The sequence below is a fragment of the Molossus molossus genome, unplaced genomic scaffold (genome assembly GCF_014108415.1).
Source record: "Molossus molossus isolate mMolMol1 unplaced genomic scaffold, mMolMol1.p scaffold_m16_p_10, whole genome shotgun sequence".
In the NCBI taxonomy this organism is placed as follows: domain Eukaryota; kingdom Metazoa; phylum Chordata; class Mammalia; order Chiroptera; family Molossidae; genus Molossus; species Molossus molossus.
The window spans coordinates 22,524,984-22,757,486 of NW_023425345.1; the positions used below are offsets into that span (position 1 = coordinate 22,524,984).

General features: G+C 40.2%; 5 protein-coding genes across 16 annotated transcripts; 4 read left to right on the forward strand and 1 right to left on the reverse strand.

Moving 5' to 3' along the window:
• The first annotated feature begins 17,681 nt into the window (after positions 1–17,681).
• Positions 17,682–63,417, forward strand: RIMKLB (ribosomal modification protein rimK like family member B). 3 transcript variants are annotated; one of them, XM_036253173.1, is made up of 6 exons: positions 17,682–17,986; positions 32,141–32,372; positions 54,757–54,987; positions 56,785–56,871; positions 58,300–58,503; positions 62,347–63,417. In XM_036253173.1, exons 2-6 carry the CDS (start codon positions 32,198–32,200, stop codon positions 62,808–62,810), a joined length of 1,161 nt encoding a protein of 386 aa, XP_036109066.1. In that variant the 5' UTR covers positions 17,682–17,986; positions 32,141–32,197; the 3' UTR covers positions 62,811–63,417. The 3 variants fall into 3 exon arrangements, with proteins under 3 accessions (XP_036109066.1, XP_036109067.1, XP_036109068.1); XM_036253174.1 differs by lacking the exon at positions 17,682–17,986 and adding an exon at positions 20,055–20,237; XM_036253175.1 differs by lacking the exon at positions 17,682–17,986 and adding an exon at positions 20,055–20,237 and having other exon boundaries at positions 32,145–32,372.
• Positions 63,418–108,399: 44,982 nt separating this feature from the next.
• On the forward strand, positions 108,400–140,758 carry A2ML1 (alpha-2-macroglobulin like 1). The gene is made up of 34 exons (XM_036250835.1): positions 108,400–108,475; positions 108,944–109,127; positions 109,508–109,670; positions 110,503–110,555; positions 114,882–114,902; positions 115,703–115,862; positions 116,126–116,210; positions 116,673–116,799; positions 117,516–117,630; positions 117,968–118,077; positions 119,049–119,216; positions 120,498–120,725; positions 122,323–122,383; positions 122,622–122,767; positions 123,256–123,405; positions 124,399–124,593; positions 125,366–125,459; positions 125,767–125,884; positions 126,473–126,701; positions 127,162–127,288; positions 128,455–128,576; positions 129,021–129,072; positions 129,441–129,524; positions 131,227–131,403; positions 131,566–131,647; positions 131,968–132,124; positions 134,560–134,634; positions 134,814–134,976; positions 135,847–136,061; positions 138,448–138,663; positions 138,837–138,964; positions 139,122–139,212; positions 139,515–139,583; positions 140,645–140,758. The coding sequence occupies exons 1-34, from the start codon at positions 108,414–108,416 to the stop codon at positions 140,756–140,758; spliced, it is 4,341 nt and encodes a 1,446-aa protein (XP_036106728.1). The 5' UTR covers positions 108,400–108,413.
• Positions 140,759–158,353: 17,595 nt separating this feature from the next.
• Positions 158,354–181,255, forward strand: PHC1 (polyhomeotic homolog 1). Of its 8 annotated transcripts, none has more exons than XM_036251321.1 (16): positions 158,515–158,644; positions 161,298–161,455; positions 162,218–162,244; positions 162,515–162,625; positions 163,567–163,647; positions 164,172–164,321; positions 164,898–165,053; positions 171,424–171,919; positions 173,243–174,057; positions 174,809–174,956; positions 175,429–175,640; positions 176,238–176,352; positions 176,997–177,105; positions 177,324–177,474; positions 178,140–178,371; positions 179,125–180,172. In XM_036251321.1, the coding sequence occupies exons 2-16, from the start codon at positions 161,342–161,344 to the stop codon at positions 179,277–179,279; spliced, it is 3,072 nt and encodes a 1,023-aa protein (XP_036107214.1). In that variant the 5' UTR covers positions 158,515–158,644; positions 161,298–161,341; the 3' UTR covers positions 179,280–180,172. The 8 variants fall into 8 exon arrangements, with proteins under 8 accessions (XP_036107212.1, XP_036107214.1, XP_036107215.1 ...); XM_036251318.1 differs by having other exon boundaries at positions 158,581–158,664; positions 164,922–165,053; XM_036251315.1 differs by lacking the exon at positions 158,515–158,644 and adding an exon at positions 158,741–159,885.
• On the reverse strand, positions 180,262–191,366 carry M6PR (mannose-6-phosphate receptor, cation dependent). 3 transcript variants are annotated; one of them, XM_036251324.1, is made up of 8 exons: positions 191,254–191,366; positions 186,790–186,969; positions 185,665–185,834; positions 184,371–184,480; positions 183,964–184,094; positions 182,157–182,283; positions 181,590–181,708; positions 180,262–180,672 (listed from the first exon to the last, which is right to left on the reverse strand). In XM_036251324.1, exons 2-8 carry the CDS (start codon positions 186,966–186,968, stop codon positions 180,618–180,620), a joined length of 891 nt encoding a protein of 296 aa, XP_036107217.1. In that variant the 5' UTR covers position 186,969; positions 191,254–191,366; the 3' UTR covers positions 180,262–180,617. The 3 variants fall into 3 exon arrangements, with proteins under 3 accessions (XP_036107217.1, XP_036107216.1, XP_036107218.1); XM_036251323.1 differs by having other exon boundaries at positions 191,206–191,366; XM_036251325.1 differs by lacking the exon at positions 180,262–180,672 and having other exon boundaries at positions 181,079–181,708; positions 191,206–191,366.
• A 15,486-nt stretch (positions 191,367–206,852) lies between these two features.
• KLRG1 (killer cell lectin like receptor G1) lies at positions 206,853–229,066 on the forward strand. The gene is given in 8 exon segments (XM_036253198.1): positions 206,853–206,934; positions 211,263–211,367; positions 213,619–213,660; positions 213,663–213,784; positions 227,940–228,037; positions 228,343–228,375; positions 228,377–228,440; positions 229,037–229,066. Coding segments are annotated over 8 exon segments (576 nt in total).
• The last annotated feature ends 3,437 nt before the right edge of the window (positions 229,067–232,503 follow it).

Sequence of the window (232,503 nt, forward strand, 5' to 3'; positions counted from 1 at the left end):
CCCCTGACCTTTCCTCCCCTGGCATGTTGCTGGTCATGTGTAGACCCCCTTGGAAGAAGAAGGAGGAGCTGAAGAGTGTCCTCATGCAACACCCATGCAGGCCCTTGCAGGACCACTCCCTTAAGCATTAATCCCTAAGGATAACATCTAGATCTCAGTTGTGTTTCAGCTCCAGGCCCAGCAAAGCAGCAAAACCAGACAAGGGATGCCATGGCCCCCATCAGGACCTGCTGCATTGATTAATAACCCCATGCCCTGGTGCTGCTGACCAATCAGTGGAGATCCTGACCCTGAAAGGACACACCTGGAAGCTGATGAATATTCTACTGAGATCAATCCCTAGGACTGCAGAACTCAAGTACCGAGGTTGCTGAAAGAGGCCCAGTCTGACTCCACCTACTGCCATTTCACCACCAACAATACAACTCTCCCAAGATCCAGAGCCACTCCCAAGGACAGCCAAAAGAAAAACATTCCCTCGATAGCTGGTGATAGTTGGTGGCACTCCAGTTTCAAGGGAAGCACAACTTACATTTTACGAGCCATACCTAGTCATAAATGCCGTGCAACTCACCTCTGTCCAATTCGGACCCTTGTGAAGTTGTTTCTGGAGTTCCCATTGATTACTGACTGATTCTTGATCTCCCAGGGATAGATACTGCTTTTTTGCTTTTTTTAGTTTGTGTCCTGAGAACTTGGCTTGGCTTTCTGCCTACTTGGGGCAAGCAGGTTATCGATTCTTCTGTGGACACGCAACTCAACTATCAGGTTGGTCGCCCCCAAAATATGATCAGACAGAGATGTGGGAAGAAGAAACTTGCCTCTACCCTTCAAGGTTCTTTTGGCTGGTCTAATAATTAAATCTTCATGAGATAAAAACAAATGAAGTATCCATGGCATTTTGAATGAAGGATGAGGTAAGATGCCTTGGGGCTTCAGAGAGGAGGAAGGTCATTGCAGAAGAGCAGATGTTCATTGGCCCTGCCCTACAGATAAGCAAAAAAGGTTGTCTCTGATCGTCTCTTATGTGCAGGGCCCCTCATTTAAATTTTTTTAGGTAGTTGGGGGCTGGTGGGGGATGCGGGCAGGGGCGAGACGTTTCTCTGAAGCCCACATACCACAGAGGCACATCTTGTGACTTGTTCTGAACACCTTCAGAAGGAGCAACATGAAATTTTACCTTCCTCTCTCAGCCAGGCACCATAGATAAAGATTGGAGAGAGATGACTTTGGTAAGAATTTTCACCCTCTGCTGGCTTCTGTCAGTTTTCTCAGGGTCTCATCTGCAAGCTCTTGGTGTCCCAATGGGTCTCATGTTGTCACTAGAAACTGTAGAGGAGAAAAAATAATTTTCCCTCTACTTTTTATAGTGAGGGATTAGCTGAGACCCCTTTTTCTTTAAGGCGCCTCAAAAATGGATCCAGGTTAAAAGTGTCCCACTGTAGCCACTGTAATTCAAGACTATCTTTTGTAAGGTTAACCTACTTGTTCAGCCCTAAAACAAAATTTTATTCACCTGAGGCCTACCCTGGACCCAATCCAGTTTAAATCAGACCCAGTCTGGTTCCCAACCTAGTTGGGTTTCTAAATTGGATGTTGTCCAACTTTGGCTGGTTTCTGGACCCAGTCTAGAAAAAGAAATGCTCAAATAAAGTCAGACAAGTTGTAACACAAATGCTAGAGAGCTAGGGTCTGAGAGGGGCTTCCCTATGACCGCCAGACAGCAAGAAAGCAGGAAGCTCAATGAGGGTTCAGTAGGTACCTACACCTGGTTGCTTCTTGCTCCTGGGGGCCACCGGAGGTCTCCTTTGGTTCTTTCTGATACTAGAACTGTTAAAAGATAAACTTAGCCCTGGCTGGTTTGGTTCAGCAGTTGGAGCGTTGGCCTGTGGTCCAGAGAGACCTGGGTTGGGTTCCCGCTAAGGGCATGTACCTCGGTTGCAGTTTGTCCCCGGCCCTGGTTGGTTGTGCGGGTGGTGGCCACTTGATGTGTCCCTTCACATCGATGTTTCTCTCTCTCTCTCTCCCCCCCTCCCCCACTCTATCTGAACAAAAAATGGAAAAATGTCCTCAGGTGAGGATTAAAAAAAAGATAAACTTAGAGGCATGTTAAAATTTTTAAAGAGTTTATTTGAACAAAAATAGATTTATTTTATTTTTATCCTCACCTGAGGACAATTTTGCATTTATTTTCAGATACAGCAGGAAGGAGAGAGGGAGGAAGAGAGATAGGAACATTGACGTGCGAGAGACACATCGACTGGCTGCCACCCACACGACCCCAACGGGGCTGGGGACAAATTGCAACCAAGGTACATGCCCTTAGCAGGAACTGAACCCGGGTCTCTCTGGTTTGCAGGCCGACACTCTAACCGCTGAGCCAAACTGGCCAGGGCAGCAAAGATAGATTAAAATTGGGCAGCACCAAACTGGAAGTGGCTAGGAGCACTCCACCCGCAGGAGCTCTGAGAGACTTTTATAGAAAAAGGTGAAAGCAAGGAAATTATTGATTTACTATAGCTTAAGCCTAGTTAGCTGTTTGTGACCGGTTGTCCTTAGCTTTTGATTTCCTAACCTCGAAGCACTTACAGGCTTTGGTTTGCTTACATAAACCACCATGACATTAGAGCCACTTCAGTCTAATGGCCCTCCATTTAATAACTTGACATTTTAAAAAGTATGTTTTTATAGTTTCAGAGAGAGGAAAGGAGGTGGAGAAAAAGAGATAGAAACATTGATGAGAGAGAAATATTGATCCGCTGCCTCCTGCACATCCCCTACTGGGGATTGAGCCCACAACCCAGGCATGTGCCTTGATTGGGAATCGAACTGATGACCTCCTGGTGCAAGAGATGCTGCTCGACCAACTGAGCCACACCAGCTGGGCTATAATTTAACATTTTAAAATGCAGATTTAGGGAGGGTTCCATGGAAGAATTGTAAAGAAGTAAATGGTGATCAAAACCATCCAATGTATGTCAAATAAGAATTCTTTAAAAAAAAATTTTTTTTTAAATTGATTTTGGATAGAGAGAAAGGAAAGGGAAAGAGGGAGAGAGGGAAAACAAAACAAAACATCTATGTGAGGGAGAAACATCCATCGGTTGCCTTCTGCATGTGCCCAACTGGGGACTGGACCTGCAACCTGGCTATGTGCCCTGACTGGGAATCAAACCGGCCACCTTCTGGAGTATGAGATGATGTTCAACCAACTAAGCTACTGGCCAGGGCTCAAATAAAGATTCTTGAGCTCCTTCTTTGGCGATTTCAATTTGGTATGTCTCGGTGGGGGTAAGAATCTTTACTTTGCACCCACCTCCAGGTGGTCTTACTAAATGTGGACTTTCTGACTTTATATCAGTATTTCTCAAACTTAAGCATGTGTCAGAATCCCCTGAGGACATGATTGCCAGCTAAATACATGGCCACATAAATTTGAATTTCAGATAAACAACAGATGAAATTTTAGTAGAAGTATATTTCAAACACTGCAATATCTGGGACAAATCATCTATTGTTCTAACGGAAAGCCAAATGTATTTTCTCTCCAAGCATCACGAAATACAAATTAGTTTAAATCTTCCTTCTGGCAGATAATTAAGATAGTTGTCTATTGTGTCTTTTTAGGAAATTTCAAAATATAAATCTATCAGAAGAATATTCTCTTTATCACTGATTCTCCAATTAACCTTCACTAAGAATATTCTGTCCGACTTCTAGGGTCTACATAACAAGAAGCTCAAGAAACTGTTATAACTACTTTTCATACTTTGGTCTTGTTTCTTTGTTTCTCTTTTTACTTTGACATCTACTACTCTATTTCCTCTCTTCTCTGTTCTCCACTATTTCCTTCTGAGATTTGTTTCTCTGTTTTTGTTCAAATTGTATCCACTGAAAATTTTATCAGGGGTTTCTCTCTTCCCCTTTCTTCTCTTTTTTCTGTTTTCTTTTTCCTCTTCATTTTTTCCATCCTCCCTGCCTTCTTCCCCAGCCTGCCATGTCAAAATTATAAACTGTAGAATCAAGTTAGGGCACTTGGGAACAGCCTACAGTATTGTGTTCCAGAAAGAGATTCTGTTCTGACAGTCCTTTGGCTAGAGCAAGTTCCCAGTCAAGGGAAAAGAAAGCTTCAAGAAACAATTGCTTTGCCTGAGGCTCTGTTGGGAGCGTGATGGATGGCACTGCAGTTACTTCAAGAACTGCAGGAAGAGGAGGGGAGTCATTGCCAGGCAGAGTGAGGAGAGGAGGTCGCTGGGAGAAAGAGCCAGTCAGGAAGAGTTTATGAAAGGGGTGGAGAATGCAGTCTGTGTATGCCGCCTGCAAGACCTCTCTGCAGATATTGTGTCTTTGTGAGCTGACTGCAGAGGCCATGTGCATGCAGAATGTATGTGAATGTGCGTGTTGCTGATTTCAGATCATGGGTCTGCGTAAACTGCTGACTGCAAGAAACGGGAATGTATTGTTGAAAGGATTTTGCAGTCGGGAGTGCTTGTTTGTGGTTGTGTGGTATGTGTGACTGACTTTTTGCCAAATGCACCGTTCCAATTCCTGCTCTGGAGTTTAGTGAAAGTCTGGCTGACTAAACCAAGACACAACAAACTAAGAAGGAAGTAAAGAGAGATGCTGTTGCAACAAGAGGAAAGATAAAGGAGATTTGGAGAAAAGGGGAATGAGAAAACAGACGATAAACCATAGAGATTCCTTCCTTTGAAAAGGAACCAATTTGAGAGGAGGGGATGAACAGAAACGTTCTTCCAGAGATAAGCACTCTATACCCCAGTTCCTCTGATACCTTGAGTTAAGATAGTTCCTAGTTTTTCTCCCTTATTTCCTTCTAGGCGTGATTTATCTTGACATGTATGTACATGTATAATTTGGTGACACCAGGGATATTTAAAAACTTAACAATTATCCAGAAAGAAGCATTAACAGTTTTAAGATGAGAAAAAAGAGATTTTGTTGTTGCTGTTGTTAGTCAGGATAACCAATGGGCATAATGGAAAGACATTCAGTTTTGATCAGAGATTAATTGAACAGAAGTTGAGAATTATTTTTTGGTGGTTAAAATAATATGTAAAGTGCATATTATTTTACATAATATGTAGAAATTATGTAAAGCAGGGGTGTTGAAATTATCCCCATCCACATTCCAAGGATGGTTATTATTATTACTATGATTATTAACAAAATTTAATGGGGACCACCTACCTATGGAATGAAGATTTAACTTAGTGGGACTTCCAGTCAAGATGGTGATGTAGGTAAATGTGGTACTCGACTCCTACTACAGCCACATCAAAATTACAACTAAACTACAGAACAACCATCATTTAGAACCACCTGAAATCTGGCTGAATGGAAGTCTTACAACTACAAAATTAAAAAAGAAGCCACATTATGACTGGTGGGAAGGGCGGAGGCGCAGAAGGGCTGGTCCCACACCTACATGTGGCGGATAAAAATTGGAAAGGCTAGCCCAGATGGTGTGGCTCAGTGGACTGAGCGTCCTCCCATGACTGAGAGGTCCCAGTTTGATTCCCAGTCAGGGCACATGCCTGGGTTGCTGGCTCAACCCCCAGTAAAAGGTGTACAGGAGGCAGCTGATAGACGTTTCTCTCTCATCAATGTTTCTATCTCTCTCCCTTCCTCTCTCTCTAAAAAATCAATAAAAACATAGATTTTTTTTTTTTTTTAAATTGGGGAGGCTATCTCGGGCTGCAGAGATCCCCCCTGAGGAGCAAAGGGTACCAGCCCCACACCAGGCCTCCCTGCTCAGGGTTCCAGTGCCAGGAATAGAAGTCCCCATAACTTCTGTTTGTAAAAACCAGCTGGGATTAAGGCTGAGGTAGATGGAGGTCTTCTAGAGTCCCAGGCACTTCCTTCCTTTTAAAAGGCTCATGCCTGCCTAGCCACTTTGGCTCAGTGGTTAAGTGTCGGCCTGCAGTCCCACCAGACCTAGGTTCGGTTCCTGGTTCTCGCTAAGGGCACGTACCTCGGTTGCAGTTTGTCCCCGGCCCTGGTTGGGTTGTGCAGGTGGCAGCCACTCAATGTGTCCCTTCACATCGATTTCTCTCTCTCTCTCTTGTCCTCTCTCTCCCTCCCACTCTATCTGAACCAAAAAAAGGAAAAATGTCCTCGGGTGAGGATTAAAAAAACACAGTAAAAGGCTCATGCCTGGACTTACTTGGACTCACTTGCTCTGGGCTCCAGCTCAGCGGCAGTAGCTTGAAAGGCACCGGTGACATACAGGGAGGAACTGAATTGGGCAGCACCAGGGCAGCTTTCTCCCAGAAAGAAGTGTGGGCAGAGGCCACTGTTCCTTTGATGGGTCCTTCTCTCAGAGAACTGGCAGGCAGGCGCCATATCTGAGGTGCCATCGACCTGGCTCACACTCTTTGCCCAGCCCTGGTGATTCCCTGAGGCTCTGCCCCACGCAACTTGCAGGCTCACCCAGATTGTTTCCAGTAGTTTTTCCACACAAATGGTCCATCTTGGCTCTTGCTTCAAATTTTCCTAAAATCTCTCAAATAAGCAGCATCTGTCCTCAGCATGGCCCGTACCTCTCAGTAAGTGGCCCCAGACCAGGCACCAACAGCAGCCAGCCTTATTTTGCAGCTTGACCTCGTCTGGGCACCTCCAAGCCCAGCACAAGTAGCAGCAATCTGTAGATCGCTTTATAGCTCGTGACAGGTACTCCTAAGCAGAACACAGGTATTGGCTGGCCTTGGCCTGTACCTCCCCAGAGGCCTCACAGCCAGCACACCCAATGGACAGCTTCCGACCATGTCAAAGCACCATTACCCAAACACTTCTACAAGCAGCACACTCATGGAGAGACCTAGTGGTTACCAGAGCCTCACTGAAGTAAGCCTTGCTCTATGGGATGGGCTCCTGCACAGCTGATCCTCCATGGTGGTCAGTGGTCATAGGTCAGTGGTCACAGCCAGTCCTTGCAGGTGATTGGCCTGAGGATAAATCCCTCCCATTGACCTGCCAACAGCAATTAAAGCTCAACTCCAAGAGGAAGGTGCACACAACCCACATGGAGGTGCTCACATTGAGTGCAAAGGTTGGGTGATTGGGGAGACTGTGCCCCTGGAGACTACAGGACACCTACTACAAAACTCCAGAAAAAGAACTAAACAAAATAGAGACAAGCAATCTATTAGATGCAGAGTTCAAAATATTGGTTATAAGGATGCTTAATGAACTTAATAAGAACTTCAACAGCTTAAAAAAGATCATTCAGAAATGAGGGGTATACTTACTGAAATGAAGAATAATTTACAGGAAATCAACAGTAGAGTAGATGAAGTGAATTGGAATATAAGGAAGCAAATAACACCCAACCAGAAGAGCAAAAAGAAAAAAAAATTTCTAAGAAAAATGAGGATAGTGTAAAGAGCTTCTGGGATGACTTCAAGCGTACCAACATTTGCATCGTGGAGTGCCAGTAGGAGCAGAGAAAGAGCAAGAAGTTGAAAATCTGTTTGAAAACATAATGACAGAAAACTTTCCTAACTTGGAACAGGAAATAGATTTACAAATCCAGGAAGTGCAAAGAGTCTCAAACAAGATGTTCCCAAAGAGGCCCCACACCAAAACACGTCATAATTAAAATGCAAAAAGTTAAAGACAAAGGGAGAATTGTAAAAGCAACAAGAGAAGCCCTGGCTGGTGTGGCTCAGCAGTTAAAGCATCAACCCGCAGACTTAACGGTCATGTGTTTGCTACAAGGTCAAGGGCACCTACCTGGGCTGTAGGTTCTATCCCAGGGCCAGGGCACGTACCTCGGTTGCAGTTTGTCCCCTGCCCCAGTTAGGGTCATGTGGGTGGCAACTACTCGATGTGTCTCTCTCACATCGATGTTTCCTGCTTTTTCTTCCTCCTTCTCTCCCTCCGGCTCTGTCTGAAGATAAATGCAAAAAAATGTCCTCAGGTGAGGATTAAAAAAAGGAGTACAAATTTCTTGCTACAGAATAGTCATGGGATGTAAAGTACAGCATAGGAAATACAGTCAATAATATTCTAATAACTATGTATGGTGTCAGATGGGTGAAAGATTTATCCAGATGATCATTAGTAAGTTATATAATGTCTAATCTCTGGGGTGTACACCTGAAACTAATATAATAATGTCTATCAAGTGTAATTGAAAAATAAAAAATGATTAAAAAAAGAGAGAGGTGTATGCTAGAAAGAGGAGCAGTATTTCTATTCCAAATTCTACTGCCAGCAAGCTTCCCATTTAAAGGCCACACAGCTTGGTTGAACCTCACCCCACTCAGCTCTAAATGCGGGTTATCCACTGGAACTACCTTGAATCCTTGATGTCTTTGTTAATATGAGCCCCTCAGGTTGCTGGCTGCTATGGGCAGTTCGAACACAGCTTCTTGTAGATCTTGGAATACACTTCATATTAAATACAAGAAAATCCACATGGGTGCGATGTTTATATTGACATACATTCATCTGGTACTTTTTGGTTTATTAAGCATTTTAGTCTCATTTTGTTCCTCATTTTAGGCACCTCGGGGCATAAGGCAAGGCAGTATTTTTAAGCACCTTTTTTAAGGGGAAAATGACTTTCTGCCTCCTTCCAGTTACAAGCTGAAAAGGATACAGAAAGTGTAAGAGGGGCTGACACTAACTGTTAGTGCCATGGACTTACCCTGGTTGCCTAAATGTTGAAATAGGAAAGGATTTGAATTTTGAAGTATGACAAGTATGATATTGTCTATAGTTCTCTTGTGAAAGATACCAAACACTGCTTCCTTAGTCAGCCCAGCACGACACTTATGAAGCCAAAATCTCTGACCCGGGGTGATTAAAACAGAATTTTAAAGCTAGGGAGGGAGAGAGACAGAATGAATTTTAACTTAGTCACAGGAACTTTTTCTAGAGCTAGACAGGTAAACACAGAGGCAGCATAACTTTGACCTTGAATGTGAGCTGGGGCAGGAAGTCTTAGCTGGGAGCATCCCAGTTTTCGGTGTTGTCACAATTTTTTATTACTTCAGATTGCAGTGATTGTGATGTCTTTCTCAGCTCTTTGCTCACTTCATTTTTATAAACTAAGTAATTAGAAATTACTAGAATTGTATTTCCAATATGACTTTTGCTCCATTCATGGATGTCTTTTGTTTCATGTAGCCATTTTTTCCTCCTTTTCTTCTACGGCACTGGTTTATAAAAAAAAATTTATTGGGGTGACATTGGTTAATAAAATTATATAGATTTCAGGTGTGCAATTTCATAATACATCATCTGTACACTGTATTGTGTGTTCACCACCCCAAGTTCTTTCTACTGTTTTTTTATCTGCCTTCCTTCTTTGTCACAGTTCTTCCTCTCCATCATGCTTCCCTGGATTTGATTAAAATTCTCTTTCACGTCTTTACCATTTCACCATGTCGAAATAATTCTTTTTCAGACTTTTCTCCTCATTCTTTTTAGGGTGTCTTTGTCTCCAGCAAAGGGGATCTAATGGTGATAAGGAGGTAGGGAAGGAGGCCTGGGAGAGAGCAGGCAGGGAGAGGGGAAGAGAAAGTTGGTGCTTCAGCTGTTTCTGCAATCAGCCTATAAAAGGCTGACTTAAGCCACCCTCTGTAAATTCCTCCTGTGTCTCTCTACTTCCCCACCTTAAATTCCACTGCCCCTACCCCTCCTCATTTCTCAGTGACATCACTCTCTACCAGCTGTGACTGCCAGGGAACACTGACCTACTTTTGCTCTTTCTATTAGGCCCTCAGCCTTGTTTTCTCTGTTAAACCCTTTTTGTCCAGTATGTCAGTGGATCCCTTTTAAACCTCAAAACATTTTGCAGTCTCCCACAAGAGAGTAGTTGTATTGTTAGTATCTGAAGTGTGAGAAAGAGCATAACGATAAAACAGTTTGTACTTTGTTTATTAAAATAGAATTTGTATATATTTGGAGAACACATATTAGTAATAATTTTCGGTTGAATGTTTATAGGCAAGCTTGGTTAATGAACTCTTAGATCCTTTATGACAAATTCTAAAAATATGTACCATTATCTTTCAAATGTTCGTATATGGTATTGGAGACTTAAGCAAAACCAGCAGGCATCGATATCTAAACAAAATTTACTTACTAAGAAGTGGGGGAAAACTGCAGATAAAATCAATTTTATAATCTTTACAGGGATTGTAAGAAGTGGTTAAGAGCATGTACTTTAACGCTTGGATTCAAATCATGGCTTTGCCACTTGCTAGCTATGAATTTGGACAAGTTACTCAGACTCTCTGTGCCTCAGTTTGCTCATTTGTAAAAAGAAGATACTCAAACCCAGTAGGGTTATTAAGAGTATTAAACTGTTTAAATATATAAAAGCTCTGAGAACATTCTATATTCTAAAACGTTAGTTTTATTATAAGACTGGGGACAGATATATAACTATATATGTTTCAAATATTTTTGTGGCAATTTCTTCATTCACCATTTATTTACTAAGCAAACCAGTATTACAAGATCCTCTATCTTGGTCTAAATGGTATGGTCTGAGTTGTCCAGAAAGAGTCTGGGAAACAACCACAAAGGATAGAAACAAATATATTAGGGATTTGCCTAGTAATTCCATTGTGCCACTTAACAGATTTTCTTTTTCATTTCTTTCTTTCTCTTTACTGTCTCTTTTGATTTGATATCATGCTATTAGGATGAAACTCAAACTGAAAGGCATTGAGGGAGAGAAGACAAGTCAAGGAAAGAATTAGTTTGGGGATTCAGGTGGGGTTGATTGAGGAAAGCTAATAGAAAAAGTAAGGATGATTAAAAAAAAAAAAAATCTAGCTCAATGACCAGTATGGGTTTGAAAACCAACAGAGCACTCCCTGGCCGGTGTGGTTCAGCAGTTAGAGCATTGGCCCTTGGACCAAAGGGTGTCGCAGGTTCAATTCTTGGTCAAGGGCACATACCTGGGTTGCAGGTTCAATCCCTGGCCCCAGTCAGAATCGTGTGGAAGGCAACCAGTAGATGTGTCTCTCTCACCTCTCTCTCTCTCTCTCTCTCTCTCTCCTCCTTACTCCCTTCCACTGTATCTAAAAAAAAAAAAGAGGAAAAATATCCTCGGGGGAGGATTAGCAAAAAAAAGAAAAAAGAAAAGAAAAGAAAATCAACAAAGTAAAAATGATTTGAAAACAAAATGAAAAATCTGGAAATATAAGAATTGGTCAGAATAGATGTAATTTGCAATGAAGATAACTAAATGAACATGGACTAGTGAATAGTGCTCCCTAGTTTAACTTTCCAACATGCAAAAGACAGCAGAGAGAACCAGGACAAACATAGTGGTGCAGGTCTTTAGGATGCTTCCAGAATTCAGAATTCGTTCATTCATTCAGACTGTAAATGTTAATTATTCAGGGTACTGCTGGTGACATAGATATATGACAAATATGCATGGCCCTTGTGTGGTTTAAATATTTCTGTGTTTGAAATGTCTACCGATTCAGTTGTGTTTCCCTGCACCCATTGGGGGATGGGTTCTTGTTTTTTTCCCCCTTATTACTTGATGGTTCCTTTGATCTTTAGAGAGAACACATTGTCTTTCCATGTTTGCTTATTCCATTCTTTCTTCTTCCAGTCATCCCAGATTAATACACTTTTAAAGGTATTCCAGTGGACCAGGAATCCAGAAACGAGGAAATCATCACTAATGATTTCACCTTATAGCCTCAATTTTCTCTTCTGTCAGAGGGGACTAACAATATTTTCTCAAATTATGAGTGCTTTAAATCAGTAACACTTTATAAATGGTTATTTGTTTCTTTAAGACACTATTCTCTATAGCATAAGGAATATAGTTAATAATATTATAATAACTATGTATGGTGCCAGGTGGGTACTAGACTTTTGAGGGTTCACTTTGTAAGTTATATGAATGTCTAACTACTATGCCATACACCTGAAACTAGTATTATATTGAATGTCAACTTTAATTGAAAAATAAAAAATAGTTTTTAAAAGATACTACTGTTAAACTTTCATGTTCATAAGAATCACTAGGTATGCTTATTAAAAATGCAGACTTACGGCTGATTCCATAAGCTTTGAGTTTGGCTCAAATGTGTAAATACACAGGCTGATTCAGAAGGTCAGGGGTGAGTGCCAAGGAAGCTGTATTTTAAACTAGCATCCCAGGTTCTTCCTTTGTAGTAGAGAAAAAGAAATATTACTAACAATCAAGTACAATTAAAGAAGGAGGAGGAAAACCTACATCACTCCTCTTAGTTTTTTCCCCCCTTTATATCTTTTCTTTCTCTGATTCAGCCAATATACCATCTTTCCTCCCTTTCCCCACCCCATCCTCCTTTGTGCCTGGCATTGGCATTTTCTTAGCATAGTTAGAGAGGTGCTCAGGTTTTTTTTGTTTGTTTGTTTGTTTTAATCTTTATTGTTGAATGTGTTACAGATGTTCCTCATTTTTTCCTCATTGACCCCCTCCTCCCCCCTCCCGCTCCCCTCCCACCTTTTTCCATACTGTTGTCTGTGTCCATTGGTTATGCATATAAGTTCTTTGGTTTATTTCTTCCACCTCCCAACCCTCTTCTCTTTGAGGTTTGTCAGTCTAGCAATGAATTTGTTCTTCTTGATTCCTTCACCTTTTTCACCCATTCCCCCAAATCCCCTCCCATCTAGCAACCAACAAAATGTTCTCTGTATCTACGAGAATGTTTCTGTTCTGCCTATTCATTTTGTTTGTAGATTCCATTGTCCATAGATATGTATTTATTGCCATTTTGTTTGTTCATATATTTTATCTTTTTCTTCAAAAAGACCCTTCAACATTTCATATAATAACGGTTTGGTGGTGATGAACTCCTTTAACTTTTTCTTGTCTGGGAAAGTCTTTATATGGCCATTGACTAAATGACAGCTTTGCAGGATACAACCAAGAGTAATTTTGGGCCCTGGCCGGTTTGGCTCAGCGGTTAGAGCGTAGGCCTGCGGTCCAGAGAGACCCGGGTTCGGTTCCCGCTAAGGGCACGTACCTTGGTTGCAGTTTGTCCCCAGCCCTGGTCGGGTCGTGTGGGTGGCAACCACTCGATGTGTCGCTCTCACGTTGATGTTTCTCTCTCTCTCTCCCTCTCACTCTATCTGAACAAAATATCAAAAAATGTCCTTGGGTGAGGATAAAAAAAACAAAACAAAAAAAGAGAGTAATTTTGGTTGTAGGTTCTTGCTTTTCATCACTGAATATTTCTTGCCACTCCCTTCTGGCCTGATTGAGAAATCGGCTGACAGCCTTATGGGAACTCCCTTGTAGGTAACTAACTGCTTTTCTCTTGCTGCTGTTAAGATTCTCTCTTTGTCTTGAAACTTTTGCATTTTGATGATGGTGTGTCTTGGTGTGGGCCTCTTGGGGTTCATCTTGTTTGGGACTCTCTGTGCTTCCTGGACTTGTATGTCTGTTTCCTTCACCAAGTTAGGGAAGTTTTCTGCCATTATTGTTTCAAATAGGTTTTTGATTTCTTGTTCTCTCTCTTCTCCTTCTGGCACCCCCAAGATGCGAATGTTGGCACACTTGAAGTTGTCCCAGAGGCTCCTTATACTATCCTAATTTTTTTGGATTCTTTTTTTCTTTTTGCTGTTCTGATTGGGTGTTTTTTGCTTCCTTATATTCCAAATCGATGGTTTGCTTCTTGGCTTTACCTACTCTACTATTGAATCTATGTAAATTATTCTTTATTTCAGTTAGTGCCTCCTTCATTTCTGACTGGTCCTTTTTTATACTCTTGAAGCCCTCACTAAGTTCGCTGAGGTTCTCACTAAGTTCACTGAGCATCCTTATAAGCAGTATTTTGAACTCAGCATCTGTTAGGTTGCTTATCTCCATTTTGCTTAGTTCTTTTCTTGGAGATTTTTTTTTTCTGTTCTTTCATTTGGGACCTGTTTCTTTGTCTCTTCATTTTGGCTGCCTCCCTGTGTTTGTTTCTATGTACTACTTAATGAGAGGTATGGGGGCTAGATAAGACCAGGTGCTGCTTGTTTGAAAGGATTTAGGAAAACCTGAAGCAGGATCCAAGACAGGCCAATCCTATGGTAAAGCAACTGGCAACAGCTTGGGTGGGCCTGAAAGTTGGGTGGGGCGGGGTGGGGCCTCAGGGAATCACCAGGGTGGGGCAACCAGTATGAGCCAGGTTGCTACAGTCCCAGATATGGCGTTTGTCTGCCGCCCCAGGGAAGAGCTCACCAAATAAACAAAGGCCTCTGACAGCACGTTTGTCCCTAAGAAAGCCCCCTCTCCAGCCCTCCCTCCAGTGCCAAACAGCTCAGTTCTTCCCCGTATGTCTCTGGTGCCCCTCTAGCTGCCTCGTCAAGCTTAGAGGGAGAGAGTCTGTGTAAGTCTGTTTGCAGGCCCTTTAAGAGGAGCTGCCTGGGGCTCCAGCCGCGTCAGCCTCCCTGAGCCTCAGTTCCCGCTGGTTTTTCCAGCCAGAAGTTATGGGGACTTCTCTTCCTGGCACTGGAACCCTGAGCGGGATGCCTGGTGTGAAACAGGGACCCCTCAGTCCTCAGAGAGGACCTTCCCAGCCGAGGTATCCTCCTGATTTTTATCAGCCGAGGTATCCTCCTGATTTTTATCCACCACACGTGAGTGTGGGACCAGCTTGCCCCTCCTACCAGTTTCCATGTGGCTGCTTGTAGGACTTCGTTGTAGGATTTCCATTCAGCTCAATTTCAGGCGGTTTTGAATGATGATTTTTCTTTTTTTATTTTATCCTCACCCGAGGACTTTGTTCAGATAGAGTGGGAGGGAGAGAGAGGAAGAGAGAGAGCGAAACATCAATGTGAGAGAGACACATCGAGTGGCTGCCACCCACATGACTCCAACCGGGGCCGGGATAAACTGCAACCGCGGTACATGCCCTTAGCGGGAACCGAACCCGGGTCTCTCCGGACTGCAGGCCGACGCTCTAACCGCTGAGCCAAACTGGCCAGGGCTTATTTTTCTGTAGTTTAGTTGTAACTTTGATGTGGTTGTGGGAGGGTGCGATACCATGTTTACCTACGCAACCATCTTGACTGGAAGTCCCGAGAGGTGCTCAATTTAACATGCAGAAATGAAGTGGAGGAAAAGGAAGAGGGATGTGGGTGGAGAAAAGGTTAGATCAGTGTTTAGCTATTCTAACTGTGAAGACTGTTGTTGTCAAGCTGGTTCTAGCCCACTGGCTCTGAGAGAGGAAGTAGTGGGGTGAACTAGATCTACTGCAGCTGCCCATTCTGTCCCATATTTGCTAGTGTAGGATCTGATATAAGACACCCACTACCTTTTCTCTAGCCACATCAATGTTACAGTAATCATATTGGGTATCCCATAAAGAACACTATTTTAGGTAATGATAACAATCCTGGATTCATTCTTGTTTATAATTCCCTTTATCCTTTTAGTTTTGATCAATTCCCAGCTTGTTTTCTTGTCTTTAAACCCAGGAGGAAAAGATTTGCACCAGACAGTGTCTATGAGGTACTTAGAGATTTTTGCTTGACATGCAATCTAGATGATAGGTGAGTTATGCTTTCCCTGCTGTTGGAGATACACACCAATGCAGCATGAGTAGAATCAGAGACACGGGGTTGATTGGACCTGAGAGATTTGTTTTCATCAAACGTTCGTTTTCCCCTAGTATCTTCATATTGTCTACCAATACATTTTTAAAATGCTTCTTGCCCTGGCTGGATGGCTTATTTGGTTGGAGTGTCTTCTGGGTTTGATTCCTGGTCAGGGCACATACCTAGGTTTCAGGTTCCATTCCCTGTCCAGGCAAGTACAAGAGGCAACTGATCTATGTTTCTCTATCACATAGATCAAAGTTTCTCTCTCTCTCTCTCTCTCCCCTTCCCCTCTCTCTAAAAGTCAATAAAAACATATCCTCGGATGAGGATGAAAGAAAAGCTTCTTGCTACAAATATAGCGATGATAGTCTAATGCAGAAATCTGAAATGTCTAGATCACATGTACATTTCAATATAGTCATATAGTTAACTTTTATATCTGTTATCTAAACCTTGGTCTTCAGTGTGCCTGCACATTAGAATTCTCTGGAGTGCTTTGAAAAATATTAGTGCCTAGATCTCAATTCCAGATATTCTGATTTAATCTGTTTTACAAGCTCTCCTTGATTCTAATGTGTCTAGGCATGAAAGCAAAAACCTGGAAGTGTTTTGATTTAGGCAAGGAATGCACTTCAATTTCATCTCAAAGATATTACTCATCATAGGGCTGGTCTCACATATAGGGACATACAGTAAATATAACTCTTGATACTACTACCATATCTAAGCATTGATACTTGACTATTTTGGTTATCAAGTCTTGCATTAAAATAGCCAATATTTATTGAGCACTTACTAGGTAATGCATTATATGTGAGTTACCTCATTAATCCTTGTAACTTAATGAAATACTTAATCTCCATCTTGTTGATGAGAACACTGAGGCTTATAGAGGTTAAGCAACAATACCATGGCACTGGAAAATAGAGCTGTGATTTCAAATTAGATTCATCTGACTCCAGAGATGCTTATAATAGTATTCTCAAGAAATTCAACTGACCCCAAAGCCTCCTGAAGAATTAAACCAGTGACCTCCTGGTGCATAAGTCATGCTTAAGCACTGAGCCACACTGGCCGGGCTGGTTTTATTCCTTAGGATCTAGAAAAATTTGTTAACAGAGTAGTAATGTAGTTGAACATGTCCATGTTCTTAGCCTCCTTTTATTTTTATATAGTTTGAGAATTTACAAAATGGTCTTCAATATATAATCTCATTTCATTCTCACATCAACCTTGGAATATACTCGTATCTCCCCAAGGCTCGGAGGAAGTTGTGACTTATTTGCCCAAGGCTTCTACTGTTTCTAAGCGGGCTGTACCGCATGCCCTGCCTGTGTCTTTAAAACGTGTATCTTGAAAGCTCCGAGGATATATGATGTAGTTTTAACATTTGCCTCTCAATCTACAGAGGCATTGTCCTTACTCCGTACAGGGAAAGGGACCTCAGAGACACTGATGATCTTTGTCCCCAAATCTTTGCCTCCCGGATTCTGGGCGGAGGCCGTCAGGAAAGGGGCGCAGGAGGTGGGCTGGGCTGGGCGGGAGGCAGAGGCGTGGACGCCGCGTCCAGGGGGCTCGGTGGGCTCGCGTCAGGGTTCAAAGTGTGGCTGAATGGGGCCGGAGAAGGGAATGTGAAGGCGGGGTGCACAACGGAAGGGATTAATCTCGCGGTTCCGAGTCGGGAACAAAACTCGCTCCCCCACCCGTTTCCCTTCCTCAGTGAGGACGGTTTGGGGCGGGTGGGGAAAGCGCGTCCTCGAAACGCTCTCGCGCTCTCGCGTCCCTCTCAGCGCGCGCGCTCCATCTCCTCTCCGCATCCCGAGAGGCCGGCGATGGCCGCCGGCGGGACCGGGAGCCTGGAGGGCGGGCACCGGCGCAGGTGGTCGACCCGCTGGGGCGGGTTCGGCCCTCTGGCCCGGCTCCCGGCCGCGCCGGCCGCCGAGCCCCGCCCGCCTTGCCGCGGCGCCTGGAGGGCGGGGCCGGGGGCGGGGGGCTCTGCACGCGGCTCCGCGGTCTGGGGCAGCGCGGGGCAGCCTCCGCCGGCGTCGCGCGCGCAGTGTGAGCGGGGTCGCGCGCGCGCGCGCACGCCGGGCGAGTGAGGGAGCGCGGAGCGGCTGGGTGTGAGTGAGTGTGTGGATGTGAGTGTGTGAGTGTGTGTGTGGGAACGAGTGAGTGTGGGAGTGGGCGTGAGGGCGAGCCCGAGCGACCGCGAGGCTGTGAGAAAGTGGGCGAGTGTGCGAGTGCGCCCGGCCTGGCTGCGGGAGCCGCGGTGGCGGAGGAGAAAAGAGGCGGCTCCCGACCCCCTCCCCCTTCTCCTCGGACCTTCAGCCCGCCTGGCGGCCCGCGCTTCCCTCGGAGGCCCCAGCCCGGCTCTGCTGGCCAAGATCAAGGAAGGAGCCGCCCGGGCCAGGTGAGCGGTCCCCGCGCTGCCCTTCCCCGGTGTTGGGGGCGAGGTGGAGGTGCGCCCGCCCCGCGTCCCTCCACCTCAGTGGGCGAGTTCGGCCGAATGGACTCGGCGACGAGCGGGGGCCGGCGGGCTCAGCGGGGAGGGGACCGGGCTGTGCGCGCCCGCCGGCCCGGGGTGGGCGAAGGCCGGGGGGCGGCTCAGCCGAGGCGGGGGGAGCGAGGTAGAGCCCGGGGTCGGGTGAGCTGGGGCTGGGCGGGGGTCCGCGACGTTGTGTACGTGTGACCGGGACGACCGCGGCGGAGGGGGCGACCTCGGCGTGAAGGGGTTCCCGGTGGTGAGGGGGTGTGGTGGCCCAGGGAGCGCGGTGCCAACCTGTCCCCCGGTGTGGTCCTCTGCTTCCATCAGACAGATTCCTGTGGTGTGGCCGCGGGAGGGGCAGGTGGTGTTTCTCCCGCAGCCCTCCGTGCAGTCCCATGTTTTCTTCCTTCCGTGTACGTTCTGGGGAGTGACAGTCCTCCCTCTTCCCTTTGATGGCCCTCTGTAGGAATGGGGTGACAAAATCGTGGCTTGTTTGGGTTGATTTTTGCATTTGCCCCTGATGCAATTCTTACCTCCCCCTTCTCCCCTTTAAAAAAGCCAAAGTAGTTAGGGGATGCTTTCAGATTTACTTTCTTATGTGTGATAGCAGATTTGTAATCCCGGTATTTTACCCCATTTGGTTTATGAGTCTAGATGGGGCGTTGATTATATTCTGTGAGTGGGGTCATTATACTAACCGTGTTGAATGGAACTTCGATGTAAATTCTCTCAGTGTGCTCTTTTCCCATTAATTATGAAATTGTTCCCACGTCTTTGTGGAGTTGGGTTCAACTCTAAATCTCTGTGGAAAGTATATGGGCATCTTAGTATGCAAGCTGTTCCTTTTTTGTGAGCTTGCCACGTTTACTATATTTATGGATGTTTTTAATAACTAACCATTAAAATTTAATTGTTATTTAAATCTTATTTTAACTTTTTCACAACATTGGATAGGTAAAAAGTAATTTTTCCCCTGTTTTTTTAAAAACAATTCATTGTCAAAATAAAGACATGCTGAGATATTCATCTGGAATAAAACACTGTCTGAAATCTCCAGTCATGGAGATTTAACATCTATTTCCTAACTTTTAGAATGAAAACCTGTAATTAAAAAAAAATTAACACTCATTATTAAATCTTTTGTAATGGTTACTGTGTGTTATTTGGTCAGTGCGTCCAAGGGGAGGAGGCCTATTTTGTTTTGAGTGATCTTTTGTTTATTGTTTTCTATCTAGGTTAGTGCTATTAATTTCCTTCTTTCATGTCCTAGGTTTAGTTGTTAGTTTGGCAACATGGCTGTTGATGTTTTTATCTTTTTCTGTCTCCCCTTTTTTCTCTGTCTTCTCTTACCCCCACCAGGTGCTGGAGTCTGCTTGTCAGGGAGGGGGGCAGTCTGTGATTCTGAGAACAGAGAGCCAAGAAGGGGACAGCAAATTCAGTCACATGCAGTCCTCCACTCAGTCAAGAGCCACTTTCTTCCCGCCTTCCCCCTGCAGGGGGTAAGGAGCTGCATATCTAACCTTTAGACTTTTGGCTACCAGCTAAAATTCCACTTACCTTAGTTTCTGTGCAGATAGCTTTTAGAATTTTTCTCATGTTTCCTTAGAGTTCTGAATGATAGCATCTGGATGTGTAGGGGACAGTGAAATCAAGACTATCCCCCCCCCCCCTTTCTCATTCAGTTCCTTTTTCCTCTCCAGAGGGAAATTACCAGCAACATCTTATAAATCCTCTACCCCTTTTCAGCCATATTGTGAAGGAACATACTAAAGTGAACACATTTTTCCTCTGACCAGTGAACACCAACCAAGCTTCAGGCATTAGTTTGTTGGGGCACAGGGTGAACCAAATCATTTAAAACATCTCCCAATTCTTCCTTTGCCCAATTTCTGTCCACCTGGGATTTGCTATACTGGGGTAATTCACTAGACTGATTTCTCAAAACTTCTCCCCATTCTGTGAGCTGAAAGACGCAACACGATGAACCCTGGAAGGGGTTAGGGCAAGGGGACAGAGCAGAGTGAATTGTTCCACACTTTGGGAAGTAGCTTTTATCATCTTCCCTTGGGGAGCAGGCATAGAGACCTAAACTGAGTGAAAATGGGTGGAGGAAGAACTTCTATACCCACGAACAACATGTGAAGAGTGAGAGAAAACCAAACATAAAGTAAGGAGGGTGAGTTTTATTGTACGTTGCTTTGCTGACAACTGTTTTGGGGGGTACTTTAGAGATGTAGATTTGTAGAGAATTTATGACAGGTTAGTTTTAAAAGATTATTCTTTGCAGGTGGGAATAAGTTGTAAGTGTATGAGAAAAGGGCCTTTAGAAATTTAATAGTTATGTTATTTTAAAACATGAGGTAGTAGATTGTGATAAAAACAATGAAAAATTATTATTTTTAAATGTTACCTGTACTGGCATGTACAGTTGTTTCAAGAGAGGTTGAATAGGGGAGATTAGGTACAGATGTTGGGGAAATTGTCTTTCATTACTTGGGAATTTTCCTGCTTGTCATATTAAGGGTTGTTAAGAAATAATAAAGTACCTCCAAAAATATCTGTACATAATATATTTTAGATTAATGTGCCATATGTATCTGTGTACATGTTAGGTTTGCAAAAAAGGAGTATTGACTTTCTGGCTTCATAGTAACTAATGCCATGATGTTATTTTCAATGTTTTCTTTTCCAGTATTTTTTTTCCTTTTAAAATTGGCTTGGAAGACAAAAGCCACAGAGCTCTCCAGCTCTACTCCCATAGAGCCTGGGTCTGCATGGAACCCATCTGCTTGTATCTTTTTTCTTCCTCTTACTGAAAGTGCCCCTCCCCCTCTTAATTGTTAACAAAGCTAATTATTTCAGGATCAGTTGTATACTGATGATGAAAAGTAGCATTCAGCTTGGGTTGTTTTGTTTAGAGAAATAGTAGTTTTTGACAGCTACTTTTAGATCATAGAGAGTGCACATTTGCCTGGTATTTAATGTTGAAAATACCTATGGTTTTTGATACCCCTTAAATGAACTTGAAGCTATACTGTGCGTTGTGTTTCAGGAACATTTTTCAAATCTTGTCCCATGTTCCAGAGATATTTTGATATAACATTCCTCTGTTAAGTGAAATCATTAGAAATTGTATTTGCATTCCAGAGAAAACTTTTTTTTTTTTTTTTAAGTTTAATAGGTTTTGTATACCACAGACTATTTTGGGAATTTTAGTAACTAAGCTACAGGTAATTTAAGTAACATTTTCTCTAGTTGGAAATGTGTAAAAATATGCTTAATTTGCACATGGCATTTTAATTTCCTTTTCCAACTCTGCTTTTATTATGGTAAAATACTCAAAAAGATAAAATTTATGATTTTAACCATTTTTAAGTACACAGATTAGTGGTTAAGTACATTTGTATTGTTGTGCAGCTATCACCATATCCATCCCTGGAACTCTTTGTTGTGTGCAACTGCAACTCTATACCTGTAAAACATTAGCTCCCCATTCCCCCAGTCCCTCAGCTCCTGGCAACCACCATTCTACTTTTTGTCTCTATGAATTGACTGCTTTAGATACCAGAGCATAATGTCCTCAGAGTTCATCATGTTGTAGCACGTATCCGATTTAACTTCTTTTTAAGGCACAGTATATATATACTGCATTTTGCTTATTTATTTATCTGTTGATGGATACTTTGGTTGCTTCTCCCTTTTAGCTGTTATGAATTATGCTACTATGAACATGTGTGTACAAATACTTCTTGGAGATTTTGTTTGCAATTTCTTAGGTATGTACGTAAAAGTGGACTTGTAGGATCATATGGTAATTCTGGTTTTAATTTTTTGAGAAATTGCCATACTGTTTTGTTTTTTTTTTATCCTCACCCGAGGACACTTTTTCGTTTTTTGTTCAGATAGAGAGGAAGGGAGAGAGAGGAGGACAGAGAGAAACATCGACGTGAAAGAGACACATCGAGTGGCTGCCACCCGCACGACCAACCAGGGCCGGGGACAAACTGCGACTGAGGTACGTGCCCTTAGCGGGAACCGAACCCGGGTCTCTCTGGACCGCAGGCTGACGCTCTAACCGCTGAGCCAAACCGGCCAGGACACCATACTGTTTTCTTTAGCAGCTGCACCATTTTATTACATTCCCACTGACAGTTTGCAAGACTTCCAGTTTCTCTACATCCTTCCCAACACTTATTTTCTGTTCTTTTTATAGTAGCCATCGTATTATTTTATTTTTATTTATTTTTTATAATTTTTTCCTTTATTGTTTTTTAGAGAGAGAGGAAGGGAGAGGAAGAGAAACATTGATGTGAAAGGGACACATCGAGTGGCTGCCACCCACACGACCCCAATCAGGGCTGGGGACAAACTGCAACCGAGGTACATGCCCTTGGCGGGAACCGAACCTGGGTCTCTCTGGACCGCAGGCTGATGCTCTGACCGCTGAGCCAAACCAGCCAGGGCTAGCCATCGTATTATTATGAAGTAGTTTCATGTGTTTGTTTTTGTTTTTTTAAAAATATATTTTATTGATTTTTAGAGAGAGGAAGGGAGAGGGGGAGAGAGAGAAAAACATCGATGAGAGAGACACATCAATCGGCTGCCTCCTGCACACCTCCTACTGGAGATCAAGCCTGCAACCCAGGCATGTGCCCTGACCAGAAATCAAACTGGCAACCTCTTGTTCCATGGGTTGATGCTCAGCCACTGAGCCACACCAGCTGGACAGTTTCATGGTTTTGATTTGCATTTTTCTAATGTTTAGTAATGCTGAGCATCTTCTCTTACTCATGACATTTTAACATTAGATCATTTTTATCTCCATGACGGCTGGGACTATTTGTTTACCATGGTATTTTTAGGTATAGTGCATTGTAGGCACTCAAATATTAATGGAATGTATTACTTAATTGAATGCTTAGTTTTATATGTTTACAACTACTTTTTGAATTTGAACACTTTGCTCTTTTGTGGGGAGGTATATAGAAATACTTCTCCACGGATGTTGTGCAAAGGAATATAAAAGTAAAATAATCAAATGTAAAATCTTAATAGTATAAAAAGAAATTCCCACTTATAAACAGTACCATTGCTTTCTGATATATGCAAACCTTGACGTCAAGGGAATAATTTTCTTTAGTTTTTGAGCAAGGTATAGTCGAGTATATTTGCTAAGGTAAGGTTCATTGGCCTATAATAAAGAATCCACAAATAACATTGATATAAACAGGATAGCATTTTATCTCCTTCTCATACAAAAGAGTAAGCAGGCAATCTAAAGCCATGACATACATAGTTGTTCAGGATTCAAGTTCTTCTAACATGTTGTGCTTTTCCTAGGGTTGACTCCTGATTACTAGAGCTGTAGCCATAACATCCACATTTCAGGTAGCAGGATGGAGGAAGGACCAAGGAAGAGTGCTCCTCTTAAGTAGGCTTTCTGGAAGTTTAAGTGCAATATTTTCACTTAGCTGTCATTGGCCAAAATTAGTAAATGTGACCACATCTAGTTACAGGAAAGCCTAGGGAATACAGACTTTAGTTACATGGCATTGTATTCAGCTTAATATCAGAAATCTTATTATTAAAGTAAGTAGAAAATGGATATTGTAAGGCAAGTGGGAATGTCTGCCATAGAGTGTGGAATTTGAAGCACACTGGGCTTGACCACTTTCTAATTGTGTGAATTTAGACACATTAAGTAATGCCTCTGCTAGAACAGCGTCAGTTGCTAGATGAAGAAAATAATGTGTCAAAGGGATGGTTGTGAGAATTAAATGAGAAGATACAAATAAACTGCCTAACATAGTATGAATGGTGAGTATGAACATATACTCATTCATAATGTCGATTTATTTTCTTTATCCAAATTCCCTTTGATGTCTTTATTTTTTTTATTTTTTATTTTTTTTATCCTCACCCGAGGATATTTTTCCATTTTTTGTACAGATAGAGTGGGAGGGAGGGAGAGAGAGTGAGAGAAACATCGACGTGAAGGGACACATCGAGTGGCTGCCACCTGCACGACCAACCAGGGCCGGGGACAAACTGCAACCGAAGTACGTGCCCTTAGCGGGAACCGAACCCGGGTCTCTCCAGACCACAGGCCGACGCTCTAACCGCTGAGCCAAACCGGCTAGGGCTCCCTTTGATGTCTTTAGGTGTAGTAGAAAAGAGTAGAAAAAGATCAGAAAACCTGACTCTCTAGCCTGTCTCTACTATTGTGATATCTTGGACAGGCCACTTCTTTAAAATGGGAGAATAGCCCTGGCTGGCTGGTGTGGCTCAGTGAGTTAAGCTTCATCCTGTATACCAAAAGGTCATGGATTGATTCTATTCCCTGTCAGGGCACATACCTAGGTATCAGGTTTGGCTTGGAGCAGGAAGCAACTGATCGATGTTATTTAAAAAAAAAAAAAAAAGCCTGGCTGATGTGGCTCAGTGTCAACCCTTGCACCAAGAGGTCGCCAGTTCGATTCCCAGTCAGGGCACATGCCCAGGTTGTGGGCCAAATCCCCAGTGCGGGGCATGCAGGCGGTGGCCAGTCAATGTTCTCTCTTATGGATGTTTCTGTCTCTCTCTCTCCCTCTCCCTTCCTCTCTTTCTAAAATCAATAAAGGAACAACAACAACAAAAAAACATTTAAAGTGGGATAATATATGTCTCTGTGTTCCTCACGGAATTATATGAGATTAAATGAGAAAATACATGTGGAAAGTATTTTGTGAATCGTGAATGGAGAATGTATTTAACCTTACTTGTATGCATGGTTTTCTCTTAGTCCTGCACTTATTTCTTTGTATGAAGAAAGGGAAGTTATAGGCACTTGTCCTACTTAGTCCAGTCCAAAGTGTTGCCTTTCTTTGCCTTTTTTGCTTTTTCTGTTTCTGTGTAAACATTCATGTTTTACCATTATTTTTCTTCAGTCTTTTGACAAAGGGACTATTCAGTTTGATTAGGAAAATTATTATTCTCTAATTTATTATCCATAATCATGTATACAGCTTTTTAAAAAGGATATCATAGATGAAAGAGCTACGAGAAGGAAAGAATATGAGTGAAGGTGTCATGTAAATTTTGGGAAATTAGATGTCTGTTCTGTTGTTGAAATAATACACTTTTGAGTATAAGGAGGGTACCATGGAGACTGTCATACATTTCTGTCACTGGGAAAGTCAATTTTGATTATCTAGTCTCCTGCTTATACCTTTACAGCATTCCAGTCTACTTTCAAGTTAATATAGTAAAGAAAATGATATTTTATGAACTCAGAACACCTAAACAGTGATATTATTTTATAGTAAGTATCATCCTAGCTAAAGGATACAGTTATATAGGAAATAGCTAGTTTCAAAGGGACGTTCTTTTGTGATCATTTATTTTTAATTTTTTTTTTTGTTAATTCTTACCTGAGGATACTTTTCCAGTGATTTTAGATAGAGTGGAAGGGAAAGAGAAACATCGATGTGAGAAAGACATATTGATTAGATGCTTCCTGCTTGACCCCAACCAGGGCTGGGGATTGAACCCGCACTCAGGTACATGCCCTTGACCGACAATTGAACCCGCGACCCTTCAGTCCATGGGCTGATGCTCCAACAGCTGAGCCAAACCAGTCAGGACATGTGATCATTTATTGATGAACATTATTAGTGGATAATGTGGTAACTGGACTAACACTGTTAATTGGATGTTTCTGAGACTCTTCTGAGCTTTTCTTCTTCATTTACTTATTTTCTGTACCTTTAATATATATACAAAAATCACCCTCCTCCCCACCCCGAATGGGATGGTTCTCCCCTTCCCCCTCTTTTTTCTTTTTTTAAAAATAATTTGTTTCTTTTTTGATTTTTAGAGAGAGATAGAGAGGGAGGGAGAGGGAGAGAGAGAGAGATAGAAACATAAATGGGACAGAACATTGACTGGTCACCTCCTGCATGTCCCCCACTGAGAGTGGGGGTCAGGCCCACAATTTGGGCATGTGCCCTGACCGGGAATCGAACTGGCGACCTTTGGTACATGGGTCAGCGCTCAACCACTGAGCCACAACTGGCTGGGTCCCCCTCTTTTTTCTTAATGCGTTTCTCTCTCTACCACTTATTTTCATTCTTTCTCATTTCTAAGAGCAGTTCAGATCTACTTCTGATGGACTTTTGGATAAAGGAAAGGAAGGAGGGTAAAGTTTATACACACACACACACACACACACACACACACACACACACACCCCATTGTTTTGTTTTGTTTGAGATGGGGTTGAAAAGAATGGAGACATTAGAATTCAATGAGAGAAAAAGCCTTAATAAACAATAGATCTTGGTTAAAACCTGAGGCATCACAAAGTTGATATTAAAAGGTATAATTTTGGCCCTGGCTGGTTTGGCTCAGCGATTAGAGCATCAGCCCATAGACCAGAGAGTCCTGGGTTTGGTTCCTGCTAAGGGCATGTACCTCGGTTGTGGTTCATCCCAGCCCCTGCTGGGGTTGTGCGGGTGGCAACCAGTAGATGCGTCTCTCTCACAGCAATGTTTCTCTCTCTCTTCCCTCTCTCCCTCCCACTTTATCTGAAGATAAATGCAAAAGTGTCCTCAGGTGAGGATAAAAAAAAAAGGCACAATTTTGTTATTAAGTCACATGACAGAGAGGGAGAGAGAGAGATTAATTTTAAGGAATTGACTTGTGATTGTTCGGCTGGCTGATTCGCAATCTGTAGGGCTGGCCAGTAGGCTGGAAACTCAAGCAGGATTTCTGTGTTGTAGTTTGTTTTTTATCCTCACCAGAGGACATTTTTACATTTTTTGTTCAGATTGAATGAGAGGGAGAGAGAGAAAGAGAGAAACATCAACATGAAAGTGACACATCGAGTGGCTGCCTCCTGCGTGACCCAACCAGGGCTTGGGGACAAACTGCAACCGAGGTACGTGCCCTTAGCGGGAACCGAACCCTGGTCTCTCTGGACTGCAGGCCAACTCCCCAACTGCTGAGCCAAACCGGCCAGGGTTGTGTTGTAGTTTTGATGCAGAGTTTCTCTGGGAAATCTCAGTTTTACTCTTTTGTCCTTCAACTGATTAGATGAGGCCTACCCACATTATAGAGGGTAATTTCCTTTACTCAGAGTCAACTGTTCGTAGATGTTAATCACATTTACAAAATACCTTGACAGAAACGTATAGTGTTTGACCATACAATCGGCACCATTGCCTGGTTGGAAAGAGATTTAGTAATTCAATGATATATTCACATTTCAGTGGTAACAGTTGAAACCTGGCTGAGCATGATATTTCTAGAGAAAGGAGAGAAGGGTTTAAGAATGAAGTCCTGAGGCTTATGTACAGAAGGAGAGCTGTCAGGGAAAAGGTCACAGAAAAGGAGACTATGGAGTGCCTACAACTCAAGATACACATATTTGTTATTTTTCTCTATAAACTGATCCAATTTAACATCCAAGACAGAATGATGTCATTTAAAGCATGTCTGTAGTAATTGCCAAATAGAGTAAATTTTAGCTTGTATATTAGTACGTATTCCCTAACTTTATTCTTTTTTAGTCTTTTGATTGTGGGGATCATATGCTATGTCATACCTAGATTAAATCATTTTCCTAATAATAGTAAGCAGGACCTTAATGTCTACAAATGATAGGTTGTGATTTTGCTTTTTTCTTACCAGAATAATTACCATTGGGAAAGGACCTCACAAGAAAAATGAATGAATCACTTTATTTATGATTCCTATTTAATTATCTTTGCTAAACTATTTGAAAAGATCACAGTGACTTTTTAAAAAAAATGTTGTGTCTATCCAGAATTTTGCATGGGAAAACTTTCTAATATAAAAGTAAATTTTTTAAAAATTTCTTTTTATGTCAAAACTACTTTAGCAGTTTATCAGTAGCACTTATTTGATAACATATTTATATGTATGTTGTTTTTGTTGATACTCTGGGGGAAATAAAGAAATAGAGAATAGAAGTTAGTTGATCTGAGTTTATATTCTGACAGGAGAGACATGTATATATATATGGACATTTGCAAATGCTATATTTCTACTGTTGGAGAGTAAACTCTTTTCTTACAGTTATATATTGGCTAATTAGATCTGCTGCTTTAAATAGAGGAACCCCCACTCCCCCTTCACACACCCACACACTTGATTTTACAGACTCTTCTGTATTTTAAAATGGTGAATATAATTTGAACTTTTTTTTTTTGAAAGACTCAGGACTGTCATTGTTTTGTGTGAGTTTTGGGTTCCTGGACTGTGTAAATTTTCTGTTATGCTTTGACTTCTCACAAGCTTTTTTTTAAAAGGATGTTTTTATTGACTTTTTAGAGAGGGAAGGAGAGATAGAAACATTAATTTGAGAAAGAAACATCTATTGGCTGCCTCTTGCATGCCCCCTACTGGAGATCAAACCCACAACCCAGGCATGTTCTCTGATCGGTGATGGAACCATGACCTCTCAGTCTGTAGGATGATGCTCAATCACTGAGCCACAGCAGTTAGGCTTCTTACAAGCTTTTTCATTTTTTATTTTTTCTTGACGTTAATGGATGAGAAAAATAGAAAAGTAGATGTTTTGAAATCTCCCTGGCTGGTTTGGCTCAACTGTTAGAGTGTCAGCCTGCAGACCGAAAGGTCATGGGTTCAATCCTGGTCAAGGGCACATACCTGAGTTGCAGGTTTGATCCTGAGCCTCAGTCAGGGTCATGGGGGAGGGAACCAATAAATGTGTCTCTCTCTCATCAATGTTTTTCTCTTTCTCCCCCACTCACTCTCTAAAAATCAATGGGGAAAGATCCTCAAATGAGGATTAACAAAATAAAAAAATAAAAATAAAATAATGGTTATGGGGAGGAGGAGGCCATTGGAGGAGTTGCCAACCCACTGGTCCCTTTCTGGTCTACAGGAAGGTATTGGTGGCCAGGCCACATGGGTTGGGGTGGGGATGATGAGCATCTGCTGTTGGGGTTGGAGAGTCTTCACCTGAGAATTTCTTGGGTATGGTTAGGTGTGAATTCCAATGGAGTAGCCTTAAAAAGTCAAGCAGTCTCCTCAGCAGTAGCCCTGGACACCAAGGATGGCCAGCCACTCATCTTGTGGAAACAGGCCCATTGGGTGGAGTAGAGGTTGTGCCCTTTTATTCTCTGGCAATAAACTGGTCTTTGGAGATCACTAAAATTATAGTGGATAAAAATTTTGGACAGGTGTCAATTTTAAGGTACCGGCACCATTGGAACCATAAAAATAAGCTGAAGGTTGTTAAGAAGTAGATGTGCCCTTTGCAAACTGGGCATGTCATCACTTGGTGTACAGGAATAAAGATTTTGAACACAATATGGCATACCTCTGTGACTCTTTACATGAAAAGCAAGGCATAATACAAGAATCTTTTGAAGCTGATAAAGAAAATGTATTCCACATGACCAAAGATACCTCAGTTCCACGATTCCTGTCATTTTGCCGGCCACTCAAGCAGGCTTTGAGAAGCCACAGCCATTGACAGTGATGTGTTGGACCTTTTCAACACCACCTCTAACTCTTTCATAAGAGTCGTCTTTTGTAGGGCAAGAACATTTTTTCAGTTCCGGATTCCAGGGTGCAGGCATCCCTTCTGAAAGGATGTGGTCCAGTTGTAGTGAGTGAAATGATATCTTTCACTTTGCCTCAACTCTCCCAGACAGGGAGGGAATGTCATTTTCTTTGTTAGAACCCCAGGATCAAGAGAATTGGAGCCCATTAAAAAGAAAAAGAAAGAGATGGAGAGCTTAATCTGAACCTGCAATTGTTTCTTGTATACCAGTATAGAAACACCCAAAGTTTATGTGTCCATGAAGCCAGACGAGATGGAATGCTCATGTGCATTATCTGTCAGGAGTAGCTTCATGACTGTGTGAGATTGCAGTCCTGGAGTGCTTTTATTGTCTGACTGTAGAATCACCATGTGTGTTACCATTGCAGCCTAGGCGTTTTCTGAGAGCTGACATAATCAATATCGTCAGAATATTCCTGCTTTCCAGTTGCCCGTGACTAACATCCCATCCTGATTTCTCTTATGCCACAACTGCTGTGCAGTTTTATTCAATGAATTTGTCATACTAGTGAACAGATGATGTTCAAGAACTAAATGTTGCCCTGGCCAGTTTTGCTCAGTAGTTAGGGCGCCGGCCTGCAGTCCAGAGAGACCGGGTTTGATTCCTACTAAGGGCATGTACCTTGGTTGTTAGTTTTTCCTAGGCCCTGGTTGGGTCATGCAGAAGGGAGCCATTTGATGTGTTCCTTTCACGTCGATGTTTCTCTCTTTCTCTTCTTCTCTCTCCTTCCCACTCTATCTGAACAAAAAATGAAAAAATGTCCTCGGATGAGGATTAAAAAAAAAACACTAAATGTCAGGGGAGCCACAGAAATGACTTTGGAGTTTAGAAGGTCAAAGACAGGGTGTTTAAAAAACTACCACTATAAACATTTTAAGGGCATTTTTACAGTTTGCCTCTCAAGGAAAACTGAGATCTTTATATTAGGTACTCTGGTATGACTTTTCTTTTAGAGTTTCTTGTGAGTGAGACCCTTTCTAGTGGCCTGGGAGGCTCTGTAAGTCACATCCTGTTTTCATAGTAAGTTATTACCATATCTTACATAGGGCTCTAGTGGGTATGTTTTTGATCATAGCTGCAGAACAAGGGCACAGAGGGCCAGGAGGCTCTGGGCATGAGGCATCCCCTTTGCTGGTTACTTGGGTCTTGGCTTGATGTATCACCACAGTTGAGAGCTCCTGCTTCCCTTGCTTTTCCACAGCTACAAGCCCCTCTCTTCTGTGTGTCTCCCACATTATTTTATTCCTTCCCTGCTTTCCAGTGACTGATGCCTTTGAGGCCATAAGTCATGGGGGCAGGCATGGCAGGCCAAGGTTTGGGGGGGATGTGTGTGTAGTGAAGTGTAGGGTATCTGTCCCACTGTGTTCTTGTCTTACTCACACATGAATCTGGAGCAGGACCTTCTGGCTAAGACCCTGGAGAGCACATAAATGGTGCATGAGGGACCTGTACCAGCTGCTGGGATGCTGGAAGCTATCATTCTGTATGGCCATTGCTTCCTCTAGTCCTTGCCCTTGTTCTTTCCTTCTGTGTTAGGTTTGCTGTGTCATCTAGAGTAATACTAGACATTTTATTTTTGAATATGAAAATTTTCTTTTGTTGAAGTGTCTTCACGTTTGTTAGTAAAACTTACAACTTTTTGTTTCTCAGGAAAACAATTTTCAACTATTATCTTACTCATGATTCAAACTGAGAAGCAGAACTCTATTTGTAGAAGAAAGTCTTTTTTGCGTTCTAGTAAACAAGCTGTGTTTATTTTTAAAAATTCTATTTAAAGAAAGAATAAAAATACTGAGTAAAAGCATGCTCTCCTGATTGAAATAAACAAATTTTAGTGAGTGGACTTCAGGATTTATTTTGGTTTTTAAGTTTTTTTCTAAAATCTCATTGTTTGATTAAAATTGCTATGTAAACTACTACTTTGTTGATGCTCATCCAGTAACATTGGTGCTACTGTCTCATTTTTTACATGGCTATGAATATGTTTATAATAAAATATACATATAACAAATAAGGAAGAAAATAAAATAAAAAATGCAGGTATATGAATATAAATGACTGGAGTTTGTAGTGATGGGAGAGCTATGGGAATATATTACTGATGATTGCAGTCTCTATTTTATGTCAAGAAGGGATTTGCATTTTGGGGGAAGAAATAAATCAGTAGGTGACAGATTAAAGTATATACTAGACAATATATAATATGGGTAATAGTGTTGAAAGTTTCTGGTAAGTGACCTGCTGTAATTATAAAACTGCAGTGCTAGCTTCCCCAGTGGAAAGTAAAGGGCAATTTCAGGGGAGGTTGTCAGCTTCCATATTTCTAGTGGTATAAAAAAATTTTAATTTGAATAAAAGGGGGAAAGTCATAATATTACCCTATTATCCTATTTGTATAGTTAGTATGTATCACAGTATTTATTACGTGAAAGCCAGAAATTAAATAGATTTCTTGATTTTTATGTTTATTTTCTCTTCCACCTAGAAAGAGTTTGCATCAAGGAGGAAATAATCCAGGAAAAGGAAGAATAAGCAGATCAAGATGTGTAGCTCTGTGGCTGCCAAATTGTGGTTTTTGACAGATCGCCGAATCAGGGAAGACTATCCCCAAAAAGAGATCTTACGAGCATTAAAGGCCAAGTGTTGTGAGGAGGAGCTGGACTTTAGGGCCGTGGTGATGGATGAGGTAGTGCTGACAATCGAGCAGGGAAACCTGGGTAAGTCTGTACTAAGTCATTTTTTGGATTTTTACTTAGAATATGGTGACTGCTTGTTTCAGGAATAATGAGGACAAAGTCATCTTTAATAGCCTTAGTATACTAAGTCTTATCTTAAAATCTAGTATATTTTCTGAAGAAATGGAAATGCTAATATTTAAACCTCTTATTGTATTATTTAGGAAATAGGAGGGAAATTAAGGATAACCTACTAGTGTTCTGTCATTACTGTCTTCTAGTTTTAAAATACCTTATAATCGATGTGGGGTCCTTGTAATAAATTAATCAAAATCCATGTGTGATTCTTACTTTTTAAAAAAATTCCTGTGGTTTTCTTTATTGATTTAAGAGAGAGAGAGAGGGGAAGGAAGAAGGAGAGAGAGAAACATTGATGAGAGAGAACATCATTTGGCTGCCTCCTACATGCCCCCCACTGGGGTTTTGGCCCACAACCTGGGTATGTGCCCTGACTGGGAATTGAACTGGTGACCTCTTAGTGCATGGGTCAACACTCAGCCACAGAGCCACACTGGTCAGGCTTCTTTTAAAAAAATTTTTTTTTCATTGAGTTTTTTTGAGAGAAACATTGATGTGAAAGTAAAACACTGATTGACTGTCTACACACACACACACACACACACACACACAGTAAAACACTGATTGGCTGTCTACACACACACACACACATACACACGCACACACACCCCCTAAACACACACACCCTTCCCCCCCAAGGATTGAATCAGAAACCCTTCAGCACACTGGAGGACACCCAACCAATTGAGCCACACTGGCCAGGGCTCTTTTTTCTTTATAAAATACTTTATACATATGGTATAAAATACTAATACAGTTTTTTTTTTTCTTAAGTGTACAAGTGTCCTACTATTTGACTCAGTTGGTGATAAGCATTCCTAGTATTTTATATTTGATTAAAGATTACAGGGGAAGATATCTTGGAAATTTACAGAAATTCTGTAGGACTAACTTTTAGGAATCTTTACATCTTTGCTTTGGAAAGTTATGACTTGTTACAGCTAAATCGGTCATTTCTGTTAGGGAGCATTATATGGTGGCATGTAAGTGGCATTTTAAAATTAATTTTCAGAAATTACTTTATGGTTTAGTGATAGTATTGGGTAAGGATGTAAGAAAAACAAACACATTTTAGATCATTTACTTCCCTTGTTACTGGAATGATAATGAGGCCATGTATTTTAATTTCCTCATCAATGAAATGGAGAGAGATGGTTATTGTGCAAATTAGTAATATGCAAAGTGTAAATCTGTTGTAGGCTAATTTCATTGATAGGCTAGTTCATAGATCCAGAATCTTGCCTGATTAATAACATGATACCATAGATTTAAATAAATGGAATCTCTTAGGAAACATTTAGTCTCTATTTTCTGCCCTCTTAACATTTTATTTTCATTTTCAGTACCTTTGTCTATAACTACCTTGGGAATGTTTCTGAATTGTTTCACTTGAGGGCAGTATTTATTTTCAATCCAGTTCTTTCTTTTAATACATGTGCCTGCATCTAACACATTTATTGTCACATATATTAGTACATATCTCCTAGGATATTTTTTTTATTTCTGTAAAAAAAAAATCATAGGGATTTGCTAGGCATTGCAATGAATCTGTAGATTGCTTTGGGTCCAATTCATGAGTATGAACATTATTTATTTTAAAATTTATTTTAGCAGTGCTTTGTAGTTTTCATTGTACAGGTCTTTCACCTCCTTGACTAAGTTAATTCCCAAGTATTTTATTCTTTTTAATGCTATTGTAAATGAAATTGTTTTTGTAATTTATTTTTAGAGTGTTCATTGTTCGTGTATAGAATGCAACCAATTTTTGTGTGTTAATGTTTTATCCGTTTTGCTGAATTTATTTATTAGTTCTAACAGGTCTTTTTTGTGTGTGTGGAGTCTTTATTGTTTTCTTCATATATGATCATATCTGCAAAAAGAGAAAAGTTTGTTTCCTTCTTCCTTTCTGATTTGGTGCCTTTTATTTCTTCTTCTTGCCTAATTGCTCTGGCAAGATCATCCAATAGTACGTTAGATGGAAGTGGTGAAAGCAAGCATCCTTGCCTTGTTTTCGTTTTTCTTTTCTCCTCTCCTCCCCCTCCCCTTCCCCTTCCCCTCTCCTCAATGTGAGAGAGACAGGTCAATTGGTTGCCTCCTGCACGATTTGTACTGGGGCTCAGGATTGAACCCACGTACATGCCCTTGACTGGGAATTGAGCCCTTGACCCTTAGATCTGAGGGCCAACACTCTAACCACTGAGCCAAACCTGCCAGGGTTTGATCTCTTTTTAAAAATTGTAACGGCTTGATATTTCTTTATTATACAAATGACACAAACAGTACCAAAATACAAAGATTGAAACAAATACAGTCTGAAAATTTGCCATCCATAAACTGATACAAATTCAGATTTCAATAAATAATAATTGAGATGGTGCTGGATGATTTAGCTGTGAACAAGATAGTCAGAGTCTTAATCTAATGGAGCTTAACTTTCTAGTTTCTCTATCTTTGTTTCCCATCTGTAAAAGGGGATAATGGATGACAGTGATGATCAAGAGTTATTACGTGCTTATTATGTGCCAGGCACTTTCTCACAACTCTAAAAATGAACTACTATTACTATTCCTATTTAAAAAACTTTTTTTTTTTTCTTTATTGATTTCGGAGAGAGAGAAACATCAATGAGAGAGAACCTCCAATGATTGGCCACCTCCTGCATGTCTCCCACTAGGGATTTGGCCAACAACCTGGGCATGTACCCTGACTGGGAATTGAATTGGTGACCTCTTGGTGTATGGGTCGATGCTCAACCACTGAGACACACCAGCCGGACACTATTTCTATTTTATGGATGAGGAACCTGAGGCAGAGAGAGGTTAAGTAACTTGCCTGAGGTTATACAGTGGATAAGTGTTGGAGCTATGGTTTTGAATCATATGTGGGGGCATTGTTACATATCAGAGAGGATCTTGTAAAGATCTGCTCACTTTCTGTTTTGGTCTTTGCTATTTCCTCATATTATCTTTTGCTATTTGCCATCTAAATGAAACATTTAAGGGGAAAATCTTAATCTCCTACTTTATCTATAGTTTTCTTCATAATGTTCAGTATTCAAGGAGTTTGATGTAGTCTCCCCATTTGTTGAAGAGGGATATTTTGATAGGAGCCACAAAGTATATCTTATTAGGAAACTTCTAAACAGATAGGAGAGGCATATATATTCTTTTTAAAAATTTACTTATTATTGTCAGTATTTTAGATGTCCCCCATTTTCCCCACCTTTGCCCCTCTCCACCCAGCCCCTGCCCTACCCCAGGCCTTCGCCACACTATTGTCTGTGTCCATGGGCTATGCATATATATTCTTTGCTTAATCTCTTCCTGTCCTTCCCACCTCCCTTGACTTTGAGATCTGTTAGTCTGTTCGATGCACTCATGCCTCTGAACCTATTTTGTTTGTCAGTTTATTTTGTTCCTTAGGTTCCACATATAAGTGAGATCATGTGATATTTGTCTTTCTCTCTCTGGCTTATTTTGCTTAGCATAATAATCTCCAAGTCCATCCATGCCATCCCAAAGGGTAAGAGATCCTTTTTAATAGCCACGTAGTATTCCTTTATGTATATGTATCACAGCTTTTTTATCCACTAATCTACTGATGGGCATTTGGGCTGTTTCTCGACCTTAGCTATTGTAAACAACACTACTATGAACATAGGGGTGCATATATTCTTTCTGATTGGTGCTTCAGGATTCTTAGGATATATACCCAGAAGGGGGATTGCTGAGTCAAACAGCAGTTTCATTTTTAATTTTTTGAGGAAACTCCATACTGTTTTTCACAGTGGCTGCACCAGTCTGCATTCCCACCAACAGTGTGTTAGTTTCTCCACATTCTCGCCAGCCCTTGTTGTTTGTTGATTTATTGTTGGTAGCTATTCTGGTAGGTGTGAAGTGATACGTCATTGTAATTTTAATTTGCATCTCTCTGATGATTAGTGACGTTGAGCATTGTTTCTTATGTTTGTTGGCCATCTCTATGTCCTCTTTGGAGAAGTGTCTTTTGCCCATTTTTTAATTGGAATATTTGTCTTCCTTTTGTTGTATGAGTTCTTTGTATATTTTGGAAATTCACCCCTTATCAGATCTATCCTTGGCAAACGGGTTCTCCCGTACTGTGGGTTTCCTTTTCACTTTGTTGATGGTTTCTTTTGCTGTGCAGAAGCCCTTTAGTTTGATGTAGTCCTGTTAGTTTATTTTTTCCTTTCTTTCTCTTGCCCTGGGAGAAGTATTGGCGAAAATACTGCTACATGAGATGTTTGAAATTTTACTGTCTATGTTTTCTTCTAGGATTTTTATGGTTTCATTACTTATATTTATGTTCTTTATCCATTTTAAGTTTATTCTTGTGTATGGTATAAGTTGGTGGTCTAGTTTCATTTTTTTGCATGTACTTGTCCAGTTTTCCCAGCGCCATTTATTGAAGAAACTATCTACTCCATTGTATGCTCTTGCCTCCTTTGTCAAATATTAATTGACCATAATGATGTGGGTCCATTTATGGGTTTTCTGTTCTGTTCCATTAGTCTGTATGCATTTTCTTGTGCCAGTATACCAGACTCTTGATTGCAATGACTGTAGTATAGTTTGATATCCAGTATTGTGAAATATCTTTTTTTTTTTTAGATAGAGTGGAGGGGTGGGATAGGGAAAGAGAAATATCGATGTGAGCCGAACCAGTCGGTGCAATATCCAGTATTGTGATTCCCTCCACCTTTGTTTTTCTTTCTCTAGATTTCTTAGGCTATTTGGGATCTTTTTTGGTTTCCATATACATTTTTTGGAATATTTGTTCTAGATCTGTGAAATAATACACTGTTGGTATTTTAATAGGGATTGCGTTGAATCTGTAGATTGCTTTGGGGTGTAGGGACATTTTAATGATGTTAATTCTTCCATTCTATTAACATGGTATATGCTTCCACTTCTTTGTATCTTTTATTTTTTTCACTATCCTATAGTTTTCTGAGTTAGAGGTCATTTATCTCCTTGGTTAAATTTATTCCTAGGTATCTTATTTTGTTGTTATAATGATAGATGGGAATTTTTCTTTTTTCTTTCTGAGAGTTCTTTATTGGTGTATAGAAGTGCCATCAATTTCTGGATGTTAATTTTGTATCCTGCAACTTTGCCAAATTCATTTATTAAATCTAGCAGTTTTTTTGGTGGAGTCTTTAGGGTTTTTTATGTACACTCTCATGTCATCTGCAAATAATGACAGTTTTACTTCCTCCTTTCCAATTTGGATGCCTTTTAGTTTTTCTTCTTGTCTGATTGCTGTTGCTAGGACTTCCAGTACTGTGTTGAATAAGAGTGGTGAAAGCGGACATCCCTGTCCTCTAGATTGCTGTTGCTCTCTCTCTCTTAAAGTCCACCAAGAGTTTTTTTTTTTTTTTTAATATATTTAGGTGCTCTTATATTGGGTGCATGTATGTTTAATAAGGGTTATATTTTCTTGTTGGATTAATCCTTTAACTATTATGTAGTGAACTTTGTCTCTTTTTATCGCCTTTGTTTTGAAGTATTTTGTCAGATATGAGTATTGCTATTCCAGCTTTTTTTGTTGTTTCTGTTTGTATGGAATACTTTTTCCATCCCTTCACTTTCAGTCTTTGTGAATCTTTTGTTTTGAGGTGGGTCTCTTGTAGAGACCATATATGTGGGTCATGTTTTCTTATCCATTAGCTACTGTAGACCTTTTGATTGGAACATTTAATCCATTTACATTTAAGGTTATTTTTCTTTATACCTATGTTCCTCTATATATTTCTTCTTCTTAAAGGAGTCCCTTCAACACTTCTTGCCTTGCTGGTTTGGTGGTAATGTACTCCTTTAGCCTTTTATGTGGTCTGGGGAGCTCTTTATTTCAACCTCAATTTTAAATTATAGTCTTGCTGGATATAGAGTAGTCTTGGGTTCAGGTTCTTTTCATTGCTTTGAATTCTTTATGCCAGTCCCTTCTGGCCTGATGTATTTCTGTTGAGAAGTCAGCCGACAGCCTATTGGGAACGGTATGTAACTTTCTGTCTCTCTCTTGCTGCCTTTAAGATTCTTTGCCTTTAACATTTGTCATTTAAATTATGACATGTCTTGGTCTGGGTTTATTTTGGGTTCATCTTGATTGGGACTTAAGTGTTTCCTTAAGTGTGTTAATTTTTCCTTCTCCAGGTTAGGGAAGTTTTCTGTCATAATTTCTTTAAACAAGTTCTCTATTCCTTGCTCACTTTCTTCTCTTTCTGGTACCCCTATGATGCGGATGCTGTTGCATCTCATGTTCTCCCAAAGTTCCCTTAAACTATCCTGCTTTTTTTTTTTTTTTAATTCTTATTGAGGATATTTTTCCATTGATTTTCAGATAGAGTGAGATGGAGAGAGAGAAACTTCGATTTGAGAGAGACACATCGATTGGTTGCCTTCCTGCACAACCCCAACCAGGTTCAGGGGTCGAACCATAACTGAGGTACATGCCCTTGACTGGAATCAAACCTATAATTCTTTGGTCTGCAGTCCAACGGTCTAACCACTAAGCCTAACTAGCCAGGGCTATCCTCCTGCTTTTTAAATATTTTTTTCTTTTGCTACTATAATTGGGTGTTTTTTACTACCTTGTCTTCCAAGTCACTGATTCCATCCTCTGCTTCATTTAGTCTACTTTTAATTTTTTTCAGTATAATCTTGACATCAGATACGGTATTTTTCATTTCCAACTGGTTCTTGCTCATGGTTTCTATTTCCTTTTTCAACTAAGTTCTTTGTAGTTTTTTTTGGGGGGGGGGGTTCCTTATAGTTTTAAGTTTCTTGAGCATAGCTATAATCATTTCTTTGAACTCTATATCTGATAAATTGCTTGCCTTTTTTTCATTTAGCTCTTTTCCTGGAGATTACTCCTTTTCTTTCATTTGGAGGTTGTTTCTTTGTCTCCCCATTTTACCAGTCTCTTGTGTTTGTTTCTGTATATCGTATAGATCTGCTATGGTTCAGTTTTCATAGGGTGGCCTTACGAAGTAAATGTCTTGTGGGACCTTGTGGCTCAGTCTCAATAGCCTGTGCTGGATTATCTAGGATTGTCCCTTGTGTGGATTATATGAGCCCTCCTGTTGTAATCGTGTGTGGGATTAACCCTCAGGCTGGTTGACTGTGAGATTCAACTCTGACCACTTCATGCATGTTGTGGTACAGGTGTTGACAGAACATAAGACAGAGTAAAGTGAAACAAAAAGAAAGACAACAACAATAAAACCACCACTCTTGACTAATAAAAATCAAGAGAAGACACAAAGGAGAAAATATGTGAAAGGAAAGAGAAAATAAAATGATTAGGAAAAGAAAACCAAAAAATATATATATATGAAAAAGGCAAGAAAGTAGAATTAGAACAGGAAAGAGAGGAATATGAAATGTTAAGGAAAAAAGAAGAAAATGAAACAACGGCAAAAAAAATGATAAATAAATAAAATGAAATAACAGTAAAGAATGAAAAAGTGAAGTTTGTTAGATTCTACTGTGATGCTGTCCCAAGCCGAGCACTTGGGCTGCAAGTTCCTGGCCTCCTGGCAACCTGTCTGCAGCTACAAGTGATCCACAGCATATGGCCTGGCTGTACACAAGAAAAACCAAGCTGTGCTCCAAGGCTGGTTTTTACCTGCACAGGGCTCAGGGGCCAGTCAGCAAACTTCCCAAGGATCCTGGGGATCCTTCTCTGTCGGCCTCACCCTGCTGGCCATCTGCCAGGCTTCAACACTGGAAAGGCTTATTAGTCTCTGAAAGAGTCTCTGGTGAAATCAGGAAAATGGAGTTAATGGATTTTCCATGAAGGGGAGGTGCTGTTCAGACTTCAGGGAAGGTGGTGGGTGTATTTCCCCACTCCTGAGCCACATGTTTGAGTCTGCCCCGATTTTTTCTTAACCTCAGCAGGGTGGAGCCCCTAGTAGTCAGGCGTGTGGAACCTATAAAGCCCAGAGGTTGGATTTGCCAGAGGCTGGGGGAGGTGGATCTCCCGTGAGGTTTCCTGGAAAGTGGGGGGAATGGCCCTGTCCCAAAGCAAGTTACTGACAATTCCCGAGACTGCCCAGCACTCTAAGCCCCAGCCTTATGCCCCTGACTTAAAGGGGCTTAAAAAGCAGGGTGGGGCAAGAAGTATTCCAGAGAGCTGGGTGAGCAGAATGCTGGAGGGTGTGGATAGGTTTTTTTTCCCCAGGCTGATGCTCCTTGCAGTGGATTGATTGTTCTTCCCTAGAAAAATGGCTGCTGCGATATTGGAGGATGATCTAGCACTAGGCTCCTGGTGACCTCTCTCCCATGCCTCTCCCCAGTGCCAGCCGCCCCATACTCTACTCAGGTGACTCTAGTACTCACCGCCTTCCCTCTGCCAGCGACCCAGTTGTGTGTGTGTGAACAAAAGTTTTGCGCGTTAGCCCTTTAAACATGGCATTGACTCCAGCAGGCTCTGCCTCTTCTCGGCAGACAGCAACCCCGCTGCCTTTCACAGCTGCATGCTACATAGGCGCCTGTTCCTGGCTCCAGATACTCTGGGCTGGGGAGCCTGGTCTGGGGACCAAGGTTCATGCCTCTGAGAGGAAACCTCCTCGCAATTGAGGTTCCCTCCAAAGCCTCAGCCTACTTCCCCTTGGAGTAGGCCAGCCCCTCTTGCAACTCTGCCCTTCCTACCACTTTTTATGTGGCTTCTGTAGTTCTTGGCTAAAAGTTTTCTCTTCAGATAGTTTCCAGTTACTATTTCAGTGTGATTGTTCCCCAGTTTAGTTGTATTTTCCTGTTTGGTTCTGGGAGGCATGACATCCTTACCCGGTTGCCATCTTGAACCCACCCATATATATTCTTAGAAGAATGGGTTCTTAAAGAGTGGTATTTGTTAAGAGTGCCCAAGAGAGCAGTAGCACTCGTAAGAGAGGTCACTTTGCCTATTTAGGCTCATATTCACCTGTATCTGCCCTTCTTTCTACCTTCTGCTTTCCTAGAATAATAAAGCGTGTTTCTGTTACTGGAGCCATTGAGTTTCTTTCCATCCTCAGTAATACCCACATAGTATATTGTGCAGATCTGACTGTGCCTTGTGTAAAGTACTCCCATGCTCCCATTTTCTGTTACAGTAGTAGGTGTCCCTACTGGTGGTTTGACATGAGTGTGGAATAGTTTCATTACTTTCTTTATCCCATTTCTTAAAAAGAGCAAAAGCTGTCTCCATTATAGAGAAGTGAGAAGATAATGTAATAATGGTTGAATTTTTTTCTTGACAGGTGACAGTATCTCTTTTTCTGATCACTCAAGCCTTTCTCAAAATGCAATCTTCATTACTTCTGTTTTATTTAATGAATTTGGTCATTCTTCTGGTACTACTGACTTATCTTACGTTTCACAATACAGTAGTACTCAACACTAGATTTCCTTAGTTTTCTGACTGCTTTTTCCTCAGATTTTTGTTACCTTACTTAATGAGATCCACCAAATCTTGGTTCTAGGTTTCTGTGTTTTTTCCTTTTGTTTTTCAGCCTATATATCCTGATTTCTTTAGCTATTACATCTTGAGCTGATTCCCACAAATAAATAAACACATTCCATGCTACCGATATGAATTATGCATACATATATGAAATAGATCCAAATTCAGCATTTTCTCTCCTAAACTGGCTTCCCTTTCCAATTTTCCCAGTCTTTATAACCTAGTCTCAAACTCTTCACACTTCCACTCTGGTTATTAAGTTTTTTTCCTATTTTAAAAATAATACTCTTTAGATTTATTTGAGTGACTGTTAGGATAATTCACTGTTGAAGCCTAAGAATGAGAAAAGGTTAGGACTGCAGAAATATACTGCTGCTGATCTCAAGATGCCTGTAGCTGCACAGTGAATGATTGTGAAGAGAATGCTGGAAGCTGCTGGCCAAACCTCACACCTGGGCTTCCTCTTCCTCAGGGGAGCATGCCCATGCCTTTCCCTTTCCCCTCTTCTTCCCCCACAGGCATTCATCTACTAAACTCTAAGGGACCCCATGAGACTTACAACTAGGGGAACAATGGGCAGTGGCTGCTCATCCCAGGCTAATCCCCTATTCTGTCCCCAAGGTCCCCTTTTCTCTGACTCTCCAGTGAGCTGACAGCAGCAATGCTTTGGCTCACTTCTTCCCCAAAATGTTTCTGGAGAGTCAAAGCAGCCCTGCCTACTTTCTCTCCTATTGCTTCTTCTATCCTAGGCCCTTCTTTGTTTCAGTATCTCCAGCTTTAATAAATATACTCTGAAAAATAAATAAATAAATAAAACAACTTCCCCCTCACATCTGCTCATAGCCACAACCTACCCATAGCTGCCTTTGGAGAAGAATTACTTCTACTTCTCTCACTTTTAAAGTTTGATGTAATTGTCTCATTGGTGGATTCTCAAAATGGAATCTTCTTGGAAAGGGAGCATGGAAAATTTTTCTAGCCCATGTCATTGAGAGAGGGCTTAAAAAATGGGATGGGAGCCCTGGCCAGTTTGGCTCAGCGGTTGGAGCGTCGGCCTGCGGTACAGAGAGACCTGGGTTCGGTTCCCGCTAAGGGCGCGTACCTCGGTTGCAGTTTGTCCCCGGCCCTGGTTGGTCGTGCGGGTGGCAGCTACTCGATGTGTCCCTTCACATCGATGTTTCTCTCTCTCTCTCTCTTCCTCTCTCTCCCTCCTACTCTATCTGAACAAAAAATGGAAAAATGGGTGAGGATAAAAAATAAAAAAAATGGGATGGGAGTGTTGTGTAAAATATCAACAGGCAATATTCATTACACACCCTTAGTTTTCTTAATCAGAACAGATATATAAACTCTGTAGATCAGAATTTGTGGATCCAGAAACTCCACTTTTGGATAGAAAAATGTGTGTGTGTTATAAAATGGAATATTATCTAGCCATAGAAAAGAAGGAAACCCTGCCATTTGTGACACCATAGATGGACCTTGAAGATATTATGCTAAGTAAAGTAAGTCAGACAAAGAAAGGCAAATACTTTATTTTCTCACTAATATGCGGGACCAAAGTCCTTGATACAGAGAATATTTTGGTGGTGGCCAGAGGCATGGGATGGGATAGGGGTAATGGGCAAAAGGTAGTCAAAAGGTACAAACTTATGGTTATAAGATAAATTGTTCCTGTGGATGTAATGTATAGCATGGTGACTGTAGTTAACAATACTATATTGAATATTTAAAAGTTGCTAAGACAGTAAATCTTAAAAGTTCTCATCAAAAGAAAAAATTGTTAACTGTGAGATGATGATAGATGTCAGCTAAACTTACTGTAACTTCACAAATATTGAAACATTATGTTGTACACCTAAAAACAATACCTTGTATGTCAGTCATACCTCTCTTTTTTGTTGCTAATCCTCACCTAAGGATACTTTTCCATTTATTTATTTATTTATTTATTTATTTATTTATTTATTTATTTAGAGTAGAAGAAGGGGTTGGGGGGTGGGGAGACAGACAGACAGATATCAATTGGTTGTGTCCCGCATGACCCCAACTGGGGCTGGGGATTGAACCTGCAACCCAGGTACATGCCCTTGACTGGGAATTGAACCACCACCCTTTGTCTGTGGGCCAACTCTCTAACTGCTGAGCCATAACGGCCAAGGCCAATCATATCTCAATAAAAGTTTGTGGCTTCGCATATTTTACACCTTCACCGTAACCTGACCAACCTTATCTTTTACACATTACATGAATACAAGTTACAATTGAGGCAGACAAATTGTTCTTATTGATCTATTTGCCCTGTGACTTCTGCTACTCCCTACTTCTTTTAAAAAAAAAATATTTTTATTACCCTGGCTGGTTTGGCTCAGCGGTTAGAGTGTTGGCCTGTGGTCCAGAGAGACCCGGGTTTGGTTCCCGCTAAGGGCATGTACCTCGGTTGCAGTTTGTCCCCGGCCCTAGTTGGTTGTGTGGGTGGCAACCACTCGATGTGTCCCTTTCACGTTGATGTTTCTCTCTCTCTCCCCCCCCCCTCCCTCCCTCCCACTCTATCTGAACAAAAAATGGAAAAATGTCCTTGGGTGAGAATAAATAAATAAATAAATAAATAATTTTTTATTGATTTTTTTAGAGAGAGGAAGGGAGAGAGAGAAGGAGAGAAACATGGATGTGAGAGCATAACATCTATCTGCTGCCTCCTGCACTCCCCCTACCAGGGATTGAGCCCACAAGCCCAGGCATGTGCCCTGACCAAGAATCGAACCAGCAACCTTTTGGTGCATGGGATGATGCTCAACCAACTGAGCCACACCAGCCAGGGCTACTTCTTTTTCTTCTCTTTTTTCAAAATTTTTGTTAAATTTATTGGGGTGACATTGATTAATAGGATCATATAGTTTTAGGTGTAGATTTCTGTGTACAAGGTTTGTTTATTATACTGTGTGCCCACCACCCAAAGTTAAATTTTCTTTTGTCACCATGTAGTAGGCCCCCTTCACTCCCAACTCCCTCTTTTCATTCTGGAACTATCACACTGCTGTTAGTGTCCACAAGTTTCAGTTTTATATCCCATGTATAAGTGCAATCATATGGTTCTTAGCTTTTTCTGACCAGCTTATTTTACTTAGCATAATATTCTCAGGGTTCATCTATGTTGTTGCAAATGGCAGTATTTTGTCTTTTCTTATGGCTGAGTGGTAGTATTCCATTGTGTATATGTACCACATCTTCTTTATCGAGTTACCTATTGCAGGACACTTTGGTTGTCTCCATGTCTTGGCCCCCATGAATAATCCTGCAATGAACAGAGGGGTGCATATATGTTTATGAATACATGTTTTCAAGTTTTTGGGGTATATACCAAGAACAGAGATTGTTGGGTCATATTGTAACTTTATTTTTAATTTTTTGAGGGACCTCTATACTGTTTTTTATAGTGGCTATACCAGTAGTGCATGAAGGTTTCCTTTTCTCCACAACCTCTCCAACACTTGTTATTATTTTTCTTGCTAACCATGACCATTCTAACAGTTGTGAGGTAGTATCTCATTGTAGTTTTTATTTGCATTTCCCTAATTGCTGGTGAGGTTGAGCATTTTTTCATATATCTGTTGGCCATTTGTATGTCTTCTTGGGAGAGGTGTCTGAGTCCTCTTCCGATTTTTTAATTGATTGTTTGGTGTTGAGTTTTGTGAGTTCTTTATATATTTTGGATATTAAACCTTTGTCAGAGCTATTGTTTCACTCCCATTTCGTCAGCTGCCTCTGTTTGGTTATCAGTTACTTTTGCTGTGCAGAAGCTTTTTAAAAGTTTGATAACAATCCCATTCATTCACTTTTGCCTTTACTTCCCTTGCCTTTGGGGTCAAGTTCATAAAATGTTCTCTATGACTAGGGTCCATGAGTTTAGTACCTGTGTTTTCTTCTATGCAATTTATTGTTTCAGATCTCATATTTAGGTTCTTGATCTATTTTGAATTAATTTGTTTACTTGGGGACAAATTAATCTAGCCTCATTCATTTGCATGTGGCAGTTTTTATAGCACCATTTATTGAAGAGGCTTGCTTTATTCCGTTGTGTGTTTTTGGCTCCTTTGTTGATAATTACCTGCCTGTGTTCATGTAGTTTTATATCTGGGCTCTCAGTTCTGTTCCATTGATCTATGTATCTGTTTTTCTGTCAATACTATGATGTTTTGATCATCGTATTTCTGTAGTATAATTTGAGGTCAGGTAAGGTATACCTCTGGCTTTGTTCTTTTTTTTTTCAGGATTGCTTTGGCTATTTGGGGTCTTTTGTGGTTCTATACAAATCTGATACTTTTTTTTTTTTTTTTTTATCCTCACTCGAGGACACTTTTCCATTTTTTGTTCAGATAGAGCGGGAGGGAGAGAGAGGAAGAGAGAGAGAGAGAAACATTGATGTGAAAGGGACACATCGAGTGGCTGCCACCCGCACGACCAACCAGGGCCGGGGACAAACTGCAACCGAGGTACATGCCCTTAGCGGGAACCGAACCCGGGTCTCTCTGTACCGCAGGCCGACGCTCCAACCGCTGAGCCAAACTGGCCAGGGCCAAATCTGATACTTTTTTTTTCTATTTCTTTAAAAAATGACATTGGGATTTTTAGGAGGATTGCATTAAATCTGTATATTGCTTTGGGTAATATGGTCATTTTAAGTGTTGATTCTTTCAATCCATGAACATGGGATATTTTTCCATTTGTGTCTTTTCCAGTCTCTTAATAATGCTTTGTAATTTTCAGTATATAGGTCTTTCATGTCCTTGGTTAAGTTTATTCCTAGGTATTTTATTTTTTTGGTTGCCATTGCAAAAGGAATTTTTTTTTTTTATTTCTTGTTCTGAAATTTTGTTATTAGTGTACAGGAAGTCAGTGGATTTTTTTTTTTTTTTAATCCTCACCCGAGGATATTTTCCATTTTTTGTACAGATAAAGTGGGAGGGAGAGAGAGGAAGGAGAGAGAGAGAGAAACATCGACGTGAAGGGACACATCGAGTGGCTGCCACCCGCACGACCAACCAGGGCCGGGGACAAACTGCAACCGAAGTACGTGCCCTTAGCGGGAACCGAACCCGGGTCTCTCCGGACCGCAGGCCGACGCTCTAACCGCTGAGCCAAACTGGCCAGGGCAGTCAGTGGATTTTTGTACATTGATTTTGTATCCTGCAACTTTACTGTATTTGTTTCTAATAGTTTTTAGGTGGAGTCTTTAGCATTTTCTATATACAGAGTAATGTCGTCTGCAAAAAGTGACACTTTTACCTCTCCCTTCCTGATTTAGATGCCTTTTATTTCTTTTTTTATTATTATTTGTTTTTTTATTTTTGTTAATCCTCACCTGAGGATATTTTTCCATTGATTTTTTTTTAAGAGTGAAAGGGAGGGGGAGAGAGAAACATCGATGTGAAAGAGACACATTAATTGGTTGCCTCCCACATAACCCCAACTGAACCTGAAACCCAGGTATGTGCCTTTCATTGGAATTGAACCCGAGACCTTTTGATTTGTAGGCCGATGCTCTGACCACAGAGCCAAATCTGTCAGGGTGATGCCTTTTCTTTCTCTTTCTTTATTGCTCTGGTTAGGACTTCCAGAACTATGTTGAATAAGACTGGTAAGAGTGGGCATTCTTATCTTATTCCTGATTTTAGAGGAAAAGCGTTTAGTTTTTTGCCATTGAGTATGATATTGGCTTAGGAGTTGTCATATATGGCCTTTATGTTGAGATAGTTTTCTTCTATTTCTATTTTATTGATTGTTTTAATCATAAATGGATGTTGTATCTTTTCAAATGCTTTTTCTGTACCTATTGATAAGATCATATGATTTTTATCCTTCCTTTTGTTAATGTGGTGTATTACATTAATTGATTTGCATATATTGAACCATCCTTTTGCCCTGGAATAAACCCTACTTGATCGTGACTTATTATTTTTTGGATGTATTATTGTATTTCATTTGCTAGTATTTTGTTTAGGATTTTTGCATATGCATTCATCAGAGAGATTGGTCTGTAGTTTTCTTTTTTTGTGTTATCTTTGCCAGGTTTTGGTATCAGGGTTATGTTGGCCTCATAAAATGAGTTAGGATGTATTGCCTCTTATTCAGTGTTTTGGAAAAGTTTGAGAGAAGGGTGGGTTTTAAATCTTCTTTGAATGTTTGGTAGAATTCACTGGTGAAGCCATCTAGTCCTGGATATTTTTTGGTGGTCGCGGGGTTGGGGGTGAGGGAGCTTTAAGGGTTGTTTAATTTTTCTTGCTGGTGATGGGTCTATTTAAATTTTCCAGTTCTTTATGATTTAGTCTAGGAAGGTTTTATATTTCTAGGAACTTACCATTTCTTCTAAGTTATTGAATTTGGTGGCATATGGTCATTCATAGTATTCTAGTGTGATTCTTTGTATATCTGATGACTTCTCTTTCATTTCTTATTTTGTTTATATGGATCTTTTTTTTCTTAATAAGTCTAACCAGAGGTTTATCAATTTTATATTAATCTTTTCAGAGAACCAGCTCTTTGTTGTATTACTTTTTTTTGTATAGTCGTTTTGTTCTCTATTTCATTTCGTTTTGCTCTAATTTTCATTATTTCCTGTCTTCTGCTGACTTTGGGTTGCTTTTGTTCTTTTTCCAGTACTTTAAGATGTAATGTTAGGTTGTTTACTTGGGATTTCTTTTGTTTCTTGAAATAGGTCTGTAATGTTATAAACTTCCCTCCTACTACTGCTTTCACTGTATCCCAGAAGTTCTGATATGTATTGTCATTCTCATTTGTCTCTATATATCTTTTGATCTCACCTTTTATTTCTTCTTTGACCTAGTTATTTTTCAGTAGTATGTTGTTTAATCTCCACGTATTTGTGGGTTTCTCCACTTTCTTTTTGTAGTTGATTTCTAATTTCAAGGTACCGTGGTCAGAATATGCTTGTTACAATTTCAGTCTTCTTGAGTTTGTTAAGGCTAGTTTTGTGACCCAACATAGGTCTATCCTTGAGAATGTTCCATGTACACTGGAGAAGAATGTATAATCTGATGTTCTTGGATGAAAGGCTCTGTAAATGTCAATTATGTCCATTTGGTCAAATGTGTCATTTAAGGCTGATGTTTCTTTATTGGTTTTCTGTTTGGATGTTCTACCTAGAGCTGTCAATGGAGGATTAAGGTCCCCAGCTGTGATTGTGTTTTGATCTATTTCTCTCTAGTTCTGTGAGTAGTTGCTTTATATATGTCAGTGCTTCCTGATTGGTTGCATATACTTTTAGAAGTGTTACAGTTTCTTGATGTAGTGCCCCCTTTATCATTATATAATGTCCATTTTCATCTCATGTTACCTTTGTTATCTTGAAATCTATTTTGTCAGATATGAATATGGCTACTCCTGTTTTTCTGTGGATGTCACTTGGAGAATCATTTTTCACTTTGAATCTACCTTTGTCTTTGCAACTTAGATGTGTCTCTTGAAGGCAGCACATGGTTGGGTTTTGTTTTTTGATCCAGTCTGCTACTCTGTGCCTCTTTAGTGGTGAAATCAGTCCATTTACATTTAGCGTAGCTATTGATGTCAGGATTTCTGGGAGCCATTTTATCCTTTATTTTCTGGTAGCTCTGTGCCTCCATTGGTTCTTTTCCTTTGTGTTTCTGTCTGTTGTTTTTGTTTGGTGATATTCCATACTTCTTTTCTCTGTTACTTCTTTTTTTAAGCAACGTGTCTTCATTTGTTTTTTTGGTGTGTGTGTGTGTGTGTGTGTGTGTGTGTGTGGTTACCATTAAGTTTATTTTTTTTTAAGTTGCATATATACAGTAGTTTTTTGTTTTGTTTTGTTTTTTCTTTGAGTGCATCTAATTTCCATCTGCTTTTGCCAGTTCAGAGCTTTATCCCTATCCCTTTTATGTTTTTGTTGTCACAAATCCCTGTTTATGCTGTAATTATTTTCGTGAACTTACTCATAGTGCTGTGACCTCAGACTCTTTATTTCAGGTAGAATAACTTCCTCGAGTATTTCTTGCGATTGAGGCTTCTGGTGATAAATTCCCTTAGCTTCTGTGTGTCTGGGAAAGTCTTTATTTCTCCTTTATATTTAATGGATTACTTTGCTGGCCCTGGCCGGTTTGGCTCAGTGGTTAGAGAGTTGGCCCACAGACCGGGGAGTCGCAAGTTCATCTTTGGTCAAGGGCACATATCTCAACTGTGATTCGGTCCCCAGCCCTGGTTGGGGTTCTATGGGAGGCAACCAATCAATGTGTCTTTCTCACATCAATGTGTCTCTCAGTCTATCTGAAAAATAAATAAATAAAATTTTATTTTTAAAGGATAACTTTGCTGGATATATTATCCTTGGATGGTAATTTCTCTCTTTCAGTCATTTGAATATTTGGTTCTGCTCTCTTCTGGCCTGTTGAGTTTCTGCTGAGAAGTCTGATGATAATCTGGTGGATTTTCCTTTGTAGGTCACTTCCTTCTTTTCCCTGGTTGCTTTTAGAATTTTTTCTTTGTTTACATTGTATCTTGGAGATGGCCTCTTTGTTTTCTTTTTAATTTTTAAAAATTTTTCATTAATTTATTTTTGTTACAGATGTTTCTCCTTTTTTTCCCCATTGACACTCTCCTCCCCATCCCCCCCACCCCGTACCCGGTTTTGTTGTCCATCTCCATCGGTTATGCGTACATGCATATAAGTTCTCTGGTTTATCTCTTCTCTCCCCCCACCCCCTCTTCTGAGGATTGTCAGTCTGTACCCTACTTCCACGTCTCTGGGTCTACTCTATTCCTCAGACTGTTATGTTCATTATATTCCACAAATAAGTGAGATCATGACATATTTATCTTTCTCTGCTTGGCTTGTTTCGCTTAGGATAATACTTTCCAGGTCCCTCCATGTCATCTCAAAGGATAAGAGATCTTTCTTTCTTACAGCTGCATAGTACTCCATTGTGTATATGTACCACAACGTTTTTATCCATTCGTCTACTGATGGACACTTGGGCTGTTTCCAGATCTTAGCTATTGTAAATAGTGCTGCTATGAACATGGGGGTACATATATTCTTTCAGGCTTCTTAGGGTATATTCCTAGAAGTGGGATCACTGGATCAAATGGCAATTCAGTTTTTAATTTTTTTTTTTTATCCTCACCCGAGGACATTTTTCTATTTTCTGTTCAGATAGAGTGGGAGGGAGAGAGAGGAAGAGAGGGAGAGAGAGAAACATCGACGTGAAAGGGACACATCGAGTGGCTGCCATCCACACGACCAACCAGGGCCGGGGACAGACTGCAACCGAGGTACATGCCCTTAGCGGGAACCGAACCCGGGTCTCTCCAGACCGCAGGCCGATGCTCTAACCGCTGAGCCAAACCGGCCAGGGCCAGTTTTTAATTTTTTGAGGTAACACCATAGTGTTTTCCATAGTGGCTGCACCAATCTGCATTCCCACCAGCAGTGTACTAGAGTCCCCCTTTCTCCACACTCTCACCAACACTTGTTTGAGTTTTTATTTATTTATTTTTTGCATTTATCTTCAGACAGAGAGAGGGAGAGAGGAAGGAAAAGAGAGAGAAACATCGACGTGAGAGAGAGACATTGAGTGGTTGCCACCCACACAATCCCAACGGGGGCCAGGGACCAACTGCAACTGAGGTACGTTTCTTAGCGGGAACCGAACCCAGGTCTCTCTGGACTGCGGGCCAATGCTCTAACCGCTGAGCCAAACCGACCAGGACGTGTTCTTTATTTTTTTAATGCTCAGGTTCCTCTCTCTTTCCCCATGTGTCACTTCTAAATTCCTATCTTCAATGTCACTAATTCTTTTTCTCCATCTGGTGGGCTCTGTTTCCTGTACTTAGTAGTTCACTCCTAATCTCCTTATTTGAATGCTTCATTTTCAGGATTTCTGATTGGTTCTTTTTTTAAATGTTTCAGTCTCTTTAGTAAAGGACTCATTTTGTTCATTAATTTGTTTTCTGAGTGCATTAAATTGCCTGTCTTTGTTTTCTCACATCTTGTTGAGTATTTTCAGAACTGCAATCTTGAATTTTGTCATTTATGTAATATATTTCAATGTGTTCCAGTTTGCTTTCTGGAGAATTTTTAATATTTTTTCTGAGCCACCTCACTATCGTAGTTATTCATGGTATTTGACGGTCTCCTCTGTCTAGGCATCTATGGCCTTTCTGTAGCAGCTTTCTCTGCAGTGGTGTATTTTCCAATAGGTAGTGCTGAGTCACAAGATTTTTACCTTTGTGACCTCCTTTAGCTGACTTCTGCCACTGCTGTTAGTACAGTCATGCTGCTTGCTGCTTGTGGGGGAGGAGTTGTTTTGCCCTCACTGTAATGGTGACTTAAGACCTCTGTGGGTTCCCTCCATCATGTGCCCCACCCACAGAGGGAATCAGTCACAGAGGGAATCATTGATTCTATTGCAATAGCTCTTGGTGCACAGATAATGTATTCCTCAACCTGACACCAAGGGAGGTGGGAGTCAAGTTTTGGGAGTCCAAGAGGTGTAAGGTCTCTGGGGCACTTTGTCTGAAACACCAGCTGCCAGACAGAACCCCTGCGCTATGTCCTTGCCCCAGTCTCAGCTGGCTTAGTCACTGTTCGCACCTTTTGTCCTGCTGGAGTACCCACGAAGACTCTGTTCCTCCTGGCTGAAGGCAGCGCCTGCTGCTGCCGGCTTCCTCCTGTCTCTAGACCCAGCCCTGAGCTCCTGGCTGCAGTGCTCTGTCTGTGACCATCTGAGCTTTCCTTCTTTCTTTCCTCCCTATTTGTTCCCCTTTGCTCACCTATAGATGCTTCAATGCTCTGGTCTCTCAGGGAATTCTATTTTGAGTTATAAGTTGATCACCTTGTTAAAGTTTCAGGGGGGAGGCCAAGGGGATAGCTCATGCATTCCTCTGATGTCACTCTGAACTCCCTTACTTCTGAAGTGTCATTTCTCTCTTTTTTTAAACAAACACATATCTCAAGATTTATGCTCTAATCTGACTGTTACCTCTCACCAATTTCTCTTGTATTAGAATTTCTATCATGTTTAAAAGCTAATACCATAAAAATTAATGCATAGAGTCTCTCCCGCTAGAATGAAAGCTTTTGAGCGCAACTACCTGTTAGGTAAAATTTCCCAGGGCCTAGTGACTGGAGAAAAAGAGCCTGACAATTCGAGTATTACAATTCTAGTTTTTTAAGGGAATTTATATACGAGGTGTGTCATGGCAGGCACCATAGGGTTATTTAGGACAGGACAGGATCAATAAGTACTGGGGTGTGACCTGCTCCAGAAAAGGGGAAATGCCTTACATACTTGACCCTGGGAGGGCAAGGGCCTGTTCAGGAAACAGCATGTGTGGGACCCAAAGGAGAGGCCAGACAATCTGTAAGGGGGTTTATGGGAAGCAGTCTTTGTTCTGGGCTGGATCTAGCACAAGGGTCCAACAGGCAGCTATGTCATGGAACAGTCTCTCCTTCACAGGATAAGACCTTGTCTGCCTCATTTAGCAATCTATTCCAACTTTTAGAAAAGCATCTGTGCCTGGCTTATGTGGCTCAGTGGTTGAGCATCGACCCATGCATCAAGAGGTTGCCAGTTCAATTTCCGATCAGGGCACATGCCCAGGTTGTGGGCCAAATCCCCAGTGGGGGGGTGGCCAGTTAATATTCTCTCTCATTGATGTTTCTGTCTCTCTCTCCCTTCCTCTCTCTCTAAGATCAATAAAGAAAAAAAAATTTAAAAAAAGAGAAAAGCATCTGATGCATAGTAATTGCTTAATATTTATTGAATGTGAATGAATGTCCATGAGTTAAGGGATTGATCATATGTCATATTTATAAAATATAATTCCATTTAGCCCCCTAAAAAGAAAAGAAGCAAATGAAGCTGTGTATGCACTGACATAGAAAGATGTGTAATTTTAGCTAATGAGAGAAAATGACATAAAATAATACAAAACACCTTATTTTTCAAAAATTACCTATGTTATTCTATGTTAACAGTGGGGGGAAAATATGTATTATTAACACTAGATACCTATGATATTGGTTGGGAAATGACTATGTTAAACACAGGGGTGGGCAAAAGTAGGTTTATAGTTTTGAGTACCTGAAAGTTAATCTTGTATTATTTTTCATATGGAACAATTGTAAACCTACTTTTTTGCCCACCCTGTATTTTTTTATTTGAATGTTTTAAACCAGCATATATGTACTTTTTTTTTTTTTTTTTTTTTTAATGAAGATAGGTTTTAAGGAGAAACTCATATAAATACTTTGTTTTATTATTTGGGTCCTTATTAAATAGAATGGTATTGAATAAAATTCAAGAAACTTCTCTTTAAAAAAAATTGCCCTGGCCAAGTTTGGCTCCATGGTTGGAGCGTTGGCCTGTGGACCAGAGATTCCCGGGTTCGGGTTCCGCTAGTGGCATGTACCTCCCCCCCCCCCCAAAAAAAATTTTGTTTTCATTATAAAAGCATATGTTCTTATTTAAAAAAGAACATAAAGAATATAGAGAATTACATGGAGCAAAAATGTTCAAGTATTCTATTCTACCTTCTTTTCCTTGCCTTGCCATTCACTCAGAGCCATTATATCATTCATCCTTTTGTACATTTTGTATGCATGTGCAAACATAAAATTTATTCTCATATTTGCTTTTCTGTTACAATGAAATATAATTTAAGAAAGGGATGTCTTTGTCCCAATAAAATATTAACATAGTACGTTTAGTTTTGCGACTCAAGCTTTTGTATATTTCTGTTCCTGTGTTTTGTATATTTTATTTACATGGTTTTGGCCTATTCCTGTATATTTCAGGTTTGCGGATCAATGGAGAACTAATTACCGCGTACCCCCAAGTGGTGGTAGTGAGAGTACCAACCCCTTGGGTGCAAAGTGATAGTGATATCACTGTTTTGCGTCACCTAGAGAAGATGGGATGCCGGTTGATGAACCGACCTCAAGCCATCCTGAACTGTGTTAATAAGTTCTGGACCTTTCAAGAGTTGGCTGGCCATGGTGTTCCTTTGCCAGATACTTTCTCTTATGGTTAGTTCACTAATAAGAATTTGCAGCCTAAATTTTAGAGAACTGATAGTTTTTGAAAGCCATACTAAACTAATAGGATTATGTGATATAAGGAAATTTATGAACATGAAAGAACTTATAGAAGTGACTTTTAGTTTTAACAAATTGGGCTTTGAATTATGAATCATGTCTTAAGACTTAGTTCCATGATATGGGTAAAACAAACTCAGTAAACATTTCCTGTAAAGAGCTAAATAGTAAATATTTTGGGCTTTCCAGGCTATACGTTTGCTCTTATAACCCTCAGAAATGCTCTTGGGTGAAAGCTGCAATAGAAGGTGCTTAAACAGATGAGTGTAGCTGTATTCTAATAAAAAGACCAATCTGCTGTGTATCAATACTTTCATAAAGTACAATGAAAATAATCACAGCAATGCAAATTGATATAAAAGCTTCTAGTTAATGAGGCTTTAAAAAGAAACTCCACCCTGGCCGATTTGGGTTAGTGGTTAGAGCATTGAACAGCAGACCGAAGGGTCTCAGGTTCGATTCCCTGTTAAGCATGTACCTGGGTTGCAGGTTAGATTCCTGGCCCTGGTCAGGGTTGTGCAGGAGGCAACCAATTGATGTGTCTCTCTCTTTTTTTTTTATCCTCACCCGAGGATATTCTTCCATTTTTTGTACAGATAGAGTGGGAGGGAGAGAGAGACAGAAACATCAATGTGAAGGGACACATCGAGTGGCTGCCACCCGCACGACCAACCAGGGCTGGGGACAAACTGCAACTGAAGTACATGCCCTTAGCGGGAACCGAACCCGGGTCTCTCCAGACCGCAGGCCGACACTCTAACCGCTGAGCCAAACCGGCCAGGGCTGATGTGTCTCTCTTAACATTGATGTTTCTCCCTCCATCCCTCCCTTCCATTCTATCTAAAAATCAAAGGAAAAATATCTTCGGGGGAGGATTAACAACAACAACAACATAAATAAATAAATCCATCCCTATTATTTTCTTATTATTTTAAAGAAGGGAACTCTTCATATCTGTATGGTATTACTTGTGCTCTGATGGTGAAGGCTTCAAATTTGGGGACTGATCGTCTTAATTTCTCTAAGTTGCTAATTTATAATATTGCAGTTAGTGAACTTTTTGCTGGTTTAATTTTTCTTTATCATCATGTTATTTTTTTTACAACTACAATTCATATTTTTGCTCTAATCTTACTGCTACATTATTTGTTCCTAGGCAATAAAAACAGGAGCAAGTCTTAGTACATTGGTACTGAGTAGTTCAGTGTAGAAAGAACTCTGATTAGTAATAGAGATAAGAAAAATTAATTTGTGTGTTTGAGACAGAGTGTGTGTGTACATATGCATAAAGCATCTTCAGCCTTGGATAAGTCTTCTCAACTAACTCATTCTTCTGTTTCTTAATCGAAACAGGGAATTGAATATATTAAAGTAGGTCTTGAGTCTTCTATTTTTTGTGTGGTGCAAAAATAAGAGATGAAAATATGAAAAATGGTATAGAATTAGGAAACACCATTTTAGCTGAAGTGCACTTAATTTTTTTTTTAGGTTGGATATTAGAATATTTATAGTTTAAGATAGCTTTTATCCATTTTAAAAGGTGTGGGTGTTTAAAACTGATATTAACTACTTTAAACTTTTATTTATTACTTTCTTCAAGAATAAACAAAATTTAGTCATGAGGTTGTTACTTTCTACTTCCCTTGTGTTGCTGACATAAGTGTAGATAAAATTTATTACAAACCACCCCTTGATGTTGTTTTTAATTTTTTTTTTTTCTCAAATTAGGTGGTCATGAAAATTTTTCTAAAATGATTGATGAAGCAGAAGTACTGGAGTTCCCGATGGTAGTGAAGAATACCCGAGGTCATAGAGGTGTGTATGAGTTGTTGCTATTAGGTACATAATTTTGAAATTTACTTTTGAGGATTAATAAGGGTGATTATACAGTCCAGATTTTTTTCTCAATTAGACCAAGCAGTTATTTTCTTTGTATTTGCTCATGGTTATTGACTAGACGGTAGTCTTGTTAATTGAAATTTATAGCTTTTGAAGCAGGGTTTCTGAAGGAAAATTGGGGTAAATTGTTAGGTGCATGGTACCTCAAACTGAAGGCTACTGTGAGTTGTTCAGTTTGGCTAGAAGCTGTTTCTGTCCATTTAGTGATTATCCTAGAAGTTTTAAGACACAATAATGTAGACTGAGTCCCAAGTTACCATCTTTATCTTCCTCTTGAACAATGCAAGGACCTTATATCACTGACTGCAGTCATTCTCCCTCCCAATTTATATAGTTCAAAGACTTAAATGTATAAGGCAAACATATACAGCTTTAGAACACAGTGTATAAAAGTATCTTAATGACTTCAGATTAAGGGAAGATTTATTTAGGCATAAAATAATTCATAAATCCAAGTACTTCACAAGGGATAGCTGGAGCAGGGGTCAGCTGGAACTGTTGACTGCATCGTTTGACTACTCCAGTATTGCACCCAAGAAGTCTCAGGGCTCCTACAGTGACCAAAGAACTGGCATGAGCTTTTGTGACCTAGCCTCAAAAATCATATGGAATTGCTTCTGCTGTATTCTGTTGGTTGTAGCAATCACATGCCCTCCTGAATTCAAAGGGATGAAGCATAGATTCTCCCTCTTCTTGATTGGAAGAATGTCAAACGATTTATAACTATGTTTTAAAAACAGCCACTTTATTGGCATAAAAATGTATAAATAGAGCAATGGAACAGACTACAGAATTCGAAATAAAAACGTATGTAGTGACATACTGCTATTTTACTATATGGGGTGAACAAAAGTAGGTTTATAGTTGTGAGTACATGAAACAGAGTTAATAAAGCTATTGTAATAATCATAACCTGCGTGTCTTTTTCCAGATGAACAAGTGTAAACCTACTTTTGCACACCTCTGATACAAATATATTTTAATATACAAATTAATGATATGTTTTATTTTAACTTAGAGGGAAACGTTTTGCTAATAAGTGAGTCTGACATTATTGGCTAACCTGGAGGAATACAAATTTTAGATCTCTACCTCGCAACATATACTGAAATAAATTGTAGATTATTTTGAGAGTTTAGAAATTGAGAGACTCTTAAAGGCGATTAACTTTTTTATGTACAATTTTGCATTGTCTTACTATAACTACATTTCTTTGGTTTAAAAGTAATTGGTTCTGAACAAACAGATCGGGACACAAGAAGATGGAGGCGCAATAGATATCAACCTACCCACAGATTGATGGCTTACACTTTTTTCTTTTTCTTTTTCTTTTTTCAAACACAGGTAAAGCTGTTTTCTTGGCTCGAGATAAGCACCACTTGGCTGATCTAAGCCATCTTATTCGTCATGAAGCTCCATACCTGTTCCAGAAGTATGTTAAAGAGTCTCATGGACGAGATGTACGTGTCATTGTTGTGGGAGGCCGTGTGGTTGGCACCATGTTGCGTTGTTCAACAGATGGGAGGATGCAAAGCAACTGCTCACTAGGTAAAAATGATGCAGGTGTCTTTCTAGTATATAAAATAATACTACAGCTTGTTCAGTGAGTATTTGTATATAACTATAGATTTTTACTTAATAAGTTGAAAAACATGTCTTTCACATATAAATATTAGTAGACTTACCATGGATATAATAAATGTACTTTTGAGGTTTTTTTCTTCAGTAATTAAATTGAATTCCTCTGAATCACAAATTTACTTTCATCCATGCTCAATTCGTAATTCAATTCACACATGTATGAAATGTCTGATTAGAGTGAAAGATGCCATCTTTGTTGATATACTTATTTTGTGTATGATTAGAGTTCATTTAAGGTAGATGTGTCCTAACTCTTATTTTACCCGTTGGTCCAAACAAGATTGCTGATTTTGATTTATCTAAATGTGTATTTTCTGAGATCTCTTATTGTTGAAATGCCACAGAGCCTTAGCCTGGGTTTTGTCTTCTCTGTTTATTTCACTTTCTTAGTAACCTTATGAAGCTCATGGCTTTAAATACTATCTATATGTTAATGTTTTCTAATTTGTATCTCCAGTTTAGGCTTTCTCCTTGAATTCCAGGTACACACAAATAAGTGCCTACTTGATTTCTTCACGTTGATTTCTAATAGACATTTATTTTAATTTTAACATGTCCAAAACTGAGCTGCTGATCTAACTCCCCCTCTTAATGTGTTCTGTACCCACAGTTTTCTCCTTATCATTTCATGGCAATTCTACCTTTCTAGACCAATATCCTTAGAGTCACCTTGATCCTTCTCTACTCCCTTTTTCTTTTTTCCAAATGAATAATAACTGGACGTTCTAGCACTCTTTATTTAATAGTTTGTTTATTACTGGTTTGTAATCCCATCTTTTTTTTTTTTAACTATGTTTCTGATTTTATTGTGAAGCCATCTTTTTTTGCATTGAATTTACATATATGTACTAGTTTGTTCAAGGGCCCTCTCTTCTGTTGCTCTTCTTTCCATGTATGAATATCAGTCTTAATTCCTTTGGCATTATGCCTAGGTATCTGATAGAGCAAGAGCCCCTGTATCTTGTTCTTCAGAATTGAGTGCCCTCATTACTCTAGCTCCAAAAAGGCCTTCTTTTGATGAATATTCTCCCATATTCAGTATTAACTGTTGTAGCAGTATTTTGTTTATAACAGAGAGCAAAACAGACAAAAATCTCTGCTCTCATGGGATTTACATTCCCTTGTTTTGCTGAAATCATGTAATAGTTTTAGTCCAAGTGTCTATATTAGAAATTTTCTTATGTTTCAAAAATCCTTATATGGCACTTACATGATCTGTTCCTAGGCAGTCTTTTATAAAAAATCTATTTAGAGTTATATTGCAAGAATCATTACTCACCATTTTTTATTACCTATCTTTATCTTCTCATATCTTGAGGTCTCTCTTAGTCATTTGCTGTTATGTTAGTATTTTTTCTTGATTATTTTCCCTGGATGGAGGTGTGTAAGTGATGCTCTCTCATATATCTTTCTTTCTGAAAGGAGCATAATGTATTGGCTGAGATTGGATTCTTACATTGTAAGAGTAAAGCTGCAATTCTACTGCCTTATGGGTTACATTGTTACAGTTAAATGTCCTAGTCTTTTCTTTTTTTAATAAATTATTTATTTTTTGTACGTCTTGGGTTTTTTTTTTCTTTTTTTTATCTTCACCCGAGGACATTTTTCCATTTTTTGTTCAGATAGAGTGGGAGGAAGAGAGAGGGAGAGAGAGAGAGAGAGAGAGAGAGAGAGAGAGAGAAACATTGACGTGAAAGGGACACATCGAGTGGCTGCCACCCACATGACGAATGACGAGCTAGGGCCGGGGACACTGCAACGGAGGTACATACCCTTAGCGGGAACTGAACCCGGGTCTCCCTGGACCGCAGGCTGACGCTCTAACCGCTGAGCCAAACCGGCCAGGGCTGTACATCTTGTCTTTTGATATTTTAGCTCAGATTTTTTCAGGATTTTTAAATTATTATTATTTTTGAGATCTCATCTTTTTTTTATTAATTTTTGTTACAGATGTTTCTCCTTTTACCCCCATTGACACCCTCCTCTCAATCCCCCCCCCCCACACACACACACACACACACTCAGGATATTTTTAGATATGTGTCTTTTCTCAATCAGTCCATCCTGGATTTTAGTAAGGTATTTCTGTCAGCAGACAGTTTTTCTAGTTTCAGGAAAATTTCTTTAGTTATTACCTCTCTTCTTTTTTAAAAATATGTTTTTATTGATTTTTTTTAAAGAGAGGAAGGGACAGAGAGATAGAAACATTGATGTGAGAGAGAAAAATCGATTGGCTGCCTCCTGCACGCCTCCCTACTGGGGATTGTGTCCCCAACCCGGGCATGTGCCCTGACCAGGAATCGAACCAGGACCCCTCAGTCCATGGGAGGATGCTCAATCCACTGAACCACACTGGCTGGGCTCTCCTTTCTTTTTGTTTGTCTCCTTCTGGATCAGTTTTTTTTTTGTCAGTCCTCCGTGTTTCTTATCTTTCTTTTGCGATTTTTACCTAAAGTTTTTTGTACGTGCTTCGAAGTATTTCTTTCATTTGATTTTCCAAGTTTTGACTCCCAAAAGTGGCTATACTTTCCTTCAGTTTCTCTACTAAAGTTTTCAGTTGGGTAATCATATTTTTTGTTTTAGCATTAGAAAGTCTTTTTTTGTGCTGAACTTGAATCTCCTTGAAGTGCTCTTGTTTCTTTTATTCAAGTAGTAGATGGCTTATTTTTGTGGGGTTTTTTTTTTTTTTTTTGTAATCCTCACCTGAGGATATGTTTTTTGTGTTTTTGTTGTTGTTGTTGTTGTTTTTAAGAGAGAGAGAAAAACATCATTTTGAGAGTGAAACGTTCATCAGCTGCCTCCTACACATGCCCTGACCAGGGATTGAACCCGCATCCCGGGTATGTGCTCTGACTGGGAATAGAACCCGTGACCCTTCAGTACACAGGACAACACTCCAGATGGCCTTAGTCTTACAGATGCTGAGAAGCACTCATTTAATTCATGGTCTAGTGTGCTAGACTCTTACTGAGGTACTTAAAAGAAGACTTTCTGTTTCCTAGACTCCTCCTACCTACTCTTCCAGCTTCAGTGGTAGGGAGGACTCAGTTCACCTATGCAGTTACTTTTTGTGCTTTTTGGGGTCAAAGACATTAGGCGCATTCATATAATGCTGATCTCAGTTTTCCTTCTATGGATACCCAGAGCTCTTTGAGCCAAGCTCTTCTCAAAATTCTTTGCTTTCCAGTCCTTATCTCAGAGCTTCCTGAATCTAGTGTTGTAATGAGAAAGTCTGATTCTAATTCCTTTCTCTCAGATACCAGCAAACCTTAAGACTTCACCTATGTTCAGCCAGCTCCCTTAAGCTCCAGAATCCTTTTGTCTGAGGAATGGCAGATAGATGGGAGTGGAGACTATAGAAGAAGAGAGCCATGTTCGGGTCTCCTTGTTCCAAGATTCCATCCTATCCTCTACTCATATTTTGTATCTCTCATTTTTGTCGTAATTGTATTTATGCAAGAGTTCCTTTTACTTGGTCTATGTTATTGTAAGTAAGGTAGGCTTCAGTGGAAGTTTAATGTCTTCTTCAGAATAAATAGCATATTGAAGTTATGAATTCTCTGAGAGACTGGGTTGGAAGGGGGTTTCCTAATGAAGGAAGCTTGGACTTCAAAGTCCCAATTTTACACTTGAGTAACACCTTTGTTTTCACTGCTGATGTACAAGAAAGGGTTAGCCTTAGAGGCCAGCTTTAGTTTTACTTCAGAAATGTATCATTTTGGTGACTTCTTATTTTGTTTCTCTTGACAGGTGGTGTGGGGATGATGTGCTCATTGAGTGAACAAGGGAAGCAGCTAGCTATCCAGGTGTCTAATATCCTGGGGATGGATGTATGTGGCATTGACCTGTTGATGAAAGATGACGGCTCCTTCTGTGTCTGCGAGGCCAATGCAAATGTAGGTTTCATCGCCTTTGATAAGGCTTGTAATCTAGATGTAGCTGGTATCATAGCGGACTATGCCGCCTCCCTTCTGCCCTCTGGCCGGCTCACCCGGCGTATGTCCCTGCTCTCCGTGGTGTCCACGGCCAGTGAGACTAGTGAGCCGGAGCTGGGTCCCCCAGCCAGCACTGCTGTCGACAACATGAGCGCAAGTTCCAGCTCTGTCGACAGCGACCCTGAAAGCACCGAGCGAGAACTGCTCACCAAGCTCCCAGGGGGCCTATTCAACATGAACCAGCTGCTAGCCAATGAAATTGAACTCCTGGTGGAGTGACTCCACTGGTAAATAATTAACCGACAAAACCCTGTAAAACTTTCTTTTTCTTCTTTTTTTTCTTTATTATTTTTTTAAACCAACTTGCAATGCTGTTCATGGAATATGCTCAGGAAGATGAAAATTGGGTAGGATTAATTAGAAGAGGGAGATAGACAAGACCTCCACTGTTAAGATATTACTGACTCATTACAAATTACACTGATAGGCTAGGCAGAAGAGGTGAGATATAGAAAAATGTCAGGTTCTCATAGTTACCCTTTTAATTAATTACTTAAAAATGTGTGCACTCTCAGGCCATAAATAACATACAAAATTTTTTCATGGTTCCTTGCTTTTGTTTTTGTACAGTTGGTATAAATTTCAGAGTGGCATAACTACATTGTGTGGCAAAGATTTATAATGGGTGAGGAAAACATCTATCTAAATTATAGAACTTTTTAATACAAATCTGAAAATTCTGCCTTTACCGTATTGACTAGCAGCTTTATATTCACAGTTTATGAAGTCTTGAGGGGCTCTTATTGAAATTTATTATTTCTGTTTTTAGTTTTTCCCTTAATTTGAGTGGGAGGGCAATGTGAATATGACCTAATAAAGGGTTTTTTTTTGTTTGTTTTTTTTTTTGACAAAATTGGCATGTTTGCATGATAAAAGGGGAATGAACAGTATTGCAATGTCTGGTACACAAAATAACATTTACTCCAATGTAGATAAAATTACACTAGTTTAAAATATGTGCATTGACTTGTGTTTGTTAGTGTTTTAGTCTTTTTTGAAAGATATATGCTCTGTTAATGTTGCATTTTCTAAAACATGCTAGTCTAACATTCCCTGATCTATGCCTGCATCTTTAACAATGGCCAAAGTGAAGAAAATGCTACCTTTTATGTTAATGAGACACTGACTTGAAACATGCATTTAAAGCCTTTTATTTTATTTTTTTCTTTTTTCTTTTGGTGGTTGGGTATTTAAAGAATAAGGACAAGGAAAAATATTTTGGGGGCACAAATCACGGGCCAATAAGTTCTTAAGCATAAGCTGAAGTGATTTCTAATTTCAGCATTATATATTTGCATTTTTCACATTTTAAGGGGGGAGTATATATATGTGTGTGTGTGCACGCATGCATGTGTATGTGTTTTGCTTTTTGTTTACACCAACCAGTCAAAAAGGATAGATTCTAGAAAATGGAGCATGATGGGAAACACATTTTTTTACTTAAAAAACAAAACAAAACAAAAACAGATTAGTTGTTTTCATAACTATACTCCATTGGGGTAGAGGTACTCACCTGAAGACATAAGGAAAATAGATGCTTCTTAGGCCTTTTTGTGTATATGTTTGTTGTTTTTTTTTTTTTTCTTGTTTCTAGACTGTTCAGTGTATGACTTATTCAAGGCTACATGCTTTTCTTCATTGCTTCTGGCTGTGTGTTTTCTCCTATCACACATAGGTTTTGGGGTGGGTAGAATGGGTGTTTTTGTTTGGGGACTTAGCAGTATTGAGTCTCTTACAGCCCTACTCTGAAACCTTTAGTCCTCTCCACCATTTATATTCCTTTACTTTCTGGATTTATAAAAGCCCCAAAACTGCATATAATATGAGCCTTTACAACATGGGTAAAACTATGCCAGTGGTGGTTTTGAAGGTGTGTTAAGAAATGGAGATGCTCCAGAACTCAACGTAATTTTTCATTTTAAACAGCAAGATCCATCTCCCTACAATCCTTTGAAGCTTTTACCCAAGTTCTTTCTTGCCTCTCCAGTGCTTTTTTTCCCTTCAGATGGACCTTAAACTTAATTTCTTGGACACTACTAGAGAGACTTCGAGGGAATAATAAAAGATCAGTATTAACCAGCACTAACAGAGGTGTGATCATGCTTACTTGTACAGTTTTTCCCCGTTTTAAAAAGGAATGTAATAAAATTTGTTTTTTTTTTTCCATAGAATTAAATAATATTAAAATTGAGTGAAAGGTTGATTGTTGACAAATAGAATAGTACTTCTAATCTCTGCAGTGTTTCATTTCACCTGAAAAAAGATACATAAGAGGAGTTTCTAATTTATTTTAGGATATTCTAATGTCATCTAAAAGAATTTGACTTGCACAGGGTTATTGTGGGACTTACATAAGTACCTCTGACTCATTAACAGAAAGAAACAGAAAGAAATACTTGGTACTTCTTTCATCGAATGAACATACTTGAGGATGTATAGAATTTGGGATAGAGAAATAAATGAGGGAGAAAGAACTGCTTAATTAAATCATCATTCATGTGTTTGTGTAGAGCCCATCTGGTTGCCAACTAAATTATGTTACATACACTTTGAATAATTACATATCACCTGTATATCAGTTAATGAATTTAAAAACACAAATAGAATACCCTCTCAAGGTTTGTATTGGGTGGGATAAGGCACTAGGAAAAATGTAGGCAGCCTTTAAAAATTTTTACCAAATTAACCAATTATATTATAAGAATTATCAGATTATTTCACCTTTAGTTTTATTGTATTCACCTTTTGTGCATTCACATTATAGTAAAACATAGCTTTACCAACCTGCATCTAGATCACATACTCACATGTTAGAATGAAAAGGGAAGGAATGGTCTTAGACTTTAAAACCATGAATATTTAAAAAAATTTCTTTGGAACTTAAGGTAAATATGAACAGATCATTCTGGAAGAACCCAAATAGCCCAGATATTTCAGTGAAAGTTAAATATATTTTCATATTGTTTAATAACTTTTGTTTAATCTTTATTGCTATTATGAGGTAAAAATGTATTTATTAAATATGTATAATCATCATGCCAAAATCTGAATTACTGTAAAATTATTGTGCATTGTTAAAATTGTAATTCTGAATTGTATTTTAAAAATAATTCTTTCTGATGTGTTTTTATGTCACACATGATGAAAACTGGACTATATCTACATACACACACATATATATATAAATATGAACTATTCCATTTAAAAATTTTAACAGTTTTTTTGTGTGTACCTAAAATTGATCGGTCATTTCTGCTGCCTTTTACTCCACTGAACTTTAAAACCTTTCTGTATATGCTATCAATAAGAAAATATCCTGGAACATTATAAAAATCCATCAAGAGACTTGCTTTCATCAAGCACTTTGTCAGACTTTTGAGAAGTTATTGAAGGCATGGAAGGAAGTAATTGACTTTCAAAATCATCTCTTCTTTTTCTCAAGAAGAAAATGGAAAAACAAATTCTCTTCATTCAGTGAGTCCCCAGTTTGGGGTCTGGGGAGCCTAGAGACATTGTGAAATCAAATCTTATGTTATTTTCTCCTGGCTCACTCTTTTTGAGAAGGTTAATGGGCTATATGGCTGGTGAGACACGATCCCCTCCTAAGAAAATGTAGGTGCTCAGACAGGTAACCTCTGCTGCTACTGTTTTTATTTGTTTGTTTGTTTGTTTAATTTCATTTAAAATTTGTTTTTGTTGTACTAGGATATTTTAAAATGTAATATATTACAGGATTTATAACCAGGTTTATTGCTTTCTTTCTTTTTATTAAAAAGAAACAAAGTTTCATTTAAGATACATTTAGGCGCCTTTGAAGCTTGGATTTTGGAATGTTTCAGTAGTGGACAGAAATCTGCTGTTGGAATCTTCTAGTCTTCCAGGTTTAATTTGAAGTTTTTAGTTTTGTTTTGAATTTTTGTGTGGTATTTTATTTCCTTTATACCAATGCCCCTTTGCCATGATGTTTTGGGGTGGCTGCCTAACTCTAGTGAAAATTCTTTCTATATTAACGAAAGTTTTGGTGTTTGAAATTCCTTAATGTTTTGCATTTTTAAAATTGTTTTTAAAGAAATATTCTAACTGCTTGTACTGTTACTGTTCTTTGCCAGCCTTTTCAGGAGCCAAAAAAACAAAAAACAAACAAAAAAATACCCAGAGAAAAAACTTTCCTTCTTCCCCCTTCCTGATGATGAGTGAGAAGTATTGAGAACTTTCGGGGTCAGTGCCCTTCTAAACTCCCCTTCCCCCAATAATGCAGCTGTATAATGAATGGTAAATGCAGCGGTTTGGATTCAGTCACAGCCCCAGCCTGCTTGCAGGTAATTTGACTCTTTATCCTTTCTTTCCATCACAAGGCTAACTATTTTCCTTTTTAAAAAAAGTTTTATGTACTTCAAAGGTAATAGCTCTCATTTAAAAATAATGCATAACTATATCTAGCAAATAATTTGATTAAAGAAGATCATATGGGGATCAAGTTTGAATTGGTTGGGATGAACTCAGGACTTTCATTGGGGATGTGCTTAAATCATATAGATAACTCCATTCCTTGCATATATGTCTATAATTAAGTATTTCAGAGTGTGATTTTTTTGGCTTTGTTTTTGTTTTGGGTTTGTTTGTTTCTTCCATTGTGCTACTCTGGCTTAAGCTTTTTCAGGGGTTGGTGTTCCGAGTACACAGTGAGCTCACAGTATAAAGACATCAATTAGGAGTTGACAGGTATGGAAAATTAGAGTTTTGAAAAGGTAAACTTAGGTTCTAGGTTATATATATGGTAAAAACTCACCATAGCATTCAGTTGACTTTAGTGCTTCTCTTTCTGTGACATCATAAAAGTGAAAGGGAATGATGAGACAAAGACAGCAGAAAGCATTTTGGTTATTGTAAGAGCAGTGTGATTTCAGAACTAATTATTTTAGCATTTCAGATACTAGTGCTAACAGAAATAGATAGATGTGAATAGTTTGAGATTATCATAAAATAATGGTTCAAACTTTTTAAAAATTACAGGTTTGAACAGATTGGAGGGCATTTCTGAAGCACAAGATTGTTAAACATATTAATGAAAGTGGTAAAGTTACTGGCAGGAATAGGACTACAGCTTGTCCATTTTAGTAGCCTTCCTGTTTGTTAATATACTGTCCCCTCCTCTATGTACCAATTACCACCGTTTCCTCCTTTTTCCTGTCTTTCCTAAAGTTTTAGCTCTGATATGAGTTATCATTTTGGGTGATCCTCTTTCTAGGAGGTGGAATTTTAGTGATAGTAGTCAGGACCTATTTAAGATATATTGCGTAATTTTATCCTTGGCTTTAGATGCTCTATCCAGAGAGACTCTTAAGTCCAATAAATCACTATGTAGTGAGTAGGAAATCCTGGCTTGTAATGCTATTTCTGTAGCTAAAGGCATAAAATAAATTGTTAACCTGTTTTGTGCTTTATTTTACTCATATAAGATAGGAACAGAAACTTCCCTGAGCATTTTAAGACAAAATTACTTATCTGTTGAACAGAAATTTACTAACAAAAGAATCCCAACTGCATTTCTATAGGAATTTATGATGTATACTAAAAAAGGCTTGTACAGGAGAACTTTGTTCTCTTATCAGTAAGAATGGCCAGCTTTAGAATATGTGGACTATGTGATTGCATGGGACAAGGATAATTTAGCAACCTCCATTCCCTTGTCCCCATGAAGATCATGACTTGATAAGAATGATTTTGCTTTTAGATTTTACCATAATCACTTATTAGGTGGGCCTTATATAGCATATACACCTGGCTGCTGTTGTGGGGTTTGGGAACATGAGGGGTGGGGTGAATTGTTGTTGTTTTAGGTTTCAGTCAGACAGACATCCCTGTGCCCCAGTTCCCAGAAGCACAGCAGGCCTCTAGGATCATCCGTGGGAACGGCGCAGTCCTGACATCAACAACTCTCCTGCTCAGGCTCATCCCATATACAGAGGTCAAAGGGTGGGGTTTGAGATGGGGGAAGGAATAGAAAGTAGAAACAGTATCACTGCAGTGCCACTGTTGACTAGCCTTTGGTGCTTATGTCAGTGTTGGTTTTATTTTTTAAGTTGGCAAAACTATACATATTTTTATTGTGGGGTGAAGGTAGTGGGCGGTTGGAACAATAACACAAGCCTTTACTATTACTAGTTCATTATTGAATACTGTTCTTTAGTAGCTAATACAGAATAAATTTTAAACCTAGACCCCCAGTGACAAAAAGAATGGGAATAGAAACGAATTTTAGGATTTTAACCAACAGAAAACATTAATGTGTTAATTTTCAGTTCTACAACTGCTATTATATTTGTCATTCTGTCGTGCTTTTTTGCCCTAATTCCTATATGTGTGTATACAATTTGAGGAAATGTGCATTTGTGGTCAGTTCTTTTAAAAGGACTTAATGAATTTATTACTCTTTTGCAAAAAATATACCCAATGCTTATATGGGCATACAAATGCTACCCTATTTTAAATGTAGGTGGCGTATGTGTTCGTGTTTTAATGTATTCAGAGCCATTGGGCAATAAGCAGTCCAGAACATTGAAAACTCAAGCAGGTAAAGCACCTAACACCCTTAGTTTCTAGAATTACTTTAAAAAACTCCTTTGTTGCTACATCTTCCACATTCTTTTGGTAGTCTCTGAACTTGAAATTTGCAGGAGTTGTAGACTACTAGTTAAAATTTAAAGTTACCTAAAGAGATAGGTACAGAAGGAACGTGTAACAGAAAAGAAATGGCTTCTTGAGATGGCAACTGTTGAATGTCTAAATCTTTGTAACCTCCCCCCCCCCCCCCAGCATGAACATTGATCATACATTGTTTGATTTTCAGTGATTGGGATTTTTGTTGTCATGGATTTTGGTGGGGAGGTCTTTGGGGAAACAATGAGGAAGTTTGTGCACATGTGAAAGTATGAAATGTTTAATAAAGGAATTTTTCTGTTTAATCTGAATAGTAAGCAAAAACTTTTTCTGTATACCCTTCTGCTGCAGCAGAGAAATAAACTGTTAGGTGGCAGCAGAAGAAAGAATTCTTCAGATTGATGACTGCTGACAAAATCTGCATAAAAGAGATTGAGCATGTCATACCAAGTGAAGTACAGGTTGGAAAAAGTGGAAACAGGACTAAGATTTCTAGATTTGACTCTGAATGTAAGTTATTTTCCATTAACAATGTGTTTTCAATACCTGTGTTATAAATCACTGTTATGTGTAATTATAAATGCCAGTAGGTCCTTGCCTTAGGATGAATTTCTTCTAACTACTTTGAAAAAAAATATTAGCTATGTGTAAAATTAGGGATTTATCTCTAGCAAATTAATATATATGAGCCTTTTGTTCAGCTTTATGGAGCTTAATTAACGGATAAATTTTTAAGATATTTAAAGAGTACAACATGATGATTTAATACTCATTGGTATACATTGTGAAAGGATTTCCCCATTGAGTTAACATAGCTAATATATGAACCTTAGTGCTGGCAAAAATTATGCTGTCTGAATATTGAAACAGTAAATCTGAATTTTAAAAAACTGTAAGGTAAATGAAATATGCATATTAACCATTTTATGAAAGTGAAAGTCTGTCCCTTTTTCAGTGGTAACATGGCAGGGGGATAACAAAAGTATGTAGCTTGAAAAAATTATGGGTTAAAAGTGACCTTTTCTTTAACTGCCTATGTCCTTTCTGTCTAGTCCTATTTCTTTGTCACTGTGTCTGCTCATCCATTCCACTCTGTGTGTTCACCTTTCACTCTTGCCTCTCTGATACTCTTCCTCTTTTATTGGTTGTGCTTCTGCCTCTGTGTCTTTGTATCTATCACTCTCTCTCACCTGAATCTCTCTGTATGCCTCTCTCTCTTATTCAGTTCTTTTCCAATGCTGCCATTTTTCATCTTTGCTGTCTTGCTTTGTGTGTGGTATAAGTATCACCTTTTCATTTTCATTCTCTACGTCTGTTACTGTCCAGATAAACAGCTTTATTTCTTTTGCATCGACAACTGCCCTCAAACATGTGAATCAGAGTAGCATACTGTGATTCTGTGCGTTTTAGAATTTGATGAGGCAGAGCAGAAGAAATTAAGTGACATTTTGAAGTCCCCAGAATTAAAGCATATAAATTTTAACTCTTAAATTTATAATAAGATGCACACTTGTCTACTCATTCAACTATTTATTTTTGGCAACCAAACCATTTAAGATCACTTAGAAAAAAAAGGCGCATGGTTCTTAATCTTATCTAGACTTTTAGCCTCAAGTTGATTCTGATTGAGTTATGCTTGACATATAACATTGTACTAGTTTCAGGTGTACTGCATAATGATTTGATATTTGTATTCATTGCAAAATGATCACCACAATAAGTCTAGTTAACATCTGTTACCATATAGTTACATTTTTTTTTCTTATGATGAGGACTTTTAAGATTTACTGTCTTTGTAGTTTTCAAATACGCAATACAATATTATTAACTATAGTCACCATGTTGTACATTATGTCCCCATGACTTATTTATTTTATAACTGAAGTGAAGTCAATTTTTAGTTGTTCAGATGAAAGTGAAAAGTAACTGATCTAAATATTTTTCTAGGATATATCTGTGAATATTTTAGAATTATTTCATTAGCTTTTAAAAAAGTATGTTATTGATTTTAAAGAGAAAGGGAGAGAGAGACAGAGAAACATTGATGTGAGAGTCAGACATGCATTGGCCGTCTCCTGCATGCTCTCTGCCTAGGGATCAAGCCCACAGTCCAGGCATGTGCCCTGACTGAGAATTGAACGGGTGGCCTTTTGGTGCGTGAGACGACGCTCAGCCAACTGAGCCACACCGGCCAGGGCTTTATTAGCTTTCTTAAAGTAGCACACATATATTTTGTTTCAAGTTTTATAAATGGTATAAACAGGATATCCAGAGGAGAAATTAATATACTAAAATAAACTAAAATTTAGGGAAGTTAGTAACTTGCAGAGATTACAGAGCCAGGACTTGGATCCAGGTCTTCTAACTGCCAGTGCAGTTTTCTTTGCATTCTACCCATGCATTCTTAGAGACCTACTGTAGTCACAGTAGTGCTCTGCAGTTAGAGCTTTTATGTCACAAAGAAAGTTGTCACGATTTGCACTTGTGGTTATCTAATACAGGGTGAGGAGTCTGTTTAAATAAGGGATATTAAGGAAAGCTTTGGGTAGCCATTTTAGACATTGTTAAAGATTTTACTTAACTTGGTTCAGTCATTAATTCAAAGACAAAAAATCCTTAGAAGGCTAAAACTTGGAAGGGTAGCAATGGAAGAATTAGGAAAAATTGCCAAGAGCAAAGATGTGTCATTAGAGACCAAGGTTAAGATTGTGCACACCCTCATATTCCCATTTACCATGTACAGATGTGGGTTGGACGCTGAAGAAGACCAATAGGAAAAAAATGATTTCTTTGAAATGTTGTGTTGAAGGAGAGCTCTACAGATACCCTGGACTGCCAGGTGGGTCCTAGAGCAAATTAAGCCTGAAACATCATTGGAGGCAAAAATTACAAAACTGAAACTGTTCTACTTCAGGCATATCCTGAGAAGGCAGAGTTTTTTGGAAAATAAAATAATACTGGGAAAAATAGAAGGCAGCAGGAAAAGAGGAAGACCAAACATGAAGTGGATTAACTACACTAAAAAAGCCATAGGGCCCTGGCCAAGTATCTCAGTTGGTTAGAGCATTGTCCCAATATACCAAGGGTTATAGGTTTGATCCCCAGCCAGGGTGCATGCAAGAATCAACCAGTGAATGCATAAATAAGTGGAACAGCAAGTTGATGTTTCTCTCTCTGTCCTCCCCCTTATTTCTCCCTCACTCTCTAAAATTCAAACTTTATATATATATATATATACACACACACACACACACACACACACACACACACACAGCCATAGACATGAGTCTGCAGGATCTGAACAGGGCTGTTGAGGACAGGACATTGTGGATATCACTCATTCTTAGGGACACCCAGAGTCATAGGTGACTCAGTGGCACATAACATGCAGGTAGAGTTAATGACAATACCATTTATAGGGTTTGAAAATAAAAGGTGTCCCTTGTTAAGGGAAGATGCAAAGACGCCTTCAAATTCTTTGCAGTTTCTGGTCAAGAGGGAAGAAGGATGGATTCCTTAGATCTAGAACACCTCTCCTCTTGACTACCTTTTATTTTCCTGTTCAGGAAATGAATCTATCTAAACAAGATGAAACATCCCTATATGATTGTATTTTAAATTAATATGAAGTTCTATCTAAAATTGGGATGATTTTATAAAATAAAAACTGTCGCTATAGTGCAGTTTAAATTGCTAAGAAAAAAGTATTGGCTTATTGTGTAGGCAACATCTTAATGAAGTAGGCAATGTAATGGACTTAGAAAGTGAACTATGAATTTTTCACGCACCAAAGAGAACAAATTCCAGGGCGTTCGAATAGTTTCTCCTGAACAAGGATCAACTGTTTTGGGGAAGTAAGTTTGCTCTTATAAACCAACCATAAGTAAGCTTTAAATTTTTTTAAAAATTGATTTTAGGTGGGGGTGGGGTGTAGAGAGAGAGAAACATTGATCTGTTGCCTCGAATGGAGATTGAACCTACAACCTAGGTATGTACCCTGACCGAGATTCAAACCCACCACTTTTTGGTATACAGGATAAAACTCCAATCAACAGTCACACCACCCAGGGCAAGCTTTTAAATTTTTTTTTTTTTTTTAATCTTCAGCAGAGGAAATTTTTTTTTGCATTTATCTTCAGATAGAGTGGGGGCGGGGTGAGAAACATCAATGTGAGAGGGACACATTGAGTGGTTGCCACCCACACAACCCCAGCCAGGGCCGGGACAAACTGCAACCGAGGTACATGCCCTTAGCGGGAACTGAACCCAGGACTCTCTGGTCCACAGGCCAATACTCTAACCGCTGAGCCGAACAGGCCAGGGCGTAAGCTTTTAATTTTTAATGATAAGAGTATTAAATATATTGCAACTCAGAATCAAAGTATACCTTAGTATACCTTTTCCAGCTGAGATCACCAGGGTATAAAGTGTGGTAATAAAAAAAAATGGTTGGTGTTTTTTTTTGTTTTGTAATCCAGACAATTTATAATATTGTCATATTAGTTAATTTTTTATCTTTATTTTTTTTTCTCATCCTAACTGTAAAGACAATTTAAATCTGATTTGAGTGAGCTGTGTATGTTTTTCCTTTATAGGTTCTTTTGAAGTAACCAGTGGTCCTTTTTGCTTGTTACTTCATTCACAGAATGGACGAAGATAGATGTGACTGATTTTTCAAATGGAAGATATAAATACACAGAACAAGGCTCTAACCTGTTGATTCATTGTATTTTCAAAAATAAAAACACCAGAACTGGAAATGAAGTAGCATGGAGTATGATTTGGTTTCTTGGCAGCTGTTTCTACCCACTCAGCTCATATGAACTCACTTCAGTACATATGTCTACACTTGCAGTCTAGCATCATTTTTTTTATTCTTCATATTTTGCAAGACGAAACTCCTTTGGTTTTTGATAGACTGATCTCTCTATAATGTATTCTAAAACAATTACTCCTTTTGGCACATAGATATATATGTATTACATAGATTTTGACTTGTTTCTTTCATCATATTTTATCTGTCCGTGCTGAATACTTCTTTTTTTTTTTATTTCTGAAGAAGTGCAGGCTTTTTTTATCTTTCTTCATGATAAGGCCTCTGGCACACACTTGTCACAGCACCATACACTATATTTTAATCTTGTAACTAGAGACCATGTCTGACCTAGTGTATTTGAAATGTAGGGGATCAGATGCATAGTGTGTGTATACAGAGACAGCCCTAGTACTTTCAACAAAGAATGGACTCTGTACTCAAATATTGATGCAGTTCTAATTCTGTTAGGTACTGACTATATGGCCTTGGGACAAGTCAGCCTCTTCAAGCCATTTGTGACAAATGGAGATAATACCTACTTTCCTAGATGGATGTGTAAGGATCAGCTATGCTATAATGCATGTATAGTGCTTAGCAAGTAATTGACTATTCAATAAATACTGTTTTAATTCTGTAAGCTTTGGTTATTGCTATTCTGTTTAAGAGCTACTGAATTTTTTCATCTCAGAATTGGAGTCAGTAAATCTTTTTTGATGTCCTTTCAGTTTTCCAATTTAGCTCCTTTCACAAGATCTTGTGGTTGGAACATTGAATGTTTGGGGGCCATTTCTCTTTATCTAGACTGATTATTCCTTATTTCCACACTTCATTGGCTAAGAAATTTTATATAAGAAAAAAAAGTTATCTCTTTTCTTTTCTCCAGATTATTTTCCCTGTCAGCTCATAACAAAAAATATTTTTTCTTGTTTCTAAACCAGGAGACTTAAGTAAGGAATATGTATATTATGTACCATTATTAAGGAATAATTTAGGATAGTATGACTTGTTACCCAAAACCTGATTTGAGGTGACTTTACAGATGTATTAAAACAAATGGAGAAGATTGGCATGAAGCCAAATTAGAGGGGGAAAAATAAAGTGAAACAGGGTTTTTAAATCATGCAGATGCCATACTCAGGTCCTGTACATTACCTTAGAACAAAATTGGGAAAGAGCAGAATAAGATAATTAGAAGATTCACAATAACCATGAAGAAAGTTGATCACACAGGAAAAGCAGTAGTCCCTGGTCCTGAGATGTCCCACAATGCAGATTAGTATCATGACACTTAGAAACAGTCCAATGAAGGCAATCCAATAAGTACTCGTGATGACCTGAGCTGATCCAATGATAAAATTGAAAATTTTCCTCAAACTGACTTAGAACCACCCACATCATAACCATTTATATATGATCCGTGTTTATATAAAATATAGATTCTAAGGCCCTAGACATTAACTTTTAGGTTGCCAGGAATCTGCGTTTTGACAAACTCCTCAAGTAACTTATACTATGTTTGAGAACCTGCCCTAAATTTTGTCAGCACTGGGCCCTATGAGAAATATTGCTCTGGAACAGTGATTGGCAAACTTAATCTGAAAGAACAGATAGTAAATCTTTCGGGCTTTGTCACCTATATATAGTCTCTTGATTTCTTTAAAAAAAATTTTTTTTTTTAAATAACCCTTTAAAAATGTAAAAACCATTCTCAGCACATAGGTTGTATAAAACAGGCTGACCCTTACTTTGGAGGAATGGGTGGATTGGATGTGCCTTGGGCAATGATCCATGATTTAAACTAAATTGAGGCTTTGTTAAAGTAGAGCTGGAGGTAATTTGCTATGGTAGGACAATGGATGTATTGAAATTCTATATAGTGAACTAAAAATGAACCTTTAGTAGTCAAGGAAAGGGGATGAGTTGACATTCTCATGCAAGTTAGCCTAACTAAAACTATCTGAACAGAAAGGTGGGACTTGGAAGACAAAAAAGGGCTAAGGTACTGAATCCTTAAGTTCTTTTTTTTTAATTCTCACCTGAGGATACTGTTTTTCCATTTTTATCTTCAGGCAGAGTTGAGGGGGGCATCCATATAAGAGAGGCACATCGACTGGTTGCCTCCAGCATGACCCCAACCAGGGCCACCGACTGAACCACAACCGAGGTACGGGCCCTTGACTTGCCCTTGACTTGCCCTTGACTGGAATGGAACCCGCTATTCTTTGGTCTGCTGGCCGACGCTCTAACCGTGAGCCAAATCGGCCAGGACTGAATCCTTCAGTTCTTTACATGAAAGTTCAGTAAATGATGTAACTTAAGTATTACAAACAGATGGCCTTGGTGGTTTTTTTTGTTGTTGTTTGTTTTTTTAGCTTTTCCTGTACTTGGGAACTAATTACACAGGAAGAATCCTTTGTGATGCCGGCTTTATAGGGCCACAACAGTACTCAACTATTAACATCTGAAACTTACATGGTATAAATTTGATGAGAGTCAGCATAGAATTAGGCCATTGAAATCTGTGTCCTTGAAAGTTGTAGAGTCAAGAAATATGGATGGTTTGGGATAATTTTTCCCACTTGTTTATTGCTATTTTAAAAGTTCATTGTTTGGATCCTCCAACAGGCTGACACCTAGATAGAGTCAGAAGATGTCTGTGAAGGATACAAGGGAGAGGGAGCAGTAGGCAGGGAAAGTCTTCATACTGCAATGTGAGTTTGACACCTGTGGGTAAAAAGAGCATGAGCTCTAAGATGCTCTGAGAAATTCTGCCAGCTTGATGAAGAATCCAGAGCAAATTACCTATTATAGCAGTCCTACACTGGGCAGAAGTGGTGGACCAGTGTGGTGGGACAGCCTAAGGAGAAAGCATGGCCTCCATGTGAATCCTGCAGCAGATCAGAGGGAGTGGCACCTGCAGGCTGCTTGCATCAGGTTTTCTTCATTCTCTTCCCAGCTTTGAGATATGATTGCCATTGTATATGTAACAGTGATTTTGATATAAGTATATATTGCAAAATTATTTTTTTCTTGTGATGAGAACTTTGAAGAGCTGTCCACTTAGCAATCTTCACATATGCAATACAGGATTGTTAACTGCAGTTACCACGTTGAACTACATACCCAGAATTTATTCATCTTATAACTGGAGGTTTGTACCTTTGCCCACCCTCACCCATCCCCCTACTTCATCTCTGGCAACCACAAATCTAATCTCTCTTTCTGAGTCTGTTTTGTTTGCTTTAGATTACACACATTCTAGTCTTATATTGCACACACAAGTGAGATCATACAGTCCTCTGTCTGACTTATTTCATTTAGCATAATGCCTTCAAGGTCCATCCAATCACAGATAGCAAGATTTTCATTTTTTTATGGCTGAATATTTTATTGTATCTATATACCACATTTTCTTTATCCAACTATCTGTCGATAGCCACTTAGGTTGTTTTCATGTTTTGGCTATTGTAAATAATGCTGCAGTGAACATGGGGTGTGGATATCTCTGAGATCGTGATTTTATTTCTTTCAGATAGGGACCCAGAAGTGGAATTGTGATCATGTGGTGGTTTTATTTTTTGAGGGAACACCATACTCTTTTTCACAGTAGCTGTATCAATTTACATTCCTACCAACAGTGCACAAGGGTTCCCATTTTCCCATATTTTCACCAACATTTTTCTCTTGTCTTTTTGATGATAGTCACTGTAACAAGTGTGAGATGATATCTCACTGTGTTTTTTTTTCCTTTTCATGTACCTGTTAGCCACTTGTATGTCTTGTTTGGAAAAATAGCTATTCAGTTACTCTGCCTATTTTTTAATAGTTTTGTTTGTTGACTTTTTTTTTGCTATTGAGTTGTATAAATTCTTTATATTTTTTTATATTAACCCCTTGTCAGATACATGCTTTGCAAATATTCTCTCTCATTCCATAGGTTGTGTTTTTATTTTATTATTGGTTTCCTTTGCTGTCAGAAACTTTAGTTTGATATATAGGTCCTCTTTTTATTTTTGCTTTTGTTGTCATTGCTTTTAGTGTCAAATCCCAAAAAATCATTGCCAAGACTTATATCAGTCAGCTTACCTCCTATGTTTTCTTTTAGGAATTTTATGGTTTCAACTCTATGATCAAGTCTTTTATCCATCTTGAGTTGATTTTTGTGTATAGTTTAGGGTTTCATTCTTTTGCATGTGGATGTCCAGTTTTTTAACAGCATTTGTTGAAGAGACTATTCTTTCCTCATTGAGTATTCTTGGCTTCTTCTTGGTAAATTAACTGACCATGTATGTGTAGATTTATTTCTGGGCTTTCTGTTCTGTTCCATTGATTTATGTGTCTGTTTTTATGGCAATATCATACTGTTGATTACTATAGCTTTGTAATATAGTTTGAAGTCAGGAAGTGTGATGCCTGCAGCTTTTTTTTCACATCAGGTTTTCTTGAAGAGATGTGAACGATACACCTCTATGGCAACCACGTATACCCCTTATACTGCACAGATTCTCTTCTCTGCATACCTTTGGGTCAGCTTCTCCATAGTTCATAAGCCTCTGGAAAATGGTACATTGCATCTTTTCCTGCCAATGACACTTGCAATACCATAAGATCTGCCAGATTTTATGTCCCAAGTTGCAGGGCTACTTTCATTGCAGCCTAAATCTTACACAGAATCCTTTCTTGCTCCAGGCTCTACTTGAATTTAGGAACCTTTCATATCATCCAGTATATGGGCAGGAATAGTGTTTTTTAGGTGGAATATGTTGCCCCCAGAATCTATAGAATTCACCAGGTATTCTGCTTCCTTGTAGCAGGTGATGCAAATGTAGCCAGCTGTCATTTACTTTGTAGGGCATGTACCAGCATGTCTCTTACCATTGGTCTCCTTAAAACTTTAGGGGAATGGCTGAGACCCAAATCTTTGTAGAGTTTATCTCCCACCCTCTGGAACACATCTCAGCAAGGCATCTGGTGTGTTAACTAACCTTTCTATTACTCACGCCATCCAATCAGCATAATGTCTTTGACGTAGAGTCATGTCACTTAACAACAGGGATATCTTCATTATGAGGAGTGTCATTAGGCAATTTTGTCATTGTGTGAACATCATAGAGTACACTGACACAAACCTAGGTGGTGTATAACCTACTAGACACTTAGACCACATGGTGTAGCCTATAGTTCCTTGGCTACTAACTACCACATTTTACTGTGCTGAATACTGTAGGCAATTGTAACACAATGGTAAGTATTTGTGTATCTAAACATAGAAGAGGTACAGTAAAAATGCAGTATAAAAGATAAAAAAGATTATACACCTATAAAAGGCACTTTCCATGAATGGAGTTTGCAGGATTGGGAGTTGCTTTGTATGGGTCAGTGAGTGCGTGGTGGGTGCATGGGAAGGCCTAGAGTGTTACTGTGTTACTGTGCACTGCTGTGCACTTTATAAACGCTGTAACTTAGGCTACTCTAAGTTTTTAAGAAAAACTTTCTTAATAATTTAACAGCTTACTGTTACATTTTTACTTTAGGAAATTAATTTTTTCAGCTTTTCGACTCATAACTAGCTTAAAACAAACACATTGTACAGCTGTACAAAAATATTTTTATATCTTTATTCTATAAGCTTTTTTCTATTAAAACAAATTAAAAAAATATTTTGTAAACTTTTTGTTAGAAATTAAGCCACAAACACACACATTAGCCTAGGCCTGCCACCTCCACATGTCCCTCTGGAAGGTCTCCGGCGCAGTAACATACATGAGCTGTCCTCCATGATAGCAATGCCTTCTGAATACCTCTGGAGGACCTTTCTGAGGCCCTCCTTGAGGAGGTGTCACTCTTTTCAGAAGTGTGTCCGTGGTAGTTTGATTTGTTTCTTTTTTTTCATCATAGATTTGCTTGTAAGCAGATAATGCACCACGAACATTTCTGACTAGTAGTGAAAACCTTTTGGTGTTGGGGTCCACGTTTTCAATTTTTTAAAAAATTATTTTTATTAATTTGTTTTTGTTACAGATGTTTCTCCTTTTTCCCCCATTGACACCCTCCTCCCCACCCCACCCCCACCCCCTTCCCAGCTCTATGTCCATTGGTTATGTATACATGCATATAAGTTCTATGGTTTATCTCTTCCCCACAACATCCCCCCTGTTCTGGGATTTGTCAGTCTGTACCCTACCTCTATGTCTCTGGATCAATTTTGTTCATTAGTTTGTTTAGTTCATTATATTCCACAAATAAGTGAGATCATGTCATATTTGTCTTTCTCTGCTTGGCTTATTTTGCTTAGGATAATACTCTCCAGGTCCCTCCATGTCATCTCAAATGATAAGAGATCTTTCTTTCTTATAGCTGCATAACATTCCATTGTGTACATGTACCACAGCTTTTTTCTTTTTTCTTTTGATAGAGCAGAAGGGAGAGAGGGAGGAAGAGAGAGAGAAACATCGATGTGAGAGAGACACATTGAGTGGTTGCCACCCACATGACCCCACCCAGGGGCGGGGACAAACTGCAACCGAAGCATGTGCCCTTAGTGGGAACCAAACCTGGGACTCTCTGGTCCATGGGCCGACACAATAGCCATTGAGCCAAACTGACCAGGGTGTACCACAGCTTTTTTATCCACTCATCTACTGGACATTTGGGTTTTTTCCAGATCTTAGCTTTTGTAAATGTGCTGCTATGAACATGGGGGTACATATATTCTTTCTGATTGATGTTTCAGGATTCTTAGGGTATATTCCTAGAAGTGGGGTCACTGGGTCAAATGGCAGTTCAATTTTTAACTTTTTGAGGTAGCACCATAGTGTTTTCCACAGTGGCTGCACCAGTCTGCATTCCCACCAGCAGTGTACTAGAGTCCTCTTTGCTCCACACTCTCGCCAACACTTGTTTGATGATTTGTTGATGGCGGCCATTCTGACCAGTGTGAAGTTGTTTCAATTTGCATCTCTCTGATGATTAGTGATGTTGAGTATTTCTTCATATGTCTCTTGACCATTTGTATGTCCTGTTTGGAGAGGTGTCTGTTTAGCTCCTCTGCCCATTTCTTAATTGGGTTCTTGGTCTTTTTTTTTTTTTGGTACGTGCTCCTAGTGGAAACAGAATCCAGGACTCTCTGGTTCGCAGGCTGACGCTCCAACCAGTGAGCCAAACCGGCCAGGGTCTTTGTCTTCCTTTTGTTGAGTTGTATGAGTACTCTCTATATTTTGGAAATTAATCCCTTACCTGATGCATCATTGGCAATTATGGTCTTTCATATGGTGGGTTTCTTTTCCATTTTGACAATTGTTTCTTTTGCTGTGCAGAAGTTTTTTTAGTTTGATGTAGTCTCGTGTTTCTCTTGCCTTAGGTGTGGTATCAGTAAAAAGTCTGCTGCGTATGATGTCTGAAATTTTGTTGCTTATATTTTCTTCTAGAATTTTTATGGATTCACAAGTTACATTTAAGTCTTTTACCTATTTTGAGTTTATTCTTGTGTATGGTGCAAGTTGGTATTCTAGCTTCATTTTTTTGCAAGTAGCTGTCCAATTTTCCCAACACCATTTATTGAAGAGACTGTCTTGACTCCACTGTATGCTCTTGCCACCTTTGTCAAATATTAATTGGGCCAAATTGTCTTGGGTCAATTTCTGGGTTTTCTGTTCTGTTCCATTGATCTATCTGTCTGTTTTTGTGCCAGTACCAGGCTGTTTTGATTACAGTGGCTTTGTGGTATAACCTGATATCTGGTAATGTGATCCCTCCTACTTTGTTCTTTTTTTTCAAGATTGCTGTGGCTATTCAGGGTCTTTTTTTGGTTCCATATAAACTTTTGGAGGGTTTTAGTTCTGTGAAATATGTCATTGGTATTTTGATGGGGATTGTATTGAATCTGTAGATTGCTTTGGGTAGTATGGACATTTTAATGATGTTAATTCTTCCAATCCATGAACAAGGTATTTGCTTCCACTTTTTTATATCTGCCTCTATTTCTTTTTTCAATGACCTGTAGTTTTCTGTGAAGAGGTCCTTTACTTCTGTGGTTAAGTTTATTCCTAGGTATCCTAATTTTTTTTGCTGCAATGGTAAATGGGATTATTTATTTTTAGTTTCTCTCTCTGTGAGTTCATCATTGATGTACAAGAATGCCATCGATTTCTTGACATTAATTTTGTATCCTGCTACTTTGCCAAACTTATTTATTACCTCTAGTAGATTTTTGATGGAGTCTTTGGGGTTTTCTACATATAGTATCATGTCATCTGCGAATAATGACAGTTTCACTTCCTCCTGTCCAATTTGGATCCCTTTTATTTTTTCTTCATGTCTAATTGCTGTGGCTAAGACTTCCAGTACCATGTTGAATAAGAGTGGTGAAAGTGGGCATCCCTGTCTTGTTCCTGCTTTTAAGGGGAATGCTTTTAGTTTTTGCCCATTGAGTATGATGTTGGCTGTAGATTTTTCATATATGGCTTTTATTATGTTGAGATATGATCCCTCTATTCCCACATTGCTGAGTGTTTTTTATCAGAAATGGGTGCTGGATTTTGTCAAATGCTTTTTCAACATCTATTGATGTGATCATGTGATTTTAATCTTTCATTTTATTTGTGTGGTGCATCACATTTATTGATTTGTGAATATTGTACCAGTCTTGCATCCCTGGGATGAATCCCACTTGGTCTTGATGAATAATTTTTTTGATGTATTGCTGAATCCGATTTGCTAATATTTTGTTAAGGATTTTGGCATCTGTTTTCATCAGGGATATTGGTCTGTAGTTTTCTTTCTTTGTAGTGTCTTTATCCAGTTTTGGAATTAGGATTATGCTGGCCTCATAACATGAGTTTGAAAGTGTTCTGCCTTCTGGGATTTTTTGGAATAGTTTCAGGAGAATGGGTATTAGATCTTCTTTGAATGTTTGGTAAAACTCTCCTGTGAAGCCGCCTGGGCCTGGGCTTTTGTTTGCTGGGGGTTTCTTAACTACATCTTCAATTTCCTTTGTTGTTATAGGTCTGTTCAAGTTTTTGATTTCTTCCTTGTTCAGTTTTGGGAGGATGTGTGTTTCTAGAAATTTGTCCATTTCTCCTAGATTGTCCAACTTGTTGGCATATAATTGTACATAGTATGTTTTAATGATCCTTTGTACTTCCGTGGTGACAGTTTATACTTCTTCTCTTTCGTTTCTGATTTTGTTTATTTGGTTTCTCTCTTTTTCTTTCTTGGTGAGCCTGGCTAAAGGTCTATCGATCTTGTTTATCTTTTCAATCTGTCAATCCTGTCCGTGTCCGGGCCGGGTGAGGTTTCCCGTGTTGGGTCAATTGTTTATCTTTTCAAAGAACCAGCTTTTTGTTTCATTGATCTTTTGAATTGGTTTTTTTTTTTTGGTCTCTATGTTGTTTATTTCTGCTCTCACCTTTACTATTTCCTTCCTCCTACTAGCTCTGGGTTTTTCTTTTTGTTTACTTTCTAGTTCTTTAAGCTGTAAGGTTAGAAAGTCAAGTAGGAATTTTTCTTGTTTCTTGAGGTAGTCCTGTAGTGCTATGAACTTCCCTCTCAGGACTGCTTTCACTGTGTCCCATAGATTTTGTGTTGTTGTGTGTTCGTTTTCATTGGTTTCCAGGAAGTTTTTAATTTCCTCCTTGATCTCATTAGTAACCCATTCATTGTTTAATAACATGCTATTTAGCCTCCAAGTGTTTGAATGTTAATTGTGTGTTTTTATTGTAATTGAGTTCTAGTTTCATGCCACTGTGATCTGAGAAGATGCTTGATATTATTTCAGTCTTCTTGAATTTGTAAAGACTTGTTTTGTGTCCTAACTGTAAGGTAGCCAGGTGCTGCTGGTGGGAGGTGGGAAGAAACCGAAGAGCCAAACAGCCGAATAAGCAGAAATCAGGCTTTATTGGGTACACTCCGGGCGGGCTCACAGACCCCGGGGGTTGAGTCCGAGAAGCCGCGCCTGATGCTGGGGTTTGTGATTTTTATATCTGTGCCTGTGGCAGTGGGAATTTGTTGTTAGGGTTAGGTCCTGAGGGGCTACGCATGGGGGCCCCTGGAATGTGAGTCTATTGTCCCGGAGCAAACAGTTCCTGGACGAGGACAGGAGAATGGGACAGGAGTTGATCTATGAGTTCGGGGCAAACAGTTCAGGGTGGGAGTTTAGGTTGGGTAAGTTTGCCTGGCGCCAGTTCCCAGGCTACTAACATGTGGTCTGTCTTTGAGAATGTCCCATGTGCACTTGAGAAGAATGTATATTCTGCCACTTTGGGGTGAAATGTTCTGTAAATATCAATGAAGTCCAATTGGTGTAGTTCGTCTTGTAAGGACTCTATGTCCTTATTAATTTTTTGTCTAGAAGATCTATCCACTGGTGTCAGTGTTGTGTTAAAGTCACCCAATATGATGGTATTGCTATTGATTTCTCCCTTGAAGTCCTCCAGGAGTTTTTTTAAGTATATTTTGGTGCTTTCATATTTGGTGCATATGTTTACCAAGGTTATATCCTCTTATTGGATTGATCCTTTTAATATTATTAAAAGTGACCTTCTCTGTCTCTTATTATGGCCCTTGTTTTGAAGTCTGTCTTGTCAGATATGAGTATTGCTACACCAGCTTTTTTTAAATTTCCATTTGCTTGGAAAAATTTTTTCCATCCCTTCACTTTCATCCTGTGTTAGTCTTTTGTTGTGAGGTGGGTCTCTTGTAGACAGCATATATATGGGTCACATTTTCTTATCCAATCAGCTACCCTATGTCTTTTGATTGGAGCATTTAAGCCATTTACATTTAAGGTAATTGTTGATACAGAGTTATTAGTTGCCATTTTAATTCTCTCTCTCTCTCTCTCTCTCTCTCTCTCTCTCTCTTCCCCTCCCTCACTCCCTCCCTCCCTCTCTCCTTCTTCTTCTTACAATAGTCCCTTCAGACAGTCCCTTCAGCATTTCTTGCAGTGCTGGTTTGGTGGTAGTAAATTTTTTTATCCATGAAGCTCTTTATTTCTCCTTCAATTTTCAATGATAGCCTTGCTGGATAGAGTAGTCTTGGATTCAGACCCTTGCCTTGCATTATTTTGTACACTTTATGTCACTCCCTTCTGGCCAGCAGCGTTAATTGAGAAATCAGCTGACAGTCTAATGGGAGCTCCCTTGTAGGTAACTTTCTGTTTCTGTCTTGCTTCCTTTAAGATTCTTTCTTTGTCTTTAATGTTTGCCATTTTTATTATGATGTGTCTAGCTGTGGGTTTTCTGGGGTTCATCTTGCTTGGGACTCTGTTTCCTGGACTTGTGTGACTTTTTTTTTTTTTTTTTTTTATCCTCACCTGAGGACATTTTTCCATTTTTTTGTTCAGATAGAGTGGGACGGAGAGAGAGGAAGAGAAAGAGAGAAACATTGATGTGAAAGGGACACATTGAGTGGCTGCCACCCACACAACCCAACCAGGGCCAGGGACAAACCGCAACCGAGGTATATGCCCTTAGCAGGAACTGAACCCAGGTCTCTCCGGACTACAGGCCGATGCTCTAACCGGTGAGCCAGACTGGCCAGGGCTTGTGTGACTTTTTCCTTCACCCATTTAGGGAAGTTTTCTGTCATTATTTCTTCAAACAGGTTCTCTATTCCTTTCTCTGATTCTTCTTCTTTCGGTACCCCTATAATGCGAATGTTGTTACATTTTGTATTGTCCCACAGCTCCCTTAAATTCTCCTCCTGCTTTTTAAACTTTTTTTCCATTTGCTGCTCTATTTGGGTGTTTTTCTCTACCTTATCTTCTAAGTTGCTGCTTTGGTCTTCAGCTTCTTCTAATCTACTATTGAACCCTTCTAAGGTATTTTTCATAATAGCTATGTCATTCTTTATTTCTTCTTGATTTTTCTGCATAGCTTCTACCTCTTTGTGTGTAGCTTCTCTTTTGTTAAGCTGAAGTAGTTCCCTGTGAGCTCTTCATAATTCTTATTAAGTTACTAAATTGTTTGAGCACCCTTAAAATCATTGCTTTGAATTCTTTATCTGACAAGTTGCTTTCTTCCATTTCCTATAGTTCCTTTTCCAGTGATTCTTCTTTTTCTTTCCTTTGGGTGTTGTTTCTTTGTTTCCCCATTTTAGTTGTCTGGTAGCTCTATAGCCGGTGAGGTATGTTAGGATGTGTAGGCAGCTCACTGTATATCAAATAAGGCTACTGTGCCTCCCAGACTGTTCTCTTGCGTGTTGCCTCTTGCCTGCTGTGGATCCTGGAGGATTGACTACTGGGGGCTGGTAGTGGTGTGTCCTGGTAGGTGCTGCTGCTAGATTGCGTGGGCCTCTCTGAAGCTGTTCCCTGCTGGTCACTGGTGCCACTTGTAGCTGTATTGCTCAGGCCCTGCTGGCGCCGCACTCTCTGCCCGCACCTTGGGCGGCTAGGTCACACAGGTCCCTCTGGATCCCTGGTTCTGCACCACTCTTGTCGGCTGTTGGGTCACACAGGTCCCTCTAGATCCCCAGCTTCCCACCGCTCTTGTGGGCAGCTGTGTTGCATAGGCCCCAGTGGAGCCCCAGGTCCTGCTGCTGGTGGCTGGGGAGTGCTGCTGCCTAGTGGGGCTCAGCTTCTGTTCAGTTTTTGCTGTAGTTTTTGCAGATGGTTCTTGCTGCTGGTTTGTGCTTCTGTTGCCTGGGGATGAATGTGTGCTCCCCAGCCTCTGTTGCTGGGGGTATATCTCGACTCTAATTGGGCTGCTACTATGGGGGATGGTGCTGGGCTCCTGGCCATTTGGCCGCTCATGGTTTCCGCAACCGGCACCTTGGGAGCTCCACTATGGTGCACCGGTCTGTGTTGACACAGAGTGTCCACTGGTCCAATGGTGCCAGGTGCGCTGGTGGGCTCAGGTTGCTGAGCTCTAGCCGCTTCCACTGCCTCCTCCTGGGGAAGACCAGGAATCTTCCTAAATGGTGGGACCTTTCCACAGCGCAGGGAGAAGCACCCTGAAGAGCCACTTATCGTGGTAGCCGGCTGCTCCCATCTACAGCACAGGAACCTTCTGCTCCATGTCTCTGCACTTCTCAAATTTTGTCGTCCACCTTCACGTCCCCTCACATTCTCACATACTCACCCTCCCTTTGGTCCTGCCTGCGGCCATCTTCCCATGTTTTCAAAATTTTAAAGGAGCTTCTGCTGAACCCCTCACTGTATTTTTTGGAGGAGTTCTGCAGTTTCCTTTTCTCTTGCCTCTTCTTCAGCTATGCATTCCTGCTCCAGTTCCAACAATTCCTCATTAGACATTTTCTCAGGAAACACCTCCAGGAGCTCCTCAGCATCCTCCTCATAGAGTTGTTTGCCATCTCAGCCATAGCCTTGTTGATTTTGCAGGCCACTCATCCTTGACCAATCCTTTGAAGTCGTGGACAAGTTTCTTGAGCGTGTCCTTCTAGATGTCATTTATACACTCCCTGCTGGCATCGCTCCAAGCCCAAGCAAGGTTCTAGATGCAGTCATAGGTATTGTGATCCTTCTAGAATTGCATCACGTTCTTCTCTGTCTTCCTTAGTGGCAGCAATAGTTTGGGATAAGTTGCTCCTCATAGGAGGCCTTTAAGTCTGCTGTAATTCCTTAATCCGTTGGTTAAATCAAAGAGTTAATTGGAGGAAGAAACACCACTTTGATATTGGGATGAAGATCACGAATAAACAGAGGATTCTGGGAGCATTGTCAACAGTAAGCAAAATCTTGAAAGGTATGTTATTCTCCAAGTAATACTTCTCCATTGCACTAGCATAGCAATTCAAGAGGGCATCATGGAAGAGGAGCTGGGTCATCCATGACTTACTGCTCCTGTAGTACACTGGCAGTGTGTGCTTATTAAGATGCTTAAAGGCACTGGGGTTCACTGTGCCAGATCACGAAGGGTTTCAATTTGTAGTCTGCAACATTGCTCCCAAGCAAGACTGTTTTCCTGTCCTTAAAAGCCTTGAATCCTGGCATTGATTTGACCTTCTTATGGGTGAGAGCCCTGTCAGGCTTCTATTTCCAGAATAGGGAGGGTTCATCTATATTGAATATTTGCTCTGGCAAGTAATTTTCTTACAAAATCAGTTTAGAGTTTCCAAAAACTTCAGCCGCCTTCACATCAGCACTCACTTTCACATTACGTAACAAATAACAATTCTTGAATCCTTTATACCACCAGAGCTAGCACTAAATTCAACATTGTAGTCAGGTCCAACCTTTTGATCTTTCAACACTGCAAACAAACCTTTTGCTTTGGCTATGATCGTCATAGTGCTGAGGAGAACACTCTTCTGTGTTTGGTCTTTAATCTAGGTAATTAGAAGTTTTTCTATGTCTTCAGACTGACAATCTTTAGAGGAGGGGTGGGGGAAGGAGAGAAGAGATAAACCAAAGAACTTATGCATATAAGCATAACCAATGGACATAGACAACAATGCTGGGTGAGGGGTGGTCAGGAACAGGAGGAGGGTGTCAATGGGGGGAAAAGGAGGAACATCTGTAACAAAAACAAATTAATTTAAAAAATAAAGTTTTTCTGTGTCTAATATAGGCCCTTGTCAAGTTTTTTGTTGTTAGTCTCGTTGCCTTAGGATCTAAAACATCCTTTAACAGCTTCCATCACTTGGTTCTTGTTTTTCAAGGTCATAGCTATGGTAGAATGGGATATTGCCTGACTGGCAACCAATAACCATCACTAATTTTCCACCTTTGTAGTATTTTAAATTTTGTTTCCAGGTCAATCACTTGGCCTCTTGCTGGCAACATAAGCAGTGGATTTTCTATTCTACAACTTTAAGAGGCTGCAATGTCATTTGGTGATAGGAATTTTTCATATGCAGTATGTCCTGACCAAAAGATTGTTATGAGGCACATGACAGTAATGCATTTATGTGATGTTCTATGGAATGTTCCGATTTCCTGTAATTTAGATTATATTGTCTAAAGTGCAAGGGTTAACATATCCCTAAAGAAAAACTAAATTAATATTGTCCATTCTATGTGTATTTAAACTATTTCTGGTCCTCTGTCCTGGCCACAATAGGAAAAAAAAATATTTACCAAACCAATGACTATATATTATATACCTGAGACCTAGTACCCCTGCTGTGTATAGTCATTGGCTAGAAGTAAACTAGGAAGAGAGTGGCCTTGGTGTAAATACTGAAGTAAAGTGGATCCAAAAGAATGGCAGCTGGAGGTTGGCCTGCCAACTATATTTTTCACAGGTGGTTTTAGGAGAGGTCTGATTGGCAAACCTGTATGGCTGCCACAGTGCTCATGGAAAACAAATAGTTCTCAAGAAGAGAATGAACTGGAAAATAAAATGCACTGGCACCTTTAACTCCTCCTGCCCTCAATCCCTAGAAGGAATCACTGTTAACATTTTTTTTTTTTTTTTTTTGCATATCCTTCAGAACTTCTAAATTCATTTTATTTATTTTTTATCCTCACCCGAGGACATTTTTCCATTTTTTGTTCAGGTAGAGTGGGAGGGAGAGAGAGGAACAGAGAGAAAGAGAGACATCGATGTGAAAGGAACACATCGAGTGGCTGCCACCCGCACAACCGACCAGGGCCCGGGACAAACTGCAACCGAGGTACACGCTCTTAGCGGGAACCGAACCCGGGTCTATCAGGACCGCAGGCCGACGCTCTAACCGCTGAACCAAACCGGCCAGGCCTCTAAATTCATTTTAAACATGTTATTTTTCTTAACCCAATAGGATCATCGTATAAAGTGTTCCATAACTTCACAATATATCTTCAATAGCTTGCATACAAGTAGGTATAATGCTACCTCAATTTTTAAAACAGCTACAGAAAATTCTATTATTTGTTTCTACCATAATTTATTACCTTGGCTTAGTTACATGAAATATTCCAGTATTCTTTCAATAAGTTTTTCCTCTTTGTTTAAATTTGTTTCTGTTATACGCAACCAAATATTAATACAAAATATGAGACTGAGAACAATAAAATATCTTTATTTCACAGATTTTCTTAGGATAACCAATCGAAAAGTATTTGAACACTAATTGAACATTGCTGGAGAGGTAACCCTTTATGGGTTACCTCTGTATACTAGTGGTAAAAAAAAAAAAAAAAAAAAAAATGGTACCTTGGAAAACTGGAGAAGTTTTTCATAGTTACATCTAAAGTGAATCCCAAAATTTGTTCATGTGATTCATTATCTAAGGATGAGTTGATTAAAAATGACAATAATTGCCTGGCTCAGTTGTTGAGCGTTGTTGACCCATGCGCCAAGAATTTGCCAGTTCTATTCCCGTCAGGGCACAGGCCCAGGTTGTGGGCCCATCTCCAGTGAGGGGCATGCTGGAGGCAGCCAATCAATGTTCTCTGTCATCAATGTCTTTATGTCTCTCTCCCTCTGTAAAATCAATAAAGAAAAATTATTTAAAATAATAATAATAATGATAATGGCTTGCTTCTACAAACCGGAAATCTTGGGTTGACCTGACTGGCACTATATCTAATGGAAGTAAAGCTGGATTATATTTTTTTATTTTTTTTATTTTTTATTTTATTTTTATTTATTTATTTTTTTGTTCAGATAGAGCGGGAGGGAGAGAGAGGAAGAGAGAGAGAGAGAGAGAGAAACATCAATGTGAAGGGACACATCGAGTGGCTGCCACCCGCACGACCAACCAGGGCCGGGGACAAACTGCAACCGAGGTACATGCCCTTAGCGGGAACCGAACCCGGGTCTCTCTGGACCGCAGGCCAACGCTCTAACCGCTGAGCCAGTTGCGGTTTGTCCCCGGCCCTGGTTGGTCGTGCGGGTGGCAGCCACTTGATGTGTCCCTTTCTCATCGATGTTTCTCTTTCTCTCTCTCCCTTCCTTCCATCTTATCTGAAGAAAAGAAAAGAAAAGAAAAGAAAAGAAAAGAAAAGAAAAGAAAAGAAAAGAAAAGAAAAGAAAAGAAAAGAAAAATGTCCTTGGGTGAGGATTAAGAAAAAAATTCAATTGAGTATTTAAACACACACTCAAGGAATGTATTAAAAACCCCACAGTTGGTGCAATGAAAGCAGAAAGAAAGGAAAGGCTGCCAACTAATTCAATATTTCCAAAACAATTTTTATAATCTTCAATTTTAGTTCAGTATATACTCTGCTCCATCTCTAAATCCACAGGAAAATCCATTTGAGTGAAAACATGCCAATGTTAGCCAGTCAGAAACATTTTATAAATTCAATTTATGTATAAGAGATGAATTAGTATAATTCTAGACCATTTTATGTGATGTCTCTCTGCCAAAAAGCCTGATATATACTGAGCCTAGTCTGGGTTGAACAGACTTGACTATTGGCAACATAAATGCATTATCCCCAGAGCAGATCTATACAGATTTCCCAGTTCAGGGAGCTTGCAGTGAAGTTGACTAATAAATAAGACCAATCAAATTTATGATTTGCTCAGTAGTCCTTAATACCTAGCCTAGTCATTTGATAAGGATCACATATAGTAAACAAAGTCAAATTAGAACAGAGTCTACGTTTTAGTTTTGTAACATACTAATTCTGTGATTGTGGACGCATTAACTTCTCTATGCACCATTTTTTAAATTTCCAGAGATGATCAATGACAGTTTTTTAAAATTTATTTAACAGTATTTCTAGTAGCATTTGGAACATAATTGATATTAAATAAATGGCTCTCCTAGAGTTTCTCTCCTCTGCACCATAGGATCATAAAAACTAAGTAATATTCTTTGTCTTCCAATAGTATAAAAAATACTGTGAACACTTGAAACAAAAACAAATTTGCATTAAAAAGGCTGCCCTCAGAATGGGAGAACATATTTGCAAATCATATATCTGATAAGGGCTTAATATCCAGAATATATAGAGAACTGCTAAAATTCAACAATAGAAAAACAACTCAATTAAAAAATGGGCAAAGAACTTGGATGGACACGTCTCCAAAGAAGATGTACTAATGGCCAGTGAGCACATGAGAAGATGCTCAAAATAACAAATCATTAGGGAAATCCAAATCAAAACTGCAATGAAATATCACCTCACACCCATTAGAATGACTAATAAGTGCTGGGGAAATAGGTCAGCTCTTCCTAATATACACAGAATGAATTTCCCATAAGAAGAAAGGGGAGCAGCCAGTTTTCTTCCCTAAAAAGATATAGAAGAAATACTGTATGAAATGAAAATGACCAGGGAATATTACTATAGAGACAGTTTCTTATTATACTGGAGATAAATTATATTTGAAAGATTAAGACACAGGTTTAGAGGAATTAAATGAAGAGACAAAGCCTTCAGTCCTACAATCACAAGGAACTGAATTCTGCCAACAACTAATGAACTTGGAAATGAAACCTGAGCTTCAGATGAAATTGCAACCTGGTGAGACCCTGAGCATACCTGTGCCCAGGCTCCTGATAATAAGTATCTATCTGTTGTTTCAAACCAAGAAACTTGTGGTTTTGTTATACAGCGACAGAAACCTAATACAAATATCTTTCTTTAAAAATTATTTTTATTAATTTATTTTTGTTACAGATGTTTCTCCTTTTCCCCCCATTGACACCCTTCTTCCAGTCCCCCCCACCCCATCCCCAGCTTTGTTGTCTGTGTCCACTGGTTACGCATACACGCATATAAGTTCTGTGGTTTATCTCTTCCCTTTCTGCCCCACCTAATACAAGTATCTTTATAGTAAAAATATTTATATAAAATAAATACATATTTATTAGTAAATATATTTGACAATTATATATTATATTTATATACTTATATATTTTACACTTATAAATAATCACAGGTATTTTATATTTTTATATAAGTAATATGTATTTTATACTATAAAAGTATTTACGTTATATACACTCTATGTGTGGCAGAATTGTGCTGCCGTGCCTGATGGTGGAATAACAAGTAATGGGCGTGGCGTACAGGTTCACAGGCTAGGGATCTAGTGTATTGAATTGAGGGCAGTAGCACTGTGTAGTGGAAAGAGCACTGGGTTAAGAGACAGGAAAGAGTATTCTGGCTGGCTCAGCAAATAACTAAATGAACAACCCTAGAGAAATCAGTTAATCTCCTGGGTCTTCAGTTCCCTCATCTGGAAAAGGAAGGAATTAGATTGGCTTAATTTTGATGTCCCTTCTCGCTTTAACCTTCTTTATTAACCTTCCATTTTATACATACAATGTAGTTGAACCAGGAAGGGCGGATAAGCTTTCCAAAGCAGTGTATTGTGTTCTCAGTTAGAGATCGGGTCAGAAAAGAGAAGCAGAAGACAAATTAATGAGAAAGATGAGGGGTTGGGAGAAGGAGACAGATGAGAAGGAATAAGAAGAGAGTCTCCCACTCTTTGAGCACACCTGTGTGCCCCTTTCCTCAGGTATGTACTTTGCTTCTTCTATCTTAAGCTCGAAGGGTCTCAAGGAGAACTGCACCCAAGGAAGCGATGGGCAGCGGCAGCTTGTCCTGGGCTTACCCGTTGATCCTGTCTCCAGAGGCCCTTCCTTTGCCTCACTGTCCCAAGCTTTAATAAACTTACTCCCACTTTCACCCGGGGGAAAAAAGGGAGGGAGAGAGAGAGAAAATCCATGGGAGCAAAGTGTGAAAATCAAGGAAGAAGTGAGTTTCTAAATGCAGCTGGGACATCAATTGTGACGAATTTAACTTGCCAGTCTTGGGCCACTCAAAAGATCACAGGCATTAAATATCCGGTACCTTTTATAATTTTCTGGTCTAAATGAGAACACCAAGATAACTACTTCTCTGAAAGCAAGAACATGTTTTAGAGCTTCCATGGGTACTATGCATTGCTCTCAGCCTACAAACAGCTGCCAGGTTCAAAATGCAATGGCCCAGTACAGAGAACCGCGCCCCGGTCAATGCCGGGAGATTGGTGTTGGCAGCTGTGGTAGAGGACGAGGACGGAGGAACTGCCAGGTAGTCTTCCTAGTAAGACATACATTTGGGAAAAAAGAGGAGATCTGACATTATGAAAGAGAGTTGAGTCAAGAACACACGTTTTTCTTCTTAAATAGAGAGCTCTAAACCTTTTCTGCTGCAGAGACAGAACACCGTAAGTGGTTGAAGGCACACACGAGGAATTAGCAGAGGCTCTGGGATTCATTTCTCTTGCTTTTACTTACACTGTGTAACTAAGCTCTTCAATATCAAGGGAAGAAGTTTCTTTTTGATTCACTAGTTATATAGGTAGGTAGATACAAGTACTTTTAGAAAAATTATTACTACATTAAAAAAAAATTCTAAGAATGATAGTATTGGAACAGTTCTGGAGATGGTTGGTGGTGATGGTTATACAACACTGTGAATATCCTTAATGCCACCGAACTGTACACTTAAAATACTTGAAAGGGGAAATTTTATTACGTATGTTTTATTACAATTTTTAAAAGATTAACAAAGGTTTGTAACAGTTCTACCATTACTTTATAAGGTGCCCATTTCACCACATCTTTCATCAGCATTTGACAAATTGATTTTTAAAAAGAATGATGGTATTATATCGCAAGCCAATGAATCCTAATAGGCATAACATTTTCCGAGTGCACATCCAAACTCCTCCTGAAGTTCTGCTATTAGACATTTTTGTCCTTTGAAATCATGTTTTTGAAGCATTTCAGGCTGAGTTTAATATCAGGTCCTGCTTCCTACAGTTTGAGTCATCTTGACTTTATCCCCATCTCAGCCCAATCTAGGTTAAATTCTGCTCTTTGGTAAAATCTCTTGTCCAACAGTAACCCTTGGCAAAAATCCGATGATTTTTGTTACTGGCAAGATTCTGATAAATAGTCCATTTTTGGTCATTGGATTTCTGTTTTGTCTCCTATGGCTGAGTGCCTGTTTTTGTAACCTACCCAGTATCCTAAATGTTCTATGATTGGACTCAGACTTTCATTTAAGGGTATTTCAAGGGTCTACTATGTGCCCTGCACACTTTAGGTGCTGGGGTTAAATCAGTGATTAAAAAATAATCCTTGCTGTCATTTACTTTATAGTACAGTAGGGGACACAGACAGTAAATGACAAACGTTACTGAGCTGGAAGTGTGCCTGGCGTGTTGAGGAACAGCAGTGAGGCCAGTATGCAGCAGAGAGCGCGCTAGGAGAACAGAGAGGTCACGAAGGGTCACGGTAAGCAGAGCCTTAAAATAACTGCAGACACATTGTTTTGTTTTGAAAGAAATTGAGAGGCATTGGACAGTTTAGAACAGAGAAGTAATCCAATCTAACTTACATTTTTTTTTTTTTTATCCTCACCCAAGGACATTTTTCCATTTTTTGTTCTGATAGAGCGGGAGGGAGAGAGAGGAAGAGAGAGAGAGAGAGAAACATCGACGTGAAAGGGACACATCGAGTGGTTGCCACCCGCACGACCAACCAGGGCCGGGGACAAACTGCAACCGAGGTACGTGCCCTTAGCGGGAACCGAACCCGGGTCTCTCTGTACCGCAGGCCGACGCTCCAACCGCTGAGCCAAACCGGCCAGGGCGTACATTTTAAAAGGATCATTTTAGCTATGTTGTTGATAACATGCTCTGGATAGTCGCTGATAGAGAAAAAGGGAGACTACTTACTGTACTAATACCGGCAAGAAAGCTGCTTCAGACCAAGATGAAGTAACAGAGACCAAATTTACCCTGCCATCCAAAACAACTAGAAAGTAAGACATAATCTGTAAAACAATGGTTTTCAAATATTGGACACCGGCTCAAGATTTATCTCTTAGAGGGTGGACAACAGGTGAGCCCTGTGATTGCCCCAGCTTACTGCCTGGAGAATTTCCAAGTCACAGTGAAGAGGAAGGCAATCCAGTGGTCTCACCGAGCTGAAGAAATGGAGTTGAGAATTAGAGGGTCAGCATAGCTAGTATTCTCAGGGCAGAGTACCAGCGAGGTAAGAGCTGCATAGAGAGGAAATACCAAGATCTGTAGAGGGTCTCCCTGAACTTTGGGGTGAGTACTGATTGGCACATGCATATAAGGAAACTACCCAAGGGCAGGGAAAAAAACCAAAAACAACACCTAAAATTATCCGTGGGAAGTCCCTAGGGCTCACAGGGGACCAGAACAGTTTGTATTCCCACCAGCCAGAGTGGAAACACCAAGTATGTCATGGGACAAAAAAGTAGAAAACTCTAGTGAAGTTTTCATTTTTCGTTATTTTACTTTTCAACTTCAGAATCTATTTGGGACCTTTTAAAAGTTTCTGCCTTTTTATTGATAGGCTCTATTTGGTTAGACATTCTTCTCATGTTCTCTTTTGTTCTTCAGATATGGTTTCCTTTAGCTCTTTGAACATATTTAAAATAATTGATTTAAAGTCTTTATCTAGTAAGTACAACATCTGGGCTTCTTCAGGGACTATTTCCATTGATATTTTTTCATGTGTGTAGGTCATACTTTCTTGTTTCTTGTAATTTTTTGTTGAAAACTAAATATCTTGAATAATGTGACATCTCTGGAAATCAGATTCTCCTGCCTCCCAAGTTTAATATTTTGCTGCTTTTCATATTTGTTATTTATTCAGTGACTTTTAGACTAATTCCATAGAGTTTTTCAATGTGAGAGTTTTTTCAAAGTCCCTATGGATACCTCATTCCACAGCTTTTCCTTTTAAGCCTTTTCATTTATTTCATCATCTCAGGCAGCTGGGGTGTTTAGAACCTAGCAGAGAGGTCAAATAATGACATTTCTGTGGGAATGAGATCCTTTCTGCTCCCCCCAGGATTAGGAATGCAGTCTGCTATTTCTCAAGGATACAGTGGAACTGGGGAGTGAGGGTGGACTAAGGTAAACTAAAATGCCACAAATCTCCCTGCTCTCACTAGGATACAGCTGTTTTTCTTAACTAAATGTCCCCTGGATTGCTGCAAGGCTATGGTTAATTTTGAGTTCTAAATCTGATTCTGACCATTTACTTTTTATTTTTGATTTTTAAATCCTCACCCGGAGATATGTTTTTATTGATTTTACAGAGAGGTGAGGGAGAGATAGAGAAACAGCTATATGAAAGAGAAACATCAATCAATTGCTTCCTTTACTTGCCCCAACCGGGGACTGAACCCACAATTTAGGAATGGCCCTATCAAGCCTGCAGACTCTCAGTGTATAGGAGAGTGCTCCAACCAACTGAGCCACACCAGCCAGCGCCTGACCATTTTTTTTTGCTTTTATGCAGGGACAAACTTTTGGAGGTCTTTACTGTATGATTTTTTGCTGAAGTCACCCAGTGAGGTCTTTTGCTCTCATTTTTCATTCATTCATACTTATTAAATGCCTACCACAGCCAAACAGTGTTTTAAGTGGGCTGAGGACAGCATGTTCTTCCCTGGGCTCACATATTATATAACCACAGTAATAAAATAGTGGTTTGTGGTATAATGCAATATTATCTTTAAAAAAAATTATTATTAATTCTTTTTATTTGTATTCATGTAGCTAAGCAAGTATTTGCTTCCTTTGGAAATACTTGTTTCAAGTTGAACCATTCCCTTGTGCCTACCAATTTCCCCAAGCAACTCTGTTTCATTAAATGTATTTTAAATTATTTTAAATTTCTTTATGAAAGATAATACGCCAACAATAACAAACTTTTGTTTTGCTCTATTCTTTGTAGGAAAAGAATGCTATTTGTAAGAATACTCATTTTAAGAATATTGTTTTTTATAGCCACTTAACTAAATGCCAGAAACAATATCTTGGGTTAACACTGAAAACTTTGGTCTACGTTGAATTTATAGGTTTAACCTACTTGTTTTCTTAAGCCACCAGTGAAAATGTATCGAATGCTTACTCTGTGTCCAGCATTGCTGCGTCTCTAGGAAACCTTTACTTCCCCTCTCCCATCGATTTCTTATAATCTTCTTTTCCAGAAGAAAGTGTGTACTTCACAGGAAGCACTTCTGTGTGCCACCACCTTTCCACTGCCTCACCTCAAAATACTGCCATCACATCCTGGAAGGCTGGTTCGATAGGGACAAGCAAGTGTCTCATAGAGCAAATGACATGATTGGGACTGAGGAAGGCCTCCTCTTTCACAAAGAAGACTTTTTTTTTTTTTCTAATTTGAAAGAATTTAAAGTTAAAAAGTAAGAATAGAAACATAATGAAAACCTAGATGAAGAGGTCCATTGAGGCTTCACGGTTTCGTGCTGTACTCCATTGAATTTTCCCTTATAATTCTAACCCCACCCACAGATCTGCCTTCTAAATGAGTAATATTTATCACCAGTAGCACACTTTAAGTACAAAAATCATATGCTGTTCAGTGGCATTTCTTTAGTATTTTTGTTTGTTATTGGACTTTTCATATGTGAATAGCTTGTGTTATGAAATATTTCCCTTGAAGTCAAAGAAAAGGTCTTCAGATATATTCTCTACTTGCTATTGTGTCCAACATTCTGAAGGTGATATATATATATCTCCTGAAGGTGATATATATATTGATATATATATATCAATAAATATTATGTATATAGAGAGGTTTGTAATTGGCTCACATGTTTGTGGAGGCTGGCAAGTCCAAAATCGTAGGGTAGGCTGGCTGACTGGACCCTATCTCCAAATACAGCCACCTTCTCAGATACAGGAGGGTAGGACTTCAGTATGTGAATTTTGAGGGGACACAATTCAGCCCATTTATTTTTCAATAAATTTTTGTTGAAAAAAGTCCTCTGTAAGTGTAATCTGAGCATGTGATTGCTATGGTTCTCCCTTGCTTCTCTGAAAGTGAACTTTTAGGTTTCTAAAAAAAATTTATTTTGTACTTTAGGAAACTAAATGATGAATTTCCTCTCTGAGTTTGGGTGTGGTTGTGTGGCAACCTGACTGAACTTGGACACACTGCATTGTTCACTGGAATGAATGAGAAAGCAAAAGTGAAGCCTATGATTAGTAGAGAGGGTGGAGGAAACTCGGAGGCAAGCAAGGAGTGGCCCTGGCTTCAGCTGGTTCCCCCTTCTTTCTCCCCAGTAATTAGCACCTGCTCTTCAGAGGTAGAACCTCACATCAGCAGTTCTGGAGTGGGACAGAAACAAGCCCCTCTCTCTGGCCTCTGGCATGAGGAGAGCAGGAAGCTGTCTGGCTGAGAATATCATCCCCAAGGGAGGGGATAGTACCGAGGTGTCTCCTAGGAAATGACCAAGTCAAGCAGCTTTTGGAGGCCAGAGCATTCAAAGAAAATGTTAGCAGATGGAAGACCAAAGACTGTATGTGGAAAAGTAGAAATAATTTAGAAATGAGAAAATAACACCCTTCAGTAGAATGGTGTGGGCAAAATAAAAAATAAATACATATAAAAAGGATCAGAGCCCTGGCCGGTTTGGCTCAGTGGTTAGCACGTCGGCCTGCGGTCCAGAGAGACCTGGGTTTGGTTCCCACTAAGGGCAGGTACCTGGGTTGCAGTTTGCCCCCTGCCCCAGTTGGGGTTGTGTGAGTGGCAACCAGTCGAAGTGTCTCTCTCACATCGATGTTTCTCTCTCTTTCTTCCTCCCCATCTCCCTCCCGCTCTATCTGAAGATAATTTTTTTTTTAAAGGATTTATTTGATGTGGAATAAAACCTAAATTGAATGTACTGTTCTCTGTGTCCATACCAGTCTGAGCCACCAGAGGCAACCACAAAGTGTTCATACCTAACCAAGACTTGGGTATGTGCACGTGTGTTCCTGGCGTGTGTGTTTGTCGTGGGAATGAGGGAAATATGGAGGGATTATTTTAAACTGTGGAAATGAGTTCCCCAGGGTATTCCTAACAAGGCTCTGAAGTGATATTTGTGGAAGATCCAGTCATGATCCCACCAGTACTCACCACTGTCGAGTGATTCACGGCAAGTTTTCTGGGTGCCAGGTATTATATTAAATGTGGAGATATAATACTTAGCAAAACAGAATCCCTGCCCTCACAGCTTATACAGTCTGTGCACATTAGAGAGCTTTCCAAATGGATGTGGCTGTGAATCTTATATTCTGGGCTTTGAATGACAACTACTCCAGGGTAGAGGTTAAATTTAACATTCACTCTTTTACTCATGCATCAATGCTTCTATGGATATATTTTAAAGAGAAGTATAGATGATAAAACACAGAGGCAGCCCCTCGTATTTTCTGAGCAACTCTCCTTTCCCACTGAGGGAGAGTTCATTTGGATTCATTCCACAGAGAGTTCATTATTGTTGGCTTTTTATTTCTTCTACTCCACATGGTTACTATTTTCATTTTACTCCCGGTAGCAGAGTACCATATTAAAATTGCTAACAATAAGCTCAGAGAAGTCCTGGGAGGAACAGACTGCAAAAGATAAGAGGATGAAGCGAGAAAGGAAGCCAGTTTCAGGGCCACTTTCTATTGGACCTTGATGAGGGAAATGCAGAAGATAGATTGACATTCTGCACCTTTATGATCAGAACCTTGCTCTAAACCCCAGGAAGGCTTTCTGATGAATTGCTCTCAGATCCAGCCTTACAGAGCAGTCATCAGAGTGTGGTCCCTGGACCAGCAGCATCAGCATCACTGGAGAACTTATTTAAAATGCAAACTCTAGGCCCCACCACAGACCAAGGAATCAAGAACTCTGGGACAGGGGCCCAGCAAATGTGTTTTGACAAGCATTCTGTCATGTCCTCCTTAATAAATCAATATGAGACAGTGAGTATGTGAAGTTGGCTGTAGGGAAGAATAATTAATTACTGATGCTACTAATCATAAAATCATCCAAACAAGAGCCCCAAAGAGGGAAGGAACATTGAAAGAGTTTAGATCAGGAGTAAAGGGAATTAATTTGTAGGCATAAAGAGATGGATGGGATGTGGGATCATCTTTGCCCTTGGCTCCTCATTTATGCATTCATGTTGAGTACCTAGCCTAGAAGAAGATGGATAGGCTTTGATTCTTTCTCTAAAGAGTTTCACAGTACGGGCGGGGAAAAGAGGGATGCAAGCGAAGAGTGATAAGACAAAATTAATGCTGTGGTCACGTTCACGAGGTCCTGAAGTTTGGGGCACAGAAGAAAGAGAAATTAGTTCTATCTGGAGCTGTGCAAAATGTGAGGTGGGCTAGAAATGCCTTCATGGAGATGCTACCTGAATCTGGAAGGACCATGAGAAATTCTCCAGGTAGAAAAGGAGAAAAGGCAATCCAAGCAAAGGGAATGGATAGCATGGACATAAGTACATGTATGAAGAAGCTGTCTTTCAGCGTTTCTCCTGTCTGCTTTGTTGTGTCTCTCTGTGCCTTTTGCTGATCATGTGGAACCCTCAGTGTACCCTAACAGAAGCAAACATCTGTCCATAAATCTTTTTTTTTTTTTTTTTTACTGAAAGTTTTAAGCTTTTTTAATTTCAGAAATATGAGAACTAATTTACTTTGAACTATTTTTACCACCCCAAAGATCTTTCTTTATTGTTATTATTATTTTAATTTTGGTAAAAAGTACATAATTTAAAATTTACTGAAGCACAAAGAGGTTAACTTGTCATGGGTCACACAGCTAGTTAATAAATAGCATTGGCTGTACAGATTCTTTGCACCATCGTATCTCTTCTGTAAGAGTGGTATCTTCTGGTTGCCAGAGCAATAAATAGCTGTTTTAAATCTCCCTTAGCAGTAAATTTGACTTCCTAGAAATATAAGCTAAATACATTTAATGTATATAAGCCCCCTCCCCAGCTCAGGCATTACTGTTGTTTCATTGTATGGCTAATATGTTCCTGGATGTACAGATAACCCCCATAGCTGGAACCATAGCAGCCTCCGTTCTAGCTTCTTTCATAGATTCACAGGATTGGAAAATGTTTAATAGAATCCCAAAGTTAACAAATCTTATCTGTTGGAATCAAGGGGCCAGGGTAAAAGAAGATTCATGACTGGAGAGAATTAAGGTATCTTTACTGGAATTTTAGAAAAGCTAAGAGAACTAGACATGTGTAGTGGTGGGCCCTGAACAACTTAAAAAGAAAAGAGGGGCCCTGGCTGGTTTTGCTCAGTGGTTAGAGCATCGGTCTGAGGTCCAGAGAGACCCACGTTCGGTTCCCGCTAAGGGCGTGTACCTCGGTTGCAGTTTGTCCCCGGCCCTGGTTGGGTCGTGCAGGTGGTGACCACTTGATGTGGCCCTTTCACGTCGATGTTTCTCTCTCTCTCTCCCCCTCCCACTCTGTCTGAACAAAAAATGGAAAAATGTCCTCGGGTGAGGATAAAAATAAAAGAAGGGAGAAAAATTTAGAGTCAGAAAATTCAAAACAGGAGAGAAGAAAAATGTGCCAAAGGAATTATGTTAACGTTCTACAGGGTTCTTTATTTTTAATTCCCTTCATCTTGACTTGTATAAAATGCCTCACCCCTGCATTATAACTCAGAATGAACAATTTTTCACTTTAGCAGTCATTTTAAAGTGACTAAAATTGATTTAAATGTCTTTTATATTTATTTTTTTTAACAGCATTTCCCAAGATATTCCTTGTAATTCTTCATTCTACCATAGCATCACAAAACACAAACTACTGTTATTGTGCTCCAGTACATCTCTACATACAAAACCTGTGTCAGGAGGGATCGGACCGCAGGCCATAGGCTGTCAACCTGGGTCTTATATCTTCTGCCTTAAGAACTTCCTTTAATATTGCTGGAAGCACAGATCTGCTCGTAATAAATTCTCTCTGAAAAAGTCCTTCATCATTATTATTATTTTTTTATCCTCACCCGAGGACTTTTTTTTTTTGCATTTATCTTTTGATAGAGCAGGAGGGAGAAAGAGAGAGAGAGAAACATCGGCGTGAGAGAGACATATCAAGTGGTTGCCACCCATATAACCCCAACCGGGGTGGGGGGGCGGGGACAAAGTGCAACTGAGGTACGTGACCCTAGCGGGAACCGAACTCAGGACTCTCTGGTCCACGGGCCAACGCTCTAACTGCTAAGCCAAACCAGCCAGGGCACCTCCTTCATTACTGAAAGACATTTTTGCTGGGTACAAAATGGTGGATTTTCTTTTACTATTTTAAAGATGCCAATCTATGATCTTCTCACTAACATTGGAGAAGTTTACTATAATTCTTATCTTTGTTCTATATATAATGTGTCTTTTTTTTCTGGCCACCTCTAAGACTTCCTCTTTGTCTCTGATTTTCAGGAGTTTGAATGCTATTAGGTGTACTTTATTTTGGTATTATTCTTGCTTGGAATTGTCTGTGATTCTTGGATTTGTTGTTTGATGTCTTTCATTATCTTTGGAAAATTCTTATCTGTTATCTCTTCAAACATTTGTTCTGCTTCCTCTTTTTTTCTTCTCCTTCTAGGATTCCAGTACCATATATGTTAACCTATTTGATATTATCCTGTAGCTCTTCAATACTCTGTTCAATTTTTTCTAGTTTTATTAATAAATAATTGACATGCATTACTATGTAAGTATAAGGTATATAGCACAATGGTTTGATTTATGTATATTGTGAAATGATTATCACAATAGGTTCTGCTAATATCCATCATCTCATATAAATACAATAAAAAGAGAAAGAAGAAAAGAAAAAAGTAAATGTTTTCTCCTTATGGTGAGAACTCTTAGGATTTACTCTCTTAATAAGTTTTCTATATATCATAGATCAATATTAGCTATAGTCATCATATTATACATGGCATCCCTAGTACCTATTTATTTTATAACTGAAAGTTTGTAACTTTTGACTATCTTTCTTCACTTCCTCTTTCTCCCACCCTCCACATCTGGTAACCACAAGTCTGATTTTTTTAAAAAAGATTGTACATATAAGTGGGATCATACAGTATTTGTCTCTCTCTGTTTGACTTATTTCATTTAGCATAATGCCTCTGAGTTCCATCCATGTTGTCACAAATGGTAAGATTTCTTCATATTTATGGTTAAATAATATTCCATAAATATATAAAACTTAGGTTTTTTTAATGTCTTGACTATTGTAAATAATGCTGCTATAAACATGAAGGTGCAGATATCTTTTTGAGTTAGTGCTTTTTTAAAAATATGTTCCTAGAAGTGAAATTGCTAGACCATATGGTAGCTCTGTTTTTTAAATTTTTTGAGGGTCTGTCATACTGTTTTTCAAGTGGCTGTATAATTTACAGTTCCAGCAACAGGGCACAAGGGTTTCTTCTTCTTCACATCCATGCTAACATTTGTTATCTGTTGTGTCCCAGTTTGGGTAATTTCTATTGACCTGTCTTTAAGGTAGATATTGGTTGAGTTTTCTTCATCTCTGTCAAGTTTATTTATGAACCTGAAGAAGGAGCTGCTCGTTCCTAATACCATATTTTTTTACATTTAGGTAAAGCGTATTTGTGCCTTGAAATGGACATGACCTCTCAGGCTGTTGATCATGGTGGATGATATCCATCTAGTTCAAAGGTGAGCTGGATTTAGTTTTACCATTGCCAAGATTACTTTCAGTGTATCATAGGCTTCAAATTAATCTTATTATGCCTTATACTTGGGGTGGAGTTGCTGGAGGTTTTTCTCAAAGTTTGTTCACCCTCAGCTCTCAACCTTCCCTAAACTCTTGTAGGCACCACGGAGGTAGTTTCTCTCCATGTTCTTATGCCTCCGCCAATAGCAGACTGCTGTTACTTGTTACTAGGTGTTTGCCAGGTGCTGGTGATGGTTCTCTGCTGTCCTATATTTTTAGTCTTGGTAGGTTTATATGCCTGGGCCTTGGAGGATGAGATTTTCTTAAGGTTTCTGCCTCTCTTCCCTGCCAAATTCTCCTTTGTGTCTGTGGCAGGTCTTGCGTGGAAAAGATTTTCCTGCTCCTCCTTCGATCTTAAAAGTCCTCTAAAAGTATCTGTATAGAATTATGGGCTGAGGACTGTTTCTTTTCCTTCCCCCAGGAGTAGAGTTTTTTATTCCTTCTATCCTTCCCCTGGCAACAATGGGGACAAGAGTATTTGCTGCTCCTCTCCAGAGGCTCAAGCCTTTTGGGAGGAATACAGGGGGCACTTGGGAGCTTTTCCTACAGTAATAGATAATACTGTCCTCTGTGTGCACACTACTAAGGAAGGCTTTTTTCAGTCTCCCACCCTGCGCCGTCTTTCTTGTGAGTACCTGGTAAAGGTCATGGAAAAGAGCCTGTGAGTAAGTACAAGCTTCCCTTGCTTCTGTGGCAACGGAAGATTCTTTGTAGTTACTCCAGCCTACACTAGGCCTTTAGCAATTCATTCAAACGTGAGCTGTGCTCTTCTTACTTGCTTCTGTAATGGCCCAGAGTCCTCCCATGCTCTGGCATAGATCTAATCTCTGCTCTGGAGGAACTGTACCTCCTTGGATTTCAGGCTACTTCATTGATGTGCAGTGTCAGCTGAGCTCTTAGATTCAACTTTTTGGTTCAAGGTCAGCTGTGATTTTTGCAGGGGAGGAAACAATGCTCTTTCTACTTTTTTACATCGTAAGTGGAAGTGGAACTTTTATACATATTGTTTTGTATTATAGTCCCCCTCCCTCCTCACCATTCAATTAGTATTGCAAACAGTTTCCCTGGTCATGAAAACATTATTTTTAATAGCTGCATAGTATTGCTTTTTCTTAATGTGGCAATTTATCCAACCAAATTTATATCGTTGGGCATTACAACAGTCTTAATGTTCTATTTTTCCAGCATCTTTACCCCACCCACTTCCTGTAGTAGTGGGCTCCTTTCTCTAGAGAACACCCTAATTCCATGTGGTTCTATGGAGTTGCCAATCGTAGTACCCGAGCACCCTGGCTTCTGGTAAGAACAACCCAGGTCCTCCCTAGTATTTTGGGTACAATGATCGATTCAGAAGTGAGAATGTGAGAGAAGAAGGAACAAAATCTTTCTTCAGAAATGACTGTAACATAAATGAAAAATTTTGTCTACTGGGATCATAAAGCTGCAAGAATATGGATTGAGGTCTCACAGCTACCGTTTCCCCCACAAGTTGAAGGAACTCCTGTGGGCAGTAGTGAGGCAGGATAGTTAAGAAGCTAGGGAAATGCCTTGGCAAATGGAATGGGAAAACTTAGACAGATAGCTGAACAATCTGGCCGAGCAATTAACAGCCAGATACAGAGGGTCACCAGGGGGAAAGCCGCAGGTACCTAGCAACAGGCAAAACTGGCCCTGGCCCTGCCCCCGGGTGGCCTCTCCTCCCCTAGCATATCACTGTCATGTGGTTTAGACTGCCTGGCCTTCCTCCCTAGAGATAACATCTGGGCCTCAGTTGTATTTCAGCTCTAGACCCAGAAAAGCAGCAAAACAGGCGGTAGATGCCAGAACCAACTGTGATGACTAATGACCCCCTACCCTGGAGCCCACCAGTCAGTGGAGACTATGACCCTGAAAGGACACACCAGGAAAAGCTGATGAATATTCTATTGAAATCCTTCTCAAAGATCTTTCCTAAGCTCCCAGCCTTTAAAATCCTCAAGCTGTGCTCTCCCAGCATGTGCCCTCCCTCCCAGGAGCACACCTGCACCCCCCACCCCCACCCAGGTGTGCATCTCCTAAACAAGAGAGTCCATAAGACTTGCAACCAGGGAATCAGTGGGCAGTGGCGGCTCATCCCAGGCTAATGCCCTGAACCTATTCCCAAGGATCTGTTTTCTCTGACTTCCCAGTGAGCCAAAGCAGCCCCGCCCAGGCTCTCTCCTGTTGCTTTTACTATCCTAGGCACTTCCTTGTTTCCTTGTCCCCAGCTTTAATAAACATACTCTCCAAACCACCTGGACTCTTATTGTGAAATCTTTTCTGCACAAAGCCAGGAACCCGCACACCACCTCCGGCCCTAGGCAGACCTACTTTGGGCCTGGTCTCCTTTCTGGTAACAGTAGGAGACAAGCAAATAATGTTACCAGAAAGGGACCAAGTTGAGTACTGCCCCCACCCACCCTGCCTGGAACATGTAAACCGCTTGCACCTAAGTGTCCCTGGTTAGGGAGGATAAGATCTTGCTATTTATTATCTGGCTGGACATTGCTCAATGCTCAGCCCTTTAACTACCTGTCTCAGTTTCCCCATTCCACTTGCCGAGAAATTTTCCTTGCTTCTTCCTGACAGCATCAGTTCTGTAATTCCAGGCCATATAGTCTTCAGAATTTCTCTGGTTCTTTTAGTTCTTTCTTCATACCTTATCCACCCCAGTTACAAAAAACTCTTTTTCATTTATGTTGGTTTTATTTGGGTTGGTCATTGGTCCAGAAAGTATTCTCATTAATTTACATTCGAAGAGAGTCTCAAGTCTTACCACTATAAGGAGCACTAGAAAGAAACTCAACATATATTTTTTTTTTTGCATATGTTCATATTCTCTTTTCTCATTAAAAAACATTTCCATAGGAGTTGCTGGGTCAAAGAACATGCAGATCTGAAAAGCTTTTGATGCTCATTGTGAAATTACCTTCAGAAAGGTTGTCCATTTACAGTTTCTCAGGAGCGTCTATGTCCCTGTCTCCACACAGTCACTAATTCTCAATTAGAGGCATTCTGTGTTTCTGTTGAAACTGCTCCCATACCTGTGATCCCAAATATGTCTTAATAGAATAATAAAAGAAGGTGAAAAGATCAAATGGATACTGCTGTGACCTGCATGGCTAGTCCAACCAGACCTGAGGAGGAGCAACAATAAGACAGAGACATAATAGAGAGAAAAGCTGGGGCCAGGTGGGACACTGCTCTCTGATGGAGAAACAGTGACCCCGAGTTAGCTCAGCCTGTTTATTATACAGCAATAAGGAAGGGGGGAGTTTCAGAAACTTTATTTTCAAACACCAGATGTTTTCACCAGCCTCTGAGCTCAAGGTCAAGACTGTCGATACATTTTTGTCTGTGGCTCAGAAGGCTCCTGCGTGGGCCTTGCCAGCACACAGGATCAACAAGAGGCCTTGGGCAGAATGTTCCTGCGTGGGCCTTGCAAACACCACAGGGCCTTGTTCCTGGGTGAGCTTTGCAAACACCACAGGGCCTTGTCCGTGGCACAGAATGTTCCTTGGTGAGCTTTGCAAACACCACAGGAGCAACAAGAGACCTTGGCTCAGCTACCCTCCACAGGGCACAATCATTTGGAATAAAACCAGAAAAAAAGGGTGGAGTCCAAAATTTGTTCTGTGAATGTCACCACTGTGAATACTCAGCCCTGGCTTTTCCTCAACACAGGTATCATGGACTGGCTGAGCCAGTATGATATTTCAGGAAGAAATTAATTTAAGGAAGTGAACAGAACCTCTACTCATCTACCACCTTCGCCTAAGGCCCCAGTAGGTGATTGGCTGGAGCCTCGGTGGTAGCGCCACACCCTCCTGGGGAATGAAAATATATACTCCAGCAAGGAAGCAGATCTCTGGTTCCTGATTCTTCAGAATCAGTCTTACCCACAAAGATGTGGGCTCAACTCCTGCTAGGAATATTGGCTCTATCACCAGCTATAGCAGAAAAACTTCCGTAAGTGCTTGATGTCTGAGTTATTGAGGGCAAATGGCTTCTTTGTCTGCCTTTCTCAGACATACATATGTGGGGAGGAGATAACCTTTGGTTTATTTCAATTTCTTTCTCATCTTTTCTCTTCTTTGGTTGCATTTCTTTGTTACCCAGAGAGAAAAGTTCCCAAGAGGAAACTTTAAAAAAGCATAGTATGAAAATATAGTAGACTCCCTGTAATAGAACTAATTTCCTCCTTGGTGCCCTAGGCTTAGGTTCTCAGTGATGGCTTCCTGTTTGTGGGAGGTTTAAGGCTGTCCCCTCAGTTGTTTGTTACTTGTCTTCTTGTTCTTTATAGAAAATAAAATTCTTAAAGGCAGGGGCTCAGTCTGTTTAATTCACTGCCATATGCTGAGTGTTTAGGAGAGGGCTTAGTTTTCCATTGAATGGATACATCATTACTGTCCTGAAATACTTTTGCTTCTTTAACAGAAACTACCTGGTGACATTACCAGCCCAGCTTCACTTTCCCTCTACTCAGAAGGTTTGTTTGGATCTGAGCCCTGGGTACTATGATGTAAAATTCACTGTTACTCTGGAGACTAAGGACAAGACCCAGAAGTTGCTAGAACTCTACGGATTGGGGAAGAGGCACTTTCATTGCATGTCCTTCTTGGTAAGCACAGACTTAGCCTCCACTCTAATTCCATAGTTTCCTATTCTCCTCTCTAGATACTCACTACAATCTAACTTTAAGCATGGTTTCTATTATCTTACTTTTGCCAAGGCCCATAAACCTATCTCCCCTAAACCTGACTTCAGTTCCTGGCCATAACTCATTCACAATTTCCCTGACCTTGGATTTCTTCTTTTCTTTCTTGACCTTAGCCTCTGATTATTGTTTCTCTTCTTCCTGGCAAGTTCTTTTACGGCTCTACCCTTGTTACTCCCATCTAACTCCGTTTTTTCCTTTTACCCTCCCACTCTTGGGTTGAGACCAGTAGATTCTGCTCCCCCGTCTCCTACTCTTCCCCAGAGCACCCCTCTCTTGGCCAGGTACCACCTCCTGTGGGGGGCACAGAAGAAGTGGCTACAATCCGGGTGTCCGGAACCGGAAATAACATCAGCTTTGAGGAGAAGAAAACGGTGTTAATTCAGAGGCAGAAGCATGGTATCTTTGTGCAGACTGACAAACCTATCTACAACCCGGGGCAGCAAGGTAAGAGGCACACTTATGGGATGAGGCAGAAGGCTGGGGAAGCAGCGGCAGGTATTTGTAAACGGGCTCGCTTTGTGATTCGGTGGTCGGCCTAAGGAATGATGAGTGCAGAAGAGAGGAAGGTCTGAGGCTGCCTTGTTCCACAAGCCAGAGAGCAGTGGGTGGAGTTGCTCCTGTGTGTGTGTTTCTAAAACAGAAGCGCATGTTTCTTCTGGAATGAAACTTGGTAAGTGCAGTTGGATTGCTGGGTATTCCAGCAAGTTGCTTGTATATGAAGAATGCAAATACACATTTGGCTTGAGCTCCTGTTATTTGTATTTGTTTCTTACTCAGAGGGGGATTCCATTCTGAGGTTTCAGAGTTAGCAGCAGTTTGAAGGCTTTATCTTTCTCTCGGGTTTATTTATTTATTTTTTCAAAGTAAAACCTGGTGAGGTTTTGCTGACTCAGAAATATGTGTGAGGCCCTGGGCAGTTTGGCTCAGCGGTAAGAGTGTTGGCCTGCAAACCAAAGTGTCTCGAGTTTGATTCCTGGTCAAAGACATGTACCTCGGTTGTGAATTTAATCCCTGGCCCCGGTTAGGGTCATGCAGGAGGCAACCAATCAATGTGTCTCTCTCACATTGATGTTTCTCTTTCTCTCTCTCTCTCTCCCCCCTCCCCCTCCCTCCCTCCCTTCCACTCTATCCAAAAATCAATGGGGAAATATCCTTGGGTGAGGATTAAAAAAAAAAAGAAAAAAAGAAAAGAAATATGTGTGAGAAGTAGAAGGGCGGAAGAAAGGTTCTGAGAGGAGAAATATCCGCTTTGCTAACGATGCCTGTTTCCTTCCAGTGCACTTCCGAATTGTCACCCTGGACAGCAACTTTGTTCCAGTGAACGACACGGTGAGAATTTAGTTGGGAAGAAGGAAAAGGGTAGGGCGGACTGAGAGAGAACAGGGAGAAGGGGATTCTTTCCAAGGGTGTGAGGAGGGGAGGCCCTCTGTGAGGCAGAATGGAGGTGGGAACTGGGAACTGAAATACAAGCCTAAATCCTCCTAGCTCCTGTCTGCCTGAAAACAGGCAGAGACGTCTAGTTCTCAGGTCTGTTATCTGAGAACATCAGTGAGGTTAACATTACTGAGAGATGGTTACATTACATTCCCTGTCATTTGTTTAAAAAAAATTTTTTTTTCTTTATTGATTTTAGGGAAAGAGGAAGGGATGGGGGAGAGAGAGAGAAACATTGATGAGAGAGAACATAGACTGGCTGCCTCCTGTATGCCCCCCACTGGGGATTGGGCCCACATCCTGGGCATGTACCCTGACTGGGAATCGAACTGGCGACCTCTTGGTGCATAGGTCAACACTCAACCACTGAGCCACACCAGCTGGGCACGTTCCCTATAGCTATAAAAGATTTTTGCAAACTTCAGGACTTCCAGGAACGACATCAAGATGCTTGGCAGTTCATGTATTAAGAAATAATTCAGGAGTGTGTTTAACAAAAGGAGGAAATAAGAATATTCGCCCCCTCATCTCTTTTTACTATGCGGCAAAGTGATTTATAAAACAGACAATTCTTTTAAGGCAACATTTCAAAATTCCAATTTATGAAGTAGACAGTACTCAGAAGGCAACTTTTAAAAAGTGCCAAAGGTAAAAATGTGGCAACATTTGGCGAATACTTAAATTTTTCTCGAACAACTCCATCCCTAGAATCACAAGCCTTAGAGAGGTTTGATCTCAGTTCAGGGCTTGTGTTGTTTCTGTGTGCTTGTGAAATACTCATTCCCACAACCCTCTGCTGCCTTCTTTCTCCTTCAGTCACAGCTCATGGAATCAGAGGAAACTTTTACAGATAATTAGAGGGAAAACATTATATTTTTGTTCTACAGGGAGGCCTTGGGCTTACTGAGCAGTAGCCTCCCCCTCCACGGCCTTCTGTCCCAATTTAGAATTCTTTTTAGTTCTCCTTTCTTTATCAGTAGTTCAGTATAATATTGAGTTAATATTGAGTCCTTATTGTTTAACAGACTGTTGATTCCAGAGCTAAAAAGCAGAAGTGCTAAGGTGAAAGTGGCCACAGGCAAAGTTACCTCACACCACTGCCTTTGAGGCTGAGCTCATTAGCCACCCGTTAGGTTATCTTTCCTCTGCCCCTTGTACGCGCCACATGACTGGGAGGCGCTCTGGTTTCCACAGTTATGCTCTGTGTCTAATGTAAAATGACTCCTTCCTCTCCACTCCATTTCTCGGGCCAGCACCCTCACCCACGTTCCAGTTTGAACACTGAAAATTTGAAACGCTTATACACGGAAGTTACCCAAAGGAATTTAACAAGAAACTGAGAAACAAAGATTATGACTATATAGAGCACAATGTTTTATCCTCAAGCAACTAAAGTGTACTTGAGATGAATTGACCCTGTCACCATTCATTCAGAAACCTCAGGCAGCCTCCAGCTGGAAATGCTGTCTTCCTGGCTGAACACTTGGTTCCTTCAGAGTCTACTTCTGGGTAATTGGTGTCCTCCCTGCTTCTTGACGCCCTGTGTGAGAAAAATACTTTATGAGAGGAAGTGTTCTTTTTCTGGAATTTATAAGCTTCTATAGTAATTTCAGTGATATGTGCCTCCTTATTGTCTCTATAGCCCTGGTCTGTGGAAGTCCTGTCCTTCCTTGATCCAGAAGTGGAACAGAATAGGCCACCCCAAAATGTGCCACTTTGGCATGTGGGTTATTTTGAGCTGAAGGCAGTTAAGACTCTGAAGACTCAAGAAAAACGTTTACTTCGCTTTTAACTAGCTAAAAGAATTTAGATGGGGAGCCGGTACCAGAAAAAGCTATCAGCTGAGATAATTTTCTTTATCTGAAAGACTTACCTGCATGGCAGGGCAAACATCTGATGACCAAACATCTTCCAAGCATTCTTATCTTCCTGTGAGTTGCCGTCCTCACCTTTGAAGCCCCAGACCCCTGTTCCATTCCTTAGCTCAGGATGGCGTTTAAGCCTCAATTGCCTGACTCCTTTTCAGTCTCATGGTCTTTGTGGTGCTCTTATATGTATGCAGTTAATTTTGATTTTTTTTTTTCCTGTTAACCTGTCTTAGGTCAACTTAATTATTAGACTAACCAAAGAACCTAGAAGGGAAGAATGGAAAATTTTTCCATCCCTACAATCTCTCTCTCATGTTTTGGCTTTCCTGAAGAATTGTCATTATCCTTGATATCAAGGCGGATGTTTGTATTTAGTGACGCTCTGCTTCTTCCCTGGTCAGCATCACATGGTATTTGGCCCTAGGATCAAAGGCAAGCACCAGCTAGATTCCATTCCATCTCCAAGCGAGACCCAAACTTTGTGCCCGCTCTAAGCACTTCAGATCTCAACTCCAGCTTTCAACCTCATTCAGTTGCAAGTCCTTTTAAGAGTAATACTAACTGGAAAGCTCTGAATCCAACAAATGTATAGTCTCTAATCAGATTTTTTTTTATTATATTCACACTCTAGACCTTGTACTTAACTATTTCCATGGCCATGATTTTGTAAAATTCTAACAATTACAATTTCAAAATCAAAACACCTTACACAAACAGAAAAAACACAGTAAGACAGTAATTCTCTCATAGGAAAATGATCTCTGAGCAGTCATTTTGTTTTCAACTTTTAATTATTAGAATTTTCAAACGTAACACCAAGATTCAACATGCTTAATTTTGCCACATTTGTTTTAGTCTATCTTTTTTTTTTTTTTTTTTTTTGCTGAATAATTTAAAATAAGTTGCAGACATCATGTTACTTCCAAATACTTTAGCATATAGCTTCTAAAAAGAATATCTTTTAAAAAATCATGCCCTGGCCGGTTTGGCTCAGCTGTTAGAGCGTTGGCCCTCAGACCAAAGGGTCATGGGTTTGATTCCAGTCAAGGGCATGTGCCTTGGTTGTGGTTTGACCCCCAGCCCTGGTTGGGGTCATGAGGGAGGCAACCAATTGATATGTCTTTCACATCGATGTTTCTCTCTCTCTCTCCCTCCTTCCCTACCACTTTATCTGAAAATCTATGGAAAAGTATCCTCCAGTGAGGATTAAAAAAAAAAAAAAATGTTTTACCATCACCACCACCACCACCAAAGGGGGAAAAAAATCATAATATTATTGTCACACCTAAAAAAATTGATAATAAGTACTTAATATCATTTAATATGCAGTCTTAAATCAGTTTTGTCCAAATTTTCAAGCTAAGAGAAAAAAAAATCTATGCATTAGGTTTAATTATTAGTTAAAAAATTTTTAATGTAAAATAATCTCCCTTTTTTAAATTATATTTACTTTTTTTTTTTTCTGAGAGAGATCAAGCTAAATGGCTTTTAAAATGTCTTCATTCTGAAATAAGACACTGACTTTAAGGAAGCCTATTTGACATTCTTAATTTGTCTGATTATTTTCTTATTGTGTAATCTAATGTGTTCCCCTATATTCTGGAAGAAGGAGTGAGGTCTTAATTAGATTTAAGCTAAACATTTTTGGCAAAAATACTTAGTAGGTAATACTGTGAACCTCAAATGTATCACTTCAGGAAGGAAACACATAAAATCCGGTTTTCCACAATCAGTGGTGATGAATTTGACTACTGGCTAAGGTGGTGACAGATTAATTTCTCCAATGTAAAGCTATGTCTTCTTTGAAATTGGGAAGTGATTTTGAGGTGATACTCATGCCTAGCACAATGATGTGTTCTCCACCAACTTAATGGTTTTAGCCTCCATTTTCTCAAGTAAACTATATATGATCCTTTGATGGAACTCTTTTAAACAAAATTTTTTAGAAATTGTTTTGCAATGCTTGAAAATACAGCTCCCATCCAGTGGCATGCAAATAGCAGAGAAGGGGCCAGGAAGTAGTTGGCTCCAAGAAGAGATTCCACCCATGGGGACCTCAGATGCTAACGCTTTCTGGAAGAGCTCAGTCACAGAGCACAGAGGGATGGCGGAGTGTCTGAAGTTCCATTCCTTCAAATATTTTGGGGACTGGCAACCCCTTTGAGGAGATCCCTTCTCTCTCTTCCCCCAGCCAGCCTTTGCCCCATTGTTATCAGAGCACACAATGAGCCATTTGAAAGGAAGGAGTGGGCAATAGAGAAAGAAAGAGGCCTTGTGAACTTCTTGCTTTCAACAAGCTTATAGCTTATTGCTTATCCTTCTTTAACCTACCTCATCTGGTTTTCCTTTTCAGTATTCTGTGGTGGAACTGCAGGTAAGTAACATTTCTTTTGCTTTTCTGTCAGTGGTGAAGAAGAAGGAAGGAGAGTTTGGTGCTAAACTTGGAAGCCAGAAAGAGTTCTGAGATCTTGGCCTAGAGCCTGAGACTCTGCCCATCACCGAGTGCCCACAATGCCACCTACGTTGTACCTGTTCTCTTGCCTCTGCCCACCCCTGTCCTCTCAGCCCTAAACTTCTGTAAGGAAAGCCACCAATTCCTGTTCAGCTAACCCTCCCACTCTGATTCCTGTAAGTCCCTGTGCCACACCAGTTCACCTGGTTCGGTACTCCTCTTAGTTCTCAGTAATAAGCTCTTGTCACAGACACTTGACAGTTGAATATGACGTGAATATCAGTTGAGTGTCTGAGAAGTGTTAAGAAGAAAAGCTCCTAGAAGTGTGAATTCCCCACAGCATCCCCTCCATTTTTCTGTTAAATTAGCTCTCTCTCAGGTATCTTACAATCAATCCCTTCAGCATTGTCCCTTAACAGGGACCGAGAATATAGTAAACATTCTATGTAAAGGACATCCTAAATTCCACTTTCTGGAACTGGTCATAACACCTTAGAGGGCTCAGTCTGACCATTTGAAACCACAGGATCCTTTTCTTCCCACATGGGGGCTGACCCTATAGGTAAATGCATCTCATTCAGCAATGAAGGAAATTATAAATAACCCAGGGAGCTGTTCTTCCTAGACATAGACCATGGGGGGATTCTTTACCTGCTATTTGCATTGCAAAGTGGGAATCAGACAGGCAGGTACATCATGAGATTCCTTTTTAATGGACACAGGATCCAAATAGCAACAGGATTGCACAGTGGCTGGACATGGTGCCCAAACAAGGCATTGTGGAGCTATCCTTCCAACTGGCAGCAGAAGCAATGCTGGGCACCTACACAGTGGCAGTAGCCGAGAGCAAGACTTTGGCCACCTTCAGTGTAGAAGAATACGGTAGGTGGGAGAATTATGAGGTCCAAGTGTTGGACATAATCTGATCACAAAATCAGCACAGGTAAGGTAAAATCTACTCTCAGGAGGGTTATTTATTCATTTTTAAATCAATCCTAAACCAGCTAATAACATCAGAAGCATTTTACCTTAATAAAGCCCCCCTTAACTAATTAATTACCATTTTTATACCCCACTGTTCACTACCTGTGTGGTGAAGTTCTTCTATTCCTTTCCCACTTTTCCTTCCGTTCCGTTCTCTCCAGTGCTGCCTAAGTTCAAGGTGGAGGTGGTGGAGCCCAGGCAGTTATCAGTGATGGAAGATTCTTTCCCAGTAAAAATCTGTGGCAGGTAAGAATAAGGCTCTGGATCTAGTGGAGATTAAAGCTACATTTAGAAGTGTGTTGAGGAGTGTTATGGAGAGATGGAGGTGGCGGTTAAAACTTGGGATATTTTATGTAGTCTAGAGTCATGCCTTCTTCAAGAGCTCATTTCCTAATGGCAGTTCTGCTCTTACTTCCCACTGCTCACTCAGCATCATTAATGTCGAGTCCTCTTTGTGCTGAACAGAATATTGTATCTCGTGGAGAAATAGGAGTAAGAAAAAAAGGCACTATTCTTTCCTTTGGATGGTACTTTTTGTGTAATATCAGTACTCTAGGCTTTGGGGAAAGAGCTGGAGAAGGGTAGGATTGTCAGAGCACTTGTGGAGGCTGGAGTGTGGGAACAAATGGAAAGTGGTGTTTTGGAGAACGAAGGTTGGCTCTCAAGTGGAATTTCCCAATTCTGATGCCTCATGCTTTTCTGGGTTAGGTACACCTATGGAAAGCCCATGCTGGGGGCAGTGCAGGTATCTGTGTGTCAAAGGGCACATACTTACTGGTTGGGAGAGGCAGAACAGAAACAACTACCTGACAAATGCAGGAACCTCTCTGGACAGGTGAGTAAATGGGATATAGAAAAGGCACCTATTCACATATCTAAAAGAGTAAATAAGCACCAATATAGACAAGTGATATAGCCCTGGCCAGTTTGGCTCAGTGGTTAGAGCATCCACCTGCAGTCCAGAGAGACCCGGGTTTGGTTCAAGCTAGGGGCATGTGCCTCGGTTGCAGTTTGTCCCCGGCCCTGGTTGGGTTGTGTGGGTGGCAACCACTCGATGTGTCTCTTTCACGTTGATGTTTCTCTCTCTCTCTCCCTTCCACTCTATCTGGACAAAATATTGAAAAATGTCCTCGGGTGAGGATTAAAAAAAAAAAAGAAAAAAGAAAGTGGTATAAAACCCAGAGTAGAAAACATTTTACATGATTATTATCCCAGTTCCAAAGAACAAAGGAGTCTTTTTTATACCAAACAGATCAAGTATTTTAGAATCTACCTTGTAATCAAGAATAAATGTAAACCCTTGGGAGATAGAATTTTCCTATTCTACAGTTGGTTCTTTTCCTCGTCTCATATTTTTGAGCTTCAAAGCTGTTTCATGGGGACTATACATGTGCAGATGTATACTCTATGGTACGGGAGAGTTTTTCTATCTTAAAGATGAAGAAATTAAAATCTTAAGATAAGAAAGTATTTCCTTTTACAGTACATTATGAAATGGAAGTTGTGATTAGATTGTTCATCCTCTCTCCCTCTCTCTGATTGATTCACTAGACTGACAAAGCAGGATGCTTCTCAGCTTCTGTGAACATGTCCAGCTTCAACCTCACTGGTTATATGTACAGCCGCAGCATCAACATTGTGGCTGCTGTGGTGGAGGAAGGGACAGGTAAGCGGAACACTTCTTGGTTCATTAAGAAAAGAGAAAGGAAAGGGGCTGTTCCAGGGACACACCTACTCAGAATATTCACTGCCCTCTGAGGTATGATTCATTAGTGTTTGGGGGTGACTTCCTAGTTTGCAGAGAGACATGCCAGATTCTAATCTGCCATCCAGTACCTATTTCCCTCAAATGTTTGGGGAGGAGGAGTTGGTTCGGATCTTTGGCTAGAAATAAATTTAGCTTTATATTTCCAGGGGCACTATCCTTTCACAGATTTTGTATTAAACATGAAGATGAGGACTTCGGGCATTTATATGATTGTACATCTGGTTTCCCTCTGCAGGTGTGGAGGCCAATAGCACTCAGGATATCTACATTTCTTCACGTGTAGGATCAATGACCTTTGAAGATACCAATAGTTATTATTACCCCAATTTCCCCTTCAGTGGGAAGGTATGTTGAAACCTGTCTCTGCACAGACCAAAAAAGAAAAAGAAAAAAAAAGCTGAACTGTTGCATCTTTTTTGCAGACTTATAAAAATAAAACTAACAGCATTGTTCTGAGTACTCTATGGGTATTTATTTATTTAATATATACAATAATGCTGTGAGATGGACACTATTATGGGCCCCATTTTACAGATGAGGAGACTAAGGCAAGAGAGGTTAAGTAATATTCCCAAGGTTATACAGTTAGTAAGTGGTAACTATGATAAAAACTAGGCGGCCTGCATCCAGAATGTATACTCTTCTTATGTTGTTTTGCCCTTAATCCCATATGAGATGTACCTTGAATATTAATGTGACTTTGGTGCCCTTCCTAATGCCAAGGGCTGATATTCTAATGTTCAAATCTTTGAATTTTAGAGCTGCAAGGTATTTGGAGAAATCATCTAATCTGGGCTCCTGCTTCTGGGCAAAGTTAATATCAAACTTTGCTTGACAGAGAGCCATTTGTAGATTCTTATGCATTTTTTGAAGAAAGTTTAAAATTTTCTTTATTAATATCTTCTTTCTAATACCTAAAATCTATCCCTCTGTCTAGTTTATCTTTCTTCACGTCTCAGACAACTGGTCAACATAGTAATGTACATATTCACACCCATTTATTTCTTAGTCATCTTTTCTCTAGACCAAGAGTGGATCCAGTTTTTCTTAGAGCCTTATGTCATACAGTCTGGGAGTGAATGAAGGACTCTAAAGCTTCATTAGCTACATGGAAAATATGCTTCTGCTCCATCCTAAGCTACTTCTGTTTGTTTCTCAATTTTTCATAAATCCTAGTTTCCAACCCTTGAATACATTTACCTTTTTCTGGACTCTTTCCTGAAATGTACAGTATTCTTAGAGTTTCTGTTATCACATTACCTCACCTCATACTTGAACTTACTCCAAACCTAACTCTAATGACCTTCATCCCTCAGATAAGAGTCAAGGGACATGATGGCTCCCCCCTTAAGAACCATGCAGTGTTTCTGACGATTTCTGGCATAAATGCAACCATCAACAATACCTTAATTACTGACAGCAATGGCCTCGCATCCTTCAAGCTGGATACGGTGGATTGGAATGGGACAGACATTTTTCTGGAGGTAAGCATTGAGGAGGACCAGCTCTCCAGCAAAGAAGGCTTCCCTGAAGGAAAACTTCAAAATGTTTCTATTCCCCCTCTCCATTTGTAATTCCATCGTCCTTACTTACCAATTCTGCAGCCTAGTTGGCAAAAACTTTTTCTTAGATCCTGTTTGCTTTCTTTTGTGTGTGTGTGTGGTACGTGCCCCTAGCGGGAACTGAACCCGGGACTCTCTGGTCCACCCGCCAACGCTCAACCACTGAACCAAGCTGGCCAGGGCTCCTGCTTGCTTTTCATAGTCATCAAATAAATTACCTTTCAGACCCAAATTGCTCTTTATACTAATCCATCTTATAATGTATTTCCATCTTTATCAGCTCCTAATTTGAAATCAGAATAGGGAGAAGAAAATGGTCCAGAGTTGTCTTCTTCCTCCTGTCCCTTTACTCTTCCCCCATTACTCATAAAAGTGGAAAATAAGAGAACTCTAGATCTTGGATACTTGTAAGGAAGCCTACTTGTATCAGTTATCAATGGTCACACAATGCTGCTTAATAAACAACTACAAAACTTTAGTATTATACAACAAAAAACATCTATTGTTCGTGCATTTGGGGTAGTAAGTGAGGCAGCTCATAGGATATTCTCATGGAACAATGAGTTGCAAGAGCAATGTGGATATGCAAGGCTTTTCCAAACCTCCACTTAGCTTACACATGCTAGCATCTATTTCCAACAAGTCACATGGCGGGCCCACTGGAAGATTACATGGTGAAGGATGTTGATGCAAGGAGAGCTGAAAAATGGAAGCCATTAATGTAACCATTCTGCTGTCCTATTTAAGCAAATACATGCTATTTGCTTTGTGGCTAATTTAACTATTTCTTCAGGTATCACTTGATCATGCTACTTAGAAATAATTATCTTCAATCCTGTTATCTTCTATACCTAGTTTCCTTGTGCCTGGTGATATATTCTTTAATTTCTCTATAATCTTAGTCATGCTTATCTGTTCCCTAGGCACCACTCTGTAAAAGTATATCATCCACAATTTTCCATTACTTGACAACTACAATTCAGCCTGTGTTTCACTCTCCTGCATACTAAAATGCTGCTGCACATAGCCACTATTATGGATTCCTCAAATATCCTTGGCTGAACTTCTAGTAAAATATCTACATGTCATTCTTAGGCAGTGAAGATTTGAGAGAGATCTATTTGAAACTTATAACAAGTCATTGGGGTTAATATCATTGGGGGACATGCTAAAAGAGCCTTTTTCCCCTCCCCTCTTTCTCAGGGCAGGTTCCAAATGGAAGATTTGAAATATAATCTAGAACAGGTACATCCATACTACGAAAGTGCGTACCTGATCCTGAAACCCTTCTACAACACAACTCGCAGCTATCTTGAAATCCACCGGCTAAATGGCATCTTGCAATGTGGACAGCCCCAGGAAGTGCTGGTGGAGTATTACATTGATCCAGCTGATGCAAACCCGGACCAGGAAATCACTTTCTCCTACTATGTGAGACTGGAAGATGAGGGCTGGTGAAATGTGTTGGGAAGGAAAGGGGATGAGGAGAGTCAACTGGAGAGAGTGGGTAGACCATCCAGATAGAGATAATGCAAGCCACCTAGGTAATTTCGAACATTTTAGAAGCCACATTAAAAAACAGGTAAAGCTAAATTTTAAAATATATTTTATATGAGCAGTGTAGGTGTAGCGGAAAGGGGAAAATGAGAAATAAAGAGATTGTGAGCAGGATTCCAGGGAAATTGTGTGGGGAAATAAGATGAGGAATTAACAATAAAATGTTTCTGGCCAGGGCTGAAAGGGAACTGGGTGCTTGGGTGGGAGGGAGGGTGAGGAGAGGATGGGACTCAGAATAAATTTTATTCTGTGTTTTATTGGAAATACTTTAAAATAGATGAAACAGCTCAGCCGGTGTGACTCAGTGGATTGAGCTTTGTCCCATAGACTGAGAAGTCCTGGTCAGGGCACATGGCTGGGTTTCCGGCTCAATGCCTAGTAGGGGCTGTGCAGGAGGCAGCCAATCGATCTATCAATGTTTCTATCTATTTATCGCTCTAAAAAAAATATATATATATATATATTAAAAAAATAAAATAAAAAGATGATACAGGGTTAAAATTAACATTAACAGCTTTGTTGGAGAAATAAAATCACAACTTGGAGCCTGAGAGAAATGTATAAATATAAGCAGCTTTATGACTCACCTCATGATAGTGAGGATTAGACTCCTGCAAAGTTCCCTATCATCCTCTCGAAGTCTCTGGAGACTTTCTCCCCACTGAATCATCCCAGTGTCTTTATCATCCCCCTGCCTCCCTCAAGCTAAAACAATCATCCTCACACAACACAACAAGGAAGGGTAGGTGGGAAATAACAAGTCAGAATGATAATGCAGACTCTGTCTTTAGGACGGAATGCAGGCAGACCCAGGAGAAGAGTGGAGTTGGGGCTGCTCAGTGTGGAAGGGCTTAGTGTCAGATGACAGTCTGAGTAACCAGTCATAGAGCCCTTGACTGGCATCAGGGATGACAGCTGGCTCAGAAAAATTTCACTGAATTCAGTTTCAAGTGAGAGTGAACAGGAAGAGTTAGAAAAGGAGATTTCTCCTCCAGAGCGACAAATGTCAGATGAGCTCAAGGCAGTTTAAGGTGCATTCATTTCCATGGAATTTTATATTGGTAATAATAATAATAATAACAATAATAGAAATTTGTGAGATGGATTTTAGCTAAGTTTATGTTACAAAGATGATAAGAGAATAAAATCTGGAGATCTTCAAGAAATTGTGGACAATAGTCTACTGTGAAGAATGGTTTCTTTTTGGCCTCAAGGCAATGATGACTTTTGTCTCCTCTCACCAACCCCCATGGTTCTCAGGCAGATTTTCAACTGGAGGAATAGTCATCAGGACCATTGGCAGTATCCAGCATTTGACAAGCTAAAAGATGCTCTGTGAACTATTGAGTCAAAGTCTAGAACTGTGAATAGACTCTCCTTTACAGAGAGATGCAGGGATGCTCCAGTAATAGGGTCAAGGTTATCTCTCATAACATCTGTGCTGTTGATGATTTTTTTTTCTCTTTCATAGTTAACAAGGAAAGGAAGTTTGGAGATGGAGGGGCAGAAACACCTGAACTCTAAGAAGAAAGGTGAGTGTTTATGTTTCTCTTGGAAGAGAAAAAAATATTTTAAACTTCCAGGAAATAGTTCTTATACATAGAAGCAATGAGAACAGAACAGTAACAATAACCATAGAAGAATAAGAAAATGAGAAATTACTTGCATCATGTGGTGTGCTGCTGGCCCAATGGGCGGTGCAAACATATGGCTGGATGTCGTGGGTAGGTGGGTGCACTCTCATCCCTTTATATTCCTCTTCTCTTTCAGGACTGAAAGACTCCTTCTCTCTCTCACTGACATTCAATTCCAGACTCGCCCCCGATCCTTCCCTGGTGGTCTATGCCATTTTCCCCAGTGGAGGTGTTGTAGCTGACAAAGTCCAATTCTCAGTAGAGATGTGCTTTGACAATCAGGTAAAATGGCGGTTGAAAAGGGTGAAGGAAATATCTGGGACTAGAGAGAGATCTTGTGTATGCTGAGGCTGAAGATAAGGAAGGGCTGGGAAATAAGATACTATTGAAGTTGGATGTCATATTGTATTTATACCTTTAGTATGTTTTGTTGAAATCTTTCTCTCTCTCTCTTTCTCTCTCTCTAGCTTCTTTCTGAACAATGTCATGCTGGGAAGTCACATATATAGCTATTCCAAATATAGCTATTCCATTTGTTTTCTTTTCTCTATTTTTTATCTTTTAAACATTCTATTGTGCTGCTCACTTTTCTCAACTCTATTGTAAGACACTGCTTCTCAGGGGTAGACTTTACAAAGGAAACTCAGAATAAAAGTGAAGGGTGGGCACGATATCATAGTTGGAGTATATTGGCTGATGATCCAAATTACATTTTTTTCTCCTCTTCTCCAGGCTGACCTGATTCCCAAGTTATATTTTTCCTTCCCCAGGTTTCCCTTGGCTTCTCACCTTCCCAGCATCTTCCAGGAGCAGATGTGGACCTAAAGCTGCAGGCAGCTCCTGGGTCCCTCTGTGCCATCCGAGCCGTGGATGAGAGTGTCTTACTACTTAGGCCAGAGAGAGAGCTGAGCAATCATTCTGTGAGTCATCTGCCAATGGGGTGGAAAGAGGGAGTGACAGAGAAGACAGTCTGACTATATTAGAATTTGGGACAACCCGGCCAGTGTGGCTCAGTGGATTGAGAGTTGTCCCATGGACTGAGAGGTCCCGGTTCAATTCCCGGTCAGGGCACATGCCTGGGTTGCGGGCTCAATCCCTTGTGAGGGGCGTGCAGGAAGTAGCCAATCAATGTGTCTCTCTCATCAATGTTTCTATCTCTCATTCCCTCTCCTTTCCTCTCTCGCTAAAATCAATTATATGTACACACACACACACACACACACACACACACATAGAATATATATATATATATAGAATATATATATATATATATATATATATACATATACACACACACATATATATATTAGGGCTTGGGAAGAAAAGTCTTAGGGAAATAGTGCACCACTATAAGGTGGTAAAAAAAATGGTTATGAAAATAAAAGTGGAGCCCTGGCCAGTTTGGCTCAGCAGTACGAGCTTCAGCCTGCAGACCGGAGAGTCCCGGGTTCAGTTTCCGCTAAGGGCACATACCTCAGTTGCAGTTTGTCCCTGGTCCCGGTTGGGGTCGTGTGGGTGGCAACCTCTCGATGTTTCTCTCTCATATCTATGTTTCTCTCTCTCACTTCCTCCTTCTCTATCTTCCACTCTATCTGAAGATGAATGCAGGTAAGGGTAAAAAAAGAAAATAAAAGTGGAAATGATGGTAGGAGAAAGGCATGGTTAATATGGACATAAAGATAAGGAAAGAAAATGAAATGGTAGATAAGGAGATTACCAAAAAAGGTGAGATGAAGGTTAACATTTAAAAAGTATAAAAAAGAAGGGGTTATGATTAAATAAATATAGGAAGCACTCTGGAGTAATGAAGAGAAAGAATGTGGGAGTGGTGAATTATGGCACCAGGATCTGAGAAGTGTCTCAACTGCTTTTGCTGTGTCAGTACTTGCTTTCTTTTTCCTCTTTTATCTCAGGTCTATGGGATGTTCCCATTCTGGTATGGTCAGTACCCTTATCAGGTGGCTGAATATGATGAGTGTCCAGTGTCTGACCCAACGGACCTTTCTAACCCCCTCATTGTTCCGGTGTCTGAAGAGCGTTGGAGCAAGCGTTCAATTATGTGGAGACCTTGGTTCTCTGAAGGCATGGACCTTTTCAGTTTTTTCCAGGTAGATGTTCTTATCCATTTTGTTCTTATAGAAACAATGGTAGTGGGATGGGGGAAAGAAAGTCCATATTTAGAAAAGCAGAGAGAGTCCTGTGGGCACTGACAGGCATCAAATCTTAAAAAAAACTCCCGATACCTAAAGTAGCCTCTCTTCGTTCTTATGCTTGAAGAAGTTGCCCAATTGCATTGGAAGAGAACCACTGTGAGAGGCTGTGTGCCTAGTCTTCCTCTCTTGGTGGTCCCCAAATATTGATATTCATGGGATCAGTCAAGAAGGAAAAGGAAAGGTAGACCAGCTGTCTCTTTTCATTATTATAAAAAAATATTGCACCTATTTAATGAACAGAAATTGGGATGATGTGGCCTAAGTGACCAGGAGGCCTCTGACAGGAACCATGTCTTGTTAATCTTTGTATCCTCTCTAACGACTGATCCTTCATATTGCTCAATGTATTTTTGTTGAATTGATTGAGCTATTATGGTCTCTGGTCTTTATAAGTTCAGAGTCTAAATCAAATAATATTTTTTTACTAATATTTGAAAGAAGCATTAAACATATTTAACAATGAAGTAAGTTTAGTTGAAAGCCTTTCACACTAACTGGAACAGAAGTAAACCAATCTTGGAGTATTGGGTAATAATCACCAGTCTCACCATTACTAGGAAAATAATGTCTTGGTTGAACCCTTTGAGGGTACAATTCCTAGATAGTAGCCTTTTAATAAGGGTGGGGACTTAACATTTTATTCTCTGCTCTCTTTGGTACCTGTCAGAACATGGGACTGAAAATACTGTCCAATGCCCAAATCAAGAAGCCAGTTGATTGCAGTCACCAGTTTCCACAATACAGCAACATGATGGATGGAGGTAAGCTACCTCTGCTAGTTTGTGGAATCATTGAGATGTTTAGAATCGTGAGCTCTGAAAGCTCCCTCTTTGCCTCTGGTTCTTGTCCTGAGCCTCTAGCCTCAGAATAATAGGTTGTAAGTCATAGATGCAGGCAGTTCCCCAAAGATCTCTCCAGGGAGGGCTTTTGAAGTCTGAAAGACTTATCTATTCATTACCTGGCCAAATATCCTCTGTCACTGGCCTTATGACTAACAGTCCCTTCACCTTAGTTTATCTCACAACAGAAGTATTCTGTTTTCTAACATTCCCTTATTCTCAACCTTAGGAGGTGGTCCTGTTGCTGCAGAGGCTTTTGAGTACTCATCTCCACCAATTCAGTCAGAGGATTCTCAGATTCGCCAGTACTTCCCAGAGACATGGCTCTGGGATCTGCTTCCTGTTGGGTAAGTGATGCGTCAATGAGCCAGCAAGGTTATACAGTGTGGTCTCAGCATAAAACTAGGGATCAGATAACTTCTAATGAATCTAAGTCTCAAGCCAGGAAAGTTTAATGGGAATATGGGAATGAGTTTCTTTCTTATACAATCATATACAATCAAAACAAGTTTACACATCTTCACATTTACAGATAGCGCATTCTCACTTCAGATCCACAAAATCTTAAAGGGACATATTGACCTTAGTTTAGTTCTTGCTCACTGTTTACCTGCTCATTTTGACAAGCCAGAAGAATGCATACCTTCATAGACTCAGAATGGCCTCTATCTCGAATAAGTTTGTACACACGTGCCCACCCACACATACCATCCTCAACATGCTCAGGCATCTCACTTCTTCCATATTTGTATATCTTCTCACCTGAAGATTCATACTCTGAGATTCACACCGTCCTTCAATTCAGTTGCCTCTTTGCTTTTCCACCCAGGCACAAGACATTCATGTCTGCGGGTGACTTTGTAACTTAATTCTCAAATGCTCTCTTTCTGCCTGTTTCATCTGTCTGCTTCACCTGGGTTCTTGTGTTCTCACAGTAACTCGGGGAAGGAGGCTGTTCGCGTCACTGTTCCTGATACCATCACCCAGTGGAAGGCCATGACTTTTTGCACCTCCCACTCCAGTGGCTTTGGTCTTTCACCCACTGTTGGCCTAACTGCATTCAAGCCATTCTTTGTTGATCTGACTCTCCCTTACTCAGTAGTCCGTGGGGAATCCTTTCGTCTTGCTGCCACCATCTTCAATTATCTAAAGGATTGCATCAGGGTAAGGACTGGGGTACAGAAAGCAGGTGCCAGCCTGGGAAGCACAGCCCCTACTGTAAGTTTTCCTTAAATTGAAAGCATACCATTTTTTTAAAATCCCCACTTGAGGATATTTTCCCATTGATTTTTAGGCAGAGTGGAAGGGAGGGAGTGGGGGGCGGGGGAGAGAAAAACATCGATGTGAGAGAGACACATTGGATGGTTGCCTCCTGCGAGACCCCCAACTGGGGCCAGGGATTGAACCTGCAACCTAGGTATGAACCCTTGACTGGAAATTGAACCCATGACCCTTAGGTTCAAGGGCTGATGCTCTAACCGTTGAGCCAAACCGGCCAGGCTGAAAGCATACTATTTTTCCCTGGGAAAGAGATGCAATGTTGATGTTTCAGCCCCCATGTTTTCCTCAGCCTCTGTTCTGTCTCCTTGACTTGTATCCTTTTTCTCTTAAACCTCCACTTCAGGTTCAGACTAACCTGGCTAACTCAGAGGAATACCAAGTGGAATCACAAACAGATTTTGAGGCCTCCAGCTGTCTCTGTGCTGATGAAGCAAAAACCTACCACTGGAATATCACAGCTATAAAACTGGGTAAGAGCAGGACGTGGAACATGGGCAAGGAAGGAACAGAGGGCGAGCTCAGAGATTGGGAACTCCATCCTTTCCGCTACTAAATTTGCTTTGTTTCCTCTTTTTTTCTTTTTATTAGCCTCTATTTTTCTCCTTCCTAAGTCTTCTTCCTAAGTTACAAATAAATAAGCAAAATACTCTGTGATAGATAACCTAAAGAATTATCCAAACTGGACTATTTTGAGTGGGAAAGGGGGAGATTTTTAATATTTATGCCAAAACAAGGGATATATGGTCATGTTACGAATCTGGGCCAGGCACTATTCTAACTGTAATGCATATGTTAAGTCATCATCACACCGACTCTAGGAGATGTCATTTGCTCATGGATTAAATACTTGCAACTCAAGTGTGGTCTTCGAACGTATCTGTTATGTACTGCTTATCAGCAAACCACACTACAATTTAGTGGATTAAAAGAACAAATATTAGGTCAGTAATCTGGGTGCAGCTTAGCTGGGTATCTCTGCCTCAATGTCCCTCATGAAGTGCCAATCAAGCTGTCAGCTGTGGCTGCGTTCTCATCTGAAGACCTGACTAGAAGGGGATCCATTTCTAAGCTCATCCCACAGTCTCTGTTCCCCACAGGCTGCTAGACTGAGGGTACAGTTCTCAGCCTCAGCGTTGCCTAGTGGCCTCCATCAATTTCTCAGCACATGAATCTGTCTCCTGGGTGCCTCATGACAGGACAGATGATTTTCTTCAGAGTGAGGGGTTCAAGAGAAAGTGTGGACCCAAAATGAAAGCTGCAGTCTTTTTAAAAACTGAATCTCAGAAAGGACATCTCTGCCCTATCTTCATTGGAAGTGAGTCACTAAATCCAGCTCACATGTAATGAGAGGGCATTACACAGCAGTGTAAATATTAGGATACACAGATCATTGGCGGCCCTTAGAGGCTGCCTACCACCCTGGACCAGCATCACTGATGTCACCTGGAAGCTTGTTAGGAATGTAGCATGCAGGCTCCTACCCCAGGTCTACTAAATCCAAGTTTGTAGTCTGAAAAGATCCCCAGGTGATTTTTATGCCATTACATTTAAGAAGCACTGGTCCAGAGGGGAAGAGACCTCATTGCTACCTCTGGCAATAGGGTGAATGCCTTCCTTTATCCTTCTTTCTTCTCAGGTCATGTAAACCTTACTATCAGTACTAAGATTCTGGACAGCAATGAACTCTGTAGGGGTCAGAAAGGGTTTGTTCCAGAAAAGGGCCGGAGCGACACACTCATCAAGCCAGTTCTGGTCAAGGTGAGTTTTGTGCAGGTCTTGCTTCAGAGGTACAGACAGCAACCAACCCAGTCAGGTAGCTCACCTTCTCCTTTTCTGGCCCCTTCTACCTTTAATGACTTGCTTAACCAATACTAATGGTCTATGAAAAAATCTAATACACTATTTTTTATCCCATTGTGAATCCCCGTGTAATTCAGCTTCTTGGAAGTTCCTAAACACGTCCTTTGCTCTTGCCCTGGCCCAGAAAGAACTTTGCTGAGAGGCCCGCCCCTGGGTTGAAATGGAGTCCTAACCCGAACCCTCCTGAGCGTCAAGGGAGGCCTGTTCTCTCCAGCCCCGAGAAGCCTCGGGCACGGAGGCGCCTCTTCCCTTCATTTCCCTTCCCCTGCCTATTTCTTCAGTGCTACCTGCCCTGACACTCCTCTTCATTGTCTTCACCCATCATGTCTCTCTTTATGTCAGCCTGAGGGAGTCCTTGTGGAGAAGTCACACAGCTCACTGCTGTGCCCCAAAGGTGGGTGAACTCAGAGAGGGGTTGGTGGTGCGGATTCCTTTCGGCAACAGGAGATTTTCTTAAAGAAAAGGAGGAATACAGGGGACAAGGAGGTATAGGAGCATCCAGGGTGCCATCCCCAAAGGGGCCAATTAGCTGGGAGGCAGGATGAAGAAAGAGAAAATGTACAAATCAGTCATGACTCTCTTTGGAATATATTTTCAGCAAAGATCACTATGAATAGATTTAAAAATCTGCCTCCATCCCACAGGAGGCACGGGGTCCAGAAAACCCTGGGTTATGAAAAGCTTTCCTGTGGTTTGGCTTGAGAACCCCCCTATTTTTACCTTCTGCCTTCTATTGTTTCACCCTTTTGCGGCCCCTCACAGGAAAAGTGGCTGCGGAATCCGTCTCCCTGGAACTCCCTGTGGATGTTGTTCCTGATTCATCCAAGGCGTATGTTGCTGTTCTGGGTAAGCACTTGGAGATTCTTGGCTCAAAAAGGAAAAACTGGGCTGGAGACTGCCAAGATGTGGAGTGGGGTGGGACATGCGGACCTCCCTCAAGGAAGGTGTGTCGGATTCGAAGTGACCAAGGATGAAGAGCTTGTTGTGTATAGTGAGCACTACAGCCAGTATAACAGTGAGCTCGATCAGACAGACGTAGACTCCAGTTAAAAGCAGAAAAGAATCTGGGCAGGAGGAAGTGGAAGGTCATTCAAGTTAGATATGTATTTAGGTTTAGGTAGTCTATCAATTGGGTGGAGGGGAGACAAAATGTTTACAACCACCATAGAAAAATGCGGACTGTGTCTATTTGAGCATAGTGTGGGGAAGAGTCAACTACATGTACATAGGCAGGACGTGTGACTCCTTTGGGCAAGGAGAGGGAGTGAGTAGAAAAGCATGAGCTTGAAAATCATATCAACCTGAATCAGGATCCCAGTTGTGCCATTTAATAGCCATGTGACCTTGAATAAGGTAGTGAACAATTCTGATCCTTCTTTTCCCTCTGTGAGGCCATAATGACCTACTTCTCAGGATTGGTGTAAAGGTTCAATATGATATTGCCCAGCCAGTGTGGCTCAGTGGCTGAGCGTTGACCCATGCACCAAGAGGTCGCCAGTTTGATTTCCGGTCGGGACACATGCCCAGGTTGTGGGCCAAATCCCCAGTAGGGAGCATGCGGGAGGCCACCAGTCGATGTTCTCTCTCATCGACGTTTCTATCTCCCTCTCCCTTCCTCTCTCTCTCTAAAATCAATAAAAAAAATGTGTGTGTGTGTGTGTGTATAATGATATAAAGTTCTCAGCACAATATGTAGCTTATAGTAGAAGCCCTAAAAATGGTAGGTTCTGTCTTTACTCTTACCCCCTTTCAAGATCCCTTCCAGAGAAAAATTTGTCCATTTTGACTGTATTTGATTCACACCTTCAGGATAGCACTCACAATGCTATAGTTGTATTATAGCTCACTGTATATGTTCTACAGTGCATTGTGAACTTCGTAAAGACAAGGACAAGGGCCTTGGCTTTTTTATTTCTTTTTCTAGTACAGTTCCTGCAATGTAGTTGATATTCAGTACATATTTATACATTTGAATTGGACTCCATGGCCAAAATACAGATGTTCATGAGTTATTTAGTTCAAGGTTCCTGGCTTATGAAGTATAAGAAGGGGTCAGCAGATATAACATGGAAAATGGTATCAGGATTGTGCTTGTTTGGGAGGGACTTGGTGATTTAGATGGTGGTATACATATATACAAGGAAGAACTTAGAGATTGATCTAAGTATTGCAGGTTTTGTTGCATCATTCATCGTCTCCAGTGACATGTTTTTTTTTAAAGCCCTAAACTCCCTTAGGTGGCCTATGTACCTCTCCATATACTACAGCACCTGTACATTCCCCAAATTTTAGTTCTATATTCTGTGGTTTATAATGAATTAGAATTGCAGTGTATTGTAATTGCTTGCTCCTCTGACTATGAGCTCTTTGTTTTGTTTGTTTGTTTTACTATGAGCTCTTTGAGGTAGAGACTGTGTTTGACTTACTGTGGTCTCCCAGGCCACAGAGCAGTTACTCACTAAATGAGTTAATACATGTTAAGTGAATGATAATTCTTAAGGGTTCCTTCTTCTACCACCACCTTCTTTCTCTCGCCTTTGGATTCCAGGAGACATTATGGGCACAGCCCTGAAGAACCTAGACAATCTGGTGCAGATGCCAAGTGGCTGTGGGGAGCAGAACATGGTGCTGTTTGCTCCCATCATCTATGTCTTGCAGTACCTGGAGAAGTCAGGGCTGCTGACTGAGGAAATCAGGTCCCGGGCAGTGGGTTTCCTGAAGCTAGGTGAGTTGGTTCAATCTTTCTTCTTCAACACCCTCTCTAGGGCCCATGATAGCTTGTAAGATCTAGGGAAGCTCAGCCCCTGAAATGTCCCACATCCTTGAAAGCCATGGGGGTATTTTATGAAGTTGTCACTGTGATCTAAAACCATATCTGGCTTCCTAGGGTACCAGAAGGAGCTCACGTACAAACACAGCAACGGCTCATACAGTGCCTTTGGGGAGCAGGATGGAGATGGAAATACATGGTAATATTGCTCAGTTCTCAATGCATCCTGTACCCTAGAGCATAATCCTGAATGGAACTATTCCTCTACCTGTTCCCTTAACCCCATTTCCTTCTTGCACTCTAACCTCTACTCTTTTCATTCTGTTTATTTCAGCCACATGTATGATCATCTCTCTGACCTTGTGCCTCTCCAGTTCTTGTTCTCATTAATGCCTATAAATGCCTCTTTTCCAGGCCTTCTAGAGCATTATGTTTCCTCAACTTCCCTCTGGAACCGTACACCATAATAAATTACCTATAAATCCCCCTTCATGCCACGTTTTCCTCTTTACCCAATAGGCTGACAGCCTTTGTCACCAAATGCTTTGGCCAAGCTCAGGAATTCATCTTCATTGATGACAAGAACATCCAGGATGCTCTCCAGTGGATGGCGGGAAACCAGCTCCCCAGCGGCTGCTATGCCAATGTGGGCAAGCTCTTCCACACAGCTATGAAGGTGCGGGTTGCCTGGGGCCTGCCACCCACCGCTGTGTTGGGAGGAATGTGTACCTCTGCCTGAGCAGAATCGGAAGAGCACTGGCCTGGGAGCCACTGTTGTTCAGGTCTCAGCCTAGCTTCTGGGAGACTGGGTCAATATACTTAACCAGTCTGCAGCTCAGCATTCATGTTGGTAAAATGATAATCTGAACTGGAACATGGTTCCCAAAGTGTATTCCCAGACAGACAGCATCAGCAGCACCTGAGATCTTGTTTGAACTACAAGGTCCAGCCCCCACCCCAGACCTACTGTGAGGAACTCTGGGGATGTGGGCCAGCAGTTGGTGCTTTAACAAGCCTTCGTGATTCTGATACTTGCTACAGTTTTTTTTTTTTTTTTTTTTTTTCAGGTTTGATTATTTTTATTTTAATTCTTTAAAAACTGTTTATTTTTTTATATTTCAATTACAGTTGATAGTCAATATTATATTAGTTTCAGGTGTATAGCATAGTGGTTAGACATTGATGTAACTGATCCCCCTGATAAATCTTCTACCTGCCTGACACCATCTATAGTCGTTACAATATTATTGACTATATTCCCTAAGCTGTACATTACATCCCCATGACTATTTTGATACTTGCTAATGTTTGATGATCACTGGACTAGAAGATCTCTGGGTCTTTTTTTTTTTTTTTTTTTAATGTTTTTATTGATTTTTTTTTAGAGAGAGAGGAAGGGAGAGATAGAAACATCAATGCAAGAGACAAACATCGATAAGCTACCTCCCGCACACCTACAACCTGGGCATATACCCTGACTGGGAATCAAACCGGGACCTCTCAGTCCATGGGACCATGCTCAATTCACTGAGCCACACCAGCCAGACAGATCTCTTCGCCTTTTATTATCTCTCTATATCTGAAGCAAAGCCATTTGCTCTGGTGGGGATACTGGGCAGCCCAGTGTCTTTTGTAAGGGGTTTTACTCTCTGCTAGGCACTGTTCTAAGTACTTTATTTATTTGATATTATTTAATGTTTACAACAAGTCTTTGAGCTAGGTACTCATCTACCACTATTAATCACATTTTACAGATGAAGAAACTAAGGTTCAGAGATTAAGTAAATTGCTCAAGGTGAATGCTAGTGAGTGGCAGGACTAACTTGAACCACAGTAACTAGACTCTAGAGATACTGCTCCGGCCATTCACTCCATCGCCTGCCTCCTCCCAAACACAGCGAGAGGTGTTAATGCTGCAGGATAACTTATTCAATTCAGAACATACCAGTGAAAGAAAAATTTGCATGAACTTTTTTTGAGAAATTATGTACAGTGCTATTGTAGGACCTGGATTGAAAATCTTGAGCATGGGAAAAAAATCTCAAATTTGTTAGTATTCCTTATGCAGAATCTTATCAGTGTTCTCCAAGTCTGTCTTCTCTTATACACTGTGTGAAGTGTACTGGGAGTAGTACAAGTCAGGACTTGAACAAGGTCCCAGACGTTTTTGTCCTCCTTTCTGATTGGAGCCGGCCAGTTTATTGACTGTCACGTTTAGTCAATCACAGTGCACAGGAGCTCCAGAGTTAAACTCCTGGCTTCAAAGTCCAGTCCTGCTCTTTAGCTGTGAAAGCTTGAACAAGCTATTTAAACTTTGGAAGTGTTTTTTTATTTTATCTATACAATGAGAATAATAATTTAGATGATATATTTTTTCTTTCAGTGGAAGATGTTACACTGGGAAGGTGTCATTAATCTCCCCTGGAGAAAAGGCTGGGGCTTTTGTGCTACTTGAGGAGACATCCATTTGAGGAGGCTCAGATTCCATTAGAATCTAAGGATGTGTCTCTTTTTATTCCCCCCTACACACACACACACCTTTTTCAACCTCTCATGGTTTCTAATCCCTTCTCTCGGGTTTCCTAAATAGCCGCTCAGAGCTGAAGATATTGGTTACCTCCCACAGGCTACTGTTTAAGGCTGTGCAGTTACTGAAGTCCAGCCAGTTCTCACTGACTGTACAGTCGTCCCTGCCACTTCGCGCTTCGGCTTTCGCGGCTTCACTCCATCGCGGTTTTTTCAAATATATTCATTAAAAAGTTGATCGAGACAGTGAAAATGATACAGCGCACGCTTGGTTGTCTGAGTCAATTATACACCCCTGTATTAAAATTAAAATTAAAATTACTGTACGTATGGACTGTAGGCCTATATATTCGAGCACCCCAGGAATCCTTCAACCAGGTGCAACCGCTAGAGTCTGGAAGGGATTAACAGCGATAAGTGAGGAACGGCTGTATGTCCTGAAATCAGCCTGTGGGAAGGAGTGCTTTAAAAATATCCATTCATTTAGATAGGGGACGGGTGCGGGGACACTATCTTGTAATTTGGACACAATTCTCACATGTGCTGGCTGCTCCCCTGACTTCCGATCTCCCTGTTCCCCTCCAGGGCGGTGTTGATGACGAGATCTCCTTGACCGCCTACATCACAGCTGCATTGCTGGAGATGAAAAAGACCATAGATGTGAGTTTCTCTGGCTCCTCTTCTTTATATTCTTCTTATCTTGCCTATGTCTAGAGAAATTCACCGATTTTTGTCCACTTTCAACCTTTTAAACTCAAAGAAGATATGATGATTTCCTTATCACTTCTCATTTTATAAGACATGCCTTATAAGTTCAGTTCTTCACTTTTACTTCTTAGGACCCAATGGTGAGCCAGGGACTGCAGTGTCTCAAGAACTCCGCTTCCTCCACCACCAACCTCTACACACAGGCCCTACTAGCTTATACTTTCTCTCTGGCTGGGGAGATGGACGTCAGAAACATGCTTCTGGAACAGTTAGATCATCAGGCTATAATCTCAGGTATGTTGGTCGTGTTAGGAGGTTTTGGAAATTGCAAAAATATGTTGTGAGTGATCTATAATTTTCTCTAGTCTCCATAGTTCCACACATATTAAATTTTAGATTCAGTTTAGTAAAACTATTGTCATTTCTTCTATGGTTTCTCGGAGTTCTGCATGCCTTGCCATGTTTATTCTTCTTAAAATGTTAAACCTTTGAATAAGTAAAATAAATGCTGAAAATTAGTAAAATTTTGTTAGCCAAAAACGTGCCATAGACATATAAGATTATTTTAAGAAGTTTCTACCACCCCAGCTGGTTTGGCTCAGCAGTTAGAGCATTGGCCTAAGGACCAAAGGGTCATGGGTTCAATTTCGGTTAGGGGCATGTACCTGGGTTGCTGGTTCCATTCCTGGCCCTGGTCGGGATTGTGCAGGAGGCAGCCAATTGCTACGTCTCTCTCACGTCAATGTTTCTCTCTCTCTCTCTTTCTCCCTCCCTCCCTTCCTTCTGCTTTCTCTAAAAATCAGTGGAAGAATATCCTCGGTGAGGATTAACCAAAAAGAAGTTTCTACCTACCTCTCTCCATTAGCATTAGAATTTATAAGTTAACAAGGGCTGTTTTCAAATAATTGCTAGAGGCACTTATTTATGCTCCCAGCTTTACTTTAGGGAATTATGTGTGAGTGCACACACACACACACACACACACACACACTGGCATATGTATTAAGGCCAGTAAATCAGAAGATTCTGAAAAATATATTTCTCTAACTTATGATTAATTTTTGGTTGGTACTTTCTCTGCTTTAAGGTGTAGCATTTACGAAGTAAATAAGGGAAAGTCATTTTTTCCCTAAGACCTTTCTGATTATGCTTCTTTCTTCATAGGAGAGTCCATTCACTGGAGCCAAAAACCTACTCGGTCACTGGATGCCAGCCCTTGGTCTCAGCCTGAGGCTGTAGATGTGGAACTTACAGCATACGTACTGCTGGCCTTTCTTAGCAAAGCCAATCTGACTCAAAAGGAGATGGCCAAGGCCACTGGTACAGTGGCTTGGTTGGCCAAGCAACGTAATGCATATGGGGGCTTCTCTTCCACTCAGGTACGCAGCCTACTCTCCTACTGCCACTTACCAGGTAGGATTAGATCCCATGTGGAGGCGGAGGAAATGATTGCTCTTGCTCTCGCTCTCTAGGTCCAGGCACTTATAATCTATAGAGAGGTAGAAAGACATGTGAAAAATTCATACAAGGAGTCATAAATTGGGTCATATGAACACATAAATAGTACTGTATGCATTTAATGCTCTTTCTTTGCAGAGTATGTAGCATCATGAGAGTCATGTTTTATATGTAAAGAGGACATATATAATTATGGCTAAACGTATATATTAACAAATTAGAAAGCCAATTATGGGGTCTGTAATCATAAAAGCAAGATTTTATGGGCAAACCTCCTTCTACTATTTCAGGTATTAAAAACCTAGAGAGATATGGTCTAAAAGGTATACAACCTAGAAGGAAAGCTAGGAAAAGTTCTATATAAAGGAAGGTCTGGTTATATAACATAAGAAAGATACAAAGGGTACAAAATATTGAATTTCAAAAAGGAGAGAGCTGACATCAGCTTGAGGAATAGAAAAGTCTTCACAGGGAAATGGCATCGGAGGTAGATCTAAAAAGATACGTAAAATTTGGTAGGCAACTACTATAAGGAAGAGGACATGATGTGAATAGAAATACCCATTTGCAAAAATATGGAGTGGCTGTTGGGAAAACATTAGCTTAAGCAAAATGGGACTTAGGTTGGAAAGGTAGGGTAAATTCATATTATGAAGGGCCTTGCATATCAGACTCAAGTTTGTGTCTATTAATTTTTTTAAACTTTATTTCAGAAAGATTAATCTGTCAGTTGGTGTATGGGATGATTTAGAGGTGGGAAATACTGGATTTGAAGAGATCAGAAGATTATTTCATTTATTTAAGTTAGGGGTAAGGAGAAATTGAATTAGCAGGTGGCAGTAGAGTAAAAGGATATGATACATTCAAATAATGTCATGAAAATGATCAGATGATCACAAAGAGAGTCCTCATTAATTCATTTTTTTTTCTGCAAATGTAATTAAAGCATACCATGTCCAAGAAAATGTGTTTTTTATCCACATAGAGATTATATTCTTGTTGATATTAGGGCCGTTTTCATTGAAAGTATAACATGTAAATTAAATTTGGGAGAAGGAACAGGTTTTAATAGGTAGGGTGTCTGGCAAAGATGTTAAGTACACTGAGCTTGACATGGTAATAACTTCATTAGAATTTTAAAATATTACAGGCTACTCTGCTTCCTTATTTCAGGGAAATTCTTGGCCAATGATCAGGAAAGACTTCCTTCTTGTTGAGCCCTAAATAATTACAATATATAATTTTAAAAAGCAATGGATCAAATGTTTAGAACTCTTAGTGACAGATATATGCCAGAATTGTTTTTCAATTAAATCCTTGGCTATTCTAAGAAGTCACATACCACCCACATCAGTTTTGAGCTGGTGTTGTGGCTGCAGTCCTTGACTTGTTTCACATGTCCAAGCAACAGAGACCTCCTTCGTGCCAGTGCACAGAGGGCAAGCAGAACTTGTTTGTAGATTGTCCAACTGCACAGGTACAATGTGTTCACAGCGTCCCCGGGGTGGTGACATGTCTTCTTAGTTTTATGTGACAGTGTAATGTCTAAATACGACTGTTCTTTTTCATTTGGGATAGGAGAAAGTGGGTTCCTTTATTCAATAATAGATATTTTACTAAATATTGAGAATATAGAAATTCTCATAACACAAAATGAGAGATGACAATTTTGCTGAATACCTCATTCTCTTTTTTTTTCTTTTTCCTAGTTGTAATTTATATTAATAAAAATAAAATGTTTTGAGAATGGAAATGTTCAAACTACATGATGCCACACTCTCTTAGGGAGAGGTTATCTGTCTTATTCTCAGATGAAAAAAATATTGTCCCATGGTATAAGGGCTAAGAAGCCTTGACCTGCAGGGAAGGATTTCTCAAGGATTTCCTAATACTCTCTCCAACTGTGCCATAGAAGATTATTACATAGTTAAACAACTTTGAAACATGTGCAATTTCTAGGGCTATCAAGTTGCTACTGTTCCTTCCTCAAATAAGGAAATTGCAAAATATATACTGTTATCCACCTACTTCTAACAATAGCCTACTTTGAAGCCAGGTTTGGTTGCTGAATATGAATGTATGAGATTAGCCTAGTGACCAATAATAACTTGATGGAGATTTTCTACATAGGTGGGATATGATTTCTCTATTAGCTTCCCCAGTGTTGGTGAATGTGGTTCTTAGATACACAGAAGATATATCATCTAAGCTAGCAAACCACCACCAGATGTGTAGGTTATAGGAGTGTTTGAGGTTAATTCCAATGGCTTACAAAAGGGTAAGCAGATGCTTGATTGTTTTCCTCAGGATACTGTAGTTGCTCTCCAAGCTTTGGCCAAATATGCCACCACTGCCTATGCGCCGTCTGAGGAAGTCAGGCTGGCTATAAAATCCCCTGAGAATTTTCAGCACACTTTCAATGTTCAAGCTGCCAACCGGCTGGTATTTCAGCAAGAGACTCTGCCCAGTGTCCCTGGAGTATACACCTTGGAGGCCACAGGTCAGGGCTGCGTCTATGTGCAGGTAAGCAAAGATCCATGTGAGAACAAGTGTGTGTTGGGAAGGAGGGTCTGAAGGCCAAAGCAGTAGAACATTCTCTCTATCTCTTTGCCTTATTTGTAAGAACAATAGTTTGGACTGTACAGTTTCTACAGTTCTTCTCAACTCAAATTTGTCTGTCTATTTCTTCATATTAGACAGTGCTGAGATACAATATTCTCCCTCCTAAAAATGTGGAGACCTTTAGTCTTAGTGTGGAAATGGAAAAAGCTAGATGTGACCAACCAACTTCACCTCGATCCCTGATTCTCACAATCTACACCAGGTGAGGACAGCTGAGGTTGTGGTGGGCAGCACCTGGATCAGAGAAGTTGAGCTGGGATTTTTGTGTGTGTGTGTGTGTGTGTGTGTGTTGGGATTAGTATGCTGAGCTGAGAGGGAAAATCATGGGCTCACACAGGTTTGCTGTTTTCTGCCCTCAGTTATGTGGGGAGTCGCAGCTCATCTAATATGGCCATTGTGGAAGTAAAGATGCTTTCTGGGTTCAGTCCCAAGAAGGGCACCAATCAGTTAGTAAGTTACTTCTCTTTTCTTTATTTAACTAGTTCCCAGGGACCTAACATTATCATTAAACAGCTGGTGAAATGGGCATCATGGTATATATATACAACTTATGATTGTATTATCTAAATGGGCTACAAAGGTGCATCAGATACAGGAAATGGAACCTGTAAAAGTCTTTGTCCTCTTTCTTACCCTTTCCACTGAATATATTGTTTCTCTGGTCGCAACAGAGCTTTGGAAGATCCCCCTAGGCCTAGGCCACAGGGAAGGCTCTGACTCTTAGTCTCCTTTTTTTCTCCTTTCTTACTCAGCTTCTCCAGCAACCACTGGTGAAGAAGGTTGAATCTGGACCTGACACACTTAACATTTACTTGGAAGAGGTAGGTATGGGAGAACTGAAATAACTATATTTTCTAAAACAAACAAACAAAAATAATAAGAATGTCGGATTGTTTTACATGTTTGCTTTAATATCTGGCTTAATTGAAGAGAGTGAAATTCTATCTGCTTCTGTAGACAATCTGCTGCAATATCACACATCAAGTAGACCCTGTACACATGTACGTTAGAGAGAATGAGTGAAAAAAGGAAGTAAGGTCTTAGTATTATTCCAAAGATAATTCTGATCTGGCAGAATGCTAGATACAGTCTTGGGGTTCCCCAAGAATTCCTAGACCACATTTTGTGAGGTACTGTACCTGAAAAAAAATCCTCTTGGAAATCTCTATCAGGCATTTATAATCCATATCTAAATGTATAACATGAATCTTATTTTCTTATTTGTTAGGTTAATTTATACAATTGTCTTAAATTCTCCATTTATTTACTTATTCAACAAATATTTATTGAGCCACCAATAAAGGGCAGACTCCGTGTTGATGTGATGGAGATGTAGCAAGAAACATAATAGACATGCTCCCTGTCCTCACGAAGTTAGAGACAAACAATGTGCAAGTTAAAATACATATATATGTGTTCCCATGCACATTCAGTAGTAATTTCAATAGCAAGTGCCATGAAGGATAAGGGGATGAAGACTGATGGTGGGAGTAGACCAGGATGTGACTATTTTAAAATAAAGTGGTCAAGAAAGGCCTCCTGAGGACATGTCATTTCATTAAGACCTGAATGAATAGGAAAAATCCAGGAGGGAGCCCAGAGCTGTTGGAGTAAATGTCTCTGTTTCTTTGGCCACTTAATTTAGCAGAGGAGCCATGGGTTAAAGTGGACAAGGAAGGAGGGAACTATTTTACAGAAGGGCCAGGACGCTGTGAGATTCTGAGAAGAAGGAGCCAGAAAGTCAGCAAGAGGCAATACTTTTCAGCCTGGCCTAGGGTTTCAGAAAATCTGTGTGAAGACAAAAGTCTTTTAACCTCCACATTGCATAGATTGTTATCTCCACTTCAGTGTTAATGTGATGTTGTGTCCATCTTCCCTGCAGCTCAGTAAGAAGACTCAGACCTATACCTTCACCATCAGCCAAAGTGTGTTAGTCACCAACCTGAAACCAGCAACCATCAAAGTCTATGATTACTACCTACCAGGTGAGGGCTGAGCTTTACCTGCATCTCCCAACATAGTTCTCATTCTTTAAAACATCTCTCCTGCCCTGGCCAGTGTGGCTCAGTTGGTTAGAGTGTCGTCCTGTGTACTGAAGGGCCGTGGGTTCAATTTCCAGTCAGAGCACATACCTGGGTTACAGGTTCAGTCCCAGTCAGTGTGGGAGGCAGCTGATCAATGTTCCTCTCTCACATCAATCTTTCTCTCTTCCTCTCTCCCTCTCCCTTCCTCTCTTTCTAAAATCAATAAAACCATATCCTCTGGTGAAGATTTTAAAAAGTAATAATAAAATATCTCTCCTAATTTTACAAATATTCCTTCCCAGGGCAAGTAGCATATAATTATATTATCTGATCCCTTACAATACTTTAATTCAATTATATGCCACTTTATTTATTTTTTATTATTATTTTTTGTTTAATTTAATTTTTTTTATCCTTACCCGAGGACATTTTCCCATTTATTTTTAGACAGATTAGAAGGGAGGGAGAGAGAAAGAGAGAGAGAGAAACATTGATGTGAGAGAGACACATTAACTGGTTGCCTTCCACGCGACCCTGACCAGGACCGGGGATGAACTGCAACTAAGGTACGTGCCCTTGGCCGGAATCAAACCCAGGTCTCATTGGTCCATGAGCTGACACTCCAACCACTGAGCCAAAGTGGCTGGGGCATTATTATTTTTTCTATATTGAATTTAGAGACAGAGGAAGGGAGAGGGAGAGAGAGAGAGAGATAGAAACATCAATGAGAGAGAACATCAATTGGCTGCCTCCTTTATGCCCCCCACTAGGGATTGGGCCTACAACCTGGTCATGTGCCCTGACTGGGAATCGAACCAGTGACCTCTTGGTGCATGGGTTGATGCTCAACCAGTGAAACACACTGGCCGGTCCAATTATATGCCATTTTAAAAAGTCTTCTGCATTAGAGATATTTTATAGGATGTGGTCCGTAGACCAAAAGAAAAATGTGGACCATTGTTCTCTAAGGGCTAACTATTAATATTCTTGCTGGGATTAATAATTTACCATAAGAGTGCAAATATCAGTGATTGGAACCTTCCCATAATTTTGAATATAATCTGTAAGGATCCTTCAAAAAGAGCTAAAGCAGTAGCTTTCATGAAATATTTTCTCTCCAATGTGTGAAGCCTGCAATGTAAGCAAAGATGTCATTTCATTTCACAGATGAACAGGCAACAGTTCAGTATTCTGATCCCTGTGAATGAGGTAAGCGCAGAGAAGAGACGGTGGGTGTTTGGGGTACGGTGGTAGTATTCAGAAGTTAAGGGGACCTTCTTCTGAGTTACTGTTCTTATCTTTTGGAAGCTTATTTTTGATAGAAAGTGGGCTTTTCTTTTTTGTCGTACACTCTTGAAGAGAGAGTAATAATCTGCACAGTTCACATCAGAAAAAGTTAAAAGTGCCAATATGTGATTATGCCAATTGGGGCTCTATGTGCTTTTTAAAATTAATAAATTTTAAACATTATATTTACATTATATATTTTTGTGCACTTTTAGATAGGGAAAGCTCCTCTATAACTGTGAAGACTCTCTGAGTATCATGATGTGTTCTTCTGTTTTTGTTTTGACCCCCCCCCCTCCAGGATAGAAGTAAGAAAGAGGCTGCACTGATCCTGTACAGCATCACTGGACAACATTCTTCTGCCTCTAAAACCAGAACTCGTCCCGTTAAATCATTTGATTTCTGATTCTCTAGTGAGTGGGTAACAGATGAGCAGGCCTGAAGCTCCGCTGCTTTCGACTCTTCGCAGATACTTAGATGCCAAAATAGAGGGTTGGGGGCGGTGGGCTAGGAATAGCCACACAGGGAGGGATCAGATGGGAAAGCCCACTGGGGGAGGAGGTGTGGTTTAGGCAGTTAGTGGCTCTCCGGAGAGGAGATGGTGGCAGAGAGCGATGCAGGGAAGATAAGGATGTTTTTCTACAGGTTAAATCTAAGGGAAGGTGTAATTTAGGGCTTTGGGAACAAATTAAAAATAAATAAATTTTCTTTTCTTGAAAAGAAAATCTGTGCACTTGTCTCTGTGAATATTTCTGTGGATACCAAGGTTTCTTTTTAAAGATGATGATGATCTTTAAACAAAAACTCACATTTGGCTTCTTCCTTAAACCTTTGAACTAGGCTTCTCAAAGAATCATGTTAAGGATTCGGGGAGTGGTCAGAGTAGAGAATCCTAATTAAGGGATGGTGTTCAGCCCGCCATCACTGTAGGACAAACAGTGATTGATATCTCTGCTTTCCTCCTGCATGATCCCCCCAGTGCTTATGCACATGGGAAATAAGGATTAAGCGATGCTTGGTATCATAGTACTTATAGTAAGTATTCAATAAATACATTTATTATATGCCAGGTACTTTATCAGGCCTGGAAATGCAAGGAGCTCACAGACTAGTGAAGGGAGAAAATAAGCAAATTAACAGTTAAAATACAGTGTGCCAAAATATATTGATAAAAGAAAGTACAAAAAGCTATGGGAGTACATAGGCCTCATCTCCAAATGCAATCATATTGGTGGTCAGAGCTTCAGCATATGAATTTGGGAGGAACACAATATATCCCATAACACATCCTCAAAGAGACTTTGAATTGACTAATCAGGACCATTGATGAACTTGAAACATTTTTTATTGTATAAAGAATAATTTTAAAGCATGCATTCCCTTAAGTATTTTCAGTAACCATCTAGAATTTTCATCTTAAATTTAAATAGTTGAAAGGATATGATTTCCAGATATTATAATATTGGCAAGAATAAAGCTGTTGTATCACTTGAGAAATATTATCCAATGTAATGTATAGTCCATACAACTTGATATCTACTACCCATTAAAAAATTACACAAATAAGTTCTATAGTCAGAATTTTTACATTGTTCAGTTTTCCTCTTCAATTCATGTTTCCATCCTCTTTCATCATGGAATTTATTCTAATATATTTTATGCTTAAAGGTTTTATTGATTATTCTATTAAACTTTCTGTCACAAAAATACATATATAACTTGAAATGGTTGTTTTTATTTTGTAAGACTCAGAGATAGTCAAGAATTCTTATGGATTGAGTGAACAGTAGAATTATTAATAAACCAATGAATCAAGACAACAAATTTTAAGAATAAAAAGTTAAACAACCATATATTTTGGTAAATAAGTATTGAACATAAACTGTAAAATAAACTCAGAAACACAATTCCTAATGAGTTGGGATTTTTTTTTTTCAATTTATGCATGTATCTATAGATGATTATTACTTCTAAAATGAGATAGAAATCAGGATTAATTTTATTCCTATTTTTAATTTCAATAGATGCATTCTTTGAGAAACATGACTCATGTAAATAAATAGGGACAGCCCTGCTGGTGTGGCTCAGTGGACTGAGTGTCATCCCATGGACTGAGAGGTCACCGGTTTGCTTCCCAGTCAGGGCACACGCCTGAGCTGCAGGTTCCATCCCCAGTGGGGGCATACGGGAGGCAGCCGGTCAATGTTTCTCTCTCACATTGATGTTTCTATCTCTTTCTTCCTCTCTCTCTAAAATAATCAATAAAAACACTTAAAAATAATAGTAAAATAAATAAATGAATAAAATAAAATCATGCTTAGTGATCCATTATCAGTACTCAGCTTAAGTCCTTCTTTAATTTGGTTGAAAGTACTGTAAATCTTGAAAAATAATTTTGTTTTAAATTAAATTACCTACACAAAATGATAATATTTCAATTAAAAAACAAACAAAACAAAACCCAGAGCAAGAACAAAGCATCATGGAATGAATTAAAGTTATACCTTAAAATGAAAAGCGGAATAATCATGAAGTGTCAATTCAGATACCCCATTCTTAGTGAATTGTTGAGATGGAGATTCCATGTGGAAGTTGAAAATCTAGGAATTTAAGCCTGAGTGCCTTTGGAAAATCTTCACACACACCCCCCCCCCCCCCCAGAGATACATGTGCTACAGTGTGAAAATTGCTGATTTATATATGGTTTCTGCCTGTGTTCCTATGACACCCCTACAACTTGACTTAGGGCAAGTTCTTAAACCTATCTAAACCCCAGTTTCCTCCTTTATAAAGTGGGAGTAGTAGTACTTAAAGAGTAAGGTGAGCTGGGCCAATGTGTCTCAGTGGTTGAGCGTCAACCCATGCCCTGAGAGGTCGCCAGTTAGATTCCCGGTCAGGGCACATGCCAAGATTGTGGGCCAGATCCCCAGTGGGGGGCATGCAGGAGGCGCCCAATTGATGTTCTCTCTCATTGATGTTTCTGTCTCTCTCTCCTTCTCCCTTCCTCTCTTTTTAAAATCCATAAAGAAAAATAAATAAATAAAACAAACAAAAAAGAGTAAGGTGAGGATGAAATAATGCTATCCATGAAAAGTGCTTAAAAACTTATCTTAGCTCAGTTTGTTAGAGCATAGTCCTGACACTTCAAGGTCATGGATTTGACCTCTGGTCAGGGCACATACAAGAATCAACCAATGAATGTATAAATAAGTGGAACAATAAATCGATGTTTCTCTCTCTCCCCCCCCCCTTTCTCTCTCTCTCTCAAATCAATAAATTAAAAAAAATAACTAAAAAAAAACTTATCTAGAAAAAGGGAGGAATGGATTACAAATTAACACGAGGAAACCTTGTGGGGGGTAATGTTTATTACCTTGATTGCAGTAATAGTTTTATGGTTGCATACATATGTCAAAATTCATCATGCTGCACACTTTAAATATGTGTAGGTAATACACTAATTTTAGAAGGATGTTTTAAAAATATGATTTGGCATTTAGAAAATATTCAATAAATACTAGCAATTATTGTGAGGAGAGATCCTGGGCATTTCTTTCAGAAGTTTACATTTCCAGTCCCATGAAGTTCCCCTGCTGTGGGAGTGGGGCCCTCCTGGCATTTGCAGAGTGAGGCTGGAGGCAGTCTGTACCTGAGCCAGGAATGACACCTTCTGGTCAGAGAGGAGAGTACACAGTGGTGCTTCTGCATTTTTTTACATGTTTAAATTTTATTTATTTTTTTATCATTTATTTTGGAATGGATAAAACATACTCGTATAATAATGCAGTGGTACAAAAGAACACCTTCCACATCTTTCCTTTCAGTGCCCTCCTTAGCAGTAGCCACTATTAGTTTTGTCGAATGCTAGCTCCCTGAAAATGCTGCCCAACACCCATTGGATGCAACTGGGTGTATTCAAACCATAGTGAGGGCGGACACTGCCTTGAAAGAGCCTTGGTAATGCCTGGGAGGGGAGGACAAAGTCAGGGTATTTATGAGGTTTGGGGTGTGATTTAAGGGGGGTCTTGCAGTGTAGGGGTTTAAGATTGGGTGAGAATCATGGTTAAGATTGTTGACACAGCAAAATGAGGGTTTCGAAAAGTCTTAGAGAATAATCATTTAATAACTGTCTATTGAAAAGTTGAACAGCTTGAAATGGTTTTTGTGGATGTTTCTGAAATGAACAGTACAGTTATTTGCAACTTTTATTTTCTGAGCAAAAGTTTCATGGAATATTAAAGTCATGCTGATGAAGACAGTAGAATAGTAAGGGCAAGTTAATGTAGACTGTGTGGATGGTTCTGTTTCTTGTACATGTTTTCAGAAATAGTTTGTGCATATTCAATTATATGTGTGTAAATTAAGAATCTTTTACTCTATAACAGTTGTTGTAGAAATCCAGAGAGAGATAGAAACATCCATGTCAGAGAGAAACACTGATTGACTGCCTCCTGCAGGCCTGCCACTGGGGATGGAGCCCGAAACCCACACATGTGCCCTGACCGGGAATTGAACCGGGATTTCTCAGTCCATGGGACACCACTCAGTCCACTGAGCCACACTGGCTGGGCGAGATAATCCTTAAATAATAGCTATCCAATGGCATTTGTTCTGTAGTTGTATGTGATGTACTTTTTTCAGAGTATGCATATTTTAATCTTTTGCATTGCATAGAATTACTGTTTGAAGTATTCTATTAGTATTTTCCTCCTTAGCAATTTATCTAACAGATTATGGTTTTGGCAAAACCACTGGGGCACTTTCTCCAATTCTTGGTTTCTTCTTTTCCATCTTATAGCGTAGTTATAGAGTGGTGTGGCAGGGGAGAGAAATATTCCACAGCACTAACTGGAGAGGCCTTCATGAAACATATTTGTTGGGCACCTCCTGAGTGCCAGGTACTGTGCTAGGCACAGGATGAACATGATAACTACACTCCCTGACCCTGTAGGGCTTAGAGCTAAGCAGGGAAGATAAATACTGAATGTATGGTTATGAGTAGAATAAATATAGCAAAGGACAGGAGTTATGGGAACCTACCCTAATCTTGAGGGCTGAAGTCAGGATTTCTTGAAGTGCTGCTTGCTCTGCTTGATAAAGGATCGGCAGGAATGATGTAGGTATAAGGGTGAGGTATGGGGGGAATGTTCCAGACAGAGTAAATAGCTTTTGCATTCTCTGGAAGCTGAGGTTACTTTTCTGTTTTCCATGTCAGGCATTTGTTCTATGCATCCTGTGATCATGTTTCTAGATATTTTACAGAGAAATGTACACATAAAATTTCCCAGATCAAAGCCATCATCCTGAATATATAAGACTCTATCCTGTGACTAATGTCCCTCATCAGTGCAAGCTTTTCATGTTAGTGGTCCTTGGGAGAGGCAACACTGTACTATTTTTTAGGAGATGCAATGAAGATCATTGTCTGAATCCCGGATGAAGTTCAAGAACTGCCCATGATTGGCAGAGAATAGAATCACTACTTTAAAAAAATTAAAAGTGTCTTTAGCTCAGCCAGTGTGGTTCAGTGGTTGAGTGTTGACCCATGCATCAAGAGGTTGCCGGTTCGATTCCTGGTCAGGCCACATGCCCAGGTTGTGGGCCCGATCCCCAGTGTGGGGCATGCAGGAGGCCGCCAATCAATATTCTCTCTCATCAATGTTTCTGTCTCTCCCTCGCCCTTCCTCTCTCTCTTGAAATCAATAAAGAAAAAAAAATTATTTTAAAGAAAGTGGCTTTAAAAAATAAAATTAAATAAATAAAAATTAAAAGTGCTTTTAGAAATCATCTAAAAAGATCTCTTCAGCTGAAAAATGAGGACACTGAGACTCAAAGTGCAGAATTCTTTATGATATTCAAGACAAGCAGCACAGGACACCCGAGGGCTACAGAAACTGAACAGGTAACAAACTCACAGAACATCTGATGTGCTGGTGTTTCCCCAACAATTAGCCTTCTGCGATGTGTGGGCGGTAGTGATAGCTTAAAATAAAAGCCAGCTGGTGTGACTCAGTGGTTTGAGCGTCATCCCATGGACTGAGAGGTCCCAGTTCGATTCCCAGTCAGGGCACATGTCTGTGTTTCAGGCTCTATCCCTATTAGAGGGCGTACAGGAGGCAACCGATTGATATATCTCTCTTGCACTGATGTCTCTGTCTCTCCCTTCTTCTCTCTAAAACAAAAATCAATAAACATATATTTAAAAATAAGATAATGTATCCTAGGTGCTTATTATTTATTTATTTATTTTGAACCAGAAAAATTGTAACTCTGGAGAAATTCTAGATAAATGTTCAGAGGGTCTCTTACCTAGGGCGTGTGAAATTCCTTTAATTAAGGCCCCAGTTTTGTTCCCTGGGAAAGACTCACCAGTTCATGTTCTGTGTGGTTATGGCTGCACCCTCTGGGAGCTCACCTTTGCTGTTACCTACCTGGCCAGATCTGAAGAGGGCATTGGATTACTGAGCAGGTTTTACAACTTGCTCCCTGCCTGCAGAGGATTAGGAATCCAGGAGTCATTTTTCAGTGACAATTTTCTTAATACACATTCATGGTTTCAAAATCTAGTTAGCTTATCTGTTTTATTCTTATCAGCTCCATGTATCAGTAGATTTGTCTGTAATTCTTCCTTTCAAGTCTTACCTCTTCTCAACTTAACTGTACTTCAAGCCTATCAAACTTTGGTGGAGAACTCAACCCTAAGCCTTTTTTTTCCTCCCTAACTGAAAGGGTGTGCTGGGCAATCCATTTAAGGTTTTAACAACTAATATGACTACCATACCTTGATTTGATCATTGCCATAAAACTAAGGTCTAATTGGCACTTGTCTCTTCTAAGCCCATAAGTCTCCAGGTTTCTAGACTCATTCTTTCCCCTTCGCTTCCTGATTGAAAACTGGCCAGTTCTTTGCTATGGTCATCTCTCTCTCCCCCCCCCCCTTTTTTTTGCTTTTATTTATTTATTTTTTATTAATTTATTTTTGTTACAGATGTTCCTCCTTTCCCCCTATAAATCCCCCCCCCTTCCCCACTATGGTCATCTCTTGTAGTACCTTGTCAAATTCGTTTAAATTCAGTAAGCAATACATGCTTTAATATTCTAGCTTCAAAATGCTAGAGCTATAACATCATCAGACACATTACCTGACTTTCAAGTTATTATAGAAAACATAATGACATAGTATCCCATACTTTTGGTCTCCACTAAGTTTCTTTGTCACCTGCTGACTGGTCCTTAAATGAAAGTTACCTATTTTAGGAATTTAATGAGAATAGCACCTTATTTTTAGTATCGATGAGTCAGGATTGGGTAGGTTAAGCTGCCAAAATAAACAACCTCAAAACTTAGCCCTTGAAGTAAAAATACTTATTCTGCATGTCCATTGTGGGTTGGATAGAGCCTGTGCTTCGTGTTGTCTTCATTCCAGGAACCGAGGTGGTTGAACAGCAGCTATATTGAATGCTGCTCTATGTTGTGGCAGATTAGAGAACAAGGTTAATCTCATGCACAGGCTCTTGAGGCTTCTGCCCAGAGTGAAGCATTTCATATCCACTGATGTTTCACTGGCAGGAGTAGGTCACATGGCCATACCTGACTTCAAATGGGCGGGGAAGCATAATCCTACCATATGCCTAGAAGGAGAAAGATCTGGAACATTTGTGACCAGTCTTAAAGTCTTCCTCAATATGGTAAAAACAGTAAGAGATTTAGAATTTGATAGAGTTTTAGCCCCTGTACTTACATTTATGTTACCATGGGTAAGACTAGCATATCAGTTTCCGTAACCTCATTTATAAAAATGGAGAAAATAGTCCTTAATTCAATGAATGCTTGAGAGGATCAAATAAGACATCACATGTGAAATTACTTAGCCCAGTATTAGTTTCCTTCTTTTCTTCCACTCACTGCCAAGACATAATGTATTGCATGGTTTTAATATTTATGGTAAAAAAATATTTGTATGTGTTGGTTGGCTGCTTCAATTTACATTAATAATTTCCTTCTACTCTACCATATTATGAGCTTTTTGAGAATAGGGTCAATATTTTATAGTTCTTCTGTACCTCTTACATTGCCTAGCAAAATGTAAAAAACATAACGTACTAAAAGTATATGTACTGCTTATTTTCTCCTGAAAAGTGTCTTACTTCAATGGCTTAACTTTCAAAGTTTTCAATAAATTTTAATTTTCTCTCCTAGAACTTTTGTTTTACAGCCTTTTCCAGTTAATTATTTTATTTTATATTTATCATATCATGGTGACACAATTATATTATAGTTATTTATAGTTAAAAAATAGAAATTAGGGGAGCTTTTGTGAGTTCATCCTACATTTCACCTTTTGGCACAAACAACCTCCGAGGCTTACAACTCAAAAAATCATGGACCTATTTTTTTTTTATGCATCAATTTTTTATTAATTAATTTATTTTTGTCACAGATACTTCTCCTTTCTCTCCCATTGACACCCTCCTCCCAACCCCCCCCCCCCCCCCAGCATTTTTGTCTATGTCCATTGGTTATGCATATATTCATGTAAGTTCTTTGGTTGATCTCTTTCCTCCGCCTTCCCTCCCTGCCCCAGCCTGTCCCCCTCCTCTGAGATTTGTCAGTCTGAACCCTACTTCTATGTCTCTGGGTCTGTTTTTATTCATTATATTCCACAAATAAGTGAGATCATGTGATATTTGTCTTTCTCTGATTGGCTTCTTTCACTTAGCATAATACTCTCCAGGTCCCCCCCACACATGATTTTGCCCTGGTTGCTAAGGGACAAGGAGGGTCAGTTTGTGGGGAAGGTGCTGCTTCTTTGCAGTGGTTCCTCTCTGGATCTGGCTCCTCCCTAAGACCTTCCTGGAAGCCAATCAGAGACAGAGTTTGAATACAGGCCCCAAACCTAGATGGGCCACTGTAATGACCACCTCTCAGGATCAATGTGAAGACTAAATGGATAAGTCATTTAGCATAGTTAGTTAATATAAATAACTGTTGAGGTTGTCATTTGGTCTGTTTGTTAAAGAGAGAAGATTCTTAAAGATTGTCCCTCTGATCCCTTCATATTCTGACCAAACCTTACTTTAAATATTATTTTTCTCTTGTTCGTAGGAATGGCAACTCTTTTGATGACCAGATGGGGATATTGGTATCCTTGAATAGGTATCATCTTCTTATAGAGCTCTTATCACAATCTGCTTACACTCTAGTTGTTAATATCAACAATCAGTATTTATTGAATGCTTACCAAGGACAATCAATGGGCTAAATGAATTCTGTGTATCATTCACTTAGTTCTCATAACAACCCTGAAAGCTAGGTAGGTCCCTAATTTTACAGATAAGGAGAATGAGACTTACAGAGGTTATGTTACATGCCCAGGACCATGTAAGTGCAGGATTAGTAAGTAGCACAGTCAAGATCCAAACCCAGATCCCAAAGTTTGTGCTCTTAGTCACATTAAACTATATATCTATATCTATATCTATATCTATATCTATATCTATATCTATATCACTTTGTTTTCTAATTATATTAATTTGCTAAAAAAAATAAATTTTTAAAAAATTTTATTGATTTTTTTTTTTTTTTTTTTTAAAGAGAGAAACATCCATCTGCTGCCTCCCGCACACTCCCTGACCAGGGATTGGATGCTGCCTTTGGCTTTTGGGACGACACTCCAACCAGCTGAACCACACAGGCCAGGGCAGGTGTGGATATTTTTGTTTATCTTAGTATGTTCACAAAGCCTAGCATACCTTGAATGAAGTGAATAACTAAATCATGGGAGATATTTACTAATTCTCTAAAAGGTTTTACGTTTGTGCAGAGAATAACAGATTCAGGTATATGAATTTAGGTTTTATGAGTGGTGCATTTAATGGGTATCAAAAACATGCCACACTGGCATAAAGTTCACACTGAGCTGACGGCAACTGAGAAACAGCAGATGCAAGGAAAGCTCTCTACCACCTCAGTCTGCCTAAAACCAGGGCATAACTCTCCCTTCGCAAAGGTGTTCCCCTTCCCTTTGCCACACCAGAAAGAAGAGAACAACTGATTCTTGGGTGGCAATATGGGGAAGGTGGCACTTAAGTGGGTCTGCACAAACAAACCTTCCTAAGGTCATGCTTATTTTCCATTTATTTCTCCCATATATTTTACCTTCTCCCAATTTACTGCACCTAGAAGACCAGTCGCCCTTTTCTTAGTCTTAGCACTTCTCCACAAATTTATTGCCCTAGTTAAAACCATAATATAAGCTCTCAGGCCTAACTGCTTTTGGGGATTTTTGTAGGTTTTTTTTTGTTTGTTTGTTTTCTTCTGTGAGCCCCTATCCTCATGTGCATACAAAATAAATCTTTTCTCCTATTAATCCTTTGTCAGCCTAATTAGCAGACCCTAGCTGTACAACCTAAGAGGGTAAAGGAAAGATTACTTTTTCCTCTCCTACATATTCAAAGCTAAGAAATCAGACTACCTATGTGACACTCAGACAGTAAAATAATCACCTTTAGCAAGGACTAAGGAGCCATTAGGTCCAGAAGCCATTTCCTGCTGGGATCAATGTTGTTGCTTCCTCTTCTGAGTCATCATTATAAGTCATTCCCAAGACAAACACGAGAGACTATTCATGCAATATTATAGTTCATACTTAAGAACTCTAAACTTGTCTTCATATGTGTGTGTGTATATATATATGTCAAGTTTGAATGTATTGGGAAAATGGTTGTATTATAAAGTGTAGAATTACTAAAGCTGAGCACACCTGGATAGTTCCTGGGGCAATATTCCCAGACTTTCCACTAATACTCTTGATGCCAGAATCCATTTGGGCTTGCTTTTTTATTAGTAATTTTGGTTTACGTGTGGGTTTATGTGCAGAAAATTCATTCCCAGTCAAATAATATACTGCTCTTGCCCTGGCCGGTTTGGCTCAGCGGTTAGAGAGTCGGCCCACAGACCAATGAGTTGCAGGTTCAATTCCGGCCAAGGGCACATACCTCGGTTGCGGTTTGTCCCTGGTCCTGGTTGGGTCATGCAGGAGGCAACCAGTCTGATGATAAATAGGACAGTATCCTTGGGTGAGGAATAATAAAAAAAATAATTTTATAAAGGGGCTCTCGCCCTGGCCGGTTTGGCTCAGCGGTTAGAGCGTCGGCCTTTGGTACAGAGAGACCCGGGTTCGGTTCCTGCTAAGGGCACGTACCTCGGTTGCAGTTTGTCCCCGGCCCTGGTTGGTCGTGCGGGTAGCAGCCACTCGATGTGTCCCTCCACATCGATGTTTTTCTCTCTCTCTCTTCCTCTCTCTCCCTCCCGCTCTGTCTGAACAAAAAATGGAAAAATGTCCTCGGGTGAGGATAAAAAATAAAAAAATAAAAAAATAAAAAATAAATAAAGGGGTTCTCAGGAGATTATGTGGTCAAATTGACCCCTGGAAAATTGCGCACGCTCTATGAATTAGAACAGCCTACCCTTGGTGTGGAATAGCCCTCTGAAGGCACCCTTGATGTCCCCACAGTCCAGGCCATGTATAGGGTAGTCACCAGAGACTTTGGCCATCTGACTAATTTCCCTACATTGACCAGTGTTTGAAAATAGTCCAAATCAGGCCTCTTTGGGTCCAATTCTGTGTTACTAGTCAGGGACAGTGTGAGGTGAGAAGGAGAGAGAGATAGAAATCACAAAGTGAAAGGACTTCACGGCGAATTAAGTGGCCTCCTATATTACAAGGGGATTTGAAAGAGGCCCCTCCACCTCCACCACCATACACTCTGCTAAGGATGGGGAACCTCACCTGCCTGACAGCCCACCTCCCTCCGTCTCACCCCCACAACTGGCTACTGCACCGTCAGAGCCAGGGTCACTAGAGCCAGTGGGAAGATGTCCCAGGTCAGCGACCCAGGGACCAAAACCTCCAGCAGCAATGCAATTACCACTGCAGGAGACAAGGAGTCCATAGAGAATGGGCCTTCACGGGACCCTACAAGAGGGGGGGAGCAGTATTCCAGACTCATTGCCCCACCTGGATTGACTGTAGCGGATTGTCATAGGAGCCAGAAAGTAGCTCCAGACCTAGGTGCCAGCTGGACATCTAGACACAGAACCCTGGGCACGAGAGGCCTTACCTGATGAGGAACCCTCAGGGAGACCACAGACAGAGACATGGGAGAGGACAGGAGACAGACAAAGGCACAGAGGCGAAGCTAGAGTTTGGGGCAGACAGAGACAGGCCAGAAAAGCTGTGGAAGACAGAGGCAGGGAGAGACAAAGATGCAGGAAAGGAGGGTTTGGAAGGGAGAAGAAGAGAGAGACAGAGACATCAGTGAGAGAGAACATCGACTGGCCGCCTCCTGCACAACCCCTACTGGGGATCGAGCCAAAACCCTGACCAGGAATCAAACTGGGACCTCTCAGTCCAAGGGATGACGCTTCACCACACCAGTGGGACTAGACTGGTGTATTTTTTTTTTTTTAAATGAGCTCATTCTTTTTAAAAAATGTTTTTACTGATTTTTTTGTTTTTGTTTTGGTACATGCCCCGAGCGGGAACCGAACCAGGACTCTCTGGTCCGCAGGCCAATGCTCCAACCGCTGAGCCAAACCGGCCAGGGCTTTACTGATTTTTTTTTAGAGAGAGGAAGGGAGAGAAACATTGATGTGAGAAAGATACATTGATCAGCTGCCTCCTGCAAGCCCCCTACTAGGGATCGAACCTGAATCCCTGAGCAGAAATCAATCGGGGTCCCCTCAGTCCATGGGACATCGTCAATCTTCTGAGTCACATCGACCAGGCTAGGCAGGTGTATTTTTATGCTGGGATGAAGAAGAGTGGATAGTCGTGGAGGAGTATCATAGGTTAAGGAGTATGAGGTAAGTGCAGTTAACTGGGGGAAAGTTAGCAAGTCCTGTTTGTTAGAATTCTTGGTATCCTTATGTCTTCAGGGATAAAGATCCTCCCTTTCTTCAGGGGTATCTCTCAGAGGGTTTTATGACCTGACTTAGGAAAGAAGAAAGAGGGAAGGAAGAAGTCACAGTGACTTTCCTATTTCTGCCTTTTTCTCAAACATCTTCAGGTAAAAGTAATATGCCAAGGTGCTATATTTGGGGTATGTCCTGAACTCCATCATGGGTATTAGTGATGAGGAATGAGAAGTATCTCTAGATGTTTTAATCCCCCCCCCTTTTTTCCCCCAGTTTAGAGAAGGGAAAACATCTAGGAAATTAATTTAACAGATATTTTCGGACATCTATTTACCAAGGATTATAGAATGTTCCTCTTCTACATTTATCTTTCAATTTTCTCCACTCAAAATTGAGGGGATTAGATAATTTCAAAGTTTTTTTTTTTTTTTTTTTCTTTAAATATCTAAGAGTCTATAAATCCCCTTTATCTTCATTTAATTTTCTCCCAACTAGACCTTAACGTGGCATACAGAATTGTGGTGGGATGGGGGTGGAATGTGTACGGGGGTTCACATCCCAAATTGGTGGTGGTTAGATTAAAGGTCTTGATCCCCCCCCCACTTTATCCTACCCACATTTGCATAAAAATGTGATCACACATGCTTACTTACTTGGTTCCTTGTAAATAGACACATTCCAATGATACTAACACCTCTAGGGTTAAGGACTACCTCTTCCTTCACAATTCACTGCACAATGCTAGGCTTAGAAGAGAAGCTTGAAGGATGCTCATTCAATGCTCAGTTGATACACAAAATTACATTAGCCTACTTTCTATTCTATTTGCTTTAGTTGCTTCCAAACAGTTGATTTCCTTTAAAATCCTGATCTTTCCTTATTTCAATAAGTTTGCAGGGGGAGGATTCAATTTCCACTCACCAGATAGAATGCATTTCCTTTTCACCTATTTAGGCTAATGCCTTTCAGTGTTATGCAGAGTAAAGAAATTATTTAGCCTCCATTCACAAGAACTATTTGGTTTAAAAAAGAAAAGACAAATTCCAGCAGGATCATTAAATGAAAAATGAGAAAGTTTTACAAAAAAAGAAAAGTCAGTTGTGCATTTTCTAGGAATCACAAATTGTTTTGCTCTGTTTAGATTGAGATAAGCCATTCCATACCTGCTTCCAAACTGATTCGCTCCACCACGATTTTCTTATGAATGGAGGTTTTCTACTACTCCATGTTACTGTTGATACATTTCTTTTTTATCCTGAATTTTCCTTTAGGAAATTGCTTAGACCTATGACCCAGAAAGACTTCTATGTTTTGGAGAATAATGAACTTGAAAAAAATTACTGTGAAATATGAGGTAAAGCCTCTACATAAGTTAAACTACTGGCCCATAATCAATAAGGCATGTTGTGGGATAGAGTATTCCTAGGCTAGATTTATGTTCGACAGTCAACAACATTATATATCATTACTATTTTATGCCCTAACATTATACAAACGTATAACTTTTAGTGGATGTAGGGGCCAATGATCTAGAAAATACAAAAATAATCTTTAGAGGTGAGATGTAACTAAATGAATTGGTAGTGGTTTTGCTCCATTATCTAATGGGGCTGAAATGGCCAGGGACCCATTAGGCAAGTTCTCTAGGCTTTTGGAAAAAATACACTCTTCGTATCTAGACTCCTAACCTTGGGATACGTTACAGGCTTTTTGTAGACACTTAACCGTGATACTTCTCCCACAGAATCCATGAAAGCACAAGAGTAATGTTTCTTGACCTGGATGTCATATAATCTGAAAATTATCTATAGGTACAACTTTTTCACTGTGTTAGGATATTCAGCTTAGGCTCAGTATATCCATTCTAAGCCTTCACAAGAAAGCTTTACACTTTGACATGCCACAAATCTAGGTTTGAATTAAATGATTAATTCTTTACCTAGTTTTTACCATTAGTTCTCTGCCAGAATCTTTTCAATTCATCCTCAGCCAAAAGCCTGTCATCCATCCTGGCAACATACCCTTTCACCTCCCCACACCTCATACTTGTGCTTTTCCAGTCCTTTGGCTGCCCTCTGGTTTCTTCCCTCACATACTTGTCTGACTGGTTCCCTGAAGCCTGGCAGAAATTCTTCTCTGACACAAATCTGGCTACTGCTAATTAAGAGTCCAAACACTCCTCTCTCAATGCAAATCTAAACGGATCTAACTTATAAACAAAGAACAAAGGGAACACTTCTATATCTTTTGTAAAAACAAATCATGCATTAGCTCTTAAAGGAGACAAGAAAGAGTGGGTTGACAAAGAAAATAACTGGATAGAACAGAGGTTGGGAAAAGACATGAGGTAAAAATAGTCAGGGGACTATAACAACAGGGAAAGCACCAACACTTATCCACAAGATGTTCCCTGGCCTTCTGTAAAGGTGAATGAGGGCAGTTATCTTTGTTCTCTGCACTAATATAATAATCCAAGCTTCCAAAACAGTGAGTGGCCCAGAGTAGGTGCTCTCTAAATATCTGCTACATGTTCAAAGTTTAAGAGAATTAAAAACGAATAAATGACAAAGGCTACTACTGCCTTATCAAATGTTTTTGCATTCCCAAATACAGCCCCATTGTTCTATTCTATACCCCTGCCTTCTCCCTTGTTTTTGTCGTTCTCTTTTACATGCACATTTACAGCTAAGAACACACAAGGACACAAAAATCCCTGCAATTACAGACTTAGACGTGTTATTCAAAGTAAGTTCGGTTAGGTTGCTGCGTTTAAGCGAATGCCAACTCCTAACGGGTTCCCTGTTTCCGTGGGGATTCTTTCCCGCCTTCTTGGAGTTGAGGTGAGCGATGAAACAATCAACCTTCTCTCTCCTTTCGCTCAATCTCGGCTGGCTTTGCGGTTCTCTCCTTTCCCAGTCGTTCGTTTCTCTGGGCTCGGTGCTGTGCTCTTCCTCCCTCTCTGCCTGTTGGGCCTTTGATTCTTTCTTTCTATCCCTTATTCCCCAAGGCTCCAGAAAAATACCTTATTTTTTCCCCTTTTCACGTCACTTCCCTCCCTTCTCCCGTCTCCCTTTCTGGAAGAGGTGAGTTCCCCACTAGAGGCCAGCACTTGCTCAGCGCCGTCCGTGCAACCGGAGAGCCGAACTCGGGGAGAAAGAAGGGAAAAAAAAGAGGAGAAAGAGAGGGCGGGGGGAACCCCCGGGCCTAGAGCGCAGAGGCCCGGGAGCGCCGTCGTCATGGCAACGGGCGCCGGCAGGAAACGAGGGACGCGCGAAGGGAGGGGGAGGAGGGCGCCGAGGGGAGGGGGGCTGGGGGAGGGGTCCGGCTGCCCCGGAAGCACCTCCCCGCCAGCCCCCTCCTCCAGCCGGGCCCGCAGCCCCCGGCCTGCAGCCCCCACCCTCTCGGCCCGGCAGGAAGTGACAGGCCCGGAGCAAGCCCCGGAGGCCTGGCAGAGCCGCGGCCGGGCCGGACCCGGAGCGGCGGGAGGGGCGGGGAGCTGCGGCCGCGCCGGGCACCTCCCACCCCGCCCTCGGCGCCCCCGCCCCTCCAGGAAGGGGAGGAGGCGAGGGGAGCCCGCCGCGGAGGCCGAGCGAGCCCCCTGCCCAGCCTGGGGTCCCCGGCACATGAGGTGGACGCCCCCCGGGAGCACTCGGGTGCGGAGCCAGGAGCGAAGGTAACCCGGCGCCCGCGGGCTGGGGAGGGGCAGGACCTCTGGGGGCTGGGCTGCGGGGAGGTCTCCCCAGCCCCGCGGCGTGCGGAACGCCCCAGGTACCTCCCCCGGGCTCTCCCTGCCTACCTCCAGCGCTAGCCCTGCGGTCCTGCGGCTCGCCCGTCCCGGTCTTCCTGCCGCTCCTGTCGCTGTGCTGAATGCTGTCTGTCCGTCACCCCCTGGCTTCTGACTGCTCATTTTCTCATTCATTTCCCCTTTGACTTTGGTTCTCCCATCCAAGCATGCTTGCTGTCTAGTTACCTCCCTGCTTTTTATGGTCCGCTGGGCTCCTCAGCCTCCAGTTCTTGGACTTCTGTCCGCCTCCGCTGCCTGTCTCCCCGCTATCAGTAAGCACATTTCCCTGCTCACTTGGGTCAGTTCGCTCCTGGTACCACTCTCCGCCTCCTCCCCCCGGTGTGTTCGATTTCTCTTTGGAACCTCCTCTTCATCAAGGTTCTGTGTGCAGTCAGCACCCCTGGGCGTCTACTATCCCCAGTCTCCAGATTACTTCCAATTCTTTGGCACAGTCTTCCCTGAACCACCCCCTTTTCCCGCCTCCCCTTTCTGTGAGTTTTATGCCTAGGGAAATTGATTTCCTCTAACTCTTGGCTCAATCGGCCCTGTACCACGTCCACTTCAATATCCTTTCCTAGCTCCCTTCCAGGGGGATCTGTGATCCTACCCACCCAACCCCTGCACACTCAAATACTACCTTTCAGGACGACCGTGGTTTGGCAATTCTGGGGACCTCTATGGGTCACTCACTCTTTCTTCCCCTTTAATTCCGAAAACTGAAATTCACCGTGCTGCCCAAACTTTTTGTCATCTTTATTTTTTGTGCTTAATTTTACAATTCCAACGTTTACCACAAATGAATAGATTTATGTGCCTGGGATCCGGACTCCTGGTTTTGATAACAATTGCCTTTGATTTTATTAAAGACTTTAAGCTGGTCCTTTTCCATCTCTATAATCATGTCACTATCTGGAAAAAATATTAAGGCATCTGTTTGGGGGGGAGATGAGGGATCATATAGTTTATTAGCATTTCACCTAGGAATTAGTGTCCCCTCTAGCTAGTAAAGGGGTCTCATGTCTCTGAGTCCAGTGATCTGTACAACTGTGCGTGCTGCCTCTAATCCTTACCCACTTTTTTTCTTCACATGCTGATAATGAGGATTCATGGGTCTGTATCTGTTTAGTGCTTTGATATTTTGGCAAAAGATGTGGGGAGAAGATAGACTAGAATTGAAGCTGATGTGATTTCTCCTATATACTTCTTGGATTATAGTCATGTTTTCAGTGACATTTGCTATTCCTAAATGAAATTGAAGAGACAGGTAGTTCTTGGGGGATAACGATGCCATCAGGTGATACTGGGAATGAAGCGGTTTGATTTTATTTACTTTGTTTGCTTGTTTTGGATGTAGTCATTAAATATATTCATCATAATAAAACTGTTGACAGCCCTTGGCACAAATTCTGGTTTGATGTTTACATTTGTAAACCAAATAGCGCTTTGTTGACCAAATATTTCTAGTGGTCCCCCATGCCTCAGAGGTACAGAATATAGTGTCTAGGTTTAACAAAAGAGAAAAAATAAGAATGAACAAAGAAACCTTATTATAATTTAGTGCTGCTTTGGATTTATACCTGTCTTCTTGTTTCTCTTCTACTTTTTTACTTGGTTATTATCAGTGAATGTTAGTGTAGACCCCTGGGAGTCATTTGTTAAATGATATATTGCATTTAGTTGTGCAGCCTTCTTTGCAAGTGGGGAAACCGAGGTATAAGAAGGGAAAGTGACATGCCTGAGGTGTTATTAGTAATCTGAGCTGGAACCAGGCAGCTGTTTGGTTGGGCTTTATGTGCTGTAGCCTAGCTCTTCTACCTCCTGGTTTTATGACTTTCCATGATGCATTGAACACATCTGTATCTTAGCCCCCCCCCCCCCTTTATAAAATAAGGACAATGAATACTCAAACTGAGTGACACTGCCTTAATCACAGATTTTTTTTTCTGGTTTGAAGAAGTAGCATGTGCTAGTGTAAAGACTTGATACTTACTAGGACAACGTCTTTAACTTCAGAAAACCTCATTTCCACAGTTGTAAAGTGGGGATATTATTTACCTAAAAGCACTGGGAGAGATAATGGAGGTAAAGAGCCTAGCCCAGTGAGAGGAGGCACCTAGTGGCTTCTCAGTAAATGGTGACCATTGTTAAGATGATACTGATAAGGATGTTGCAGATGCAGATAAAAATGAGATAACCTTAAGTTTTAAATGGGAAGATTTTAAACTGTTACAAAGTACTACAGGAATGTAAGGTGGACTTAGTATTATGAGGTGCTGTCTTACAATCTGGCTATTTTATATTTAATAACAGCTTTGATGGAAAGTGTAAAGGTTGTTTCTTTTGAGACACTGCATAGCTTCAAAAGATGGTGTGGGGAACAGTGTATTGCAGATTTGGTAGTTATAAAACCTAGAAATCGTGGATTATGGAAGAAGAGGAAGATTCTCAGATCTAATTTGAATAACATGAAATAATAGTTTGAGATCAGGTGTAAATTTTAATCCTTTGCTCCTTTTATCTAGGTCTTGAGTCAGAGCACCAGCCTTGGGGACCCTGGACCACTGTCATGGAGACTGAGAGTGAGCAGAACTCCAACTCCACCAATGGGAGTTCCAGCTCTGGGGGCAGCTCTCGGCCCCAGATAGCTCAAATGTCACTGTATGAACGGCAAGCAGTGCAGGTGAGGCTCGACTCTGAGGGGCTGTGATGTGTGAGTATTGACTTGGGGTAGGCAAGGGTGCTGGAAGGCAATCGACCTTAGTTCCTTTCCAGAAAACTGAGGGAGTTGGATTAGGTGATGATCAAGGTCCCTTCTAGTTCTGAATCTTAGGAACTTAGAACAATTTGAGCAAGGAAACACAGAATGAGATTCAGTCGTTAAGGTGTTTGTTTTGTTTTGTTTTTTTAATATACCATTCAGTTCATATAGCTAGATAGATTCTAACCATTTCTCTTCATGGATTGTCAGGTTTTTAGTCTTTGGTCTCTTGTATAAATCACTGTGAGTAATAAAAGGATAAAACTCTTTAGACCAAAGCTTTATTTTTAGACAAATAGTAAATTCCATGTTTTTAAAACTCAGGGACTGGGCCTTTACTTAAAATATTTTGGTTACTAGAATAACTCTGTACATCACAAGAATAGTTCTAATTATTAGAGAACGTTAATACTAAAACTGAATCACCAGTATCATCTTTATAAACATGATAGATGTTTTAAAATGCCAGTTGTTTGAGAAGTTTACCTGATAGAATCTTTCACAAGCTATTTCTTACTCTCATTTTTTTTCATCATTTTCAACCCCTTAGGGCTGGCTCTATTACCTCTATTGTACCCCTAGAATATGGTCTTTTATTTTCTTCTCTTTACATTAATTGACATCTCATTGATTTTTATCCTATCTAGTCCCAATTCTTTTTCTTGCTGTATTATGTATTTCCAGATTCCATTTTGGGAAATAAGCGTTCATGTGAGTTACACTGCTTTACTTTTCTTTATATACAAGAATAGAATAGAGCATAGCAGAATTAATTGCTTTTCCACTTTTTGAGGACTTTATGAACTTACTGGTTTTCATATAAACAAACTCAGCAAATCAGAAGTTGATAATTTAGCCAGACTCCCATCTTGCTTTGTTTCTCTCCTTGCCATGAGTCCCTTTCACAGGATCACAGTGATTTGTATAGAATAGGAGTTGGAAGTGATTTTAAGTGGGCTGATCCTCTCTTTCTCCTCCTAGGCTCTGCAGGCACTGCAGCGTCAGCCCAACGCAGCTCAGTATTTCCACCAGTTCATGCTCCAGCAGCAGCTCAGCAATGCCCAGCTGCATAGCTTGGCTGCCGTCCAGCAGGTGAGAGGTCAGCAGCCAGCTGGCCTAAGTGGGAGGGGAAAGTTGCTACAGGTGGGTAGGGACATACTCTATCCTCCACTAAGCCAGGCTGGAAACATAGTCTCCCCTGTCTACCGTCCTCCTGTAGGAGGATGAATGGATCTTAGCTTCTGGGGTTACAGTAAGAACTGTGGGAGAACTCCCTTTTAGAAGTACAATGGCTATGTCTGGACCTGCACTGTGCAGTGTGGTAGCCAGTAGCCATGTGTAGCTATTGAATGCTCAAAATGTGGCCAGTCCAAATTGAGATGTGCACTAAGATTTTGGATTTCAAAGACATAGGAAGGAAAAAGAAAGTAAAATATCTTAGTAGTTTACATTGGTTACATGTTGAAATGAGATATATTGGCTTAAAATAAAGTGGAAGAGGGTATGGGGATAAATGGTGATGGAAGGAGACTTGACTTGGGTGGTGAACACACAATACAGTATACAGATGATGTATTATAGAATTGTACACCTGAAACCTATATAATTTTATTAACGCCACCTAATAAAGTTTTTAAAAAGTATACTTCTTCTGTTGCTTTTTCCTTTAAAAAAATATGCATACTAGAAAATTACTTATGTGGCTCACATTATATTTGTGTTGGACAGCTCTGGGTTAGACTTATGAGTGACTCATGATATGACCTGACCAAAGGTTCTTCCACCTAAAAGAAAGTGGGAGGAGGACAGGTTGCCTGGCTGCCTCAGGAGGGTTATGTGGGAGTTGCTGGGTTAGCACATGTGGTAATGTGAGGGTCACTGGCATAGTGGATATCCTTGGCCTTGCTCCACAGTAGAGTGTCTCAGTTCTTACCTGAAATGTCTATTACGTTTTGTGCCTCTGATTTATTACTGGAAGATTCACAGCCTTTTCCTTCATTGTCTTTGCTCTTATTTTCTTTCTTCTCTAACAGGCCACCATTGCTGCCAGTCGGCAGGCCAGCTCCCCAAACACCAGCACTGCACAGCAGCAGACTACCACCACCCAGGCCTCAGTGAGTGCTGCTTCTCCCCACTGAGAGGCTTCTCTTTCTACGTCTTTGTCTCTGGATTAAACTTTGTGCAGCTGATCTGGGAGTGTTTACTGAGCCATCAGTGGTATTTACTGCCCTTATGTAGAGAATGTTTGTAAAAGGAAAAGTGACCAACTTGGATCTGTATAGGAGTCTTAATGAGGAGGTCTAAGAAAGGAGAAAGAAAATCCTAGGGAAGAAGAGGACATAATAAAGGAAAGGGACTAATCTCTGGACCTTCCATTGAGAAGTAAAATCTGTTCCATTTCGTTCCTTTGCCTTCTCAACTGTTACACTAGTGATTAGGCACAAGTTTGCTTACTTTGATAATACCTCACAGTAGCCAGGATGACAGTCATGGATAGGAAGGTACTATTCATTTTCCCCTGACTCTGTGAAAGTACGATACTCTGTTCTTGACCATGTCACTCTGAATTTGTCAGTCATTTACATTTCCTTTTACCTCTCCTAAATCCTTAGTTCTGGTTCCTTTCTATACCACACAGATCAATCTGGCCACCACGTCGGCCGCCCAGCTCATCAGCCGATCCCAGAGTGTGAGCTCTCCCAGTGCTACCACTTTGACCCAATCTGTGCTACTGGGGAACACCACCTCCCCACCCCTCAACCAGTCCCAGGCTCAGATGTATCTACGGGTAAGCCACAGACACAACTGCTATTGTCTTAGGGGCATAATTGTTCTGTCTCTGGCTAGGACTTGAGTGAAGGCTATTTTATTTAACCATAGTTACCCAAGCTATTTTAAGACAAGCTGATCCACTTCTTCCTTCCTTACCTCTAGAAGTAATGCTTAGTATTCATAGGTGGCCTGTAGATTGCATTGAGATCCTAAGTTAGAATATGCTCAACTTAACATTTGACTAAATTAGCATCAGATACTCTGATCCTTAGACTTATGGCTCAAATACACAAATCCTAAGTGTTTTCTTATCCTGTCTATAGATACTTGTTCTGAAATTCTCATTTTCTCAACTTCTTTCATGTTTGACTCTTTGTTATCAATCTAGTTTTATACACATTTTAGCTTTTCTTCTGGATGATTCGTCATGTATGGAGAATAAGGGTCTCCTGGGTTGGTGTGGAAAGGGGCAGGGCTTTGCTGTTTCGTATCTTCTGTTTATTTTGTCTTGTGGTCCTTCTCTTCCATTTCTTCTGTCTTTCTTCCTTTCCTTTTATTCTCTTTCCTCTGTTCTTCCTCCTCTCCTTGCCAGCCACAGCTGGGAAACCTATTGCAGGTAAACCGGACCCTGGGCCGGAATGTGCCTCTAGCTTCCCAACTCATCCTGATGCCTAACGGGGCAGTGGCTGCAGTCCAGCAGGAGGTGCCATCTGCTCAGTCTCCAGGAGTTCATACAGATGCAGACCAGGTCAGTGGCAACATTGACCTGTGGACGGACACTGGGGAGGATGAAGGGAACGACCGCAGACTAGGGCCCACTCTTCTCCCTCATTACTACTTCTCAGAAGTCTTATTTTTAATTTTTTTTTGCCTTTACTTTCTGTAGAACTTGAATCCCTTACAATGTTCCAGTTATTTGAATTAGGAAGGGAAGTAGATTTGACTGAATATAGCCCTCTGGATCTAGGAAGCCTTATTCTTAACACAGGGCAGATTGCCTTACCATTTTTAAAGCCCTCAGTGGCTCAGTTTATTCAGGAAGTCTTTAATTCTCTCTCTTTGCAGAACTGTCTCTGAAAGATGAGGGATGGTTGAGGCAATTCTGGTACATAGATGTTAAGCTGACCTGGCTAAGTTGCTGGCACAATGTTTGATTCCTTCTGTTTATGAGTTCCTGTAGGTCTCAACTTTCAGAAGTCTGTTTTTGCTTACAGTGTAGTCCCAGTGAAATCTTTCTCACCATTGCTTCTCACCATGCCTTATCTCCCCAGTACATATATAAGTAAATAGAAAGTGTTAGTGTTGTATATATACACTGAATGGGATAGAAACTGGGATCTCATAATACTTATTTTATTTTTAGTTTATCAGTTAGCAAGTAAATATTGAGCTTTTTCTATTCATGTGCTCAGATATACACTAGAAACTTAGGGGGATTGAAAAGAAATATGAGTCAAGTCTTTAAAAATTGCACTAACTTTGAGTGATGCAAGTGTAGAGAGGAGTTGGCTGCATTACTTCTCAGTGACTTTTTGGAATACTTGAGCACATTTTTGGAGGGTATGATTTGATTTGGAGTAAGAAGAAAACTAGAGACAGAACAGTTATGTGTAAAAGCATGACTCACATATGCGACTGAGTTGGGGTGAGTGGATACAGAAGAGACCACAGGCCTGATGATAGAAAAGGTCATTGTTTGGGAGAAGTCTGAAAGCCAAGTAACTCCATAGGTAGCAGGGTTCATTGATGGCTATTGGTCACCAGATTAATAGGACAAGGCAAGTACTTTAGAAAGAACCATCTAGGAACATGTGCCTGGAGAAGAAAGAGAAATTAGGGAACCTACTAAGAAATGCTTGGAGTCATTTAGTAATAAGGTAAGACCTTTGTTTTAGACTATGGTAATGACAGTAGGATCAGAGGATCAGGTTGAGACTGCTTCCATATCAAGTTATTTCATTTATCTATCCACTTGTTGAGTGGCAACAAGTGGAGGGGCAGAATAGTGATTAAAAATGTGAAGCTGATGTTTGAATCAGATTCCAACTCCATGATTTCCTGTGTGACCCTAGGCAAATGACCTAACATCTTTTGGCCCTAATTTCTTCATATATAAAACATCTACATGTATAAAATAACCTACCTCAGGCCCGGCCAGTGTGGCTCAGTGGATTGAGTGTCATCCCATGCACCACGAGGTTCTGGTTCGATTCTCAGTCAGGGCACATGCCCGCCCGGGTTGTGGGCTTGATCCCCAGTAGGAGGCGTGCAGGAGGCAGCCAATCCATGTTTTTCTCTCATTGATGTTTCTATTTCTCCCTCTCCCTTCCTTTCTAAAAAAAAAAAAAATCAGTGAAAAACAAACTTATTTTAAAATAATATAAAATACCTACTTCAGGGTGTGCTGTGAGGACTAAATGAGTTGATATATACAAGAGTTTGAACAGTGCCTGGACATTAATGAGTGTTAACTGTTAGCTGTCATTATTATATATCAGACATTCCTTAGCCTAGAATGCCCAAGAAAGTCATAATCCCTAGGCTGATAGAGATTACAAATCACTGAAGTTCCAGGCATTAAACAAATAATCACCTGAACAGTTTGATAATTGCTTCATTATAAAGTACTGAGTGCTCTGAAAACATAGAAAGGGAGTTAATTTAGCCTTGGGATGGGGGTAGAAATCAAGAAGGCCTCCCTGAGGAGGTGACAGTTAAGTTGAGTCTGTAGAAGTTGATCAGGCGAAGACATGGAATGAGTGGTGAAGGCAGGGGAACCTTATGTCCAAAGATCCTGAGGAGGGAGGAGTATTCTATATCTGAGGAACTGAAAGAAGACCTGTGTTCCTGGAGTTTGGCAAAGAGGAATGGCGATGGTGCTGGACCTTGGGTGCTGTGTTTAGGATTTATTGGGAAGCTATGGAAAGATTTTTTTTTTTTTTTGGTGGTACATGCCCCTAGTGGGAACTGAACCCGGGACTCTGTTCCGCAGGCCGATGCTCAACTGCTGAGCCAAACTGGCCAGGGCATCTATGGAAGGATTTTAAACATGGAAGTGACATGAGAGATTTGAGCTTTTTTTTTTTTATAATTGTTAAAGAGTGTTGGCTCCTCTATGGAAGATAAATGGACATGGTATGAGTGAATATAGGGAGAATGACACCATCATGACAGTTTGGATTAGGTGGTAGCAGTGGAGATGGACCGAAATGAGTAGATTTGAGAAAAACTTAGAAGGTCATTGAAAAAGGAGAACCGATTCAGTGGATAGGGAATTGAGGGAGATGCCAGAGATGAGGTATGCTGAGGTGGCTGGTAGTGACATTTATGAGATGAGGAATGTTGGAGAAGTGAGTTTAGGTGAAGTTTACTTTTGGATACGCTGGCTTAGAAGTGCTTGTTGGCCATCTAGGAGATACTGGGTCAGCAGTTTTATTTATGTGGTGCCCCAGCTCTGAGTTGGAGATGAACATTCAAAAGTAGTAGGGCCCTGGCTGGTATGGCTCAGTTGGTTGAGCATCCTGTCATGCGATGAAAGGTTGCTGGTTTGATTCCTGGTCAGGTTTGTGGGCTCCATCCCTGGTAGGGGGTGTGCAGGAAGCAGTGATTGATGTTTTGCTCTCACATTGATGTTTCTCTCTCTCTCTCCCCCTTTTTCTTTCTCTCTGTCTAAAAAAGAGTAGTAGGCATATGGATGATAATTGAAATCAAGGGCGTGTTTGAAATTCCTTAGGGGATATGGTATGGATTGAGAAAAGCCTTTAAGATGGAGCCCTGAGGGTTAGGATGAGCCCTTAAAATAGACCAGTTCAAAGTTGAGTAAAGGGTGATGGGCTGGCAATGGGGAGTAGGAAAGAGTGACAGAGAGACAAGAAAATCTGGATTGTGTGCGTCATGAAGACAAGGGAACAGAGTGGAACAAGAAGTGGCAAGGGTCCTTCAAGTGCAGTAGAGAAGGCAAGAAAGATGGAGTTGCTGATTCGGATGGAGAGTCGTTTCACTGGAGTCATGGGGGTGAGGCAAATGACCGGATAGTGGGAGTAGATGCAGTGAATGTGAGCAATTATTAAGAGTTTGGCAGTAACAGGAAAGGAGAATGAAAATGGGGGAGGGAAAGTGAGGTTCCGGGATGGTGATGGAAAGGAGCCAATAGAGGAGAGGTAGAAGAGACAGGAGAAATCGATCATAAGCTTGAAAAGGAGGAAGGATTGAGGGAGAGAAGGGAGAAGTAAGTGATGGGTGGATATGTGCTGAATGTATAGATTCAGTGTTGGGAGTGATGAAGCCTCATGCTCATATAATGGTTTTATTGTTTCTGCAGGGGCTTGTGAGAGGGGAAAGAGGAAATGGTCTGAGGTATAGGCAAAGTAGGCAAGTTTTAAGTAGCCATGGTGGAAAGGAAGCGGACAAAAAAAAACCTGTAATAATTGCCAGATAATATTAAGTGCCCTAGCACATGATCCTGATGGTGCTTGTAAATCATTCTCAAAAGCTTATCACCTCTTCTTCTTTACTGCTGCTGCCCGAATCCCGGTTCTTTTCATTTTTCACCTGAATTACTGTACCAGTTTTCTTACTGGTCTCTTGACTTATCTATTTCTAATCCTCTTCCACATTTCTATCAGAACAAGTTTTCTTAGAAAATATATGTTGTTACTAACATTTTTAATTGTACCTCTAGTATGCAGAATTTGATACATCATAATCCTAGGCTCATGACATCCTCTCATTAATGGTCCATTCATGACCCACTCTTATTTATTTGTTCAGTAAGTTTTAATAAGATAATAAGCAATCCCAGTTTCATCAACTGCCTGCCCCAACCCATGGTGAAGGCATTCTAATTCCTAGGATCATCCTTTCTTTGTGTCTCTTTTTATATAGTTTTATTTCATTTACATATAATAAAGTACTTTTTAATAATGGAAAATTTCAAACATATAAAAAAATAGGAAAAAATGTGAGTCCCTATGTGCTTAACATCTAGCTTCAATGTTGACGAACACATGGCCAATCTTTCTAGGCCTTTTCCCTTCATTTGTGGATTATTTAGAAGCAAGTCCCAGACCCCATATCATTATTTATACACACACACACACGAGGGGTGGGCCAAGTAGGTTAATAATAATAAATAATACAATAATTAATAAACGATAATACAAAATTAAACTCTTCTATACTCACAACTGTAAACCTACTTTGCCCACTTCTGTGTGTGTGTGTGTATAAATGCTATATTAAAAATACACATTTTATTTGTATTTACATTTAATTTTTGATTAATACTCACCCAAAGATATTTCTCTGTTGATTTTTAGATAGAGTGGAAGGGAGGGAAGAAGAGGGAGAGAGAGAAAAAACATCCATGTGTGAGAGTGAGACATCAATTGGTTGCCTCCCACATGACCCCAACAGGGCCTGGGGATCAAACCTGCAACCCAGATACGTGCTATTGATTGGGAATCAAACCCAGACCCTTTGGTCTGTGGGCCAGTGCTCTCACCACTGAGCCAAACCAGCCAGGGCTGTGTTTACATTTATTCATTTTTTATTTTTGTTAATCTTCACCCGAGGATAATTTTTCAGTTTTTGTTCAGATAGAGTGGGAGAGAGAAAAACATCGATGTAAGAGAGACACATCGACTGGTTGCCTCCTGCATGACCCCAACCAGGGCTGGGGACGAACCACAACTGAGGTGCGTGCCCTTGAGTGGAATCAAACCTGCAACTCATTGGTCCTCTGGCCGATGCTCTAACCGCTGAGCCAAACTGGCCAAGGCTGTGTTTACATTTAAAAGGTACTTGTGCTGTATGTGATCTTTGAGAATGCTTTTGTAGCTTATTGTCAAGATCCATCCATATTGTTGCATATCATTATACTTTATTAATTTTGATTTCTATGTAGTAGTCCATTGTGTGAATATATTACAGTTCATTCATCTTCTTTTCTGATAATGGTCATTCGGGTTGTTCCAGGCTTCTGTTACTATGAGTAGTGCTGCTATGAACATTTTTATACATGTCTTCGATTGTACACAGCAAGAGTTTCTTTTGTGGAATTCTTGGGTTAGAGGGGATGTGAATGTTCAATTTACGATATGATGCCAAACTGTTTTCCAAAGTGGTTGTACTGATTTACATTTCCACCAGCAATGGAAAAAAGAATGGTTTTAAAAGAATGGTTTCTACTGTAAGTTTGATCGTGTTTATTCTAACATTCTTCTTGTAATCAATTAAGTACTCATCATTCCTTCTCTCTATTCATATTTTGGAGTACTTACTATGTGTCAGGCATTGTGCTGGGTGCTGGGATTACAACATTGAAGATGACAGATACACTTTCTGTTTCAAACTGAAGTTCAGACACACCAGGCCTTCATGATCTAGTACCTTCCTTCCTCCCTAGCCTCAGCCTACCTTCTAATTTCATTTCTTGTCAATCCCTCTAATTCATTCCAAATATAATGAAATATTTATAATTTCCAAAAATGCTATCCTTTTTCTTGGCTCATTGGTCTTGAAATGTAGTTACCTATATCTTGAAACCCTCACCTTCACTATTACCGATTGGGCCTCAGATCAAACATCACCTGTTTAGGAAGTCTTCCCTAACCTTTGTAGTCAGAGTTCCTCTTCCTGTTCTGTGCTCCCATAGTACTTTGTGCATGGCTGCGTGTAGTATAACACGGTTATTGGTGACTTTCTTGTCTTTCTTTCCTAGTAGAAAGTACTCATTCAGAGCAGGAACTGCCTTTTTCATCCCTGCATTCCCAGTGTCCAGGGTAATACCTGAAGCATAGTAGGTATTTAGTAGGTGTTGAATGAATGAATGGAGAAGAAAGGGAAAATCTGAGACATTTTGAAGGAATAAATGACCAAAACTTGGTAATAGATATGGTATTGAATGAAGGAGAATGAAAAATAAAATTGGATGTAAGAGTTCTTCCCTTGGTGAATGGAAGGCCTTAATGTATATAATTGTGAAGGTGGGCGTACGAGTTGAGGTAGGCTGTGGAATATCTGTAGGTGTCTTTGCTGCTTCTGAATCTGTTACTGAAATCTTTGACCGCAGTGCCTCTTGTTCCCCTTTTCTCAGTCTTTTTCTTCTTATCTTTCAGGTGCAGAACTTGGCAGTGAGGAACCAACAGGCCTCAGCCCAAGGACCTCAAATGCAAGGCTCTACTCAGAAGGCCATACCTCCTGGAGCATCCCCTGTCTCTAGCCTCTCCCAGGCCTCTAGCCAGGCCTTAGCTGTGGCTCAGGCTTCCTCTGGGGCCTCAGGCCAGTCCCTCAACCTTAGTCAAACTGGTGGAGGCAGTGGGACTAGCATCCCAGGGTCCATGGGTCCAGGTGGAAGTGGCCAGGCACCTGGGGGTTTGGGTCAGTTGCCTTCCTCAGGAATGGGGGGTGGTGGGAGCTGTCCCAGGAAGGGCACAGGAGTGGTGCAGCCTTTGCCTGCAGCCCAAACAGTGACTGTGAGTCAAGGCAGCCAGACAGAGGCAGAAAGTGCCGCAGCTAAGAAGGCAGAAGCGGATGGGACTGGTCAGCAGAACGTGGGCATGAACCTGACACGGACAGCTACACCTGCTCCCAGCCAGACCCTTATTAGCTCAGGTAAACAGTCACATCTCATAATGTCGTTATTCTTACAGTTGAAATCTTCAGACTACATTTCTTTGCCTTTTCCCCTACTTCTCTGTGTCACATCACCCTTGATCATATCAGTCCAGGGAGGCAGGAGGACAGGTAACAGATAGATCTTATCTGTCTCCACCAGGCAACAAGTTGCCTTAGGCCCAGATTATTTTTAGTTTACTCACTCTACCCATTCATTTACCTAGTTCTTATTTCAATTGCCTACTATGTTCTAGGGATACATCTTTGAAAAAGATTCCCTGTCCACATGGAGCTTATAATCTAGCAGAAGGAATGAATTCTTTCCTCACTTTGTGTTAGGTGGCCCAGTGTAGAGCAGAGATGGTAGAGGTGCCGTAGAGCACTTAGGACCAGCAGATAGAGCTACGGTGTGATAGTAGTCAGCTTTGTGATCATCTGTGTCAATGATAAGGGTAGAAAAGAATAAATAATATAAGAATGACCCAAGATAGTTTATACGTGCTTTCAGACTGTGGTTAGATATAGTTGGATATGTGTACCTTACTTGGTAAAGTTTATTTTTGCTGTCCTTGTCTCTAGCACTTTAGTCGTTGCTACATTTGGACGGTTTACTCACAAAAAGTAAGAGTTAATTATCAGTTGTTTTGCTAATAACTTAGTATTTACATACTTCTGTTTCCAAAGTGCTTTCATACCACATATTTTCTGGACAAGTTGGTGGGCGTATGGGTTGAGGGGTGAGGTTGTCAACTCGTTTACAGTGGCAGACACTGGGTCAGGTCGGAGACCTCAGCCACTGACTCCCGAGACCTCATGATGGAGACCTAAGCTAATGAGTCTTAAAAACTGATATTTATAGGAAGATGTTGGTATTTTTACCTCTGAACATTTATTCTTTTAGTGACTATGCAGCGTTTCTAATATGTTGGGCTGGATGAATAAAACATGGACTAGGAACTCAGAGGCCAATCATAGAAGATGGGCCAGCTAACTTTGCTGAGTTCAATCAAAGTAACAGGATTTAAGTGTAGCAAAGAAAATTAAAGTCAGATACATGTAAGAAATTATTGGAGATTATTAAATGGTTGAACAAGGGAGTTCTTTCCTTGAGATCTTTAAGACTAGAGGTAGTTGGTAATGTCTGACTCAGGAAGGAATATGAATGAGGTGATCTCTCAGGTCCTTCTAGGTTAGATTTCCTTCTACCGTATGATTCCAAAGTGGGAACAACCTAGAAAGATGATTTTACTTTTAATTTTATAATAATGATGATTTTCTGCTCTTCTTTCTCTTTGTTCCATTCTGGTCTGGTGCCTGTAGCCACCTACACACAGATCCAGCCCCATTCCCTGATTCAGCAACAGCAACAGATCCACCTCCAGCAGAAACAGGTGGTGATCCAGCAGCAGATTGCCATCCACCACCAGCAACAGTTCCAGCACCGTCAATCTCAGCTACTCCACACAGCCACACACCTCCAGTTGGCCCAACAGCAGCAGCAACAGCAGCAGCAGCAGCAGCAGCAACAGCAGCAACAGCAGCAACAACAGCAGCAGCAGCAGCAAGCCACAACTCTCTCTGCCCCTCAGCCACCACAGGTCCCACCTACCCAGCAGGTCCCACCTTCCCAGTCCCAGCAGCAAGCCCAAACCCTGGTTGTTCAACCAATGCTTCAGTCTTCACCCTTGTCCCTCCCACCTGACCCGACTCCCAAGCCACCTATTCCTCTCCAATCTAAACCAGCTGTAGCACCGATCAAGCCTCCTCAGTTAGGGGCTGCTAAGATGTCAGCTACCCAGCAACCACCACCCCATATCCCTGTGCAAGTTGTGGGCACCCGACAGCCAGGTACAGCCCAGGCACAGGCTTTGGGGTTGGCACAGCTGGCAGCTGCTGTGCCTACGTCCCGGGGGATGCCAGGTACAATGCAGCCTGGTCAGGCCCATTTGGCTTCCTCGCCACCTTCATCCCAGGCTCCTGGTGCACTGCAGGAGTGCCCTTCCACTTTGGCCTCCGGGATGACCCTTGCTCCTGTGCAGGGGACAGCACATGTGGTAAAGGGTGGGGCTACCACCTCTTCACCTGTTGTAGCCCAGGTCCCCGCTGCCTTCTACATGCAGTCTGTGCACCTGCCGGTGAGTGATGTCTAATGGTTTTGAAGGCACTGTCACGCTTTTTAAAAAAATTTTTTTTTAAACTTTTTTTAATTGATTGATTTTAAAAACATTGATTTGTTGTTCCACTTCATTTATGCCTTTATTGGTTGATTCTTGTATGTGTTCTGACCAGGGATTGAACCTGCAACCTTGGCATGTCAGGATGATGCTCTGACCAACTGAGCGACCTGGCCAGGGTGGCATTGTCACTCTTGAGAGTGGACCTGGGGCTGAATAGAAATAGAGCTTAACTTAGTAGGTGAATGAAGAGTTTAGTCGATATTTATCTGTCCTTTTGTGAGAGAGAGATTAATAGAAAGTTAAGATACTGATATTAGTTCTTTTTATAAGAGAGAGTGACATTAATGCATGTACTACCTGAACTTCATACTGCTAAGTCTGCTACTGAAATCATTCTGGGTTTTGAGATCCTTACTAAATTAGATCTAGGTAGCCTTAACCATCTAAATAATCTCTAGACAAACAAGTTCTTAGTTGGGCCATAATGAATCCAAGGTCTCAAAGTCTAGGTCAGGACTAACGAATGTTGTATTTTCTTTTGACCTGATGTGTAAATTACACTTCTGGGGAATGACCAGGAATTTTAATGTACACAAATTGGGAAATCGGGAGCTAAGAAAATTTTCTCTGAAAGTATGGGAGTATTTGTGGTTCCTTATTATCCTTCACTTACTACTCTCTATTTCTTTTCCTGTCCTTTTCTTTATAGGGCAAACCCCAGACATTGGGTGTCAAACGCAAGGCTGAGTCTGAGGAGGAAAGAGATGATGTCTCCACATTGGCTTCGTTGCTTCCTGCCAAGGCATCTGCAGTAGCAGAGAGCCCAAAGGCCATGGAGGAGAAGAGCAGTCTTGGAGGTGAGAGTCTGACTTCTGCAGTGCTTTTGGAGTGCACAGAGATAAATGATTCTCAGTGAGTGAGCTAAAAGGTAAATCTGGTGCCCAGCCAGTATGGCTCAGTGGATTGAGTGTTGTCTCATGGGCTGAGAGGTCCTGGTTCCATTCCCGGTCAGGGCACATGCCAGAGTTGCAGACTCAGTCCCCAGTAGGGGGCGTGCAGGAGGCAGCCAATTGATGTTTCTCTCTCACATGGATGTTTCTGTCTCTTTCTCTCTCTAAATAATCAATAAAAACATTAAAATAAATAAAAGATAAATCTGGTTCAGAATATGGGTCTGAACTTGGTGGACAAATGAGTAGATGGAAAAACAGAATCCAGGGTGAATGAGCAAAGGTAAACAAGTATTATTGTGGAAGATCAAGCTGGCTTGGCTAATAGATTGGTCAGTTATGTTATCCCATATCTCTTTAATTTGTGTTTATTTTCCAGAGAAAGTTGAATTAGTGACCAATGTGAATACTAATACCCCAAGCAGTGAACTAGTATCCTTGGCTCCTGCCCCATCAGCACCACCTCCTACACTAGCCATGGTGTCCAGACAGATGGGTGACTCAAAACCCCCACAGGCCATTGTGAAGCCCCAGATTCTCACCCACATCATTGAAGGCTTCGTTATCCAGGAAGGAGCAGAGCCTTTCCCGGTGAGAGCAGGGCCATAAGTTGGGACTTTCAAGTGGGGACTTGGTTTGACTGTTGTCTTTTCAAATGCCACTAAAATCAAAAGGCTCACAACTATTTAATTAAGATAATAGTTCAACTCTGCTGTTCATTTGGTGAGTTGTAAAGAAGGAAGGGAAGAGAAAAAGAAAGAATATGTGGACCAGAAAATGAAACTGTTGGGAAGAGAAGAAAAGGCAGGAAGTGACCTCTGAAGCTGTAAAACATCCGATGAACTAGGTTTGGTTTATAATGAAGAAAATTGTGGTAGACAGTTAATGGACTTTCTAGGTACCACAAGTTACAAACTAGAACATAGCTATCTTGGACCCTAGTGCATTCCCTCAGCTTAGGCAGGAAAATGACAAAACAGGGAGCCAGAGCAGGAACCCATTCTTCAGTGGTTTTTCGGACAAAAGCCAGAGACTCTTGACTACCACATTGAAAACTATTCTTTCTGAACCAGACTTGACCATTAACTCAGAAATCTAGGCAGACCTGATGCTGAGAAATGCTGGGGAAAGCTATGGTGATACAGAAAGGAATTAGGCTGACTTAACTGTAAACTTTCTCTGGGACAGGTGGGTTGTTCTCAGTTACTGAAAGAGTCTGAGAAGCCACTGCAGACTGGCCTCCTGACAGGGCTGAATGAGAACCAGTCATGTGGCCCCTTGGGAGGGGACAGCCCATCTGCTGGTAAGTACTGATTTAGAGACCCATCTGGGGAAGGAGGCTCATGCAGATGTGTTTGAGGACTCAGTATAAAATAGTAATTGCCAATTTAAAGTAGGAATTATATGAAGTCCAGACAGACACTATGTCATATATAACAGTGTGTAGAATCACACAGTATTAGGGGGAATTTTATCAGGCTAAAGTAAGATGTTATTTACTATAAGGATATATTTTTTTCAAAAGACAACCTGAAATAAGATATTTCTTAATTTCCAGTTCTCCTTAGATTTTATAATCTATATTAAAGACTCTGATTTACATTTTCCCTCTGCTTTTGGAAACTTTGTGGGAGAGGGATACATTTCTGGGCATTAGTAATGAGTTCCTCTCTCCTGTTCAGAAATGCAGTCTTTTCTGAAATCTGAGAGGATGAATTGGGATAAAATTAGTCATCAAAATGGAAAATGAAAATAGTCTGGCTTAATGTTAGGAAGACTGTGATGAACATGCCTTTATGGTTTTGGAATTTGAACTTTATATTTTAGAGATTCTCAATTAGGTGGTGTAGGTTTTTGGGCGCAAACCCTGAATTATTAGAATCCAACTCTGGACCTAATGATGGTTTGAGCGGCAGCAGAAACTGATAGGGGTGCCTTGTTTTCCAGAGCTAGATAAGAAGGCAAACCTCCTGAAATGTGAATACTGTGGGAAGTACGCCCCTGCAGACCAGTTTCGCGGCTCCAAGAGATTCTGCTCCATGACTTGTGCTAAGAGGTACTGGAGGCACCCCCCTCGCCTTCAGCAGTGGTTGATGCATCTAACACTACATCCCTTCCTTAGGATCATCTCACAGCTGATATTTAATGTCTCCTTCTTTGCTTTCATAGTCTTCCCCCAAATCAGCTCTTTAAATACCAATTCCCCTTTAGTCTAAGGTAGCCAGGTCGTTTTCTGTAGCACCTTTGATCTCCTGCAATATGCCTGACCTGTAGGTATAATGTGAGCTGTAGCCACCAGTTCCGGCTGAAGAGGAAAAAAATGAAAGAGTTTCAAGAAGCCAACTACGCTCGTGTTCGCCGGCGTGGACCCCGCCGCAGCTCCTCTGACATCGCCCGTGCCAAGATCCAGGGCAAGCGCCACCGGGTGAGCTGCTGTCCCAGAGCCAGCTACCTTTAAAATGGGCCTGAAGGGCATGAGACCAGAGCTCTGGTTTTGCTCTGATTGCATTGTTTCTTTTTTTTTTTTTATCCTCACCCGAGGACATTTTTTTTTTGATATTTTGTTCAGATAGAGTGGGAAGGAGAGAGAGAGATAAACATCGACGTGAAAGGGACACATCGAGTGGTTGCCACCCACACGACCCAACCAGGGCCGGGGACAAACCGCAACCGAAGTACATGCCCTTAGCGGAAACCGAACCCGGGTCTCTCTGGACCGCAGGCTGACGCTCTAACCGCTGAGCCAAACCGGCCAGGGCATGATTGCATTGTTTCAAATTCTAAGATCCTGACTTGTTTTTTGTCTCTTCTCCTCTGATTACTGGTTCATGTATCCATTAATCCTTACATTATATTTGAGTAGCAAAAATTAAGAACAGTCATTGGTAGAAGGGGAGTATCAAGAGTGATAGTTTATACTTGAAAGGCACTTTAGGGTAGTCTGGTGACTTTGGACATTTGTAAATGAAGTACAAATTGTTTTACTTGTAAGATTTGTTTTTCCTCCATGCCCAATATTAACCTAAACCCAGTGTGGTTGGGGAGGGGACAGGAAACCATGACCTCACTGTGTTTCAATTTTCTTTATAGGGTCAAGAAGATTCTAGCCGGGGTTCAGATAATTCTAGTTACGATGAAGCACTCTCTCCAACATCTCCTGGGCCTTTATCAGTGAGAGCTGGGCATGGAGAACGAGACCTGGGGAACCCCAATACAGCTCCGCCTACACCAGAGTTACATGGCATCAACCCCATGTTCCTGTCCAGTAATCCTAGCCGTTGGAGTGTAGAGGAGGTGTATGAGTTTATCGCTTCTCTACAAGGTACTAAGGGCCTATCCAACAGACGCCAGGTCACATACATGCTTTTCCCTTAGGTCTTTGTACAGGCCTTGGTAACAGGGAACTTACTAACTTTTAAGTAGTAGAGGCTTGAAGGCTCCACTCTTGGTATTTATTCAAGTTACTTGTCCACAGTCTGGTTTACTAATTTCCATCTGTATTATCACTTATGTCAGCAATTTCAGTGTTTGATTTTCATCTCTTATGATTCAGCTATCTTTCTTACCAATGATTTTTGTGATACCAGCCACAGATAGACTTTTTTCAATGAAGATGGGGATTAGAAACTAAGGGGCCATGGTTGCCCCACTCTTTTCAAAGCAGGAATGTTTTATGAGCTGTTCTTGACAAAGGGATGGTTTTCTCCAGTAAAGAAAATCACCCTACCTGTCTTGCTATGTGTCTGAATTCTATGCTCTAAACAAGTATCACAAAGGCTCATTTTAACTTTCTTGCCAGTGTAAAAGAAAACGTGTATTTATCTTTGCTTCCATCCTTTTCCCCCTCAAGCTATTTGAATCAGGTTATTTCTATGGTTGAATTTAGTTCTTCCATTTAAATAGCCAGTTGCAATCTAATTTCCTTTTCTTCCAAAGCTTGTCATTTCAAACTTTCATATTACTGAATTTAGGACATGTACTGTAGGACTAACCATTGCTAAATCTCCTAATCTCCCTCTCCTATCCTCTGGTGCTACCATGTACTCTCATACATATTCCCACCATTTCCTTCTAGGCTGTCAAGAGATTGCAGAGGAGTTTCGTTCCCAGGAGATTGACGGACAGGCCCTTTTATTACTTAAAGAGGAACATCTTATGAGTGCCATGAACATCAAGCTGGGCCCAGCCCTCAAGATCTGCGCCAAGATCAATGTCCTCAAGGAGACCTAAGGTGGTCCTCTTGCACAAAGCAGCCTAAGGCAGACACTCCCCACTGTCCAGGTTATAACCTGGTACCAGCAGAGACTTTACAGGGAATAAAGAACTTTTCCAATTATGTAAATCTGTGGAGGGGATTACTAAGACAGGGAAGTGCAAGAATTGGTTGCTGGTGCTACATGGTGGAGCTTTTACATTTTCTCTGGGTTCTACTTTATTTTTTAAAATCTTTACAATTCTCACCATTTTCACCTACCCTAATCCAATCTTTGTAAAAGGAACTTTAGAGAATCTAGTACTACTCAGCCTTTTTCCTGGAGTGGAGTATCTTAGGTCTCCGAGAGGAGGAATATTCAGTATGGTAAGGCAAGGACATGGGTGGAATGTAGGTGTGCCTCCCCAGTGGAAGAGGGAGGGTTCCTCTAGCTTGTGTGACACAGTAAAAAGTCCAGTACTCCCTCTGGATTGTCTGACTGTCTGTGGCCAGTTTTCTTTGTTGTCACTCACTCCCTTACTGTTGAACATCGTCTCTTGCACTCATGGCAGGCTCACTAGCCAGTGTAGAAACTTGGTTGGCATTATTCTGATTTGCTGCAGGGGCCAAAAGTGTTTGGCACACATGTGGCTGTCGTCATTTTTTCTGCATCCCTGCTGCTTCCTTCCAATCTATCTGTTGTCTTCTACCTTTTCTTTTCAATTCCAACTCTGCTGTGTCCATAGCTTTATAAAACAGGCGTGCGTGGGGCTGAGGTCAGGAGGATAAATACCTGCCTTAGGTGCTATTCCTTATACAACAAAAATATTCAATATTTTTTTCCTCTTCAGTAAAAGGATCAAAATTGTTCTCAGTTGTCTTTTACTCCAGTCCAGTCTCTAGACTCTTAACCCTCTTGCACACAAATGACTAGGCCAACATGTTTTTTTTTTTTTTTAATCTTTCAAGTGTTTTTGTACAAAAAAATGAGTTTTTTTTCTTCTTTTCTTTTCTTTTTTTTAAAACACCACGGTGTAGGGGAAGGATGCAAACAAATAACAAAAAGATGTTTTTATAACATTATTTTCCATTTAGAAAGAAAAAACTCATTCCAATGGTATTTAAAAGTCCAAGGGTGAAATATTCTCATTTTCTCCTCTAAGGCTATATAAGACCCCTGCCTATTGATTCCATCCTCTTGTGCCCAGTGGAGCCATGTTCCTGTTCAATGGCATAGGTTCCCTATTAAAGACAGGCCAGGTTTCTGGGCACATAGCCTAAATAGAAAGGTGAAGAGCATTAAAAATCTCTCCACACAGGTGGGCAAGATACTTCCCTGAGCCAGAAGCAGGGACAGATGTAGTAGGATCCCACACTCAGAGCAGAGGATGGCAGAGCCCCAGATGTCCTGCTTCTGCCTCCATTCCCTTTCTAGAAGATAGAGAAAATAAAGTAAAAAATGACATGCCTGTGAAGAAAGTGCAACATGTTTAGAAACACTGGTAAGAGAGGCTTTGCCAACTTTCACTCAAAGCGAGAGAGAAAAGCCATCAAAGGGCTCCCACTACAAGATAAATGACTTCCCTTTTCTGGAACCCCTGTAGCACAGAAGTCACTTTCAGTTTCCCTTTCTAACAGACTGGATTTGTGGATGAGGCATTTTGGCTACATACGGACTAATAACGGCTAATACTACAATCCAGGGCCCAGTTCCAGCAACGAAGTTACTCCAATGTCAAAAAGATAGGATGGTACCTCATAATCCTCTAACTGGGGAATTTCACATTTCCCCCATCCTAACCCTAGAGGTGGGAGAAGCAGGTTTACCACATCTCCAGGCTCAGACCAAATGGCTGTACTTGGACTGCAACCAAGTATTCACTGCAAAGGAGTTCCAAGCAGTAAGAAATTACATGCAGATTCTCATGGAGACTGAGCATGAAAGCAATCAAACCTTGTATAAATAATATTTCTTTGCTTTTTTTTTAATTAAAGAATTCCAGTGTCTCAAAAACTTGTGAAAATGTGTTTAAAAAGGTCAGCAAGTCTGCCACATGCTTTTGCTCATAACTCCTACATGTACCTTCCTATACCAAGAGACAGTGCCTTTGTCTTAGGCCATATTACATTATCTCTCACAACTGTATCTCTAGAGGGAAAAACAAAACTAGGGAACAAAGGGAAGGCATGTCTACTAGTGAGAAGATGCAAACCAAAAGCAAACTGGGAAGCAAGGGCAACAGTAAGGGTGAGATGAGAGGCTGGAGTAGAGACTGCTTTTAAGAAATCTGGCTGAGTACACTTTGGTTTGGGAGACTGAAGAAGCTGGACATATAAAGTGCATTCACATTGGTAGTAAATGGTCATCCCTTTCTTCTGAATCCTCCCCCAGCTGATCATCCCCCACACCACGATACGTAGCAGGCACATTTCGGGGTTTAGAGCGGCACACAAAGTCACAACCATCCTGTAGGGAAAGAAATAAAGGAAATGATCATTTGGAATAACCAACTTTAGGGTAAGGCAAAGTGTATTTATCATCTAAGAATGTGGTAAGGACTAGTTTTCTCCAGGGATAATGAACCCCAAAAGCTCCAAGGATTGGCCTGAATTGAACTTGGGGCGAACAGAAAAATTCTAATTGCGCCTCACAGTCCTATCTAGGCCCCGGAAAAGCTATACTAGATTCCTAAATCTAAGCAACAGTGCTGCTCTTCTAGCCAAGTCTTAGCAAGGCCAGACACTAAGCTACTTAGTACTAGGGCAGCCAAGTGTCTTGGTTTGCTGGGCTTTTTGTGGTCTTAGCACCCAAGTCTTGTGTCTCAGGAAACCTCTCCGTCTGGGCAAACCAGAATGGTTCGTCACTCAACCTTGCATGTGGGCTACAGGCTCAGCCAAGCTGCCCTGTTACTTACTGCTACCAGGTTGCCAACATCCTGCCAGAAGGCTAAGTGGGGAAACTGCTCCATTCCCTTGGCTCCCACCACCAGTCGCTGGTATAAGAACCCCCCGATGATATAGACAGCAACCAGTGATGCAAACCTGTCGAAGAAAGAGCTATACTTAAAAACAAATAGAAAAACTCAGGTAACTAAGGATAATCTTGATACTTACTGTTAGCTGTTTTGTAAGCTGTTCTGTGAAACTGAGAAAAGGGTAGTGAAGTTAAATGAAAAGGGGCTGGAAGCTTCCTTAGAAAACCAATTGAGTGCTGTCAGTCTAAGAGCAAGTGCTCAGAAAAAAATTAGACTGACTTCTGCCAACAGTCACCATTAGATACACAATTCTGTTTGTCCAAAAGTTCTAATAATCTAATGCAGTGGTTTTCGACCTTTTTCAGCTCATGGCACACAAAAACTACTAAAGTTCTGTGGCACGCCAAAATGTATATTATTTGCTCATCTGACACACACAAAAAAGGTGTAATTTTGATTCATTCACACCAGAGGGCTATTGTGTTGGCTGTTGTCTTTTCTTAAAATTGTCATCAGGGAGGAAGGAAGAGGAAAGAGAAATATCGATGTGAAAGAGAAACATTAATCAGTTGCCTCCTGTACACACCCCGACTGGGGATGGAACCCACAACCTGAGTATGTGCCCTGACCAGGAATCGAACCATGACCTTTAGGTGTACAGGATGACCCTCCAATCCACCGAGATACACCAGCCAGGGCGGGAAAAGAGGTTAGTGCCCCTGACTAAATAGGTATTGCATGTTTTACAAATTCTCATGGCCCTGGCACACTGGTTAAAAATTCCTTATCTAATGGGGTAGTTTTAAAAACTGTCCAGCCCTCCAGTAGGGATAAAAGGCACCTTCAAATATGAATATTTATTGGGGACAAAACCTCATTTTTTAAAACTTGTATAGTCAGCCCTGGCCGGTTTGGCTCAGCGGTTGGAGCGTCGGCCTGCGGTACAGAGAGACCCGGGTTCGGTTCCCGCTAAGGGCACGTACCTCAGTTGTAGTTTGTCCCCGGCCCTGGTTGGTCGTGTGGGTGGCAGCCACTTGATGTGTCCCTTTGCATCGATGTTTCTCTCTCTCTCTTCCTCTCTCTCCCTTCCGCTCTATCTGAACAAAAAATGGAAAAATGTCCTCAGGTGAGGATAAAAAACAACAACAAACAAAAAAAAAAACTTGTATAGTCAGAGTTTAATGAGAATTTTCACACAAAGTTCTTCCCCTCCAATTATCTCTCTCTCTCTCTCTCATACAAACATACACAATTTTTGCCTATATGCATCCACAAAATTATGAGTTAAAAAAACGGGGAGTGCTGGCTGGTTTGACTCAGCGGTTACAGCGTCAGCCTGTGGACCAAAGAGTCTCAGGTTTGATTCTGGTCAAGGGCCTGTACCTCATTTGCAGTTTGGTCCCCCGCCCTGGTCAGGGTCATGCAGAGGCAACCAATTGATGTTTCTCTCTCGCTCCCACTCTATCTGAAGATAAATGAAAAAGTATCATCGGGTGAGAATTTAAAAAAAGAAAAAGGGGGGGGGGAAGCCCTGGCTGGTGTGGCTCAGTTGGCTGAGTATCCATCCTTCCGTGCACTGAAGGGTTGTGGGTTTGATTCCCCCGTCAGGGAGCATGTGGGAGGCAACCAATCGGTGTTTCTCTCTCACATCCTCTCACTGAAAATCAAGAAAAACACATCCTCGGGTGAGGATAAAAACAAAACAAAACAAGGAAACGATTTGGACTAAGAGAAAAAGAGTACTCACGTAACAAGTAAGATAGAACCCACACCGAGGTGGGAGACTTCTGGGGTACAGGCCACACTACTATCCATCTCAAAGAGGTAGAAACATTCGTGGACTTTACCGCGCTCCTCAAACACAGGGTTAAAATTGTCCTGATGATGGAAGAACAGAACACGGTTAAGATGTTTTCTTTTGAATCCATCTAAAAAAGCCCCCCCAAATCCCAAAACATTTGTTTTCTCCTGATTTAATAACCTATTTGTCATGTATATTGGAAAATGGGTGTCTAGAACACAGGAAAAATGTGAACTTCTAACCAGTTTTCTCTAATCCATCCCAGTGCATCTTGTGCCCTCTGGAAAGTCTCTCCCACCTCAGGTCAGTCCTTCCATCTCCTCTCTAGGCTCATAGGCCCCAGGGCGCCTCACCGCTAGGGTGTGTCGATTGCAGGAAATCATCACCACTGCACGCCGCTGCTCCTTGTCACAGTGGCTGTCGTATTCATCACCCCCTTTATAGATCAGCATGATCCAATTACCTGAGAAAGGACAAGAAAAATGGAGCTTTGGGGGTGGGGGAAAAGTAGAGGCAGACCTGGGTACTAAGGTAAAGTGCACTGGGAAATTCAGACAAATCGGTATTAATTAAAATAAACCTCGTCAGTATGAGCTCTGTATACTGGAAATGGCAAGCTAAAACTTGGCTTATTAACTACAGCTTTATGTTCCCTTGCTTAGACAATTAAGAATCAGATATTCATATAAGAATCTTAATTTTCCACATTAAAAGCAAGCAGCTGATAGTGCAAAAGCAATTATGATCTATACCTTAACAATAATTTACATTTGCTGACCACCTGGTAACATCAAAGGAAGAGGTTCCTTATAATTATTGGATGGGGGTGGGGATGGGGGGGCCAAGATTTAAATTAGCCACAGATAAGTTCAAAGTGGATGACTTTTAAGACTGGGAAGCATTTCTTTTTCTCTAGTATTTACTGTGTTCAAATTTCTTCTGCAAAATATCATTTGATTTAAAAGTTATGTGAGGTTAATAAGGTAAGGATTCTGCTTTCAATTCTGCATACACGAAAACAGTAAGAGGTGAAATGATTTGTCAAAATTACGGGACAAAGTAAATATGACATGGGTTAAAAATCCAGTCTTTTGACCCACAGCCCCAAGTTCTTTATGTTACTTATATTATTTATAGGAGCAAACAGCACTGAGGGATAATTTATTTATCTGCTTAAGGGAAGGAATTAGATTATGGATGCTCAAAGTCTTTTTCAGCAATAAGACTTTATGACTTTTGAGAAATATCAGTATTATCATCATCGTTATCATAAGTTGATAGAGAAATATTTGTAGACTGACTGGTTTGCAAAACTTGATCTCTTGTAACTTAACTGGCAAAGTTGGATTAATTTGATGAGAAAAGGTCGTGGTTGATATTTCCAGCCTAGCGTGAAAAATTCACTAAGTATTAAAAGGACCTAGATTCTTTTTTTTTGCATAAGCTTTTCCTAACTTTAAAACAAACACATAAATGCCCTGGGCCTTGTCTCCAGGGGAGCTGTGGAACTAGGTATCCTATGGTTTGTAATCTCAGGTGTGCTGAACCACACATACCATGACATTCTGAAGAGACTGGGAAAGACATATAGGATTGTCTGAGAGACTGACTTAGGATCAATTAATCAGTCAACAGGGAGAGTCTTACTTCCATTGAAGATGTGAGTCTCGTTGAGTCTCCCCACCACGGTCTCCTTCCCATTACTTTTGTTGATTTGCACCAGGCCAGCCCCGGAGGAGTGGTTGCTAGCTTCTCGGCACACCCTGAATTTGTACACATAAGTGTCTGGGCCCTGGCCCACCACCGTGCTCTCAAAGCTGTCAGAAAGTGAGAAAGAAGGAAGAGGAGAGTTAATGGCTATCAGCCTTAGGAAAAACAGCCTTTCTTCCTTTTACCCCCACCCAGCCTCCGACCCCAAAAAAGGTACATTCAATTTATTTATCTGATGTCACAGCTAAATATAATAGTGAATATTTGTTGAATCATGAGATATCCATGACCCTGATAGACCATCCTAATTGTTAATGACTGATTAAAATATGCTACCACAGACAGCTAGATATTCCTAGGATATCTGCTCTAGACTATGCTGGTGTTAGCTATTATTTCCTTGTGAATAAGGGTCTATGTTCATAGGACACTCCCTTGGTTACTTAAAGATCATCTTCAGATTTATATACCCGAAGATTCTTGACATTTCTGATGATGTGTATAGGCCTTACTATGCTTATCTGATACTTAAGTCCCATTATATGAAAGCATCTAATAATGCTTTTTAAATTCCTACAAGCGGGTCTCTTGGATCCAGTCTTAGAAACAGCTAGTCTTCTGCATTAGAGAACTGTACATTGCTATTCAAAACTGGGCTGAGAATTTTCTCTGTATCACAAAAGAAAGCATGATAGCACCAGCTCTCCCAGATAAAGATAGAAAGGAAGTTATTATAAATGTATTACTCCCATATTCAAAAGTAATACCAAAATAAAATCAGTAAGAGTTGGAAAACTCTGTTTTAAAAAAGCCTTTTTCTGGTGTCACAACCACCTCCCTCTGTAAGCCCCCTTGGGTTTGGGGGTACTGGGGGTCTGTGGGGGGCCAGGGGTATCATGAGTCAGGGGTCTATGGGGTCCCAGGGTCTGGAGATCTGGGGAATATTGAAGGTCAGGGAGCTGGGATCTGTGGGGGTGGGGGAATACTAGAGGTTGTCTGGAAAGGCTAGGTGAAAAAAAAAAGTTACTTTCTCTAGCCCTTTAAGGTTCTTCTCATTTTTACCTTTTGCTAAACAGTGGTGTCATCATCTTCAGTACAGCCAATTCTCTCTCTGACTCTCTACCCTTTTCTCCTACCAAGTCGCAGGTTTTTTCTTCTGTCTGCCACGATTCTCTTACCATGATGGCCAGGAGTAGCAGCAGCAGTAGTCCAGTCCTCCAGCAGCTGTAGAAGGGGAACATCCTTTTGGGAGAAAGTATGTGTGTTAGGGGATGGGGTGTGGGGGCGGATCAGAAGAGAAGGGAAAAGAGATAAAGCATATGATTGTGTAATAAATGAAAGAAATTTTAAAAATCTTTTTATTTTCTACTTATCACCTCATATTTTATACTAGCCAGTTTTCTTCATTATTATGAAGTTGGTGTTTGTTTCTTGTATCTGTCTATTTTGAGCTTTTAGCTCTCATTGAAGTTACTTTTTTGTGTCCCTTAATATTCTGAATTGGATTCTTAGGTCTCTCGGTTTCTCTTTTTCAAACTTATTTTGCCTGACACCATTGCTCACCGGCTGCCCTCCCTGTGCCCCGTCAGGACAGGGGCATTCAACAGAGAGGACGGCATTGGCCTTGGTGAAGTTAGTGTCTACAGGTTGTTGTTGATTTCTGCAAGGTGTGCTTAAAAAAGAATACCTCGACTTCCAAGGCAGTTTACCAACTCCTCGGCACTATTGGAAGAAACACATTTTTTTGGTTCTAGAAACTGTCAGAAGGATCCACTAATGTAGGAAATATTTAGGTAATACCAATGAATGGTATTTTAATTATGCAGAAAGTGTAAGTTTCTTCAGCATATGCAACAAATAGTGCATTTTAATATGAGTGTCAAAAACTTCTGTATCGGGAAGCTCACATATATAACCTTCAGTCTAATTCATAGGTAAATCCTTCAGAACACACTGTGGGGGTGAGAAGAGGAAAAGGAAAGAACAGAAAAGAATGAATTATGACAGCCTGAATGAAGACATCTTTGCCTCTTTACTGTTTGGTGAACAGTTAGACTGCACTATCTCCCTTAAAGTTTAATACTTTAAACTCTGTGCAGTTTCACTGTACCAGCTGTGCATATTTAGACAAGCGTGGCTTAATCTTTGACACAAGCATATGCTACTGGCAGGATCAACCAAGTTTTGTTCTGCTTGTTTGTTTTTCTTTCTTTGCAGGCCACATAGCTAAAGGGAAGAAGCTGAGGCCAGAGGGATGTGGGGGCTCTGCCTGGAACTTGCCATAAACATAGGAAATGAACAGCTGAGAAGTGTGTGCAGGGGCCAGAGTTCATAAATACTGCTTAAACCAGTGGCCCTCCCTAAGATAACATTCAAATTACAAGTTGACACTTGATAGGATCTATCTGGAAGTATTCAGAAAGATGTAAAATGAAAAAGAGAGACTTGGATACTTTGGACCCTGACTTCTACTGATATTCAGCCACAGTACCTAAAACTTGGCATTATCTACTTAATGTCTCGTTTCTGAAAAATCATTCAAGTTATAGAAATTAGAAAACTCACTAGGTCAAAGTAAGTGATTTGAAGAAGTCTTTCAAAACTCACTATAGGCTCTACAAGTCACAAACTTCAAGAGTTTCTAGATTTCCAGTAAGTACAGTTGTTTTTCCACATTACAAATTGCTGACAACCCTTGAGGGTTACCAAGTCACTTTACAATTTAGTAAATCCAATTGCCCTGCCGCTTGTACTGCTCTTGGAATGGAAACACCGGGCTCTGTTTCCCAAACTCACTTTCATTTTCCTAATCCATCTTCATACCCAGGACACACTGATTTACCCTTGTAAAACACTTCACTCTGGTATCATCAGGCCACTGCTACTTGTTAATTTCCTAACAGTATCACGAAAATTTAATTCAAAATTTTCTCATGTAACAAAATGCTTCCATACTACATGCCTGGGCTTTTCCATGCTTGTCCACTAACTCCATGGCATTTTAAGAATAAAAAACTTGATAACAGAAAGAATTTAATGTATACCAATAAGTTAAATTAAAAAAATATATATGTTTTAATTGATATGAGATAAAGAGAAACATCAATTAGTTGCCTCCTGTATACACCCCAACTGGGGATTGAACCTGCAACCTAGGTATGTGCCAAACATTGATTAGCTGCCTCTTGTATACACTCCAACTGGGGAATGAACCTGCAACCTGGGTAAATGCCCTGACCTGGAATCGAACTGGTGACCTTTCAGAGCATGGGATGATACTCAACCAACTGAGCCACACCAGCCAGGGCCTAATACATTTAAAGAGAAAAATGGAATGAATTTCTCCACTCCCCTAAACAAACTTACATTTGACCCTCTGTTTCCCATACTCCACTAGGACAACAAATGTTTAGAAAGTTGTCTCCTTGACTTTGTGTACTCCAAACATTAATTCAGTACAGTAATGTTAATAAAGTGTTTCCGCAAAATACTTATAGCCAGCCATAAAGTCTGAGGTCCCCCCATAATCACATTTAAAAAACCAATAAGAAACACTTTGAGTGCTTGCCTTCTGCCCAGCACTGTTTGAGGCACCTAACATACATTAACTAATTAATCCTTACAAAAACCCTATGCAGTCAATACAATTATTGTCCCTATTTTACAGATGAGAAAACTGAGACAGAGCTAGTAGAGGGAACCAGGTAAGTCTGGCTTCTGAGCTCATGGTCTATACTTAACCACTACATATATATCTATCTCCTTTCACATCAGTTTTTGTGGGATCAGAGTAGGCAGCCAAAGCAAGAAGGGGAAGTGACGCCTCACACGGTTCACTGAATGGGAGGTAGAATAAAGAACTCAGACCTCGAACTCCTACCTTCCCTAAATTAACTCATTGCTCAACACACAATGTGACCAGCTGGGTTACTCAAGAGAAACAAGAGATTCCTTTTATTAGATTGGTTTAGCATGCCATCCATTTTCCTTATATTCTCTAAGGACCTACTTTAAAATTTCAACATTCTAGGCTTTCAAGATGATTTTTCCCAGGACCAGTTTTTCTGGAGAGATGTTCAAACAGAAAGCTGTATTCTTTGGCCCAAAGTCAGTTCCTCATTTGTTAGCAGTTGATGACTTCTTTTCCCAAATTAGAACAAAGAATCTCAAAAAACTGGGAAAGGATGAAAGGCTAAACACCCTGCAGTCAGCGCTAGTTGAGTTGAACTAGCTTTCATTTGCTTAGTGGTTCAAAAAGCTAGGATGAGAATCAATTTATATGCTCTCTTTCTTCCTTAAGGTTTGACTACATGCTTGAGCTGCTTCTCTTTGTTGATTCAGTGGCACATGCTCTGAGTGCTTTATCTAGATTATGTTCCTTAATCTTCACAACCCAGAAAATACAGATATAATTTCTCCCACTTTACAAATGAGGAAATGGCTTACAGAGGTTAGTTAGGTTACACAAGTATTAAGTACATACAAAGTAATTGGGGTAACTTGGACAACTCATGGCATGAAGATAGTTGCTGGAAATTTTCTGATAAATACAGGGGTGCAAAAATGTATTAGGAATGGTATGAAATCCAAGGGCTGGGTAGTCCCTTTTTAATGTGCTACAATTAGATTCTCAAGGTGCAAAGTGTTTGTCTCGATATTTTGGAAATACAGGGGCAGGACAGATTCTGAAAAATTCTCTTCAATTTTCTCTTTGTATGACAGATCTATTTGGTAATGCTAAAACATTCTCCTTCAGTGGGATGACCAATAACTAAGCCAGGAAATGGAAAGCAATTTACATCACCGGGTCTCTGTACCCCTCTCTTCCCCACCCCTCAAGACCAGCCATGAGTATTTTCCATTTTTCAATGAAATCCCCACTGTCTTTTCTCTGGCTCATTACTGATGCGGCAGCCCTTCTCTCCTGTCTCCAGCAACCTACACTTTTAGTTAAAAGGCCCAGTGTTGAAAGCCTCAGAGAAGTATCTGTAGCTCTATGTCCCGAGGGCAGAAGCTCCCTACAAAGAGGAACACAAGAATAACCCCTCTATTGGCTATTCTTCTCCACACCATCCACTTATTCCCCCTCAAACTTCTTCCAGGGTTCTAGAAATGTAGCCTCCCAACTTTCCAACTGCTTAGGGCCATACTTTCTCCAAATGATGCTACTTTACCTGCCTGCACGATGCAGGCCAAAATTCCTCCTAAGATACTAAGTAACACCTGAAACGCACTCCATACCCAGGGACCTTCCTTTCCCTGCCTTCCAAACACTCGTAAATCCCCTCTCCGGTCCTGAGGGTCCTTTCTCCTCACTCCCTTCGGGCTCTGACTCCTGCCCTCCCGCCCACGCCTCCATTCTGCTCTAGAGCTCCTGAGCTGTATTTTTGGCTAGAACCCCGGACAAGGGAGACTTAACGATCCCGGCCGCTGTCACAGACGCCCAGGTGTGAGCGCTCTCCAGCCCCACATACTCACGTGTCGGGCACAGGGAGTAGCTAAGGTTCAGACTCCCAGGGCGAGTACCTGTCTGGGTTGGGAGACAGCGCCAGCAAGGGGCCAGCCGCAGACCCCCTCCCAGAGCTCGTGTCACAGCCAGCGTTCCCCGCGGTGCCTCGCGGACCTCCACTCCGGGAACCGGAAACAGGAAGCGCCGGGCGGCCGCTGGGCAACTGCTCCTCCCACTAGACCCCGCGGCATGTGACCGCAGAAGCATCTCACCCCCTGTCCCTTCCCGGATCTGGACGCTGATTGGGCAGTATCGTGGGCGTTAGGTTCCGCCCTTGTCCTATCGACTCCAATCACGATCGAGATTTTCAAGTTTAGTTCCACCTTTTCGGGTTGCTTTTCTACCAATGGGCCCCAGACTCCCGCCTCCGGCCTTCGGCTCGGGGGGCGCCCGTCACGCGTGGTCACGCGCGATCACACGGCCGCCCGCTCCGGGTGGGTGGGATTGAAGAGCGCGGCGGACGCGGAAATACGGAAGGGGGCCTGGGCTCCAGGCCGCGGTGGGAGTTGTAGTTCTCGCTCCCGGTCTCCTCCTCGCGGTGCTTCCCGGCCCATTCGCCGCCTGCGAGGGGCGCTGCTTCGCGGTGTGCTGGCCTGGCGTCTCGCTCTCAGTGCTGGCGCGCCGGGGATAGTGGCGAGCGACTGGGTCGTGGTGGTCCTGGCGGTCCTGGCTGTCTTAACGACACCCGTGTTCGTTCTTTCTGCAGTCGAGTACCTTGAGGTGTCCTGTTGTTTTGTTACTCTTATTATCTTTATCATTCCGTTCTCGGCTCGTGGCATTTTGCGTGACACTCTGCGACCACTTCTGTTCGCAAGGTTTCTTCTGCATCCTCTACCCACCTTTGTCCATCCTGTCCGCATTTCTGGTGTCCTAGAGAGCAAGCGACTCGATTTTAGTCTCTGTGCCTTTGCTAAGTCCCTTGCGGTCACCCTCATTGTTACGAGCCGCCGGTTGAAGTCCCACTGATTCCTGGAACTCAGTTCAAATGCGGTTGCTCCTGTGACTTCTGGATTCACTCTCTTCAAACTCATCACTCCAATGCCTTTGTCCTATCAACTCCAATCACTATCGAGATTTTCAAGTTCAGTTCCACCTTTTCGGGTTGCTTTTCTACCAATGGGCCCCAGAGTCTTGCTTGTACAGGGCTCTAGCCTGATCTCATTGTGCGGTGACTAGTACATTTGTATGTGCCTCCCTCTCTCTTCGTGGATAGGGACCGGATTTTGATTCATCTCATCAGAGTGAGTACAGTGATTTGAATCCCATAATAAAAACTAACACTTTCATAGCTCTATGGTGACTACCAATGTTGTAAGAGTTTGTTTTTTTTAATGTAATTAATTAATTTATTTTTGTTACAGGTGTTTCTCCCTTCCCCACCCTCCCCGTCCGTCCTGGCTTAGTTGTCCATGTCCATTGATCATGCATACATGCATATAAGTTCTGTGGTTTATCTCTTCCCACCCTTCCACCCCCTCTTCTGAGGGATGTCAGTCTGTACCCTACTTCCATGTTTCTGGGTCTACCGTATTCCTCAGACTGTTATGTTTATTATATTCCATATGTAAGTGAGATCATGTGGTATTTGTCTTTTTCCACTTGGCTTATTTCACTTAGGATAATACTTTTCAGGTCCCTCCATGTCGTCTCAAAGGATAAGAGATCTTTCCTTCTTACCGCTGCATAGTACTCCATTGTGTATATGTACCACAGCTTTTTTATCCATTCTTCTACTGATGGACACTTGGGCTGTTTCCAGATCTTAGCTATTGTAAATAGTGCTGCTATGAACATGGGGGTACATATATTCTTCCTGATTGGTGTTCCAGGCTTCTTAGGGTATATTCCTAGAAGTGGGATCACTGGGTCAAATGGAAGTTCCATTTTTAATTTTTTGAGGTAATACCACATTGTTTTCCATAGAGGCTGCACCAGTCTGCATTCCCACCAGCACTGTACTAGAGTCCCCTTTTCTCCACACCCTCGCCAACACTTGTTGTTTGATGATTTGTTGATGGCAGCCATTCTCACAGGTGTGAGGTGATACCTCATTGTTGTTTTAATTTGCATCTCTGATGATTAGTGATGTTGAGTATTTCTTCATATGCCTCTTAGCCATTTGTATGTCCTGTTTGGAGAGGTGTCTATTTAGTTCCTCTGCCCATTTTTTAATTGGGTTCTTTGTCCTCTTTTTGTTGAGCTGTATGAGCACTCTCTCTATATTGGAAATTAACCCCTTATCTGATGTATCATTGGCAATTATGCTCTCCCATACAGTGGGTTACCTTTCCTTTTTTTTTTTTTTTTTTGCTGTGCAGAAGCTTTTGAGTTTGATGTAGTCCCATGTGTCCATTTTCTCCTTTGTTTCTGTTGCCTTAGGTGATGTATCAGTGAAAATTCTGCTGTGTATGATGCCTGAAATTTTGTTGCCTACATTTTCTTCTAGGATTTTTATGGATTCATGAGTCACATTTAAGTCTTTTATTCATTTTGAATTTATTCTTGTGTAGGGTGTAAGTTAATGGTCAAGTTTCATTTTTTTGTATGTACCTGTCCAATTTTCCCAACACCATTTATTAAAGAGGCTGTCTTTACTCCACTGTATGCTCTTGCCACCTTTGTCAAATATTAATTGAGCATATTGTCTTGGGTCTATTTCTGGGTTCTCGATTCTATTCCATTGATCGATCTGCCTGTTCTTGTGCCAGTACCAGGCTGTTCTGATTACAGTGGCTTTGTAGTATAACCTGAAATCTGATAATGTGATCTCTCCAACTTTGTTCTTGTTTTTCAAGATAGCTGTGGCTATTCGGGGTCTTTTTTGGTTCCATATGAACTTTTGAAGTATTTGTTCTAGTTCTGTGAAGTATGTCGTTGGTATTTTGATGGGGATTGCGTTGAATCTATAGATTGCTTTGGGTAGGATGGACATTTTAATTATGTTAATTCTTCCAATCCATGAACAAGGTATGTGCTTCCACTTTTTTATAACTTCCTCTATTTCTTTTTTCAATGACCTGTAGTTTTCTGCGAATAGGTCCTTTATTTCTTTGGTTAAGTTTATTCCTAGGTACCTTAATTTTTTTGCTGCGATGGTAAATGGGATTGGTAAATGGGATTGTTTTTTCAGTTTTTCTTTCTGTGACTTCATCATTGCTGTATAAGAATGCCGTCTATTTCTTGACGTTAATTTTGTATCCTGCTACTTTGCCAAATTCATTTATTAAGCCTAGTAGATTTTTGATGGAGTCTTGGGGTTTTCTACATATAGTATCATGTCATCTGCGAATAATGACAGTTTCACTTCCTCCTGTCCAATTTGGATCCCCTTTATTTTTTCTTCCTGTCTGATTGCCGTGGCTAAGACTTCTAGTACTATGTTAAATAAGAGTGGTGAAAGTGGGCATCCTTGTCTTGTTCCTGTTCTTAAGGGAAATGTTTTTAGTTTTTGCCCATTGAGTATGATGTTGGCTATAGGTCTTTCATATATGGTCTTTATTATGTCGAGATATGATCCCTCTATTCCCACATTGCTGAGCGTTTTTATCAGAAATGTATGCTGGATTTTGTCGAATGCTTTTTCAGCATCTATTGATATGATCATATGATTTTTATCTTTTATTTTGTTTATGTGGTGTATCACGTTTATTGATTTGCAAATATTGTACCAGCCTTGCATTCCTGGGATGAATCCCACTTGGTCATGGTGAATAATTTTTTTGGTGTATTGCTGGGTTCGATTTGCTAGTATTTTGTTCAGGATTTTGGCGTCTATGTTCATCAGGGATATTGGCCTGTAGTTTTCTTTCTTTGAGGGTCTTTTTCTGGTTTTGGAATTAGAATTATGTGGGCCTCATAAAACGCATTTGGAAGTCTTCCTTCTTCTTGAATTTTTTTGCAATAGTTTGAGGTGAATGGGTATTAGTTCTTCTTTGAATGTTCAGCAAAATTCCCCCATGAAGCCGACCGGGTCTGGGCTTTTGTTTGCTGGGAGAGTCTTGATTACATCTTCAATTTCTTTTGTTGTTATTGGTCTGTTCAAGTTTTCTATCTCTTTCTGGTTCAGTTTTGGGAGACTGTGTTTCTAGAAATTTGTCCATTTCGCTTTGATTGTCGAATTTGTTGCTGTATAATTGTTCATAATATTTGTTAACGATCCTTTGTATTTCTGTGGTGTCAGTTATTATTTCTCGTCTTTCATTTCTGATTTTGTGCATTTGGGTTCTCTCTCTTTGTTTCTTGGTGAGTCTCGCTACGGGTCCATCAATCTTGTTTATCTTTTCAAAGAACCAGCTCTTTGTTTCATTGATCCTTTGATTTGTTTTTTTTTGGTCTCCATGTCATTTATTTCTGCTCTGATCTTTACTGTTTTCTTCCTTCTACTTGCTCTGGTATTTTCTTTTTTTTTTTGCTTTCTAGTTCTTTAAGTTATGAGGTTAGATAGTCTATTAGGAATTTTTTGTGTTTCTTGAGGTAGGCCTGTAGTGCTATGAACTTCCCACTCAGAACTGCTTTTGCTGCATCCCATAGATTTTGTGTTGTTGTGTGTTCATTTTCATTGGTTTCCAGGAATTTTTAAATTTCTTCCTTGATTTCCATGGTAACCCATTCATTGCTATTTAACCTCCATGTTTTCAAATGTCTTTGCATGTTCTTGTTGCAATTGATTTCTAGTTTCATGCCATTGTTTTCTGAAAAGATGCTTGATATGATTTCAATCTTCTTGAACTTGTAGAGACTTAGTTTGTGTCCTAACATGTGGTCTTTCTTTGAGAATGTTCCATGTGCACTTGAGAAGAATGTGAATTCTGCAGTTTTGGGGTGTAATTCTCTATAGATATCTATTAAATCCATTTGATCTAGCGCTTCATTTAGAGTCTGTGTTTCCTTGTTAATTTTTTGTTTAGAGGATCTATCCAGTGATGTCAGTGGGGTGTTGAAGTCCCCTGCTATGATTGTATTGCTGTTGATTTCTCCTTTGAAGTCCTCCAGAAGATTTTTAATATATGTTGGTGCTCCTATATTGGGTGCATAGATATAACCAAGGTTATATCTTCCTATTGGATAGGTCCTTTCAATATTATGTAGTGGCCTTCTCTGTCTCTAATTGGTCTTTATTTTGAAATCTACTTTATCAGATATGAGTATTGCTACCCCAGCCTTTTTTTCCTTTTTGTTTGTTTGAAAGGTTTTTTTCCATCCCTTGACTTTCAACCTATGTGAGTCTTTTGTTGTGAGGTGGGTTTTTTGTAAACAACATATGTGTGAGTCATGCTTTCTTATCTAGTCAGCTACTCTGTGTCTTTTTATCGGAGCATTCAAACCATTCACATTTAAGGTGATAATTGATATGTACTTATTTATTGCCATTTTTGTTTAGTGTGGTTCTATTTTTCTTCCTACTTTTTCTACTAATTACAGCTGTCCTTTTAGCATATCTTGCAGTGCTGATTTGGTGTTAATATATTCCCTTAGGCTTTTTTTTTTGTCTGGGAAGCTCTTTAAAAAAAATTTTTTTTTCTTTATTGAATTTAGAGAGAGAGGAAGTGAGAGGGAGAGAGAGATAGAAACACTGATGAGAGAGAACATCGATTGGCTGCCTCCAGCATGCCCCCCACTGGGGATTGGGCCCACAAACTGGGCATGTGTCTTGACCTGGAATCGAACTTGTGACCTCTTGGTGCATGGGTCGACGCTCAACCACTGAGCCTCAGCGGCCGGACTGGGAAGTTCTTTATTTGACCTTCTATTTTGAATGATAGCCTTGCTGGATAGAGTGGTCTTGGATTCAGATCCTGTTTTTCATGACCTTGATTACTTCATGCCACTCCCTTCTCGCCTGTAGTGTTTCTGTTGAACAGTCAGCGGAGAGCCTTATGGGGTTTCCTTTGTAGGTAACCTGTTGCTTATCTCTCGCTGCCTTTAGGATTCTCTCTTTGTGTTTAACTTTTGGAATTTTAATTACTATGTGTCTTGGTGTGAGCCTGTTTGGGTTCTTCTTACTTGGGGCTCTCTGTGCTTCTTGAACTTGAATGCTTTCTTCCTTTACCAAGTTAGGATAGTTTTCTGTCACTATTTCTTCAAATATACTCTCTAACCCTGGCCTATTTTCTTCCTCTTCAGGGACTCCTATGATGCGAATGTTATTACCTTTCCAGCTGTCCCACAGTTCTCTTAAGCTGTCTTCCTGTTTTTTAATTGTTTTTTCCCTTTGGTTTTCTGATTGGTTGATTTTTTTTATCCTGTCTTCTAATTCACTGATCTGGTCCTCAGGTTTCTTTACTCTGCTGGTTAGTCCTTCCAATGTGTTCTTAATTTCTGCTATGCAATTCTTCATTTCCACTTGGTTGGTTTTAAATGTTTCTATATCTTTACTCATGGTGCTGATATCCTTACTCATGCTGTTGAGCTTCCTCAAGATCATGGCTCTGAACTCTTCATAACCTCTGATAATTTGCTTAACTGCATTTCATTTATCTCATCTTTGATAGAGTTCTCTTGTTCTTTCATTTGGGATTTGTTTCTTTGTTTCACCATTTTGGCTATTTTAGTGGGTTTTGGAGACTGCCAAATTTTCCCTGTGGGTGTTGGTGTTCTACTGTTTGTAGCTCCCTCTACTGGGTTTGGATGAACCTGGTTGGGCCCACTTAAACACCACTGTCAAATCTTACTTTCTTGGGTAGATTTGCAAACCCAGGTTCAGTTATCCTCTAGCTTTTTCCTGGAGGCTAGTAGTCTCAATTACTCAGTACCTTGGAATGTAGCTCTGGTGTTGTGCATAAGAAGATTTTCAGAGGGTGGGATAGATGCTGGTTATTAATGAGCCTCAATTTGCATTTCTTTGCCTCACCTGGGAAAGGCTGAATCTCCGATAAGGGGGGGGGGCTGCTGCTTTTCCCCGCAGCTCTGGGAAGGAGCACACTGGCCACTGTCCTTTGTGGCCGCAAGTCAGCAAAAACTCTGAGTGCCCTCCAAATCCTGGGTGTCCCTACAGAGTTTCAGCCCAGTCTGCCCTCCCTCTGCTGTAGCCCCCAGGTTAGTGGCTGTGGCTGTTTTAGTGCTCTGATCTGGCTCTCTGCTCTGTGGAGCGGGCTTGGACTTTATTCCCCAAGGGTGCTGCTCACAGCTAAGACTGCTGCTGTCCATGGGCGCCCAGCCCGCCACCCTCTCGTGCCTCTGCAGATCCTACCAGTGTCCCTGGTTATATGGTCCTGGCCTGCTGCTTTTCTGTTGCTTTTTTCTGAGGATTTGTCTTTATTTTAGTTGTAATTCCTGTTTGGTCCTGAGAGATCGTCTGTGTAGCTTCTATTCACTCTGCCTCCATTTTCATATCCTCTAAGCCTATCTTGTGCGCAGCTGGGTTGCACTGGCCTCTCTGGTGCCCCCTCACCCTGCAGGTCCCGCAGGTAACTGGATGGCACAGTCCCTTGGGGACCGAGCTCTATGCCTATGTTATGGGCTGCTGGGTCGCACAGGCCTCTCTGGTGCTTCAGCACCCGTAGGTCCTGCGGGTAACTAGATTGCACAGTCTCTGCTGGGTCACACAGGCCTCTCTGGTGCCCCCGCACCCTGCAGGTCCCGAGGGCGGGCAGCTGGATTGCACCAGTCTCTCTCAGGCTCTGGCTTCCCACTGCACTTGTGAGCTGCTGGACCACACAGGCCTCTGTGGGGCCCCAGGTCCTGCCACTGGCGGCTGGGGAGTGCTGCTGCCCAGTGGGGCTCAACTCCTGCTCAGCTTTTGCTGTAGTTTTTGGGGATGGGTCTCAGCTGCTGGTCTGTGCTTCTGTTGCCTGGGGATGGAGTCTGCTCTCCAGCCTCTGTTGCTGGGGGTATATCTCAACTCTGATAGGGCTGCTACTGTGGGGGATGGTTCTGGGCTCCCGGCTGTCCACGGTTTCTGCGACCGGCACCTTGGCAGCTCCACTACTGTGCATCGGTCTGTGTTGACACAGAGTGTCCACTGGTCCGATGGTGCCAGGTGCGGTGGTGGGCTCAGGTTGCTGGGCCCTAGCCGCTCCCACTGCCTCCTCCCAGGGAAGCCCTGGGATCTTCCAAAATGGTGGGACCTCCCTGTGGTGCAGGGAGAAGCGCCCCGAAGGGCCGCTTCCCATGGTAGCCGGCTGCTCCGTCCACAGCACAGGAACCTTCTGCTCCGCGTTTCTGCCTTGCACGAGTTTGGTCGTCCACCTTCACGTCCACTCACGCTCTCTCACACACTAGCTCACTCTCTCACACACTCACCCTCCCTCCGGTCCTGTCGCCATCTTGAGGGGGAATGTTGTAAGAGTTTTAAAAGGTTGATTCACTTAATCTTCACATTAACTTTAATGAAGTGTCTTACCCCAATTTTACAGACGCGTAATTAATGTCTATAGCGGCTCAGTAACGTACCCTAGATCCCACAGCTATTAAATTATGGAGTCAATATTTAGCCTCTACAATTTAAGCATAAATTAGTTATATAGGGATATAGTCTCCAAGTATTATTTATGCTGTGTAGGATCCTGCATTTATTTATTAATTGGTATATTCAATTCAGGCTAGGTGGTAATTGTATATGAGTTGGGTGTGGATGTGTTCTCAAGAAAAAAATAAGAGAATTAAAATATGAGTTTCTTTCTAATAATAACAGTAATTTGTAACCAGAAAACACAGAGAACAACAAAATAAAAATTTCCAAGAGGTTGTATATTTCCTTCATGAATATATGTTACCTCTCTTTTATTTAAAAAAATTAATATTATCAAATATTTATCCATATCACTAATTTTACAAATATACTTTATAATTGGTGTATAACATTTAGCTGTGTGGATTTGTACTTAAGCAATTCCATTAGTGTTGGACATTTAAGTTATTTCTATTGATTTGCCTTTATCAATTCATTTAACAAATATTAACTGTGCAATTACACTGTAATAGGTTTTGGGCATACAGAAAAAAAAAAAAAAGACAGTTCTTTTGCAATAAGCTTTCATGCTAGACTTGATATTAATTTGTCGATTTGAATTTGTTTTGATTTCAGAAATCATGCCTCTTGGTCCTTGCTTAGAATACCATTGGGCTGGAGGGAAGGAAGTGTTCATGTTGTAAGTGGAGAAAGGTCCAAAAATGCAGTTGAGAAGTTTGAATAACCTGTTTTCTGTGGGAGTGGGGACAAGGGAGAGCTTCCCTTTCTGTCCAGCTGTAAATAACCTGGGTTACCTCTCTGTTCAGTGCCCATTCTGGGAGCTGTGCCAAAACCAACTTCAAGGTTCATGCCAAGGCAAAAGTTGACATTAGCAGTTCTTTTTTACCTTTCTGCTTTGCCTCTCTGTGGACCCCCACGCCTGCATCCTCTTCCTACCCCCCCTCCCACACACAAGATTAATTGTTCACTTTGTTTAGAAAGCAATGCTAGGAGTTTTGTCTTAAAATGCTGAGGATGCTTCCTGTTTAGTATAAGAAGAAGAGGGGAAGGTGCTTGAATGATCTAGGTATTCTGAATTCTTCCTTCAATTAATCACTTTGATAATTGTCCCAGACTTGCTTTCTGTGTTTTAAAGTTCTTTTATTGATTTTAGACAGAGAGGAAGGGAGAGGGAGCGAGCTAGATATTGATGAGAGAGAAACATCAACATCAGTTGTCTGCCTCCTGCACGCCCCCTGCTGGGGATCCAGCCTGCAACCCGAGTTGGTGCCCTGGCCCACAGTTGAACTTTGGACCTCTGGGTGCATGGATTGATGTCAACCACTAGGCCACACCATTCGGGCTTAGACCTGCTTTTTTATTGACTGAGCTGGGAGCTTTGTTAGAAATTTTTTTTAAAAAACCTCCTAACAGCTTTATTCTGTATAAGTTTTATGTTAAAAGTTTGCTCCTGTTAATAAGTCGTAGGCTAACTTAATTATTAGACCAGTCAAAAACCTAGAATGGTAGAAGGAAAATTTGATCCTCTCCTACAGTAGTTTCTATTATTCATATATTTAATTTGACATCTTGAATCAGATTTCAGTATTGAACTTCTATTGGTGCTTTCCTTTTAAAGCAATCACATTAAAATAAAATCACATTTAACATATTTCAAGGAATAAATATATTTTTTGTTTTTGGTAATTTTTTGTTTTAATATAATTTAAAATTTTAAGAAAAGATGGAAGAATACTACAAAGAACTTTCGTATATACTTTACCTAGACTACCAATTGTTTACATGTTGCCCATTTGCTTTATTAGTTTCTCTTTCTCCCCTCCCTGCACACACATACACACACACACACACACACACACACACACACGACTATTTTGAACAATTTGAGACTAAGTTCTGTGTTACCACTAGTACATCAGGGTGTATTTCCTAATAAGGACATTCTCTTACATTACCACAGTATAATTATGAAAATTATGAACTACAATATTGATACAATATTATTATCTAATCCATTGTCCATATTCAAAATTTCCTCAATTGTCCCAATAAATATTCTTTACAATTACTTCCTATTCTCCAATCACAGAAGACAACCCAGAGTCACACATTGCAATTAGTTGCCATTTTTAAAAATCTTATTTGACCTTGAGATTTTGAAAAGTACAGGTCACTTATTTTGTAGAAAGTCTTTTGGGGTTTTTTTTTTTTTTTTTCCATTTTTTATTCAGGTAGAGTGGGAGGGAGAGAGAGGAAGGGAGAGAGAAACATCGATGCGAAAGGGACACATCGAGTGGCTGCCACCCGCACGACCAACCAGGGCCGGGGACAAACTGCAACCGAAGTACGTGCCCTTAGCGGGAACCGAACCCCGGTCTCTGGACCGCAGGCCGACGCTCTAACCGCTGAGCCAAACCGGCCAGGGCTGTCTTTTGGGGTTTATCTGATGTTTCTTTGTGATTATATTTAGCATATATGTGATGCATTTTTTGATAGGACTAAGAGATAAGTGATGTGTTTTTATTTTTTAATGCAAGTTTTTTCTTTTTGATATTTTTTTCTTTATTGATTTTAGAGAGAGGAAGGGAGAGAGATAGAAACATCATTGAGAATGAACATTGATTGGCTGCCTCCTGCATGGCCCCCACTGGGATCTGGCCTATATCCTGGCATGTGCCCTGACCAGGATTCGAACTGGCAACTCTTGGTGCATGGGTCGATGTTCAACCACTGAGCCACACCAGCCGGGCTAAATGATGTGTTTTGTATCAGTCAGGATTCAATCAGAAAAGAGATACATACACACTAGTGATTATAAGGAAAAATTTAATATAAAGAATTGTATTCTAGTAAAAAGTAATCAGTTACTAAAAGGGGTAAAAGAGAACTCAAAGTTATATGGAAGTTATATAGCAACTACAAAATGCAACTGTTATCTCTGTGGTAGGCAGTTGAACAGACACAAGACGAGCAAGGATGATGGGCCAGGTACAGAAGGTCACCAAGGTGGAAAGCCCCAGGTGCCTAGCAAAGGACAATTATAGGGTGGAACCTCATCCCCAGGATGACATTTTTCTCCCCTAGCATATTGCTGGTCATACGATTTGGCCCCCTGACCTTTCCTCCCTAGAGATAACATCTAGGCCTCAATTGTATTTCAGCTTCAGGTCCAGAAAAGCAGCAAAGCCAGACATATGACCTCATAGCTGACCTCAGGTCCAGCTGCATTTGATAATGACCCCCTGCCCTTGCACTGACCAGTCAGTCAGTGGGAGACCCTGATCCTGAAAGACACACCTGGAAACCTGCTGGATAGTCTATTGAGATCTTCCCTTGGAACCGCCCCTAAAATCTCCATCCTTAAAACCCTTAGTTCTTACAGTAACATTTGTGGACTTCTCTTTCTCCTTTCAATTGTTTGAAACTTTGTTGAAAATCAATTGACTGTGTAAATGTGGTTTTATTTCTGGACTTAATTCTATTCCACTGATCTCTTTGTTAATTATTATGCCAACAACACACTGTCTTGATTCCTCTAGTTTTATGTTAAGTCTTAAAGTAAGGTAGTATGTCTTTCTTTGTTTTTTAAGATTGTTTTGGCTATTCTAGTTCCACTGCATTTTCATGTATATTTTAGAATCAGCCTGTAAATTTCTATTAAAAGATCTTGCTGCAATTGTAATGGGGATTAATGTAAATCTAAAATAAATTTGGGGAAAATTGACATTTAAACAGTGTTGAAGTTTATAGTCCATGGACAGGATACAACCCTTTATTTAGATCTTATCTAATTCTTTCAGCAATGTTTTATAGTTGTTTTTTTTTTTTTTTTATCCTCACCCGAGGATATTTTCCATTTTTTGTACAGATAGAGTGGGAGGGAGAGAGAGGAAGGAGAGAGAGAGAGAAACATCGACGTGAAGGGACACATCGAGTGGCTGCCACCCGCACGACCAACCAAGGCCCGGGACAAACTGCAACCCAAGTACGTACCCTTAGTGGGAACCGAACCCGGGTCTCTCAGGACCGCAGGCCGACGCTCTAACCGCTGAGCCAAACTGGCCAGGGCTGTTTTATAGTTTTTAATGTAGAGGTCTTGCATGTCGTTTGTTACATTTATTCCCAAATACTTATATTTTTCAATGCTTTTATAAATGAAATTATTATGAAAAATTTATTTTACAAATGACCCAGAAATGTCAAAGATGAGAAAATTTACATAAAGGATGTTAAAACAGCTATTATAAATATACTTCATATATTCTGAAGGTAGAGGAAAATTGAATATGATGAAGAGAAAAATGCAAGCTGATTTGAATATAACACAAATCATGGTTTTAAATGAGAAGTGCAATACTGAAATGATACAATGAAGATATACTGGATGGAATCAACAGTAGATGAGAAACCGCAGAAGGAAAGATAGTTAACTTGAAGACATATTATTAGAAAATATCCAAAATAAACACAGAGAAAAAAGACAACCCACTTTTCCCCAAGAAACCCTAGAACTTCTGTTATCTAGGGCACAATATCAAACAATATAACTTATTTATAATTATCAGAAAGAGGACAGAAAATGTATTTTCCAAAATTTTTCTAGATTTGATGAAAATAGAAATCCACAGATCAAAGATGCTCAATAAACATCAAGAGAAACATGAAGAAAAGAACACCAATATACATTATCATTAAGCTACTAGAAAAAAGTGATAAAGAGAACATCTTAAAGGCAGTCAAAAGAAAAAAATATGTAGTAGCATACAAAATATGTTTACTCTTTTTTTTAAAGATTCATATGAGAGAAATAATAGGATGTTTGTCTTTGACTTTAACTTTGCACAATACTCTCTAGGTCCATCCATGAATTTGCAAATGGAAAGATTTTATATATATGGATACCTAGGTTATTTCCATATCTTGATTCTTGTAAATAATCCTTTAATACATAGGGGTGCACATATTTTTTTGAATTAGTGTATTAAGTTTTCTTCTGATTAATACCTAGAAGTGGGATTGCTGGGTCATATGTAGTTCTAGTTTCAATTTTTAGAGGAATCTCCATACTGTTTTCCATAGTGGTTGCACCAATTTACAACCCCACCCACAGTGCTCAAGGGTTTCCCTTTGCCCACATTCTTGCTAACACTTATTTCTTTTCTTTTTGCTAATAGTCATTCTGATGGGCGTGAGGTATATTTCATTGTGGTTTTGTTTTTCTTTAATTTTTTTTTTCTTTATTGATTTTAGAGCGAGAGAGAAAGGAAGAGAGAGAGAGAACATCAACTGGCCGCCTCCTGCATGCTTCCCACTGGGGACTGGGCCCACAACCTGGGCTGTGCCCTGACCGGGAATTGAACTGGTGACCTCTTGGTGCATGGGTCGATGCTCAACTACTGAGCCACACCAGCCTGGCTGTTGTCTTCCTTTTAAAGGCATCAAAATTTGTTCTTATAGGCAGCTAAATTACTGGTGGATCTTTCTGGGTTGCCCAACTTTGTTTTGTTTCTTTGTTTATGCTGCTTAGCACCTCTGGTCTCACTTATTTTGCTGTCGGCCCCTCAGGAGGCCATCTTAGCTGGGACATGCAGAATCATGTCCTCTGTTGAACCTAGCTCTTAGCCAAGGACCTATGTTGAACATTATTCAGTCTTCTGGACACCTCCCTCTGTGCAGCTCTCTGTTGTTAGTTACCCTGTTCTTCAAATTCCAGCCATATAAACAGTTCAAAACTTGGATCTCTGCCTCCTCAGCTTAGTGAGACCACTCCTCTGTTTACGATTCATTTTTCTGCATGACCTTGGTAGAATTCTAGGGGGACCATAGTGCTCACTTTTGCATTCTGTCCTCTTAAGGATCACAGTGCTGCCTCTACTCTGTGCCTGAAAACAGTTGCCTCATGTGTTTTGGCTGGAGGTCAAGTTTAGTACCATTCTGTCATGGCTGGAAAGAGAACTATAGTCATTTTTACTAATATGCTCTCCCTGTTACTCCTCTTTTCTATCTTTATACATCCTATCTTGGTGACCTTATCTATTCTTAGAGTTTCAATTCCCTTTCTATTTTTCTAATGTCAATTTTTTATTAACTAATCACCTATTAAAAGTAAATCATTTTGGTATATATTGTTTAATGTTTCTCTCTTTTTTTTAATCTTCACCTGAGGACATTTTTGCATTCATATTCAGATAGAGCAGGAGAGAGAGAGGGAGGAAGAGAGAGAGAAACATCGATGTGAGAGAAACAAATTGAGTGGCTGCCACCCACACAACCCCAACTGGGACTGGGGACAAACTGCAACCGAGGTACGTGTCCTTCTAGGGGGAACTGAACTTAGGACTCTCTTGTCTGCGGGCCGACGCTATAACCGCTGAGCCAAATGGCCAGGGCAATGTGTTCTCTTTTATAGTTGTCTTTGCATATAAAATAAGAGAACAGGAGAGAAATTTAATGGAATTTCTGACACTGAAGGATTAAGATTAGAGCACAGTTGGGAGAATGATTTGGGGAACACTGGGGCACAGAATACTCACAAAACACAATTGGGCAATAGTCCATTTTCCCCATGATTTCAGCCAACAGTCCATTTCTGTATCACATGTAACCACTCAAAAGTTCCAAGAAACAACGAAATCAGTCTCATTTGACATGCATGTATTATCTCAAAAGGAAAAAAAAAATCTGAGATAAATTCATAGCTAGGAACCACTCTCATTTTTATTCCAATTTCCATAATTGAAAGAGCAACATTTTGTTGCTCCATAGAATTAGGTAAGATGGGTAATAAATTTAATATGCAGGATGGAGTAAAAGTAGGTTTACAGTTGTTTGTATGGAAAATAATGCAATAATAAGTAATAATATAAGAATAAACTCTGTCTCATGTACCCACAACTGTAAACCTACTTTTGCTCCACTCTGTATATTTAATAAGCATCTAGAGAGAGTGTGGTGAAGGAAAAATAGTCACAGTTTAGAATATTAATTTCTTTAGTCAGCCCCAGAATTTAAGTCATTTCTTAAAAGATTACTGTTGTTCTTGTCATCTGGACTTTTTTTTCAAAAAAAACAACAACAAACCTTGAAGTTTCCTGCTCACAGTTTACAGGCTTACTGTGAAGAGGGCTGTTTCCTCCTCACTGGCGCATGTCTCCTCACACTTCTGTAATTTACTGCCTCAGCTGAAGTGAGAGATACCAGATGGAGATGATTGACAATGCTATTTATTCTGAATTAGAATTGTCTACTGCACTTTGAGCCCCGGAGAACTACCGGCCACAGCAAAAGGGTGATTTAACCAAGTTAGTCTGGGAAACCGTGCATAGTCACCATAGGATTAGTGGGAAGTAGATAAGTTTGGAGTAGAGGATGCAGAGAAATTGACAGTAATATGAGGACATACATGAGGTTCAGTTTGAAGTCCAGAACTGGAATGTGAAAATTTGGTATATGGTCAAGGATCTGATCTTAGATCTCAGGTTAATTCTTTTTTAACCATTCACTGTGACAGGCATCTATCACAGACACCAGAGTGGTGTTATCGGACAGCCCCCGAGTCAGAGGGAGAGGGCTGTCCCCACCTTGATTCTTGTCTTCTCATATAAATGAATGTAAATGAAAGACTTTAGGTAATATTTGTGTGGTGTTAAGTGAATTTATTTAAAAAAATCAAAGCATGCACATTTATTAAGGAAGCATGGCAAGCAAATCTATGCATCTGGTTTATAAAGTGCAGATGGACTCTCAGCTAATCTGAAGTGCAAGGTGGGTGGGAGGTAACTGTTTTATATGTCCTTCTGTTTAATGAGAAGTACACCCATACTTTTGCTAATGGGTAATAGTAAGATTTTGGCAGAAAAGAAACTGATTTACATATCTGCCTCCCCACCCCATGCCCCATCCTCCCAGTGTTACACAAGAATAGTGACTGGAGCAGGACAAGGGCATCAAGAACATCACAGGTAGGTAGTCCCTGTGACTCTTTGGGGATGTAAAGTAAAAGAAACCATTTTTACATAGAGCCCCAAGAAAACACTTTCTGAGGCAGGCAGATAATAATGTAAGTACCAAAATTAATATTTTATTTTCTATCTTAATAAGTTCCCATATGTTCTTTAGTGTAACTCCATAAACTTTCTCCTTTTCTTTTTTGTCATATAGTTTTATTTTTACAATTTTAATGTTGTCCTTTGAAAGCATTGTTATAATTTGCTAAATTATTCTGGTATTTATGGACATTTAGATTTCTTTCTATTACCATAAATTATACAGCATGGACATTTTTATAGGTATCTATTTTTCTTCCTTTTGGATATGTCTGTGCTAATTTTTAAAGACTAGAAATTTTAAGTAAAAAAAAAAGTGCAATTTAAAGTATAAGTGCAAGGTCACACAACTAGTGATAAGTTGAAACTTGAGTAGTTATTTGATTTCTAGGCAATTTGTTTCTCACTTATATACAACACACATTGCACATTCTTATTTATTGCCAGTATGTTCATTCTTACTCAGCTTTCCAAGGTGCTCTACTTGGGAATAGGAAAGTAGATTAGAATATTGAAAATGACATTAAACATCTTTTTATTTATTTTTTATTGATTCTTAGAGAGAGAGGAAAGGAAAGGGAGAGAGAGATAGAAACATTGATGAGAGAGAACATCAATTGGCTGCCTCCTGCATGCCCCCCACTGGGGATTGGGCCCACAACCTGGGCATGTGTCCTGACTGAGGATTGAACTGGTGACCTCTTGGTACATGGGTCGATGCTCAACCACTGAGTCACACCAGCCAGGTCACATTAAACATCTTTTAATGAAAGTAGTCCATGTCCGTTATAGAAAATAGAGAAACTATGAGAGCAGAGGTAAGAAAATAAAAATCACTAATAATTTTATAATATGGCAATCATCACTATTACTATTTTGATATATTTTTGCCTCTCTATGCTGACTCGACTATATGTATTTCACCAACTGGCTCTTAATATGTATATTAAAAACTTTGTTTTCTTTATTGATTTTAGAGAGAGAGGAAGGGAGAAGGAGAGAGAGAAACATCAATGAGAGAGAACATCGATTGGCTGCCTCCTGCATGCCCCCCACTGGGGATTTTGCCCACAATCTATGCATGTGCCCTGGCCAGAAATCAGACCGGCGACCTCCTGGTGTATGGTTTGATGTTCAGCCACTGAACCATATTGACCGGGCTTAGTATGTATATTTTAAAAGTAAATAAAAAAGTTTAACCTAATTTTGAAATGGGATTGTGCTTATACAAATACAGTTATGTTTGACACCTTTTTTTTCAGATAGCATAACATCTAAAATCAATATTTATTTCATTAAATATTCTATAGTGCAAATTTATTTTTTATGTCACTAGAAATCTAATGTTTTTGGATTTATTTGTTCAAATATTTATCATGTAGAACTCTCTCATTTCACTATGAATTTCTTTTTCTTAAGAAATAAATTTAAATATGTAAGTGAGGCACAAGTAGGCAGAATTAATCCTCCAATTTCCAAATTATAGATTACCAAATAAAGTAGTCAAAACTCGAGCATAAGTATCTTACTTTACAGATATTTGTTCTTCACTCATAACTCCTATACTATTAGATTATGAGACCATGACCCTTTTAAAGTAAAAGTCTAGTATGAAATTTCTTTCATTTTCCAAGTGAAAAAACAAAACAAAACAAAACATTCTTAGATATAGGTTGCATATAACACAGTGAATATGAAGTAGTGTCCTATCCTTAAAAAATGATATCAACCTGAACTCATTACTCTTCCAGTAACAACAGTTTACAAAGCACTTTTGAGATGTATGTTATTTTATTTTTATTTAAATTGTATTTATTTAAGTTTTGAATAGGTAATACATCACACAGTTCAAAATTCAAAAGGTACAAAAGAAGATAAAAAAAATCTTCCTCCTATCTCTGTACTTAGTGACATATTTTCTCTCCCCAGAGACAAACATGATCAGATTCTTGTGCCTACTTTCAGATTTATTAGCAAACATGTTCTGCAGAATGTTTCTTGCTCTTAACTATATATCTTGGCAACCACCTTATATCCATAAAAAAAGCATATCTTTATTTCTTTGTTAGAAGCTGCATATTTATTTTATGGATATATCAAAATGTCTTTGATCTCTTATTGATAGACTTTGAAACTGAGTTCAATCTTTTCTTCCTGTGAATATTGTTGCCTTGTAAATATGAATAGTGTTGCCTTATAAATATGACATTTTCAGAAGCATAGTCAGAAACATGCATGAAAATAAGCACTCCTCAATGGATTAACATGTACTTATTGAGCATCTATTATAGCATGAACAATGAATTAGGCACTGTAGGGCTAGAAGAATTAAAATGTGTAGTCTCTATTGACAATGTACTTTTATCTAGTTGGGGTGATTTTTAAAAAGTATGTTTTTATTGATTTTTAGAGAGAGAAGGGAGAGAGAGAGCTAGAAACATTGATGTGAGAAACATTAAATGGCTGCCTCCCTCATGGCCCCTTTTGGGGGTCGAGCCCACAACCCAGGCAGGTGCCCTGACTGGGAATGGAACTGGGACCTCTCAGTTCATGGGTCAACAGAGTTAGGAAAAATAAAGGAGTGACAGGAAAAACAGGTTTCATCTAATCTCAGAATTCTCAAGTATGTAAAGAAGTAGATATATATATAAGAATTACATCTCAATATAATTTTTTATATTTTGAATCACAGGGCCTGGCTCTGTGATCCAACATGTAAAAAAATGCACTCATGACCCAATATGGAGAAATTTTCAAAATTAAAAGCAAGCAGCATCTTCCCCAGGAAGGCAGTCTGTGAAGGGCTCACTGTCACAGTTGAGTCTAGTTATCTGATGCGTGCTCTAGACCATCAGAGAATGTGACAAAGCACACGTGGTTGGAGCAACAGAGACTGGCATTGCGTCTACAAGGTGCCACACAAACTATTTTTTTAAAGGACATCCTTAGAAAGCAAATTGTGTATTTAGAATTTACTAAATGAAGCTGGTTCCCAACTATGCTGAATATCACTGAGGTGTGTTTTCTTTGAGCATGATGTGTACACAGAATAGCCTCTGTAAACACTTTGAGTTTCTGGAAATGGAATGTTCTTTCATTCCAGAAGTTGTAAATGATATCTATAGGTCAATCAAGGGGAAAATCTAACAGAAATAAAAATATAAATATGACATTTTGCACATGTATCTGTACAAAAAATTTCTCAGAGAGAGAAATTGCTGAGCCAAAGGGTAAATGCCTTTGCAATTTTGGTAGACATTGTCAAATTGTCCTCCAAAGAGGTTGTACCAATTTACGTGCTCACTAAAGCATGAGCCTGGGTTAGTCACAATATAAAAGGAAAAAAGTATCTTAACTTGATAAATATATCATGTAACTTGATAAAGATGGTTACCCTATACTTCAGAACAGGTTCTTGATGGATTCAAGAAAGAAAGAAATCTTTAGGGCCTGGGTCTCAATTCCTCCTAGACCCAACTGCTTCAAGATCCCAGATACCCTTCCCTGACCTTTTCGTTTCCTTCAGCTTTTATTCTGACTCAGGATTTTGCTTTGGATTCTGTTCTTGCAGCTTCTTCCTCCAGGCTCTCTCTGTCTTGCCAGATGGCAACAGCTTTTGGGTTTCTGAGTACCATTCTTGTGAGTATGCTGCTGTTCAAATGGATTGTATGCCGGAGTAAGTGTAAATTTAAACCAAAATTAAGCTTTCACTTATCCATTTTGTGTTATAAAAGCAATATAACATAACAGGAAAATTGAAAAATAATAAATACTTTCAATGAAATAAGTCACCACTTGTAAGCAACGTCTCCTGGTTATACAGCCTCCTAGTCTTTGACTACATGCATCCGCGTATTTATCCTCTTAACAGAATTTCCATCAAGTTATCTAAAATCTCCCACCCTTTTTTTTTAAAGTAAGGCTGGGTGTAGTTCTAAAGTATGCTTATAATTTTTTGTATATTGCTTTTTAATTCTATATTGTGGCATAAACATTTTTCTACCTACTATCATGTTTATCATGATAAACAAATTATAATATTAATTGTTTAACTTTTCATGTAATAGATACATCATAATTTAATTAAACATAGTCTGGCTTTTTTTTTTTTTTTTTAATTATAGAGCTTTCGCATTTTATAAAGTGAATTTTTCTAGATTTAGTCCTTCTAGGTCCTTAGACATGGTAATCCAGAGGACCCTTGGTTTACTGTTTTACAATCTAGCGTCCTAATTTAGATTTATGTTATCTGGGGATGGTTGTTAGTGACATGTTTTATTGACTATTCACTAGGACTCTAAGGGTTAAGCCCTATGATAACTATACCTCTGATCCAAGTCCTACCTTTCACAGAAAGAGACTCCTAGGGAACTTGGGAATTTCTCATTCAGGCTGGGTATGGGAAATGTCACAGCTGTATGAAAAGAAAAAAAAGCACAGATCTATAAGAAAAAAAGAAAAAGCTCGATCTCTAGAGAACCCTGTATTGGTCCCTTGCCAGGGCTTCCCATGGAAAAGTTGTCAATCTTTACATTGAAAAGGACTACTTTCTCCACTTTTTAATTCCTAAATCTGGAATGGATAATTGTCCACATAAGAAACGTCCAAACCTCTAGCGACTTTTTATGAGTTTATTTGAACCAAAAGTGACAGTTGCCAGGAAGCAAGATCTCAGATGCTTCAGAGAATAACAGTTTTTGCAGTTTCTTTAATGAATTTGAAATTAAGAAAGATTATGTGAAGGTGGGAGCAAGGTGAAGATTGGATTATAGGATTGTTACTATTAGTGCTCTCTTGAGGGTGGTTACAACTTTCAGGGGTATTGTTTTTAGTGTTTTGAAGGTATGCTAACCTCCATGTACGAGAACAAGGGACAGGGCTTGCTTTGAAATCTTTCACTGAAGAAGTTATAGGCCTGGGACATGACTACCCACCGTGACCTGCCCAGTTAGACATTTATGATCAGATCACCCTGTGAGGTTACTTTCCATAGAACACATCTTTTTTTGTCCACAATACATAATTAATTTTTCACTTATATATCTACACATGTACTCACTTCATATAATGGCTTGTACTTGCCCAATGTGCTATGGTGAGTTTATACAAATATGTTTCATGGAAGTAGAAAATTAATGAAATTGTGGAATATTGGTTGAAATTACCTTGAAAGTTTATTTAGATCCTTTTCATTTTCACAGAACTATAATCTAACCATTTTAAAGGAATGAGAATGTTCTATATTTAAAAGGGCTCAGTGAGGAGTGTCACTTTTCACTTTAGTATCTGATAACCTTCTCTGTCAGAAAATCTTTTTTTAATATCTAAAGTAAATTCATTTTGCTAAAATGTCTTTTGTCCAGTTTCCAGTGACAATAGACAATCATGTTTGTGATAAAAATGAAACAACATTTTAGTTTAGTTAAGTTTGCTCTTTCTAATTGCTGTCCTTTTCTTTTGTGCTATTATGGAGTGTCAGGTTGGGCATTCTGAAAGACTCTGCCCTGTTAAAGCAATGTACATTATACAGTTACACAGTCTGTACATGAGCCTATATAGGCAGCACACTGACACATGTCATGCAAATACAGTTATTTTATCTGATGTGTTTTTCACATGTGCATAAAGATCTCTAGTAAAAGTAACTAGCTCTCTCTACAGTCCTCAGCCAGATTGTTCCCATTCCCTTCCCTGCTCCTTCAGTCACAGTCACATCCTTGCTTGTGGAATGCACAGTGATAGTGATAGAGCTGGACACAGTGAAGTACTCAGCTTGAGGCCATGCATTCCTGTGCATTTCTCTAAACCTCCATTGAAAGGCGGTGGGGTGGGGAAGACCCTGGGACTGCCATATTTCACGATCTCCCACTCCATTTCCAAGATGAAGCAGTCCATAAAGGTGTGAACCAGGTCTGCTTCCTTTCTAGGTTCCAGTTACTCCGCTTGTGCCAGCTGTCCTAGCTGTCCAGACTTCGGACGCGGTATGGTGATCACTGTTATTACTTCTCGGTGGAGAAGGACTGGAATTCTAGTCTGCAATCCTGCTTAGCCAAAGACTCACAGCTCCTTATATTTACAGACAACCAGGAAATGGTGAATGCTGTTTAGATGTATCATGTATCCTCTTTTGAGGAAGAAAAGGAACATCCCTCTCTCTCCTTTTTCTTTTCTTTTCTTTTTTTTTAATCCTCACCCGAGGACATTTTTTCATTTTTTGTTCAGGTAGAGTGGGAGGGAGAGAGAGGAACAGAGAGAGAGAGAGAAACATTGATGTGAAGGGACACATCGAGTGGCTGTCACCCGCACGACCGACCAGGGCCGGGAACAAACTGCCACCGAGGTGCATGCCCTTAGCGGGAACCGAACCCGGGTCTCTCTGGCCCGCAGGCCGACGCTCTAACCACTGAGCCAAACCGGCCAGGGCTCTCTCCTCTTTCTTTCCCTTCTTTTCTCTTTCTCTACCCCTGTCTTCTTCCTCCACCTTCCATACTCCTGACCCAACAACCCTCAGTTAATAGAGATTTAGATGTTTGCATGGGTATGTATGTGTGTTATGTTGTGTGTTGGAGGTGGAAGGATGTTGAGTATATTACAGAGATAAATTAGACCTGAAATACAGGTCAAACTAAAAGACTCATTAGATACAGAAACATACGGGTCCAACAACAAGGAGGCAGCAGATCCTACTGAGAGCCTGTGGGGCTTGGAGGTGAGAAGAAGAGAGAGAGCTTGGGAACAGAGAGGCCACTTTTTGATCATCTTTCTTTATTCCTTGGAATCCAGGCTAGGAAACAATTGGGGTGGGTGGGTGGGGGTGTGTGAAGAAGCAGCAGTTACAGAAAGTTGAGAATAAAGGAAGGAAACTGTATGTATGTGTGTGTGTGTGTGTGTGTGTGTGTGTGTGTGTGATCTTAAGTTCCTCTCAGAGTTAAGCTGGTGGGCTCCACTTCCTCCAGGGCTCTCAGATCCTTTCTGTCCACCCAGCAGTGTCCTGGGGGAGAGCTCTTTACTACCCCTAGAGCATCTCTGGGTAATACCAGGAGCAGGCATCCTGAGGTAACCTGGTACAAAAATCAATCAGATTCTAACTTAAGTAAATAACATATACAAAGAAAATAAGAAGTCCTAGTTAGGTTTTCAGTGCTAATTTCATGCTTATTTTTGTGTATTAATGTTGCTTTCTGTATTCTTTGTGGGTAGAATCAAGTCATAGAGAATAGCTTATTAAAAATTCAACCATAGCCCTGGCCGGTTTGGCTCAGCGGTTAGAGTGTCGGCCTGCGGGCCAGAGAGACCCGGGTTCGGTTCCCGCTAAGGGCATGCACCTCGGTTGCAGTTTGTCCCCGGCCCTGGTTGGTCGTGCGGGTGGCAGCCACTCGATGTGTCCCTTTCACATCGATGTTTCTCTCTCTCTCTCTCTCTCTCTCTCCCCCTCTCCTGCTCTATCTGAACAAAGAATGAAAAAGTGTCCTCAGGTGAGGATAAAAAAAAAAAAAATTGAAAATTCAACCATAAGGAGAAAAGACACATATTTCAAAGCTACTTGGGTGCCTTCCAGAATCTCTGAAAGGTTTGAAGCTCTGAGAGGAAGAGACCAACAGGGATTGCTTCCCCCCTGGGGTATTAGCCACTGTGGTTTATGTTTCTAAAGCCACTGGCCCCGATGCTGAGTGTCTTCTAAGCACAGTGGCCACTGCTGATCTGGGAGCTCAGTCTTTTTAATTTTTTTAAATTTAATTAATTTATTTTTGTTACAGATATTTTTATTTTTTTCCCATTGACACCCTCCTCCCACCCCCCTCCCCCAGCATTATTGTCTGTGTCCATTGGTTATGCTTATATGCATGAGTTCTTTGGCCTGTCTCTTCCCTCCTCCCCACACCCTCCTCTGAAGTTTGTTTGTCTGAACCCTACTTCTATGTCTCTGGGTCTATTTTGTTCATCACCTTATTTTGTTCATTATATTCCACAAATAAGTGAGATCATTTGATTAAAAAAAATTTAACTATATTGAATTTAGAACAGTTAGAGCATCAGCCCACTCTAACTGGGTCTTGGGTTCAATTTCCGATCAAGAGCATGTACCTGGGTTGCAGGTTTGATCCCCAGCCCTAGTCAGGGTCATGAGGGAGGCAACTAATCGATGTATCTCTCTCACATTGATGTTTCTCTTTCTCTCCCCCTCCTTCCCTTCCACCCTATCTAAAAATCAATGGAAAAATATCCTTGGGTGAGGATTAACAACAACAAAAATAATAAATATTAACTATATTAATATCCCTTGGGGAAATTTAGAGAGATACTTACTACTCTAAAGCAGTTGGGGAGAACATAGAGTTCCCAAATTTTATAACTTCCTATTTAAAGAAAAGATGAGCCCTGGCCGGTTTGGCTCAGCGGTTAGAGCGTCGGCCTGCGGTCCAGAGAGTCCCGGTTTCGGTTTCCGCTAAGGGCATGTACCTCGGTGGCAGTTTGTCCCTGACCCTGGTTGGTCATGCAGGTGGCAGCCCCTCGATGTGTCCCTTTTACATCGATGTCCCCCCCCCCCTCACTCTCTCTCTCCCTTCCACTCTATCTGAACAAAAAATGGAAAAATGTCCTCGGGTGAGGATAAAAAATAAAATTAAATTAAAAAAAAGATGAAAACATCTAGGTTCTTGTTTTCTATCAAAGAAATACTCATTCTTTGAAATTTTGCATGGAATCTAACTCCAAATCGGCCCACCTCTGTGACTTACTTTTCCTTTATGCCTTTTCTAAACTAGGTGGCAGAATGTATTGGGTCTATTCATTAGACGTATGAAATCTTTATTTTATGGGCTTCTGGTAATAACCTTGCTTTCCGGACCTTTTTACAGTAACTTCTCTCAGAAAGCTGCCTCTGAGGACTTGAGTTGACTGAAGTCAATAGCAGAAGTGGGCAAAGAGCTTGAAACATTACTGGGCAAATATGATAAACAGAATAGTGAGTCATAATGCAAGGCACTGCCACAGAGAATTGTGGTGTAGCAGCTTCTATAGATTATACAACATGATAATGAAATGCGGAGGGAAAGGGCTAAGGCACAGAGTATCTGAGAGTTGGGGATATTTCTGTTTCCTCAAGTTCCCCAGTGGGATGGGATAGTTATTAGAGGAATTTTGTCTTTCCTCTCTTTCTTTACTTTCCCTGAACCTTGCATCTGCTGTTGTGTAAGTGGAAGAGGGTTAGATTGGCTGCATTTACAAAACTGATTTATTTTCTCTTAAGGCCCCTTGGTTCAAGTCAATACTGGAGATGGTAGAATATCCCTGATAGATTTAATAGCAACCACAGATAAGTTTTGCTTCTGACATTCGTGTGGTTCTCTGGACCAATTCTTTCTCTCTCCCTCAGCTTTGGTTAGGTTCTTGACTTATATTTGATCTGATGAGCCTCTTGTACAAGGGTTGTTATTCCTTTGTTTTCAAGGCAAGATTTACATACTATGTTAAGGTTTACTTGATATGCTCAGTATCATTCTGAACAGCTACCAAAAGAGCGTATGGGTGTATTGAAATGGAAGTTTTCCAAACTGACATTTCCCTGCTGGAGAATACTGCTAGGGAATTAGGTTGCTGTATGCTAGAGGCTACAGGCTGCAAGAACTATCCATCTCATACTGTTAAATAGTCATCGTTCCATATATATACATTATACATACTTTATCTTTGAGCAGTTATAGCAGAGTGTATAAAAACATTAAAAGATATTGCCATGCATTGAGCACCTGCTATGTGCCAGGTATTCTATGTATATTATTCTTAATCTTTTATTTTTTTATTAATTAATTAATTTTTGTTACAAATATGTCTTCTTTTTTCCTCATTGATATCCTCATTCTGATCCCCCCCAGCATTATTGTCTATGTCCATTGGTTATGCATGTATGCATGTAAGTTCTGTGGTTTATCTCTTCCCTCTCCCTCCACCCCCCTCCTCTGAGGTTTGTCAGTCTGAACCTTACTTCTATGTCTCTGGATCTATTTTGTTTATTTGCTTATTTTGTACATTATATTCCACAAATAAGTGAGGTCATGTGATATTTGTCTTTCTCTGATTGGCTTATTTGGCTTAGCATAATACTGTCCAGGTCCCTCCATATTGTCTCAAAGGATAAGATATCTTTCTTTCATACAGCTGCATAGTATTCTATTGTGTAAATGTACCACAACTTTTTTATCCACTCATCTATTGATGGACAGTTGGGCTATTTCTAGATCTTAGCAATAATAAATGGTGCTGCTATGAACATAGGAGTGCATATATTCTTTTTTTTTTTTTTTTTTTTTTATCATCCTCACCCGAGGATATTTTTCCATTTTTTGTACAGATAGAGTGGGAGGGAGAGAGAGGAAGGGAGAGAGAGAGAGAAACATCGACGTGAAGGGACACATCGAGTGGCTGCCACCCGCACGACCAACCAGGGCCGGGGACAAACTGCAACCGAAGTACGTGCCCTTAGCGGGAACCGAACCCGGGTCTCTCCGGACCGCAGGCCAACGCTCTAACCGCTGAGCCAAACTGGCCAGGGCAGGAGTGCATATATTCTTTCTGATTGATGTTTCAGGCTTCTTAGGATATATTCCTAGAAGTGGGATCACTGGGTCAAATGGTAGTTCTAGTCTCCTTTTTTAAATATTTTTTTTCTTTTTATTGATTTTAGAGAGAGAGGAGGGGAGAAAGAAAGAGGTAGAGACATTGATGACAGAGAACATCAATTGGCCTCCTCCTGCATGTCCCCCACCTGGGCATGTGCCCTGACTGGGAATCAAACTGGCGACCTCTTGGTACATGGATTGACACTCAACCACTGAGCCACACCAGCTGGGTAGTTCTGTTATTCTTAATCTTCACAGCACATTGTACAAAGTAGAATGCAACACCTTTTTGTCATTGATGAGTTAATAAATTCAGAAGAGGTAGTTAACAAATCTAAGGTTACAAATACGACAAAGTCAGTTCTCCTCCTCTTCCTTCTTCCAGAGCCAAATTTTAAACTCTGCTTTAACCCACCCTCTAAAGTCACTTACAGCAATGTTGTATTTGATGACATCCAGAATCCATTTTGTGTATATTGAAAAATGAGATAATTTTTCTTATTTTCTTCTGTTGCCTATTTTTCTATACATGTTTAAAAATTATTTGAATTTAAAATCTGGAATGTACATAATATGACCCTTGGGATTTAAATATATTTAAAATAGTCAAATATTCACTTAATCTATTTTTTTCTGTCTTGGACTTTAAGATTTATATTATTTTATTTTTTATATGTTTTCTATTGATTTTTTTTAGAGAGAGAGGAAGGGAGCGAGAGAGAAACATCAATGTGAGAGAAATACATCAATTGGCTGCCGCCTGCAAGCCCATCCCCAACTGGAGATTAAGCCCACGACCCCAGGCCTGTGCCCTGCCTGACCAGGAATTGAACTGACAACCTCCTGGTACATGGGACAACACCCAGCCAACTGAACCACACCAGCCAGGGCAGATAGATATATTCAAATTCTTTATTTTTGTTGTCATTTCCTCCCAACAAGGCTCAGTTCATTTGAGATGTTAATTTTTTTCTTAGAGTTGTTGATGTACTATTTTAAAATATACATTTAAGAGAAAGTTCCCTGTGGAAATATTTTGATTTTTAAAAAATTTATCATGATGCTCCTTACCCCACAATATCTTTCTTCCATATTACCATAAATTGAGAATATATCATCATAATTTATTGTTTTAACAATTTATTCAACTTTAACTATCTTCCAGGTTAGAATTTATGACTTTGGGATTATCTCTTTTTCCTGGCTTTTTCTTGTATTTAGAGTTTATATCTAATTACATGCAAGTTTTCCTTTTTTGAAGACTACAATACAAACACCATGGTAATTTGATCATTTTCCCTGTAGAATTAAGTAATGGAAAGAGTTTAGTTTCTTTCAGATAGTCATGAGTGTGTTTTTACTACATTACCGACTATGTGAACTTAAGCAACTTTTCTTAACTTCTTTGACTCCCAATTTCCTCATATACCAAGTGGAGAAAAAATTTCTGGAATTGTTGTGAATATTAAGTGAGAAAATCTATGTGGACATTTTTTTAAAACATGGAATCAATTATAAGTATTTCTTCTTTCCCACTTAACTAATTCTCCTTGTCACTCAAAATAAATCCCAGAGTCAAAATAACTTTTATTTTTTTCTTCTGTCTCCTAAGACATGAAATTTTGGTAAAATATGTATCATAAAATAAATTATGATTGTTGAATTGAGTATTTCCCTTATGAGGAAATCTGAAATGATACATCAGAAGATTGAAAGAAGTGGCTGGAAACACAAGGCAGATGATAGAAGAGTTGTTTCCCTCTGGAGGTCTTAATAATCTGGTAATTTGTGTGTCTTTTATCACCCTACTTTCATAAACAGATCACCAGTATGAACTTCACATTAAATGTAGGTGTGGTAGTTAGGCTAGGATATCTCTCACTATCTTTTTAAAAAAAATTTAAAACAAATGTGAAATATGCATAATGTAAAATTTAGCATTTAGCCATTTTCTTTTTCCTTTTTTTTAATCCCCACCCAAGGATATCTTTATTGATTTTTGAGAGAGAGAGAGAGAGAGAGAGAGAGAGAGAGAGAGAGAGAGAGAAACATCGATGTGAGAGAGAAAATCGATAGATCGGTTGTCTCCCCTACTTACCCTGACTGGTGATTGAACCCACAACCCAGGTATATGCCCTGACCAGGCATCGAACCTGTAACCTTTTTGGTGTACAGGATGATGCTCCAACCTGCTGAGCCACCTGGCCAGGGCTTAGCTATTTTCAAATGTATAATTAAGTGGCATTAAGCACATTCACTTTGTTGTGCAGCCATCACCACTGTTCAGCTCCAGAACGTTTCATCATCCCCAAGGGACACTCTGTACCCAGTAAACAATAACTCCATATTTTCTCCTTCCTCCAACCCTGGTGACCACCTTCCGACTTTTTCTCTCTCCGAGTTTGCCTATTATGTCCTTGTGTATCTGGTTTATTTCAAGTTCTATCCATGCTGTAGCAAGTATCAGAATTTTATTCCTTTTTATGGCTGAATAATATTCCATTATATGGATATATCACTTTTTTTTTTATCTGTTGATAAACAGTTTTTCACTATCTTTTAAAGTGCTCTGGTTTATAGAACAAGGCTTATTTAAGTATTGTGCACATACACAAAATTATAGGGAAAATTCTTATCAATATGAAACTCTACTAATTTGTAGTCAGTCAAATTTTCTTTTGAAATCTCTTCATGTGTCTGCATATTTTGATATGATAGTAATCAATGTTTTGTTACTAAAAGATATCTAAAAAGTCTAGAAACAGGAAAAACTTACTTTAACATGTTACATTTACAAGTAATATGCTCAATGTGTTTTCATTCTACCTTTAGATACATTTTCAGGTGAAATAACTCTAAATGTAAAATAATAGATTCAATTGTTTTTAGACTTTATAACTACATTAATTGCTTTAACTACTTCACCTGAAAAGGGTCTGGAGATTGAAGAAAAACATATTAATACTATTATTTAAAAATATATGTATCCTATGTTTCTAATTTTTTTGGACACTCTGTATTTATGTTCTATTTTTATCACATGGCATTATTTCATTCTTGTTTTTTCCAAACAATATATTATCCTAGGTATTTAGTTTTTAATTAGATTTATTTTATTATTGCTGAACTATTTTCATATTCTAAGGCAATATTTTTACTTATTTCTAATTTTTATGCAGTTATAAGCATATTTCTATAGATTTTTTTGAGGTTATTTCTTTAGGATATAGTCCCTGAAATTATGTTGGCCAATCAAAGATATGACCAATTTAGTAGCTTTGATATATTAGTGGTATACCTCCATATGGGTTGAAATAACATCGATGTATCACATAAACCATGTTAATTTTAGAAGTTTAAGGTATATATTCTACACCTTAAAATATTTTAATTATAATTTAAAAATATTACCTGCAAAAGCATGTGTGTGTGTGTGTGTGTGTGTGTGTGTGTAAGGTATAAATATTGAGCTTCGAAAAAAAAAAGGAAAATCGACCTAATTTTATATGTTTGGGTTGTGTCTTCATCTTGCATTTAGGTTTTGGATATTTTTCCTACAATATAACCAAACATTACAAACTCTAAACTCACATAACACCTAATTGCACTCTGGTTTTAAATGCTTCTTCCAGTGGGAAGGTGTTCATATGAAAGTGATATAGTACAGTTTTACTGTCCACCCTCACCAGTGAGAAGTAGTGACTTAGAATTGTGTGTGGGTCTTAAGACTAGTAAGGACAGAATTGGCATTTGTAAGTGGCATTATCTAATCCCAGCTCTTCAGATTCTAAGTCTATTTATTTCTGTGCTTTATTAGTTGTCATTCCTCTTATTGAGAAGAGGGGAAGAAAGAATTGCATCGTTTTTCTTATAGTTCCAGTGGAGACATGAGGAAAAACTTCATTTTCCCTCAATTTAAATAATTCTCTTAAGGAAGTTGGTTAGGAAATGCATGGAAGGTTATAAGCTATTCTGAAAATTAGAATATTATTTTATTTTTCTTACCTTTCCTTTATTCTTCAGTCTACACCCCTCCCCAAAATACACAATTTAGTACTCAGTGGGGTAAAGTAAAAAATGCAGAGAGGTTTTATTCTCTTGCAGCATAAGACTAGATTCTCTATTCTTTAATTCTATAAATACTATTGGACATCATTTCCCATATTTTTTTTAGGTGCTGGGGATACAGTAGTAAGCAAAAGATCTTGCTTTTATGATACTTACATTTTAGTTATAGGAAAGACAGAAAACAAACAAGTAAACAAATAAATATGTTGGTATGAACTTTCAAGAAAATGGAATAGTATATTTAATAGTGAATTAGGTACTACTCTAGATTGGCCAATTAAGGAAGGCCTCTCTAAGGAGGTAACTTCTGAGCTGACATTTAGACTTGAATGACAGCCCTGTAAAAACCTAGGGGAAGGTATTCACGGGAGAGGGAAATGCTAGGAAAATACCCTAAAGTAAAAATGACCTTGGCATGTTAAAAGAACAGAAAGAAGGCTCATGTGGCTGGCACTGTAACCAGATAAATTAGTGGGTCCAATTTCCCCACCACCAGTGGGAGTGAGGTTCTGGGGGTACCACTGGAATAAGCATTTTCAGAGGCCCCCACAGAGAATGAGATGTGGTAAAAGATTTTATTTGCATGTAGTTATATTCCTCGGATTCTAAAGTCCCAGTTCCCTTAATCCAGTCTTGGAAAATGTGCAGCTGTGGGTTTATCAAAGCTATAAGCAGGGCTAGTATTCAGAGTTTCCGCTGCATGGTGAAGTTGAGTCCAGTGTGTTGCCAAGCATCAGACTAGATTCAGTCCGTCAATCCATCATGTGGAGTCCACATGGCTGTGGACCATGTAGGCAAAAGCAGGAGAAAGCTCCCCCTGCAACAAGAATCCCAAGAGAGCAAGTGAACCAAGAGAAAGAGAGAGCACTTTCTTTATTCAGGAGGTTATGTATCTTAGAGTTCATGCCTTTGCAGTGGCCATACCTATTCTCGCCACTGACTTATTCACAGGTGTGACTGACAGGTAATGCATCTTCCCATGTCATCCTGACTCTTCCCCTATCAATCTGTGGGGAGTAGACCTGGACAGTGTTAACTGCAGCTTCCTGGCAAAGCTGTATAAATGGCATTCTTATGTTATTTAGTCTTCCCTTTACTCCTTTCATGTTAAATAATAATCAGATTATTATAACAGCATCAGAACCTAGTAAATGAATAAATTGTTGGAAGAGACTAGATAATGTAAGATCTTGTAATACCTAATAAAGATTTTAGATTTTATTATATGTGAAAAGGGAAATTATTGGAGAGCATTAGTCAGAGACACAATGTGCTTTTATTTATTAGTAGAAGGGGAGAGCTTTATATAATGCAAAAATTTAACACTGGGAGAGAAAGCTTGGATGTTGATTCAATAAGGAGCCTTGGGTAGTAAGTCCTTTCACACATGAGAACCAGTTTCCTCAGCTATACAGATGAGGATGATAATATTTGCCTACCTTCCAGAGTTGTCAAGAATTTTATAACTGGGCCCTGGCCAGTTTTGCTCAGTGGTTAGAGTGTCAGCCCACGGACCAGAGTCTTGGGTTCAGTTCCCGCTAAGGTCATGTACCTCAGTTGTGGTTTGTCTCCGGCCCTTGTTGGGGTTGTGTGGGTGACAGCCACTCGATGTATCTCTCTCACATTGATGTTTCTCTCTCTCTCTCTCCCCCCTCCCCTCTCTCCCTCCTGCTCTATCTGAAAATAAATGGGGAAAAAAAAAAAGAATTTTATAACTGGAAAAAATTCTAGTAAATATCTAAGCTAAATAAATCCTCATAAAGGGACTGAGGCTCAGACAGGTTAAGCAATTTGTTCATCTTCAGATACCAGGGACAGAGCTGGTGGTAAACACCAATATATTGTTTTTGTTTTGTTTTCCTAAATACCATACTGCATATCCAGCATGTCAAATGAAATAAGCAATAGAACGAAAAATGACTTTGTAAACCTTAAAGTGCTGTACATAATAATATAAAACATAATTATTTTCAGGATACTTTGCCTTGAGAAAACAAAGCTGATTATTTGGGAAGGAAGTGTTAGTAAAAAAGTTGTGCTGATTTTCCTAATGCTTCATCTAGAAGCCACCATGACCATGAATCTTCAGTGGAAACAAGAACTGAAATCCAGTGAAGAGAAAATAGAGGGTATTGTGAAAATGGGAAATAGCACAAAAGATTTTTTCTATCTCCGTTATAGACTGCATATTTGTGACCCTCCAAAATCATATATGGAATCCCTAATCCCCAGTGTGTTAGCATTTGGAGATGGGTCTTTGGGAGGTAATTCCATCATCAGGTGGAGCACCCATGATGGATTTAGTGCTCTTATACAAGAGAAATTAGAGAGCTTTTCGTTCTCTTTGCTCTCAACCATGTGAGGATACAATGAGAAGACAGCCATTTGCAAACCAGAAAGCAGGTTCTCACCAGACATCAGATCTACCACCTCCTTGATCTTGGACTTTCCAGTCTCCAGAACTGTGAGAAATAAATGTCCGTTGTTTCAGCCGTCCAGTTTATCGTAATTGGTTGTAGCGGCCCAAAGAAAGACATCCTCTATTGGTCTTTACTGGGAGTGCAAAGAAGCATAAAGCTTTTTTGACATTAGAAGAGAAACTCTTTAATCATTTAATTATGGCAGCAAATGTTTCCAAATAGGTCAAGGAAGCCTTAGTCTAGAGACATAGTTAGGGGCAGAGTCCTGGCATTCTTACTTTCTAGCAACCGTTTTCCTGGAGTGGAATCAAAATGATAGTGGTATTGTAGTAATCATAGAGAGTTGAAATCACACTGCTTTCTTAGTAGCTTCTGGATAAAAAAATAGCATTGTCATCCAAAGGCATTCAACTAATTATGTAAGTTGTCAGAAAATATTGACATGTTTAAATGAACATAAATGTATATATTTGACGTAAAGTAAGGAAGTTTAAAAATACTTTTTTCTGAAATATGAAGAAGAAAGTAATTTTCTGTGATTACAAAAACCAAACAACAGAAAACCTCTAGAGGAGGTTTTTCAGAGAAGGAAATCCAGGAATACGCTGCCATCTGGGCTCTCCCTCTTCCAGCCCAGGTTTTAGTATATCAACCTTGGGTATGATGAGAAACAAGGTGTATTAGCTGTAATAAGAATTTTTATTCATACATTAGCCTGTTCTGTGGCAACATCAAGACCCCAATAAAGTAACTAATACTAGAATTCAATGCTATAATAAAAGCTTAGGTTGTCATAATGGCTTGTTTTAGCAAAGAGAATGTATGGTCTCTTAGCTTGCTGAATGTGTGTGATTCTTGGCCATCTTCACAGTCTCACAGTTTTTTCAGGTCCAGTGAAAGTGACGTTTAAGTAGAGAGATGAGATACAGAGAGATGGACTATATCAGTAGAGGACATGCTGAGGCCTTGGGTTCTAGTCTAAGTCCTACCACGAAATTACTGTGAAATAACATCTTTCACTGCCCTTTCTTGAGCCACTATTCCTCCAAAGGAGATAAATTTAAGAAGTGGGGAGAAGAATAAAGTGAAGTTCTTTGAATTTGAAATATGATGTTCTGTGCAATGGCCATGGCTAGATGAAATGGCAGATTATCTTAAAACATGGGTACAGGAAGGAAGCTTGAGGCAAATGATCAGTCAGGAAATGATCATGGCAACAAGTTATGGTCTTTTTCTTTAACATCTATCATATAAATTCTAATTCAGTGGTTATCTAATTTTGGTTATCAAACCAATTAAGTAACCAAACAAACACACTAAAAAACAAGCTTGCTGGGAACAAAATAGGAGGAACAGAGGAACAATTTAATGCTTTCTTATTAGTTTTAATTTTCTTTCACAAGGGATTTGCAGTGGTTTGGGGAATTAGAATAAGAAGCAAAGAGAAAGTGCCAGACAATTATCTCATTAATTTTACATACAGTATTTGCTGGACAGACAAAAACATCAGTTATTGATGCCATAAATTCTACTGCACACATTTATACTTGCCTGTGGCATGTAACCAGGAGACTTTCGTATCTGTTAAGACACATATGAATGCCTTTGAATATTAATTCATACTCTAAAACATATAAACACTGAACTTTTTTTTTTTTTTTATCCTCACCCGAGGATATTTTTCCATTTTTTGTACAGATAGAGTGGGAGGGAGAGAGAGGAAGGGAGAGAGAGAGAGAAACATCGACGTGAAGGAACACATCGAGTGGCTGCCACCCGCACGACCAACCAGGGCCAGGGACAAAGTGCAACCGAAGTACGTGCCCTTAGCGGGAACCGAACCCGGGTCTCTCCGGACCGCAGGCCGATACTCCAACCGCTGAGCCAAACCGGCCAGGGCTGAACTTCTAATTTTATATCTAATAGCTTTTCATTAATTTTTTTGGTCTTCGGACTTAATAGTTTTAGCCTCTTGCTCATCAACAAACACTTGTGACATGAACAGCACAGTGAAAATGAAACATCCCAACAAAATTCTGCAACAAAATCCAAGGTGATCATTTGTTGCAAAATATATTCATTACACTAAGGCCAAATCCTACAACAAAATTATTCTTCTGGGATTTATCCTTGTTAAAATTTCATTTATAGAAGCAGTTCAATTCCCTTATGATTTAAAGTCTGTCATTTCAATGTTAGACTCTAAAGAACAAAGAATCTTTTCTCTGTTCTAGTGAGCAGTCTGGGCTGTATAAAGGGTATAGCTAATTTAGCTTTACCTTAAGCTTATTTCTCCTAAAATCTGTTTTTTTTTCCCCCTTGTCATATGCAAGTTTGATGAGGACTTAGAAAATGAAAATCTAGTGGAAAAAGGAAAAAAAAAATATTGCTATAGGCTTAATAATAATTTATGTACTAAATAATAATGCAAAAGGTAATTGCTTCCATAGCAGTATTTAGCTTTTTTTTCTTTCAAAGTTATCTAAATACCTATCCGCTGCTCTATCCAGTCAAGGAGGAAGCTGCAACAGAAGGTAGAGATGTAATATTTTTCTGTTATATTATAAGATGCTATTATAGGCATACAGGTCAATTCTAGGAGGCACTCCACTCTGCAAACAACAAATCTCTAGAATTAGAGTTTAGAAGAGAGAATAGTCATTTAGAGTACGTGGTTGTTTCAGTCAGCTTGGACTGTTATAACAAAGTACCACAGACTGGGTTGCTTAACCCACAGACATTTATGTTGCACAGTTCTAGGGGCTGAAAGTCCAAGATCAAGGGCTGGAGGATTCAGTTCCTGGTGAGACACTTTTTCCTGGTTTGTAGACAGCCACTTTCTCATTTTGTCCTCACATGGTGGATGGAGATTGAGCTCTGACCTCTTCTTATAGATACTAATTCCATCTTTATCAAGGGCTCCACCCTGATGACATTATCTAAACCTAATTATCTCCCAAAGGTGCCACCTCCAAATACTGTCAACTTGGGGGTTGGAGCTTGAACACCTGAAATGTTGGGAAGGACACAAACATTCAGTCCATGTTTATGTTGAGAGGGTAAAAGGAATAAATATTTGACATGACACTGGGCCTCTTCTTTGCATCTTTCTTACCTTTTTCATCATCTTCAATCTCTTAGAACATGCTCAAAAGTTTCTTCAATAAGGAGTTTTATTGGGTTGGTCTGAGGAACAATTCTGGTTGGAGGTGGGAAGATGGATCGACTCTAAACTAAAGGTAAGAAACTTCAAACGAGAGAGGAGGGGAGAGAAAGAGAGAGAGAGAGAGAGAGAGAGAGAGAGGGAGAGAATGTGATACATGAACTTGATAAAAAAGAGTAGATGGAGAAGAGAGACAAGGGTGAGGGGAGGAAATAGGGAATGGAAGGAAATGAACAGTGGGTAAGAAAAAAAAAAAAAAAGAGAGAGAGATTTAAAAAAAAAGCTAATGAGCAGTTTTTGTTCTGTTGCGTTTTGGTTGCTAAGAGAAATGGGGCCTGAATAGGGAGAAAGAATTTGCTTATTTTTTATGATTTCTTACAGAATTCTTTCAAACAGTGTGGTACAAAAGTGTGGCCATCAACATATATGGTCTCCGGGCCTCTAGCTGTGAACTTCTCTTCCTATGGGTCTGTAAGAAGGTCAGACTTTGGTGGATTGTTAGATCTGTCATATGGCTTCCTACAGAGAGGGAGCCGCCTCAGGGATACTCATGAATGGCCAGGAGTATGTACTCAGTGAATGCAGAACCTTCTGGGATATGGCACTAGATGTAAGATTAATGCAGTTTCCTGGGGATTAATGATGTGTTACTACACTCTCTTTGAGGGTATTTAGATAGTATCTTAACAAATAGGTAAAGTTACATAACCAGTAGACATGGACAACAAAGCCAGGGACGGGGCGGGGGTGGGGTGGGAAGGGGGGTGCCAATGGGTTAAAAAAGGAGAAACATCTGTAACAAAAAAATAAATAAAAAAATTAAAAACAAAAACCAAAAAACAAAAAAACCCAAATAGGTAAAGTTTGTTTTTACTATTTCTCACTCTGGTGACTAATCTCCTTCATCTCCACCCCCGCCATTTCTGTCAAAAACTCACCTTTTCTATGTATATTCTACGCTGATCTGATGAAATCTGTGCAAATATATACTATTGCTAACGTGCTAGAGTGTATTTATGTGTGCTAATGGGTTGATATGTTACTTCTCCCTGATAATGTATTTTTATCCTAACAGTGACCCTTTGCAGATAAAGCTTTATTCTAAAGAATAATGCTAATAGTGAGAAAGTAAGTTGTGGAGAGTAGGTGAGAGCAGGGTGGGGCTTCTTACACTTACTTAAAGACCCCGCCTTGACTGAACTTAGTTTTGCTGAGTATGCATAAACCAATGTGTGACTATATCTTTTCCATGTTTAAATGTGTGATTCGGCATGTTAATTTACCATAGTGGTCAATCTGATAAACCAGTTTTATAGAAAAATATTTACAGAAGCAGCTTATGTGATTGTTATTTTAGGCACAAACGCCTCAAAATTGAGAAAAAAACATTATCATTTCTTCTTAGTAGGCTTTAGACATAAATATGGAGAGAAGTTGCTGTTTAAAAATATAGGCGGTCCCTGGCCTGTTTGGCTCAGTGGTTAGAGCATTGGCCTGTGGACTGAAGAGTCATGGGTTCAATTCCCTGTCAAGAGTACATACCTCAGTTGCAGGTTTGATCCCCAGCCCAGTCAGATGTGTCTCGCTCACCTTGATCCCCCCACCCCTTGTCTATCTAAACATCGATGGAGCCTGGCCAGTGTGGCTCAGTGGTTGAGCATCGACCCATGCACCAGGAGGTCTCCAGTTCGTTCCTGGTCAGGGCACATGCCCAGGTTGTGGACCCAATCCCCAGTGGGGGGCATGTAGGAGATGGCCAGCCGATGTTCTCTCTCATCAATGTTTCTATCTCTCTCTCCCTCTCCCTCTAAAATCAATAAAGAAAAAATATTAAAAAACAAATCGATGGAAAAATATCCTCTGGTGAGGATAAATAAATAAATAATACAGGAGGGAGTAAGGAAGGGATCACGATTCTGAACTGCTGATGATACTGTATTGTAATCTTTCTTTTTATAGTTTTTTTTAGGACATTGGACTCTATCTTATTCACCACTGTATCCCAAACACCTACAATAGTGCTTGTATCAGTGAATATGAAATAAACAAAGGAATTAATAAAACAAAGAAAAACTTAAAAATTCTATTCTAGTTGTTTTGTTTAGCTCATGAATTGATTAGAGGGATTAAGGGCAAGAAACACAGTATATCCTAATCCTCCCTGGCCTTACCCATATGAATTTCCAATAGCTAACTCCACAAAGGCAAAGGGTCAGTTTAATCTAAATATAATGTTCATAGGAAGAAGTAGTAGAAACCAACTTCATCTCCTTATGAACTCTTACCTTTGGTTCTGGGCCCAAGAGGTATCTCTTGGTTATGGATGTGATGGTAGTGATTCCACTTGGGCTGTGACTTGGAAGTTACTAGGTGCACAATCAAGTTTACTTATTGAAAGAGAAATTAAGGTGCACAGTAGCCTCCTAAACTCTCCCCTGCACAGACAGGCTATGTGCAGCTCTCCTCTGTGACTAGGCTCAGGCCTCTTGTAAGGATTTCACCACCTGTCATCAGAATTACCTCAAGTTCTTTGCTGCTTTGTCTTTCTTAAGGATGTTACATTAGATGTAGCTTATTTTTCAGTCATTTATTTATTCTTTATATTTATTTATTAGGAGCTAGGATCAGTGATTGACTTGATTCTTTTACCTTTGTCTTGTGAAAGAAAGTTTGGTAAAACTGAAAACTAATTTTTTTCTATCAGCCCTTGCACTCCTCAGTTGATCCCTTTGGTGAACATTATGCTTTAAACATATTCAGGACATGCAGATTTTGGAAGAAGGCATGCATTAAAGATAATACAAGAGCAGTAACAAAATGAGAATGAAGAAAATCCAGAGAGGGAAAAACCTCCTTAGAGGTCACAGATGCATAGTGTCTGAGGGCTCAGTATGAAAAATGAAAGTAAGATGGTGTAATCCTTGTAATGTATAAAAACTTGGACTCTTATCCATTTTGTTTTTGTTTATTTTGTTGTACTCCAATAAATAATATCTTGGACCTCAGATACAGAGATTGGAGTGAATCAATCTCCTCAGTTCATGGGGTCACCATCTTTATGAATCCATGTATGTCTCTCCCATGTTTATTTATGTTTTCTTTTCTTCCTGTATTCCCACTTCCACTGACCATTCCTCCACAGGATGCACTTTGATGTTCGGTATATTCCTTGAGTTTGTTCGTATCCTGTAGTTTTCTGCTTTATTTGTTTCATATTCAATTAAATGATTTTTAAATATATCTCACTGTTTTACTTTTTTTCCACTAGCATTAGGTTTTTGAGATCTATCCATCTTACACTTCATACATGTACTCATTCTTTTAGTCTCCATTTTATGTATCTGTTCTCTTCATGATGGACACCTTGTTTGCTTTTTACCTCATAATCACAAGCAACGATGGGATGAATATTTGCTTGCATATCCCTGCTCACTCCCAAGTCTTCCCCATCTCAGGAAATTACCATCCACTCAGTTGTTCTAAGATTTCAAACTGAAGAATGTTCTGATACCATTTTTATTCATGGTATCAACAGTTTTTCTCATCTCCACTACCAACATGTATTCTAAATCTCACCACTTCTCTTCACCCTCACTTTTTAACTCTAGTCCAAACCACTTTTGTTCACCTAGTTGTTGTGACAACTTCTTTTGTTACTTCCTTTTTTAACTTTTATTGAGGTGCAATTGATGTGCAGTGGACTGAATGTACTTCAAGAATAAACTTTGCTAAGTTTTGAAATGTGTATATATGTCACCTGTGAATCTACCACCACAGTCAGGATAGTGAATATATCAATGAAAAGGTTTCTCATGCCTTTTGGTAATTCCTCCCTCTTTCTCTTCCCTATCACTCAACACTCCTCCACCTCCAGGCAACCCCTGATCTACTTTCTGTCACTAAAGAACGTATTGCATCTTCTAGAATTTTATAACACATAGAGGTTTACAGTCATTATGAGCATCATTATGTTGAGATTCATCAATGCTGTTGTGTGTTTCAATAGCTTACTCCTTTTTATTGCTAGTATTCCATTATATGGCTGTGTCACAGTTTGTTTATCCATTCACTTGTTGATGGACATTTATGTTTCCAGTTTTGGACTACCAAAAATAAAGCTCTTCTAAACATTTGGGAACAAATCTTTGTATGAGAATAGGCTTTCTTTTTTTCTTGAGTAAATACTTAGGAGGTAGAATGGCTGGATTGTATGGTAAATATATGTGTAACTTCTTAAGAAACTGCCAAGGTCTTTTCCTAGGTGGTTGTGCTATTTTATATCCCAACCAGAAGTGTGGGAGAGTTCCATTTCCTTCACATCCTCAACAACACCTGGTATAGTGAGTCTTGTTAATTTTAGCCATTCTAGTAGTATAGAGTGCTATCTCATTGTGATTCTAATTACCATTCCCTTAAAGATTAATGATGTTGAGCATCTTTTCGTGTGCTTATATGCAACCCTTATATATTTTTTTTGATGAAAGATCTGTTCAAATATTTTGCTCATTTAATTGTTTGCTTATATTTGCGCTTTCAGAGTTC

Coding starts and splice junctions, on each gene's coding strand:
- RIMKLB (XM_036253173.1), top strand. CDS start 32,198: ATGTGTAGCTCTGTGGCTGCCAAATTGTGGTTTTTGACAGATCGCCGA. Junction 54,988..56,784: donor GCCAGATACTTTCTCTTATG/GTTAGTTCACTA, acceptor TTCTCAAATTAG/GTGGTCATGAAAATTTTTCT. Junction 56,872..58,299: donor GAATACCCGAGGTCATAGAG/GTGTGTATGAGT, acceptor TTTCAAACACAG/GTAAAGCTGTTTTCTTGGCT.
- A2ML1 (XM_036250835.1), top strand. CDS start 108,414: ATGTGGGCTCAACTCCTGCTAGGAATATTGGCTCTATCACCAGCTATA. Junction 116,800..117,515: donor GCAGGAACCTCTCTGGACAG/GTGAGTAAATGG, acceptor TTGATTCACTAG/ACTGACAAAGCAGGATGCTT. Junction 132,125..134,559: donor TCTTCCACACAGCTATGAAG/GTGCGGGTTGCC, acceptor GTTCCCCTCCAG/GGCGGTGTTGATGACGAGAT.
- PHC1 (XM_036251315.1), top strand. Junction 163,648..164,171: donor CTACCACCACCCAGGCCTCA/GTGAGTGCTGCT, acceptor TATACCACACAG/ATCAATCTGGCCACCACGTC. Junction 177,106..177,323: donor TCCATGACTTGTGCTAAGAG/GTACTGGAGGCA, acceptor CCTGACCTGTAG/GTATAATGTGAGCTGTAGCC.
- M6PR (XM_036251324.1), bottom strand. CDS start 186,968: ATGTTCCCCTTCTACAGCTGCTGGAGGACTGGACTACTGCTGCTGCTA. Junction 184,481..185,664: donor GACTCACATCTTCAATGGAA/GTAAGACTCTCC, acceptor GTCCTTTCTCAG/GTAATTGGATCATGCTGATC. Junction 184,095..184,370: donor GCAATCGACACACCCTAGCG/GTGAGGCGCCCT, acceptor TTCCATCATCAG/GACAATTTTAACCCTGTGTT.